General features: G+C 40.5%; 11 protein-coding genes across 21 annotated transcripts in view; 6 read left to right on the top strand and 5 right to left on the bottom strand.

Moving 5' to 3' along the window:
* Positions 1–3,066, bottom strand: part of cdkn1cb (cyclin dependent kinase inhibitor 1Cb) — a 3,258-nt gene extending 192 nt beyond the window's left edge. The window contains exons 1-3 of the mRNA XM_088339374.1: positions 2,505–3,066; positions 2,313–2,418; positions 1–484 (exon numbers count right to left, since the gene is read on the bottom strand). The exon at positions 1–484 is cut by the window's left edge and continues 192 nt beyond it. Coding sequence (XP_088195500.1) covers positions 2,315–2,418; positions 2,505–2,970 — 570 coding nt within the window. The 5' untranslated portion in view covers positions 2,971–3,066 and the 3' untranslated portion in view covers positions 1–484; positions 2,313–2,314. The remainder of the gene's footprint in view (positions 485–2,312; positions 2,419–2,504) is intronic.
* Positions 3,067–16,414: 13,348 nt separating this feature from the next.
* LOC148363064 (alanine and arginine rich domain containing protein) lies at positions 16,415–56,965 on the top strand. The gene is made up of 41 exons (XM_088340662.1): positions 16,415–16,851; positions 19,462–19,576; positions 19,642–19,815; positions 20,940–21,046; positions 21,125–21,262; positions 21,352–21,512; positions 22,615–22,651; positions 22,734–22,806; positions 22,899–22,950; positions 23,041–23,210; positions 24,749–24,932; positions 27,086–27,147; positions 27,214–27,295; positions 27,398–27,484; positions 28,055–28,140; positions 28,212–28,275; positions 28,354–28,398; positions 29,102–29,329; positions 29,403–29,489; positions 30,094–30,561; positions 30,631–30,722; positions 30,807–30,988; positions 31,080–31,113; positions 31,177–31,318; positions 32,951–33,164; positions 33,233–33,416; positions 33,490–33,636; positions 35,031–35,493; positions 37,161–37,666; positions 39,286–39,438; positions 39,498–39,673; positions 42,880–42,973; positions 43,058–43,084; positions 43,393–43,470; positions 46,219–46,353; positions 46,459–46,571; positions 49,772–50,177; positions 51,061–51,266; positions 51,336–51,534; positions 54,195–54,240; positions 54,319–56,965. Exons 1-41 carry the CDS (start codon positions 16,652–16,654, stop codon positions 54,447–54,449), a joined length of 6,348 nt encoding a protein of 2,115 aa, XP_088196788.1. The 5' UTR covers positions 16,415–16,651; the 3' UTR covers positions 54,450–56,965.
* Positions 56,966–70,714: 13,749 nt separating this feature from the next.
* LOC148363063 (forkhead box protein P2-like) lies at positions 70,715–93,104 on the bottom strand. Of its 2 annotated transcripts, none has more exons than XM_088339371.1 (13): positions 93,051–93,104; positions 89,590–89,727; positions 88,252–88,332; positions 85,843–85,926; positions 85,714–85,780; positions 84,421–84,538; positions 83,341–83,445; positions 81,375–81,462; positions 78,664–78,789; positions 76,352–76,454; positions 73,202–73,272; positions 73,011–73,112; positions 70,715–71,237 (listed from the first exon to the last, which is right to left on the bottom strand). In XM_088339371.1, the coding sequence occupies exons 1-13, from the start codon at positions 93,051–93,053 to the stop codon at positions 71,058–71,060; spliced, it is 1,266 nt and encodes a 421-aa protein (XP_088195497.1). In that variant the 5' UTR covers positions 93,054–93,104; the 3' UTR covers positions 70,715–71,057. The 2 variants fall into 2 exon arrangements, with proteins under 2 accessions (XP_088195497.1, XP_088195498.1); XM_088339372.1 differs by having other exon boundaries at positions 76,352–76,449.
* A 2,512-nt stretch (positions 93,105–95,616) lies between these two features.
* Positions 95,617–101,991, top strand: LOC148363062 (uncharacterized). Its single transcript, XM_088340575.1, has 4 exons — positions 95,617–96,380; positions 97,398–97,453; positions 97,846–97,928; positions 97,998–101,991. Exons 1-4 carry the CDS (start codon positions 95,617–95,619, stop codon positions 101,961–101,963), a joined length of 4,869 nt encoding a protein of 1,622 aa, XP_088196701.1. The 3' UTR covers positions 101,964–101,991.
* Positions 101,992–106,491: 4,500 nt separating this feature from the next.
* samtor (S-adenosylmethionine sensor upstream of mTORC1) lies at positions 106,492–120,918 on the top strand. 2 transcript variants are annotated; one of them, XR_015850958.1, is made up of 6 exons: positions 106,492–106,750; positions 111,503–111,644; positions 114,609–114,737; positions 114,962–115,076; positions 116,943–117,982; positions 118,562–120,918. XR_015850958.1 is itself a non-coding variant. In XM_088340661.1 (5 exons), the coding sequence occupies exons 1-5, from the start codon at positions 106,591–106,593 to the stop codon at positions 117,567–117,569; spliced, it is 1,173 nt and encodes a 390-aa protein (XP_088196787.1). In that variant the 5' UTR covers positions 106,492–106,590; the 3' UTR covers positions 117,570–120,918. The 2 variants fall into 2 exon arrangements, 1 of the variants encoding a protein (XP_088196787.1); XM_088340661.1 differs by having other exon boundaries at positions 116,943–120,918.
* Positions 120,919–123,967: 3,049 nt separating this feature from the next.
* On the top strand, positions 123,968–130,486 carry LOC148363060 (transmembrane protein 168-A-like). Its single transcript, XM_088340659.1, has 4 exons — positions 123,968–125,427; positions 125,566–125,708; positions 127,387–127,661; positions 128,772–130,486. The coding sequence occupies exons 1-4, from the start codon at positions 124,291–124,293 to the stop codon at positions 129,281–129,283; spliced, it is 2,067 nt and encodes a 688-aa protein (XP_088196785.1). The 5' UTR covers positions 123,968–124,290; the 3' UTR covers positions 129,284–130,486.
* A 1,579-nt stretch (positions 130,487–132,065) lies between these two features.
* On the bottom strand, positions 132,066–156,522 carry ptdss2 (phosphatidylserine synthase 2). Its single transcript, XM_088340660.1, has 13 exons — positions 156,356–156,522; positions 152,184–152,464; positions 149,984–150,085; positions 147,301–147,383; positions 145,003–145,070; positions 143,605–143,739; positions 142,287–142,337; positions 142,093–142,206; positions 141,897–142,015; positions 138,852–138,966; positions 137,306–137,451; positions 135,980–136,165; positions 132,066–134,220 (listed from the first exon to the last, which is right to left on the bottom strand). Exons 2-13 carry the CDS (start codon positions 152,375–152,377, stop codon positions 134,073–134,075), a joined length of 1,461 nt encoding a protein of 486 aa, XP_088196786.1. The 5' UTR covers positions 152,378–152,464; positions 156,356–156,522; the 3' UTR covers positions 132,066–134,072.
* Positions 156,523–158,274: 1,752 nt separating this feature from the next.
* Positions 158,275–194,306, bottom strand: LOC148363058 (uncharacterized). Of its 6 annotated transcripts, none has more exons than XM_088340655.1 (26): positions 194,231–194,306; positions 190,156–190,349; positions 188,824–188,933; positions 188,579–188,752; positions 184,347–184,453; positions 184,138–184,266; positions 183,964–184,055; positions 180,611–180,631; positions 180,285–180,371; positions 180,153–180,223; positions 178,052–178,251; positions 175,697–175,888; positions 173,871–173,904; positions 173,706–173,778; positions 171,490–171,703; positions 171,352–171,421; positions 169,467–169,607; positions 169,047–169,356; positions 167,718–168,202; positions 166,540–166,632; positions 165,375–165,484; positions 163,817–163,889; positions 160,416–160,634; positions 160,129–160,352; positions 158,559–158,744; positions 158,275–158,495 (listed from the first exon to the last, which is right to left on the bottom strand). In XM_088340655.1, exons 2-26 carry the CDS (start codon positions 190,307–190,309, stop codon positions 158,474–158,476), a joined length of 3,591 nt encoding a protein of 1,196 aa, XP_088196781.1. In that variant the 5' UTR covers positions 190,310–190,349; positions 194,231–194,306; the 3' UTR covers positions 158,275–158,473. The 6 variants fall into 6 exon arrangements, with proteins under 6 accessions (XP_088196781.1, XP_088196782.1, XP_088196777.1 ...); XM_088340656.1 differs by having other exon boundaries at positions 188,824–188,938; positions 194,231–194,305; XM_088340651.1 differs by lacking the exon at positions 194,231–194,306 and adding an exon at positions 193,729–193,858 and having other exon boundaries at positions 188,824–188,938.
* A 967-nt stretch (positions 194,307–195,273) lies between these two features.
* On the bottom strand, positions 195,274–240,573 carry LOC148363057 (uncharacterized). Of its 3 annotated transcripts, XM_088339368.1 has the most exons (6): positions 240,544–240,573; positions 219,182–219,292; positions 198,274–198,346; positions 198,118–198,189; positions 196,735–196,780; positions 195,274–195,467 (listed from the first exon to the last, which is right to left on the bottom strand). In XM_088339368.1, exons 1-6 carry the CDS (start codon positions 240,555–240,557, stop codon positions 195,373–195,375), a joined length of 411 nt encoding a protein of 136 aa, XP_088195494.1. In that variant the 5' UTR covers positions 240,558–240,573; the 3' UTR covers positions 195,274–195,372. The 3 variants fall into 3 exon arrangements, with proteins under 3 accessions (XP_088195494.1, XP_088195496.1, XP_088195495.1); XM_088339370.1 differs by lacking the exons at positions 219,182–219,292; positions 240,544–240,573 and adding an exon at positions 199,700–199,939; XM_088339369.1 differs by lacking the exons at positions 219,182–219,292; positions 240,544–240,573 and adding an exon at positions 199,182–199,298.
* A 27,658-nt stretch (positions 240,574–268,231) lies between these two features.
* LOC148363056 (uncharacterized) lies at positions 268,232–274,891 on the top strand. Of its 2 annotated transcripts, none has more exons than XM_088339367.1 (2): positions 268,232–268,292; positions 272,774–274,891. In XM_088339367.1, exon 2 carries the CDS (start codon positions 272,953–272,955, stop codon positions 273,955–273,957), a length of 1,005 nt encoding a protein of 334 aa, XP_088195493.1. In that variant the 5' UTR covers positions 268,232–268,292; positions 272,774–272,952; the 3' UTR covers positions 273,958–274,891. The 2 variants fall into 2 exon arrangements, with proteins under 2 accessions (XP_088195493.1, XP_088195492.1); XM_088339366.1 differs by having other exon boundaries at positions 268,243–268,292; positions 272,728–274,891.
* A 1,805-nt stretch (positions 274,892–276,696) lies between these two features.
* Positions 276,697–286,024, top strand: LOC148363055 (uncharacterized). The gene is made up of 2 exons (XM_088340649.1): positions 276,697–276,789; positions 280,810–286,024. Exon 2 carries the CDS (start codon positions 280,815–280,817, stop codon positions 282,054–282,056), a length of 1,242 nt encoding a protein of 413 aa, XP_088196775.1. The 5' UTR covers positions 276,697–276,789; positions 280,810–280,814; the 3' UTR covers positions 282,057–286,024.
* The last annotated feature ends 2,334 nt before the right edge of the window (positions 286,025–288,358 follow it).

The raw sequence follows: 288,358 nt of genomic DNA, 5'->3' as shown, positions 1-288,358 counted from the left end.
AAAATACAAAATACACCATATGGCTGAAATCAAGTCAATAAAATAACATACAAATCTGCCGTATATGGCTGAAATCAATTCCACTTATTACATTACGGAAAAACATAAATAAATTATAAATTAAAAAATAACATTAAACAAGAAAATGGGAACCCAAATGACACATTTATTTATCGTCTCTATAAAGCTGTACACTTTTGGCCAGTGTAGACAATTTCAACGTATTTTTCTTTTAAGAATTGCACAATTGTTAAAACACTGTTAACAAGTGGCAGCAACAATGAATGCTACATTTGTACTGGATAAAAAAAACATACAATTAAATTAAAATGACGCCGAACCCGGAGAGCCGAGACCGTTTCTGTCCTGAGAGGAGGGAAGTTCCAAGGCCCGGCCGGCTGCTCCACCTGGACCGGTCCCGAGTCCCGATTTCCTCTGTGCCGAAGCAAGCAGTAGTAGTGCAAAAGGAAGAAAGTAAATCCGCCTGAGGGGAAGAAAACGAGAGAATTTGAGATTTTCTTCGAAGGAAAAACAAAACAGCTTCTACTTCGTCGGGAGAGATCAGCACAGGAGGCGTGGTTTCAGATTTCCCGCCACTATGTTGTGACGTCATTCCCCTCCCCCATCGCGGCCCCGCCTTACTATCACTTCACCCTGCCCCCATCTACTCCCTTTCACGCTACCCCTCCCCCACCCACTTCTCTTTTTTTGACGTGTTAAATCCTTCCGTCAAAACAAGGAAGGGAAACAAAAACGACATCAAATATAGAATGAAACTTAAACAATTATTCGATGTAAAATTGTTCATTTAAAAAGCTTCGATAAAGAAACAAAAAATGAAAATAAAAAAGTAACGTTTGAAACGAAAAGCGTTGTAAAGATCGAAAGAAATCCGCACAACAGAGCTTGTCGTGAGATAAAGGATTTTCAAAACAAAACGACGATTCGTTCATCATATTTCAAAGAATTAAAATATACCGGTAACAGCAAATTAAATGAGATGAATTGTGAAGGGTTTCGTCCAATTCAACTGCGTTATAAAGAAATTGATAAAACAACTGAAGATTGAAACGCTATAATTTAATAGTTTTGGAAATGTAAGCGAACGAGTGTCATTGAAGTAAACACGTCGTTCCAATTTAATCGCTTATGGAAAGAAAAAGCTCGATTTCTGATCATAAGAGTCATTGAAGTACTCACAACCCTCTAATTTCATTGTTTGGGACTGAGCTCCATTGTCGATTGAACGAGTATCATTGAAGTACAACTAATGTTGTGATCTAAAACCTTTAAAAAGATAAATTTTCGATTGTCCATAAAGTGCTCAACACGACCATTAAATGACCTTCAAAAGAAATTTAGAACTTTCGATTGAATGAGCGTCATTGAAGGAAGGAGCTTGATTTTCTAATAAACCGGTGTCATTGAAGTTACCCATAAGGCTCCGATTTAATAGGTTTAGGAAGAAAAATTGTGTAATTTTCAATTTAACGAGCGTCAGTGAATTACTCATAAAACTCAACTTACTCAAAATACAAGCTTTAGAAAGAGTTACGGAAAATATATGTCTCGTATATTCAAAGTAATCATTTGAATACATTTAAAAAGAACACGCTCAATTTGTGATTGATCGAGCGTCATTGAAGGGCTCATAACACTCCAATTGATTAGCTTTAGAAAGAACAAAAGCTTAACTATTGATTGTACGAGCGTCAGTGAAGCACTCACAACGCTCCAAGCATTAGAAGTTCATATGAACGAGCACCTTGGAGTACTCATAACGCTTCATTTTAATACATTTAGAAAGAGAACGACTTTCAATAGAACGAGTGTTATTGAAATACTCATACTGCTTTAATTGAATAGTTTTATAAATAAATTGGGATGGTAATTTGAATTGAACGAATATCTTTGAAGTACTTTCAAGTCTTCACTGATCGGTGGGAAAGAGATCTCGATTTTCAATTGAATAATCGTCATTGAATGGCTTTAGAAATGTAATCAAAGACACCGAAAAGATACGTTTCAATTAAACGAGGTTCATTTAAGTACTCATAACGCTCCAATCGAATAGCTCCAGAAAGAAAAAAAAGGCTACATTTTTATTGTAAGTGTCATTGAAGTACTCACAATATAAATCGCTTTAGAAAGAAATATAGGCTTTTTTTTTAGTGTATGTGTGTCATTGAAGTTCTCCTAACAGCCAATTTATTTATTTTAGAAATAAGAGGCTTGATATTCATTTGAACGAGCGTCTTTGAAGTATTCCCATCCGTAAATCATAACGAAGTTCATATTTTCCTTGTTAATACCTTCAACGGATCCTTTTCCTGGGGGTTTGCTCCACGGGAATCGGGGAGTGATGGCTCTGTTCCGCACACTTTCTCTCCGCGGCTCTCTTTCGCTTGGCGAAGAAATCTAAACAAAATAAAAATCGAAGTTAATGGAGGTCAAAAGACAAAATGGAACTCCCCCGTCTTTTTCAAATTTCTGCCTCAACTGACCTGTAATGTGCATGTTGCTATCCGCGTCAGTCGTCCGTTTGCAAGCGGCCCTGCCGTGCACCGTCCTCCGGGTGGAGTTGATCTTATCCGCGCGGTTCTCCTGGTTGGGCGTCCCGGCGCTGCCTTCGGGCGCCGCCTGCAGACGCTCCAGCGCATCCGGGTGGACCTTAACGGGCCGGGTGGACCCCTCCTGGTAGAACGCAGGGGTACTTTCTGCTGAAACCTCCACCCATTGATAGTCTCCATCCATGGGTGTGTTGGTTTCGAAATTAAAGTTCCACCGCTGGCAATCACGCTCAGAAATTTCCCGCAGTTTGACGCTCATTTCCCGGCTCAGTTCGTCGTGATCCACCGGTCCGAAAAGGTTCCGACAGACACCGGTTCGTTTGTGGATGGGGAAGGTCCTCCGGGCCAGGAGTTTCTCCATGGCGATGCTCGATAACTGGGCGTGAGACATGTCCCCCATAGATGCTCAATTAAAAAAACAACTCGTAAATCGAATCCGATATAGCGAATCCTGGTCCCACGCTGATTTGTGTTTAAATGTACCGTGCGAGTAAAAGTCAGAGTATATATGGTCCGAGTCAAGGCACCTCGGACGAGGTTGTGATTGGCTGATGAAAGTCCCGCCTCCTTTGCCTCCAAAACGCGAGCGTGCACCAAACCCCCTACCCGGAGATCCTTGCGTCTTTACGCACGGTCTTCACTCCAGGGACGAAATTATGGAATGGGTTAAGGAATTAAAAAACGAACTTGAAACCTACTTGTCAACCTCAGCCAATTGCTCCCCTTATTAATGATTGCAATTCCCATATTAAGTGACAATTAACCTTACAAACACAACGCAGCGCCTATTTACTCACAGCAAGACAGACGATGTAGAAACAAAAAGAGTTTGTGTCAAGTCATGTTTATTTTTTTGTCCCTTAATCACAAGGAGTCTCAAAGGGATGCACAGAACACAGACTATTGTAAACAATAAAAATACTGTATTAACCATCCATTAGCTGCACCGCTTATCCTCAGTTGGGTCGCCGGGGTGCTGAAGCCCATCCCAGCTATCTCCGGGCAGTGGGCAGGGGACACCCTCCACTGGTTGCTAGCCAGACGCAGGGCACACAGGGACAATTTCCCTGCTCATTCACACCTAGGGACAATTTGGACCGGCAAATTAACCTGAAATGCATGTTTTTGAATGTGGGAGGAAACCGGAGTGCCCGGAGGAAACCCACACAAGGACGGGGAGAACATGCAAACTCCACACCGGAGGTTAGATCTCATGACCTGTATTAACCGAACAGACATTTTTAAAGGCCCAAGCATTCTTCTAAAAAATAAAAGTAAAATACACTATACCTTTACACACATGTATATGTTCAAAACACAACGCATGACGAAGCAGCAAGACAAAACTCTACGGTACTAAGCCATCAGTCGCAACACGAACGAATTTGAAGGCTTTTAAAAGGAAAGTAGCCAAAATTATAGGTATTTGTATATAAGATATACAATAAAATTATTTAATACGCTTGAAAAATAAATGCTTAATCGAGGATAACATTTGCTAGTGTTCACGGTTCCCTTAACGGCCAGGGTCGTCGGGGCACCACTTCCTGTGGTGTGTCTTGGGCAAGTACTGCCTGGCGGCGCCCATCACTCTCCGGGCGGGTTTTTGGGTAGCAGTTTGCTCCCCAAAATGAAACAGATACTACTGATTTCAATGGTAAACAGTAGCAGGAGCATCCTCCTGATCTGACTCAGATACAGCACCTCCATCATGTGGTCGCTGCTGATTTTTATTTTAAAGCGCGCAGTACACGGTTCCTTCACCGTGCCAATATGAGCAATCTACGATGTTGTCATCTGCTCCCAATCTGGATCAGAAGCGGGGCAAGGCAAGATAAAGACGAGTCCATCAAAAACCACAAGCTTTTTTTTTTCATTTTCATTTTCACGTGCAAAAACGGTTATACGACGTATACGATGTTAGAAGATTAAAAGGACAGTGTGTGTTATTTGAGCATTAGATGCCGCTGCATTGTGCCATGCAACCAAAAACAAGTGCCCAGAAGCAATGTAATACTATACTTTAAAGAAAAAAAATACTTAAAAAAAACATTTAACGAAAGAAATTTAATGAGATATTTTCCCCCAACAAACTTTCGTTTTCTGATTGAATGTAATTTTAATTGACTTCTGGAATTATTTGGATTATGTATTCATCACTTTTGTCATGAACCGGAACAGGATCACGACCCAAATGCGTAACGTTTCTCACACAAGCCTTTTATTTTACGGGAAATGGGGAGTCGTGCATGTTAGGCAGCAGTCTGGCGTGGAATGATAGGAAGCCAGAGGCCGACGAGATCGATACCAATCGCTGGAGCAGATATCGGACAGATGGGGTCAATACCGGACAGGACGGGACGGACAGGATTGATATCAAAACAAGATATCAAAATTAAACAGGAACGAAACTGGAAACCGATATTAAACAGGACAAAATAAATGGGAACAACACCGGACAGAAAATACCAACAGGAAACAGGACCGAGTCAAAACGCACGTCTTGCAGGGCAGAGGTTCGTTGACGGACTGACAAAGAAAGAGTGAGAGCACTGAGCTTAAATAGACAGGAAAGCCAATCTGTCAACGAGCAGCAGCTGCCGCCACACGGGCGGGGCCAATTGGCCGCCATGGCAACCGTGACAACTTCACACATTTTACAGTTCAAATATTGTTTTTATGATTTGAATTGGAATACCGAATTACTTTTTTTTTTCAATTGAAGATGAGTAAATTAATTTCAAATTGTATTTTTTTCAAGTGTAAAACCTTAACTATTAACTTATTAACTTGCGTAACTTTATTTCACTAATAGGGAGGGGTTCGAAAAATACATTTATTTATTCTTAGATAACTATTTGATCTTGTCATGATTACTGATGTGACTCAGCTGCGCCCGCTCATTTGGCGCCAACTGCCGCGGGTTCTGATTGGCTCACTGTCAGTATTTGAAACTTGTCCTGTCAGTCCCCTGTTGTCAGTCCGTCTGCGAACCTCAATGTATACTAGGCAAGCCTTTTTCGACCCTGACTCCCACCTGTTCCGTTTTTGCTGCCGTCTGTCTCCGGCTACAACCCGTTTTGATCCCGACCACATCTGCTCTCCCATCCCGACTTACAACCCGTTTTAGATCCCAACCGCGTCTGCTCTCCCGCCCCGGCTTATGACCCGTTTCTGACCCCAACCACGTTTCTGTGCTCTCCTTTCCCGGCTATCTACCTGTTTTTCCGCACTTGACACCGCTATCGCTCGGCACGAAAGATCCACTTCCGTGTTCTGATCACAATCTGAGTACGAGAGTGACTTGCTTCCAGCGCCTAGCGAACACCGGATCGTGGGCGCAGCCCTTCCTCTTTCCTTTAATAAAACTTGTGAGAAACGTAACGCAATTGGGTCCTGTTTCCGTTCTGGTCCTGACAGATCTGTTTATTAATCAAATGTATTTTCTCTATTGTTCAATTATATTTTTAATTTAATTTAAATCTGTTTTACAATTTACATTCTCCACACACGTTATTCGCTATCAATTATTCAAATGATTTTTTTATACAGTGAAATGAAAATATCAGTTTAAACTGTCAATAAACACAGTAAACCTTTCCAAAACAACGGTGCTTTTGAATTAAAACTCTAAAGTGTCGATCTAGAATACTATATCTCTTCTCAAGACTCGGTAGTCGGGTTCTACAGTTTCCGTGTTTACTGTTATATATTTTGTATTCAAGTCAAAAAATAAACGTAAACAACAATCTGATGGTGTTTTACTGTCCAAATTTGTTTTTCTTGCGGTGTCTCGTCTCGTAAAGTGATTTATTGCAGCAAGTTAGGCAACGCATCTAAGAAAAGGAAGGTACGTTCACGTGTCCCTTGTAAATCCAGACTCATAAATCTCTGCGTGATCCGAGCAGATTCTCTTTTCTGCTGATTTGGGCCAACGCCTTTATATTACAGTGTGGGTATCTAGCGCCTCTTAGAGGACAAAACCTTAATCCTTACGGGTTTGTTCAATCTGCTGCTTTTATTGTTTTGCTTTCGTTGTAGCAAGAATATATATCCTAATGTTCCTTAATATTATTGTTTTTCTTTTTCTTTTTTAATTTCAAGTCGTCTAACCTAGCTGTAAACCGTGTTCTATTTTATATATTGTTAATATTCAGGAAATAAACGTAAACTTGAGTTTGTTAAAAACATCCGAAAAGCGTCATTTATTTCATATTATATGGAAACCAATAAAAACTTCCCTCCAAATATTTACATTTAAGTTTTTGTAAATATATTAGATATCAAATCGAAGTATTTCTTATCGTTTCCGTTGCTCACGAGATTCCTGCGTGGTGAACAGTGACCTCGTGCGGTAGAATGCAATCATTAAAAAACAAATCAAAGGCGAAACCGTTGGAATCCCCAATCCTAATTATTCCGATTGACTCATAATAATTACTAAAAATTATGCATAACACTTTATTTCTGATTATTTTAAATATCTTGAAGTGGTTTTTGAGAAAGGTAAACGTTTGGAATAATACTATAATATTTACTGCGTGGATTTGTACAGGGATTTATTGTTACTTTTTAAACAAAAACAAAACAATAATAAGAATTACAATAATAATAAATACGATATGTGTTATGTTTCCAATGTACTCACAAATCGTTCTAAAAATCAAAAGCAGTGAAACATAAAATTTCGTTTCAATTCCATCTCTTTACTATACTTAATTATGATTCATCCGTTTTATATATTTATAATTTGTTCATTTTTTTCGTCTCTCTCTATTTTTTTAGTTGTTAAATTTGATTATAGACCTATTTAGTTTAATTTACAGATGTTAATTTCCTTATATATTGTTCTTTTTTGACTATATTGCTTGCTTTCTCGTTTGTTTTCTCCCGTTCAATTTCAGAAACTAGATCACAATAGATTTATATATATATATATATATATATATAATCTCATCTCATCTCATTAGCTGCACCGCTTATCCTCAGTAGGGTCGCGGGGGTGCTGGAGCCCATCCCAGCAATCATTGTGCAGTGGGCAGGGGACACCCTGAACTGGTTGCCAGCCAATCGCAGGGCACACAGGGACAGACAACTCGTTCGCTTATTCACACCTAAGGACAATTTGGACCGGCCAATCCACCTGAAATGCATGTCTTTGGAATGTGGGAGGAAACCGGAGTGCCCGGAGGAAACCCACGCAAGCACGGGGAGAACATACAAACTCCGCACAGTAAGTCCGGTAGGTGGATTTGAACCCACACAGGAGGTTCCCAAGACCTTAGAATTGTGCCTCACACGCGCTAACCACTGCCCATATATATATATATATATATATATATATATATATATATATATATATATATATATATATGGACGAGGTGGAGTGGAAGGCTGGGGTGACCGGACCAGAACGGAGGCAGGAGGCAGGAAGGGAGAACTCAATTGCGTGACGATCCAGAACTTTTATTTATCAAAATAAAAGTTGTCCATAACTCAGGGACAAGACAGAACAAAACAGGTTTTAACAAAACGTGCAAACACAGGCTTCTTCCAACTCAACAAGCAGGACAAGGCATAACAGAACGGACAGGGTATATATATAATGAGCCAGCACCCGCAAAGCCCACAATCCAGCCTTAAATAGCAGACACGCGATTAGTTGAACTGCTTCAGCTGGTGCCCATGGGGCGGGGCAGACCGGTCGGCAAGGCGACCATGACATATATATATATATATATATATATATATATATATATATATATATATAATTGAAACTTAAACAAAAAAAAAAAACTAGTGACAAGAGTAGAAACACTTTAGCGTTTTGAAATACTGTAGTTTGGAACAAATATATTTAAAATCTTATGTGTTAACTGTCACGGTTGCCATGGTGACCAATTGGCCCCGCCCGTATGGCGCCAGCTGCGGCTCGTTGACAGAGTGGCTTTCCTTCTATTTAAGCTCAGTGTTCTCACTCTCCGTTTGTCAGTCCGTCAACGAACCTCGTGGGATTTGACTCTGTCCAGTTTCCTGCCTGTGTTTCCTGTCCAGTATCGTTCCCCTCTCATTTTGTCCTGTTTATTATTGATCTCCAGTTTCGTTCCCATCTAGTTTGTCCTGTTTAATTTCGATATCCTTTTTTGATATCAATCCTGTCTGACCCGTCCTGTCCGGTGTGGACCCTATCTGTCCGATATCTGCTCGGGCAATTGGTGTCGATCTCGTCAGTCTCTGGCTTCCTGTCTTTCCACGCAAGACCGCGGCCTAACTTGTATGACTCCCAATTTCCCGTAAAAGCTTGTGTGAGAAACGTCACGCATTTGCGTCCTGATCCTGTTCCGGGTCATGACATTAACAATATTTTTTGCGAGTCATTTTGCTATTTTACTCTGATATTTCCATACACAATACTAGTATTTTAGTTAGCGATCCATTTTTAGTAATTCAGTGATACGTTTAAAGTTTACGAGACACTTAAAACAAGGAGAGACATCGATGGATTTTAAATGTGCAAGGAGAACAGGGGAGAAAGCACAAACCCGAGATAAGAAATTCCAACTTGTACTAAAAGCCCTCCCCTGAGGCTTTTCTTTTTATTAAATCCCCTAAGGTGACAAAAACAGATCCGCCCTAAAGGGTGTAGGTAACAAAGAACAGCAACATAATTGGCCGATAGTGACAATGACGAAAAAAGTTCATGAACAACAAGTGTGCAATAATAGTCCAAATAATGAACTTTGCAGGTGCCTTATATTAAAAACTGAATAAACTTATCATTCAGTCAAATATATTTTAAAATAAGGCACAAGTCCAAGAAACAATACAGTGGTACCTCTACTAAAGAATGTCTATACATACGAAAGTTTCTGGTTACAATGTGCCTTAACGGGAAAATATTGCCTCTAGTTGTGAGGTCAAAAATATAGTAGGCCTACAGTACGCGCCTCTATTTGTCGCTCCCAGATTTTCCCAAGCAATAAAGACATTTTAGTAAAATGCCATGAAGTTCCGAAATTTGTGGGAAGGAATCACCTGGAAAAAGGGTTGACAAGTCAGGCTATCTGCCTTTCGCATTTCCGACAAATTGTCAAAAGCTGGAAAAAGCAGACTTCATTGGATCAGTTTTCAAGAAACGCCAGACAAAAAAGTAAATGAATAGTCTTATTTTTACCTTTATTCTTCGTTTTTTTACATTACGTGCCTCCCGTTTATTGTTCGGTTGTCCAATTTTAACATGTATTTGTTTCATGTTCTGATGCTGTTTTATTATTTATTAAAGAAATACACTGTACCTTTGTGACGCTTGGAACAGATTAGTGGATTTACATACAAAACTAGTACTGATTTAACAATAATAATAATACTCCTGTACACCCGACTGCCTTGCCTCCTCCACAGCCAATCTCATCATCGAGTTCGCCGATGACACCACGGTGTTTGGGGCTAATCTCGAACGACGATGAGACAAACTACAGGAGAGAGGTGCAACATCTTGAGTCTTGGTGTCAAAAGACTGGCTCTGTACATCCAAAGACCAAGGAGATTGTGGTGGATTTTAGGAAGAAGCACATCAGATATCAGCCTCTCACTATCGGCAATAAGGGGGTGAGAAGTTTCAAATTCCTGGGTGTAAAAGTGACTGAAGACCTGTCCTGGGAGGACCATACTGTGGGAAAGGCACTATAGTGTCTTTACTACCTGATGAAGCTTCAGGAACAACTGACAGCAAACTTCTACCACTCTGCCATCCTTAGTGTGGTCCTCCAGCTGCACAAAGGCTGACAGGCGGCGCTCTAGCAGGCGGTGAAAGCTGCTGGGAAAATTTATGGGAACAACTTTTTTTGAGATCAGCACCACTTACACCACTCGCTGTCTGAGAGTCCACAACATCCTGCAGGACCAGTAACATCCTGCTCCCCGTCTCCTTCACCTGCTGCATCCAAAGAGAAGATGCCAGTCAATAGAGGCCAGAACATCTAGACTGGCCAACAGTCGATATATCCACAGGCTGTAAGACGATTAAACTCTGCCCCGCCTCTCTTCGCCCCCACTCACACACACACTTAGGACATCAATCACACCCACCAACTGACAATAGCAAGTTGAACTACTGCAGAACTTGATCATTACTTACCACTTCTTTCCATCCTAATTACCGAGTGAATGGTTACTGAATGATGACTGTCAGACACAATTGCACTCGATCATTGACTGATTTAATTATGCTTCTATTGAGTTTTTATGGTACCATGTCTGCAATTTTACTTTGTATGTGTACAGTATATTGGTTTTCTATGGGTATTGGGTTTTCATCTATATTTATTCTCAATATTTATGGACGTTTGTCTATCTATCTATCTATCTATCTATCTATCTATCTATCTATCTATCTATCTATCTATCTATCTATCTATCTATCTATCTATCTATCTATCTATCTATCTATCTATCTATCTATCTATCTATCTGTCTGTCTGTCTGTCTGTCTGTCTGTCTGTCTGTCTGTCTGTCTGTCTGTCTGTCGTCTATCTACCCTGGTCATATTCCTCGAGAGGGGTGACCGACAGCGAGACAAACACATACAAAAAACAAAGAATGTCCAAACACCCAAACAAGTTAGGCACCTCGGCACCCAAGTCGGTCATGCTTTGGTCCCTCCAGATGAAACAGGACACAAGAAAGCGACCATGTCACTTGGGTCAGGGTGACACAACACACTATTCTGTTCAACAGCAAGGCCCGACATTTTTCACTGATTTACCCCTGCCGCATCATACGGGTGCCCTGCCCATCCCTTAGAACGCGGTTAAACATCCCACTATCCTTTCACAACACTTCTCCACTTATTCCTATCACCAACAAGAGCTCTAGCTTCCATTATATTTAGACCTCTTTCCTGCAGAGCACTCATAACACTATCCATCCACGTCAATCGCGGCATTCCTCTTGTTCTCCTTCCATTGACTTCTGCTTTGTAGATCCTCTTCAGCATTTGCTCCTCATCCATCCTCTCCATGTGTCCAAACCAACCGAGTACTCTCGTATCCACACGCTTGGTCAGTTCCACTATTACTCCAGTTCTGTCTCTCACAATTTCATTTCTCAATCTATCCAATTTTGTCACTCCTAACATACTCCTCAAACACTTCATCTCAAAAACATTTAATTTCCTTCTCAAATCTGCGTTTAGGCTCCAAATCTCTGCATCATACAACACAGTCGGCACTATCAGACTCCGAAACTCCGAACTCCGAAAAAGCGCCTCTTGTCATGAACCAGAACAGGATCAGGACCCAAATGCATGACATTTCTCACACAAGACTTTTATTTTACGGGAAGGAGGGAGTCATGCACGTTAGGCAGCAGTCTGGCGTGGAATGATAGTAAGCCAGAGGCCAACGAGATCGATACCAATTGCCTGAGCAGATATTGGACAGATGGGGTCGATACCGGACAGGACGGGATGGGCAGGGTTGATAATGAAACAGGATATCAAAATTAAACAGGACAGACTAGACGGGAACAAAAACTGGAATCCCATATTAAACAACGGGACTGACAGGATTGTTATCAAAACAGCATATCGAAATTAAACAGGACAAACTAGACCGGAACAAAACTAGAAACCGATATTAAACAGGACAAAATAAACGGGAACAATACCGGACAGAAAATACCAACAGGAAACAAGACAGATTTAAAACACACGTCTTGCGGGGCAGAGGTTCGTTGACAGACTGACAAAGGGTCAGTGAGAGCACTGAGCTTAAATAGAAGGAGAGCCAATCTGTCAACGAGCTGCAGCTGGCGTCACACAGGCGGGGCCAATTGGGCGCCATGGCAACCGTGACACCTCTACCTCAAAGTTTTCAGGTTACGAAGCGACTCCCGGAAGGAAATCCGTGAGTAGAAATACCACTGTAATTTCTTTTAATGTCTATTCATTTAGTTACTGTAAAGAGACCCCCATGAATAAATGGCGAGAGGCTCCCTTTTGTCAAGCAAACAAACCCACCTGCGCCAGCCCAAATGTTGACAGTGACATGTTGGCCCCTACAAAGGTCCAACTGCTTGCTCTTTGTACTCACAACAGACGCTAAAGGTCAAAGCGCTAATTATAGACATTCGAAGGTTTTAAATAAACACGGAAAAAAGACCTTCTTTTCTCGTGCGGTTTTACGTTACGACCCCCCGCGACTCAAAGACACAAAAGGAACAACTGGACCGAGGAAGCAGATGTTTCTTTCCCGTCCCTGTTTGTTGCTTTGGCGACACTTTTTAGTTTTCGGAATTGTTGTTTTAGCGCTCACGTCTAAGAGCAATTGTTTGATGTGTCAAAGGCCTTTTGGCAACGGGACGGACGGTCATTCGATCCTGGTCAAAACGGACGCCGTCTTTGAGCACGTTCCTCAGCCATTCCGTTTCTGTTTCTTGGCTTAATGACCACTCGGCCCGATGAGCGGTTCAGCAAGTTTAGATCTAAATGGGTTCTGGGTCTGTGTGGCGTACAGCGATGAGCTACTCTTTGTTACTAATCAGCGCAAAGGGCGCCCACTTTGATAGACATTTCTGAAATAGCAATTAGCTAAACAGCTAAAAAGAAGCTTGATTGAGCTTGAGAAGTAAACCTGACTGCTAACTAAAAAAATTGAAAAGCCGAATTAATAGCTACATAGAAAGCTAAAAAAACAAAGCTAGATAGCTAGCTAGATCGAAATATGAGTTGAGATACAAGCTCAATTGTAGAATTTTCTTGTTTTGAATAGTGGTGTAAATGTACATGCGATTTGAGATACGAGCTCTGTTGCTGAAGTTTATAGAATAAAATAGAATAGAATATACCTTTATTGTCATTGTTACAAAATGGGTTAACATATTATTACAACGAAATTGGGCATGACACTCCAGTTTCACACATTCACAGTGAGGTAAAAAAACCCAAGAAGATAAAGGAACAGAGAAGATAATGTTATAAAACAAGGAGGATAAGGTTATAGTTATAATTTACACAAAATGTACCCAAAAAATGTCGGCATATAGGATGTTACATACAGTTTGGTATCGTAGGGTTTGGTATCGTATACTGTAGTTTTGAACAGTAGTGAAAATGGACGTCTGATATGAGATACGAGCTCAATTGAAAATGTTTCTGGTTCTAAATAATAGTGAAAATTGACATATGATTTGAGATACGAGTTCATTTGCAAAATTCCCGTGTTTTGAAAAATGGTGGAAATAGACATCTGATTTGAGGAACTAGCTCATTTGCAGAACTTTTTGGTTTTGAGTTAAAGTGAAAATGGAGACCTGATTTGAGATACGAGCTCATTTACAAACCTTTCTGGTTTTGAATAATAGTGAAATGGACGTTTCATACGAGAAATGAGCTCAATTGCAGAATATTCTGGTTTTGAATAATATTGAAAATTGACATGTTATTTGAGATATGAGCTCCTTTGCAGAAGTTTTTAGTTTTAAACAATAGTGAATTGAGAATAATTTACAACATTTCAGATTTTGATGTTTTACATAATGGTGAAAATGGAATAGCTAATGTTAGTGAAAATTTAACTATGATTTGAGATACGAGCTCATTTGCAGAATTTTCCTTGTTTTAAATAATCGTGAAATTTGAAATATGAGTTGAAATACGAGTTTTTTTTACAGAACTTTTAGTTTTAAACTTACTTATATCTTACCGAGGCGAGTCAGACTCCGTTTTAGATTGCAAGGGTGGAACAGGTGGCTCGCGGACTGTGTCAGGCCCGCTGGGGGGTTTAATCCGGCCCGCAAGACAACAAGAGAAAAATGAGCAGCACCAGGCACCACTCTCTCTCTCTCTCTCTCTCTCTCTTTCTCTCTCTCTCTCTCTTTCGCTCTCCCCTTCTCTCTTTTACTCTCTCCCTCTCTCTCTTCTTTGTCTCTCTTTCTTCCTCCAGCTCGTTCTCTAACTCCCTTTCGTTCTCACGTTTTCTGTTTCTCTTTTTTTCTTTAACACTTTCTCTCTCTTTCACTCTCCCCTTCTTTTTTCACAATTTCTCTCACTTTCACTTTCCCCCTCTAACTCGCTCTCTAATTCTCCTTCATTCTCACTTTTATTGTCTTTCTTTCTCACCCTCTCTTTCTCTTTTGCTCCCCTTTTCAGTTTCTCTCCCTTCTTCTCTTTCTTTCCCTTTCTCTCTTTTTCTGTCTCTCTTACCTTCTCTCTCTCTCTCTCTCTCTGTCTCACTCTCTTACTCTCTATACCTTGTTCTTTGTCTCTCTTTTTATCTTTTTAACTTCCCTTCTCTCACTTTCTTTCTCTCGTTTCTTTAATGTACTAGTTAGTTACCACATTAGATTTATTTTTCTGTCACATCCAGGCAAAAATGCTAAAATGCTAAATTGCTACGCATAATTGATGTTGAGGCCATCATTTCTGTACTCTCAGCAGAGATAATCATCATGTTGAGATGCCTCACTCTGTTGAAAAAAACGTGTCTGGTGATAATAGCCGACAATAGAATTCATCGTCCACTGTTTCTATTATCGTTTTTTGTCGACAACAAAAACTCATCGTTACAGCCTTATTTATTATTGTATTATGTCATTGTGATTTTCTATGAAATGTGAATTCTTACTTTAAGGCAGGAAGTCCGCTAACTTTTAAGCAAGGACTTTGAGGAGGTCCAAGAAATTTTAAGCAAAGACCTTCAGGGGTCTTGGAACTTTTAAATATTATTATATTTATAGCTTTAGTTCCTGCAACTTTATGACCTAAGTCAGGTATGTCCAAATGACAGCCCGGGGGTCAGTTACGGCCCGTGATCAATTTTTTTTACCAGTCCACAGCCTTTGTAATGATATTAATAATATGTGGGTAAGCAGTGTTGACCGCATTATAAAATAAATTCATACACCCCCAAAAAAATCACAGTTTCACCAGACAATGGCAGTAGCCCTTTGGCCACCTTTCCCTTGGCTTTCTGTGAGAACTTCAGCCCAGCCCATTTCTGACATGGTGACTGTAAGTAAAAAAGGAAAGTTGACTGTGTGGGCGAGACAAGTGAAAATTTGAGTATTTTTTCACCGAAATCTGAAACAATTGCGTCTGCCTAATTTGCCAAGAGACTTTGGCTGTTTTCAAGGAATAGAACATTAAGAGGCACTGCCAGACAAACCTGCTGACTACAAAAAGCTAACTGGAAATAAATGCTGTGAACGGATGAAACAACTAGAAGCTGTTTTACCGGCACAGCGGTGCTTTTTCACAAGATCCTGCGGGTCAAATGAAAATGCTACACAGGCGAGCTGCCAGGTCTTGACGCTGATCGCCAAGCACTGAAAACCTTTTAGCGAGGGTGAATTTATTGAAGAATGCCAGCCTGAATAGGCTGAATAGTTTGTGTCTCAAATCATATTTCAATTTTCAGAAAATTCTGCAAATGAGCTTGTATCTCAAATCATACGTCCACTTAACCATTATTCAAAACAAAAAAAATCTGTATATTTGCTTGTATTTTAATCGCACGTGTATTACCCTCATGATTTAAAACCAGAAACTTCTGCAAAGGAGCTTGTATCTCCACTCATATGTCAATTTTCACCTCGTTATAGAAGGCAGATGTTTTAATGATTAACGCAGCTTATTTTTATTCGACTGTTAACTCTGTTTCGAACAGTAACAAGTTCTAAAAACATAATGAGTTCTCTTGGAATGCATTTAAAACTGAAAGTCCTGTCCCGCTGGTGACGCTGTTATACCATCCAGCTAGATAATCGCCGTCATGATAGAAGAAGAACAACGTCAGCTGCGCATGCGCACAATTCGTATTTATCACTAAGACGCCGCTTGTGGCGGTTTCCATGGTTGGAGCGTTGCCTTCCATTCAAATAAAAACAATTTAAACCCTTCTTGGGCATAGAAATGGCTGAAAACGAATTGAAGTGATAACAACCGGAAATTATGCTCTTCTTTAGGAAGATAAATCCCGTTGTTAATCTATTTCAGACCTCTTTATCCGTCCGGCATGAGCGGCGGGCTTGATCCCACCTCCGACTGAAGTGTCAGACAAGAAGGTGACGTCTTCGGTTTCAAAATGAAGAAATTATTCAACTTCTCCAAGAAGAAACCGTCTCCGTCGCGGACGCCCGACCGAGGCAATGCCCCCTGCGCCGGCTACGAAGTTAAAGAGAAAGACCTGAGTAAGTTTCACAAGGCTGCCTGGCGAGGAGATGTGGTGAAACTGGAGCATCTCGTCAAGAGCAACGACGTCAATCAAGCTGACAAACACAACAGGTCAGTCAGGGGCGATTTGTAGGTTTAGAGTTTATGGGTAAACTACAGCTCTCGGGACACATGCAAGCCCATAAGGCCCACCAGACAATATATCCATCCATTATTTGCACCTCTTATCCTCAGTAGGTTCGCGGGGGTGCTGGAGCCCATCCCAGCTATCCTCGGGCAGTGGGCAGGAGACACCCTGAACTAGTTGCCGGAGACAGACAACTCACTCATCCACACCTAGGGGCAATTTGGAGTCACTAATTAACCTGACATGCATGTTTTTGGAATATGGGAGGAAACTGGAGTGCTCGGAGGAAACCCATGCAAGCACAGGGGGAACATGCAAACTCCACACTGATCACTGTGCCGCGGAAGTGCTAACCACTCAACTGCTGTGCCACCCGGAGACAATATATATCATAGTACACTCTGGTGGTGTCCATCCCTTTCCAGGCCAACAAATGATTCTACCCGATCTCAAACCGGGGACCTTTCGCGTGTTAGGCAAATGTGCTAACCCCTGCACTACGGAAACAAAGTAAATGTAGTACTATTAGTAAAAATTGATTTTAGCTCCAATTTTATACCCATTATTTTTTTTGTGTCTACAATAAAAATACCACTAAAGAGATACTACAATATAACTAAAACACTAAATATCAAATTTAGTGCTTAAAAACAGGGACCTGATGTATTATTTTGTCTTCATTTCTATTGAAATACTAAAAAAATACTACTGCAGTAATACTTTGATACAAAATAGTATTACAGGAATATTACAACAGAAATGCTACAAAATTTGACAAAAATAATGAAAGTAATAATGAAAAATACTACAACGATATGTAGTATGGAAAAAACTTCAAAAATACTTTTACAGAAATACTACAAAAATACCACTACAGTAATACTTTAATACAAAAATACATGTACATAAATATAATGACAGCAATAGTACAAAAAAACGTCCACAAAATTCTTACGAACTATGTAAATACTACAAAAAAAATACAACTAGAGTAATACTACAAAAATACTACAGCCATAATATGTAATGTATACTATGGAAATACTACTAAATTACGACTGTTATAAAACTAAAAAAAAAGGGGGGGGGGGGGGGAAGGAATTACAGTAATACTATAAAATGCTACAAAATACAACTAGAATAATACTACAAAAGAGTGGTGCTAAAAAAACAAATAGAGCAACAGAGTATTTCTGACGCTGTGTTGTTCATTTTTGTTTTGTTTTACTTGAAGTGTGTGTTTGTGTGTATATATAAAGTGAAGAAAATAAGTATTTGAACACCGTGCTATTTTGCTATTTCTCCCACTTACAAATCATGGAGGGGTCTACAATTTTCATCCTATCTGCATGTCCATTGTGAGAGGGATAAACTAAAAAGAAAAATCCAGAAATCACAATGCATGATTTTTTTAACGATTTATTTGTGTCATGTAGCTGCAAATAAGTATTTGAACACTTGAGAAAATGAAAGAGAGAAACACTGCACTGAGTAGTTAATTTTAATCAAAGACGATTATTTGTGTGCAATTTTTGTAAAATGCTGCATTTCGTTAAACATTAGATAGTCAAGTTGACTATTGTATTTTAACTGATTGTGATTTATTGCATCCATTTGTTATCAAGTAAATCAAAATAGAAATCAATGTAAAGGGGGTATACAGGAGATATCTTATATTCACAATGCCACATTTCTCTACAAAATAGATTAATTCATTGAAAAAAAACGTTTTAAAATTAAAACAAACACATTTACAGTACATCTCTCAGCATGTTTGAAGGCCAAGCGACTTTTTCTCTTTTGTTAGTTTTTCTTTACCAATGTGTTTTACTTAGTTACAGATATTTATTCAAGGAGACAATATTTCATCTTGTTTTTAACGTAAACTATCCCAACTCTTCAAATTCTTTTTAACTTCACATTTGCCTCGCTGTCTCTGAGCAAGCGTGTGGATAAGAGAGTACTCCGTTGGTTTGGACACATGTTGAGGATGGATGAGAAGCGAATGTTGAAGAGGATCTACAGAGCAGAAGTAAATGGAAGAAGACCAGGTGAAAGGCCGCGATTGACGTGGATGGATGGTGTTATGAGTACACTTCAGGAAAGAGGTCTAAATGTAGTGGAAGTTAGAGCCCTTGTTGGTGATAGGAATGAGTGAGGAGGTGTTGTAAAAGGATAGTGGGATGTTTAGACGCGTTCTAAGGGATGGGCAGGGCACCCGTATGATGCGGCAGGGGTAAACCAGTGAAAGCAGTCGGGCCCTGCTGTTGAACAGAAGAGTGTGTTGTGTCACCCTGACCCGAATGGCCGCTTTCTTGTGTCCCGTTTCATCTGGAGGGACGAAAGCATGACCGACTTGGGTGCCGAGGTGCCTAACTTGTTTGGGTGTTTGGGCATTTGGGTTGGCCATGGTCCAAAAAATTTTCTACTTTTTCCCTTTTTTTTCTTTGTTATTGTATGTGTATGTGTTTGTCTTGCTGTTGGTCATCCCTCTTGAGGAATATGACCAAGGTAGATAGATAGAACTTCACATTTAGATAATTCACATCATAAATAGTAAGTACTCTGAAAAGTGTTTTTCGTTTCTCTCACAGAACCGCCCTTCACCTCGCATGCGCCTGCGGAAACTTCGAGGTTGTCAGATTTCTCGTGGAGAAAAAAGCTAAGCTCAATTTATGTGACAATCAAAGTCGATCTGCCCTCATGAAGGTAAGCCCAGAAACACTACGTCTGTCAATAATTTTATTATATGATATTTTCTGTCATTTTCTCAGGCAGTACAGGGGCAGCATGAAACATGTGCTCATATTCTTTTGGAAAACAACGCTGACCCAAACTTAATGGACGCAGAGGGAAATACCGCACTACATTTAGCCTCAAGCATTCCTTCAATTGCTACTGTTGAGACTCTTCTGGAACATGACGCTGATATTAACGCTCAGAATAAGGTACAGTAGAACTCTGGGAGAAGACGGGGATCTATTCTGAGGTTGGGATCTAAGGTGAAATTGTCATATGCTGGGACATAGAGACCTATGGTAATTAGCTTAAGTCAAGTCATGTTTATTTGTATAGCCCTTTAATTACAAAGAGTCTTAAAGGGCTGCACAGACCGCAGATTATTGCAAACCACAGACTATTACTACACCATCCCCTGATCTAAAACCTACATGAGGGCAAGGAAAAACTCAAAAACCTCAAAATGAGGAAAATGAAGAAACCTTTAGAAGGGGACCGCACATGAGGTAATCCCCTTTCCAGGATGACCAGACTGCAATGGATGTTTCAATAACAAATAATACACAGATATTGTCAACATAAAATATAGGTCATTCATATGCTATAGAGTAGAAGTGTGTTTTAAGCTTACATATAAACATTTCCACTGAGGTTGCAGAGCCCGGTATCCCAGGTAAAAGACTTAAAATAGCTAAATATAGATAGTAAGTTCGACTGATATGTGATATTTGTGTGTATGATTAAATTACACTGAATATAAATATACATGTAAAGAAAACGGGATTTTTCTTACCTTCAGTGTGATGTACCTTTAGTGTGATGTTACTTGTGATTTTGGGAAAGTGGAGTTCGTGGGTAAATGCAGAGGAGGAGGAGGAGGACACAGCGCATTCAACTGGTTTTAAAACTTCCACTTGAGAGGCTCCTTAGAAGACATGGTAGAGCTAATCACATCCTTATTCTTGGTAATGGTCCCAATTTAATGCAGATATATTCCTTAGTTATGGTAGCACTTCTATTTCCTTCATATTTATTGATAACCGCAAGCTTCGTTTTCATGGTTATCATGTTTTTCCTTCTCCCTTTATCATCACCTATCGTTTTGGAACGCATACCGAATAAATATAGTACCAAAAATACAGTATTGTATCGCAGACTCCATTTTTTTGGGAAGCTCACAAGATTTGGAACTGAACTAAAAAAGAAAGACATTGTGGGAGGGAATTTCATTATAAAACATAGGTATGATTTATGCCATTAGGGAGTTATGACATATGATATCTTGGTTTTATTGAACATGTATTTTTATTTACAATGTTATCCAACTTTTTAGGAGGGTATTTCACCCCTGACTTTGGCTGTCCAAGCAGACCACATAGAAGTGGCAGAGATTCTTTTGAAGAAAGGCGCTGATGTAAATGTTTTGGACAGAGAACAAAGGTCGGTGGAAAACAATGCACACTCGGAGTTAACATTTGAAGGCATTTCCTCCATGGCTTTGTCTGTACAAAACTCCAGGTCGTCATTAATGATAGCTGCCGGAAATGGATACACTAGCATGGTCAGACTCCTCTTGCAATTTCATGCTGATATTACGCTTAAGGACAACAGAGGTCACTTGGCTGAGGATTATGCAGCAATAGAAGGCAATCATCCGTAAGTTTCTTTTTGGATCGGTTAAGAACTTAACTGAGCTGAGAGAACAAAAATGACTTGTGCTTGCCATTGCTTTGACTGTTTTACAGTTGTGCCATCCTCATCACTGACCACAGTGCCAAAAGGAACAAGGCTGCCTCTCTGTCTAAACCAGCTCCAAGTAAAAAGAAGTTAAAACTTGAATCTGGGAATGCTTCCCGAGATCTTGGAGCTGTCTTCACTGTTCGAGGACCAGCTTCTGATAAAGATGGTGAAAATTTTGTTCGAGATCAGAAACTAAGCCATCTAGTTAGTCAACAGTTAACAGTGGTACAGTAGATCCCCAGGATACGACATTGAGCCGTACTGTTGTGGGGATCGCAAGGTGAAGTCGTGGTATGGCAGGAAATGGAAACATATTATAAGTAGCGAATGCATTCCAATTGAATGGTTACGGCCATGTTACTTAGAGAGGGTAGCGATTCCCGTGCCTTCTTTGTATTTCTTGAGAATCACATGCTTTTGTTTCCATGGTTAACCTGTTTTTGCTTCTCCCTCATCACTGCAAGCCATGAGACATCTATCCATCCATTATCTGCACAGCTTATCCTCAGTAGGGTCGCGGGGGCGCTGGAACCCATCTCAGCTATCTTCAGGCAGTGGGCAGGGGACACCCTGAACTGGTTGCCAGCCGGTCGCAGGTTACACAGAGACAGACAACTCACCTGCTCATTCACACCCAGGGACAATTTGGATCGGCCAATTAACCTGACATGCGTGTTTTTGAAATGTGGGAGGAAATCTGGAGTGCTCTGAGGAAACCCACGCAAGCACGGGAAGAACATGCAAACTCCACACAGGAGGTTTGATCTCATGACCTCAGAACTGTGCCGCACATGCGCTAACCACTGCGCCGCCGTGCGGCCACCATGAGACGTATAGCTTATAAATACAGTTTTAAAAAAAATACAGTATTTTCACATGACTTTGCAAAATCTTTACAAAGCACTCACGATTTTTAACTGAATAAAGAGAGGCATTGTAGGAGGGAGCTCATCCAATAGCATATAAAAAGCAGACTACGATTTTATGACGTCAAACAGTAGCAGACGGGCATCTTAGAACTGTCACTCTACCTATGCACAAACACCGCAAGGTTCGAATATTATACATTTTTTGGCACACAAAATCATTTTGTTGTGGATACTGTTTAGTGGGGATAATGTCGTAAGGCGCGGATGCCGTATCCCAGGGGTTTACTGTATTTATTTTTTTACAGTTTAACTGACTAATGTAAGCTCCGCCTTTTTGTGACCTTTGTCTAAAACAAACTGCTTTCAAAAATATATATCCCTTTTCCGACAATATTTCAGATTTCGAGGATAATTCCCAAGTAGAGTCCCTTAGCAGGTGAGCATTTTTTTCCTTTTAAAATATGTGAAATCTACATACAAAAGTGACCATGCAGCTTGCAACTATTGTCTGAGATTAGGATCTCGAAAAAAGGTAACACTGATGAATGGGATTCTTCTGAGGACGACTGTGAGTCGCTTTCAGTTGAAAAGGTCTGTCAAGTCCACATAAATGATACTCTGGAATTTAGTATGTCTAGTTCTTAATCAGCGTTTGTTCAAATCCTCTATACTTTGCTTTTCAGACGCCTCCAAAAATGAATTTGAGAAAGATGCTTGAATCTAAAAGAGGAAAAGGTACTTGATAACCAAAGTGTAGTCAATCCAATTTTCAATCCTTCTGTAGTTTATTTTCTTTGCATTATAACAATATAAATAATTTTATAGCCTTTGCAGTTCTTGAAAAATCCATCAGTGCTTCAGAGTCTGACAGTGACAATAGTGCCCCGAGAGTGTCTGGTAATCCCTTGGAGCCCACAGTAGAACCCTCACCTTTTCCTTCCTTTCCCAACGCATCTCCCCAGATGACCTCTACCCCTCTCCTAATTTACTCAAAGGTAACATGTTTTTCCTTTATTCTTTTGTCTCTTTCCTTTCATGCTGTTCCTCTCCTCCTCTTCACACATTTAAACAAGCCGAACGTCTTTCTGAGGGTAAAGTCGGTACGACAGAGCAGCTCCCCGGAAGTCGGTCTAGTTCAGGATCTCCAGCCCAAAGCTCGGAAGGAGATAGCTCTGAACAGAAAGAAGAAGATAATGATGATGATGAGGAAGATGAGGAAGAAGAAGAGGAGGATGAAGAGAATGAGGAAAGTGAAGAAGAAGAAGAGGAGGAGGAGAGTGAGGGAGTTTCTTGTTCAGCTTCTGGTCAGTCTAATTCTTCATCAGAAGATGCTAAAAAGACCTCCCTTGTCGAAGTGGATGTTGAAAGTAGTATCACAAAAAACAAAAAAATTCCCAGTAGCGATGTTGCACCTCCTCGGGTGCTGCAGTCCTTGGACGGGCATCAGGACTTTGTCGTGTCAGCCATTAGAGTGGAAACTAAATATTCAGACGAAGATGATGAATCGATGTTGGCACCTGGTCAATTAATCATTCCAGAGCTTGGCTGTGAAACACCTAAAGGGGATGAGATTGAAAAGTTGGCAAAGACTTCCAATGATGACAAGGAGATTGATAACAAAGCATCAAGGCTTATAAGCAGTCCCCAATTAAGTCAAAGAATTATGCTGGCAGAATGCAAAAACAAAGAACGCAAAAGGGACCTTGCAGATGTTGTGTCCAAAAATGTAAAACATACATCTTCATGGGGCTCATCAACAAGTTCAGATGGTGACGGCTGTCCAAAATTCAATACTACTCCTCATTGCAAAAATGGACTTTCTGCAGAAGAATCTGATTGGGATTCTCCATCAGAGAAATGCGGGGAAGCAGTCACAAGAGAACATGCCACAGCAACAGTAGAGTTAGCTGAAGCCTGTCCGCCATCTAATGATAACGAGTGTGTACATAAAAATCCATGCAGATCTCCGGAGGACCACTCTGTTAATGTTGGTGAGCCGAAGCAGTCAGAAATGATGAAGGCTCTAAATATTCCTTCCTCTGCAGCTCTTTTGCTCCATTCTCAATCTCGACCCTTGTCAAACAAGGCGGCAAAACAAGAGGATGGTTCTAAACTTGCTGAGATGTCCATAAAGCTCAATGCTGATGCTTGTACATCTGAAACAACCTTGTCCTTTAACAAACCCTACAAAGAAAAGACGTCTGCTATCAAGTCTGACAAAGTAGAGTTTGTCACCCCTCACTCGGATGCAAGTGTGTTTTCTGAACCTCTGCCTCACACCGACATTGATGATGTTGATTTGGATTCACTGGATGAGGTAGGGAGTTTTCGGAGACAGATTAGATGTGCCACCGTACTGGCACGGTTAGTTTTTGGACTAGGTAGTGTGCAAGATAACCCTAATTATCAATAATGTAGCCCCTACCTTAGGTCTTTGAATCTCCAAGTGTTTGTGGGTGTCCCACTCCCCCCCACCCCCAACATTTTGTTTATGCAGAGATTAAGATATCTTATCAGATGTTTTTTTTAACAGGAGGGTGAAGAAAATGGTGCTAGTCATGAGGACCCAGGAAGTGATTATGATGAAGACCACGATGAGGAAGAAGAGGATGAGGATAAAAAAAGCATTTGTAGTTATCAGCTTGAAGAAAATGGAGGCCTACTGGATTGTGAAAAGGCTCCAGAAAAAATTGAATTTTCCAAAGACGTGAAAAGTGGTGAGGAAATGCGTTTGTATACTATATGATTATAGTCTATATTAGGGGTCAGAAACTGTTTTGAAGTTAAGAGCACTTTTTTGTTACTGATTAGCGCGAAGGGCTACCAGTTTTAAATGCTTTTTTTTTTTTTTTATAAAACATTATCATTATGTTGTTAGTATGTAATTATTATGCTATTACCAGGTTATCAACCATTAAAACATCAGCTTGAGTGATTTACATACAAAATAATTCTAAAAATGAATTAAAAAGGATTGATCATGCATATAAAGACAACGATCACTCAGTCCTATTAGAAAGTACATTTCTTAAAAAAAAAAAATCACAATGACCCATTATTGGTGAACCTTTACAGAACTGTTAGGTGGCCTACCCAGGTATTTTAGGGGGCTACCTGGTGTCTGCGGGCACCACATTTGTGACCCCTGATCAGTTCTTCAGTGATTCCACTGCACAATTTTAAATCATTATTCATTATTTTTCCAAGTAGTAGGATACAACGTTGGTTGTCTTAATGAAAGTAGCAAGGATTTTTTCAAAACTGGCAGTTTGAAATATTGTCAATTTATGACAATGATCGATATTATGTGATTTCTCTTTGGGACCAACATATAATTATCTCATCAAAGGAACAGCACCACTGGAAGGTTTGCGAGGAAAGCTAGAAAAGCCAGTTTGAGAGGACTAGAGTGGCAGTGGATATCGTGATAGAAGGATTCTGGAAAAAGGAAATACCAGGTAGGAGGCAAGGAGGGAAAGCAAAAATAAGATTTTTTTTTCTGCTGAGAGAGGACTTTCAGATTGCTGGAGAAAGAGCAGGAATGCAGAAGCCAGGGTATGTTAGGTTTAACATACATGCTTTTGGAATGTTGGGGACACCCCCTATACTGCCTATATTGTATACATAAACACAAGGCATGCACAATTATTATCGGGCCAGTGTTACGGAACCGGTAACGGCCAAACGTGACAATTATTGGCTCTGAAAAAAGACCTGATAATTAGTCACTATCCACCAAATGTTATGTTTGCTCAATATAGTTTCCCCTCTATTCATAACATTTGTATATCTACTATATTTTAACTTTTTAGAGATTCAGAAGTGATGTACTTCAACATAATAAACACACTGATTGTCTTATTTATCTACACTTTCTGCGATACGTCGGTATTATAAGGCTCAAAACCATAATGGTTATAATTGAAAAAACAAATAAGGTTTACTGAATTCGTATAAGGCTTTTGTAATTGTAAACAAAAATAAAGACACACATTAAAATAATTAGATTTTGCTTGTTTTCCAAGTTTATCATGCAGTTAAAATTATTAGTTATCTATTGATCCCCTAAGGCAGGATTTTATCTGTATTGGTATTAAAAAAACATTTATCCTGCATTTCCTTTGTTGGGATTTAACCATCAAAATGTACCGTTTACCTAATTGTTCAAATTAGTTATCTGACTCCATTAACCAAACACAATCTACATTCATACAACAATTATACACGCTCGTTTCTTGAGAGAAAATGACCAGGAGCTGACAATTGCTGGCTGATGTTTATTATTCCGAACAGCAGATCTAAGTGTAAACAGGAGACGGCCCCCCCATCCAAGTTCCCCGGGATCATTTATACATTTCAACAAACAAAGTTAAGACATTCTACTATTACCCTATTGGTTATGTGTCATCGGCGTCTAACTTTAGCTTTCTCTTATTGGCTATCTTCTCCCCACATGATGGCGTGTCGGCTCCTCCCTTGGGTGTGCCAAGGCAGTTGTTTTGTGCCCTCTCACACACACCGCACACCCAGGCGTCCTGTTATCAGAAGTGTCCTAGACAAAACATCATTTCACACAGCCTGCCCTGACCTTTTATTGTACATTGAATTAAAGCACAGTCAGAAAATATCTTTATTACATTAAACTGAATACATGTAACTTGTAGTCAATCGTATAAAATCCTTTATAGTCAAATGTATAAAATCCTTTACCATCAATACAGATGTTTGGGGGGATAATTCCACTAGACACACACGTTCACAAATGTATATTCTTGTTTTGATTTTCCTAATCTCCCTCAAAGGCCTAGAAAACTGTTGAGATATGGCATACTTTACTAGATAAGTTCTTTTCATTTATTTTTCAAATCAGGTTTATATTCAGAGATTGGTCAAGGGAATGAAAAGGAAGAGCAGGACTCTTGGGATTCTGAGGTAAATGTTACACATAACTTGTTTTCTTTGGAAATGTGTCTTTTTATATTGTTTGTGATTTGTCAGCATGAAGAAGACCGCAAGATAACACATATAGAGGAACAAGGCGCCCAAACATTGAATGCCGGTGGAAAATCAGTGAAAGATGGTAAGCTGGGTCATGTTGTTTCTTTTTTAATTTTCTGGTTCAGTAACAGGTTATCCAAACAAAGTTTAGTAGTTAAGGGAACCTGTTGCATTTTTCTTGTAGACTTGTTATATAGTCCCTCATTTTTAAGAGGGTCAGCAGGTGGGTGGATGCCCGAGCCTTGGTGGAGTAGAGGAAACCTGAGAGTGGGTAGGAATCACGAATGGTCACCGTGTTCATTTTGGGCAATAGCATGCTTTCTGTGCACGACATAACATTCAAGTTTAACATGATGCATGCTGCATACATCTATGGATATGATCTCTGCCATTTTAAGTCTTTTATTACTTTGCCAGTGCTTGAAAATAAATCATAAGGTGGATTGTATTTAAAAATGTCACTTATCATCATTCAAAGTGTCCAAAAACTGAGAAGTATCTGTGATGTCATGTAATCATTTTTCTGTTTGTTTTTCAACAAATTATTTCCTTGACTGTGAAAAAAATGTGTCTTTGAGGTCATCCACAATCCATTTGAGTACAGTCATTTTAATGTATGTTAAAATGTTTTTTTCTTTTTATGGTCAGCTCATGAATGCTTTTCTCATCTCAGGACAACATTTTCTGCTTCTGCCTGATTATAAAAAAATAGATTTTCCTTTTTAACCAAAACTATCAAAACAAACCCTGCTTCTTCCGACAGTTTGGCATGAGCTTACTTGTGCTAAGTGCAACATGTTCCAAATAATCTTGATCTAAAAACGATCCTCTTTCTTGCCAGGCCAGGGTGCTGTTCTTTCTGGTCCTGAAAACAAAGACAGTAAGGACGACAGAGATGGTCAGAAAGAAGAACCAGGTCCCGATGAGGTGATCTCAGCAACAAAATGCAACTTGAAAAAAAAAAAAATCTTAGTAATGTGTGGTTTCCCCACAACTAGATTGAGAAAAACAAATGGAGTCTACTTTTGAGTAAATGTGAAGGGAAAAGCAAGGAAAAAACAGGTCAGTAAATATAAAGCCCAAGCATTATTGGTGTACTGAGTTGTAAACAACCATTTCCTTGGTTTGCTTTATTGGCAGATTTAATGGAAGAACTTGGTTTGGGAGATTTCGACTATGCTGAAGGTCAGAATTAATTTCTATTAAAACTGTCCGAATGATTAAAAAAAACTTTTAAGTTGCAATCAAAATCATTTATTAAAGAAAAGCAAGCACATAGAAACAATTCAAAATTACGTTCTTGAATAAAAATGAAATACTTCCGCAGAATGAAGTGTGCCCCTCTTTTTTATACGGTCTTGTAGATTCTGATTGGAGGACACGATAATGTTTCTGATTGGTTCAGACAGGAATCACATATTTAAATATAATAGTACATAATGTTGGTCGCTAGATAGCGTGCGAGTATAATAAGTAAGCAATAGAAAATTGGAATTTGGGAGTCAAACTCTCCCAGAAACGGACATGCTCAGTGGCCTTCAAGTTGTAGTAGATGGTTAGCAACGGAGTTCCGTGCACCTGTTTGATGACGGATAGGAGTCTACCACTGAGCGTCTGAATTATAGCTTTTAATTAGAGACAAATTATTTTGGATTGGGAACCTTATTGTCCTGACCTTGTAAGTGTGTGCTCCCGAGAACACCTTAAAAACATAACTGGTTTTGAGTACAATACAGAATTATGTAAACGTATGATGTATATATTGAGTGTAAAATATATAATTTAGTATAAGGGGCACACTTAGACCATAATTTCCATTACAAAAACCTGGATTTATGGATTGCAGGCTTTTTTAGAGCTTTATTTAGCCTTGTTTTCTTTTTTAAAGATGGATCCGACTGGGACACATCTAGCAACGTCAGCAAGAATAGCCTGCCTGGTTGCACAGATGCTTCTCCAGCACTTGAGGAATTCCCAAAATCCACAAGTAAGGATCCTGAAGACTCACCAAACATTCCTGTTGCTCCACCAAGGGGAAATGGCGCGTACAAAAAACAGGTCAAAGCTCCACATCCTCAGCCTCGTTCCAAAAAGACAGCAATTATTGACAGTGACAGTAAGCACTTTAAAATGACCTTCCATTTAAAGAAACACTTTTAGATTATATCATTTTCTCTTTTCTCCTTTAGAATCCGATTGGGACAATGACAATTCAGCTTCATCACATACTGAGGCTAGGACTGACAATAAGCGGCTTCAGAAGGTGGTCAGTAAAGGTAAAATGCCCCACGTACAAATCGTACTACAATAGACCCCCGAGATACGGCGACCTCGCCTAAATACACTTTCTTGTTATGGTGTGGGGAAAAAATGTTTGTTTTGTAGAGTTACATCTCTAACATGCTTGTCTGTTCCACTTCATATAAATTGCTGGTCTGCCATTGGTTTGTGTTACGTCTTCATGAAAATGAACTAACTCTCACAATGCCATTTACTTTATTCATGCAGTTCAAAATCTCGTGTGCTTCATAGAGATTTTGAGATTCGGTGATACAAAATAGTATCGCTTGTACTGTAATTATTCACTATGGGTCCCAAGGCTTGTAGTGATGCCAAACAGAAAAGCAAAAACATGATAACATGGATAATAAAGCTTTTGATTATCAAGTAATACTAAGAAGGCGCACAAACCGTTACCTTTGGAAAATGACACTTACCAATCGACTATCAGGATAGTTAAAATAATAAATAAAATAAAATAGGTTTCTATCCCTAGCTATACAGAAATTTCAGTTTGCATTGCCCACCTCAGAATGGATTTTCGTATCCTGGGGGTCTACTGTACTTTTATGCTCAATTCAAACTAATGTCTATCTTTAGGCTACCCTGAAGTTTCACAAATGGGTGAACACAACCCAAAGCAAAAAGAGATGAGAAATGACAACCCAAAGCCATCCAACGAAACACATTCTTCTTGCCTTGTGAGTTTTGATAGAAGCGGCAATGATGTCATGAGAGATCAACAAATTCCTATAGAAAGACTTAATGTGGATAATTCACAACTCACTCAGCTGTGGGAAGAAGTGGAGAATAACGAAGCTAATTCCAATGTTGGATTTGAAAAGCATCTTAAAAAAGAAAGTTCCATGGATGAAAAACAATGTAACTTATCACCAAAGGAAGAAAAATCAAGTGATCCCGATAAAATAGAAGCTGTTGTCTGTCTCGCTGTTCACGCACAAAAGCTAGTTTTACCTTCTGTTCTGGAGCGGAAGGAAAAACCTTACCAACACTCCACATTAGAGTCACTGACCAAAGAGAAGAAACCAGACTGCAATTTTCCAGCAAGTGAGACTATCACATTTCAAGAAGCAGAAACAAACCTTTTTATCAATGTACAAAAATCCCATGCAACAGAAGACAAGAGTGGGGTAGATTCTGCTGAAAAGATCCAAAGCAACTCTGAGAAGACGCATGAAGAGAAATATACCCAGGAAGTCCAGAAAGAGGTAAAAGATAGATAGAATGCCTCACTCTATCAATAATTTCAAAGTTTGCTGTCCTCTTGAATCAATGCTTTATTTGCTCCATAGTTATCAACTCGATCCCAACTGTCACATCAGTGGACCGCTGGTGCCAATGAACCTGAAGAGAAGACCCCACGGCTGACAAGAGGCAACAATGGCCGACCTGTGCGGACCACTCAGACTGACAACAAGGAGCTGTCCTTGTTTGAGGACAGCACCTTGAGTGATTTGTCAGAGGAGGAAGGAAGGTATGGTATTATGCATAATGCCGCCCATTTCTTTTTCAAATCATCAACTAATTTCTACATCATTTGTTTGTATTATTTTTTTTGTTGGCAGGTGTAAAACCGGACAACAGAAGAAGAAAATACAGGTATTAGTGTTTTTTGATCAATACCCAAAATAGAGTTACAGATGGCATTTTTTTCCCATTCAGAAATCGGAAGAACTGGAGATGTCTGACGATCTTGATGAGCTCAATACCTCATCAGACGTGACCACAGACGATTCAGACTTTCACGCTTCAGGGCATCATTGTAGCTCCCTCTTTATTCAGAATCTGGATTCACTTGCAACAGGTAAATTGGTGTACTCAGGGTAAAAAAATACTGATTAAATGCTAGTACAGTAGACCCCGGGAATACGTCATTAATCCTTTCTGAAGTGGGGATTGCAAGGGGAAATTGCTATAGAGCAGGGGATATAAACCAGCTGCTTTTAGCACGCAAGATAAAAATATTTAAAATAACATATGTGTGCATATTATTAAATGGCATTATAAACAAATAAACATGTAAAGGAAAAATAGAATTGTATTTACCTGTGGTGTGACGTGACATGAAACTGTTACAGTGGAGTAGCTGGTGGGTGCAGAGTGAGAAAGAGGACGGCAGATTTCTATCTATCTATCTACCTACCTTGGTCATATCCCTCAAGAGGGGTGACCGACAGAAAGACAAACACAGACAATAACAAAGAAAATTAAAAAAAAGGGAAAAAAATAGCAAAAAAAAAACACACACAAACATTTTTGGACCATGGCCAACCCAAATGCCCAAACACCCAAACATGTTAGGGACCTTGACAGCTAAGTTGGTCATGCTTTCGTCCCTCCAGATGAAACGGAACACAAGAAAGCGGCCATGTCACCCGGGTCAAGGTGACTCAACACACTCTTTTGTTCAACAGCAAGGCCCGACAGCTTTCAATGGTTTACCCCTGCCGCATCATACAGGTGCCCTGCCCATCCCTTAGAACGCGTCCAAACAACCCACTATCCTTTAACAACACCTCTCCACTCATTCCTATCACCAACAAAAGCTCTAGCTTCCACTAGATTTATACCTATTTCCTGCATTGCCCTGTTTAGGCCCTGTGGTGAGGGGCCCTCCTCGTGAGCGGTCATACAATTCTTCCACCATGGTCCGCTGCGTGTCGTAAGAGGCGACTAAAGTGGAGGGAGTGTGGGGACTGGGGATCCTCTCCACTCTATCTCTACTCCCGTAGTGACGGCAAGGCAAAGAAAGGGGGGCGGGAGACCGAAAGGTCTCGCAAACCCTAGTCATAGGGTCACTAAATGTGGGTGGATGTGGAAATAAAGCGACTGAGTGGAAGAAAGAGGAGATCAGAAGGATGATGACTAAAAGGACAGCAGATTTTATATATATATTTATTTTTTTTAAACACTCCACTAATGAGTATTGTCTTGTTCTTGGAAGATTTTCTTACTTAAATTTCTTCTTTATCCTTATTAGTCCCTCTCGTAAATTGATTACAGCCGTGCTTTTTTTGCATTTGTATGTCTTCTTCATATTACTTGATACTCTCTTGTTTTTGTTTATTTTAGCATCACTGCAAGGCTTGGTCCTATAGCAAATATATACAGTTAAAAAACTACAATATTGTATCGCTGACTTTTCAGAGCAAATGAGTTCCTAAACTGAATGAAGAAAGATATAGACCAGCCAATACCATATTGTCAGTTTTTGGGCATACATAATAATCTTATGTTTATCAAATAGAGAGGAGAATACTATAAAAAGTAGCTCAAAACATCTTATACCACATTATAAAGTGAAAATCTTAAAAGGTGGGGACGTCGTATCTTGGGGAGGGTCTACAATAAGTCAAATGCTATTTATGGATTTGTGGACATGGACAACATCTTGTGACAAATGGTTTTATAAAATTGCTCGCTTTATATTCCTTAGACTCCAGAAGCATGGTCAAGCTGCAGAACATTTTCCACAAATATGAGCGTTCCATTCAGAAGGCCAAAAGCCGCCACAGCTTCTTCGCTGACAAAGTAAGTCTGCTGGAAGCAGAGAAGGTGCAGCTAAGAAACTCTTTGGAGGAGGTTAAAGATATGAAGTCAGCCTTGGAGCGAAAGCAGCTGGACTTGCAAACAGAAGTGAATAACCTCAAGTAAGAACTGTTTCATGCTCATCGTGTATTGTTTTTGATTTGTTATATGAGGTAGCTTGTTGTCACAGATTTCAGCTCAAACAAGAGCAAGAAAATGGACGTAACGCTACTATGATGTATGACACCACCGGAGATAAGCTGAAGAGGGCAGAGGAGCAGCGGCAGGTTGAGGTTCAGGAGAGGCAAAAAGCGGAGCTAGCTCTGAGAAACTTGGAGCTAGAGATGCGGATATTGCTAAACAACAAAAAGCAGGTGAGATCCGGTGAGTGCATCGCTTGTTTATTTATTTGATTACATTATCGATTTGTTTTTTTTATATCTGCAGCTAGAGGAGGACAACAATCAGACCCAAACGCTGTTGGCTCAGGAGCGCAGCGCACGTACGGTACTGGAAAATCTACTCAACAGTCATGTGCGCAAGCAGCAGGAAATAGAGGAAGAGAACAAGAGAAATATAAGCAAAAGTCATGAGGTATTTTTTTATTTTTTATTAAACAGACATGAAAATCTCATTCAATGGAGAAGGTTTTGAAGTCAAAGAGGGTGACTTACATGAATTGTGTAAATCCATGGAGACATTTTTTGAGGGAATGGGGCAGGGGGAGGGAGATTTCACAGAGAATGAACAGGGGGTATGAGGCGCCACCAGAGGAAGATACAGCAACAGATGAATCAAACCAAATTCCTGCGTTTTTAGCCGGTCAGGCTGTTGAAGGGTCAACTGCAGCCTGTATATCAAGTGGAATAAAGAAATCCAGGCTAAGTGATTAAGCTCAGCTTGAAAATGAGACTGCCCGGCGCATTTTGGCTTTCCACGTATGCCGATTCTAAGTTTTTTTTTCTTTGGGGTTTATTTTATCGATGCTTCATAAAGAACTAACTTCTCTCTCTTTGACGAGGAACAGGTAAATGCAGACTGAACCTATATATACTCCTGTATATTACCCTTGTCAAAAAAATTCTTTGATACCTTCTTTGCAAGTTTTTGCAATCTCTAAAACTGCTATGATATACTCATTTATCAAAGCTCTGATGGCCATTTGACATTAATTCTTAATTGGCTTAGCAATAAAACAAGGCTATAAAAAGAAATGTAATGCCAGATAGTTAAAATAGATAGATAGATTGATACTTTATTCATCCCCGTAGGGAAATTCACACTTGCAGCAGTATCCTTGTGTTAAAAAATAAAATAAAAGATGTATAATTTAAAAATACCCAATATAGCGTGTTAATAAAGAGCATTTAAATAGTGTTACAAAAAATACACACTGTAAAAAAATAGGGTAATATGCAAATGTGGGGTTGTGGTTTAATGTTGGCTTTTACTCCCCCGGGTTGAGTTACAGAGCCTCATGGCATGAGGTAGAAATGTTCCCTCAGTCTGTCCGTGGAACAAGACTGTGACAGCCGTCTGTCGCTAAAAGCAGCTCTTCTGTCTGGAGTTGATGCTGTGTAGTGGATGTGATAATTTGTCCACGATTGACCGAAGCTTTTTTAGTGCCCGTCTCTCAGCTACAGTTGTCAAATAATGCAACATATCAAGAAAGACCATGGAAATGCTATAAACCCCTTGCATTTTTCACACACGAGACCGTAATAATAGTGCCAGACATATCTCTGGTTATAATCTAAAGCTCAGTTTTAGCCTGGCAGTAGAGAATAAATCACCAAAGTAACTGAACTGAGCTAAATTTAACCTGCTTTCATGCAAACCACTTGAGGCTAAATTCAGTCAAGAAAGTAAATATTTTGCCGCACCCTTCTCACCTTTTAAACCACTGACCCGTTTCCATGCTTTTTAAAGCTTGCAAGTCTTCCACATATAAGACTGTGATTGTTGCACATGCATTTTCTTCTTCTTAGGCATGGTCCCAGCTTACGGAAGCTAGTGACAGGGAGCGGGAGCTGCTCCAGCAGATTTCAATATTTCAGGAGCAGCTTAGCACCCTCAGAACGGATCTGGAAAGTTCGCAGGCCAACAGCAGCATCAAGCAAAGAGACCTTCAGGAGGAAAACAAAGCCCTCAAAGAAAACCTGGAAGAATCTCGACGAGCTCTCAAAGCCAACAGTGACGCCATGAACCAAGCCGTCCTGGACTTCAACAATCAGACGGCCACAATGAAGTCAGAGTTGAGCGTCAACGCGAGCCGCCTGGAGAGCGAGCGGCAGAGCCGAGAGATGTCGGCTGCAGAGTTGGAATCGGTTCGAGCTCGTTTGAGCGTGGCCCTCCAAGAGGCCGAGCGCTGCATGGGGGCAAGGTCGGATGCGGAAAGGGCTCTGCTACAGGAAAAGGAGGAACATCGGCGTCTTAAAGACAGACTCTCAAGTTAGTATCATGATAATAGCGCTTAAGGATTTAGATTCGTGTTTCATTCAGTCTTGTGTTTGAATTTGTGTTTTGGTGGACTTAAATGTCTCATTTGGTTGAGTGTTTTCTTTAACATTCATAGTGTGTGCGCACAGTACAAATAGAAAAATAATTTTTTTAAGAAATGGTTGTCAAAGGATTTAAGATCAACAATCGTTACATGTTCAAGTGCAGTTAAAAGAATATTGATATGGTTCCGCACATTAAATTTATTCAGTGGACCCCGGGATACAACATAAATCCATTCTGTGGTTGGGAGCACAAACTGATATTGACGTTTAGCGGGAATGGAAATCTATTGTATTCAGCGTTCCAAATCCCTGCTACCCTAAATAAAAACATTAAAACAACGAAATAGTCTATTACTTATATGTCATATATGTGCATGTTTAAATAACACTTAATATACATGGTAAGGAAAAATTATATTTTCTAAACCTTTGGTGTGATATGACTTGATTTGGTTGAGTAGAGTAGTGGGTGGATGCAGATGGTGTAGTAGACAACGGATTACAATTAAAACTGTTAAGAAATTTCCACTTATGAGGATTGTCATGCCCATCGAATACTTGCTTTAATAGCATCCTTATGTTTAATAATCGGCCGTATCGTCGATTGGTTACAGCCATTCAATTTGGCGAGGATAGCGATTTGTATGCATTCTTCAGACATTTTGATCATTGCAAGCTTCACATCCATGGTTATCACAATTTTGTTTCCAAACCAAGCATCACTGCAAGCCTTGGACCCATAGCAGATAAATTCAGTACATAAAATACAATCTGGTATCACTATTTCGCACAATTTTTGCAAAGCACACAAGATTCTGAACGGGATAAAGAAAAAAGGCATTGTGGGAGATAGTTTAACCAATGGTATATCAGCATTTTACATGACGTAACTCATTATTAGCACGATCACCGGAAAGTTTGAATTTTACACGTTTTTGGCACGCAAAATAATTTGTTGTTGATGTCGTATTTGAGGGGAAATACCCTGACGAGGGTTGGAAAAAACATCTTATTCCACACTGAAAAGTGAAAAGGTCGAAGGTGCGAATGCCATATATTTTGATATGGTGATATTTTGTCCATTATCATTGTCGTAAAAAAATGGTTAGCGCGCGGCCCAACGGTGCAGAGCTTCAGGGTTCAAGTCCAGCTACTGCAACCTCCTAGTGTGGAGTTTGCATGTTCTCTGGGCACTCCGGTTTTCTCCCACATTCCCAAAAACATGCATGTCAGGTTAATTGGTCGAATCCAAAATGTCCCTGGGTGAGAATGAGCGAATAAGTTGTCCGTCTCTGTGTGCTCTTCGACTGGCTGGCAACTAGTTCAGGTTGTCCCCTGCCCACCGCCCGCAGATGACTGGGATGGGCTCCAGCACCCCCACGATCCTACTGAGGATAAGCGGTTCAGATAATGGATAGATGGAAGTTTTGAATATGTTTTGGATTACAGTCAATAATCTACTCTTATAAATTTATAGCCGTAAGTCTATCTTAGCATTAAAAATTTATGATATATAAAAATGTTTTTAAACCCATCTGTTGTCTCAAAATGTTGAATTTGTCTTAAATTCAAACCGCTAATTGTGAGAAAACACTAACCCACTTATCTGTTCAGGTGAAGCATCCAGTCAACACGACGCCGTCAGCAGCCTTTCCCAAAAGTTGTCCAAGGCAGAAGCGCATGCAAACACAATGGAAAACGAAGCTCATCGAGTCATGTTGCAGCTGACAGAGAAGAACCTCCTGCTGAACACCGTGCAGCGCGAGAGTGACCAGAACTCCACCCGTCTTAAAGAGCTCGAGTCTGCTCTGCAGGCTGAAAAAGAACTGGTCTCTAGGGCCGCAGCTCGCCAGGAGGCCACGCAGGAGCGTTTGGCCCAAGCTCAGAGCGAAGGCATGTTGCTACGACAACAACTGGAAGAGGCTCAAAACAAAGGTGTTGCAAAGGAGAACGCCGTGACGGACGCCCAAAAGTCTTTCAGTGACATTTTGTCCAAGCTTCGCTCTGACTGTGAGGATAAAGTGCAACTCGTGCAGGACCGGAATCAGGAACTGGCCACGAAAAACGCTGAACTCCGTGAACACATCCACCAATTACAGGAAGAGAAAAACGAGAGAGAGGTGCGAGCGCGTCTTTGTAGAGAAATGTGGCCTGAAGCAGTTAGAATTAGACTTAAGATTGTCTTTACTGTCTTTGATAACATTGGAGTAAACATTCCCTAAAACAAGATTCGACGTGGCACTCCAGGATAAACACATAATAAAAAAAAATCAAGAAAAAAAAAAAAAAGATATTAGAAGAAGTTTAAAAAAAGAGTACTACTATAGGCAATATTTACAAGATAGTGCTTGTCAGTGCATCAAAAAACAGTGCAATGGCATAACTGCCCCTGTGCTCCAGATTAGCTCAGCCCTCTGTAAAATGCGGTGTTTATGGCGTCATGCGTGGAGCGGTTTGATCAACAATTGTTTTCACGCAAGGTAACACTACACAAACCCTATCCAATAACACCAAAATCAAAGTGCACTTTAATGAAAATAATATTGATACCTTTACTTAAGCGTTCAACTGCTTTAAAAATGATCTACATTATGTAGTTTGGAAATACGTATTTTTTCACTTGCCCATGGCTATCAATAGGTACAGGAAAATCCAGGAGTCATATTATCACTCTCATGTGAAGAGACTTATCTCCCCATTTTTTTTTTTGTTTCAGGGTGAAAAAAAACGTATTACTGAAAAAAATACGGTTTGGAGATATGTTTGTTTACTTGAAAGCACCAATGAATTTAATATTATTTAATTAAGAAACAAGGTGAAATCAAATTAAGAGGTGACATATCCTTTTATATTTATTTATAAACAATAATGTATTTCTTTGTATATTTTATGTTTTATCCATCCATTATTTGCACCTCTTAGCCTCAGTAGGGTCGCGGGGGTGCTGGAGCCATCCCAGCTATCTTTGGGCAGTGGGTAGGGGACACCCTCAACTCGTTGCCAGCCAGTCGCAGGGCAAACAGACAGACAACTCACTCGCTCATTCACTCCTAGGGAAAATTTGGACCGGCCAATTAACCTGACATGCATGTTTTTGGAATGTGGGAGGAAACCGGAGTGCCCGGAGAAAACTCACGCAAGCACAGGGAGAACATGCAAACTCCGCACAGGAGGTTCGATCTCATGACCTCAGAACTGTGCCACACGCGCTAACCACTGTGTCGCCTTGCTGCCCGGAAAATACATTTATTTTTCCCAAAAATGGATTTTGAATATATTTTTCTTTGCCTGAAAGCAAGGGTACATTTAAGATTGACAGATTTAGAAAAGTATTACTCTTATAATAACTCCTTGATCAACCATTTGGATACAGATACTAGTCATGTTTATTTTAATGCCCCCCCTAATAACAAAAGAAGTCTCAAAGGGCTGTACAGACCACCGTTACAACATCCCCTGATCTGAAACCTACATGGCAAGGAAAACCTCAAAAACCACAGCATGAACGAAACTAAGAAACCTTATGAAGGGATCGCACATGAGGAAATCCCCCTCCCAGGATGACCAGCCTGCAATAGATGTTGCAAGGGATTCAACAGATGATACACAATCAACATTAATTATAATTATTTAAAAAAATAATCTGAGATCAGTTGTTTTCAAGTGATAGTGATGATTTATATGCCATAGTTGCATTATCTCAATTTCACCAGATATTTCTGTTTATATTCTGGAATAGGCAAGTGAAAGGCAGCTGCAGCAAGAGTTAGCAGACTCACTAAAGAAGCTTTCCATGTGTGAAGCTTCTCTGGAAATCAATACCCGCTATCGCAATGATTTGGAGGAGGAGAAGACTCGGTTCCTCAAAGATATGGACGGTCTTAAAGCAAAGGTAACGCCAAGGAACACGGCGAGAAATGTACGTTTTACTTATTTATCTTATTTTTGCAGATGGAGGAGAGAGAATCGCAACGCCTTCAGGTTGAGAAACATGCCAACGAGCTAAGATGCCGTCTGGATGAAAAAGAGAATGAACTCCGTAGCGCCGCTCAGAAACAGCAGGAGGCGCTGTCTGCTGCGTCTGCCTCCAACGCCGTTGTTAAACAACTTGAAGAGGCTGTGCAAAGGTAAACCGTAACATGTCATATCCCCCAAGATCAGATTTCGATTGTAATCAAATGTGATTATTCTCAATTTTGCACAGTTTAGCTGCTAATGTCATTGCACTATTTCCATTGCACTATTTTTGGATGCACATACTTTGAGCTGTCTACAGGGGCTACCTTGTAAATATTTCTTGTTGTATTTCATGTGTATCCAAGTGCGCCATATCTAATCTTGTTGTATACAATGTACACTACGTTGTAATCGATGGAAATAAAGACTTCTATTCTAAGTTTAAACGTCTTAAAATCAAAAGATATTTGTCCTTTAAAGTTGTAAAAATCCCAATATTCTTTTCCTATACATTTAATCAAACTAACGACATTTTACTATTCTTATTATTTCAAATTCCTAGTTATTAATTCTAGATTGGTCAAAAGAGGGTGCCAGTGTTAGACCAGTATATATAGGAATACCGATACTGCGTGTTGATACTCACTTATCCCTAGTTTGCCTGGTGCAAACTTTTCCTGAATTTGAGACAGGAAAAACACTAATACTAAATAAGAAACGTAATCACGCGGATGTGCTTCTGTTTCTGACAAGATGAGAAATAAAGATGAATATATTTACGCATATAGATTTATTTTTAGTGTTGAATATCATGAATTGAATTAAATTGTTTCTATAAAATTGTAATTTTCTAATGAATGGAAGCGAATCACAGTTGACCTTTAACATCGGGGGGTTATGTGAGGTAATTCATTATGAATAGTCAAGTCTGGAGAGGTGGGTATTGAGTCTGAATTTAAAGATGGACATGGTGGCGGAATTCCAGAGGTCTGGTGGTAACAAGTTCCAGAGCTGGGGGGCAGAGCGTCTGAAAACTCTGCTTCCCACGGAGCTGAGACTGCAGCGGGTACGCTGAGATGGAGGGAGAAGGGAGATCTGAGGGTGCAAGATGGCGTGATGTGCCCTTTCAAGTCATGATAATACCTCTATTACAGGGAGTGCAGAATTATTAGGCAAGTTGTATTTTTGAGGATTAATTTTATTATTGAACAACAACCATGTTCTTAATGAACCCAAAAGTCTCATTAATATCAAAGCTGAATATTTTGGAAGTTGGAGTGGGGCTTTTTTAGTTTTAGCTATTTTAGGAGGATATCTGTGTGCAGGTGACTATTACTGTGCATAATTATTAGGCAACTTAACAAAAAACAAATGTATACCCATTTCAATTATTTATTTTCATCAGGGAAACCAATATAACAGCTCAACATTCACAAATATACATTTCTGACATTCAAAAACAAAACAAAAACAAATCAGTGACCAATATAGCCACCTTTCTTTGCAAGGACACTCAAAAGCCTGCCATCCATGGATTCTGTCAGTGCTTTGATCTGTTCACGATCAACATTGCGTGCAGCAGCAACCACAGCCTCCCAGACACTGTTCAGAGAGGTGTACTGTTTTCCCTCCTTGTAAATCTCACATTTGATGAGGGACCACAGGTTCTCTATGGGGTTCAGATCAGGTGAACAAGGAGGCCCTGTCATTAGTTTTTCTTCTTTTAGACCCTTTCTTGCCAGCCACGCTGTGGAGTACTTGGATGCGTGTGATGGAGCGTTGTCCTGCATGAAAATCATGATTTTCTTGAAGGATGCGGACTTCTTCCTGTACCACTGCTTGAAGAAGGTGTCTTCCAGAAACTGGCAGTAGGACTGGGAGTTGAGCTTGAGTCCATCCTCAACCCGAAAAGGCCCCACAAGCTCATCTTTGATGATACCAGCCCATACCAGTACACCACCTCCACCTTGCTGGCGTCTGAGGCGGACTGGAGCTCTCTGCCCTTTACCGATCCAGCCACGGGCCCATCCATCTGGCCCATCAAGACTCACCCTCATTTCATCAGTCCATAAAACCTTAGAAAAATCCGTCTTGAGATTTTTCTTGGCCCAGTCTTGACGTTTCAGCTTGTGTGTCTTGTTCAGTGGTGGTCGTTTTTCAGCCTTTCTTACCTTGGCCATGTCTCTGAGTATTGCACACCTTGTGCTTTTGGGCACTCCAGTGATGTTCCAGCTCTGAAATATGGCAAAACTGGTGGCAAGTGGCATCTTGGCAGCTGTACGCTTGACTTTTCTCAGTTCACGGGCAGTTATTTTGCGCCTTGGTTTTTCTACACGCTTCTTGCGACCCTGTTGACTATTTTGAATGTAACGCTTGATTGTTCGATGATCACGCTTCAGAAGCTTGGCAATTTTAAGAGTGCTGCATCCCTCTGCAAGATATCTCACTATTTTTGACTTTTCAGAGCCTGTCAAGTCCCTCTTCTGACCCATTTTGCCAAAGGAAAGGAAGTTGCCTAATAATTATGCACACCTGATATAGGGTGTTGATCTCATTAGACCACACCCCTTCTCATTACAGAGATGCACATCACCTGATATGCTTAATTGGTAGTAGGCTTTCGAGCCTATACAGCTTGGAGTAAGACAACATGCATAAAGAGGATGATGTGGTCAAAATACTCATTTGCCTAATAATTCTGCACTCCCTGTATATTCCCACCCATTTAGATATCCTAATGTTGACTTTGTATTTATATCATTTGTAATTCCAAGTTCCTTAATATAAAGAGGCCACAAGAGGGGGTGTTAGATCAGTATAGGCCACAGTACCAATACCTAGTATCGATTTTCGCTCATCTTTGTTTGGATGGCACGAATTTGAGGCAAACAATAAAACACAAATGCTAAAAAAATCAATTATTCTGATGTTGATCTGTGACGAAACAAGCAGTAAAGATTTATATAATTAGTCAAGTCATGTTTATTTGTATAGGCCTTAATCGGAAGGAGTCTTAAAGGGCTGCACAGACCACAGATTATTGCAAACCACAATGTTACACCATCCCCTGATCTAAAGCCTACACGAGGGCAAGGAAAAAGTAAATATTTTACACTTATTTTAATTGAAAATCCATCCACCAATTAAACGTTTGCAAATAAATAGAAGAGAATTACTGAATGGTTTCCTCTAAAGTGTAATTTTTAGATGAAATAGCACTGTGTAATATTGAATATGATGTTATCTATCCTAATATTTTTTCTTTTATTACATGTTTAGCCCGGAGTGGCACGTTTAATGCCTTCGTAAACAATGTACACTACGTTGTAATCCATACCAATAAAGACAATTTTATTCTATTCTATTGCGGCTTTAGGCTGGAGATTGAGAACGTAAAGCTGGAAGCTGCAGCAAAGCAACAGTCGAACAAAGTTGAAGCTCTTCAGAAAGCTTCTCAAGAAGAAGCAAGGGTGAGTGTAACTTGATTGCATTTTCAATTTTATAAATTATGACTGCCTTCTTGACATCATTAAGGAAATCTATTTTCTTCACAGCCGTCTGACAGTACAAATGGAGAAGTGGTTGGTTTTGGGGGGCATTACGTTTGTTTGATTTAGTGTGCATCTTTGGCTTTTTCTAAATAAAGGTTGGGGTGTTTCTCTACTGTCTTTTAAGTCACTGCTCAATGATTGCTCACAATCATGACATGATTGATTCCTTTCCTTAATTTTGGGTGTCTAAGCGCTGCCTTTTCAAGGTGCATGTTGCAATCTATTCAAAGTCCTAAGTTGAAGCCAAATCAGCCATGTGGTTCTTAATTTTAAAAACACTACACACTTGAATAAATGTAAGTGGTCACTTTTGGGTTGTTCTCTTTTTGTCTTTGTAGGTCAGAGCTCGTTTGGAAGATATGGTGACTAACCTACAAAGTACTAAAATGACACTAGAGGATCAACTCAATAAGGAGGTAAGTGTTACTTTAGTAAATGTAAATGGTCAGCATTTATATAGCGTTTTTCAAGTCAATGAAGACCTCCCAAAGAGTTTTACAATGTGCTTTACACTTAACCATTCATACGCACTCACTACCTGCTCACTGGGGGCATTAGGGATTCCGTGTCTTGCCCAAGGACACTTCAACATTCAGACGCTCCCCTACTTGTGAACATTCAAGTTACGAAAATTAGATACCAAAACATTTTTCAGGATGTCGAAAATTATTCGGATATTGCTGTAAGTTAGATTTTGTGTTGTGTGCACCCTTTTCTGAGTACAGGACATTACTGTAGTGCTTCTTTCTGCCACTACCTGTGAGAGATCACCCAGCATCCACCCCGAAGAAGAAATCCGCTTCCCCTTCCTAGTTCATGTGTAAACATACTATATTGTATCTCCAATGCGTTAAGAACTTTGACATTTTTATTGTTTAATATCTCGTGTATCCATTCAATATTGTTGGTGAAAAGTGAATAGAAAAAGCGAGTCGTTTCATCTGAAATGAAAGTGGAATAAGTAAGCTTGATGTGGTTGAAAAAATGATTAGATCGCTTTTTTGCTGCCAGTTTTTACCACGGAGGAGGAAGTCGCCTAACTCTTGAAGCTCATCTTCCAAAAGTACTTTTGGAAGTTGTCTTTATAGAGCATATAATATACTTATACAAACCTAAAATATAGCACTGAAGCAACTTGCAAACGATCGTAAGTAGGGCAGCGTCTGTATAACACGGAGCAGCCGGGAATTGAACCTGCGACCTCTGATCCCAAGCGTTTTACCTAATAAGCTACTGCCACCCCAGTGGATATATTTGGATTAACATTAAACACAAGATGAGGCAAAAGTACTCACATTCTGTACTCTGAGTTATTTCTGTGTTCTGTGACCCCCCCAGGATATTTATCCGCTCTGAGGTGGGGTCATAAAGTGAAAAGGTTGTAGGGCAGGGGTATTGAAACCTATGGTACGTAATGTGTTCCCAGAACCCCAAGTGAAAATATATAAATATGTTTGTTTTAAACATGAGTAAAAATATCGTATAGTTAGTGCTGTGTACAGTATAGGCAACACATGTGTATTTGATTAAAAAACATAAATAAATAATTAGGAAAAAGGAAATGTATTTACCTTTGGTGGGACATGACTTGAGCAAGTACAGTGGAGTTTTTTGGGGATGCGGAGTGGAATTAGACTTAAAGGGACGGTGTGTTATGTTTAGTGCCTCCTAGTGGTTAAAAAAAAACTTAATTCAGTAAGAAATACAAACATTGATTTGAATAAAAGGCAAAAATGCATGAACTATCATACCAGTGTTAATTTTTATAAATATTTATGGGTCGAGAAATATGTATTTCCTTTTATTCGTAGCGTCCCTACCTAGAAGTTACGGCTATGTTTGTCTGGCATCTTGTTGCTGCTCTTGGCACTGATTTCCACTCGCATTAGACAATACAGTGCCATCTAGTGGTCATCTCTCACTCACTGGGGCTTAAAGATTAAAAGTGATTATAAAAATTTAGCTTTTTTGTATATATCCTTTTTTCTTTTTTGCTACTCATTAACACAAAGGGCACATACCGGGAATTTCATTTGCATTTCTATGATAACAACATACCTTGTACTACTTACTATGTTGTTATTATGTTATTACCAGGTTAGTTATTGGAAGGAGAGAATAAAAAAGAAGAGGAAAGGAAAGAGTGAAAGAAAGAGAGGAAAAGCAAGAAAGGAAAAAAGGGACAAAGAAAGAGAGGAAGAAAAGGGAGAACGAGAAAGAGAAAGAAAGGAAGAGAGAAGGAGAAACAGGGAGAGAGAAGAGGAAGACTGAGAAAAGCGAGAGAAATAAAGAAAGGGAGAAAGAAGGAAGAAAAAGAGTGAAATAAAATAAGAGAAAAGGAGAGCGAGAAAGTAAGAAGGAGAAAACAATAGAGACATAGGGTTAAAATGACCCAGTCGACAACTGAAAAAATAATTTCACTAGAAAATTACAATTACAATGACTGGTGAGCTATTTTCTGAACATGTCCACGGCCACCTCTGCTATCCTCGAGGCACCAAGTTGGAGACTCCTGCCTTAGAAGATTTTGTTGCTTTAACCGCCTCCTTGGTGAATTGAATGTTGCAATATTTCTTGGCAGAAGACACAAGGAGGGTGGTCTCTTTGTATTTCCTAATAATCGCATGCTTTGTTTCCATGGTCATCATTCTATATTTAGCACATTTTTTATTCTAAAGTCTAAACCTTTTTTAATTTTATATTTTATATGCATACTTTTTTAACCTCGTTGATATTTGTTATCTGCATATTTTGTTTTATTTCATGCATGTTTGCATGCAAAAAAAGTGGATGTAACTTCATCTGTGCTGTAGGTTGTGCATATAGCATTTTTGACAATAAAGTTGAAAGTTAAGTTGATATTCTTGCTTTTGCCTTTAGCATTGCTGTATGTCCTTGCATCTATAGTTGAGCAAATTCAAGTTTTTTTACACAGGATTCTGAACTGAACGAAGAGAGAAAGGAGTATTGTAGGAGAGAGTTCATCCAATAGTTTTAGTTTTTGGGGGAAATGCCGTAACGAGGGGCCCAAAAAAACTCCTTATTCCACATCGTAAGGCAGAGTGCCCTATTCCGGGGTCTACTTTACTTCATACTTTACAAGCCAAATTATGAAACAAATGACAAAAATACGTATTTGTTTTTTTTCTTTTACATATGTTCAGGTGCAAAAGCAAAGCTTGTTGTCCGACAACGCCCACGATTCGCAGGCCATGTGGGAGGAAGAGCTCAAGAGCCGCTCCAAGTTAGGACTTCGCCTGGCTGAGCTGGAAAGGGAAAAGGGGGAACTGAGTAGTCAGGTGAGCTTAATCACGACATGCGATTTTTTTCATTCAACACCGATGTCGTAGCAGACACCATCGTTTCTTTCGTGGATATTGACTGCTTTCATGTTGTGTGTTAAGCTGGAAATCGAGAAGAAGAAGGCCAAAAAAGTAGTGGAGCAGAGGAAGGCCGTCGATAGTCGTCTGGAACAGGAAATGGAGAGAAACAAAGAGCTGCAGAAGGAAATGTACAGGTGAATCTGAACCTGTGGATTTGTTTATGCCTGATGTCAAGTCATGTTTATTTGTATAGCCCTTAATCACAAAGAGTCTCAAATGGCTGCACAGATCAAAGACTATTGCAAACTACTCTTCTTGGCTCTTGGGATCACTAGTAGACCAGTGTTTTGAGAGCGAAGGCTCCTGACCGGAACAGAGGGGGAAATTAAATCTGAAAGATATGAGGGAGCAAGTCCTTGCATGATTTTGTATACTACTAACAGAACCTTAAAATCACATCTTAAGCTAACAGGGAGCCAATGCAGGTTAGCTAAAATTGGGGACAGCGAACTTTCTTGTCTCAGTTAAAAGCCTCGCTGCAGCATTTTGTACCGGCTGAAGGCTCTTGATTTTGGACTTGGGGAGACCGGAGAGTAGTGCGTTACACTAATGGAGACGGGAGGTAACAAATGCATGAATTATATTCTCTGCATCCAATTGAGATAGCATAGGGTGAATTTTAGCAATGTTGCAAAGATGGAAAAAAGCTGTTATTCTTAACGTGTGTTTAAAGGACAGATCGGGGACAATTATGACACCTATAATTTTGACTCAGTCACTCTGGGTGGTATTACATTTGTCAATGTTCAGAGCCGATTTGGAGAACAAGTCACGGCATTTAGATGGACCAATGACCAGCATTTAGGTATTTTCAGAGTTAAGGCGCATGAAGTTGAATGACATCCATTCTTTTATTTCAGTGAGGCAGGCCTTCAAATTTTTACAGCTTAGTGTGACACATTCCTCCATCAGAAAATATAGTTCAATGTCATCTACGTAACAATGGAAACTGATATTATACTTGCGAATAATATCACCTAATGGAAGCATGTAAATGCTGAAAAGAAGGGGGCCAAGCACTGAACCCTGCGGAACACCACAGGTGACACTAAAGGGTTCAGATGTCATTTCACCATATTTAACACAGTGCGTCCTATCTGAGAGGTAGGATCTGAACCATAAGAGGACTGTTCCTGAGAGACCAATCCATAAGTTTACCTAAGTGAGAAGACCATTTGAGCGGGAGCCGCGTTACTTTCAGTTTGAAATATGTCCACCGGACCACCAAAGCACCACTCCCAAAGCTGTATTTGCTAACATTCAAAGTTAGCGTTTTGGTTTGCTATGCGGTAGACCCGGGTTCGATCCCCGGCCAATGCAGACAAAGATGCCCTTTACCCAAACACTATTTTGTATTTTATTCATTTATTTTTAAGGATTTTATCACTTGTTTATCCTGGGGCGTTTTATCTCCTTTTTAAACAATGTTCACTACGTTGTTATCAATGACAATAAGGACACTTCTAATTCTTATCCATTCGATGTTTTTATTCTACTTTATTTCACTAATCTTTTTTGAATAAAGTTATTTTATTTCTTTTTAACCAGGGAATGGATGACTGGGAGTTGAACCTATGTATACCATATAGATAGATAGATAGATAGATAGATACTTTGTTCATCCCCGAAGGGAAATTCACATTTCCAGCAGCATCCCTGAGCTGAGAACAATCGAGAACAATCGAAAATAACACGGGAGCTGCTGGAGTGGCTGCCATTCGTGACGGCGCCGGAAGACAAGATTCAATTTGAATCATTTACAAACAAACAAACAATTGAATCATGTACAAACAAACAAAATATTCATGTTTCAATAAGTGGAGTGTTAATAAATTATGACCCTTGTCAAAGATTTCTTTCAATTTCTTTGGCCACTTTTTAGAATCTCAGAAACGGCAGTAAAAAACATATATCCATCCATTATCTGCACCGCTTATCCTCAGTAGGGTCGTGGAGGTGCTGGAGCCTATCCCAGTTGTCTTCGGGCAGTGGGCAGGGAACACCCCTGAACTGGTTGCCAGCCAGTCGCAGGACACACAGAGACATACAAATCACTTGTTCATACACATCCAGGGACAATTTGGACCGGCCAATTAACCTGACATGCATGTTTTTGGAATGTGGGAGGAAACCCAGGCAAGCATGGGGAGAACATGCAAACTCCACTGCGCCGCTGTGCTGCAGTAATAAACATATTCAACCAAATTAACAAGTATTCTTGATTGGCCCATAAATAAAACACATGACCTGACAGTAATACATTTACTATATGTATTGTTATAATATGACTCTTGCAATCGTACATTCAACAAAGGTTAATGAAATGACAATAAAGCCTACATGTAAAATTTTGAATCAAAAAAAATAAAATAATGCAACCTATGTTTATTTGGAAATAATCTAAGCCTGGTTGTTAGCCTGGTCAGTTGCAGGCTATCAATTGTCAGAACCAGAACGGAAACAGGACCCACTTGCGTAACGTTTTCCACAAGTTTTATTGAAGGAACGAGGAAGGGCTGCACCCACGATCCAGCGTTTGCTCTCATACTCGGCTTGTGATCCAAACACGGAAGTGGATCTTCCGTAGCAAGTGATGGCGGTGTCAGGGGCGGAAAACTGGTCGGTAGCCGGGACTGGGAGAGCAAGACTTGGTTGGGGTCGGAAACGAGTCGTAAGCCGGGACGGAAGAGCAGACGTGGTCGGGATCAAAAACGGGTCGTGAGTCGGGACGGGAGCAGACATGGTTGGGATCAAAACAGGTCATAGCGGGAGACAAACAGGAGCAAAAAACGGGACAGGCGTGAGTCAGGGTCGAAAGAAGCTTTCCTAGTATACACAGAGATTCACAGACGGGCTGACACCAGGGGATTGACAGGACTGAGTTCAAATAGTGACAGAGAGCCAATCAGAACCCGCGGCGGGTGGCGCCAAATGAGCAGGCGCAGCTGAGTCACATCAGTAATCATGACAGCAATAGAGAATAGACCATCACAGGAACCTGCTTTCATGCTACCGACTTGGGGCTAACTTTAACCAGAATAACAAACTATCCAGGCTTGATCTCTTATCTTGGTTTTGTGCAATACCCTGCTTGGGCGTATTTTTTTGTTGTGCCCTCCTGCAGATGGGTTGACAGAAGTTAATATTTTGTTGGCTTGTGCAGTGTATAGGAACATATTTGCTTCCCACCTGTCTCCCATTTTTAACTCCTGACCCATTGACATGCCGGATTTAGAGGAAATTACCAATACTTACACCGTCAATTACCAATGAGTCGGGTCTTTATCCGTATTGCTTTTTTTTTTTTTGCCATATTCCTTAAAATGGCTTCAAGGACACGGACATTACTTAAAACTGCAAAGAGGAAGCTGCGGGACCAAGACACGAGTGGTGGTGGCGGTGCACGTGACTTTTTCTCTCCACAAAGCAGCCTTAAGATGGGTTTGGGAAGACAACACCAATCGGATCGAACTTCTAATGGAAAAGAAAGGGTTGGTTCAATGTTTTCTGAACAATATGACAAATACAGTTTTCAAAATATTTTTTTTCATGCCTTCTGGTCCCAGCTCCTTGACCTCCCGGAAAAGAGTCAGTTAGAGGAGGAGGTGCGCAACCTCAAACGCAGATTGGAGACCTCCGATGTGGAGCAGAGGCAGATGGAGCAGTACCGGCGAGAGGTGGAGGAGAAGGTCCGACAGGAAATGCATCAGAAACTACAGGAAGTCAACATCTTCCTGCAGGTGCGGGATTGAAAAAATATTTTTAGATATACAAATCTCACTTAGATACAGCTACAATGTAGTGTACTTTGAAAGATCCCTATCACCTTAACACCCTTTAGCGTACAGTAGTTGCCCCTAGGTACAATATGAATCCGTACTGTGGTGCGGACTGCATGTTGAAACTGAAAAGGAACAGATTTGATTATATTCACCTCTGGTGTGAATTGACTTAAGCTAGTACATTGGAGTAATGGGTGGATGCAGAGGAAGTAGGAGACGGCAGATTAGAATTGAAACTGATTTAAAATCTTCCACTTGCGAGGCGTGTCATGTCCTTAGAAGACTTTGTTACTTTAATCGCCTCATTGTTCAGAATTACTGTCCCGGTCGTCGATTTGTTACAGTAATTTTATTTTGCGTGTGTAACAATGCGTGCGACTTCTTTATGTTTAATGACGGAAAGCTTTATTTCCATGGTTATCATGTTTTTGCTTTTCCCTTTAGCAACGCAGCAAGTTTTGGGACACATAGCTAATAAGGTACAAAAATTGTGTCACACTTACTGACATAGTCTAAACAAAGAACACCAGATTTTGAACTAAAGAGGGAGTTCAGCCAATAGCATATCAGCATCTTCATGAAGATTATTATATGACTTCATCTAATAACAGACTGGCATTAAAGTGATGTACAAAGCATGTAGTTCACACTAACACCACTAAAATTTGAATTGTGAACATTCTTGGCCGCACCATTGTTTTTATTTTTGACGATGTCGCATTTTGGGAAAAATACCGTATTAAGGGCCCGAAGAAATTATATTATCCCGCATCATAATGTGAAAATACTGTACAGTAGGGACGCCATCTACTGTATATTTAATTTTGGTTGTTCCTTCTAGTCCCAAGCAGCAGCTCAGGAGGCACAGGACCAGATAAAAGCAGCCAACGAGGCAACCCTCCACTTAAAAATCCAAGAACTGGAGAGCGAACTGAACCGGGCCCGAGCCTTTCAACACGATTCCACGCGCACCGAACTGGAGCGCTTCAGAGAACTCTACAAGGAGGAGCAGAAACTCCGCAAGTCTCTTTCTGCTGATTTGAAAAGGTCCGGATGACAATAATTTGATCCAAAGTGAACCATGTTAACAGATATTTTCCCTTTTTCTTTTTACAGGACTAACCATCAGCTCTCAGAAGCCAGTTCCAGATTGGTCAGTGAGCGGGGCGGACCTCTCATCACCTCACCTGGTCCAGGACCACCGATGTCCGGTGTTGTGGTCTCTCTCGGGGCTCCGTACTCTGGCCTTACTCCAAGGTCCCTCGGCCCTGTGATTGAAGGACAGAGCAGCAGCGTTGAGGACTACCTGACCATGGTACGTCACGAAAACTGTACAGTCGGCCCGCAGGACACGGTGTACCTTTCCGAGGTGGGCTCGTAAAACAATATTGTCATAAGGATGGGTTACTAACCTATAGTCATTCGCTAATGTATGTGAATTTCCCTAAAGGGATGAATAAAGTATCTATCCAGCTATCTATGTCTCTATCTAGCTACTGTATTTTTCTCTTTCCCTCCATATACTGTATTTCTCTCTCTCTCTCTCTTTCCATCTACTGTATTTTTCTATCTATCCCTATATCTCTATGGTATCTATCTATAAACTTCAATACTCCAGATAAAAATATCAAAATGACAAAATTGTATACAGTAAGTACTACTTAATGTGTAATAAACATATATATGATTAAATAACATTGTAAATAAATAGATATGACTGTCTGGTTTAATGCTCTGTACAGCCCTTTGAGACTATTTGTGATGAAGGACTAAACAAATAAACACAAGGTGGCATATTAAGGAAACATATCTTATTTTAATTTAGTGTGACATGGCTCGAGCTGGTAGTTGGAGTTAGTGGGCGGATGCAAAAGAGGGTCGATAAAAATTAAAACCGATTTTGAACTCCGTTTTGCGAGGATTATTGTATTGCTCGATCATCTCAAGCTTTGTTTCCATTGTTACCATCTTCTTGCTATTCCCTTTAGCATTACTGCAAGTGTTGGGACCCATAGTTAAAGCAAAGCATTTATCACAGGAGATTCTAAACTAAACAAAGAAAGGGTAAAAGTGCATTGTGGGTGGGAGTTCAGCCAATAGGATATCGGCATCTTTATGACTAAAACCCAATACTTCTGTTCTTTGTGATTTACGGATTGAGTGTCCAAGATTTTTTAAGTTACACATCCAAAATGATACTCGTGTTTATGTTTCCTAAAATGTTCTATTAAGAACCTAAGGGGCTGGTCACACAGCCGTTTGCGGCTGAATCACGGCTAAAATTTTGCGGGTTTTTTTTTGCCCGTGGTTGCCCGCAATGGAAAATGCGCAAAATTGGTCAACCCACTGTTCATCGGTGGTATGCCCGCAAAACAGACGCCGGCGACTGTTCCGCTTCCTCATCGCGTCATTTCCGCGTCATTTTCTCGTGTGGACCACGGGTATAAAAGCTCCCGAGCCGGTGTTGTGCCCAAAACCAACTCCTACGCAAAATCCACCCCCCCCCCCCCCTCGCGTGAACGCGCATTCTGCTGCGATCGCTTTTGTTGGAAGCGTGCATTGACGTTGGTGACTTTTTCATCCGCGTTAAGAAACGCATTTTGTAGAATACGATCGCACTTTATTGTTTAAATAAACGCGTTATATAGACTAGGATCTCACAATTGTTATAATTAGCTCGCTTTATTGTTTTAATAAGCGTTTTATATAGAATACAATCGCTTTTGTTGGAAGCGCAGCAGAATGCGCGTTCACGCGAGGGGGGGAGGATTTTATATACGGTGTGCATTACCGTTCGATTACGTTCACAACAAAAACAAAGACAGAATGGTTTAAGTTGTATTACATTCCCAACAAATACAAGACGAAGTGGTTCTGGTTATATGTTCGCCATTACATTCCCTAAAAATGATATAAAAGTGAGATAAAACGAGGTAAAAGTGGTTGTAGTAGCGAGGGGATGCAAATCTCGGCAGGGATGTATTTCTCGGCATAACACCGGGCTGTAGAAATCATAACCGCTCAAGACACAGTCCCGTGAAGATCAAGATTTCAAGCTATGGCACCGAAGAAGCCAATATGTTATAATTGTAATAGTTTTTCATTTTGATTTTATTATCTTGAAAAGAAATGTCAAGAAATAAAAATGGATTAAGACGAGGTCACTACGGTGACGGGGAACAATGTTCACCCCTTGACGTCTCGAGCACAACTGACGTGTGCTCGGCAAATCGCGCTGTATATACGCGGAGAAAGGCGTTTGACCGTCACACGCGTAACACGCTAATTTCACGTAATAACACCGCGATACAGGCGCAGAACATGCTATTACCATGCTCCACCCACGATTATCCGCTGAAATTTCCCGTCCTACCCATGTGTAACCACGCCCTGGCCGCGGCCAGAGCACGTCGTTCCGCGTCATTTCCGCGTCATTACCTCGTGTGCCGCCCGCGGTTAACACATGCTCAAAGTTTTGAGCAGCTCAAAACTTTTTCGCGCGGCCAACCGCATGTGAATTTCCGACCGCGAGTAAAGCACTGCTGTATCTCGTCTATATGGCGGTCTCAAAGCGTCCAACAGCGCCCAACAGCGTCTGCTTCACGGCCAGAAATTTCTGGCCGTGGTTCAGCCTCGATACGCCCGTGAAAGGCTGTGTACCCGCGCTCTAAAGAATTGAGCAGCGCAAAACTTTTTCGCGCTGCCACCCGCGCGCGAATTTCCGACCGCGTGTTAAGCACTGCTGTATCTCGTCTGTATGGCGATCTCAAAGCGTCCAATAGCGTCCGCCTCACAGGCAGAAATTTCTGGCCGTGATTCAGCCGCAAACGGCTGTGTGACCGGGCCCTTAGTTATGCTTGTTAGGCTTTTTAGAACTCTTTTACAGCAAGGCGCAATCACACGATTGATCACTCATCAAGTTGAAGCCGTTGCCTCGAATTGATGCATTATATTGCAAAATTGTTGTTTCTTCAGATGCAGCGTCAGTTGGACCGAAGCATATCCAGGGAACTGAACAAAGGTGTGAGAAGAAGCGCTCCAAACATCTGACGATGTCCTATATAGTCAGATCACAGCCGCATTTCTTTCTTCTTTACAGCTACAGCAGAACTTGACGCCTCTTTGGCCCGCATGTCTCCGGTGGGTTCGGCCTCCAGGGTGGACCTGGACCCCTTGAGCAGAGCAAAACATCAGTATTTGGAGGTCCTAAAGAAGAACCATGAGATCTAAGAAACGCCGAGAGGGACTTAGTTGAGGTAGAAATGGCCGAGAACATGTTTTTGAATGAAAGGGACAAGTTACACATCGTAACGTATATTTGTACAGAGCTGTTTGTAATACTGACGGTACATTCAATTAGGAACCAGCAAATCCAATGCACATTGCACTTAAGAACTCAGGAATGGGTAGAATGATTAGCCACAACAGTCAAAACTCGAGTTTACAAAATACTTTTTGTTGTTTCGTTTTGATGTTAAAAATGAAGGTAACGTGTTAAAAAGAGCTTTTTTATTTCGACTGCAACTGTCCAGGATGCTTTTCACTTTCGGTCCTTGTACAGTATAGCCTGCAAGCTTTCCTGTTAGTTGCCTTATAAATGGGAATTTGGTTCTGTAAGATCTAGTATTTTGTCGCTGTCATATGAAAAGAAAATATTTCTGAAATGTGTTGGTTTTTTCATTGTCTAAACCAGGGGTCTCCAACGTGGTGCCTGTGGGCACCAGAGTGCCCCCTACAGGCAGATGAGGTGACTGCAGACCTGTTCCAGTGCCAGGTCAATGATTATCCAGCAAAATGATTTTTTAAATAGATACTTTATTCATCCCCGTATGGAAATTCACACTTCCAGCAGTGTCCTTGTGTTGAAAAATAAAATAATAAAATAAAAGATATAGAATGCAAAAATACCCAATATAACGTGTTGATATAGAGTATTTAAATAGTGCTACGCAAAATACACACTGTAATAAAAATAGAGTAAGTGCAAATATGAGGGTGGAGTTTAATGTGGGCTTTTACTCCCCCGGGTGGAGTTAAAGAGCTTCATGACATGAGGAAGAAATGATCTCCTCAGTCTGTGACAGCAGTCTGTCGCTGAAGCTGCTCTTCTGTTTGGAGATGATGCTGTGTAGTGGATGTGATGAATTGTCCATGATTGACGGCAGCTTTTTCAGTGCCCGTCTCTCAGCTACAGTTGTCAGGCTGTCCAGCTCTGTGCCCACAGCAAAGCCCGCCTTCCTCACCAATTTATTAAGACGAGAGGCATCCTTCTTCTTAGCGCTGCTTCCCCAACACACTGCTGCATAGAAGAGGGCGCTTGCCACAACAGTCTCATAGAACATTTTAGCGGTTGACTAAGTCTATTTAACCCTACTTCCAATACTTAGCCTGGTAATAACAAAGTAACAGCATAGTAATAATATGATAAGTTCTTATTTTAGAAGTACATATAAACTGAGTGCCCTTTGTGCTAATTATCAACAAAAAGTTGCTCCCACTTGAAAAGGGTTGGATACCAATGGTCTAAACTAATGTTTCTTAACTGGTGGGTTAGGACCCAAAAGCGGGTCACGGGCCTTAGTAATAAAATTGCTAAGAAAATGAAAATAAGGGTCAATTAGACTCTTTATCAGGTGATTGCGACAATGCCCTGCAAATTTGAGTTGACTAGAAAAGTTTGTCTACTCAGATACTGTAATCTGTTTATCGCAGTTGATAATGGGACTAGAACCCCCTTGTGATGGGCTAAAATCCAGCAAGTCGCCCCCAAAAACACAGAATTTTCACATGCGCTCTGCCAGACCCCGTTCGTAGCAATAGTCGACAGGAAAACAAGGATTACAGCCACAGGAGCCGTTTATTTTAGACAGAAAGAACGAAAAAAAAGGGAGCTGCGACGCATGACAAAGAATTCGCTCTCTCAGCCCCCGGTCTCAGCAATAATCATTTGGGAATAATGGATTGTGCAGCACTGCTGCTGTTTGGTTTGATTGGAAAGAAGGCTGTCATGCATGACACAAATTTGCCAATTTGGTCCCTGCTTTCAGCAACAGTGGATTGGGGATAATGGATCGCGGCCACAACGGTGCATTTCATTTTTGGATGTCAAGAACGGTACGCCTTTTGACCAAAGATCCTTAAACTGGTCCCCGCTCGCAGTAATATGGGATTGGGGATGATGGGTTCTGGCCGAACAAGTGCAGTAGATTTTAGGTAGAATTTCAGTCATGGCAAAAAAAGAGCTGCCGGGCCAAACAAAAGTACACTCTGCCAGTCCTGCTCGCATTATCGGGGATAATGGATCGCAGCCGCACAGGTGTAGTTCACTTTTGGTGGACAGAACGGCAAAAAACACCACCAGACCAGACCAGACAAAAATGTGACACATTTTCATTTTATATTTGTGCATGTTGATTTGGTTAAAATGTTTGGTTAAGTGGATTTTGTTGCTTCACGGTCGCTATGTGACATTCAATTGTGGCGTTTAGGCTATTTTTGAATTGATTCATAAATATTTGGTCAAAATATTTTCAGAGGTACTCAACTTAAGACGTTATTCATATCAGTGATGTTGATTATTGTTTGTTTTTGCATACCACTAAGACATTTCTCTGTTGAATCCAGGACCTTTAATAATGGTGTTTAAGGTTTTTGGTATGAACTGATACATAATTTACTGTAAAACGATGACCTTTCTGTATTTCAGAGTTCATGTGAGAAAGGCAATAAAACCAATTGAAATGTCAGAGTTTGGGATATCATTTTTGTTGTCTAAGTGACAGTGTGTAATAAGTCGCATCTAGAGGTGGTTGAAGAAACAGCAAGAAGGATTCCACTTAATAAAATTGGTAAGCCTACTTTCATATTTTCTTGGTAAGCAAGTATGAATTTCATCTAGCAACTAGACATAAGAGCTGCTATTAAACCCCACTAGCGACAGCAAAAGACCAACTGAGCTGGATACACCCGGAGTGGCTGCAATCAGCTCATCGCTGGAGTTGGTAAGAGCTGGTGTAAGTGGCTAACTTGAGCTGTTGGCGGGGATAGCTACGAAAAAGGAGAGTAAAAGATTGAAATTTTTTAGAAGTCTGCACCCTGAATCACGGAAATCAGCTGTGAAACTAAGGACTATGGCCTGTTGACAATGGGCTAGAGAAGAAAACAGTGAAAAACAGTGTCAAAAGATGCCTGAACTCTAGGAGTTTGCAACCATCCCATGCAGGGTTGTGTGCAGTTTTCGCTGAAACAATTACTGGGACAAACTACCTTTGCAAAATGGTCATTCAGTCCACTCCTAGTAGCAAGATGGCAGCGAAACATGTCATCTTATTTAAAGTTGTGCCATTTAATTACATGTTTTATGTCTAAAATCATGTATTTGAGATAGTGAATGTGTTTTTTCCTTATAATTTTGATCAATAGTGTTTTTTTACACCACCAGGAATTCCTATAGTGTACGGGTGCTTGAAATTCTTAAAAAATGCTTGAACTGTAACAGTTTTTAGAGGTTGGAAAATTTCCCATTTTCGAGTGAAGTGCTTTTAAATGCTTGAAATTGTTGCCATGTTTCCTGCCAGTCCGACTCAATAGACCATGCATTATTTAAGAAAAACAAATCAGGTCTGTGCAGTGGTTAGCGCGTGTGCGGCACAATTCTGAGGTCATAAGATCGAACCTCCTGTGATGAGTTTGCTTGTTTTCCCCGTGCTTGCGTAGGTTTCCTCCGGGCACTCCAGTTTCCCTGCCACATTCCAAAAATATGCGTGTCAGGTTAATTTGCCGGTCCAAATTGTCCCTAGGTGTGAATGAGCGAGCGAGTTGTCTGTCCCTGTGTGCCCTGTGATTGGCTGGCAACTAGTTCAGGGTGTCCACTGCCCGAAAGATAGCTGGGAGGGGCTCCAGCACCCCCGGGCCCTACTGAGCATAAGCGGTGCAGATAATGGATGGATGGAAATCAAGTCATCTTAAATCGACTCCAACACTACTTCACTTTGACGGTGCATTTCTTCTTCCCTTGTGACTCACGGTAGCTGGCATTGGTTTGTATGAGCTGAGATTAAGACTTAAATAAAAGTGTGGTCTCTTCAAACCCACAGATTCGCCGAAACCCAGCATCATAATAAATCCCCATCTTTGAAAAATCATAAATATTTACAGCCTGAACCGGATCAATTCCGTATACATTAGTTTCCACTTTTGTTTTATAATAAACCGTAAATGCAGAGAGAAAGCATTCCATCAATATTCCATGCACACATCGACACCTTCTCTCCACCCCTCATTAGTTTTATTTTGAAATGTTTGTACAGACTCTCGACAGGCTTGAAAGCATCGGTTAAGCAACTATTCCCCTCACTTATTCCAATGACAGAATATAAGATTGCCCCCCCCACCACTCCTTCCCATTTCACAGTCACACATCTTCCCTCGCTTTGATCCGCTTCTCAAATATCAGACACTCGAACATGCTTGTATTTTTCCTAACAACATATGCGCGCATCTGACAGCCCGGCCATTAAATGATATTATTTCTTCTCCCCAATTGATGCCACTTCACACAAGACACATAAAGCCTGCTTTGATTGAGGAGGTTACAAGCTGCAGATTTACATGTGACCAAGAATACAAATAGACAATCCGTGAATAAAGAGAAGCCAGTTGAAAGGATTGTTTTTTTGTTAAAGTCGTGACGGTTAAAAACAAAAGCCGGCATTGTCAGGTCGTCTTTTTGTTATTGATGCTCGGTCCCCCCCGAAAAAAGGAAACAGAAGCAAAGTCTTGTCATGTGGAAATACATAAATGTATCAAAGTTTTTCCCGTTACTTTAATCTAGTGGTGGGGATTTTTTTTTTCTTCGGTATGCATCAAGGTATCAATTATAATGAAGGGTGGATGATTGGAAGAAATATTATAGTGCTTGTCCCCCCAAAGTCCAAATTTTTCAGTTGTAATTTTATATTTCTATCTATCTATCTATCTATCTACCCTGGTCATATCCCTCGAGAGGGGTGAACGACAGCAAGACAAACACATACAAGAAAAAAAAGTAGCAAAAAACACACAAAAACATTTAGAATCTTGGCCAACCCAAATGCCCAAACACCCAAACAAGTTAGGCACATCGGCACCTAAATTGGTCATGCTTTCGTCTCTCCGGATGAAACGGGACACAAGAAAGCGGCCATGTCACTCGGGTCAGGGTGACACAACACACACTTTTGTTCAACAGCAGGGCCCGACAGCTTTCACTGGTTTACCCCTACCGCATCATACAGGTGCCCTTCCCATCCCTTAGAACGCGTCCAAACAGTTCCACGACTACTCCAGTTCTGTCTCTCACAATTTCATTTCTTAATCCACCCAATCTTGTCGCTCCTAACACTTCAAACACTTCACCTCAAAAACATTTCAAATCCGCGCTCAGGCTCCAAGTCTCTGTACCATACAACACAGTCGGCACAAATACACTCTCATACAGTCCTCTCTTATCATCCATACTCATTCTCTTGTTGCTCATCACTCTCCTCAGAGCACCCAAAACCTCTCTTCCTTGATTCACTTAATTTTATATACAGTTTACAAATGATATAACGGATAGAGGTTGTGAATAAATAATTCTAACAAACAATTTTTTTGACCAATTGATCAAAAGAGCCGAGTTAATTTTTTTCAAAACTCCTCTTGCATTTTTGGAGCACCACATACATTTTGACATCATGTCAGGAAAACAGATGAAAAACCTTTTTGAGTTATTCTGAAGGGTGGCTACACACACCTTAGGTGAATTACCGTTTTTGGTAGGTCCATATACTTAAATCAAGACACACATACTCTCGGATTTATGGACTTTTACTAATCATCTACTAAAGAAGCTTGAATAGAACACAACATAATAATAATAATAAAAAACAGAGACAACCCGAAATTGAGAACTTAAACTGGCACCATGTGGATAGACAACATAATTGGATTGATTATTACGTTATTGTCTTTGATAGAGTTCCCCCTTTCACGTCACACCAATACCTAGCAACAACGAGATGGTCTGCGTAGTTCTGCTTCGATGAAGATTACGGCCCAGTCTTTATTTCCAGGGCTGTAGAGCAATGAGGAATCTTGGTAGGCTTGAGGACCACAGGATGCAGGGTTTTGAAGTAGAGGTTGTTTCCTGTTGGCTTGAGGCTTCTCTGAGGTTGCTGGCTTTGTCCCACCGGTTTGGCCGTTAGCTTGATTAAGCTTAGCGGCCAACCTGGTAAGGATCTCTGGCTAATTGTTTACCTGAGACTTAGTGTTGACCGGCTAGGGTTTCGGTCCAGTTGTTGTTAGGATATGCCTTATACTTGTGTTGAGTTGACCTTAAGGCCTTTGTTTTTCAAACACAAATTGGTTCAATTCAGGTCATTTTGTTGAGAAATAACCTAAATAAATGGGTCGTTTTGTCTAAAACAACCCAGAAAATTGGGTCAATTGGTCCTATGTACTGGGTTGGTCCAATTTCCAGGGTTCATACAGGTGCTTTGAAATCATTGAAAATGCTTGAGTTTGAAGTTGTGTTTTCAATGATTGAAAAAAGCTTGAATATTGGGAAAAGAGCTTGTAAATGCTTGACATTGTTGCGTTTTTTTCCTCAACAGTTCGGCTAAAAAATGACGTCAACACTGCTCTCTGATGGTTCCTCTTTTTCATTGGATTTCTTCTTACTTAATTAACTTGGGGCGGCTGTAGCTCAGGAGGTAGAGCGATCGTTTTAGGATTAAGGGATCCCAGTTCCAATCCCGGCTTGTACGTGTTACATGCCGAAGTGTCCTTGGGTAAGACACTGAACCTCCAATATACCCCCAATAAGCAGGTTAGAGCCTTACATGGCTGCACAGATCACGGCCGCTATTGGAAAATGTGAAGCACAATGTAAAGAGCTTTGGGAAGTCATTGACTTGAAAAGCGCTATAGAAATGCAGATCATTTCATTTAACTGCAGCTGGCATGAGTTTGCAAGGCACTGTACTTTGTTGCGTTGCCCTCTAGGGGTTGCAATTAATTGACCATGTGCATGCTACATCTAAACAGGGCACTATGAAATATGTATTGGGATTACGTATCAATTATGGTCATTATGGGCCATGCAAAAATTTAAGGTAGCATTTCCCAGTGGTAAATTCTAATTGGAACTGAAAATGTGAGCTACTTTTGATGAGAGATTTGTCTCAAAAACAAATATAATTTAGATTGACTAAAGATCTAAAAATCACTTCTTGAAAGATTAAAAATTGCAGGTAAATTTGTGGCTCTGCAAAATAGATGATTCACACCGGATATTTTTCTTACAATGGCAATGGAGAAATTGGACTTGAAAGTCTTCAAAAAGTCCTTGAATTTGGCTCTGAAAAAGTGGCTCCAATACTGAATGGCACACATGCCTTGGCTAACACAAATACATCACAAATTCTAATCAAGTGGCATTGGTGGTTGGTTGGATCCCATAACCACAAAGGGTGGTAGAGGCACCATTTCCTGAGGTGTGTCTTAGGCGCCCATCCCTCTCCAGACAAACATATGTTTCCACCCGCTCTAGAACCGGGGGGCTTTCGCACTATAGGTGAACGTGCTAACCACTTCATTACAAAAACATTGGTAGTGATAATAAATAAAATTATATATTTAATACTGGGAAATGTATATCGGGAAAATGTTAAATATTATTTTGTTCAAAAAAGGAACTGCAATTTCTCCTACATTGCCATGTCGTCTTTCCCGAAATGTTCTTGCTGTGTACACAAGTGCCAAAGGAATTGGAGGTAAGATCTTAAGCCCGAGTCTCGGGTCAGGTCGGGCCTAAAATGTCAATCATTACTTTCGGGTTTGCGCTGGTCTTCTCTCTTGCAGAATTTTTTTAATTTGTTTTGTTTTTAAACCCCTTAACAATCCTGTAAATTTCACCTCAAATCCCAATCCAAGATGTACGAAAATTGAATGCTGTGTTCGAACCGTTTGGCCAAAGTCACCCTGAAGTTTTGCAAATGCTACTAAACTTGAGTTATCGAATTTGAAACGCACAGAAATAGAAGGTTGTTTATCCCTCGCCTTATTTTTTGCAATCACATGCTTGCAGATGAGTGTAGCATGGGCATCTTAGCTTAAAATCAGCTGGGACAATAGCATGAATCTTTACCTGTTCCCAGGTTGATCACACATTCTTTTAGGGGATGTCTAGGCCAGGGGTATCCAAACTTTTCAGTGAGTGGGCTAGATTTGGTAAACTGAAATTGTGAGGGCTGATTATTTAGCCTGGCATTTTTGAACAGTCACGGGGTTCATGTAGCTCAGGAGGTAGAGCGCTCGTCTTGGGATCTAGAGATTAACAGGGGAGATCGCAGTTCGAATCCCGGCTCCTCTGTGTTACATGTCGAAGTGTCCTTGGGTAAGACACTGAACCCCTAATGCCCCCAATAAGCAGGTTAGCGCCTTACATGGCTGCAAGGCCGCTATTGGGAAATGTGAAGCACACTGTAAAGCGCTTTGGGAAGTCTTGACTTGAAAAGCGCTATATAAATGCAGATCATTTCATTTCATCCTTGAAAAGTCTTAAAAGGCATTGAATTCAGTATTCCCAAAATTTGGCCTTAATTGGCATTGAAACGTCTCAAATCCTAAAAGTCCTAAAAATGTGAACACATAAGATTTTTATTCGTTTAAACTAAAACAGATTAAGTAACAATATCACTTGTCCTTTTTAATAATTCACCGATTTACTTTTGTGGCACATCACTTGACCACAATATAGGTAATATCAAAATGGTGATGTGATTTCAGTCGGGCTTCTCAGAGATGTTTACTTTGGACTGGCTGTTTTCAAAAACGTTTTTTGCCTTGCCTAAAAGCTGTGCCAGGTAATGTGTGTGCAATAATTTTTTTTTGTTTGTTTTTAATTGTGGGTTTTTTTGTCGACTTGGTCTTAAATTTGATTTCAAATTATTAAAAATTTAAATTTAATGAATTTAATTTTCTTTAAGCTGTAGGAACGCTGTTAATAAATTTAAGCTCCGTGAAAGGTTTGCAGTGCTTGGCGATCAGCGTTGCAACCTTGTATCTCGCCTTTGTAGCATTTTTGTTTGACTGGCAGGATCTCGAGAAAAAGCGCTACTGTGCTGTTAGAAAAAGCTTCCAGTTGCTTCACATTTTCAACACGGTTCGAGTTAGCTTGTGTCGTCAGCATGTTTTGTCTGACAGTGCCTCTTGATATTATATTTGAAAACAGTGTCAGTCTCTTGCCAAATTAGCCTGATTTAGTTGTTTTGGATTTCCACTTGTCCTAGAAGCGGCAACCCTCACATCCTTTCTTATCCACCTGTCGTTGTTCTTTGTTTCATTTTCTTCGTGGAGTATCCGCGCTATGGATTCCGTCCCCTCCTCGTGCATGTCGGCACTGTCAGACCCAGGGAAGTGGATGCGCTTGGGGGGTGTCAACCAAAATCACCCATCCTACTCCTGAGTCCTCACAAATAAAATATGGGATTTTGGGTTCGGTTCCGCAAGTAAATTAGTCAGGCTCGGGCTGGGTCAGGCTTTAATACTCGCGGGGCCGGGTCAAGCTGGATTTTGTCAGGCGCGATCCTACCTCGAGAAGAAGAACTTGAGACGGACAAGCGTGACAAAGCAAGTGTTTATCCGTCCGCGGTCCAAATAAGACATCACCGCCGTCCCCGTCAGAATACCAAGTGTCTTAAACGCCATTTAAATGCACCTCTCGGCGAGCCCCCCCAGGCAGATTGACAATCTTGTCTTTTATTAGTCTGCCTCTGTATTATTTTTGGCTGTTTACTCCCTGCTGTCATCCTTTTAAGGAAGCTGCTTTCCATGGTGGAGATCTAGGCTGACTTAAAGCTTTCTTTTATGTTTGACGCAAATAAAGGAAGGGGGATGACAGACCCAGCATCGTCCCGTTTGTCGCCTCAGAGCGTAGAAGTCGACGCCGACGTATCATAACAAGACCCTTTGCTCTCGGATAAGAAACCAGGAAGACCCCTCCTCAATTGGGCCGGGGTCATTCAATGGCTCCTCATGTGCAGAAACGATGTTAGTAAATACGGTTAATGAGTCCCTTGCTGGCTGCCTGACGAGACTTGGCTGACAGTTCCATTTATTTTAATACTTCAAAAGCGACTCGGCGTTTTGTTTCCCGCCCCTCCCCAAAACATCAAATGAAATAATCAATCATCACCGCAAATGAGACGATAAAACGCCGGCTTTGCGTGACGACGGCACTCTTCTGTCAGGCGGGATTGAAATAAGTTTGATTATAAGCCAATTCTGAGAGTTTTTGACGTTTCTCCTAATATTTGTCATTTGAATCCCCCAAATGACGATATGTTGTTTTATGACTGTGTTATTATAGAATTATTCATCAATAAAAATGGCATATTTAGCACACATTCTACAAGCTTTTTACGATATATTCACATACGTATCGAGTTATGTTTATTTCATCTTTTATTTTATATAATGTATTAGGTTCATAGTTTAGTAGACGCTCTAAATAAAGAGTGAAGACATCAATGGACATCAATGGATTTCGAACTTGCAAGGAGAACGGGGAAGAGCTCGAACCTCAGATAAGAAATTCCAACCTGTTCTAAAAGCCCTCCCCTGAGGCTTTTCTTTTTATTTTTTTACAAAAACAGATCCGCCCTAAAGGGTGTGAACATCAAAGAACAGCAAAATGATTGGTGGTAAGGGACAAAAATGAAAACAGCTTATAATTATCGAAATACCAAACTAGCATCCTATGTGATATCTTTTGCAGGTGTCCAATATAAAAAAACTCATTTGAATTAGATGCACATTTAGTTATTTGGACTAAATAATGTGAAGCAATGTGTTTAAACTTTCTCTCTTTATATTTCTCTCTCTCTCTGTCTCTACCAGTGGTTCAAATCTCTATCCATCTTTCTCTCTCTCTTTACCAGCAGTTCTAATCCTTCTCTCTTTACCAGCAGTTCTTCTCTCTGTCTCTGTCTCTCTGTCTCTCTGTCTTTCTTTACTAGCAGTTCAAACCCTTCTCTCTCACTGTCTTTCTCTCACTCTTCACTAACAGTTACTATCCCTCTCTCTATCTCTCTCTCTTTACCAGCTGTTCTCATCTTTCTCTTTCTCTTTCAATCTTTACTAGCCGTTTTAAATCCTCTCTTGCTTTCCCTCACACTTTCTCTCTCTCTTTCTATCTCTCTTTTTCCAAGCAGTTCTAATCTCTCTCTCTCTCTCTCTCTCTCTCTCTCTCTCTCTATTTTTTCTCTATCTTTACCAGTAGTTCTTATCACCCTCTCTCTCTTTTTACTAACAGTTTAAACCCCCTCTCTCTCTCTCTCTCTCTCTCTCTCTCTCTCGCGCTCTCTTTAACAGCAGTTCTAATCTCTTTGTCTCCCTCTCTCTTGCTCTCTATCACTTTAACAGCAGTTCTAATCCTTCGCCTCTCTCTTTCTCTGTCTTTACCAGCTGTTCTCATCTCTCTATCTCTCTTTCTTTTTCTATCTTTACCAGCAGTTCTGATCTCTCTCTCGCTTTCCCTCTCACTTTCTCTCTCTTTCTATCCCTCTCTTTCCAAGCAGTTGTAATCTCTCTCTTTCTCTCTCTCTCTACCAGACATTCTCATCTCCCTTGAACCAGCAGTTTTAATCTCTTTCTTTTTCTATCTCTCTTTACCAATTGTTTTGATATCTCTTTCCCTTTCTCTCACTTGTTCTCTCTTTCTATCTCTGTCTTTACCAGCAGTTCAAATTTTGTTTTGGCCGCTAGCTTCCTTCTGTTTCTAGAGTCCTAGTAGTCCCCCTAGCTGCGGTGGCTCACCCGAAAAGTGAAAGAGGCCGCGTGGGCTGCCTGGCACAGCGTTGTGCATCGGTGGCCGCAGGTGGTGCCGAAGCAGTTGCGGTGTAGGGCAGGCCTGATATGTAGGCCTCTAGAGGGATAGCAGTAGTGCAGAGCATAGGAATGACAGTAGGCCGACAACCATCGAGCGCATAAATCTTGACAGACAAAACCTAGTTTTTCCTGGAAAACGTGATGAGAGATTCTTTTCCAGACTCAAATTTGGGAATGAAAAATAAAGGTGGGTTTTGTGATATAAAGAGGGAACATTTTGGCCTGCCAGGCTGATAAAGCACTCCAATTCGCCGATTAATGAGAGGTCATAGCGTATTATAAACCTTTGCCAGTCGGCATCAAAGCATCTGAGTAATTGTTTCATTAGCCCGACAACAAATCTCCCATGTTTGTTTGTGGTGCCAACGGCAACTTGAAAGCTGGACTGATCATTCTCCTCTTTTTTCTCTCTAATCACAGAAGTCTCGTTCAGCCCTCCAGGGAGAAGGAAAGTCCACAAAGTCGCGCCGCTGATGAGTTTGGAGCACAAAGAAGCTGTCGACGCATAATTGCCGCCCTACCCCAATCAGGTACGAGCGATATTGCCTACGTTAACCCCGTTGGTGCGTTGGAGAGACCTGAAAAGGGAGGTCATGCAAACTCGTTTTTATCTACTTTAAGGAAGAAATCAAAGGAAGATGTGGAAGTGTTGCTGTTATGCTAGAAATAAAACAAAAGGGTGTCAAGTCATGTTTATTTGTGACGCCCATAATCACAAGGAGTCTCGAAGGGCTGCACAGACCACAGATTATTGCAAACTACAGACTGTTATGACACCATCCCCTGATCTAAAACCTACATGCCGGCAAGGAAAAACTCAAAACCTTAGAATGAGGAAAATAAAAAACCTTCAGAAGGGGGCCTCACAAATGGTAATCCCCCTTTGCAGGATGACCAGGGTGCAAGAGAAGCTTCAGCGACAGATTTCTGTCACAGTCTTGTTCCACGAACAGACTGAGGAGATCATTTATTCCTCATGCCATGAGGCTCTTTAACTCCACCCGGGGAGTAAATGCCCTCATTAAACCCCACCCCCACATTTGCATATTACCCTATTTTTATTACAGTGTGTATTTTCCATAGCACTATTTAAATACTCTATAGCAAAACGTTATATTGGGTATTTCTGTATTCTATATCTTTGTTTTATTTTTATTTTTTTCAATGAAAAAAATATCTATCTATCTATCTATCTATCTATCTATCTATCTATCTATCTATCTATCTATCTATCTATCTATCTATCTATCTATCTATCTATCTATCTATCTATCTATCTATCTATCTATCTATCTATCTATCTATCTATCTAGCATTGGGTAACAGTACAAAAAACATATTTATTTTTATTTACAAATAACATATATAGTCAGGGTTTGTACGGGTGCTTGAAGTCCTTGAATTTGAATGTATTGTTTTCAAGGGCAGGGAATTACTTGAAAGTGTTGCCATTTCCATGTTTCTTGGCAATCTGACCTAACGATATCAAAATGGGTGTCCTTTGTAATAAAAAAGTAGCTTTTGGCTTGAAATAGGTTGGAGACTGCTGATATAGAACAATCATTATGCGTTACTCTTTTCTTCAAATGGAGTAAATGTCAGCAAGCGGTTTTATTTTCGATATATTATTTTGAATCACAAAAAAACTCTTAAACATCAAACATTGCTTAAGTGTTACGGACTACGCAATAGAAATGGAGACCTCTACAGTTGAATTTGGCCTGACGTTTTATTTTTCTTATATAATTTATGTGTTCTTTTTTCACCATGTCTATCTCCTTTTATTTATTCTTACCCTCAATGTTCCGGCCACAGAGCGCATTACGCTGGAGGGGAGGAGAGTGATTTCACGCGCATGCTCGCGGTTTTCTTTTACTCTTGGATGAAAATGGTGAAAGAAAGAAAAGGACAACGCAAAACCCAAAAGGAAGAGTTTATTCAAGCGCATCTAAGAATTTCACATACTTGCACGCGCGACAGAAGGAGTTTGATAGAGGCTGCAATGATGATTCCAGCCAGAAGATGGCGTCGACAAGTAGAATATTTCGAAGTAACGGACACCACCTTTAAATGTTCCAGTCGATGATGGAAAAGTTTCGATTAACGAACCTCAGCAGAAACAGAAATGTAAAAAAGAAAATGTTTACACGATGGTCGGACAAAATCCACTTACCTCCCCACAGATGAAATGCGAAAATCCGGGTTTGCTTCGGGCTCGGTCCTTCAAATCAAGATCGTCGGTCGGCCTTGGGCTGGATCGGGCTTTAATACCCGCAGACCTGGGTCTGGGGCTGGAATTTTTATGCCCTGATCTTACCTCTAATTGCAACAATGAACATGTTATGGCAAGAGTGTTTCTTTGAGACTGAAGTTTACTCAAAAATCAAAGCCATAAATATGAAACGTATACGTCTCATACTGAACATTCAAAGAAATGTATTGATCTTGTTGATGGGACACATTTACAGAAGCTTCATCGCCATCATCAGATTATTTCCACGAGAAGATGATGTCTTGAATGTCAAAAACACATCCACAACGCGTGTATTTTAGATCAAAGACACAAGTCGTTTTTCCGCAAACAGGCAAGCTGTTGGGGCGTGACAGCCAATCAAATCAAAGGCTTCCCAAGGAGGCGGGAGTTTTGCTAAAAGCTAACCGGTTATCAGATTAGACAATTACTGACATTAGTCACAACATGGCGCCTTTGTTCTCGCTCGGTTGGTGAAGGCTGCACTTTTCGCTCAAAGACGGCATGCCGACGCCTCAAGCGCCAAATTTGACGTTTTATTCATCTTTTTTTTCTATGTTTCAATTATTTTTATTGTTTTTTGTTTGTTCTTTTTTTCGTAGCAAGTCACGATGATGCGCTGGCTGGGGCACAAAAAACTTTTAAAGACGGCGTTCAAAAAATGTGATCATCAAAAGGGGTTGAAAAATACAAAAATTGGTTTACCTAAAAAGTATCGGTTGCCTTATTCAAATAGTTTCATCAACTACTTAAAATCACATCATAGGCTAGTTCTTATTATTTCTGTGGCATTAGAATATTTACAGTTTTGTCATATCAGTGAAAAAAATTAGATGCATTAGAACTGTCCTGTCGTAAACTGATAAAATCCTGCTTCTGAAGACCGATAGTGGCCATTTGAAGACAACCAGTTTACAGCCCTTAAACCTTTGCAAACGTGTATTTCACTTTGGGCCAATGTTACGACATTGCGAAAGAGTTGTAAATAGTTGACTCCTCTTTCCAGAAGTCAATCACCGATTGCGCACACTAGGGTTGCGTTTACGCGCGTTTATATTTGTCTCTGATTTAAATATTCCCTTAACATGCATACAATTATGTTGGGAATTTTATGAGGTAAGCAACCTCTCAATCAACGTTTGAATCAGTCACTACTGACTTAAGATGTTTAAAGCTGAAGTAGGTCATGTCAGTTTTTTTTCAATACAGGCCCTTATAGGTTAATGCATGGTAGGGACCGTGAAAAAAACTTGCAATTGGTCAGGAGTGGTGTCAATCAAAAGGTCGGAGGCGAACGGCCATATTAACTGCTCAGGAGCTAGAGCGCTCATCTTGGGATCAAGAGGTCGCAGGTCCGATTCCTGGCTCCTCCATGTTCTATGTCGAAGTGTCCTTGGGCAAGACACTGAATCCCTAATGCCCCCGGTAGCAGGTAGTCGCCCTGCATGGCTGACGCTGCTATCGGTTAGTTAGTTTGTAAAAGGGGAAAGTGTGAAGCACATTGTAAAGCGCTTTGGGAGGTCCTCATTGACTTGAAAAGCGCTATATAAATGCAGACCATTTACATATTGGAAATCATCTGACTAGTCTGTTTAGTTTCAAAGGGGAGTTGTGGAACAAAACTAACTGATTACCACAAAGATAATCAAACGATGCAAGCATGCTTTTAGGCGGATTTTTTTTTTCATTATCGTGTGTTTTGGAGTAAATAGTTTAAACGTTTGGATTCACTGGACCATCCTGGATTTAATAAATGTATATTTGCGGGGAATCCTATAATCAGCTGATTACGAGAGCACGTTATTGGTAAGCTGTGCCGGCTCTATAGTTTTCGGGTGCTTGTTTCAGATCGTGATCTTTCTGTGATTAGTATGTTTTGAAAACGTTTAAGATTTCCAGAAATATGGGGCATAACGTATTTCAGAGAATGGTGACATTGTAGAGACACGTATTTGTTTATCAACTGTCTGATGGCCCACCGGCTTAGGGTCATATTTAAAAATGTATGTACTGTAACTAGATATGAAAATACAAATGTGGAACTACTTGTAAAATGTGTGAATGTGGAAAAAATTGTAAGCAAAAATATATAAGAAAATATCAAAAAGACCATAAAAACATCTCATAAACATAATTACAAAATGTTATTATTATTCAAGTTTTCATATTTGGTTGTAATCAGTCCGATAACTATCGGCCTAATAATTTTCATTCACCCCGAAAAATATCAAGATCCACAGTCCAGAGTCATTTGTCAAAGGAGTTTATTAATAATACATAAATTATACACAAAGTACAACAATAGACAAAATACATTAAGTATTACCAATTATTAAAGGGGGGGCATTAGAGTGATCTTCTTGGGATCAAGAGGTCGCAGGTTCGATTACCGGCTCCTCCGTGTGCTATGTGAAAGTGTCTTTGGGCAAGACACTGAATCCCTAATGGCCCCAATAAGCAGGTAGGCACCTTGCATGGCTGACTCCCTATCGGTGTGTGAGAGTGTGTGTGAATGTGTAAGTGTGAAGCACATCGTAAAGCGCTTTGGGAGGTCTTCATTGACTTGAAGAGCGCTATATAAAGGCAGACGATTTACCATTCATTATCCAATGAGTTGATTTTGACCCAGCATTATTTTGACAAGGTCATTCAATTCAGTTCATTGACTATGTTTTTCATACATCCTCATATTGAAAATGCGGAAGTTTCCGAGTCACGATGGGCGCTAGCGAGCCGTTCATCCTCTGGGACCGTCGCTGCTTATATAGATCCTCGTCCACCGTCCACACGGCACCTTTAGGGTTCTCGACACGTACGAAGCATCGGTGCAGGCTCAGGTTGTGGCGCACTGCATTCTGACAACAACATGTGTAACAGTTAATCAGTCAGTATTTCCCATACCTAAGAAGATTTTGGGCAGGGGCCGGAAGGCCGCCAGAGTCTCATAAACATCTATTATTAATAAACATCCATATAGTTTTAAGTATTTATGTTGCAAATTTAATGAAAACATATTTTGGATTTCTCATTCTATAAATGATCGCAAACGCCGTGGCGTGTATTTGTGCCGCGTAACTCCATCAGTTAGCCCACCTGACATAAACACAAAATTACCAAAAACAAATCATTCGAAAAATTTTGCTGTGTTATTCCGCATGACCGTGCGAGTCACTTTTCTCATACGTCTTAAAAGATGCCAGTCCGCTATTGGCCGATGCCATTTAAAGTGCTGATCTGCTATTGGTTTGCGTCACGACATCAAGGAGATGTCTATATGCGATTGGCTTAACTTTCTCCCACAATGCTCCATTTCTCTCTATGTTCAGTTCAGAATCACTTTAATTGGTTCAGCTATGGGTTCCAAGACTCGCAGTGATGCTAAAGGGAGAAGTAGGAATATAATAACTATGGAAATAAGGCTTCAGGAAATGTGAAAAAGGGACACACATCATTACCCTCGCGACCTTATTATTAAGAATAAGGTGGCGACTAAAAAAAAACACGTATTCTAAGAGCATGACAATCATCGCAATCATCAGCATGAATTTATAACCAATATCCCACAAACTCCACTGCACAGTGTGAAATTACTAGTGTTGATTCAACACTCGTAGGCCATAAGACCATCATTAATATTTCCACTGAGGTAGTGTTAAAAGTTTACTCTGAGTGTTAATTTAACACAATTTATTTTAAGTTACTCCGTAATGGTGTTGATTTAACACTTACCATGTCAAACTTTAACACTACCTCAGTGAACATATGCCCCCTATTTTTCTGTGTACCACCTATGTCAAGGTTTGGTGCCTGCAGTCTTTATTTTCTCAAAAAGATGACAGATTTACCCCATTTTACGTTTCCTCTCCCCAGGTGTTTGCAATTTGACGATCAGCCACCTCGACTATAAATGCCCTGGGCTCCCACCTCACTTTGCTGAACTGTTTTGATTCCTGAAGACCTTCACTCACCAAAACGACAAGCTTCGCCTCCCATGACCTCCTCATTAAATTCTCCACGTTTCAGTTTCTCCACTCCAAGGCCTACCACTGCAACCTTCTTCTTCAAGCTATTCCCAAGTCTTATTTTCTAGATTATCACCACGCTAAGATCCCCTCTCAAATGTTTCCTCCTCTTCCCAAGACCTGCCACTTCAGTTGTCTTCTTAAAGGTATTCCCAAGTCTCCTTTTCTAGATTCTCACCATCCCAAGATCCCCTCTCAAGTTTTCCCTCCTCTTTTCATGACCTACCACTTCAGTTGCCTTCTTAAAAGTATTCCCAAGTCTCCTTTTCTAGATTCTCCCTCTGCTATGTTGCTCATATACCCCTTCTCACCGGTAAAGTCTTGTGTTGTTGCTGTTTAAATAAACGTCCCCACAGTGGCCTTAGACCACATCCCTTTTGTCCCGCGTTTGGGTCCATCTGACACCTCGTGACAATCTCAAATCACATCAAACCAAAAGAAAATGTATGTTTGTTTTTTTTCCTTTCCAATTCTTCACACTATTCTGTTATTTTCATGTTTTTATCTGGCGTACCGGGGCTAATTACATCCATTTCAACGATCCCTACGATACTGGGTGTGATTTTTCTTGTCACGGCAACGACACCCACCCTTGCCATGAGTTACCTTCCAGGTTGCAGCATTGCGCCGAAAAAACGCGAAGGTCCTCGTAAACCAAGTGTAGATCTCGTTGAGGGTGAGCTGCATGTCGGCTGATTCGATGATGGCCTGCAGATGAAAAAAGGAGATTTTTTTTTTAAAGTGTGATCTCTGAAAATGAAGGAACCCCGAAAAATGTCTTGATGGGTTGCGTGTACCTGTCTTATTAAAGTTGCATAGGTGTAAGGTGGTCGGACGTCTGCGTTCTTGTACAGCTCTTGCTCTTTCTCTGCCATCAGGAAGGAAAGTTTTCGTTTGATTATTTCAAATAAGAATGTACAGTTCTGGTCAACATTTTAGATACACTTGTGAAGAACATAATGTCACAGCTCTTTTGAGTCTCCAGTTATTTCTACAACTCTGTTTTTTCTCTAATAGAGTGATAGACCATAAACATTCATAAGGTTTGGCTCTTTTATGACTTAATAATGGGTTAACAGAAAAAGTGACAAATCTGCTGGGTCAAAAATATACATACAGCAACACAAATTAGCAATTTTGGTGACTTAGAAAATTGTGCCACTGAAATGAGCTTCATAGCATGGCCTCTTAACTTCTTGTGAGGGATTATGAGTGACCATAGCTGGTGACTTCTTTGAGGCCATTTAAATGGGGCTCATTGGATGCAAACGCCCACAAATGCTACAAAGTGCAAGGAGCTCAGCATGGATCTGAAAAAGCGAATCATTGACTTGAACAAGTCAGGAAAGTCATTTGGAGCCATTTCAAAGCGGCTGCAGGTCCCAAGAGCAACAGTGCTAACAATTGTTTGTCAGTATAAAGTGCATGGCACTGTTTAGTCACTGCTTCCATCAGGAAAAAAACGCAAGCTGTCACTTGTTGCTGAGAGAAATTGGTCAGGAGGGTGAAGATTCAACTGAGAATCACCAAAAAGCAGATCTGCCAAGAATTAGAAGCTGATGGGACACAGGTGTCAGTGTCTACATTCAAGCGTGTTTTGCATCTCCATGGACTGAGAGGCTGCCGTGCAAGCAGGAAGCCCTTGCTCCAAAAGCGCAAACTTAAGGCTCGACTGAAGTTTGCTGTTGATCATATGGAAAAAGATAATAAAATCTGGAGGAAAGTTCTGTGGTCAGACAGAACAAAAATCGAGCTATTTGGCCACAATGCCCAGTAATATGTTTGGAGGAGAAAAGTTGCGGCCCTTAACCCTAACCTCCCGTTAAGCACGGTGATGGTAGTATTATGCTGTGGGGCTGTTTTATCGACAATGGAACTGGTGCTTTACAGAGAGAAAATGGAAAAATGAAGACGGAGAATTATCTTCAAATTCTTCGAGATAACCTAAAATCATCAGCCCGAAGATTGGGTCTTGGGCGCAGTCGGGCGTTCCAACAGGACAATGACCCCAAACACACATCAAAAGTGTTAATGGAATGGCTAAATCAGGCTAGAATTAAGGTTTTAGAATGTCCTTCCCAAAGTCCTGACTTAAACCCTATTGAGAACTCGTGGACAATGCTGAAAAAACAAGTCCATGTCAGAAAACCATCAAATTTCACTGCACAAATTCTGTCAAGAGGAGTGGTCATAGATTCAACCAGAAGCTTGTGGATGGCTACCAAAAGCGCCAAATTGAAGTGAAAATGGATAAAGGACATGTTACCAAATATTAGCGCTGCTGAATTTATATTTTTGACCCAGCAGATTTGATCACTTTTTCTGTTAACCCATAATAATGTCATAAAAGAACCAAACCTCATGAATGTTTTTGGCGACAAAGGACTATCTGTTCCAATCACACTATCAGATAAAAATCAGAGTTGTAAATAACTGGAAACTCAAGAGAGCTGTGACATTATGTTCTTCACAAGTGTATGTAAACTATTGACCAAAACTGTATGTCCGCTTTTGGGGTAGGGCCAAGTTTTTGCAGAAATGCATTTTATAACATGATTTGTTTTGTGTTGTTTAAGTTGTGGGCAGCACGGTGGAGCAGTGGTTAGCGGGGTGTGGCACAGTTTTGAGGTCATGAGATCAAACCTTCCCGTGTGGAGTTTGCATGTTCTCCCCGTGCTTGCGTGGGTTTCCTCCGGGCACTCCGGTTTCCTCCCACATTCCAAGAACATGCATGTCAGGTTAATTGGCCGGTCCAAATTGTCCCTAGATGTGAATGAGCGAGTGAATTGTCTCGCAACCAGTTGAGGGTGTCCCCTGCCAACTGCCCGAAGATAGTTGGGATGGGCTCCAGCACCCCCACGACCCTACTGAGGATGACTGGTGCAGATAATGGATGGATGTTTAAGTTGTAATGCGGTCTTTATTTTATATGTTCTTTTTTGTGTGGTCCATTTTTGTTGCACATTTTTGTCTATTGACATGATGGATTCCTTTCTTTAACAATGGATTGTTTTCATTATTTGTAGTTTTGTCTTTATTCAATTGTTTTCCCATTGAACAATTTGTCTTAAACTATTTTTAATATATTTTTGATATGCAATGCTTTTACTTTAAGTGAACTGAAATGTGAGTAGGAGCATTGCAGGTTTTCATGTAGTCAGAAAGCAAAAGTTGAAAAAAAAACACCAAAGTATTTGAGGAAAGAGAAAATGAGGGGTGAGAAAAACAGGTAAAAAAATGAATGAGGGAGGGAAAGAGACAACGAGCGAGAATGACAAGGAGAAATAAAGTGAGTAAGACAGAGAAAGAAGAGGGAGTGAAGGTAAGAGAAAGACAGTTAAACAGAGAGAAAAGGGAAAAACAAAATAGAGGGATACAAAAAACAAGAAAAGGGAGATATAGAAAGGAAGAAAACAAGAGCAAGAAGAAGAAAGCCATTTAAAAAGAGAAAAAAGGGGAAAACCAGAAAAACAAAGTGAAAGGAAAAGAAGAAAAAACACAGAAAAGGAGAAACAAAAGAGAGAAGGTAACAGGAGAAAAAAGGAAAAAGAAAAAACAGAGAAAAAAAAAAGGGGAAAAGATAGGAAAAGAGAAAAATGAGAGAGAACGTAATAGAGAAAAAAACGAGAAATGAAATAGAAATAGAGAAAGGGAAAGAAATACACTGTAAGAAAAAAATAAATAGGAAGAGAGGGGGGAGAACGAAAGGGAGAGAGATAAAAGACGCCGATAAATTGTTTTGACTCAGTTTATCACTTGATTGACTTCAAAACGTCAAATGAACAAAATTTGGAACGAGCACGGTGACCACATCCAAACTCTTCTTTTTGCTGTGTAACATGTTGGCCTAGAGAGGGATGGGTGCTACCAGGCGGTGCGTGCCCATGACACACCACAGGAAATGGTGCCCCATTGACCCGTGTGCTTAAGGGATCTAACAAACCAACCTGTAGCGGAGGGCACCCGTAGATGGCAGCGACTCACAACCCTGCTGGCTCTCGCTATTGGGGGAGGACTCTGTGAAGTCAACTCGCCGACCTTCAAACTGGACTGCAAGCAAACAGAGAAAACGCTGAGGACAGAGACATTGAAATACCTATTTTTATGTACACGGTTCCCCCAAAGTCTTAACTTTAAAAAAGAAATCCTAAAATTAATAACTGCAAATAAGGGCATTGAAAAGGTCTCAACTTGAAAAAAGTCTCATATTGAGGAGATAATTTCCTCCTCATGCCATGAGGCTCTTTAACTCCGCCCAGGAGAGTAAAAGCCCACTACCACATTTGCATATTACCCTATTTTTATTACAGCGTGTATTTTCTGTAGCACTATTTAAATCCTCTATATCAACACGTTATATCGGGTATTTTTGTATTGTATTATTTGTTTTTTCAACACAAGGATACTGCTGGAAGTGTGAATTTCCCTACAGGGATGAATAAAGTATCTATCTATCTATCTATCTAGGCATCTATCTATCTATCTGTATCTGTATCTACCTATTTGATAACCCCAAATGAAGGCATAGAAAAGGTTTTCTGGTTGGTAAGATCCCTTAACCACGAGGGTTGTAGGGGCACCATTTTCTGTGGTGTGTCTTGGGCTAGTACAGCCTGGTGGCACCCATCCCTCTCCATGCCTATATGTATCCACCTGGGACTTTTCGCGTGTTAGTTAAATGTTATAACCACTGCAATACAGTCATAAATGTAACTCTTAAATATCATACTTTTTCCCTTCCTTATCTGCATGATTGAGTTAATAACTGTATAATAAGTAACCTAACAAAATCACGGATCGTTGTGTCGTAAACCGATTTTCCATGTTCTCCGATTTTATCGGTCTCAGACCGATAAATGCAAGCGAGTCTGAAAAATCCAGATTTCTGCGTTTTTAAAAATGCAGCCATATGATGCAGCTTTACATACAGTCAGTCTATGACTCGTATAACTGGGTTGAGGCTGTACCAGGGAATGAGTGGGAGGGGTCGCCAAGCTGACGCCCGAACTCTTTGCGGTTGGGGCATGGGGGATACCGGCGAAAGCCGTGTGCGGGCCTCGGTCACGGGGTCGCCCAGCTGAGGTCTGGAACTCGTCGCAGCAGTATGGTGCACCACGCCATATGGTTCCGGTTCAAACCTGTACAATCACCCGCCTACACGCCCGCCTGCCAGGAGCTTAAAAGGAATGGGAGCGCGGTCAGGGCTTGGTTCTGCCACATGGTCACAACATCCTGGCATGGCTGGATCCAAGGTCAGTCCCCCTTCAGTGCCAGTGCAGTCCACCCTTGCAGACCTAACCTCAGCTGCCAGGTACGCGATACCTCTCTGGCTACTTATTCCTTGCCGTCGCAGCCTGGTGACGTCGGGGACCGGGGTTTGTCATGGGGTCGCTCCGGTGTGGTCTGGAACTCGTCGCGGCGGCATGTCGCTCTGCCTCCTCGTACGATTACGGTTCACTCCCACGCAATCACCCGTCTCTACGCCCGCCTGCCAGGAGCCTAAGAGGACTGGGAGCCCGCACGGGGTTTAGGGGTCGGGGCGAGCAGTCGCGCAGTTGCGGCCGGGTTCGTCGGGTTTTGGTTCCCCCACATGGTCATTGTGTCCTGGCCTGGGTGAGTCTGGGGCCAGTCCCCCTACGGTGCTGGCGCGGTCCACCTTTGCAGACCTAACCTCAGCCACCAGGTACGCAATACCTTCCTTCTTACAGTCCCTGCTGTTGCAGCCGCGTGACCTGCGGGGCCGGGGTCTGGAACTCATCGCGGCGGCATACCGCTCCATCACCTTGTACGGTTCCAGTTAACTCCCAAGCAGTCACCTGCCTCCGCGCCCGCCTGACAGAAGCGTGCACGGGGGTTTAGGTGTCAGAGCAAACAGTCGTGCCGGTGCGGCCGGGTTCGTCACCGGAGGGGTTTGGTTCCCACACACGGTCACTGCGTCCTGGCATTGCTGGGTTCAGGGCCAATATCCCCTCAGTGCCAGCGCTGTCCTCCTGCAGGCCTCACCTCAGCTGCCGGGTACGCAATACCTTCCACCTTATAGACCCTGCTGTTACAGCCGGATGGCGTCGGGCGCCGGGGTCTGTCACATATCTGCGCCAGCCTTTCGCATCTGATTGCCAACATAAGTGCAAGATTGGTCTTAAATTCAATGGAATGTGGTCTTGAAAAAGTCTTAGAAAGTCCTAAATTTCAATAGAAAAATCCTTTGAGAGCCCTGTATGTATTTATTCATGTAGAGGCACAGATTCCAATTTGCCACCTGAAGACAAAGCGAGTCGGTCGAGGCAGCGCGTGATATCAAAGCCGGTCCCAAGTTGGATTCTACCGCGGGCGTCAGCTGCAGGTGAGCCAGCATCGCTCGCAGACGTTCTCCTTCTTTGCGTAACTGAAATCACAAAAAAGCTCACTGGCGCCACCAACCAAAACGACATCAAATACTCCAGTATATTATCCAGTATATCTATAATATATATACCCTATTGACAGAATATTTTGCTCATTTTATGGACAAATATTCTTGACTAACCAGGTTGGTGGCCTTGAGGGTAGGGTGCCCGCCCCGAGACTAGGAGGTTGCTGGTTCAAGCCTCGGCCGGGTCATACCTAAGACTTGCAACATTGGTACTAATTGCCTCCCTGCTTGGCGCTCGATTAGGGGTTAGAATTGGGGGATTTGGTCACCTAATGACTCCCAACACATCAGTTGGGTTGAGCGAGGGGGCTGGGATTCCCCTCCTATGTATTAATCTCATAGAAAGAGTCAGAAATGGTAATGTGTTCTCGACTCTAGCCACCTCCCACTAGGGGGACATGGCTCCGGTATATATTTTATTTTTATTCTTGAATTAAGATATTGTCTGTTTTTGGTGGAAAAACAATAAGTAAAAAGTTTTTGATCATTTTGTAAATTTTCGGAACTTATTTGCAGAAACATTTGAAATTGAAAAAGAGTCATTACGATGAGCAAAATCCACCATTTACTGGGTAAGTTCATTTCCTTATTTTAAGCAGGGATTCATGATAGCCGTTTGTTTCTACTGATACCAAGAACCGATGAAACCCTGCTCCTGGAGACCAATACCAATAACCCATCCATCCATTATCTACCCCGCTTATCCTCAGTAGGGTCACGGTTGTGTTGGAGCCCATTCTAGCTGGGGAGAAGGCAGAGGACACCCTGAACTGGTTGCCAGTCGCAGAGATGGACAACTCACTCTCTCATTGACACCCAGGGACAATTTGGACCGGCCGATTAACCTGACATGAATGTTTTTAAAATGTGGGAGGAAACCGGAGTGCCCGGAGGAAACCCACGCAAGCACAGTGAGAACATGCAAACTCCGCACTGGATGTTCGATCTCTTCCGACCTCAGAACTGTGCCGCGGACGGGCTAAAACAAAAACAAAAAACGAAATAAATAAAGGGATTCAATAAAAACAGGAAAAGAGAGATATAGGAAGGAAGAAAACAAGAGCAAGAGGAAAGCCATTTAAAAGGAGAGAAAACAGAAAACAAGAAATAACAAAGAGAAAGGAAAAGAAGAAAAACCCAGAAGGGAGAAATAAGAGAAAAGGTAACTGGAGAAAAAAGGAAAAGAAGAAAGACTAGAGAAAAAAGAAAGAGGAAACGATAGAAAAAGAGAAAAAATGAGAGAGAAAGTAATAGAGAGAAAAACTGAGAAATCAAATAGAGAAAGGGAAAGAAATACACAGAAAGAGAAAAATAAATAAATAGCAAAAAGGGAGAACAAAAAAGAGAGAGAAAGAAAAAGAGCAGAAAGACCTACGCAGTCCTTTGAGACGTTTTATGATTAAGGGATATACAAATAAATGACAGAACTGTGCCGCGGACGCGTTAACCACTACGCCACTGTGCTGCTCCAATACCAATTACCAATAAGTTGTTTTCTTTTAACTGCAAGCTTTATTTAAAAGACAACTAATGAAAACACACACATAATTTAATTCTTTTATTCCTGTCCTTTTTTCCGCATACAGAATTACAATAACCTTTTACAGCTTTACTCCCAAAAATGGTGTCAGAGACGAAAGCATGACCCAATCAGTCTCGACTCACTTTGTCAATAACGACGACTACACTAACAAAACATTGTTATGAGCAACATAGATATTCCAGAAAGTTCATATTATTAATGTGCACATGATGGGAACATTTGTAAATGTAATGTGAATTTGAAATGTTATACAATTGCTCCAACAATGTCTTAAACTAGGGCAGACGGCGGCGCAGTGGTTAGCGCGTGTGCGGCACAGTTCTGAGGTCATGAGATGGAACCTTCCTGGGTGGAGTTTACATGTTCTCCCCGTGCTTGCGTGGGTTTCCTCCGGGCACTCCGGTTTCCTCCCACATTCCAAAAACTTGCATGTCAGGTTAAGTGGACGGTCCAAATTGTCCCTGGGTGTGAATGAGCGGGTGAGTTGTCTGTCTCTGTGTGCCCTGCGACTGGCTGGCAACCAGTTCAGGGTGTCCCCTGCCCGAGGATGGCTGAGCTGGGCTGAGGATTAAGCGGTGCAGTTAATGGATGGATGGATGTCTTAAACTAAGATATATATATATCACTCATTGGAGCGGCAGTAGCTCAGGAGGTAAGGTGCTCGTCTTGGTCGAAAGTTGGATTCCTAGCTCCCCCGTGTTATATGTCGAAGTGTCATTGGGCAATACACTGAATCCCTAATGCCCCCAATAAGTAGGTCGGCGCCTTGCATAGTTGTATGGCCGGTATTGGTGTGTGAGTGTGTGTGTGAATGGGTAAGTGTGAAGCACATTGTAAAGCACTTTGGGAGGTGCAGACCGTTTACATTCCTTCATATCAAGTGGCCAGTGTAAGCAACAGTAGCTATAGAAAATGAAAATAAATATACAAATGATTTTGCATAAAGGGGAACCAACATCAAACCACCCAAAAAATACAAGCTTTGCAAATGGTAGGTTTACTTGAAGAGGCTGACCTGAATCTCCAGCTGATGGACCACTTGCATTTGGACCCGGCACTGGGCGGCGCTTTTGTCATCCAGGGTGTGCTCGCTGTGCAAGTGTCTGCAAAACCCCCAAATCGCCATCACATTCATACTCAAAAACGAAGGATTCATCGCTTGCAGCAGAATGTATCGATTTAACAGAAAGCCTTCACTGCAAAATATATACAAGTAAGGTATTTGTCATGGTCGCCGTGGCGACCGGTCTGCCCCGCCCCCTGAGCATCAGCTGAAGCAGATCATCTAATTGCGTGGCTGCTATTTAAGGTTGGGTTGTGGGTATTGCGGGTATTGCGGGTGTTGGCTCATTACACCTTTTCTGTTCTGTTATGCCTTGTCCTGTTTAGTTTAAGTCAGAGGAAACCTGTACCTGACCATTCTGAGTGTAAATATGTATTTGTTCTGTTTTGTCCCGGAGTTTTTGGACAACTTTTATTTTGTTAAATAAAAGCTTTGATCGTACGCAATTCAGTTCTCCCTTCCTGCCTCCTGCCTCCGTTCTGGTCCGGTCACCCCTTCCCCCTCGTGACAGTATTAGGTGAAATAAATAATAAAACAATCTTAAAATAAGCAACATTTTCTAATCTTGCAGGTGATCGATCAATCTGTTCATTTTAGGAAATATTTCCCAACAAAATTTGAGGAACATACTTCAGATATGCCAAATGTCCTCCAGGCTGCTCGAAAAATAAAACGGGGGGAAAAAAATGCAAAAAAGAAGGGAAAGAAGAATTAAAGGGTAAAAAAAAAATAGGGAGAGAAAGTAAAAAGAATGGGTAAAAAGATAAAACGAGAAAAGGAGAGAGAAAAGAAAGAGGGAGGATAAGAGAGCAAGAAAAGATTAAGAAATGAACAAAAAGAGAGAAATAAATGAGAAAAAGGAAGAAAAGGAAAGGCTAAAAAAGAGGGAAACAAAAGGGAAAGAAAAGAGAAAGAAAGTAAGAGGTAAAGAGAAAAATATAAGAAATAGAGACAAGAAGAGAGGGAGCATAGGGAGAGAAAAAATGAGAGAGAAAGGGAAAGGAAAAGAGAAAAAAGAAACAGAGAAAACGGAAAATTTAAAGTAAAAACGGGAAAGAAGAGGAAAAAGAGAAACATGAGAGAAAATGAAATAAAATACAGATTAAAAAAAAAGAAAAGAGAGAGAAAGGGAAGAAAGGGAAAGGCTAAAAAGAAAAGAGAGAAATACTAAGGAAAAAAAGAGGGAAAGAAAGTAAGAGGGGAAGAGAAAAATATGAAAGAATAGAGACAAAAAGAGAGTAAGAAGAGGGAGAGAAAAAATGAGAGAAATAGAAATAAAAAGAGAAAAAAGAAACAGAGCAAACATGGAAAATTGAAACTAAAAAAGGAAAAGCGAAAGAAAGGTTAAAAGTGAGAAAAATGAGAGAAAATGAAATAAAATAAAAGAGAAATAAAAAGGAAAGAAAAGAGAGAAAGAAAGTAAGAGGGAAAGAGAAAAATATAAAAGAATAGAGACAAGAAGAGAGGAAGAATAGGGAAAGAAAAATGAGAGAGAAAGGGAAGGAAAAAAAAGAAACAGAGAAAACATAGATAATTGAAAGTAAAAAAGGAAAGGGGAAAGAAAAGGGAAAAGAGAAAAATGAGAAAAAATAAAATTAAATACACAATAAAAAACAAGAATAAGAAAAGAGAGAAATAAATGAGGATAAGAGAGACAAAAGAAGGAAAATGACAGAGACAAAAAAGAAAGAAAAAGAAGAAAGACATGTAAAGATAAAGAATAAAAATAACCTTTGAATAAGCAAAATATCCTACTAGCTGTTAAAAAGGGTTACTATACTTAGTTGTAGTATACTGTACATCTCCTCATATTACTACAACAAAAACTAGAAAAACGGCACTTAAGATGAGTACATTTTCCAACCAATGTGCTAAAAATGTATTTCCTGCCGTTTATTTTGATTATTATTCCACGTACTTGATAAAGCAGCTGTAGTTCTGGCAGTCGGATTCGCACCCGGGCCAGTTGCACACACCGTGACCGTAGAGGACGTGAGGAACCGTAAAATCGTCTCGACTCGAGCTGGATGAAAAATCCGGCATTCACGTTAAAGTGACAGTGTGTATTGATTCACCACCAGAGGTCGCTGTAGCTCAAATGGAGCATGTACGTTCAAAGAAGACACACTTTGAAAGACTGAGATGATACTATTTCGCAAAACTATAAATCCCAAAATTTGAGTAAGGTATAAAGTTAAACCATAACACATGACATGAAAATCACTGGCAGAGACAATAAAATGCCGAGCCATCCAGATACCCCGGAGCGGCTGAAACGAGCAAATGGATGGAGTTGGTTTGATCTGTTGTAAGCGGCTAACTTTAGCAGCTAGTGAGAGAAGCTATTAAAAAGGATAGTAAAGTATTGCGAGAGCAAAGCAGAATTTGTCCGCTATTGGTACCCTAAATCACAGAACTCTGTGACGTGAGTGGCAAGAGAAGGAAACAGTGGGGGGGGGAGCAGAAGAGTCAGATGCATGAATCATGGAATTCAGCAATGTTCAGCTGTGGAAATGCGAATGACACCAAAGGGGAAGCACAAGAAGCGTACAATACAAAAGTGGCTATCGGTATGTTTTAGCCAGCAGCCAAGAGGCTAAAATGGCTAGAGAAGGAAACAGTGACATATGCCCAAATCCCGAAATTCAGCAATGTTCAGCTGTGGAAATGCGAATGACACCAAAGGGGAAGCACGTGCAGCTAACAATACAAAAGTGGCTAGCTGCGATAAATAGCCTGCTGCCAAGTGACTAAAATGGCTAGAGAAGAAAACAGTGGCATATGCTTGAATCCCAAAATCCAGCAACGATCCGCTGTGGAGAGGCAATTTAATTGCATATTTCTATGGTTAAAATCATGTTTGTGTGATAGTGCATGTGTTTTTGCTTAGTATTTAAATCAGTAATATTCTATTGAAATGAATGAACCACTAGGGGTTGCTATATCACACATTATGGGCTTTAGTGCATTAACGCAAGCATAATCATTGTTATCGTACCTTTTTTTGGGCGAGAGAAGCGGACCATTTTTTGGTTGGATGTTGTTGTCGCCGCCATCTTCGCTATCACTCTCGATAAATATTTCTTCTTCTTCTTCTTTTGTTTTCTCCTTCCAACCTGAAAGACAAATTTCATAGAGATACATTTATCTTTTGGTAAATGTTTTTGTTTAAAAATGAAGATATGATTTCCTGTAACTTTCATTTACATCCACATTCACGGGCATTATCTATTCTTTATTTTTTTACATTTTATATTTAACTTTAACTAAGCCATATATTTCCATCTTCTGCCAAAAAGATGGCTGGCCTATCGTCCCAGAGCTTTAACAGTAGCCCAACAATATATATACACCAAAAAATCTGGCCTGGTCATGCTAACGGTTAGATGCTAACGATTCGTGCTAACGGCTACATGCTAAAGAGTAATGCTAATGGTTACATGCTAACGGCTACATGCTTATGACTTATGCTAACAGCTACCTGCTACTAGCGAACGGCTACATGCTAACCGCTAATAGCTAAAAAATGAATTGCCCCATCCAAATTGAATGGACCATTCAATTAAATGGGCCCACTAAAAATGTCATAAAACAATGTAATAACAGTGTTATTACTATGTTATTACTAAAGGTTAGATGCTAACGAGTCGTGCTAACGGCTACATGCTAACGAGTTATGCTAACGGGAACTTCCTAACGAGTCATGCTAACATTGACATGCTAACAAGTTATGCTAAAGGTTGCATGCTAACGACTACTTGCTAAAAAATGAATTGCCCCATTCAAATCTAATGGGCCATTCAATTAAATGGGCCCACTCAAAATGGTAATACACAACGTAATAACAGTGTTATTACTATGTAATTACTGTACTATAGTCGTTTTTTTTTTTAACTGTCCCTAAAGGCATTTCCTTATTACTAACGGTTACATGCTAACTGCCAGTTCCAACCCCAACTCTCACGATTGCCGAGGGAATTATATAGTATTTATATTAACACAAAACAATATCACAACATATCTTCTCTTTCTGCTATTATTAATGGTACACATATATCTTTTTAAAATCAGTGCTGCCCCACATATTGTGGTTGATTTGGGTACTACAATGAAACCACACAACTTTAAATTCACTAGCTCTTAAACTGCATCTTGTTTTGTATAGTTAAGACAATAATAATTAGTGTTTTATGATAACAATAATGATAATAATAGTAATAATAACAATAATAAACATCACATAACATCCAATCGAAAACTGCCATATAAAAGAGGTAGATTTCCAGTTTACCTGCTGACTGCTGAAGATGCTGCTGGATTTGCAACAGCTGCTGTAGCGCCATCTGCTGTCCAAGGAGCTGCCGAACATAGGAAATATGATTGAAACAAAACCAAAAAGCGCACTCTTAATCTTCTTTACCTGTTTGCTCTTCTTCAGCGGATCCCGCTGAAGCAATTGCAGATTCATTTGCTGACGTTTCCTGTAAAACTCTTTGATATAATGCTGGAACAGCAAGGAAAAAAAATAAAATTATATATATATATATATATATATATATATATATATATATATATATATATATATATATATATATATATATATATATATATATATATATATATATATATATAGAGAGAGAGAGAGAGAGAGAGAGAGAGAGAGAGAGAGAGAGAGAGAGAGAGAGAGAGAGAGAGAGAGAGGGGGGCTTCGATTGGGCCTAAAATGTCAATCATTACTTCACGGTTCGGGCCAGGCTGGGATTTTCTCTCACTTATCTGAAGTTCTTGTAAATGCTTGAAATTGTTTCCATGCTTTGTGGCAGTCTGACACAATTCACTGCGCATCAAATATAGAAAAATAAATCAAATCTGCTTGAAAACGACGCCAACACGCCTTCTTTGGTAGCTTTATTTTGGTATTGGATTTTGCTCGTGATTAACGGTAGCTGGCATTAGTTTGTATGGTGTTGTCCTATGAAGCATCATTTCCCCTTACCCGTAGCGTCCAAGATGACCGGTGAAGAGACCAAGACGCTGCGTGCCGAGAAATGGAAAAATTGGATTTGAACATGCTTAGTGCAGTGCTTAAATTTGGCCACAAACGCTGTTTTTTCTTTGGTCATTTCTGGTGCATGAGTGCCATCTGCTGGACCTTTGCCGTAACAACAGGTTCGATGAGCATTACCCGACCACTTTTGACTTAAAAACGGCACTCTTAAATGCTACAACAAAAACGTTTTCACATTTCGGAAAATCCTCTATCCATTCTGAAACCATTCAAACCGATATTAACCTTAGCTTCACCTTTCCTAACAATTATGAGTGCTGGGTCTGTAAGAGAGAAGAACAGGAAACCAATCAGCCGAATCAACCGAGATTTCATTCCTAACAGCAAAAAACTAGTACAGTATCGGGGGCTCGGGTCACTCTCAATACAATCTGTGCTGCCCTGTGGCCATCAGGGAGAGACACTTATCCCGAGGAGCCTCGAAGAGTTATCCATGCAATATTCAAATCAAGCCAGCAAAACACTACCCACTCCCATTTTATTGGTTACATGACATCTGCAATCGGTTTCTTAAAATGCTTAACAGCCTCAAAAACAACATTAAAACAGCACTATTCTACTGATTTGCAATACAGCCTTTAATTATCAAAAAACAGTTAGCATAGCACTTCATGTGTGCACAATCCTTCAGTTTTTTAATTAATATAAATATTTTTATATTTTTCGTGTTTCAAAAGCAATTGTGTGCCATCCCCTCTCCCTCTACTGTCAATGTGCATACAAAAAAAATAAACAGATTAATCAACTACTTTTTTTCCAGCCAGGCCCTGTGCAAATGTTTTAAAACGCGCATAACGCGCACTGCGTGGGGCATCAAGTGCTCGGGAGGGCACCAAAAGAAATCAGGGTCGAAGTGTTAAATGTGTCAATACGCGCTATTATGGTTAAACAATACAAAAGCTGCATAAACCAAATTTCCAGAGAAAAGAGGTGAATTTGCTTTGTGCGCCGGCGGCCGAGTCTCATGGTGCCCCCCTCTCTTTCCAGTGGTATGTTCAATTATGCCTCATTCGCAATTTGGTGAACACCTGAGCGAACATGGCCTCGAAATGGCAACAAGAGTCAAGAAGAAAGGAGATGAAGCTCATGCCTCACTTGCCGGTAGTCAATGTTAGAATAAAAAAAGCTCATTATTGTACCGTATTTCCACACCCATTTGGCGCACTGTTTTAAAGGGCGCACTCTCCTTGGTTCGAATTATTTTTTTCTCGGCTCGTATGGCGGACTGGCCTATTGGATGCGACCACTCCGACGCACTGGCCTATTAGACACCTTTAATACCAAATCAAGTATTAAAAAACCTGGAGCAAAACTGAATTTGATTGTGGTTTAATCAAGTGTTTATCACAAAGTAAAACACCAGAATACCACAAAATTGTAAGAAAAATAAAAATAAAACAGATTGGTAATCATATTTTCTTAAACAAAGCCCTCAAACTCAGAAAGTGGATGATAGTGTTGGGCAACTAGTTACAGTGTCACTAGGAGGCGTGCTTTCACTGTCAGTGTCAGACTGTCAGTGAAAGTTTTGGATTAATAGGGTGAGTACGAATTAATCTGTTGACATTGTAAAATATTATTTTAACAGCACTAAATTATGAACACAAATCTCTGTAGTTTGCAATAATCTGTGGTCTGTGCAGCCACTTGTGACTTCTTGTAATTAAGGGCGTCACAAATAAACATGACTTGACTTGACATTACTCTGTGCCTACTTTTCAGAACAATCAAGAGTTTTGTTCATGTTTTAGAAAACAATACCTGATGGAGGATGAGAGCATTGAGCTGGCTACTGGACAGAGGACAAGTCACCTGATGAGGAGTCATCTTGGTTAGCAAGACCTGTGTGAGAAAGACCGCCGGTAAAACCATTTAATTCTACTTGATTTGAGTAATACGTGTTCTTTTTGGCCAAGGCATGTCTGACATCCTGTATTAGAGCACTTGTATAATATGTAGGCCTATTTGTCAACGCTATGGTATTAATAACAATATCTTATATCATACAGTGCCTAGCATAACAGTTTTTTGGCATATTGACACATTTGAGGCTTCAAACCTGAAGTTAAAAATCTCAAAATACTCTCTAAGAATCAACAACATGTGAGAACGGAACTATACAACATTTTATATTATATTGACAAAGGAAAAACTGAGAAGTAGGTGTTGCAAAAACATTGGCCCCCAGTTCTCACAACTCAGACAACTGACTCCAGTTCCCTGATGACTTCTGAATGATCCAATGTCTAACAATGGCAGAATCTAAGTTTAAGTGCACATCTTCCGTGATGGGCTTGGGGATCAGCAAAGGAGACAATCGAGAACAGACAGCATTATGAAGACCAAAGAATACACCAGGCATGTCCGGGATAAAGTTCAAAGCAGGAATGGGAAACAAGTAGATATTGCAAAATGTACACATCTCCCAGAGCACGGTGTGAGCAATAATTTCAAAATGGAAAGAGCATAAACATAGAACCACTGCAAACCTACCAAGACTTGGCTGTCCCCCTAAACTTTCAGCCCAAACAAGGAGAAAACTAACCAGTAAAGCTAACAAGAGGCCCATGATCACATTGGATGACCTGCATACACTGCTGAAGTGGGACAATCTGTGCATAAGACAACTATTAGTCTTACTTTGCATACACCTGCCTTTTCTGAAAGAATACCATCAAACGGCTTGTTTGCAAAGGGGTCACATGGTAAACACAAATACATAAGAAACAAGGTGCTTTGGTCAGATGACACCAAAAACTTTTTGCTCTGAATGCAAAGTGTTATGTTTGGCGTAAGAGTAACACAGCACATCACCATGAAAACACCATCCCTACTGTCAAACATGGTGGTGGCAGCCTCATGCCCTGTGGTTTGCCAATATTAAATATATGAATATGAGTACCAATACTTTTGCAAGGCCCTGTATTTTTCAATGCTCTGGTTGTCATCACAATATTTTGTGATTATAGTTTTTACCGACAAAGAGATTTGGTCGATCCATTGATAAAGTCAAGCTCTAATTTCTCCAACACTTTTTGGAGGCATGGTTACTAAAGCTTTAAGATTTCATTGTAAATACGTTTTTTTTGTGTGTGTTACCTGCTTAGTATTGAGAATATTCATAGGTCCCACTTCCTCTCTCAATGCTTCTGCCGTATGCCGCCCGGGACAAAGGTGACCGATTTCTCCATTTTGGCGGGCGACACAAGAGTTTTCGGGCATCCTCTTGCTGGTCAGCTACCCCAAAATACATTTATAAATGAAGGAATTGATTTAAAACATAAAACAGGATACTAAATGAACTTATTCAAATGAGAAAAATAACAAAAGCATTTAAAATACGATACCAAAAATTGAAATAAAACACAAACAAAAAATGTTTTGAAGCGATTGAGAAAAAAACAAACAATTTTCAAATAATATACAAAACAATAAAACAAAAAATGTACAAATGTGTTTAAACAATCAAAATTAACACATTTAAAACACCAATCAAAATAAAAAATGAAAACAAAATCAAACAAAAAATAAGTACAAACAAAAAAAACTAAACAAAAATGGAAAACGAACAATAAAATGTTAAAAAGTTATACAAAAAAGAAACTAGACACTAAAAATGACAAGAAAATATACACAACAATAAGAAAATTAAACATTTTCAAATATCACACAAAAACTAAAAATAATACTGTACAACAAAAATGAAAGGTTTTAAACAAAGTTTTTTTTTTTCTTGAAACATTATACCAGGGCAGCACGCGCAGTGGTTAGCGCGTGTGCAGCACAGTTCTAAGGTCCTGGAAACCTCCTTTGTGGGTTCAAATCCAGCTACCGGACTTCCTGTGCGGAGTTTGTATGTTCTCCCCGTTTCCTCCCACATTCCAAAGACATGCATTTCAGGTGGATTGGCCGGTCCAAATTGTCCCTAGGTGTGACTGAGCGAGTGAGTTGTCTGTCCCCGTGTGCCCTGCGATTGGCTGGCAACCAGTTCAGGGTGTCCCCTGCCCACTGCCCGATGATTGCTGGGATGGGCTCCAGCACCCCCGAGACCCTACTGAGGATAAGCGGTGCAGCTAATGAGATAATGAGGCATTATACCGGGAAAAAATAAATAAATAAATAAATAAATATGTTACACCATAAAAAAGAATAAACGTAAAACATTCAAGATTGACTCGCTTTGACAGATAAATAAAAATAATAAAACAAAAATATAAGGTTTTTAAACAGATTAAAAATTCAAATGTTACAAAAAAAGTAGAAAAAAAATATTAAAGGTAAAAAACGTTTGTTGACACTAAAAATAAATCTATCAAAAATTACAAACTTGTAAACAATTAAAAAAATAAAAATAAAACTTTGTCAATGTTTAACCTAATATATACATTTTCATGCTTTATGACTGCAGGCTTATACATTGTTTCCTTTCTTCTTTATTTTGAAATTTATTATAAAGCTGCCACTGCAAAAAAAATGATGGCAACATATAAATTGCGCTCCTGGTTTGATTAAGAGTTACTGCACTTTGTTATTTTTTCAGGTTTTATTTTAATTTTTCAACAAGCAGATCCTTATTGCTACGAAGTTCTTCTCTTTATGAAGCCATACTGATATTTTTCTAACGAAACATAGAAGAAAAGTAAAAAAAAAGATTTGAAAAAGGAAAATATTTTGTTTACTCGCTCAAAGGGTGTACAAAATGATCAAGTCCTACTCTTAATCTTTATATAATTACACGCCAACAATAATTTGTATTTAACATCATAAATACAAAAAACAAAGGAAAGAAAACCATGTCAATTCGCCTTTAAGCTTAACTAATATATGTGATATATCATTTTCAGAACTGATATTTTACCGTATTGTTTGTGTAGCCTACACAAGAAACAACTTCTGGCAAATAATTTTGTTTATTATACGTAATATTTTTCTATTTTTACTAACATGTAAAGAAATATTACAAATGTAAAAAATGATCTGACAGGGGAAAAAGTATATTTTAATTGGAAATATTCTCATTTTACGATATTTTTTGAAACTGGACTGTATACAATGCACACACTACTTTTAAGTTATCATAATTTTTTTGTCAAATCTCTTAATAAATCTGCTCAAATACATTTTCTTTATGTAAAATTTATTTTTTTAGTGGTGGTAGGTGGACTGCATTTATATAGCACTTTTCAAGTCACTAAAGACCTCCCACAGCGCTTTACAATGTGTTTCATACTTACCCATTCATACACACACGCACCCACACACACGCCGATAGCGGCATTAGAGCTTAGTGTCTTGCCCAAGGACACTTTGACGATTATCTCGGAGGCGATAATTAACTATGTGTCTAAGACATGGCTAAAATATAGTGTTAGTTTTTGGGAACATCAATATAAGTTGCTTTTTTTATACATCCCGACAAAATAAATGGCTAGTTGCCCTTTAAGTGCGAAATTTCTCATGGCTCAAGAATTTGCTTTGGAAGCAAATTGTAGATTGTCTTGTATCAGTCTTAGTTTTATTATTGTCTTATACAAATATGAATATTTGTTTTAAAGAATCAGCATATTTTGCAGCGCTGGACTTTCTCTACATCCATTGGCTTGAATTTTTTTTTAAACAGACATCACAAATTTATTTTTCAAAATTGTAATTAATATAAAACTAAGACGTTTTGGATCAAACAGAACAATGCGTGGTATTTCATAGAAATGTGTTACTTTGAATCGTCATTAATACAGTAATACATGATGATTTAGATTCACGTTTAGGATTTAAAAGATTGCACTCAGTACCACTAAAGACTAAAAACGTCCATGAATGTCACTTTTTGGAGAAATTAGAGATTTTTCAGGACTGTAGCACTAATTTTTTAGTCATTCTGAGACTAAGGCTTCAATGTAACATTTGGAAAAGTGAACAAATAAGTATCTTCTAAATGCACGTGCACATACACAGAAAACATCCCCTGTCATTAAAATCTTTGTTGTGATGGCAAAGCCACCGATATTTCATTTATTTAGTATTTTGTATTTATGTTGTATTTTCATTTATTCATTTTATTTATATTTTATTTACATTTTCTGTATTTTTCAAGTAATATTTGTTGTTAAATATCTCCAAAATAAAAGAGTAATAAAAATAGAACTCTGGCACAGATGATGCACGGTACATGTTTAAATATTCCGATATAAAAAAAAAATCACAAAAAGGTTAAATAACTAAATATCATTATCCATCATTTTTCCCTTTGTGATCTTTTTTCCCCAGAAGGACATTTTGATACTTTTTGCAACAGTATGTCTTTAGTTTAAGTTTGCAGTCAAATATTTGTGCATGCCATACAATTCTGACTCTATGCTTGGACTTAATAACAATATAATATGAAAATAATCGAAAATAATAACAATATGTAATATTTATAACATCTTAAATGAATGACTTAAAAGAAAGATGAGTTGTATTCATTTATATGAGTTACTTTTATTTATATACATCCGGCACATGTACATAATATTCAGCATAAAACATTTATTTTTTCAAGAATTCATAAAAATACTCACCATTTGTGATATGCAAAGACGCGAAAATCGTTGCGTGCGTCTCCTCGGAGTGAGGACAAAAAAGCGTTACCTGAGTGGGAGGCGCTGCAAATTAGACGGCGCCTCAGATCTATTTCTGACTGCTACGTTTCTCATAAATAAATAAATAGAAATAAATATGCCGGAGAGTCACATGAGACGCATTTGTGTATAAATACACAAGAAACAAACAAGCCAGCGCCGTTTATATTTGTCTCGGGGACGAGTCAATTCTGAACTTCTGTCGCACTCTTTATCAAAGGTTCGTTTCGTTGTTTGAAAGGTAAACAGGACGGAAATTGGAGGTTAATAGAAATGCCATTTATTATTTGTGTTTATTTTCTTGGATTGCTCACATTTTGACTGCTTAAAGAGGTTGGCTTGTGCATCCATGCTACAGTGTCTTGCAAATGTAAGGGCTTCCCAGGCACTTTTTGACATATTGCCATATTTCAGGCTCAAATGTATCGACAAAATACTCAAAGTATAACCCTGAATCTAAAACAACATGTGAGTCAAGTCAAGTCATGTTTATTTGTACAGCTCTTGGAATCACTAGTAGACCAGCGTTTTCAGAACGAAGGCTCCGGACCGGAACATAGGGGGAAATTAAATCTGAAAGATATGAGGGAGCAAGTCCATGCATGATTTTGTATACTACCATCAGAACCTTAAAATAACATCAGGGAGCCAATGCGGGTTAGCTTAAATCGGGGTAATGTGATCAAAATTTCTTGTCTTACTTAAAAGCCTCGCTGCAGCATTTTGTACCAGTTGAAGGCTCTTGATTTTGGACTTCGGGAGACCGGAGAGTAGTGCATTACAGTCATCGAGACGGGACGTAACAATGGTAACATTGTTTTTTGAGAAGTAGGTGTTGAAAACGTATTTGCCCCTTTGAAGTTAATACTTTGAGGAACGTCCTATTGCTGCAAACACAGCCACAAGTCTTTTTGGGTATGACCCTATAAGTTTTGCATCTTGAAACAGCAATATTTGCCTATTCTTCCTTACAAAACCGCTCAAGTTCTCTACGGTTTGATGGAGAACATTTGTGCACAGCATTTATCAGATCTTTCCACAAATATTCAATAGGATTTAGGTCTGGACTTTGGCCTGCCCGTTGTTATTTTGAACCATTCCTTGTTGTTTTTGCCTAATGTTTAGGGTTGTTGTCCTGTTGGAAGATGAACCTGCACCCCATTCTCAGGGCTCTTGCAGACCCTGACAAATGTTATGCCAGAATCGTCTTGCATTTGGCTACATCCATCTTTCCATCAACTCTGACGATGTTCCCGGAGCATGAAGCTGCCACCACCATGTTTGACAGTAGGGTCGTGTTTCCAGGGCAATGTGCAGTGTTACTCTTACGTCAAACATAACCCTTTGCCTTCAGCCCCAAAATTTTAAATTTGGCCTCATCTGACTAGAGTACCTTGTTCCATATGTTATTTTTGTCTGCTATGTGGCTTCTTGCAAACACCAAACTGATGCTTGACTTGGACCAGACTGAGCCTGATGAGATGAGAGAACAAAGGGGCCAGTATTTTTGCAACACCAACTTTTCATATTCACTATTATTCTCTAGTAAATATAATGAAGAGTGATGAAATCATTTGGTTCCACTTCACGATTGTGGCTGTCATGTTGTTGATTTTGAGAAAACGTTTCCAGTTTTTTAGCTTCAAGATTGAAATTCGAAATGTGGCAAAAATACAAAAGCTTTACTATACATGTTAGCTACACTCTTTAGCAAGTATCATAGTTTGAAAAATTGTTGTTTTAAGGCGTATTTCAGAAAAAAAATCATGACTAATAGTAAAACCCTTAAAGGCCCATTTTCTTGTACTCCTACCAGTGTAAAATGTGCTTTATTCGTTTCAATAAGACACTATTAATTCAAACAGGAAGCAAAAACATCGTAGCCTTCCTTGAACCCAAGTTTATGTTTGGAAATATGTAATTATAATACACAACCTGAAGAAACTCAAATGTTTGACCTCCATCTTACTTTTACAGGAATCCAAAATTTACGATAATTGGTAATGAGTTTTTCACAACGCTGTGGAGGAATTTTGGCCCACCCTTCTTTGCCCAAATCAGTCGTATCGGAGGCTTTTCTAGCAGACCTTGATTTCTGTTTTTTCTCCCAGAAGTGGCCCAACTCCCTGTTAGGGCCAGATTGTTTTTTTTTTTTTTTGTGCCTATACAAATGGAATGAACACTGTGTCTTTCTTTAGCCACTCATGTGCTTACAATATGATAATCAACCTGATAATTATCCTGTATCCCTAATATTTGAGGCGTAATGTTCACGAGCCCGTGAGAGCCCCGACGGAAAGCTCTGACTCACAGAGGGGGACGGGCCCCCAGTTTTAACTACAGTACATACTTCAACTCCCCCCCTGCCCTATTTTTAGCGCGGACCCTGGCCACAATGTCACGCGTAACTCGACGCGGTGTGTTAACTGCGAGCTTGTTGAATGTCACTTGACGGCAGAGGCCGAGGCGTCGCATTCACCTTCGTCTCCGCTCTCCGGGCCCCACCATGGAGTTGGAGCCCCAAGTCCAAGGATCTCTGACCGGATGCCGGCTCCTGGTCCCGGACCCGGCCGAGGAGGATGACGGCGAAGTGGTGATCAGCATCCGGCCCAAATCCTCGCCGTTACCGAGAAGGAGGAGCTCGCTCTCGGACGAGGACTCGGAACCCGAGCTGTCGCTCTGCGCCTCCAGGAGGGTGTCCTTCGCCGACGCCAAGGGGCTCAGTCTGGTCCAGGTCAAGCAGTTCGATTTATGGGACGTGCCAAACCCGCCCGGAATGGACTTCGAGGGGATGAGTGCGGAAGAGTACTGCCTGTCCCCTGTGACGTTCCCCACCCAGCTGTCCTCGGAGGAACTCCTCCTACGAGTCCAGGAGCAGAAAATCGAGCTGGAGTCGCTGGAGTTGATCCCGGGGACCACCACCCTGAGAGGGCTGGTGCGGGTCCTCAACATGTCTTTCCACAAAGCAGTCTACGTGCGTACCACTTTGGACCGCTGGGCCAGCCATTTCGATCTCCTTACGGAATACGTGCCGGGCACCTCGGACCTCATCACGGACCAGTTTTCCTTCAAGCTCACCTTGGTGCCCCCCTTTCAGGATCAAGGGGCCCGGGTAGACTTTTGCCTGCGTTACGAAACGCAGATGGGGACGTTCTGGGCCAATAACAACAACAGCAACTACGTGCTGCTATGCCAACAGAGAAGCAAAGAGACTCACGAGAGCCATCGGAATCAAAACGGGACGAAGAAAAGCTGTTTAAAACCTGCCAGGTACGACGAGGCACTCTTTTTAAAGAGGAAAGATTTTCATTGTGCGAAAAGGTCCTTATTGTAAAGGTTGAGAGGTATTTTTTGTTACTGATAAGCGTAAATGGCTTTTATTTTGATGCCCTTTCCTAAATTAGTAACATTTTATGCTTTTAATATGTTGTTACTAAGTCACTACAATAGACCCTGGATATGACATTAATCAATATTAGGGCTCGCAAAGTGAAATTACCGTATAGCGAGGGATAGAAACCTATGGTCATTGGCTCTGAGCCGCCGGTACCCAAGATAAAAACATTAAAATAATCTAATACTGAATGATAAGCACTACTTACAGGTAATATACACGTACAGTGTATGATTAAGTTACATTATAAACAAAGGAAAAATTACATTTTCTATGCTTTGGTGTGACTCAAACTGGTCCAGTGTATTAGCAGGTGGATGCACGGGGGGAGGGAAGGCTTTATTGTATCATCGACCTGCAAAGTATTTACCAAGCACGCAAGATACTGAATTGAATGAAGAAAAAAGCATTGTGGGAGTCAATAGCATCTTGGCATTTTCATGATTCTGTGACGCAAACGAAAAGCAGACCAGCATTTTATATGATGTCAACCAATAGCAGACCGGCATCTGACAATGCAATTGTTTATAATACAGTTCATTCATTACTAGTGCTACTGGTGACTTATTTTCAAAATTTTGTTGCTGCTAAATGTCACCGCACTTCCTTTTATTGCACTATTACAACGCTCTATTATTTATTTACAAACATGGCACTATTATTATAATTTAGGCCGGTCTTTAAGCACTACCTTGTAAATATTTGTGTTCCTGCTTTTTATCCTTACAGTCTTTTATAACTACTACTAGTTTACCCTGGAGCGCCATGTCTAATCTCGTTGCATACAATATTTTACTACATCATTATCAAGGCCAATAAAGGCAATTCAATTCATTCTAACAGTTCCATAATTGATAGCCGAACTTTTTATAATATGTGTGTTTCAATTACAGGTTTGACAGTGAAAACTTTGTGGTAGAAAAAACAACCCAAGAAACCCAATCAGCAGGTACGGCATGAATTTTCTCTATCAATGCATTTTAGGTAGAGATGCACCATATTTTGTTCACTGAAAGATTTCCCGCTGAAAGTGGCCACAAGTGCATTTTCGTTTTTTTCTGAGAGAAAAAATAAATAAAACTAAAACAAGGCTTCCAAAAGAAAAATGTTTTTTTATGTTATGTGTAATGTGAGGCGAGCCGTGTGAAGCCGTCCTTTCACATGGGTGCAGGTTTGTGCACAACATGGCCAGTAATATACCAGTCAGTTATTTCTCAATTTTGAGCAAGTCGGTGTAAAATAAATGGCCATGGGTACCGCCATTTTTGTTTCGGCCACAATTTTTCATTTCCTTGCTTCCCTCATGCAAACAACAAAAAAAAACTTATCTCTTTTGTACAGATGAGTTAACAAATGGATACAAAGTCTACAGCGAACAAGTCAGCCAACTTCCCGTTCACACAAAAGAGGAAAAACAGTCACAGGTACACAAAACTGCCTCTTAATGTTTTTACGAGAATAAATTAGCTGTTCACCCTATTTCTGTCAAACAGGCAGAGATCTACCGGAACTTCAGCCGGAGAAAACGGCGAAAGACAGCCCGGATGGCTCGCTTGAGGGACTATTTCCAAACGGGTGTCCCTCTCGACCCCTCGACCGGAGCAGCACGTCCAGAAGAGAAAGAAGATATCCCAGTGGATGGTCAAGCAGATTTGCAATTTCAATCTAAAAAGAAAACAAAACCCAAAAGCGATGCCAGCGGTGAAGGTTTCAACGAAACAGTTACCCAACAAGATGAGACATTTGAGGTCAGGACTTTGCCTTTCTTAAAAAGCAACAAGGATTCTTTGATCACCAAGGGTGTTGAGACAACCGAGAGCGGACGAAATTTGAGCAACGGATTCACTGTGGTGTCTCCTGGGTATCTTTCAACTCTTAGCAGGAACGGACATGATCAAATGTTTCCAGAGGATGATGGAGAAACAACTCATAGAAATCTGGAGGACACTTCTTGCCTTGGCGAAGACATAAGGTGGAGATCCCAAGAGAAAAATGAAGAATTAATGAGAGATAATAACTTTCAAAGTGTCTCATCTATGGAAGTCGAAAAAAACACATCACTAATACCTAAAAACTGGGAAGCAACCGTGGAAAAAAAGCAAGTAGGAATTTTCCAGGAGGAGACAGAGAAGATCCAGGAATGTCGAGGTGATGAAACGCCTTCAAATATACGTGGAGTCCTTGAGGACAAGTCTCGCTTTTGTGAAGACCTCAGGTGCAGTTTCCAAGAGAAAGAGGAAGAATTGATGGCTCAAAACTGGGACGCAAACATTAAAGAAAAGCAAGTCAGCATTTTCCAGGAGGAGACAGAGAAGATCCAGGAACATCAAGGTGATGATGACGAAGAAACGCCTTCGAATATACATGGAAGCCTGGAGGACATGTCTCGCTTTGGTGAAGACCAGAGATGGAGTTTCCAAGAGGAAGAGGAAGAATTGATGGCTCAAAACGGGGACGCAAATGTGGAAATAAAGCAAGTCGGCATTTTCCAGGATGATATGGAAAAGATCAAGGAACGTCCAGTTGATGACAAAGGAGCAACATCGCTGAATTTTCAAGGAGCACTGGAGGACACGTCTCACTTTGGAAAAGACCTGAGGAGGAATTTCCATGAAGAAGAGGAGGAATTAATGAATAATAATCACTTTCAAGGTGTCTCGTTTTTAGAAGATGAAGAAAGGACCTCACTAAGACCCCAAAACTGGGAAGTTGACACTTTTCAGGAAGAAACGGAGAAGATCCAGAAACTGAAAAAAACAGAAGATGAAACTGAGATTACATCACAAGTGGAAGAACCAGGAGCCAATAAAAAAGAACATGTGAAGATAATTTTTGTAGGAGAAATGCCTCAGATTTTTCATGGAACTCGGGAGGACACATCTCACTTTGGAAAAGACCTGAGGTGGAGTATCGAAGAAGAAGATGACAAATTGAAGAGTAGAAATCCCTTTAAAGATGTGTCATTCTTAGAAGTTGCAGAAAATACATCACCAAGACCTCAAAACTTAAACACAAACGTGGAAAAAGTCCACATTTTCCAGGACGAGACTGAGAACATCCAGGAACGTCCAGTCATGGGGATTCAAGAAGACGAAACTGGGATGACATCCCAGGCAGAAGCCTGTAAAGAAAAACACATGGAGATCATTTTTGAAGGAAAAACGCCTCAGATTTTTCACGGAACTTTTGAGGACTCGTCTCACTTTGGAGAAGATCTGCGGTGGAGTGTCCAAGTCGAAGATAAAGAACTGATGAATAACAATCAAGTTCGAGGTGTCTTGTTTTTCAATGGTGAAGAAAACCTGTCACAAAGGTCTCTAAACTGGGAAGCAAACATGAACAAAAAGCAAGATGACATTTTCCAGGACGCGGCAGAGAAGATCCATGAACTGGAGAAACTGGAAGATAAAGCTGAGGTGACAATGCAGGGAGATGAGCCCATAACTGGTAAAAAAGAGGCCATGAAAAGGATTATCGAAGGTCATGATGTGGGCGAAACGCCTCCCAATTTTCATGAAACTTTGGAGGACATGTCTCACTTTGGAGAAGAGCTGAGGTGCAGTTTTGAAGAGGAAGATGAAGAACTGAATAATGATAATGATGTTCAAGGTGTTTTGTTTTTAGAAAACACATCCAAACTAGCCCAAAATGTGGAAATTGAGCAACTTGATATTTCCAATGACGAGAAGGAGAAGATCCAGGAACGTTCAGGTGATGATAAGGAAAATATGTATTCCAAATGTCATGGACCTATAGCGGACACGTCTCGCTTTGGAGAAGGCCAAAAGTGGAGTTTACAAGAGGAAGGTGACAAATTAATGATTTATAATCAGTTTCAAGGTGTCCCGATTTTAGGTGAAGTAAACATGGAAAAAAAACAAGTCACTATTTCCAAAAATGAGACAGAGAAGATCCAGGAACTCGAGAAACCAGAACTCCAATCTGAGATTACATCAAAGGCAGAGGAGCCTAAAATAAATAGAAATGAAGATTTAAAAATGATACTTGAAAATCATGATGAAGGAGAAACACCACCCAATGTTTCTGGAACTCTGGAGGACACGTTTCGTTTTAGAGAAGACCTTAGATGCAGTTTCCACGACAAAGAACTGATGAATGATAATTTCTTTCAAGGTGTGTTGTTTTTAGAAGATGAAAGAAATACGTCACAGGGACCTCAAAACTGGGATAAGACCCAGAAAAGTCCAGGTGATGATGAGGAAGAAACTCCTTTGAATTTTCATGGAACTCTGGAGGACACGTCTCACTTTGGACAGAGTTTCCAAGTGGAAGATGACAAATTAATGAATCATGATCACTTTCAAAGTGGTTCATATTTAGAAGGTGAAAAAAACATGACAGAAATAGTCCTAAATCAAGAAAAAAAGCAAGTCAACATTTTCCAGTCTGAGATGGAGAAGATCCAGGAACTGGAGAAACCAAAAGACAAAACTATGATGACATCACACTCAGAAGAGCCCGATACAGGCAAAAAGGAGGCTGTAAAGATGATTTTCAAAGGTGATGATACAGTAAAAACACCTCCGAACTTCCACAGAACTCTGGAGGACACATCTTGGTTAGGAGAAGACCTGAGGTTTAATTTTCAAAATCAAAATACCACAATAATTAATGATAATCACTTTCACAGTGTCTCGTTTTTAGAAGCAGAAGAAGATAACTCACTAAAACTTCAAAACTGGGGCGCAGACTTGGATAAAAGGCAGGTCGACATATTCCAGGGCAAGATGGAGAAGATCGTCAAACTGGAGAAACCAGAAGACGAATCTGAGATGACACCACAAAAAGAAGAGCCCAAAGTGGGTAAAAAGGAACCTGGGGTGATTATTTTTGAAGGTCATAGTGCGAGACAAACAGGGAAAAAATTGACAGGGACGCAAGAATGTCATCTCAAATGCAGTGAGTGGGAGGAAGTTGACAAAAATGAATGTCATGCAAACGAGAAAGAGATCGACGATCCAGATCCAGCCGACGTCCATCAAGTAGTAGATGAGAAGCACAAGGAAGTGGACGAAGACGTCTCCACCGAATCCGACTCGGATGACGACGAGGTGGCGCTCTACATGCACTGCCTCCGAGCCGTCCACACCAAAAACACCGAAACCGCGTTCGGGCCGAAGAAAAGACCCTCGCTCAGCAAAACCAAACCTCTGTCCTCGCCCATGCCGGCCATCAGCGAATCGGCGGACGAGGAGAACCCGAAAGAGGACGTAGACCGAGACACCCCGAGTCCCGAAAACCAAATGGGGGCCGGGCAGGAGATCTGGTCCTGCGACTGCTTCTTCAAAACCTTGTTGTGTGTCACTCTGCTTTTACTTTTCGTAGCCACGGCTTATTTTTACGACTTTCTGGCTTGTTTCAGCCTTTACCTGATTTCCGTTTTGTGGCTGCTGTGTCAAAAAGATAAGCAGCCCATGAAAAATGACTCTGTGGGCTAAACTCCACACAGTTTGGGGGTTTTTTACTTTCCCGTCTTTTTTGATTTAGCTTGTTTGTAAGCTAGGCGTCGGCTAACTACTGCGCGGAAGCCACTTAAGCGTTTTAATCCGAAACAGTAAAAATATAATGTTAAAAAGTAGTGCAGTAGGAACCCAGGTTATGGCGACCCCACCTTATGATGTGGATCAAGATGTTTATCGGCCCCTCATAATGGCATTTTACCTACTATACAACAACAACAACAAAATATTATGTGTTGGGTGTGTGGACTTGCAGAAGCCCAAGTCAAAATGCAAAAAAAAAATAAGCATTTTGCTAAGCAACAGTCAATTGTGTGATACAGCAAACCCCGAGATGCAGCGACCCTGTCTTACTAAGAAGTTTTTTCCCCCTTTTTACGACATTTTTTCCACTATACAACACCTTATTGTACATCCGGTCTGTAGACTTACGAAAGCCTGAATTTGCCAAAGTGCAATAACTAAACAAATTTCTTAGAAACAGAAAATCTTTTAAACCAGTTGACCTTCGGGATACAGTAACCCCACCTTATGATATTGTCGCTTTACAGTAAGGTATTTTCCCCACTATACAACAACACCAAGTTTTGCATTGGCTCTATGGACTTACTGAAGCCTTAGCGTTCCAAAATGCAATAAATGAATATTTTGCTAAGAAACAGGCAACCTTTTTGATGCAGATCAGGGTAAGGCAACCCCACCTTATGACGTTTTCACGTGACAGTGTGGAATAATGTGTTTTTCGGCCCCTCATAACATAATTTTCACCACTATTCAACATCAACAAATGATCTGGTGTGGTGTCTGTGGGTCTACGGAAGCCTGAGAGTGCCAAAATGCAATAAATAGACATTTTAGATCCCGGGATAAGGCAACCCGCATTATGGTAATTTCACTTTACAGTGTGGAATAATGTGTTTTTTTCGTCCCCCGGTTTCAGCATTTACTCCAGTATACAACAAAAAGGATTTTGCGTCGGATCTGTGGACTTGCTGAAGCCTTGGCGTTCCAAAATGCAATAGATAAACATTTTGTGAAGAAACTGGCATTTTTTTAATACAGTAGACCCCCGGCAGACAACGACCCCATCTTAAAATGTTTTCAGATCAAGAAGTTTTATACGCCCCTAGTTACGGCATTTTCCCCACTTTACAACAATTATTTTTGCGCCGGGTCAATTGACTTACGGAAGCCGGAGAGTGCCAAAATGCAAAAAAATAAACATTTTGTAAAGAAAAAAGACAACTTTTAAAATCAGTTGACCCCCTCGTTACAGCATTTTTCCCCACTACACGACATAGACAACAAATTATTTGGCGTGCCCAAAAACCTATAAAATACATACTTTGAAGCGTTCATGCTAGTTACGTCTCTAAGATGCCTGTCTGCTCCTGGTCGACATCATATAAGATATGCTATTCGTTGAACTACCATAGTGCTATACAATACTGTATATTTTTCGTACTGTACAATTAGCTCGGGGTCTCAAGACATGCAGTGATTCTAAAAGGAGAAGCGAAAACGTGATAACCAAAGAAACGAAGCCTGCGATTTTCAAGAAATTCGAAGGAGGCGCACGATTCCCAAGCATCCACCTGCTACTCTACTCAACCAGTTCAAGTCATGTTGTGAGCAAAAAATTGGCTTTTGGTGTAATATACAACAACTTTAATGGTAGAACATTTTCAAGGAGCGTTATTTGCAAAGTTGTTTTTGAGGCAAATGTTTTATTCAAATAATAAAATAAAATAAAAAGTAATATATCATGTACATTTTGTCAGGTGTTTATGTACATTCCTCTTCTATCCTCGTTCATTTGTGTCCAGGTACAGTACACCATTTTTTGCCCCCCCCCCTTCTGTTTTTACGACACAAAATAAATTAAAAGAATGAATCACAGAGTAAATATAAAAATGTAAAATGGGAACCATAATAATTCAAATTTGGGGCTACAAAAATCTGTAGTTATAAAAAAATCAAAGTTTGATGATTCAATATTCATAAGTTGTCCAATAAAAAGGCTTTCAGAAAAGATAAATTACCAACATTTGCGAGCTGTCTTGAACTAAACAGTTTTAATAGTACCCGAGCTTTTAATTAGACACCAGTCAGTTCGGCTTGTAAAATAGGGGATTGTATTATTTGAAATGAGATCTACAAAAATCTGACTGTAAAGTAAAAAAAATAACTTTGCTGAACCAGGAATTGGTAAGTTTTCAACCAAAATAGTATGCATAAATGTGCAATGAAATTTACGAGGTGTCTTGAAGGAGACAGTCGCGTCTTCATATACATGTGAAATTTACCGGTTGAAAATGAGAAAAACACGAGAAATTAGAACACTAAACCCCTGTAATTATTAAATAAAAAATAAAAGTTTGATGAACAAGATTTTTCAAAAAGGTTTTTGGCTAAAACGTTAGCAAAATGTACGAGGGCTTTGGAACGCAGCAGTCGCGTCTTCATAGTGTCCCATCTTGTTATTGGACACCACACTGTCAGTGCAGATCATAATTAAGAAGTAAAATGAGAAAAATAAGAACTATAAATTTATGTAATTACATAGTTAAGATTTGATGGATTAGATTCAACCAAAAATATTTTCACAGAAATAAATTGTAAAAATAAAGGTGTTTTGAAGGCGTCAGCTGCGTCTCCTCAGTATCCCAGCTTGTAATTGGACAACACGCTATTAGTTCAGTTCAAAATTAAGTTGTAAAATATGAAGAATAATTCTTAAAATTATCCATCCATCCATTGTCTTCCGCTTATCCGAGGTCGGGTGGCGGGGGCAGCGGCCTTAAAAGGGAAGCCCAGACGTCCCTATCCCCAGCCACTTCCTCCAGCTCATCCGACGGGACCACGAGGCGTTCCCAAGCCAGTCGAGAAACATAGTCTCTCCAACGTGTCCTGGGTAGCCCCCGGGGCCTCCTGCCGGTGGGACATGCCCGGAACACCTCCCGAGGGAGGCGTCCAGGAGGCATCCTTATCAGATGCCCGAGCCACCTCAACTGGCTCCTCTCAACGCGGAGGAGCAGTGGCTCTACACAGAGTCCCTCCCGGATTACTGAGCTTCTCACCTTATCTCTAAGGGAGAACCCAGCCACCCTGCGGAGGAAACTCATTTCGGCCACTTGTATCCGGGATCGTGTTCTTTCGGTCATGACCCAAAGTTCATGACCATAGGTGAGGGTAGGAACGTAGATCGACCGGTAGATCGAGAGCTTTGCCTTTCGGCTCAGCTCCCTCTTCACCACGACGGACCGGTATAGGGTCCGAATGACGGCAGACGCTGCACCGACCCGTCTGTCGATCTCCTGTTCCATCCTACCCTCACTCGTGAACAAGACCCCAAGATACTTGAACTCCTCCACTTGGGGCAAAACCACCTCCCTGACCCGGAGGGAACATACCACCCTTTTCCGACTGAGTACCATGGCCTCGGACTTGGAGGTGCTGATCCTCATCCCGGCCGCTTCACACTCGGCTGCGAATCGCTCCAGCGAGAGCTGAAGATCACGGCCTAAGGAAGCCAACAGCTCCCTGTCATCTGCAAAAAGCAGTGACGCAATGCTGAGGCCCCCAAACCGGACTTCATCCCCACCAAGGCTGCGCCTAGAAATTCTGTCCATAAAAGTTATGAACAGAATCGGTGACAAAGGGCAGCCCTGGCGGAGCCCAACCCTCACCGGGAACGAATCCGACTTACTGCCGGCAATGCGGACCAGACTCTGGAACCGGGCATACAGGGAATGCACAGCCCGGATAAGACTGTGCGGCACCCCATACTCCCGAAGCACCCCCCACAGGGCCTCCCGAGGAACACGGTCGAATGCCTTCTCCAAGTCCACAAAACACATGTAGACCGGACAGGCAAACTCCCATGCACCCTAAAAGACCCATGCACCCTCTTAAAATTAGAACTATGAAATATTGTAATCATGTTGTAAAAATTCAATGTTTGATATATCAAATTCAACCAAAAATAGATTGACATAATTTACGAGGTGTTAAACTTGTGACAGCACGCTATCACTTCAACTGACCATTAATTTAAAAACACAGGAACAATAATGCAAACAAATTAAACCATAAAAACTTTAGTTATGCCTAGAAGAAAGTCAAAGTTTGAAAAATAGATTAAACACTCAACATTTTCACAAGCAGAATTAACGAGGGGACTTGAATGCGACAGCCATGTCTCAAAAGTATCTCAGTTTGTCATTAGTCACTACGCAGTCAGTTCCAGTCTCCATGTGAGCCGACACCAGAAAATTTGCGTTAATTATATTATAAAAACTTTTGATGAGTTGGATATTTATACATTTTCAACCCCAAAATGCTTTTACTACTGCACAAAAGAGAATAATTGAATTAGATTGATAAAATGTACGAGGTATTGTGAACGCAACAACTGTGTATCCTTAGTATTCTAGCTCGTCATTGGACACCAGGCTGTCAGTTCATGTCGCCATGTGAGCGCAAGACCCAATCAAAGTTCTCCTTTTTGGTCAGTGCGCCGCCGGTTCGCCGGTGGTTAAGCAGCTGTGCGTCAGGGAACGAAGTGGGAGACCAAGCCAGCAGCCGATCGCACCGGACCGGTGCCATGGAACCCAGCGACGAAGTCCTCACGGAGGATACGGAGAGACGCCCTCCTCTCATTTACCTTCCCATTCCAGACGCGTCCCCGGCCACGAAGGAGCAAGAAAAGCTGTCGGGGGTGGTGAAAAACGTCCACCGAAAGCTCCGTCGGAAATACAGGGAAGGTGAGGAGAGGCCCTACCGGACGGATGTTTTATGCTAACTGTTGCTAGCTTCGCCAAAATGTCTTTTTTTCTTCTTTTGTATTCGAAATAAAATGTCATTTTACAGTCAACGAGTCCTAAGTCGACTGCTTTTCATCTGAAGTAGGCCATCGAAAAGTGACATGACACACGAATCAAGCTAGCAATTCATTTGATACTGAAACCGGAACCAGAACCTAGATTATAACGGTTCACTTTTCATAGGCCTCGATTAAATCTGATCACCCGGTGCGAGGTTATGCATACACAACTTTAATGATAACGTTCCTATCTATATTTTTTATGTCATTGTCAAGTCACATTTATTTCTATAGCCCTTAATCACAAAAAGTCTCAAAGGACTGCACAGTAGATTGTGAACTAGAACTTGGTTAAAAATAGCCCAAAGGAAGCTTAGGTATGTTTAAAAACGTATAATAAAAATTGGCCACCTGCCTAATATACAAGGCGGTGATATACTGAAATACAGTAGATCCCCGGGATACGTTATGGGTTTATTTAGAGGTGTGGATCACAAAGTAAAATTGCATCTAGTGTTGTGTTACTGCCATGTTACACAATTTTGAAAGAAGTGTTAAAGTATGTTGTTAAAACGTGAAAACTCCTATTGTGTGTCTCTTCTCTTGGTAAATATAGTAGACCCACGAGATGAAACATGTATCCCTTCTGAGGTGGTGATGGCGCAGTGATATTGCCGTGTAGTGAGGGATAGAAATCTACGGTAAATTCTGAACCTGTAGTACCCCAGATAAAAAAAATTAAAACAACCAAACAGCATTTAAGTACTGCGTGTGTTTAAATCTCCTCATAAATATGCATGTGACGAAAAAAAAATCAAATTTGATTTACCTTTGGTGTGATGTGACCCCAGCTGGTAGTGTGGAGTAGCAGGTGGATGCAGAAGGGGGTGGGGGGTTGGGGAGAAGGCAAAGTTGGCTTGACAATTAAACTCATCTTTAAACTTCTAATTGTGACGATCGTCATGCCCTCAGAGGATGTTCTCAATGCAATAGCTTCCCTACTTTTATTAATAGTCTCGATCATTGATTGGTTACGGCTGTACGACTTCGCAAAGGTAACCATTTGTGTGGCTTCTTAGTAATTTTCTATGATTGGAAGCTTAGTTTTCATAGTTATCATGTTTTAGTTTCTCCCTTTAGCATGATTGTGAATAAAGCCCCAAAAATATAGTATCATCGCCAACTCAATATTCTTAACTGAATGAATATAGAAAAAAATAATTGTGGGAGGTAGTTCAGTAAAACAAATGGGATTCTTCATGTAAGTACGCAAACCAATGGTTCAGTAGCATTTAATCTGACCTACTAATAGCAGGCACGCATCTTAGAGGTGTAACCCGGTACACGCACAAACACCCCAAAGTTTGAATTTTGTACGTTTTTCTGCACGGAACAAAATATTGTTGATGTTATATAGCGGGGAAAATATTGTAAAGTAGGGCAGAAATGACATCGTACTGTGGAGATATCCGCCGGGGGTCTAATTTATTGTAAAGGGAAGGCTTGGCTCGGCACAGATCAACCATGTCAGGAAAGAAGTGGAATAAAGTACAATAGACTGTAATGAAATGAAATGATCTGCATTTATATAGCGCTTTTCAAGTCAATTAAGACTTCCCAAAGCGCTTTACAATGTGCTTCACATTTACCCATTCACCCACACTCACACACCAATAGGGGCCGTGCAGCCATGCAAGGCGCCAACCTGCTTATTGGGGGCATTAGGGGTTCAGTGTCTTACCCAAGGACACTTTGACATGTAACACGGACTGCTATCTCTTGATCCCAAGACGAGTGCTCTACCTCCTGTGCTACTGCCCCCTGTAGTATTTTTTTTTTATAGACATGACCGAGATAATGTAACCCACTATTTAGATAAGAGTGGCTAAAAAAAGTAGACAAGGACATTATACGGTTTAAGTTTTCGATTAAGTTGCTGCCGTGCGAAGTTGAATCTTATTCACAGTCTTAGCGCTCTTCTGCTCTTCTTTCTTTCCACCATTTTCTTTTCCATCTTGATTCGTTCCTTTTTCACGGATGTTTAGCAGAATACTCCGTTTTTTATTCTTCATTTTGTGCCTTAATTCCCTCCCATTCTTCCTTCTGATTTCATCAACCGTATCACCCTTTTTTTTTTTAATTTTATTTTTTTTATTCATAGCCGTGAACGCATTACTAACATTATGTTGAATATGACTTCATTGTGGACTATTAAGTAAGCATCAAAATCCCCCTTTTTTAAGGGGTGGGTGTTTTTCCATGTGCTGTCCACTGAATTTGACTCACATAACCAGACATTGTTTTCCCTTCTTGCTTCATTACTATAACTATTTCTAAATCAGTTAGTTGTTTGTGCCGCATCATGCTGAGAGAAATTGGCATCCACAGAACTAGGAAGTATTCGCTAATAGTGGAACAAAGATTAATACCACACATCAGCTGTTTCTGGCACAAGGTGGACTTTGTCTTTAAGCAGGCCCTGGCAACATTTATTGGAGCTTGCGTAGCTAGCATTACCCTATTGGGGAAAAAAAATCATGTGTTTACATTATGTAATTTCTTGTCAGTACTGTGATAAGCAAATTCCACAACAAATGCATAAAGAAACTGTGTTATATAAATAAAGAGGACTTCACAAAGCTAGGAAACTTAATGGGAAGCCATCTGTGCACAGATTTGCCTCAGTATACTGCAATATAGCGCCCGATGTTTTTGAGGCGTCAATGCGTGCGAGCTACCCAACCACATGACCAGCGAACTAGCAAAGTGTGATCTTCCGGAATCGCGTTTCGTCATGACCTCCGGCTGCTGCTGAAACGGCCTCGTTTTATTGCTTGTGCGCCTTAGAGAGAAATGGGGAGAATGTATCTGTGGGGGAACAATTTCGAAATGGAGTTGAGCTGTCCTTGAAAGGATGAAGTAAGGAGAACATTTGTTTTTCTTTCTAGATAACCGATAAAATACTGAATTTATCCGCATACTATATTTAGAAATATTTACTGTAAAATTAAACCATTGGTTCTCAACTGGTCTGATTTGAGGACCCACCATACCAACTTAATAATAATTTCCTTTGTATTGTCATTCTTTGTAACAATGTACACAGAACGAAATGTCGATACACCTGACCCGTTGTAGCGAGCCGATGCAGCCGCAGCCAACAGAGGGCACCACCATTTTACCAATGTTATAAGTCTTAGGTATGACTCGGCCGAGGCGCGAACCAGCGACCTCCCAGTCTCAAAGCGGGCGCCTTACCATCTAGGCTACTGAGCTGGTAAAGGTGGGGTGCGTTGTTTAAGGTGTCTTTAACATGTTGAAAGTGTCATTTTTTTATTTGTTTAAACAGCCTTTATCATTTTTTTTTCTACTGCGCCCATCTGCTTTCATCTTACTTTTGGCACAGATGTTCCAGAACTTTCAACACACTGGCATAGCCAGGAAAGAGAGATTGGTTATGTGGGGGGGTTGCTTTTGGTTGATTCCATAATCATTCTCGGGTTTTTTGTTAGTGTAGCCTGAAAATGGTAAATGTCTCTTTCAAATACAGTACAAATGCCAACCCAAACCCCCAAAAAGTTAAAAAAGAAGAGTTTATTAGTACTTGAGGAATGAGCTGACTGAGGCTGCGATCATGACTTTGACCCAGGAGATGGCAGCAGAGAGTAGCAAAATTTCCTGTTCCAGAGACCACCTTTAATTACAAGCTGCGACTCAAATCATAGAAAAAAATCCTTCCTCTTCTCAAATGTATTGAATGAAAGAATTGTGCAGTTTAAACCAGAAATGCTACAATATTCTGTTGAATGCTAAATTGTTTGCATTTTCAAATGAATCCGAAATGCAGTAGCATTGTCTTCAAGATAATAAAATCCATATTTCATTTATTGTTCGCCCTATCTGTGTTTGGCCATGCTCAACATGTGTAAACAGACTTTACCGGTCTTCTTCTGTGCTTTCAAATAATGTATGTTAATTAACATTTGCAAGGCATTATTGCCATCTGCTGTTGAGAAGTGTAATTGACCCAAGATCCACTTAAAATTGGTCTGTGGCCCACATTTGAGAAACACTACACCCAACAGCTTCAATGAATATGTCTCCAAAAAGTAGTGTCATAGAGACTGGAGCTTGACTTTATCTATGAATCTAAAAAAATGATGGATAATGACAAGATCGCCATACTACTACTTACATATGTAAAAATATGTCACCTCAAATTATTATACAAGTGCTCCAATGCACATACTTTCCTAGCACACACCTCGGCTAAGAAATACATATCGCTCATTCTTATCAGGTGGCATTATCTTAGCTGTAAACTTTAGTGACTGATCTAGACCGAGCTTTCCAGCGCCTTGCGCTCATTATGAAGAGGTATAGAGGGGACACTACCAAGTTTTGAGATTACTTCCATAGAAAATTGAACTATATCCTATTAAGGAACATAAATGCTTAGTCTTTTTAACAAGTAGTGTAGGCTGTTTGAATATCATAGTGTCGCGTCAAGTGACTTATCATGAGGTTCTATTTTTTTCAATTGGGACTGATAACTGTGACGTAAGATTTAGCGTTTATCAGTTCGATAACTATTGACCTGATAATTATGGTGACAGAGTTCTTTTTATCGTTCATTTTCAAGTCTCCTTTGAATTGAGCCTCTGTGTTTGAAATGACTGCTTTTTTTGACCAGTGGGCGACTTTGACAAGATCTGGCGCGAGCACTGCGAGGACGAGCAAACGCTGAGCGAATATGCCGTGGCCATGAAGAACCTCGCCGATAATCACTGGGCTGTCAATTGCGAAAAGGAAGGCCGCATAGATTGGTGTCACAGGTAAGAAAAAGAAAAGGTCCTCTCCACAGGCATAAAAATTGCTCTGGTTTCTGAGAAATCCTCTGTTTGAAAGTAAAAGAGGTGATCTATGTGAATTGTGTAGATCCAAGGAGAAAATGTATAGGGGGGTTCATGAGATTTTATAGAGAATAAACTTGGGCGTTAGAGTAGTAGTGGGAGTAGTTGCCTGCTAGGCCATGTAACTGTTACGTCAAAAGCAAATATGACTCTCCATAGGATATACAGAAAAGCTCCTGCTAATGCTTTACGAGACTGTTGTGTCAAGCGCCCTCTTCTACGCGGCAGTGTGTTGGGGAGGCAGTGCTAAGAAGAAGGATACCTCTCGTCCTAATAAACTGGTGAGAAAGGTGGGCTTTGTTGTGGGCACAGAGCTGGACAGCCTGACAACTGTAGCTGAGAGACGGGCACTAATAAAGCTGCGGTCAATCGTGGACAATTCATCACATCCACTACACAGCATCATCTCCAAACGGAAGAGCAGCTTCAGCGACAGACTGCTGTCACAGTCTTGTTCCACAGACAGACTGAGGAGCTCATTTCTTCCCCATGCCATGAGGCTCTTTAACTTCACCCGGGGGATTAAAAGCCCATATTAAACCCCACCCCCACATTTGCATATTACCCCTGTTTTTATTATAGTGTGTATTTTATGTAGCACTATTTAAATACTCTATATCAACACGTTATGTTGGGTATTTCTGTATTCTATTTCTTTTATTTTATTATTATTTTATTTTCAACACAAGGATACTGCTGGAAGTGTGAATTTCCCTATGGGGATGGATAAAGTAAGGGAAAACGATGTCTGATGATGTCACTGTCGAATTCATTGGACAGCATGAGGCAAAATGGCCACCCCTTGAGTAAGGGGATTTTGATGCTTCCTCAATATAGCCCACAATGAAGTCATATTAAACATATTGTCAGTAATGGGTTCACAGCGGCATGGCAGCGCAGTGGTTAGCGTGTGCGTAGCACAGTTCTGAGGTCATGGGTTCAAATCCAGCCCCCCTGTGAGGAGTTCATGTTCTCCCCGTGCTTGCGTGGGTTTCCTCCGGGCACTCCACATTCCAAAAACATGCACGTCAGCTTAATTGGCCGGTCCAAATTGTCCCTAGGTGTGACTCAGCGAGTGAGTTGTCTGTCTCTGTGTGCCCTGCGACCGGCTGGCAACCAGTTCAGGGTGTCCCCTGCCCACTGCCCGGAGATAGCTGGGATGGGCTCCAGCACCCCCACGACCTTACTGAGGATAAGAGGTGCAGATAATGGATGGGTTCACAGCTCTATAAAAGCAAGAAAAAGGGGAAAAGGTTGATGTAATCTGAAGGAAGAGTGAAAGACACAAAATGAAGAATAATAAAAACTGATTATTCTGTGAAAGGTGAAGCATGCACTAAAAGGGAATGAATCAAGATAAATGAAATGCTGAAAAGAAAGAAGAAAGAGCAGAAGAGGGTGAAGACAGTGAATAAGATTCAGCTTCGAATGACAGGAACCTAATCGAAAATGAAATCCTTCTGACGTGATTATCTACTTTTTGCCACTCTTATCTAAATTGTGGGTGACATCATTACTACACACTATTGTATTTTATTCCATTTTCTCAGGTGGGGGACCTCAAAACTGGGTGGCCCCCATTAAGTTCCTGTTTCCTGACATGGTTGAGCTTGCCATGTCTTCCCATTACAGTACAGTAGACTCCAGGGAATTGTGGAATATGATGTTTTTGTTGTTGTTTTTTGGGCCCCTTGTTACAGTATTGTCACCATTACACATCATCAACAATTACTTTGCATGCTCAAAGATGTAAAAAATTCATTATCATTCAAATGCTACGGTGCTATTGCCTTATCTTCCTCCCATGATGTTTTTCTTCTAATTCACAACAGTACCTTGTGTACTTTATAAAGACTTTGCCAGTTCTGCATTTTTTGTGCTGTGTTTATTCACTATAGGTCCAGAGACTTGCAGGCGAGCTAAAGTGAGAAAAAAACATAACAATGGAATTTAAGCTTTAAATTATAGTGGAATACAATGATGGCACACAAACCTTTGCCAAGTTGCATGGCCATAACCGATGATAGGGACTATAATTAAAAAATAAGGAAGCAGTTGCATTGAAAACATTCTCGAAGGACATGACCATCCTTACAAGTGGTAGTTTTGACATCAGTTTTATTTTTAATCCAACTTTGCCATCTTCCCCCTTCTGCATCTACCCGCTACCCCACACTACCAGCTCAGATAACATCACATGAAGGGTGAATCACATGCATATTTAGAATGTCATTTAAACATATGCATGTATATTACACGTATGTAGTACATATTATAGGTTATTTTAATGTTTTTATTTGGGGTTGCCAAGGTTCAGAATGCAATATATAGTTACCATAGATTTCTATCCCTCACTACTTTGCAAGCCACACCTCAGAAGGGATTGATGTTGTATCTCGGGGTTCTACTGTCTTTACTTAGAGAGGTCGCACACAGAATTTTTCATGTTTTTTATAGCAATCTTAATGATGTCTTTCAAAACTGTGTAACGTGGCAGTAACACTGCACAATAGGCAATTTTGTTTTGTGATCCACACAACAAAAATAAAGTTTTAAAGGGAAATCTGCAAAAATGTCACATCTGCTTTGATTTCATTTTCCATTTGTTTAAGTCACAATATTGTATTTTGTTTTGTTTTGTGGATAAACGTGGTTAAATGTTGCAAACCATATTTTCACTGATTGTGGTAATCATTCACTGCCACTAGATGATGTCATCGTCCTCTTAGATGCTCCACGGCTATGCTGATTTATAATACTGTTGTAGTATTTAAAGCAAATTAAGAAAAATGTACTTTATATCCAGGACTTGTGCATTTCGGGTAATCCCCACACCGAAAAAAGTATTCACATTTGACAGCGTTGGCGTCTTTCGTGTTTCTGCAGTGTGTGCCAGGAGTATTTCCGTGACGGCGGCATGAAAAGAATGTTTGAGAAAGACGCAAAAAGCGCTTCTTTCTCTACCAGTCCCACCGAAGCGTCTGCCAGTGGACGGCTCTCCAGTTCCAGCACACGGTATGATTTGTTACTCAATGTATAAAACTGTTAAATGAAGCTGTGTAAATTATTTTCTGAAAAATTAACTATTTGTGTATTTCATTTTAATTTTTTTAAATGTTCCTCAAGTGTTCTTAACAAAGTGTTTGCCATGTCGGTTCATGTTGACAAGAGAGATTTTGAAGTTTGTCAATGACCGGACGACAGAATTGTTTGATGCAAAATAATGTCCTGTGTTGCAGTCCAGGTCATCCCACGGGTAAAATTCGCCTCCTGGATGTAGGAAGCTGCTTTAACCCTTTCAAGAAATTCAACGAGTTCCTCACCGTCGGAATTGACATTGTGCCTGCAGTAGAGGTGAGAACAACAATTTAAAGAAGACATTTTGAATTTAGAGAAAAACTTCCACTTGTGTTTATTGTCACACCTTTAAAATTGTTTTTGTCTTTATTCATCTCCTTATTCTTGATAGTTGTCCTAATCGTCTTACTTATTCGCATTTCTTGATAATCGCAAGCTTCCCTTCTATGGTTATCATGTTTTACTGTTTTTTTAGCATCACTGCAAGCTCTGTTCTCATAGACAATGAATACCGTATTGAATTTGCTGACTACAAAGTCTTCACGAAGCTTATGATATTCTAAACTGAATCAAGAGACGGAAAGGCATTGTGTGAGGCAATTCAGCCAATTACCTTATCAGTGTGATGAGGTGTGTGGGGTCTAAAAAGTAGACCACTGACGGGTGGGAGCGCTATAAATTGGCTAACGGTAGAAAATGCATCAGGCAAAAGACTTGTTATGTTTTTTAGCCAGCTGCAGCAAGGAGAGAAGCAGAGGGGACAACCAACTCACTCGTCCGCACTTACTTACTCACTCACTCTCGCTCACCCCGTCTGCCTCTGTGTTTTAGTGAAATCACAAGACATTGAAAAGTACTGGTATGTTGAGACAAAAGACAACCCCCTTGGAAAAGTACCAACACTTTTAAACAAAGCTAGGAAGACTGAGACGGCCAAAAGAAACATCAAACTGATTAGAAATACACACCTTGAGCAAATACGTTTAAGCCTACTTTACAGGTGACGTCAACCAATAGCAGACCAGCTCATTACCTGACATCAACCAATAGGAAACAGGAATCTCTGAAACATAATTTGCGCAGTAATACACCTTTTTCACATTTTTGGGCAAGCAAAATAATTTGTTGTTGATGTTGTAAAAAATGTTGGGAAAATGCCACAATGAGAGACTAAAAAAAACTATTTGCAAATATATTTAATCAATACTGTACACAAAATACAGTATTGTAGAGCCAAGCACACGAGATTCTGTAAAAAGAGAGGTATTGTGGGATTTAGTTCAGCCAATAGCATACCGACATTTCTTTGATGCTGGTACGCAAACCAATAGTAGACCAGCATTTTTTAATTACATTGACCAATAACGGACATGTACTTTGTCGACTGAACTCATTATACGCAAGAACATTGCAAAGTTAGAATTCTATACATTTTTTAGATTTTATACAGGTGCTTGAAATCCTTGAACATGCTTAGACTTTAAAATTGTGTTGTCCAAGGTTGAAAAGTGCTTGATTTTTGGGTGAAGTGCTTGTAAATGCTTGAAATTGTTGCAGTGTTTTTCAACAACTCAGCTTAAAAATAACGTGCAAGAAAAAGTTTGTGCAATTAGGAAAATGTCCTAAAGAAGGGACAAAGAAACATGTGGGACTACACTTTAAAGTGAAAAACGTTGTATGGTGGGGTCGCTTTATCCTAGGGGTCTACTTTATTACAAATGGACCCACCTGTGACACCAATAGCACTGCACACAAAAGCAATGCATGGGGAAAATTGGGCGGCAGTAGCTCAGGAGGTAGAGCGCTCGTCTTGGGATCAAGTTCGAATACCGGCTCGTCCGTGTTACATGTCGAAGTGTCCTTAAGTAAGACACTGAACCCCTAATACCCCCAATAAGCAGGTTAGCGCCTTACATGGCTGCAAGGCAGCTATTGGGAAATGTGGAGCACATTGTAAAGCGTTTTGGGAAGTCATTGACTTGAAAAGCGCTATATAAATGCAGATCATTTCATTTCATTTACCTGTACCAAATTACCTTATGAAAGTTTTTTTTTTTTATCCATTGCCTTTTGGCACTCTCGGCCATCGGAAAGTCGACAGACCCGCACTTGATATTTTGTGCCCTTTCCTGCCCCCTCCAGAGTGTGTACAAATGCGACTTCCTGAACCTCCAGCTCCAGCGGCCCCTGCAGCTGACGGGGGAGGCGATAGAGGCCTTCCTGCGGCACCTGCACAACCCCATCGACGCCCTGCCGGGGCAGCTCTTCCACGTGGTGGTCTTCTCGCTGCTGCTCTCCTACTTCCCCTCGCCCTACCAGCGCTGGATCTGCTGCAAGAAAGCGCACGAGCTGCTGGAGCTGCACGGCCTGCTGCTCATCATCACGCCCGACTCTTCTCACCAGAGCCGCCGAGCCCTCATGATGCGAAGTTGGCGCGTGGCGGTGGAGTCGCTGGGATTCAAGCGCTACAAATACGCCAAGTACTCCCACATGCACCTCATCGCCTTCCGCAAGGTGTCGCTGGCCACCAGCAGCGACCTGGTGTCGCAAAACTACCCCGAGATGCTCTACATCCCTCAGGACTTCCACGCCAACGAGGAGGAGGACGGCATGGGTGAAGTTCAGGCTCGCTCCGACATGGAGGACGAGCAACTGGCGTGGGTCTTCTCAGAGCTGCCCGACGCCTGCGACTCGGATTCCGGGGAGAGCCAGAACGGATCGGTGCCCGGTTTCCAGGAGATGGAGGACCCCATCCTGCTCCAGACCTAGACCCTGAAGGCACCACCCTCACCCCTTACTGCTGAGCTGCCAAACGTATATCTGCTGCAAATCCTCCCACCTCTCCCGCAAAAAACTTGCACAATATTTTCTGGGAACACTCCAGCTCTATGGAGGGCCGATCCTGACATAAGTAGAAGTAAATGTAGAAATGAATACCTAAAAATTAGATGTAAGATGTTACATTCGGGTCTGGAACAGTCTTCTCCCCCAGATTTTTTTTTTAATTAACCACTCGTCTGGGCACGCAGTAGCGGGTTACACTTAGCGAGACTTAGCGAGATTGACGGAATCTATTGCGCGGTTCCTCCAGAAGGAAAAAGATTCAAAGAACAATGACTAGTTGATAATTTTTTAAAAAGTCAGCTTGCTTCAGGCTCAGTCCCTCAAATCAATTTTTTCTGGCTTGGGCAGGGTCAGGCTTCCATACCCATGAGCTTGGGTTGCGTCGGGCTAGAGTTTTTTTAGGCCCAATCTTGTATGTATATATATTTGAAATTATATTTTCGAGCTCATAAGGTGCACCTTCAAAATTGGTATTTTGTGAAATGCTTTCTAGACTTTAAAATCAAAATAAATTAAAACTACTGTCCAGAACTAGGCTTGCAAAGTAAAGTATCAGGGAAAAAAAGATAAAATGTAAACTAACATTCCAAAATGTGGTTTCACTGAATTATTTTTGGAAGAAAATATATCCTGTAACAATGAAATTAATTGATTTATTCATAAATGGTAAGCGCATCCCAGCCATCTACGGCCAGTGGGCAGGAGACACCCTGAGCTGGTTGCCAGCCAATCGCAGGGCACACGGGGACAGACAACTCACTTGCTCAGTCACACCTAGGGACAATTTGGACCGGCCAATTCACCTGAAATGCATGTCTTTGGAATGTGGGAGGAAACCGGAGTGCCCCCACGCAAGCACGGGGAGAACATACAGACTCCGCACAGTAAGGCCGGTAGCTGGATTTGAACCCACGCAGGAGGTTCCCACGACCTCAGAACTGTGCCGCACGCGCGCTTACCACTGCGTCGCCATGCCGCCCATATATATATATATATATATATATATATATATATATATATATATATATATATATTTTATAAATATTATAAATGGCATATAGGTTTATATTGATACATTGATTTCAACACATGACAGTATTGGTCCTTCATCGAGCTTACCTATATTTTGATAAACAGAACGACTTTTCCACAGAACTTAAAGGCACCGTAACGTTGACTCTTGAAGCTTTTGGCCGGCGGCGAAATCTGCATGCTGACCGAGACCCAACCAGAAAAGTCCTCGCAATCTTTTCATAGACTTCCGTGTTTTATTGTGCTCGTGCATGTTTTATTTGATTTTTTTCTTTCAAATGTGCTACTTAGAGCATTTTAGGATCATCTAACTGAAGTATTCTACTAACTGGACTTTAGCGCAGGGGTGTCAAACAATCGCCGTGCGAGTCGGATCGGGCCCGTGAGGCAACAGTGAGAGAAGTGTAAAAGAAAAACGAGCTGTAGTTTGAAATATGTCCACTGGATGTCACCACAGCACGGTATTACTCGGAAAACTGGAGATGGATTTACTGTATTTCTCTCTTTTTATTCCTCTTGCTTATTCTCTAAATCTCTCCTCTCTTTTATTTATTTTATTTCTTCCTTCCCTCTTATTCTCTTTTCTGTATGTATTTTTGTCTTTTGCTGTCTTTTTGTATTTTTTTTCTTTTTATCTTGTATTTTTTTCTTTTTTCTCGTTCTTTTTTCTTCATCACTGTTCTCTCTGTCTTTTTCTCTCATTCTCCATCTTTTTTTCCCTCTGTCTTTCTTACTCTTTGTCACGTCTTTTCTCTTATTCTCCCTCTTTTCTCTTTTTGTCTCTCTCTGTCCCCCCTAAATATGTCTTTATTTTCTCTCCTCTCTTTCTATCTCTCTCTCATTGTCTCCTCTGAAGGAACAAGACCCTGCATACAGGCGACTAAAATGAGTTTCCACTGTGGGTACCTGGGCTCTCCCTTAAGAGATAGGGTAGGAAGTGCGGTCTTCCCCACTGGGCCTCAGTTTAGAGTAGCTTCTCCTCCGCGTTGAGAGGAATCAGTTGAGGTGGCTCAGGCATTTGATGAAGATTCCTCTTTCAGGGGCTTCTCCGGGCATGTCTAACCGACTGGAGGCCCAGGGGAAGAACCAGGACACGCTGGAGAGACTGTCTCTAGGCTGGCCTGGGACCACCTCAGGGTCCAGCCAGACAGGCTGAACAAAGTGGCTGGGAGTAAGGAGGTCTGGGCTTCCCTGTTGAGGCTGCCTCTCCCATGAGGCTACACAAATCAACAGGACTTAACTCGCTTTCCCTCTTTCTTTTTCTTTATCTCTGTCTATTTCACTATTCCTCCAATTTCCCTTTTCTCTCTCTTTTTTTCTGTCTCTTTCTATCTCCATCTCTCTTGCTTTTTATCTTGCTCTGTATCTATTTCCCCCCGTGACTTTTTTTTCCCCTCCCAATGTTGTCAAAATGAGTTTGACACCCCTGCTTTAGCGTGTTACTCATCCTTCACAAGGTACTAATCTGTCCCAAGTGGGATTTTATAACCCCCATAACGGTTCTCTGTATTATCCAGTTGTTTTCAGGCAGAGAAACGATACAAATCGCCAGACAGATGCGATGCAGGTCCGCAATCGTCGGCCCCCGGGCCACACCGTGACTAACCGAAAAGCAAGGCACAAACGCTCGCAACGGAACAAAAAATATCGGATGTATCCCGCTCCTTCAGACTGAAAATTCACCCGAAACTGTTTGCACTAGTTGAACCTCTGAAACAAGTGTTTTTTTTTTAATTTTAATTTTTTTGTAGGTCCTACTTAAAGCAATAGATGCTGCTGAGGTTTTTTAAGCTAATACAAAGCGTTTGTTGGGGTCCGTGCGTGTGAATGACGGCGTACTGGCACTTTATCTCACCGACCCCAAATCGATTCTATTTTCTTACGACGACCAGCAAAAGACGAGAAAGCGGCACGTCCGGTTGGTGCCTTTGCAGCGACCATTTAAAAAAAAAAAGGATGTTGCATTTTAACTGCACACAACAGCTCATATGGCTTCCTCTTTCAATAGAGCATCACTTTTTACAGTCGGTGGTTGTGTTTTGGAGTGAACGTAGTCTTCCAGCGCCTCTCTCCGAAGTTTATTGGCATGATTTCATCGTCATCAAACCTTCTCAACAGTTCCGAACAAGGTGTGCTCCGTGTATGCTTGTGTCTTTTATAAATGAATGTAAGCGGAAGGTGTCTGTGTTTTACTCGTGTGCATAAGCGAAGAAATGAATAAATTTACACGTTGATGTCTTTACGTCGCCGTTTGAAACACAGCAGTGATTTTGTTACGTTTTAAATGTTATTTTGACCCCACAAAAAACACATGTACAGTAAGACCTCTGTTATCACGGTTAATGAGGACCAAAACCACCCGCGATAAGTGAAAATCCGCAAAGTAGCGGAATTTTTTTTTTAATTATTATTTTTTAGACCCGGTTAATGGGGAACAAAACCACCCGCAAAAAGTGAAAATCTGCGAAGTAGCGACGACCCTTCAAAAAGAAAAAAATTAACCATTACAGACCGCGAAGCTCTGAAGCCGCGTACGTCGAACCGCGAAGTAGTGAGGTCCCGCTGTACTGTAAACGGGTTGTTTAAGAACAGAATAATTTGGAGTTATTGAAGCCTTCTAATTTATTGCTGTTTTTATTGTCCTTAATTTTTAATCACCAGTCAAGCTTTTCCATTTTATGAAAGTGAACGGCAAAAAGAGTCCAGATAGCCGATAAGTTTACTCATTATTTTCTTAATTTCCTTTTTGTCTAACTCTTATAGTATTCTACTTATTTTGTAAATAATTTCTAGGAAACAAGACTCTTTAGGTATTAGTCAGGGTTCTTGCCGGGGCTTTAAATCCTTAAAAATGCTTGACTTTTAAAGTGTTTTCAAGGGTTGAAAAGTGCTTGAATTTTGAGTGAGGTGCTTGTAAATGCTTGAAATTATTGTTTCTCAAGTCTGCTTAAGAAATGATGCCGACACTGCTCTTTAGTGGCTTCGCCTTGCAATTGCATCTCTTCTTCCCTCGCAAATAGCAGCAGTTAGTATTAGTTTGTATGGCATTAGCCTATAAAGTGGTGTTTTTCAACCCTTTTTGAAGCAAGGTACACTTTTATTTATAAAAACGTTCCGAGGTACACCGTCCGTCAAAAATGTTTGAAAATGAAGTTATGTCAAATATTTCACTCATAAGCAGATAATTAGTAGATAGATACTTTATTCATCCCCGTAGGGAAATTCACACTTCCAGCAGTCTACCCCGTTGTTTATTAACCGATGAACATGATGCCCTAGGGGTGCTTGTAGCGGAGTGGATGACGTCTCGCCAGTCCAAAAGTTCGACATCCCTGCGGCAGATGGAAAACTTTTCTTTGTGAAAATCCAGGGATACACCACCTCGTGTTAGCAAGTCCGCCTCCTCTCTGATTCCCCCCGGCTTTCGTGTCTCTGTTAAGCGGCGTATATAAAAAGGAAAAAAATAATACTTAAAGCACATCATTCTTTGTTATTTTATTAATGTTTTTATTTTTTCATAGAGCAACCTTAAACCGCTTTGTTAAACAAATTAAGTTGTTAAATGTACTGTGCTACATCATAAGCAGATAACTAGTATATAAACATCTACTGCCACCTACTGATATGGATGACTCTTACAGTTCCTCGTCTGAAGATGGCAAAAATACTGAATAATGGCCTGATTTTTTTGAAAAGATAAGATTGGGCAAATTCTAGGGCAGACTAGACAAGGTCTCACACTGCTAGAAAGCATCATCGCCCCCTACTGGTCGCGACTGAAGCGTGCTACACTTAAACAGGGCACTATGTAATGTGCATTTGTGCAAGTGTAACGTATCAATTATGTACCTTTACGATAGGCCATACAAAAAAATAAGGTCGCGTTTCCCAGCGGTAAATGCAAGCTACGTAGCCACATATTACCATCATTTTACCCAACACCTATATGAGGACATATGTCTCAAAAATATTTAACAACGTATTGTTCGGATCCTCAAACATATTTGCGAGATCAAGATCTAAAAATCATAGGTCTTAATGAATGCAGACGCAGGTATAAAAATCACAAATGTAAATTGCGAATGTATTGGTGTAACTTCAAAATACACGAGTCACACAGTATTTTTTTTTTTTTAAATTGCAATGAAAAAATTGGTTTTGAAAGTTTTTCAAAAGTCCTAGAGTTCGGCCATGAAAAAGGTGTTGAATCTTGCTTCTAGTATTTCAGCTATTTTGTAAATACCTGAAAAATGAAATGCTCTTTTGGTATTAATTTATAAACGATTCGTTTTGCTGGAATGATATGAAAACATCGTTGGATAAGGAGAGCATTATATTATATTTGTCACTTAATGCTATTACTAGTGTTTAACTTAAAAGATTAAATACAGCAATATATTTTTTATTGTGTTTCTGAAATATATATTTGAAATTTTAAGACGAAAACGATGGTTTAAAATCCATTTTAAAATGACCTCCAAAAATCTCCATATGAGCAAACTTATCTAATAAATAGATAAGTTTAAAAATGTTTTATTATAATATATATGAAAAAAGATTTGAATTATTTGCCACTTGTTTTCGCTGCAAAATAAAACGCTTATTTCAAGTCTTTTACTCGTGTTCTACTAGAAACATAAAATGTAGCAGTATGTTTTTTTAAATGGGTTTATAAGCTTTTAGTTTTATTTTTGAGAAAAAATACACGAAAATGACTTAAATGTAAATAACATTAAAAATGACCTGATTTATTTTTAAACATTCGTTTTCTTATTGGTCTATTAAAACAAATTTGCAACACAAGATTACATTTTAAAGAAAAAAAAGCTATCCGCACCTTATTTTTCTTGTCGAGTAATTTTGTTTTATCAGAAAAGTAAAAAAGCAGCAATATAGTTTAAAAGAAAAAAAATTAAACGTTTGTGTTCGTTAAAAAAGAACGTTGAAATATAGTTAAAATCCCCAAATTAGTTTAATGAATTGTAGACGTTATTTCGAATAATTGTTTGATATTTACAATTTACTTATTGTAATAGATACAGTTCAGAAAGCAAGATTGTAAAACAAGAACATTATTTTTAGATGGGAATAAAATAGCTTCATTATTTGCTAATACTTACAGAAAGAAAAAGTCCCGTGATTTTGCGTCAATGCTGTATTTGAAATTAATTTCAAAAACTCAATCCCTCTTAAACCGTCTTATATAGTTTTAATCCAGTTAAAAAGTGTATCTTTATTCCAATAAATACATTTTTTTATTGAATTATGAGTTTCGCCCTTCTCAGCTTCCGTATTCGCTGCTCGCCCACTCGTCAATCATGGCGTTTTGAAAACTTTCGACGCGTCAAAAGTTTCTGAACCGGAATATACTTCACGAACTAACCTCAGAGACACTTCTGAATACACCAACTCGGTTTTTGGGACCAAAAATGTCGGTTTGTAAACCAAACGTCAGCGAGTGTCGTGTCACCCGGTGAAAGATGCTAACATGACAGGCTAGCCGTTAGCCACTTTTCCCAAGTTAGCAAAGTAGCTAACTTTTCTGAATCGGCTGCGTCAATGTCGTCATAAGGCGTCTTTTTTATTCTTGTAAATAGTCTGTTATATATTCACAATGCTGCATTTTCTGCGCTACTGCGTCAGCCACTTCCTCCAAGGCGTCATGAACCGACTAGAAACTGACAACGGGCAGGGCACATTGTGGTCGTCGGTTCGCTGCCTGGGCGTCATGTCCGGCCTCAACCTGCTGGTGGCGCTGTGCTTGGGCCTCTTCGTCCGCTGGGAAGCCACCTCCGAGACCACGCTGCTTCTCATCTTCATCCTAGCTCTTCTCGTCCTTCTGCTGGCCGCTGGATTGTACTGCTACCTGGGCACAGAACGTCTGAGCCTGAGCCTCCTTCATCTGTGGTTTGGCTTCCTTTTGGGTCTTCTATGCTTCATCGACAGCCCAGATCTGGACCGGAACATCAAGGAACAAGTGGCCAACGGTTTGCTGCTTTCCAGTGCTGCTATGAGAAGTCTGTGGGCGCTGCTGGAAAGGATGCTGGGTTACGCCCGGCACAGACCTGCTTTCCTCACCTCAGCCGACCGGCTCCAGCTTTTGGGTTTCGCCGCGGCCAGCACGGTTTTGCTTCTTCGCAAAGCCGCAAGCGTGGCAGTGCTAGCTGGCGCCCTGTGTGCCGTGGTGGCAACGCTCCGAATGAAAGCCGTGCTGGCGCTCACCAACCTGGTTTGTTTTGTCGCCATTGGCGCAGAAGCTTTCCTCCAGAGCCTCCGGATAAGAACCAATCCATTCGCCCTGGGCTGCCTATTGACCCTGCTGTTGTGCGACCCGGTTCTGGACATCTACTTCAGCGGGTTGTCTGCCACTGAGCGCTGGCAACCCTTCCTGGTCCGGAGCGGTTTGTGGCGCCGGCTTTCCCTGCTCCCCCTCTTACTGCTGGAGGTGGCCTTCCTGGTTCTATCAGGACAGGTTCTGGGTCAACTGGAACGCTGGTACCTGACAGTGCCGGTGTTGACAGCAGGCTCCCTATTTTGGGCTGTGTGCCACTTGGTGTTCTTGGTCAGCCTGTGGGGTTTTCACAGCAAGTTGAGCGACTGCCAAAGGATTTGCTTGCGGCAGGGCTGCGGCGCCACCCGGTTGGACAAGATCATGGCGTCAAAGGGAATGAGGCACTTTTGTTTGGTGTCTGAGCGACTGATGCGTTTTACGCTGGTGTCCACTGTCGTCATGGGGGCCCTGTCCTGGCAGGTGAGTGACGATGGTTACGTTTACATAAAAGCAATGAGCCTGCCGGAAACAAAATATTGCATTGCAGGATGTAAACGTAATCCCTAATAACTGTGTTCAAGGGTTAGTCCGACTAAACAGTCTTTGTGGTTTTCCAAGGCGTCCAGCAGCATGTTTTTGAGCACCTTTCTAGTGGTTCTTCCCCTGGAGTCGCTTTTCCACGGCCTTTTCCACGAGTTGGGCAACAGTTTGGGAGGAACGTGCGTGGGCTACGCCCTGGTTGTCCCCACAAACTACTGCAGGTATGCTACACACGAGAATGAAAATATCTTGTTCCCCTACAACAAGGGAGGAGTACCCCAGAGTCTAGTGAAGTTGCTCGAAATTGAGAAAACGAACACTTAAAATGTGCTGTTCAACAACTGTATAATGAAGTTTTAAAGCTAAACTAGAACAGTAAAAACAATTGAAAAAGTGAGATTGTTAAAGAATGTGTAGGCTAAGCTGGGATTGAACCATGGACCCTGCACTTGCAGGTGAGATACTGAGAATGGAAAGATTTTTTTAATCATCGCATTTTCATGACGATAAGGCTCACCGGGTTATAAGGCGCACCGCCAAACCCCCCCCCCCCCCCCACTTTTTTTTGGGCCATATATTACCCATACATAAGGCGCACCGGACTATAAGGCGCTACAGTGGGAACGTCAACAAAAGTCAGATAGTTCAGTCAAATTTATTAACCCCTTAACATTCCGACAGAATGAAGCAAATACGTGTCTTAGACACGTATGGACATTTGTCTGTACGATGTCACTAATCATTCAAATGCGTCATTCTACATATCATTAGGAAGTTTAAACTCTTGGGATTCAAGAAATTAGTTTCAATTTTCTTTTTTGCTGCCAACTCTGTGGACAGCAAAGTAGAATTTAATTGTGCAGGAAAACAAGGTTCTTTACTGTGCATATGACAATAAACCCTTTGAATTGAATTGAATTTAAAATCAGACTTATCACAGAAACATCAAGATCAGTCTGAAACAAGATAAGGGGAAAATATAAAGCCGGGGCAGCTCACCAAAGTCGTCTTGCAGCCATCACATTCAATAATAATACGCAACCATGCTAAAAATGACCTGCCTCCTTTACCTCCAAATAATTTTAGCCAATAGTGACAGCTTCAAATGATGATTGACACATTGGTTAGGAAATGAAACACCAGTATATATATATATATATATCCCAGCATACACCGCGTACCACTTCTTCTACGGGGGAAATCCAGTCTTAGTTGCGAGACCTTGGACTCAATATAAATCCATATATAAGCTGCTTTGTATTGTAAGGCGCATGGTCAGCTTTTGAAAAAAAATAAAGGCTTTAAGGTGCGCCTTATAGTCGTGAAAATACGGTATATATTATAATGTGATGCTGAAAACCCATGTACTACATGCAGTTTCCCTAAATCTATGAATAGAAGGCCACGGACAAATAATGCATGAGTTCAATTTTGTCTCTAAGTCAGATGTACTCATAGGTTCCAGACCCCTGGTTTAGGGGTTTAAGGGGTTATGGTAGGAGGGTTAGGGGGTTTAGTCTTTGAGTTAAATAAATGTAGTTCTCTTGGCTGACGGTGAAGCCTGCACCTAACCAGATGAGCCACTGTGGAGCTTAATACTGCCAAGCTGATGCATGCCTGTTCCACACATTGGAGAATTATGTTAAAGAAAATCGTAAAATGTAGCTTGGAATTTGGCACATTTCCGGTTCAGTTTTACCCAATTTGATGCCCACGGACAGGTGAGATGTAAACTGGGGACCATTGAATTTCCGGTCAATGTGTTTACTCCAATTTGTCAATGGCAGTACTAACCACTAGTGAACAAGGATGTTGTACAAGAACAGTCAATTCTAATCTCCGAAGAGGTGGATTTTTGCAAGAGTTTGACATAAGGATCTTTGTTCCCGGCGGGGTTAGCGCGGGCGGGCAGCCGATCCTGCTCCCCCCCGAGCAGGTGCAGCATCTGAACCTGCGTTCGACGGCCATGCTGAGCGACATTCAGCGCTTCCTGTCGCATCACCTGGTGGAAACCTTCGGCTGCGACTACTCTACCGGCGGCGTCACGCTGGAGGCCTTGCGGTCCAAGATCAAGGCCTTCATGGAGCTCCGCACCCCCGACGGACCTCGTCACGACACTTACCTGCTCTTCTACAGCGGGCACACGCATCGCAACGGAGACTGGGCGCTCGCAGGTTGGTCCTTTTGAGGTCAGACTTATCCCCCCTAAAATGAACTTCAGAGGTTTTAGGGTTCGACAGTTAGGGGTTGGACTAGAGCAGGGGTCTCCAACTAATTTTAAGTTCAGAGCTACTTTTTGTGACAAGTTAGCTCAGAGCGCACCCAGTTTGATGTGAAATTATGATATTTTTGAGACGTTGTTACTATATTATTGTCAGGTTAATATTTGGAAGTCGAGTTAAATAGACTCAGTCACCCACAAATTAAAAAAAAAATCTAGAAAATCACAATGACACAGCACTGGTGGACCGTTATCAGAACAGGTCTGCAGGCACCTCAGTTGTCCTTAGGGGGGGGACCATGTTGGAGACAACCTAGACTAGGGGCTTAGGAGTTAGGGGGTTTAGGTTGAAAAGTTAAGAGGTTTAGGGGGTTAGAAGTTAGAAAAGTTAGTGTTGGGGTAAGGGTTAAAAGTTAGAGAGTTGGGGAACATAAATTTAGGGTTGGTGTTGGGGTTGGAAGTTGGGCTTAGGGTTAAAGAGAGTCATTAGTAGTTAGGAGGTTAGGCTTAAGGTAAGGAGGTTGGGGTTAGGGTCAGAAGTTAAGCTTGTGGTTAGTTGTTGGGAAATAAGAGTCAGAAGGTTAGGGTTGTGTATAAGGTTAGAGGTTAGTGTTTGGGTGACAGGCTTAGTTGTTATGGGGTTAGGAATTAGAAGGTGGGGGTTAAGGGTTTGGCTCAATCTTGGGGGGAGGTTAGGGTTCGTCATTAAAGGGTTTAGGGGTTTGGTGTAATTGTGATTGGAGTTAAAGGGTTGGGGAACAAAAATTCACCCTGAATTTGGGATTCCTAGCTTCAAGTTGAATCTGTCAAATTATTACTATTTTATACTGAAATGTCAAAAAACAGATCTAATGGATTGACAAAAAAAAATAGATTTTAACACAAAATTCCCCCTAATATTCAAAAATAGTATAAAAAGGGGCGTAAATGATTATTTCCTAACTTTTATATTGAAATTGGAATGAAAAGGCATGACCGACATGCAGTAAGTAACACAAGCTTTTATCGTAAGCGCGTGCAAGAAAACTAAAACGGCTTGTATGTGGCCGTGCGTTTTTGTCAGGGGGTGACACGCTGGGCCTGGAGCACCTGCTGGACTGGTGGCGGCAGAAAAACGGCGCTTTCAGTTCTCGCCTGGTTTTGGTTCTGGACTGCGAACATTCGCTCGCCACGGCGAAAGCGGCGCGAAACGTGGACGGGCTCCACTTGGCCGTGCAGGGGGCGGCTTCGGCCCGGGGAGACTTCATCTCGCATTGGGTGGCGTACAATTGCGACGGGGACGGCGGCGCCCCCTGGTCGCGTCGGGGAGGCGCGCCGCCCGCCGTGTACGGCGTTTCCCGTTGCTGGGGCGATTACGCGCCGCACTTGCCGTCTGGCAACGACCTGAGCCACCACTGGAGGGCGTACTTTCCGCGAGTAGCGTACCCGCTGGTGCGACTGGCGCTGTGGTGCGGCAGCCTCAGTCTGCTGTGGCCGTGCGCCGCCTGCCTACGATGCCTCAAGAGGGTCAAACTCAACTGGTTTCCTCCTGCCGTGCTGGACACGGGACAAGGATTCAAACTGGTGCGCTCTTAGACGAAAAGAGAGACTGTAACAGGTAAGCCTAAAGCAAAGAAAAGAACTCCAGCACTACCTAATCCAGGTCAACGGGTATTGAAGCCCGACTCAGGCCAACCCGAACGTAATGAATGACGTTTGTGTCGGGCTTAGAATGTTTTATGTTTTGTTACAGAGACTTTAGCCTTACTGGTTATTTTTTGCTTTAAGTATCCGCAGCCGGTATCCGCAGCTTACACGAGTACTGATTTAAGTGATTGCACAAGTTTATTGGCAAGTGTCTTTTTTTATACATTAGTCGACAACACGTTTTTTTCTTAGCATACAGTAGACCCCTGGGATACAGCATAAATGAGAAAGTGAAATTACCATATGATCGGGGATAGAAGCCTGAGGCAGTTAGCTCCAAACCCCCTGTACTCCAGACAAAGGCATAAAAATAACAGTCGTATGATGTGACTTGAGCTGGTCGAGTGGAGTTGCGGGCGGATGCAGAGGGGGAAGACATCAACCAATAGAAGACAAGCATTTTAGAGTTGTACCTCAGCATAAGCGTGAACTTCAAAGTTTTGAGTTTTTTTGTAGGCTTTGGGCGCACAAAATAATTTGTTGTTGATGTTGTATGGTGAGGAAAATGCCATAAGGAGGGGCCAAAAAAATGAAGTGAAAACTACAGAAGGACCAATAGGAGACCGGCGCCTTAGAGATGTACCTCGTCATATGCACAAACATCGCATACAGTAAATAATTTGTGGTCTGTGTAGTAAGGAGAATGCTGTAAAAGAATGCTTAAAAAACACTGAAAGGCAAAGAGATCTTAAAGCGGGGTCAGTGTATCCCAGCGTCTACTGTAACGCAAAAGTTTATTAGGTTTTTGACACTTTTTCGACGCAGTTCAAGCGAAACAACTCCAGAAACGAGAATTGCATCCTGGGTTGCCATGAATTGCAGATCAGATGAGTTCCAAAAAACAAAAAAACTTGACATTAGGTTGCTCGATATGTAACGCTCGCCTTTTTTCAGATCGGTATCGTAAAATGCAAAAAAAGTGCCTTCGAGTCGCCAAAGACTTCAACCTAAGTGCTTTAATGAAATATTTTTGTTCCTTGATTGATTTTCAGTCAAGTTTTTTTTTTTTAATGAAATAGACGTTTCAAGCTATGCACAGTTTTCTCTTTGATGATTTTATTTTATAAGTTCGTTAATAAAACGTTGAAACCAGCCTCTTATGTGTCATGTGACTTTTGAACACAAAACTGGAATTTCACAATAAAACAAGTGACGTGAACAAAAGCACGTAAAACAGAAGAGCCTTGACCACGCCCACCTCATTTGTATGCTGAAGCGAGAGTCAGGTGAGTAAGCCACACGCTACTTATATGCAGTTCTTACTTTATACCACTTTGTTACTAATGTCCCCTTCCCCCCTCTGCATCCACCTGCTACCCCGCTTACCAGCTGGAGTCCCCGCACCAAAGGTAAGTACAATTTCATTTTTCTTTACATGCATGTTTTTTTTAATCATACACATGTTTACTACTTTGTTGCCAATATCCACAATCCCCGTCTGCTTCCACCTGCTACTCCACTCGGCTAGCTTGAATCAAAACACACGAAAAGTATATTTTTCCCTGACATGTTTTTTTCAATTGGATACACATATGTAGTTTTTACTCTATACTACTTTGTTGCCAATATCCGCAATTCCCCCTCTGCATCCACCTCCTACTCCACTTAAGCAGCTTGTCGCGATACTCGAAAGGTAAATAGCATTTTTCCTTTGCATGTACATTTGTTTTTCAACTATAAATGTTTCATATAGAACTAATAGCAGTTTTTACTCTTAACCACTTTGTTACTTATATCTGCCATCTCCTAGCCCCTCTGCATTTACCTGCTACCCCACTCGACCAGCTCAAGCTACTCTCATGCTACTCCAAAGGTAGATCAAATCTCCTTTTACAAGTTTTTTTTTCTTAATTATATACACAAATGTTATGTGTATTACATTTAAGCAGTACTCACTACATACTATCCTGTTGATATTTATTGTGACCCCCTCTGCATCAACCTGTGACTCCACTCAACCAGCTCAAGCCATGTTACACCAAAGATAGATAAAATTTCCTTTTACAAAGTTTTTTTAAATCATATAAAAAAATGTAATGATTATTACATTCAAGCAGTTCTCACTACATACTGCCTAGATGGTAAGGCGCCCGCTTTGAGACTGGGAGGTTCGGGTTTGCGCCCCGGCCGAGTCATTCCTAAGACTTAAAAAGTGGTCGGCGGCGCCCTCTCTTGGCTGCGGCTGCATCGGGTCAGATGCAATCGACATTTCGTTCTGTGTACATTGTTACACAGAATGACAATACAAGGAAATTATTATTATTATTATTATTTATTGTGCCCCCCCCCTCCAACCCCCTCTGCCTCAATCTGTGACTCCACTCAACCAGCTGAAGACGTTACACCAAAGATGAATTCCTTTCATTTTCCTTTGTTTGTTTATATATATATATATATATATATATATATATATATATAAATGAAATCATACACACACTCCATATATTAGTAATAAGCAGTTCCTACTCATATCCACAGTCTCCTCCCAACTGCATTCATCTGCTACTCCACTCGACCTGCTCAAGCTGCGTGACACCATACCATACTGTTATTTAATCATATACAATGTATATTACACAAAAGTAGTACATGGGACCTACTGTAAAGTATTACATTTTCCTTTAGAACAAATGTGACTGTATACCTGCAGATAAAGAGGCAAACAATGAGGCATTTTCGTGTATTTTTATTGAAAACGTTACAGCAGCATCTCTCAGGTTTAGGTCAGTTACCATGGAGACAAAAGACTAACCCTAAAAATGTTCCACTTGACTATTTTATGGCTTAACTTAAATCCATCGTGAGAACTGTAAACAAAATGAAATCAAAAAGCGGAGGTATTATATTGAAAGTTCTATGCCGAGGGTGTCGAACTCATTTTAGCTCGGGGTCCACACACTAAAAAAACCATCCCAGGGGCCGGACGAGTAGATTAGAGAGAGGGAAATAGAAAAGAACACAGTTGCTTTGTGAGTGGCCCCTGGCGGCAACAATTGGATATATTTCAAATCGCAGTTTGTTTTTCTCTTGCGGGCCTCCATGGTTAACCCCCATCCTATGCCGACTGATTCCTTTTTTTCATACAAATATATAAGACTCAGAACTGGAATGCAGATAACAAAAAAAAAATACTTGAAAGAAGGTGCAAAATGTTTTTTATGGCTTAAGCAAAGAAAACTTTTGGTCATTTTAAGAGAGCGGACATGAGTGGTGGATTCAAGTAACAGGAGACCTTTAGTTTGCGGTGGCATTCCTTAGTTGGAGAAGGAAAACGCAACTTTTAAAGCAAGATATCAGGACTGCAAAGCAGAGCGATTGTCACACCAGAGTTTTGACCCCCTCGTCTAATATTTAAGACTCTAAAATATTCAATACAAGCTAGCTACGCACATTTTAACCGATATGTCCAGCCGGACAGGAAAACCTTGATTTTTCCTTTACCTTCAGTGTAAATATACCCCATTGGCAAGAGGTCATGCTTATTTTAGGTATAACAGTTCTCCTTTATATTTATACCTAAAATTAACCATAAGCTTACTATTGGTTTTCCTAATTTGGGGGATTTTTTTAATGTGTGTGGAAAAATTGTTCTAAAAATGATTATTTTAGATAGATAGATACTTTATTCAACCCATAGGGAAATTCACACTTCCAGCAGTATCCTTGTGTTGAAAAATCAAATAATAAAAGATATAGAATACAAAAATACCCAATAACGTTTTGCTATAGCGTATTTAAATAGTGCTACGGAAAATACACACTAATAACAAAAGGTAATATGCAAATGGGTGGGTGGGGTTTATTGTGGGCTTATACTCCCCCGGGTGGAGTTAAAGAGCCTCATGGCATGAGGAAGGAATGATCTCAGTCTGTCCGTGGAACAAGATGAAATTACAAATTAGTTTTATTTTCATGGTATGTAGCCACTATATTAAACTTTTTTTGTATTTAATATATTAAATAAACTAGTTTGTTTATTTAATGTATTTGATTAAAAAAAAAAAATATGCATTTTATTATTTTTTTTAGTTTTTTTTATGTTGTATGTTTTTATTTTATTTAAGAAATAAAGTCTTGAATTTTTTTATTTCTAGTTTTTCTAATTTCTCAAACAAAAATAATAATCATACATACATAAAATACAAATAATAAACCATGGTCAATAAGGTTTTTTTTTTTAAAATTCTCTTGTCTTTTAATAAAAATCTTTAAAATATGCAAAATTATTTTACAAAGCGGTGGATACGTCCCCCCACCCCCTAAATGTTGGTGGATAACCTTTCTTAAAATAATTCTGAGGATGTTTAATGAGATAATTGATACTTTCTACAATGAAGATCTTTGCCAATGGGGAAGATTTTATTTTGAAAAACCATTAAATACATTTGCGTGAACTGCCGTTGACCCCAAAATTGTTCATGCCAACTATCGGGCTGAATGGAGAACTGTGACCTCGAAGTGAACTTGAAAACATATTGATGTCCAGTGTTCGACTACCTTTTTGCCCTCCAAGCAGGAGTTGAAGGTCAAAACGCGACACGATGAACGATTGGTAACATTCATCGCTGTGGAGTGATGCATCGTGGGAACCGCAGTCCGCCCCCCTTTCGCTCTCTGTCCCGAAACGGTAAATGGGCAAAAGTTTGGCGCTTGGCCCTCGGCGTCCTTCGGGGGGCGCTCAAGGCTTCCTGTGACGCAGGACGTCGGAACTTCCGTTGAGTTTGCTTCGGCCGGAGGGGGCGCCGTTGCCTAGGGGGCGCTCACGCTCACCTCCGGGCTCTTCCTGTTTGCGCCGTCGAGTCTCTTTGTAGCGGAGGGTGATGTCGCTACAAGTTCACAAAAATACTTTCAAAATAAAGAGAAATATACATAATGGCAGATATATTTAGAATTGTTTTTTTCTTATTTTACCCTAATGTCAACTTATTTTTTAGTGGAAATGTTTTTTGATGTGTTTTATTTGTGGGATTAAAAAATAAAATTTCATTTGAAATAATCATTCAAATTGAAACAAGGAAACTGAAATGAACAATTGTTTACTTGATTTAAAAAAGAAAATATAATGCAGTGTTCTCGTTTGCCCGCATCATTTTTGCTCAAATCAACGTGCGTCCCCGGGACGCAACTTTTTTTACACAAAATTGTCATTGTTACCCGATTACATTTTTTTTTTTAAACAAAGATTTACGGCACTCCAATCTTTTCGTCAGGCAGATCCAGCAGATGTTGTTTTGGTCTCGCGGTTCGAGTTTTCGTCTGAGCGCCGATCTCGAGTTGTGTAGTGAAAAGTCCGTCTCTTTTTAAAGAACCGGCTCTTTCGGTTCAACTCATTAAAGAGAGCCGGCTCTCAAACGGCTCACTTGCTTCGATGCATTATATTACGAATTATGATGTTGTATAAAGAAGTTAAGAAAAAAAGGAAGTATAAAAAGAGAAAATGAAAAAAAGGCAGGTTTGTGGTTATCCCTTTAATCGGTATATTACTATAGAAAATGTATTAATAATTTGATTAAAACTGAATGAATGTATAGATTTTTATTATATATTAGTCACTGATTTACAATTTCAACCTCGATAACACTAAATTTTGGGGACCCATAGATCTCTGTTGGGACCCATTGATTTTTGAGCATGCGAGTCCCCCGGACCCATCACTTTTCACAGGTAAAATGAACACTGATAATAACAATATTTTTGCCACCCTCCATGAATCAAAATGTTTAAATAATTATTTACGTTTGTTTCATAAGAGTAGGGAATAATGAAGCAATAAAAAGACTTAATAATCGGCTGATGAATGAGAAAAAAAAATGCTGATATATATATATATATATATATATATATATATATATATATATATATATATATATTTTGGGAAGGGGCGTCGCTACTTTGCAGATTTTCACTTTTTGCGTAATTGGCCGACGACCCTAGCACGGCGCGCCGTTCTCGTTTCCCGGCGCGCGGTTTCGGTGCGGCTAACGCTTCACCGTCCCCCCAGCTACCCCTTTCCCCCGCGGCCGCCCGTCTGTCGGACGTAAAATCTCCCAGCTGTACGACTCTTAGCGGCGGATCACTCGGCTCGTGAGTCGATGAAGAATTTGATTTGCTGGCAACCAGTTCAGGGTATCTCCTGCCCACTGCCCAGAGATGGGCTCTAAAATAATAATAATATATATATATATATATTTATTTTCAATTTTTTTTAAAACCCTTTTTTGAAGGGGCGTCGCTACTTTGCGAATTTTCACTTTCCGCGGGTGGTTTTGGTCCCCATTAACTGCGATAACCGAGGGATTACTGTAGTTGAAGGGACAGTGTGTAATATTTAGTGCCTCCTTGTGGTACAAAAAAATTGTTCATTTATGTTTGCCTGGAATTCAAGTAATATCATAAATAATGATTTTTTTAACATGGTGGAATCTATACCCTAGTAGTCACCGCCCTGTGCTCGTTTGGCACTTTTTTTGTTTGTTTTAGACAATAGAGTGCCATCTAGTGGTGAAATATTACACACTGGGGCTTGAATAAAACATTCCTCCCTGTTTTTGTGGTTGAATAACAGTTGGGGTTTTTTGTTGTTACCGTAAGAAGAATCGCCAGACGGTCCAGATGAGGATGAGGAGTATTCCCAGCAACCAGCACTGCGTGACGAAGAATGGAATGGGCAACATGATCGTGTTGGGGTCGTACTTGAGCACGATGAGGAACTCGGTGACGGTGATGGCCGCCACCAGCCACGCCTGCTGGCCCAGCTTCTTGTGGAACTTCCTGCAGAGAAAAACAAATGCTCAGGGTGCAGCCAACATTGCACAAGAACTTTGACGTAGTGCCACATTTCAGCCTTCAAACTTGGAGATCAAAAAAACTAAGAATCAACATGTGAAACAAATCATGTGCTAACAAATGAAAACATTGAAAAGTAGGCCACCTGCACCCCATTCTCAGGTCTCTTGCAGACTAATAGATTTTTGCCACCATCGCCCTAGCGTTTGCTCCATTCATCTGTCTATCAATTTGAATGATTTAGAAAAGCGACACCAGAGCATGATTCTGCCAGCACCATGTTTGACAGTGGGGACAGTGTTTTCAGGGTGACGTGCAGTAAGCCAAACAGAACACAACTTTTAGCCAATCGGACCAAAGCACCTTGTACCAAATCTTATTTGTGGCTCCCAATTGGTTTCTTACAAATGCCAAAGGGGCCTTTTTACGGTATTCTTGCAGAAAGGGATTTTGTTCTTGCCTCTTTTCCATAAAGGGCAGATTTATGCAGAGTATGATTAATAATTATTTAATGCACAGATTGTTCCACCTCAGCTGTGTATGCCTGCAGTTGGATCCAATGGCTTCTTGGATCATTTTTTTTCCTGTTTTTTGCCGAAGGTTTAGAGGGATGGCCAGGTTTCATTAGGTTTCAGTGGTTTAATCAGCTTTCCATTTTGATATAATTGCTCGCATAGCGCTCCAAGAGATGTGTAAATGTTGTGAAATCTTGCTTCCCATTACTGCTTTGAACTTTTCCAAAACTTTTTCCCAGACCTGCCTGGTGTGTTCTTTGGTCTTCATAGTTATGTGTGATCCCCAGTGTCTCCTTTCACAGACCTGAGCCCATCACAGAGCAGGTGCATTTAAACTGAGACTTAATGACACACTGGTCCACTCTGTCAATGTCATTTAGCTCTACATTGGATCATTCAGAAGTCATCGGGGGCCTTCTGGAGTCAGTTGGTTGAGATGAGGGAACACCTACTTTTCAGTTTTTTCGTTGTAAATATGATATGAAATGTTGGAATAATTTGGTTCCACTTTACGATCCTGTCTCACGTAGCGTTTTTGTTTTTTCAGTTTTAAGCCCGAGATGCGGCAAGACGTCAAAAAGTTTCGAAAAGCACGGAGGCCGACACTCACGGGTCGTCCATGAAATCGTAGATCTCCCTCATGGCCACTCCCCCCACGTTGACGAAAAAGACCAGCCGAAGGAGCACCAGGTAATGTTCCGGAGGCATCCACAAAACAAACTTCAGGTAGAAGGTGTTCATCTCCGCCAGGAGGAACTTCACAACAATTGGAGGACAATCAGAGCAGGAGTTATTATGAGGGGGAAGGGGCGTGGTCACACACTTGGTACCCTTACTTCGAAAAAGAAAATCTGATTAAATCTGCTTGACAGATTTTTGTTGTATATTAAATAGGAACAAAGGCAATTGTAAAATTAATTCTGCACGATGTGAAAATATGAACAAAAACATCTTGTCCCACACAGAAAATTGTAATTGTTTTTGGGATTTTTCTCATTTTATTTTAGTTCTAACTTATTAACCTCTTAAAATTAAAACATGTATAGCTATAAAAAAAAAAAGAATTCCATCCACCATCATGTATATTACATGTATATTACAGTTTTTAGCCTTATAAAAAGGTCAATAAAAATTAATGAAAATAAAAGTAAAAATAATTCCTTAGAATTGGCAAGTCATTAAAAATGTAGCATAACATTTTAAAAAATTAATGAGAAATGATGAAATCCTCAAATGCTCAAAAATGAACTCTTAATTTCCTCCCCGAAAAAAAATCAAGGAATTAAATATTTTAAAATAATTTGATTTAAAAAATGACTTAAAGCAATGCTTAAAATAAGCAAAAAATGTCATTCGAGTTAAATCCCCTTTGAAAAAAATAAATCTAAAATCATGAATTGAAATTAATTGTAAAAATCTCAAACAAGCAAAAAAAAAAATTCACGATAGTTCCCTCCAAAAATCAGGGATCAGAATGGAGATTTTCATTTTCAGCTGAAATAGCCAGGGTCCAGGAATAAAGCAGGGCGGAGCCCCCCCAAGCTCCTGGGTTTTAGGCAATTTACTTGTCCAAAACCATGCTTATATTTATCATTTAAGTAACATTTTTAGAAGATTAAAATAATTTGCCCACATAACTGATTTTTTTGTAAATACTGCAAGATAAGTTCAAATGCAGTTCAGTCCCTGCAGCTTGAGCAACAATGCGGCCAATTTTTCTAACGGCCGCCAGGGTGCGCCAGAGCAATAAAGGAAAGAGTGAGACAGTCGGATTTTGAATTTGTTTGCTACGCAAGAGAAAAAGTGAAAAAGTCGGAATGCCTTTGGGGTTCAAAAACAGCGGAAATCCGCGGATCCGCGGAAAATTCTGATCCCTGAAAAATAAATGTAATTCAATAAATATCATTTTGTAATTTTGAAATGATCAAAAGTCACAAAACAATTCCCTAACCAAATTGGTTTAAAATAACATGTAAAAACCATTTAAACTATCCTATTCATTTCATCCTTCAAACGATAAAACATTTAATAATTGAACCAAAAAGTTGTAGTTGGGGAATGATGAAAACAGACAAGCCCGTCCACAAAAATATGCGAGCTTTTACATAACGAGAGAATAAATACAATTATGTAAAGAAAGGGATTTGGACCGCTACCATGAATATGATGCCCAACACGGCCAACCATCGTCGAAGATTGGAAGCGGGCTTCCACTCGAACTTGACCCAACTGTAAGGTGTGAACTGGAAGGCGATGCGCTTGATCTTGCCCCTTGAAAACACAGGCAGGAACTTTGTTAACCCTCGTGCTACATCTTCTACAATTTTTCTCATTTTCGAATCTGCAAAAATGAAGACCAGAAAGCTGACATTTCCATGGGTTGTCTAAAAGTCATACATTTCAAAATGCCACTTGCTTTGATACTGAAATGTAAATCATCTACAATTGTCATAGCATAAACAGCAGATTTTGGAATGCTTTGAAAGCCCAATGTGCAAAAATGCATTTCCTGCAATCCCCACATCAATCACTTTACAGACGCTCCCATACTTACGAAAAAGGGTCGAGGCAAACATTTTTCCAGGGATGTCAAAAAATATCCGGTGATTGCAAAGTTAGATTTTGTATCGTGTCCACCTTTTTCCAGGTGCAGGACATTACTGTAATACTTCTTCCCGCCACTACCAGCATGTGGTGCTGTGAGAGGTCACCCAGCATTCACCCAAAAGAAGATATCCGCTTCCTCTTCCTAGTTCGTGTGGAAACATACTATACTGTGTGTTGTGTTCGGCCCATTCCAATTGGGGAGACTCGAACGAGTCCCGCATTGTTATTTTTCGTCACTACCTCCCCATGTCGGGAGTGGGTAATTTGCGCGCCTGCTGCCTTCCTTGGATGTGGTAGCCGTTTCTCATGCTCCCTCTCCGGAATCGAACCCTGATTCCCCGTTACCCGTGGTCACCACGGTAGGCGCAGAGTCTACCATCGAAAGTTGATAGGGCAGACATTTGAATGAGTCGTCGCCGCCTCGGGTGGGCGAGCGGTCGGCACAAGGTTATCCACAGTCAACACAAAGGGGGGGCCGGGCCGGCGGAACGGCGCACGCGGAGCAACCCGCGCCGCTTACGCCCCCGCCCGGAGGCGGAGGCCGGACGCGGGGGACGCGCGCGACGTCTAAGTTCCCGCCCGCCGGACACCGCGTGGGTTTTTGTGTGTCTGATAAATGCACGCGTCCCCGGGGCGAGACCGGAGCCCCGCCCGCGAGTCGGCGCTCGTTTGCATGTATTAGCTCTGGATTTGCCACAGTTATCCAAGTAACGGTGGAGCGATCAAAGGAACCATAACTGATTTAATGAGCCGTTCGCAGTTTCACTGTACTGGCCATTCGTACTTAGACATGCATGGCTTAATCTTGAAAACAAGCATATGATACTGGCAGGATCAACCAGAGTGCGTCTGCCGCCAGTGGGCTGCTTAGGGCGGTGCGGCCCTGGTCCGGGACGAGGTTGTGGCTACAACTGGGCTCGGGGGGCCGCGCGACACTCGTAGGGCAGCACGGCGGCGCAGTGGTTAGCGCTTGTGCGGCACAGTTCATGTCATGGGAACCTCCTGCGTGGGTTCAAATCCAGCTCCAGACTTCCTGTGCGGAGTTTGTATGTTCTCCCCTTGCTCGCGTGGGTTTCCTCCGGGCACTCTGGTTTCCTCCCACATTCCAAAAACATGCATTTTCAGGTGAATTGGCCGGTCCAAATTGTCCCTAGGTGTGGATGAGCGAATTAGTTGTCCGTCCCTGTGTGCCCTGCGATTGGCTGGCAACCAGTTGAGGGTGTCCCCTGCCCACTGCCCGGAGATGGCTGGGATGGGCTCCAGCCCCCCCGCGACCCTAATGAGGATAAGCGGTACGGCTAATGAGATGGGAGATGAGATCTCGTGCATCCATTCAATATGGTTGGTGTAAAGTATAAAGGAGAGGAGAGCCGTTCCTTTTGAAATGAAAGTGAAAAAGGAAAGCTTGATGTGGTTGAGAAAATGGTTAGATTGCTTTTTTTTCATTCACTCTCTACCACGAGGGAGGATCTCTTGAAGCTCATCTTCCAAAAGTAAGTTAAACTCAACTTTATAGAGCATATTATTTTATGAAATGTTTATTTTTTAATACAATACAGGTTACTTATATAAATATATAAACCTTAAACATACAAAATATAGCACTGAAGCAACCTGCGAACAAATTCAACTTACAAACGATCGTCCGGAATCTCGTTCGCAAGTCGGGCGGCGTCTGTATTCACGCTTTTACGAACATATGCATGCCACATTTTGGGGTTGAGGGCATTTACACCCTTTCGCCATTAGGTAGAGCCAGAGGCTCGCAAATAATTGTGCCTTTTTGCAGTAGGCACCAAAACAATGCCTACCACAATTTCTGGTCTGGATGTTAGTAGGGCTCGATAAGGACCTCCAGACGTAAGTTAAGTGCCATCTTTTGAATTGTGTATTTCGTTTTTTGAAACATAATCGAGTTACGTTTTTTTGAATCCAAACTATGATAGGGCCGCCTCATGTTTGTATTTGAATTTACCAGCTCGCGAGTAGGGTGGTAGTACTTGAGCAGCCACCAAAGGTTGGACGTTGGAGAGGGCAGAAATGTTTTTTTTTTTTTTTTTTACCAAAGAAGTACTCCAGTTCAGAAATGTCAGAACAGGAGTTTTTTTTTTTTTTTTTTTTTAACCCGATTAGCCGCCTGATGCTAAAAACTATACGTTTTAAGAAAGCTTTAATGCCTCTGAACATTTAGAGTTAGGGCTACAATTAACCATTTAATTCATCATTGACGGATCAGTCGATTTGTTCGATGAATGTGATTTCTCAGACATTTTTGATATCCTACTCTTGTCTTTTTAGGACAGATCGAAAAATAGTGCACAAAACAATGTCCTGTTATATATATTGATTGAACGTACTTGGTGGCTCATAAATCAAGTGATACAACAAATCGATGATATAATTAGTTGTCAGCACTTTTAAACATCGACTTAAATCAATTTAGTGGTTTACAGTAAAAAATATATTTTTGAAATTAAATAAATTAGTTATCACAATTAAAAGAATATTTGTGCTGTGCGATGCGTTATATCTATTTTTTTGCTACCAGAAGGGTTGAAGTCATTGTCACATTAACACCTAAAAAGCGCTCTTACTTGTAAGTGGGAATGTTCCACAAGCCCTGCCACTGGTAGGGCTTCATGGACAACCAGGCCAGCGCCTTCATGCCGCAGTAGATACCCAACCCGTTGCACAGCAACACGTCCATGATCCACTAACAGAAAAAAAACAACAGTTTCACGAAAGATTCCGAGGTTTTCCTCAAAACAACGACGACTCTCTCAGACGTACGTGATCCCACCAACATTCCGAGAAGTTGGGCAGCTGGTGCTCCAAGCTGTACTCTAGGAACTCGAACATCACGCTGATGATCATGCACATCCACCAGTCCCGGATCATCAGGGTCTGAAAAGACCGCAGGCTGAGGGTTGCCGGGTAACCGCCTCCACCCGACGGGAGTCGGATGAGGACTTGCGCTTTCTTACCTTAATGTACCACCCCAAGAAGTGAGCTGGGACGAAGCCGTCCATCTTGTCCTGCCAGTAGAAAGGAAAATATTTTTAGAGGCGCTTGTGCAAAAAGTGTACAGTAAATCTTCAGGGTTATAGAGTCTCTTGCTAACAATGGACGACCTTCACGATATGCAAAAATCTTTGCACTAAATGCTCTCATTTAACACGCACTCTATCTCCGCTGGCAGCGATAGTTGACCGGAGATAACGGATCGCAGCTGCAATCAAGAGACGGTAGGGGAAAAAAAGCACATTTGCAATCATTTATAACAGCTATTGGCGAGCTATCGTCTGCAACCAAGTGGCTAACATGAATGGCCCCTGCTGGCAGCAATAGTTGAACAGGGATAGTGGATCACGGCTAAATGGTGCTGTTCTATGGGTCGCCGCACATGACGATTTGGCTTTGTTGGCCAACGCTCTCAGCAAGAGTTGATTGGCAATAATAGATCGTGCCCCAAAGAGTGCAGTTCAAGATAGGTGGGTCACAAGGGCATGCTTCAGCAGGCCAAACCGAAAAAAAAAGCTGCTCTGCTGGCTCCGGCGCTCAGCAATTGTCAACCGGGCATGATAGATTGCAGCCAAAACAGTAAAGTTCATTTTTAAGACAGACCACAATGGCATGCCTTCCAACAAAACTGCCATTGACTTGAAAAACGCGATATAAATGCAGACTATTTACCATTTGCAGGTCCCTACTTGAAATAATAAGGTATTGGAGATAATGGATGGCAGCTGCACAAGTGCAATTCATTTGAGGCAGAAATACAGCCAAAAAAAAAAAAAATACAATATGCGGTTTGGGAAAATGGATCGCGGCCACACGATTGAGGTTCATTTCAGACGGAACTACAATAACTGCAAAAGTAAAGAGCTGCTATGTCGTTCCCCGGTTGCTGTATGATAACGGGACTAATGGATCGCAGCCGCAAGAGTGCAGTTCACTTTTGGGTGGACAGAGAGGCAAAAAAAAGTGCGGGCAGGCCTGACAAAAATTCGCTTTTCTGGCCCCAGCTTAGAGCAATATGCCATCGGGGATAACGGATTGCGCAATCTTTTTTAAACCCGCGATGCATTGAGTACGCAAGGTACAAAGCGAGAAGTAGCGAAGGATTACAGTCGTACTTCGTACATACTCTGTATCGAGTTTACTGTGACGAATTCAGTAGCCGATTACCATCGGTTTCTATCCCCCGCCATACGGCAATTTCCCCGACTCATGTCTTATCCCGGGGGTTTTATCGTGTACAGCACAATTACGACAGCGGTATAAGGAAAAGAAGAGCGTTACCCAAATGTTGTGAAACGGGTCGGTGGTGTTTCCGGGATCGTAGAGGAGGCAGTTTCCTCCGTAGTCCCGTTCAGGGAGGGGCACGCCCAGTTTGGGGTCGATGTACTTCATGAACTGTCGGCCGTCGTGCACGGTCTGGACGGAAAGGTGATTGAGAAGGTGCAACGAGCGGACGACTCGTCTGAATGACATTTCTTCAAATCGTCCGTTTCCATTTGGTGCAGGAAACGAATATTTTGAACAATGAGATTTCATTCGATTGATATCATTGTTTTGTATTTATTTCCACATTTGTTTTTATATTCATCTTTTTGGGGGGAGGGAGCTATCATTTTTACATTCATTCATATATTACTACATTTATATATATTATTGTTTGTTTCCATTCGTGTGTTATTTGTTTTAATTTCTAAATTGTATTTCTTAACAATTTAATACTTTTTACCATTTTTTTAAATTCTCATTTATGTTTTTCATTTTTTTATTTAAAGTTTGGATTTCCATTTGTGTCATTTTTTAAACATTTCTGAATTGCATTTTTATATTCATTTTAAGTTCTATGTATTTATTGCATTCCATTTTTGTATGAATTGATTTTCATTTTTCTAAAATTTTAGTATTATTTTTTTTTTTTACATTTATTTATTGATCATTTAGTACATTTATGTGAGTTTTTCCATTCAGATTATTTGACTTTTATTGTTGTATTCATTTTAAATTCTTTCAATTTTTGGCCATTTATTTTTATATTTTAATGTATTATTTTTGGGATTCATGAATTTTTACATATATTTATTCATTATTTATTACTTTTATCTATTCGTGTTTATTCCCATTTGTATTATTCTTTATAATTAATTTCTAAATTGTGTATTCTATCTTGTGTTAAACTATGCTTTTTAATTTTAATTATTATTATTGTATTTTTATTTTTAATGCATCTTTTCTGTCTTATTTTCTACATACATTTATTTATTTATAGTTTGTATTTCCATTTGTGTTATTTGATTTATAAATTGTATTTTTGTATTATTTTTTTAATTCTATTTTTCAATTATTTCAGTTCTTTATTATTTTCATTTATTAATTTCTACATTTATTTATCAGGATTTATTGCTTTAAATATATTGGTGTTTATTAAATGTAATTACATTTGTAAATTAGATATCTTTTAAATGTATTCTATTTATTTATCCGTTTTATTTTTTATTTCGTATGCACTTATGCATGGATGTATTCATCAAAGTACACATCGCATAAAAGAAAAAACAAGGAAGAGCACACGCGCATGAATTGCATTGGATTGCATGACCTTACATGAATGAGCAGAAAATAGATGGTAACCTCCGTTTTATTGGAGTCAGGCCCAAAAAGCAAATGAAGGTTCAATTAACTAACCTGAAAGAGGATGAAGATGAGAAAGAGCTCGTAGACGACAGTCACGCACAGCCAGAAGCGCCAATAAGCTGTAAAACATTTTCAGATCTATTGACCGACCCACTTCAAAAAGAGAATCATTCATCAAGGCAAATGTTTCTCCAGAAACTCGAGGAAACTAATGCGTTCGCAACACCGATATAGCAGGTTCTTGCTCCCGAAACCCCTCCGGGTATTGTCGCCACGGCAACCCAAACCACATCTTTTAATCGGCGGCGGGAGACTTCCAAACAGAGAATAAAATGGGAGGCTCGAGCGCGACTTCCGCTTCTTTTCTCATTTTCTCCCTTCCTGCTTTTATTTCCCGCAGGACTTCCAAATATCTCCGTTAGAAAGGAAACGGGTTAGACCGCATTCAAAGTTTCGTGTGCGTGCGTGCCGAAACGCGTCGCTTGCTCGTCGAGAGAGGCGCGTGAACCCACGATCTCAAAAGCTTTTGCCAAAAGGAGGGAATACGATTCAACAAGTCCGAGAGGATTAACTCATTGAATGCCAGGCATTTTGCTCAAATGTGAAGTGCAGAGAATTTTTTACTATTTGGACTCATTTTTAAAGGCCTGCAGAAAATAGAGTCCTGTAGCTAAGTTGGCATAGAGAACATAAAAAAGCTTGAATCCTTATCTTTCTACCTTTTATCATTGTTTAGTAAACTACAGTTGAACATTGCCAGGTTTCTTGAAAATACGGCTTTTTGAAAAGGATGCATTTCGAGCAAAACTTTCATCGCATTTGCGATACCTTCAATAGCCAAGCAATGCTCAACCTAAACCCAAGGGCAGTTTTCTTGCAAAATCAAGAACACTAGACCTATGGATGAACTTTGCAGGAACTTTTAGCGCCCGATGTTTCCGGTGAAGTGATCGCATGATTTTGGTCACCATGGCGATCACAGACGTGCACAAAACGTCATCCCTCTTTGCCATATTTAGTCATCTTTTAGAAAGAATGAAGTTTGGAAACGTAAAGCATCGGTGCTTGTATCTTTGCTTCTCTCACCAATATACATTTCACTGTACGTATTCGCCATAAGGGCCGCCTACACACAGTCATAAACTCGATACAGAGAACAAAGATCTGATCACAATCACTCCTGCCTTATCATACTGATACAATTCCCAGAGGCTTGATACTTAATGATTCGCAGCGCCAAAGCATTCATCATCGTTTTTTCTAAATAAAACACATATTTTTTGGGCACTCAGGGACAATGCTTCTTAAAACGTATTTATACATTACAGGATTGAATGAGTTAAAATGAAATCTGAGCCAGGTCAACTATGAGTCCAATTGTGCCCATAACTGCTATTGAGGGACAAGAATGTAAAAAAAATTGCTTACAGTGATTTAAAAACATTGTAAAGAATTCTAAGCACATTTTTCATTATTCTCTGTTCTCAAATTTAGCCCTGTCCTTTCTTAAAAGGGACACTGTGTAATATTTGACCACTAGATATAGCTGCATTGTCCAAACTACGGAGACCCAAGGTGGCTGTTTTCTAATCTTTTTATTTTCAACCCACAAGTATTTAAGATAAAATATTGCACGTTTAAATGGTGGTTCGTGTATTTTTGCTTATTAATCAAGTCAATATTGTTTTTTTTTTAATTGTTATTTTTTACAAAGGTTTATTCCCACTAGGAGGCCCAATATAATAGAAAATTTCCTTTTAAAAGGTACATTGTGTGATCATTCACCACTAGAGGTTGATGTAGCTTAGAATGGAGCTGAGGCGTGTGCATTCAAGGACAATTGGTGGATACCACTCCACAAAATTCTGAAAATGGCAATCTCCAGATGCTTAGATCATCAAATAAAGCGACATTCACTGTGGATGACGCGTGACACCGAAGCACAAAGCAGCTAACTATAACAATAGCCTGCAACCAAGTGGCTTGAGTAAGAAACAATGGAAAAAAGTCAAAGATTATTTATCACGGAATTCGATGACGTTAGCTTGCATAGCCAAAGGTGGACGCCGAGTAACACTGAAGGACGAAGCAGCAGTGCTAACAATTACAATTGTTGCTCGCAGCGAGCCATAGCCTGCAGCTAATTCGCTAGTATCGTAAAACACTTGATTTATTAGCAAGCAACAAGAATGGCAGTCATCTGATTTGCTTTTTTTCTGAGTGCAAAATAAAAATCTCCAAGAACATCTTGTCTTGGCATGAATTTCCAGCAGAATTGGACTTCAAAAATCTGCCTTTCCAGGTCCAAGTTCTTGTATAATTAACAGAGACTGAAGTGGCCCCTCCTACCTGGATGTGGTCGGGTGAAGGGTCCGTCTTTGGCTTGTGTGACCCCGAAACAGAGAAAAACCAGGATGCTGGCCACAATCCCTCTGCAGAGAACAGGAGAGCAGGATTTGAACCATAAAGAACGCAAATCCATAACAGACGTCCATTACAATTTCTACTGAGATATATCCAACGCCAAAGTTCCGTTAACTGGTCAGAAAAAAACGAGACCACAGTGGTTGATTTTACAAAGTAAGTCAGTCCAATCATTTTCTCAAATCAAGTTTAAAATTAACCTCAGGGATGGTATGAGGAAATGTTCTGAACAACACAAAACAGGGCTTCCAGAAGAGTGATGAAATGAGGCAACCCATGCCAAGCTGGCTTTCACTTGGGGGCGAGTCAGCGCAAGGCGTTGCTGCTTATTTTTGATTTTGCACACAAGAAGAAGGTGGCGATTCTAAGGGGAGTTTTTAGCAACAAGCCGTTTTCTATCAAGTTTGTGCGTCCTTCTACTTCCAAGTTTTTGTTAGCCACTAGCGAAACTTTGGCTAATGTTTACATGATGTCACTAGAGAACGGTTTTACTACAGTTGAGCCGTTTTAAATCATAAACACGTATTTTGTGTGACATTTGGTCCATTTGTTACCAAACTCTTTTCTTGCATTAGATTGCACCGACTACGGTCACTATTCACTCATCCGTCCATTAAAAGCTATAATGCCACAAAAGTATGTAGTTTAAAAAGTATAACTTTGCTGTCTGTCTGTATTATTTTAAGCACTTGAATGACTTTTGGTGTTTTTAAAAGAATTTACAAAGCTTTTAAATCTTTTTCCATGGCCAAATTCAAGCAATTTTCCAACTTCTCCATTACCGTTTAAAGGAAGAAATCCGGTGTTCATCATTTATTTTGCAGAAACACTAATATATCTTCAATTTATATGTGCAAATTTTAATATTGCATGTGCATACATCAGGACATATGCTTTTTAGATCTTGAGTAAATTGCAAATATATATGTATTTTAGATAATGTTAGCTCATAAATAAGTTAATAATGAAGAAAAGCTACCTTCATTTGTTGCATGGCCCATAATCGATACGCACTAATACTCATTTCATAGTGCCCTTAGTATTAGGTGTAGCAGGCACCTGTCCTTTTGGACAATGACGCTTCATAGGACAATTTCATATAAATTAATGCCGGCTTCAGTTAACAAGGGGAGATGAGAAGCGATGGCAAAGCGAGGCCACTAGAGAGCAGTGTCAGTGTCATCTTTAAGCAGACTTGTTGAGAAACATGGCCACAAATCCAAGCATTTACAAGCACTTTACCCCAATTTCAATTACTTTCCAATTCTTGAAAATTAAAGGATTAAAATTTAAGGATATAAAGCGCCTGTAAAAACGCAGAATTAGATACACGGAACACATAGAATTAGCACTTAGTAATATGTGTGTCTGTTATTTCATTTATTTCTTTTTGTAATGGACCTTTTTAGCAAGACAATGCAAAATGACTATTTAAATGATTTATGGGAATTTCATTTTTAATTTGAGCTAAAATTTTAATTTATGTCTTTGTGAAGCTTAAAGGGAGTATCAAAGACCTTTTTTTTCTCAATTGGACACAGACGGTGTAGTGTTCTTCCCCACAATCATGCAGATATGTTCCAAAATTAAAATAATTTCAAAGTAGACAGTTTAACCTCATATTCTCTAGAGCTGTGACATTTCCTCTTGGAGTAATTGGAACTTTTCTGACCGTTTCGCGGTTTTGTCCGGGTTGGTCATCAAAGGGTAAATTTACCTGCCGTCGTGTACATGATGTGTTCCTTTTTTTACTTTGCCACATTTTAGGTATGTGATTGTGACTTTTCCTATAGTTTTTTTCACCATTTGTCTTGCAAATAGTATAATATTGTCCAGATAGCTGCCTGTGAGGTGCAGATTACCAAAGGCTTCCACTTCCGTTTGGTCTAGGTTAGCCCCGTTCGCAGTCGGCTAGCGTTGCCGTGGCCGTTTTTTTTTCGCCCAGCAGGGTTCGTGCTTGTAGCCGTGGTAGTGTTATGTTGTGGCTCGGGGTTATTCAGGCTGCTTACTGCATGTTTTCAGTCAGCCAGCCTCCCTTTTTTTCTGCCGATCGGTCCCTGTTCGTTATTTAAGGCAGCCAACTCGCTTGCTTTACCAGTTTGCCCCATTTTGGCTGCTCGCCATGCTCAAAAATCGCTGTAACATCGCGGCACCCATCTGCGACACAATGACTAGCTATTCTCCACAAAACTACCAAAACTTGGCTTTAAACACTTAAAACGTTTTCTACTATTCAACATGTAAACAGATAGGGTGACTGGCTTGCTCGGATGCTTCACATGATGTCACCGCTCAGACGGTCAAAAACGAGACAGACGCATCATCTTGGAAAATAATTGAAATATACCAATGACATATATATATATATATATATATATGAGAGCTATTATGGAAATAAATTGTACTGTTTTTTCACATTTTGTATGTTTTAGAATTTGGGAATCTTTTTAAGGCGTAAACAACACACAGCTAAGACCTTCCAAGTTGAGGCTTGAGACATCAGACATGATCCTTGAGATTAGCAACCATGGTGACGGAAAAGCAATGGATGGACCAATGTTATCAGAATTTGACAGTTAAAAAAAAGAAAAAAACAGAAGTCACTGACCTCTTTGTATTATAAGCCGTGTCTTGCGGCGTTTCCTCGAGGAGCGTGATGTAGACCAGAGCGCACGTCAGGATGAACAAAACTGTGACGGTGTGGGCTCGCCTGTTTAAAAAAAAAAAGATATGTACATTTATGTTTCCCGTAGAATTTTGCGAGACCCTAGTCTCTGGCCTTTATTTTTTTCACTCTACAGTGAATTTTTAACTTATCATCATCTCATTAGCTGCACCGCTTATCCTCAGTAGGGTCGCGGGGTGCTGGAGCCCATCCCAGCAATCATCGGGCAGTGGGCAGGGGACACCCTGAACTGGTTGCCAGCCAATCGCAGGGCACACGGGGGCAGACAACTCACTCGCTCAGTCACACCTAGGGACAATTTGGACCGGCCAATTCACCTGAAATGCATGTCTTTGGAATGTGGGAGGAAACCGGAGTGCCCGGAGGAAACCCACGCAAGCACAGGGAGAACATACAAACTCCGCACAGTAAGGCCGGGAGCTGGATTTGAACCCACGCAGGAGGTTCCCACAACTTCAGAACTGTGCCACACACGCTAACCACTGCGCCGCCGTGCTGCCCATTTTTAACATATTTAAATGTTAAAAACTACGCAACTTAAAATGATAAAAATTAAAAATATTAATAAGTTTATGAGACTCTGGCGTGACCGATTAAACCCCGGTGGCCCGCCAGAAATGCCCCTAGACCCCCCTAAATGGTAAATGGTCTGCATTTATATAGCGCTTTTAGTCAATGAAGACCTCCCAAAGCGCTTTACAATGTGCTTCACACTTACCCATTCACTCACACACTCACACACCAATAACGGCCATGCAAGGCGCCGCCCTAGACTGTCCACCCACCATGGTCTAACCAAATTCTGAGGAAAACACTGTAATTTTGAGATAGTGTTTTGGCTTATTATTAAAACCAATGGTGCTTTATTCAGATGAAGTATTTTTGCACCACTAGTGGTTGCCATACATTACACACTGGGGCATAAAAGGGACAGTGTGTATTTTTTACTGCCTTTTGGTGGTAAAAAGTTTTTGATTTTTTTATTTGAATCATAAGCAAAAATTATCATATAAAGGTGGATGGATTTTTTAAAATATTCATAAGTGAAGGGGGATTAACTCATGTGCGGTCCCTTCATTTTACTCATGTTGAGGTTTTTGAGTTTTTCCTTGCCCTCATGTAAGTTTTAGATCAGGGGATGGTGTCATAATAGTTTGCATTCATGTGTGGTCTGAGCAGCACTTTGAGACTCCTTGTGATTAAGGGCGTCACAAATAAACATGACTTGACTTGTATTATTTTGACACAAGTTGGGGATCACTTATAGGGAGCTGGCATCTTGCTGCAAAGGGTTGGTTGGTTTATTGGTTGGATGAATGGATCCCTTGACCACTAGGGTCCTAAGGGAACCATTTCCTGTGATGTGTCTTGGGCAAGTACAGCCTGGTGGTGTCCATCCATCTCTAGGCTAACCCTCAAATAACAATTCTTTTTTTCTTTTTTGTTGCATTTTTTGTTATTATGTTTCTTTTTTCTACTTTTCTGTTCATTTGTCATATTTATTTTAATTGTTGCCATCACTTTCTTTAGTATTCTCATTAAATTGGTTTTCCTTTCTTTTTTTTCCATTTTTCATCTAATTTTCTATTTTGTTCTTTTTATTTGTTTGTCCTTCTTTCCTCCTTTTTCTCTTCCGTTATTTTCCTCTTTCTCTTTTTTGGTTGTTTTTGTTATTTCCTTTTATAATATTTTGGTTTTGTTCTTTTACAATAATTCCTTTGTTTCTCTTTCATTCAAGAAAGGCTGGACAAAAAAACAAGGACAACTGCATTTTGGTCATTTGAGTCTCTGCAGTCTGTACTTGTACACATGCTTTTTAGCACTCCTTTTCGTTTTCACGAAACAATACAGCGACATATAGTGATTAAATATTACATACTGTCCCTTGAATGACAAAAAAAAACACACAACTATGCGGTCTAGCTTGTATGCCACGAGGCTGTAATTTACGTTAAGTTGAGATAAAGCAGTGAGCCTTGAGCAAGTTTACTTTCCCTCCCTGACAAAAGCAACGCCGTTGCTACCGTATAACACCAAGCGGACAGAATGTCAATTTTCCGGACTAGCAACCTTCTGCGTAAACGTTGGGAAAGCGTCGTGACTTTTTGCACGGCGCACTCACCAGAAAAACGTGTTGGTCCCGTCGTCATACACTTCGCACTCCGTATTCTTCCTCTGCAAGGTCTCCCGGGAACTCTGCTTGGTGAATTTGGCTTTTGGCATTTGATCGGGTACGCCGGTATCCCCCGTGCAGTCGCCGAGCATCTCGGGGGCGCCCCGGGCGGCCTGCGCCGGGGGTGCGCAACTCCGCTTCATGGTTTCTTCAGCGCTTTTTTCCCTGAATGTTTGAATTCTCCGGTTCAGGCGTGGCTCATGTCCACCGCGCCCGAGCGACGTTGCGTCCTGGTTGAGGAGAAACAAGTGTCACTCGCTTGAGAGAAAAGGGAGGAGAGAAGGAGCCTCCTCCTACTATTGCCAGGGACGGCAATAGGGTGGTTTCCATTGGCACCCTCACAAAATAATGGCATTTTATGTTAAGAAATACACGTATAAATACATAAAGCCTAATACACAAACAATGATACTTAAATATATGACATCAATGCACTTTATACATATATTTCTGCATTTTGTCATTTATTTATTTCAGAATGTTTCTTTGTCGTGCAAAATGTTATCACTTTTCACTCATCGGTTGTTCGATACATATTGTGCAGAAGTCTGGGGCAATAATTACAAAAGTTCACTACAGCCCCTTTTTATACTCCAAAAACGTGAAATTAGAACCATACACAGGGTAGGATATCGAGATCATACTAATATTTTATTCCTGCAGTCCAAATTATTAAAATTGGATGATTTAGTAAAATCTTTCACTGCACAACTGCTATTTAAGGTCAACAAAAACATAGTGCCAGAAAACATCCATGAATTATTCATTCGGAAAGAGGGAAATTATAACTTAAAGGGCTGTAGTAAATTCATAATCCCAAAGGTGAGAACCACCAGGAAAAGTATGTGTGTGTGGAGTCAAACTTTGGAACAATTTACAAGACGAGATCAAACAATGTCCAAGTATTCACTTGTTCAAATTTAAATACAAAAAACATTACTGGCGGAATAAAGAGACGAAGAAAATGGGGTATGAGTGATACGAGAGATCGGGAATAGTGCGTCTAGAACTATGGTTAACTTTGTTATTGTTGGTATTGTTATATCACAAGTGTTATTATTAATATTATTACTATTGTTGATATTCTCATTGGTGTATTTAATAGGGAAGATGAAGGGGTAGGGAATATAAGCATCTGCTTCTTAATACCCCTCTTTGAACATATTATGTACAGTGAGACCTCGCTACTTCGCGGTTCGACGTCCGTGGATTCAGAGCTTCGCGGTCTGTAATGGTAAAAAAAAAAAAAGGGGGGGGGGCTGTTGGGGGTTAGGGTGAAGCGGAAGCCGCGTGGACCCAGCAGCGGCAACCGTGGGTTACCAGTACACTCAGTATGGCCAGAGTAAGTCGAGAGCCTTCCCGGCTTATTAAGGTGCTCGTGGCGCACGTTAAAGCTCGTGTTTGCTGACGGGATCTCAAAGACTATTATGCATTACGGCAGTGAAGTGGAAGCCGCACCAAAACCGCGCGCCGGTGTTGTGCCCAAATCCGACTCCCGTACAAAATCCCCCCCCCCCCTCGCGTGAACGCGCATTCTGCTGCGCTTCAGACAGGCCGTCGCGGTGTCGTGCGTATCGCGCCCGAAAGGGTTAGGGGCTCGCTCGCGAATAATAAGGATAAGCGGTGAGATGAGATTGTTTTTTTTTTAAAGGTGCGCCGCTACTTCGCGGCTACTCACTTATCGCGGGTGGTTTTGGTCCCCATTAACTGCGATAACCGAGGTCTTACTGTAACATTATTTTGTTGTTGAGTTATTGTTTTTGTTCTGTTTTATTTTAATGTTCTAATAAAGTTTTCATTCATTAATCCGATTGAACCAATTAAATGCCTTTCTTCATCACTGATCAAACACAAGGTAAAAACGTCATGAAGATATGCACAACAAAATACACTACACAAGACACGAGAAAATACACAACAGAATAAACGACCAAGAAACACAAGGGAGTCAACAACGGCCAAATATCTCCAGACAGTAAGGAAAGTCCTGAAAAGTCAGCTGAATTGTAGAAACAAGCTCCGAGCCATCAACTCTGCCAGTCATCAGATACCCTGCTGGTATCATAAGCTGGTCAAAAGAGAAAATAGAAGCCGCTGACATCAAGCCAAGAAAGCACCTCAAAGTCCTTACCATGCATGGAGGGTACCACCACAAGTTTAGCACCCAGAGGCTATGTGCTAAACGGAACGACGGAGAAGCAGAGAGCTTCAATGCAAGGGTCCAGGAAGAAACATTCAACATTCAAGATAACATCGAATGAATGGCCTCAAAAGTGAATGTCTCAGACAGCAATACCCCGATGAGAGTGTAGAAGAGAAGCAGACATCTTAAAAGGACAAGCCACTATATAAAATGTACCAACATCAAAGGAGGTGACTGACACCAAGAAATCATGGCAGCACAAGAAAAGGCCATAGGCACAGGCGCATTAGAGGCCAGGATCTACAAGAGTAGATCAGACCCAAAGTGCAGACTGTGCAAAAACGCTCCTGAAACCATCCATCACATTGAGGCAGAGTGTAAGATGCTAGCCTGGAACAGCAAACATCAAGAGGCACAACCAAGTCATGGGGATAGTATACAGGTAGATCTGCAACCAGTATGGCACAGAAGTTCCCAAATCTCGGTGGGCCATACACCAGAAGAAGAAGAACAGGGCTAAGGTCCTGGGGGACTTTAGCTTCCAGACTGACAAGCAGTTCCTGGCTAACCGACCAGACATAATGGTGGTGGACAAAGAACTAAAGAGGATTGGGATAAGATATGTGGCAATCCTAGCTGACGCTAACAACAGAAAGAAGGAACACGAAAAACTGAAGAAGTACCAAGGGTTGAAAGAGCAGCTGAAACACATTTGGAAGGTCAAGGTCAGCATAGTACCCGAGGTAGTGGGGGCACTCGGGGCAGTAACCCCCAAACAGGAAGAGTGGCTCTAGGAACAACATCTGAAACCTCAGTGCAGAAGATCACAGTCTAGGAACAGCTAAGGTAATGCACAGAACTCTCAAACTCCCAGGTTTCTGGTAGAGGACCCGAGTCTGAAGATGATATAGACAACACCTAACTAGGGGTGAGGAGATGTCATACGAGTCGTACTTTGTAGAAATTTCACTGATATGGGTGATTATGGAACTCAACCACTAAAATCGAGGGGACTACGCTTATAAAACGACTGCACATTATTGTGAATAGACTTGCCAAGAGCAAAGAAGAGATCCGCAGGTTTGAGAGCGTTCTCCAGTCGGGCCCCTGTGTTTTGGAATGCTCTTCCCCCTGGGATTCGATCTGCAACCTCAGTGGAAATGTTGAAATCTAAGCTTAAAACACACTTCTGTTCTATAGCATATGAATGACCTATATTTCACCTTGAAATATCTGTGTATTGTTTGTCATTGCGATATCCATTGCAGCCTGGTCATCCTTGAAGAAAGCTTACCTCATGTGCAGCCCTTACTCAAGGTTTTTTTCATTTTCCTCGTGTTGAAGTTTTTGAGTTTTTACTTGTCCTCATGTAGGCTTTAGATCAGGGGATGGTATCATAATAGTCTGCGGTTTGCAATCATCTGTGCAGCCCTTTGATCAAGGGCTATACAAATATCATGACTTCAATAGTCCGAATGCGTTTCCTTTTTTTGTGCAAAATGACAAATACGCTTTCTTGTGGAGCTTTACACCGGAAGTGAAAGCAACCATGTATTTTGATTGCTTAAAATAAAAAAGGTTGCGCTTACATTTACGTCACTATGACGATTTCCTTGTGGGCAAGATGGGTAATTATAAGGGCGGGGAGACAAAAACAAGTATCTCATTCACGACATTTTACCTAATTATATTAAAAATATACAAAAAATACGAATGTGAATCTTCGGCTCCTGTTTAGCTAACCAGACCGGCTAATGTTAGCATCCCGTGTTTGACCTTGTCTGCAGGGATTGTAAACTTATTGTGCGTCGTTTTAATTTGCTGGTATAATTTTATCCCTCAATGTCTATATACAGCTAGATAGATATATTGAGGTACTATTATATTATTAAATAGACACATTTGAATATTTTTTTCAAGCTGCTTACGACACAAGACTCACGTTTGTTAGCGTACAGGGGAGCCATAAGTAACTTACCGCTTAAATGTGCAGGCTCGGGGGTTCCAGGCGGGAAGCGAGCCACTCGAACCCCACAATGACAAACATTTCATGCGCAGACGAGTCCAAATGTCGAACCGAACCCACTTGGAGAACAAATCCGGACGCTCTCAATAAAGCCAGTCCAGACGTCACATGGCCCACAGGGAGTCATCCAGAGAGGTAACCGCCCCGGGTTTTGAATTTCAAAATAAATTTTAACCTTCTTTGAAATTGAACGGTTGTTTTATTTTGAAATCCACACACAACAGACTACATCATTTTGTAATCTTCACCCACTTTACATATAGTTAACCGTCCCGGTTATATCTCTCAAAATAAATGCCTTACCATGGTTCTCGCAGGAGTTGGGAAAATAAGATAAGAGAGACTAAGTGAGAGAAAGAGTAAAAAGTGAGAGCAAGAGAAAGACAAATAAAGAGAAAGACAGAGATAAAACGAGAGAAAGAGGGGGAAAGAAGAAAGACAGAGACAGAAATAAAACAAGACAACAGGAGTAAGACAGAAAAATAGATGAAGAGAAAGAAAGAGAAAAATTTACCGCACCGATTATTTCAAATAAATCATTTCTGCTGTCTTGAACTGTGAATTGATTGACTTTGAAATCCGCATAGACTCCAGAGAGCCGTAAACCTTATGTTTGTTCCATTAGGCCCTAATGATTAGGGTGATATCCACGGAATGGTAACCAGCATGGGTCATTTACTGGTTTAACATTTGAGTTGCTTTTAATTTTGAAATCTGCATTGACCAACATTAGTCAATAACCATAGTCATTCAAAGAAAGTTTACCTCCCCCGTTATTTATTTCCAAATAAATGCTTTTGCTGGCTTAAACTATGAGGTTTTTTACTTTGAAATCTGCGTTAACCAACACCGGCAGAATGTTGTCACCAACATTGCGTCATTGCAGTGTTTCCTATAAAATATAAAGTCAGAATGATGGTGTGTCATGAATTCACCAATTCATGGAAGATTAACACTTATTTTTGAACTGATTAAACAACACAAATGTAATCGCATATAAGTGGATTTCAAATGTTGCAAAACGTCGTTGGAACTGCCGTTAAATAATCAGTGGCGCTCATTCTTACAGCAGTGGTTACATCGAGTGGTAGTTAACAATGCTTACATTTGATCGGCCACAGAGTGGATAATATATAAAAAAAGTCAGCCAATTATGAAGCCGGGCCCAACCCGAACGTGATGATTGACACAGACCACCGGGCTCGAGCCAAAGATCTTACCTTTACCTACAGGTCGCCCAATGTGAGCATGGATGTCTTGGTTGCTTCTGTGATTAGTTTTCTCCTTGTTTGAGGCGAAAGAGGGACGGTCAGGTGTTGGTAGGTTTGCAGGGATTTCATGGACTCTCTATTTTGATATTACTGCTCACACAATGGTCCGGGAGTGTTGAATGTTGCGAAATCTTATTGTATCCCATTCTTGCTTTGGACTTTTCCACAACAATCTTGAACCTGTCTGGTTTGTTCTTTGGTCTTCATGATGCTTCATAATGCTGTCTGTTCAGGTGTATTTAAACAGACTTAATGACACAATGCTGCATTCTGTCATCGTTAGTCATTTAGGTCAACATTGGACCTTTCAAAAATCATCAGGGAACTTCTCGAGTCAGTTGGCTGAGCTGAGAGAACGGTGGGCCAATATTTTGGCGACGCATTTCAGTTTTTTCGATTTGATTGGAAACTGTTGAAATAACAAGTTCCACTTCAAAATTGTGTATCACATATTGTTGATTCTTAGAAAATAATTTCCGTTTTTTAGCTTGAAGTGTGAAGCCTGAAATGTGTAAATAGGACAAAAAGTCATTGGGTGGTGGGGGCAATACTTTCGCTAGACACTGTATGGAACACAGAATATATGTACAGTCTTTTCCTTTTTCTGTATACAAATTTGATTTAATTTTATTGCATATTCTATTAAACTTCTTTTATCAACACTGTACATCGGGGTTGCACAGAAAACGTCATTTTATGTGAATGACAATAAAGAAAATCTTGAATCTTGACCGTAACTCCGTCATGGAGTCAGATTGCCAAGTCCTCACCCCTGATCCTCTTCTTCTTTTCCGATCTTTTAAAGTTTGTTACTTGCGGCGCTGAAAGGCAAACAAATGACTCAATTTCCCATTTTGTGTTTCCCCAAAAAGATAAAGACAAACCTTGGACAGGTGTTCCTCCATGTTGGCGGGCTGAGGATTGTGGAGTTGCGCATCCCTTGAGGTGCATTGGAGGTGCCGGAAGTAGAAGCGGCGTTGGCTGAGGTCCCCGGAGTTCCTGAGCCGATGAGAGATTTGCAACGCTCGCTCAGCCATTTGCAATTGGCTTCCGAGAGTCGTCTGTTACTCCTGCACACCAAAGACAATCCATAGATAAACTAGGGCTGCAACAACAAATGGATACTATCCATTATTAACTCAAAAACATAAAATTACATTTTTATGATTACAAATTATCACAAATGGTTTGGCGCAGCTGACCAGCAAGTATCTAGCCTCTGGATCTGATCAAATCCACCCCTGCCATCGAATGGTGACTTTTATCACACTAAAGGGAAAAAACTCTTTCACATGGTGCAGATGAAGCAAGGATCCACAGATGAATGATGGGAAGTTTGTAAAGAATTGGAAGTGCATATTGCTGTGATTCCGATAGCGAAAGTGGTCCAACCTATTCGCGTGTCACGGTTGCCATGGCGCCCAGTTGGCCCTGCTCGTGTGGTGCCAGCTGCGGCTCATTAACAGATTGGCTTTCCGTCTTTTTAAGCTCAGTGCGCTCTTTCTTACTTTGTCAGTCCGTCAACCAACTTCTGCCCCGCAAGATGTGGGTTTTGACTCGGTCCCGTCCCTGTTGGTATTTCCTGCAAAGTATTGTTCCCGTTTATTTTGTCTTGTTCAATATCAGCTTTCAGTTTAGTGTCTGTCTATTTTTGTCCGGTTCATTATTTTCTCCAGTTTTCGTTCCCGTCTAGTTTGTCCTGTTTATTTTCGATATCCTCATTCATTATCTATCCTGTCTGTCCCGTCCTGTACGGTATCGACCCCATCTGTCCGATATTAACTCGGGCAATTGGTATTGATCTCGTCGGTCGCTTGCTTCCTGTCTTTCCACGCCAGATCACTGCCTAACGTGCATAACTCCCCATTTCCCTTAAAATAAAAATCTTGTGTGAGAACCTCACGCGTTTGGATTCTGATCCTGTTCTGGTTCATGACATCGCGGGCTTTTAAACATCACCGCTTAGGTCATCCACACACACCTCAACTCGTGATTTGTGCACCACTTATCTAAGGCTTCAGAGATTCGAGCCGGGGAGCACATCACTACCTTGCACTAGTATACAGTTTATGGTGCCATGTTTAGGTGTAGCATGAACCTGTCCTCCTGGGCAATGACACTTAAAAGGACAATGATATACAAACTAAAACCAGCTGCCGTTAATCACGAGGGAAGGACAAGTGCAATGGCAAGCGAAGCCCCCCGAGAGGAGTGTATGCGTCATTTTTAAGCAGACTTTTGAGAACTTCAGCATTTACAAGGACTTCACCCAAAATTCAATCCTTGAAAACGGCGCGTCAAAATTCAAGCAGTTTCAAGAATTTCGAGCACTTTCACACAACTTGGAGAGAGCGAAAGAGAGTGTTTCGAAAGGAGACGGCTCCTTATTGGTGGGGAACCGGCAACGTTCTGCTTGTAAGAAACTGAATGCAATGCAATGCAATGCAAGTAAACCTTTTGAGGTCGTTGGTGAGAGACTTTCGCAGCCACTGTTCTTCTCGGTGCATCTGCCGGTAGCGCTTCAATTCTTTGTGCAAGGCGTCCCGTTCGACGTTGGTGTCGTGCTGAATACTCCGAGCTCGTTTCAGTTCGCCCTCCAGTTCTTGGACCTTGGCACGCAGGCTGACTTCGGCGGTGGCCTTGATCTGGTCCTGGGCCTCCAGCGCTGCCGCTTGGGACTAAGACAGGGAAGAGAAAATTCTCACTGGGCCGACTCGTCACTACCTCAAATGTCCTCTTACCTGCAAAAACAGGTTGACCTCGTGGATTTTTTTCTGAATTTCCAGCCTGGCTTTCTCCTCGAATTCACGGCGGTACTGCTCGACGTGCTTTTGCTCGGCGGTGGTGATCTCCGCTCGGCGTTTGAGGGCCTGTACCTCGTCCTCCAATTGTTGCTTGTTCTTCTCTAGAAGACTGCGGAAGGACATTTGCCGCCTCAGCTCGGCCTGCAGCTCATTTACCTGCTCAGATTCAATTTGAAATAGGCAGCAAATATAACGCACAAATACAAGCTCACTGGAATGATAACCCTCGTGGCAAGCATGTACATATTATATATATTTTCACGTTTCTTTTTAATTTTCAATCAGATAAGATTCAATTTAAGGAAATTCACTCCAACCGACTGTACTGGAGAATACCACAAACATTACACAAAAACCTAGGCCTAGACAGGTACTTATTTGATGGATGACTGGGGCCTGTTGTTTAGAAAGGTAATGGCAAAGGGAATCAGGCTTTTCCCAATACAAGCCCTCCTTAATCTTATTTTTCTGTATCTGTGCCTTGACAGTAGCGGGATGAAGTATTGGTGTAGTGGGGAGTGATATCCTGTACAAATGTGTTTGCTAGCCGCATAATGGACCTGTTATCTAAGTCTTAGAGGTGAGGTATGGGTAGGCCGATTGTTTTAGCTGCTGTGTGAGTTTGGTCTGTTTGGTAACAGAGAGCATAGTGAAAAAAGGTGAAGCAGTACAGGAGGATGGGTTAAGAAATGCTTTGTTACAGTAGTAACAGGAGGTGAGATGCAACATATAATTCCGAGCTTACAAAAGACTGAGTCTGTTTCGACTCTTTTTTTGAATAGTGAGTTTGTCGCTCAGTGATACTTCCAAGTATTTGAGAGTGTCCACTGTTTTAACTGAGCATTTAAAGCTGAGCTTATTCAAATACAGCATTGAAAAGTATTTGGGAGCTCAAATTTCCCCTGTCCTTGTTCAATGTGGCATTGTGCTGAGATTTGTTAGTGCATTTGGGAGCCAACCTTATACTACACACAAAACATTATGTACATCATTTGGACTAATAGACATCTATTATAATTCATCATCTTTGATAAACCATAAACCTGGTGTATTTCAATGCACTTCCCGGGATTTTGGTATTTTTCTATTCAGTGTCATGGAGTCAATTGAATGCTAAGTAAACATTTTCACACCACTACACTAGTTGGTGGTGCCAAAGCCCAAATAATATTTTCGCCTGCAAACCACTGACTGCAGGATTGCAGTGTTACTGCTTCAGTTATCGCTGGTTCAGTGCTTCACTGATTTCCATTGTGCATTCTGTTCTGCATTTTGATTGGCTAAACAGAGGGAGGTGCTTTCTACTGTCAATAAGGTTGGACCTCTCCACCCGATAAACCTGCTCAGGAGCCACATGTGGGTCTTTTGTGCTCCCTAGTGGCTCTCTGGCGCTTTTTCAAAAATATTTGGTTTCTGTAGGACAGAACCGGGAGGTAAATGCAGTTTTCAATAACGGCCACATGAGAGCAACAAAGTATAATATAAAGTGAAACAGATCAAGTCCTTTATTCATGAAGTTGTCTAATATAACAGCAAAGTTATTTTTAAAATGTAATTTGACAGTACAGAAGTTTTTTTTTTGGGTCAAAAACAAAACCTTTATTAAGTATTGTACTTGTATTTTAAATACTTGGGTTTTTCTTGAGTAATAAATGAATAAATAAATAAATAAATACATGAATAAATGGGGGTTTCTGCTTTGTGGATGTTCAAGTTTCATGAAAGGGGATAACTATATTACACACACACACACACACACACACACACACACACACACACACACACACACACACACACACACACACACACACACACACACGCATTATAAATGAATAGGCCTGTTGCCACTGAACATTTTGAGTGGTCTTGATAAATGGCTGAGTAATGAAACTAAATTCACGTCCAAATAATGTACACTGACATGCATTGTGTCACAAAAAAACAAAACAGAATGCCACGAAGGTTTAAAGTGCAGTGTCAAAGATTTAGTGCCATCCAGTGGTGAGATAGTGGAATAAAACAAATTTCACATGCACCAGACTACACTTCCAAATCTTAATAATTGAAAACAATTATTTAGAGCAAAATTTTTTTTTTTTTTCGTAATACAGGAGACACCTGGGTTATGGCATCTCCAGTTTAGCATATTTACATGTTACAATGTGGAATACTATTTTTTGTTCCCCCTCTTGTTACGGGATTTGCCCCACAACACGACATCAATAACTAGATAGATAGATAGATAGATACTTTGTTCATCCCCGAAGGGAAATTCACATTTCCAGCAGCATCCCTGAGCTGAGAACAATCGAGAACAATCGAAAATAACACGGGAGCTGCTGGAGTGGCTGCCATTCGTGACGGCGCCGGAAGAAAAGATTCAATTTGAATCATGTACAAACAAACAAACAATTGAACTACTTTTTTGAGTGCCCAAAAACACAAAATCTTAACTTTGCGGTGTTTGTACGTATGAAAAGTTACATCTCTATGATGCCTGTCATCTATTGGTCAACGTCATGGAAGAAGCTGGTATGCTATTGTTTTGCGTCACAGCATGATGAAGATGCCGATTTGCTATCGGCTGAACTTCCTCCCCCAATGCGCCCTTTATATCTTCGTTCAGTTCAGACTCTGGTGTAGTAAAATGTAATTTGTGTAGCTGTGCGTCCCAAGACTTACTGGAATGTAAAAGGGAAAAGCAAAAACATGATAACCATGGAAACAAAGAATGCTACTGTAATATGAAGAAAAACTAAGAAGGCCCACGCATCGTTAACATCGCTAAGGAATATGGTCTGGCCCAAACGATAATTGAAACAATTACTAGGAATACGATGGTGATTAAAGCATTAAGGTTTTCCAAGGACATAACGATCCTCGCAAGTGGAAGTTTAAGATCGGTTTGAATTGAAATTCACCATCTCTCCCGCCCTTTGCATCCACCCGCTACTTCACTCAACCGGCTGAAGTCACGTCCCACCAAAAGTAAATAAAATTTCACTACTTCCTTACATGTATGGTATATTTATGTTATTTCATTCCTATGCAAGCATATTATGAATATTACATAAAAGTAGAGCTTACTCTATACGACATAGTTAGTAAAATTTAATATGTATGAAAAGATTAAACGTTTTACTGGCATACCTGGGGTTTGGACCTCATTAGCTAATTAACATAAGTTTTTTATCCCCAGCTATATGATAGTTTTAGCTTGCGATCGCTAACTCGTAATGGATTAGTCTTCTATCCCGGGGGTTTTACTGTAATTAACTAATTCACCACTAGATGGCGCTAAAATTCTACAAAGGAGTAGCATCACTCGGAAGGCAAACCTTTTCCTTCTCCACTTCACTTGCTTGCTGCTCTTTCAGCCTTTTTTTAGCATTCTTAAGTAGAGCTTGCTGCCTGAAGTTTTGAAAGAAATGACAACATTTGCTTGTTTGGGTTTTGAAGTTTAGAGAGGATTCGATTTATGTATGATAAAGAGAAACAATTATTCCAAGGATGAATAAAATACAGTGCCTAGAGAAAGTATTGGGCCCCTAAGAACTTTTCGTCATATAACACATGTCAGGCTTCAAACCTAAAGCTAAAAAAAAAAATAACAACATGTAAGACAAAATCATGAAGGGGAACACATTAATTTCAACTTTTTATGATGATTTCAGAGGAAAAAAACAAAGTGTTGGAACAATTATTTTCCCCCTGTTCTCTCAGCTTAGCCAACTGACTCTTGAGGTTCCCCGATGGCTTCTGAATGATCCAAAGTTGACCTAAATGACAAACGTTTACAGAGTGCACCTGTGTGTCATTGAGACTCAGTTTAAATGTACCTTTACTGGGGATGGGCTGAGAGGTCTGTGAAAAGAGACACTGGCGAACAGACAGAATTATGAGGACCAAAGAACAAACCAGGCAGGTCCGGAATAAAATTGTGGAGAAAGATCCAAGCAAGAATGTAATGAGAGATTTTGCAACATTTACACTGAAATGTGCAATGTGCGTGAAATAATATCAAAACCTGGCTATCCACCTAAACGGAGAAGTAACTAAGAGGCGCATGGGATTAAATTGGATAAAGTGCAGTCAAGCAAAACTGAGGTGGGACAATAAGTGCATAAGATAATTATTAATCTGCCCTAATGGAAAAGAGCAGGAAAAAAAGCCTTTTTCAAGAAGCCAAAAGGTGGTAGAGTCAGATGAGACCAATTCTGAACTTTTGGCATCAAAGTAACACCGCCCTAACTCTAACCCTGAAAACACCATCCCTAATGTCAAACATGGTGGTGGCAGCATCATGCTCTGGGGTTGCTTTTCTCCAACAGAGACTGATAAGATCGTGAAAGTTAATGGGAAGACAGATAGAGCCAAATCCAGGGCGATTTTGGTAGAAACTCTGTTGGAGTCTGCAAGAGACCTGAGAATGGGGCGCATGTTCACCTTCCAACAGGATGACCCAAAACCTTAAGCCAAATCTACAATAGAATGATTTCAAACTAACAATATAAAAGGTGTTAGAATGACCAAACCAAATTCCACACCTACAACCTATATAGCATGTGTAAAAATCTGAAAAAATAGTTACTACAAACGAGCTCCAACAAACCTTAAGGAACTTCAAGTTGTCTTGTAAGGAAGAATGGGCAAATATTTCTATTTCGAGATGTGCAAATCTTCTACAGACATACCCAAAACGACTTGTGGCTGTGATTTGTTAGCATGATATACAATGTGAAATAATTTTGGTTTCCTAAATATTGATTCTTACAAAATATGTTGAGGTCTTTAGAAGTTTGAAGCCTGAGATCTGACAATAGGGGCATTGTATTACTATATTAAAACTTTGGTGTTGGATGTTTGGACACCTGGTTTCAAGGTCAGAACAGTTACCTGTGCACGACTTCTTCCAGCTGCTTAAAGGCGAGTTTGGCGGTGGCCGCCTCAGCCTCGGCTTCCTTTTGTTTCTCCACAGCAGCTTGATGGTTCTGCCATTCCTTTTCCTCCAAATAGAAAAGATCATCAATGGCAAAAGGAAAAGTATATATTTTGTCACTGTCATGTGAAAAAATGTATGTCATTTCTTTTTCTTTTTTTAACATACACCTGGTTGCCTTTATTGTTTTAGTGAATGCAAATATATGCATTTGCTTTTACACCCTTTAATTTTTGTTTTCCACACACACACACACACACACACACACACACACACACACACACACACACACACGTATATATCGTAAAAAAAGCGTTGATTTTTCAATTTCTTTTGGCATATTTTTCATATTTTTTGCAAGTCATTTTTCCATATTTCTAGAATTTACTTTTCAATCTTTTTACACATATTTTCCCTTTATTTTCAAGTCTTTTTTTCTTATATTTTTTCCATATTATCCATGCATCCACCCATTATCTGCACCGCTTATCTTCAGTAGGGTTGCAAGGGTGCTGGAGCCCATCCCAGCCATCTTCGGGCAGTGGGCAGGGGACACCCTGAACTGGTCGCCAGCCAGTCGCAGGGCACACAGGGACAGACAATTCGCTCGCTCAATCACACCTAGGGACAATTTGGACCGGCCAATTAACCTGACATGCATGATTTTGGGATGTGGGAGGAAACCGGAGTGCCCGGAGGAAACCCACGCAAGCACGGGGAGAACATGCAACCTCCGCATAGGAAGGTTGGTAGCTGGATTTGAACCCATGACCCCAGAATTGTGCCGCACACGCGCTAACCACCGTACCACCGTGCTGCCTTTTCCATATTATTTTACATTTAATTTCAATGAATCAATTTTACACAAAGCGTTTATTTATCCACATGACCTAAATGTTTTTGCAATTATCCTTCTATGTTTAGCAATTACTTTTCCGTATTATTTTCTTGCATTCATTTTTCTTTTCTGCATGATTTCCACAAATACAGGAAAAAAATCAAACGTTTTACATTTGCATTCATTTTCCATGAATGCAAAAGCAAAACAAAAAGGGTTATGTTTTCATGAATATTTTCAGTAACAAAACCAGTGCCACAGAAAAAGAAGAATGATTTGAATACCTTATTTTTTAACTTGTCAATTAAAGAGGCTTCACACTTGGACAACTGTTTCAACGTGTCGGTTAACTCGGCCTGCAACTGCTTCTGATTAGCCTGGATCAGCAAAAAGAAAAAAAAAGGACTTTTATTCAAACCGTCTTTGAAACATAAAAAATGACTAGCTGTGCAAGAATGCGTACACTCCAAGACAGGGGTGTCAAACTTATTGGAGATTGAGGGCCACAGGATAGAAAAAAAGATCTCAAGGAGGGCGGGCTTGAAGATTAGAGCGAGGGAAAGTGAATGAGAGCGGGAAAGGGAAAGAATGAGAGAAAGAGAGTGGGAAAAAAGGAAGACAACAAGAAAGATGGAGAGAGAGAGAGATAGAGAAAAAAAACAAACTAGAAGAGCAAAGGAAAGACAAAAAAAACAAAACAAAAATGTAGAAATATAAAGTCAGAGAAAAAGGGAAAGAAAAAAAAGGGGAAGAGAGACAATAAAAAGGCTAAGAGAGGGGAAAAGAGAACAAAGAAAGAAGAGGAAGAGAAAAAGAGCGAAAGAGAGAGACAAAAAGAGAAAGGTAGGAGAGGAAAAACTGAGAAAGAAAAATAAGTGAGGGAAAGAAAGAGGAAGAAAGACAGAGAAAGACAAAAGAGAAAGAAACAAAGAGAAAAACAGAGTTAGGGTAAAGAGAGGTCAAAAGGGAGAAAGAAAGACAAAGAGGAAGAAAGAGAAAATAGAGAGAGAAAATGAGGGGGAAAGGAAGAGAAAAAAATGAGAAGGAAAACAGAGAGTGAAAAAGTGAGACAAAGAGAAAGAGAAATAGAGGATAAAAAAGGAGGGAAGAAAGATGAAGAGAGAGAGAGAGAAAGGTGTAAGAAAAAAAAGAAAGCAAGGGTTAAAGAAAAAAAGAGAGACAGAAGGGAAGGAAGATGAAAAGACAAAGAAAACTAAGAGAAAAGGCAAGCAAGAGAAAGACAGGGAAAGAAGAGAAAAAGAAAGATACAAAGAGAGAGGAGAGAGAAAGAAGTGAGAGAGAAAAAGAATAGAAAGAGAATGAGAGAAAGGAAGAAAGGATAATAGAGAAGCAAAGACCAAAATGAGATCGAATAAAAGAAAGAAAGTATTCCAGAATACACTTGAAGTTACGTAGCATGTTTTTCCGTCAGATTTTATTTGCAGTTAGTATTGTTTGTCACCTCTTTTTCATTTTTCTCCTCCTGCAGTTGTTGAATGTGTTCTCGCAGCTCTGCGGCCTGAGCGGCCAGATCCTGGTTCCTGTCCTGCACAAGTTGGACTCTCTCCTCAAAGTCCGAACGGAGGTTGGCCAACATTTCCGTGAAACACTTTTGAGCGTCGGCCACCGCCACCTCCTTTGCGGCGCACTGTTTTTGGCTCTCCTCCAGGTTTCTCCTCAGGGTCAGGCCTTCGCTCTGAGCTTGGTTGAGGAGATCTTGCGTGGCTTCTTGTCGCGCGCTGGCCCAGCTCACCATGTCCTTCTCGTTTTGCAGAAGGGCCGCTAACTCTCGAAGGCGAGCGTTTATTTGCTCCATGTCTCGCTGCATGTTGGCGACCTGCGCGTTCTTCTCGGTTAGCTGCTCCTCCGCTCTCTGTACTTCGCTCTCCAGCGAACTGCTATATGCCTTGGCCTTTGACAGCTTCTTGGAGAGTTTGGCCATCTCACCTAGTGAAGGTAATTCAGTTAAACAGGGTTTGTGTACCTTTATCATGTGCGATTCAAGCACTTTTTAACTCTTTCAATGCCATAAGGTATGCATGTGTTTTCAGAAGCATTGTTCCTGAGTGCCAAAATATACGTGTGCTTTTTATTCATTTTTTTAATTTAAGAAACTATTATAAACCGTTTGGCTCATCAGTCTGTATCAAACTTCTGGGAATGATTTCAGTACGAAAGATCACCAGTCGCTTTGACTACACATCCAGAAAGCCCCTACTTCCTGGTGTTGCTCCCTTTATCCAGCAATTGAGAGTGTATAGGCGGCCCATATGGAAAGTAGGCGTAATTAAGCAGTGTGGTGAGAAAGGTGTAAACACACCTTCAAAGCTTTTTTCTTTCTTGAAAAGATCAGATCACAAAGTCCCTTTCAAGTTTTCATTTTTCTGCATTTATCTTTCCTTTTCTTGCATTTATATGACCATATTGTTTATCTTATTAATTAATTTTTCCTTTTTTGCATTTACTTTTCCATATTTTTTTTCTTTTCATTCGATTTACTTTCTACATTTTTCCTTACATTTTCGGGGGCAGTTATTTTTCCTTTTATGGGATTTACTTTTCCTTTTCTATTTTTTTTTCTTTTTAAATTGCATTTATTTTGCCCAAAAGCTGCATTTATATTTCCACATTTATTTTTTTTATTTTTTTTTTTTTTTATTTTCGAATTTTGCAATTGTAAATACAATAAAAACGCAGTTGTTTGAGACATTTTGTAACTAAGGGCTATCTATACAAATAAATGTGTCACGATATATAATAAAAAAAAAAATCCAAGCGCAGTAGCACTAACTTGAGAATTTGTCTCGCAGTTGCTCGGCCTCGACCAGGCGGGAACGGACGACCTGAATTTCGGCTTCTAAGACACTTTGGGCTTTATTCTGAGCTTCCAGACGGGTGTTGGCGAGCACCACTTCGCACTTCAATTCGGTAAAGGTATTGTTCCATTCCAAAGCGCTTTGTGCCTGGTTATCACTGGTAAGTCTGAGATCTTGGCGAAGGTCTTCGATCTGCTCCTTAAGTACTTCGTTTTCTTCTAGAAGGTCTCTTTGTTTGGTGCTGCTGTTTGCCTGGGTGGCCTCCAGCTCTGTTCGTAGATGTTCCTGAAATCAATAGGAAGCGGGATAACTCGTTTTCCTACCGATAATTCAGAAAATCCTGCTTTTGGAGACCAATTGTTTTTTTTTATTCGAAGAATTGAATCGATAAGTACCGCATTGTGTTTGGTTCTTTTGTAGTCCTCTTCCATGGTCTGTTGCTTGCAGTCTTGACTCTTGAGCTTTTGCTGCAGTTGTGCATTCGTGCAGCGTTCCTGAGACAACTGCACATGGATCTGTTGGAGTTCCTCTTCAAGCTGGGGTGAATGAAACGTTTCATCGTTGAGAAACCGCAAGCAGCAATCAAACGACTTCAGGTAACAACTCTTTCATTGTTCCCAGTATAACGATACAGTAGACACTCAGAAGATAAGGCTTAACGATGTTTTCGCTTTACAGTGTGGAATAAGATGATTTGTGTTAAGCCCTTTATGGCATTTTCCCCACCATACTACATCAACAACAAATTATTTAGGAGATATTTTGGTGAAAGTCTCTCTTTTGAGTTGTCATTTCACCTGGGGAAGATAATTAAATTAAGGTTGATCCAAACTGCCAATAGAGTAGACCCCCAAAATAGGGCATACCCAGCCTATTATGTTTTCACTCTACGATGCAGAATAAGATCATTTTTTCAGAAATTTTCTCTCCGCTTGACAACATCAACAACCACAGCGGCGATCGAACAAATTCTCCTCCATTCCTATGCTACATCAACAACAAATTATGTTTCATGCCAAAAAACATACAAAATAAAAGAATTTGTGTGTATTATTGTGTGAATTATATTCCTCATACGTCTCCAAGATGCCTGTCAACATAATTTCAAGATTGTTTCCCTACAATAAATAATCCCTACAAGATGGCGGCGCCCCTGTTCGGCTGCGGCTACATCGGCTCGCTACAGTTTTTTACACTTCATTCATAAAACCCAGTCATCGACTCAGTTTTGACGGCGCACAAAGTAAACTCAAACTGCAGATTAATATATGATCGCAGTTCTTTTGCTGGATATGCGATCGTCCAGAAATCAAGCGCTCGGTGCTACGACCACTCGGGAGTGTTTATTTAGCCACGGACTGCTACGTCAACAAGGCCCAGCTGCCTACAAAGCAGCGAAGCAGAGTGGCAAGAGAGCGGTGTGACCGGAGGAGGAAGGGAGGTTGTCGGGCCGGGCTAACCGCTAGGCTAAAGGCTAAACCCTTCAAAACGCCTCTCCCATCCATTTTCCTCTCCAACGTTTGCTCTCTGGACAATAAACTGGACCATTTACAACTGGAACTAACATCGAACCGCGAGATGACGAACTGCTGCGCTAAAATTCTGACGAAGACATGGTTAAACTTATCTATCCCGGCTGACGCTCAAGGAAACTGCGCTGGTCAGATGTATCGACATTTCATTCTGTATACACGTGTACACGAATGACAATAAAGTATATCTGAATCTGAATCTATTGGTTGTCGATGTGCTATTGGCTGAAGTCCCTTTCTTTCTCTTTCATTTAGTAAAAAGCTTGAATTTAAGCTATGGTTCCTGTACTATGCTATATGGAAAAGAAAAAAAAACATGATAACCATGGAAACAAATCTTATAAAAGAGGGAACACGCATTGTTACCGTCGCTAAGGACCATGGCCGTATCCAATCGACGATTGGGACAAGTATACAAAATAAAGAGGATTAATTTAGGGACTTGACAGTCCTCGTGGATAGAAATTTTAGAAAACAGTTTCATTTTTTAATCTGCAGTTGCCGTCTCCTCCTCCCTTTGCATCCACCTGTTACCCCACTTAAACAGCTCAAGTCACACCAAAAGGAAATACAATTTCAGTTTTACATTTAAGTAGTATTTTGTTATTTCAATACTTTTATCTCAGGTACCAAGGATTCGAGGCTTGTAACCACAGGTTTTTATCCGAATGCCATAAAGCAGTTTCACTCTGCAATCTCCTCCTCACAATGTAATGTACAGGGGTCTACTGTCCCCTTTTGTCCTCACCTTGCTACTATTGAGTTGGGCCATCCTGATGGTATTAAGGCTATGTTCCTGATGCTGTTTGGAAGACGACCTGTCATTGACGCAAATGAAATCGAGCTCAGTCAGCCGTACCAGAAGACGCCCGTGAGAGAAACGTACCTGAGGTTGGAGAGTTCACTTTCCATTTGCATGCGTTTGTGCTCCATGACACACTGGTCGTCTTTGGCTTCCTCCATTTTGTTCTTCAACTGTGCCCTTTCCTCTCTAAGTTTGGTCACTTTTTCAGCGCAGGTGTGGTGATCTTTTGGCTTCAAGATGGAGTGCTTGGTTTGTGGGTTCACAATGTCATCCAGCTTCATCTTAAACAGGTTATCTGGTGGGAGAAAAGACCACAGTAGCTTATGGAGAAGTGCACGGACCTGGGGAGTAACAGAATACAGAGACACCCGCTACGTCGCACTCGTCAATATGTCGAAAACAAACTGTCAGGCACGGCTACAGTAAGCATTTCAGTAGCTCGTTACAATGAAAAGAAATTCATCCTTGAAAATGGAAAGTCAGAAGAGCGGATTCTAATCTTGTCATTCGCGTGTTCGTTGGATATTGGGTGAGGAGAATGTTAGTAAATTAAGATGCTGGAGATGAACTGCTTCTCCAGAAGTTTTTATTGGCAGAATATATTCTGGAGACCACCGCAATACAAGTCTTTGATCTTAGCAATAGTCTTTCCATGACATTTTGAAGCAAGATTTTTATGACTTTTTTGAGGTGTTGTATAGGTCAACAGGAAACAGCAACTTCAGTTTTCTGCTTACCACCTTTCGCACATTGTAGTGTTATCAGCCAATTCTCAAATTCTCAATTCTCGAATTGTGTCATAATTTCAATCACTGACACTTGAAAGACAATAGAAGTTTGAGGCGCGCGTGGTATTACCGTAAATTCCGGACTATAAGCCGCTACTTTTTTCCCAAATGTTCAGCCCTGCGGCTTATTTAGTGAAGCGGCCAATTTATGTAATTTTTCTAACGGCCACCAGCGGCACTCGAGTACAATAGGTAAAATTTAGACCGGTGGAATTGTGCGCCGAGGTAGACTGCATCCTCTTAGTTTATGTTCGAATTGTCCGTATGACAGAGGACAGAGGTTCGTTAAGATTATGAGGAAGACGCCCTTGATGGCGACAGTTACGAGGAGAAAGACGAGGACGGTTTACCACGAATCTCGCAATTGCGGTACGGCTTTTTTTAACAGCTACACTTTGTGGGTTGCGAGCGTGTTAGGAGTAGCATGGTGGTACCTTTCACAGGCACGGTTTGGGATGAAAGTTATATTATTATTATTAAAGCTTTGAAAACTCTCTCGGTGTACCGTCTTTCTTTGTAAATAAGTGTAACCATGTATAATATATATTTGCAACTGTATATTTTTGTAATGTATTTATTTTAGAGACTTATTGTGACATGTTTTCTACGAACAAATCAAAAAGAATGGGAGGAGCAAACGCGGGCTGACGGGAAGTGGGGTAAAGCTGAGTTTAATCCCTTTGTTGTTGCTGTGGACAATAGTGGATATATATTTTTCCCACCCTTAACTTTGGAAATATACATTTTTTTCGTTGGATTACTTTCAACGGGACCTGGACTTTAAAGGGTTGCATTAAATTCTAATTACCGGTATCATTTTCCGTTCATGTTACCGATTGTGGTGGATGGATTGTATAATAAATTTGCAGTTACAATGGCGGCACCTAAAGTCAGGTTTGGGATAAATTTGTGACTATGTTACATTTTTAAATGTTGGGACATGCGGCTTAACCAGCTCAGTAGCCTAGATGGTAGGGCGCCCGCTTTGAGACTGGGAGGTAGCTGGTTCGCGCCTTGGCCGAGTCATTCCTAAGACTTATAACATTGGTAAAATGGCGGCGCCCTCTGTTGGCTGCGGCTGCATCGGCTCGCTACAACGGGTCAGGTGTGTCGACATTTCGTTCTGTGTACATTGTTACAAGAATGACAATACAAAGGAAATTATTATTATTATTATTATTATATACAGGTGCGGATTGTGTAAGGACAAAACCAATAATGTCCGCAAAATGTGGTGCGTGCAGCTTATAATCAGGTGGGCTCTATAGTCCGGATTTTAAGGTAGTCTGTTGGACATGTTTTGCGGATGGCTCACTCATACTCTGTATTTGCAGGTAAAATTACTTCTCTTTGTTTTTATGTTATTCCTCTTTTAATTTAGCAATCCTTTTGTAGAATTGGTCGGGCTGCTCTGATAGAGTTTTTTTTAACTCAAAAAAGCCATGACTGAAAAATGTTACCCACCCTGGTCAAAATAAAGGCTATAAATATCTATTTTATATTGCTCACCTTCTTCCAGCACCCCATCAGATGACGACGTGATCTCATCAAGCTCCTCAGAGAGCTCAATGTCGTCAAGGCGCTGAAACAAGTGAAAACAGAACATGTGACCTGAATTCAGATTGAAGAATACATTCAAAACATAACAAGAACCAGTAAGAAGGTGTTGGTTACCTGCTTTGGAAGCTTTTGTTTTGACTGTGACCTGCTGCCACAAAAAAGAACGTTACATTTGGATTTATTCTTCATGCTATTAAGTTTGCATGGATCAGCAAGTCAATAATTTGTTACTTTAACTAAAAAACACAAAATGTATTATAAGAATCAACAGCCACAAGTCTTTTTGGGCATGTCTCTAAGTTTTGCACATCTCTCAGGGTGATGTGCAGCTTTACTCTCACACCAAATGTAACACTTTGAATTCAGAGCAACCTGTAGCACATATAATCATAGGTGCCGCCGCAAGCGGCAGCCTTTCCAGCAGCTCCGTGTGTTTTTGCTCTTTTTGTGATTTATTGTTTTAATTGTCTGCTTCCATCTTCTGTGTTTTTCGTCCCATTTAACAACTACACTTCGGATTACTTTCTATCCTATCGTTATGGGTTTTAACGCACGAAAATGCGTTTATTCGAGGAATCAACTCCTTACCCTGAAGAATTCTCGTGCCAGCATGATGACGAGGCTGCAGAGCCAAGGTGAAGGCTAAGCGGCTAGCTGCGTTATAAGCCTTCGGTACTGTCCGTAATCATGATAAATGTGAACTCTACTAAATAAGACCGTCGAACTGGCTGTGCTGGTGAAAAACATCAAAGCATACAGGGAGTGCAGTTTGCTGTGTTTTACGGAAACGTGGCTCACATCTAGCATCCCTGACGCTAACGTGGAGTTACCCGGCTTTAGAGCTGTTAGGGCAGACAGACACAAAAGCCTGCGGGAAGCGGAGAGGAGGCGGACTCGCTATCTACGGGAACACGAGGTGGTGTAACCCTGGGCGCAAAGATTTCCATCTGCTGCAGTGACGTCGAACTTTTGACCTAGCGTGCGTCATCCACTCCGTTGTTGATAAACTACAACACAGCACCCCGAGGCCATCCTGTTAATCTGTTAACAATCGACACAAAGATACTGCTGGAAGTGTGGATTTCCCTACAGGGATGAATAAAGTATCTATGTATCCATCTATGTTATTTGTGTCTCCTATGTGGCTTCTTGCAAACACCAATTGGGGCCTTTTATGGTATTCTTTCAGAAAGGGCTTTTTTTCTTTTATGCAGGGTATGAAAACTATCCTCAGCTGTGTATGCCTGCAGATCATCCAATGTGATCGTGGACCTCTTTGATTTTATTGCCGGAAGATGTGTAAATGTTGAGAAAACTTTGTATCTCATTCCTGCTTTGAACTTTCCAATAACTTGAATCAGGAAATGCCAGGTGTGTTCTTTGGTTTTCTGTTTGTTCTCCAGCGTCTCCTTTCACAAACCTTTGAGCCCATCACAGAGCATGTGCATTTAAACAGAGACTTGTTGACAAACAGGTGCACTCTTTTTTTTCCTTCTTATTCATTTCTGTCGACATTGGATCGTTCAGAAGTGGGCAGGGAACTTCTGGAGTCAGTTGGCTGAGATGAGAACAGTGGGCCAGAATTTTTCTAACACTTACTTTTCAGTTATTTTCATTTTAAATATAAAGTAGATGTTAAAATAATTTGGTTCCACTTAACGACTGTGTCACATGTTGTTGATTCTTAGACAATATTTTCAGTTTTTTTTGCTCTAAGTTAAAAGCCTGAAATGTGACCGTATGTCAAAAAGTTCTTAGGGAGGCAATACTTGCACTAGCCACTAAGTTTGCATGAATTAGCAAGTCACTTATTCGCAACTTTAACAAACTACCTCAAAATAAAAAATAATTCAATTTCAAAAAGTTGAAACATCTCTAAAATGGGCCCAAAAAGTGCAAAGACAGAAACAAACAAACAAGATACCTCATATCATAAATACCTGGCATCATCTTCAGACATGTCACTCGTTGTGTCGTCATTGCCAGGGAGATCCCGGGGGCTGGAAACGCCTCTCGAATGGTAAATCTTGCTTACTATTTCGAGCTGTGAGATCTTTTCCCCAGCCTGCTCTTCGTGTTTTTCTGCAACAGACAACCGCTGTGACACTGGCGATACCCCCAGTGATCTGCAACTGAAACACAAGGCAAAGCTTATGACAAGGGTGAACCCAGGCTCGGGAGATGAAACTAAAACAATAATTATCATAATTTTTGCTAACATAGATAATAAAAAGTTTGGTAAAAGTCCATCATTTGAGTTGTAGATACATTACCCGAACATCAGAGAAAATATGGGCGCAAATGTAATGAAAACGCGAGTTCCAGACAAACATTCAGGAGGCGAAAAAGGTGACAAAGACCGGCAAACCATTTCGCAGGAATAGCAGTAGAGCGGCTCACGGAGTGAAAGGGAAAGGACAAAATGAGAGATAAAGAGACAATGGATAACACCAAGCATACCCACTCCAAGCAAGCAGGAAAAGCTTCAGTTCTTGGAGGTATGTTGACTTCTAAAGAGTCTAAAAAACAAACAATGTCTATGTGCACTGCAAACTTTGCAGACATCATCTGCCAAATATGACAGGAAACAGGACAACTTGGGAAAAGAAAAACAGTTCTGTCCCAAAGGAGCGCTAGCGGATGTTCAACAGGCACTGGTGAGTGTTGAGCCCAAGCAGCAACGAACAGCTAGCTAGCAAGGCACTACCTGTGTATTCCTGCAACTAGCTTCTCCTATGAAAGGGTATTTAGTACAGGTGGGAACATCGTGACCTGTCACAAAGCGGCATTACAGCCCCACACTGTGAACAGATTGATTTACCTGGCCAGTAATATTTAAAGCAATGGCTGTTTTTTAAACTGACTATTTTGTCAATTTATTTTGTCAACATTGTGTTGGAATTTATTTATCAAAATGTACAGTTTACCAAATTGTTCGAATTAGTTATCTGACTCCATTAACCAAACACGACCCACATTCATCCAACAATTATGCGCGCTTGTTTTATGAAAGAGAAATGACCAGAAGGATCACACGGGGGTGGATGTTTATTGTTCCTAACAGAAGACCTAAATGTATCAACACGAGACCGCGTCCCCCTCCCAGTTGCCCCGGATCATTTATATATTTCACAAACAAAGAAAAGACATCCCATTGGCTATGTTCTATGTGTCATCAGTAGTTAACGTTAGCTTTCTCTTATTGGTCTTTGCCTCGCATGAGGGCGTGTCGCAGGGCTCCGCAATTTTCGCATACCAGCGGCGCCCAACGTCTGTCCTTCTACGTCCGGCCTTCTCCGTCAGCACTTACACGAATTCTGTTATCAGAAATACGTCTGATGCATTCCACACAGCCTAAACTTCTAATGTACGTTGAAAAAAACAGTCAGTGAATATCTCTACTGCATCAAACTGAATACATGAACTTTGTAGTCAATCATATAAAATCCTTTATAGTCAAATGTATCAAATCCTTTAATTGTCAGACACCTTTAAATGTCAAGTCATGTTTATTTCTATAGCCCTTAATCACAAAGCGTCTCAAAGGGCTGCACAGACCACAGATTATTGCAAACCACAGATTATAATAACACCATCCCCTGATGTAAAACTTACATAAGGGCAAGAAAAAACTCAAAAACCTCGACATGAGGAAGATGAAGAAACCTTGAGAAGGGACTGCACATGAAGTCATTCTCCTTCCAGGAAAACAAGTTTAAATATTTAAGAATTACACTTACTTCTGTTGGCCACTCCATAAGATAAGGATGTTTTATATTTAATATATAGAAGATGTAATGCTTCGTTTTATGCATTTCGTTTTACAGTTTCTTTTAACTGCACTAAAGGATTTAACAAGTTTCCGAAGGTTAGATTACTTTGTGTATTTCTTGTTATTTATTTTTTTTGAATCGCAGGGATACTTCAGATAATGTGCAATGTTCTGCATGACCTCATTTAGTTAACTTTTAATTTTGCTGAATGTTCCTCAAATCTGTTTCTAGTAGTTTGTCACCATGCGATCTTTATTCTGACCTCAAAGATTGGTTAAAGCTACATTTTTTTTTAACTTTCACTCAGGGGTAAAAAATAAACTTAGAATTTTTGAGAGAAAAAATATGTGATAATTATCGGTATCACCTGAAAATAAATGATTTACAATTTTTGTCATATCGCCCAGGCCTATGCGTGGACAGAGAATGCACACCTGATGTTTATATCAACGGTTCTCAGCACGCTCAAGAAGCGCATGTGTTTGCTGGGACACATGCAAAATTAAAGGGAACATTGCTTACCTTGCAGCCAGCTTCTTGCAAGAGGAGTCATCTTGGCTTATCGTTGCTCTGCCATGCAATAACCTGCATCTGTGGCCCGGCGAGCTGTCGTTTTTTTCACTGGCGTGTTTCTCTGATCCTTTTCCGCCAGGATCGCTGGCGGTCCAAAGACTTCTCATTGAAACGGTCTGAACAGGCTCTTTGTCAAACTGAAAAGACCACTGCCCCCAAAAATGGGTCACAGTGAGTGGGTTTAGTCTTTTTCAATGCATGTCTCCTTAATCTTAATAAAAAGGCATTGTTGCATCACAATATGGTGTTTCCCTAAAAATTTTAAACTTAAAGTTTCCCATTACCAGAAAAAGAACATGATTTTTGAGGTTGTCCTTCAAAATATAATACTAAATAATTATCTTAAATTACTTGCTTGATTGATTGAACAAGCACTTTCTAGTGCTGTACTATACACATTCATTTCCATTTGTATGATTTATGACATTTTTGTTATTTTCCTGATTGGATTGCCATTACATTTCCCACTTCTACTTAGATGACCTGGCTGGCTTTGAGTGATAGACAGTAAAAGATCTGAAATAAAGCAGTGACATCATCCTAATGATGTCATGGACTCTGGCAGTCACATTATTTTTTAACTCGTTCACTGCCAGCCTCGCTAAAACAGGGTTTGCACACATTTTTTTTCAAGGGCAAATTCAAGCACTTTTTAAGGACTTTCAATGCAAATGTTTTAAATGTTTCCAATACCATTAAAAGAAGAAATCCGGTGTGAATAAGGGAATTTTGCAGATCCAGACATACCTTAAATATCAACAATTTACGTATGTGATTTCTAATCTTGCGTGTGCATTTAAAAATAGATAATTTTAGATCTTGAGTAAATTGTGAATATTTTTGTGGATCTGAACAATACGTGTGTAGATATTCTTGAGAGTTATCTCTCCCCACATAAGTTCTGGGAAAAATGGGGGAACATGTAGCTTCCATTTTCAATTGCAGGTAGTTCTTTCCCTAAGAATATACCACTGGGATACGCCATCTTTATTTTTTGCAAGGCCCATAGAAAATGTTCATAATTGATACATAATCCTTGCACTTAGACATTTCATAGTGCCGTGTTTAGGTGTAACATGCATCTGACCACTTGGGCGCGATCCATGGGAGGCCATGATGCTTCATAGGACAATGCCTTACAAACTAATACCAGCTGCTGTTAATCACGAGGAAAGAAAAATGCAATGGCAAAGCGAAGCCACCAGAGCAGGCGTGTTGGTGTCATTTTCAAGCAGACTTGATTTATTATTTCTTTATTTAATGTGAGGGCTATCGAGTTCGACTGCTGAAAAACAGGGAAACAATTTCAAGCATTTAACAAGCACATCACCCAAAATTCAGGCCCTTTTAAACCTTGAAAACACAAAATTTAAATGCAAGCATTTTCAAAGATTTCACGCACTCGTATAAACCCTGAAAAAAATAATGTTTTTAGGCATCCATGGCAGCTTAGCAAAATTGGATCATTAGTGTCTGTAGCCGTTATTGGCAACTTAGCATACCTAACTTAATAAAAGAAAAGGGAAAAAATACTAATTTCATGCTCATCATCTCATCAGCCGTACCGCTTATCCTCATTAGGGTCGCGGGGGGGCTGGAGCCCATCCCAGCCATCTCCGGGCAGTGGGCAGGGGACACCCTGAACTGGTTGCCAGCCAATCGCAGGGCACACGGGGACAGACAACTCACTCGCTCATTCACACCTAGGGACAATTTGGACTGGCCAATTCACCTGAAATGCATGTTTTTGGTAATTTCATGCTAAAATAATAAAATACAAAATGTATCAATACAAATGAAAATATTTAATTAAAAAAATGATTTAGTTCTTTAAAAATAACTTAAATTCAAAAATAAAAACAAAAAACAATTATAATCAAATAAAAACTAGAAAAAAACTGCAAAAAGTATTTAAAAAATGAAAATGAAAATGAAAATAAAAATAAATAAAAACATAAAAAATGTATAAAACCTTGAAATGAGTTAACGAGTTCATTATACAGTATTGGCTGTTAGTGATAAAAATTACCAACATATTTCTGTCACTTACTTTTCTGTTTCCTGGATTGTCAGAGTGCAGACTATTTCTGAAGTCTCTTTCCATTGATGTGCAAGGAGGCCCTGAGAATAAAAAGTTTGTTAATTGAGTCAACCCGTTTGAACATTTTCAGGGTATTTTTACCTGCACCAAGAGGTCCTTTACGCTGCTGCACTTCCGTTTTGACCTCAAAGCACGACGAAAATATTATATCGGGATCATAATCTGATTCTGAAAAGTAGCAATAGCAAAAAATGAATACCGGTAAATACAATTGTAAAAACCCAGTGATGAGATATCAGTTCAATTAATTTTTTGTTTTAAACCTTATTCTCGCTAACGTCCGTTCATACTCATATAAAAAAATACTTTATCTATTCATTCATATATATATATATATATATATATATATATATATATATATATATTAGTTTTAGTCACAAACATTTTTAGGTTGTGGAGAAACTCACCTGAACCGGTTTCCTCATTGCCTGAAAGAAACAAAGATATGTTAAAACACTCATGCATTTGAAAGTACGATAGCATAAGAAACTACAATAGAATAGCAAATTAAAGATTGTTTTTATTGTTTTTAAAACGACAAATATATTAATTTGACAAAATGCCCAGTCGTAGTTTAAGCGTCATGTAGGCCCAAAATACAATTTTAAACAGTGTGAAAAAAAATCACTACTAGAGGTCGGTGTACCTTAGAATGAGTCTATAGAGCAGGGGTCTCCATCCTCTTTCAAGCTGAGAGCTAATTTTTGTAACTGATCATCGCAAAGGGCACTCACTTTGCTATGCATTTCTAAAATAACAACTTATCATGTTATGACTATGTTGTTACTATGTTCCTACCAGGTTAATTATAGGAAGTAACTTTAAATTGACCCATTTAACCACTACAATAATCATTTTACTAAAAAATCACTACGATTAAGCACTGTTGAAGTATTTTCAGAACAGGTCTGCGGGCACCACAGCTGTCCTTAGTAGGCACCACGTTGGAGACCCCTGCATTCGAAGGCACCATGATCCAGCTTAGAAAATTCAGAAGCATATAACATTTCTTTGCATGATCAAAACATTTATTTCAGTTGTGACAGGACACGAAAACTGCTGTCAACCTGGGCAGCGACACAAAAAGACTGATGCAGCTTGAAAAAAGCCAATAGCTGGAGTTGGTCGGAGTTAGTGTATGTGGCTAGGTTAAGTGCCTAGGGGGAGAAGCTACAAAAAAATGCCTGTATAAGATGGCAAGAGCAAAGCAGAATTTGTCAAAGACGGAGTCCTGAATCACGGAGCTCAACTCTAGAATTCGAGTGACACTGAAGGACGAATTGAGCTTTATTGACACTGAGCAGCTAACAAAAACCATAGCGGAAAGTCAATAACATGAGTCAACCGCCAACTTTTGAAAGTGAAAAAGCCTAGTCACTAGGGTCTAGGTTCGGTCAGGTCCAGAACGACCCAGGGGGTGGGGTGTGTGTGCGGGGGGTGGGTATTTGCTGTTCATCTTAGAAATTCCCCATTTCACTTAACTGACTTCAGCACATATTTAAGCAATAAACAAACTAAAAGCTAAATCTCAATATATCATGTAAACAATTTCACTGGCACATTTCTAAGTGTTACTGCTACATTGAATCAGTCACTTCTCAAAGTGAAGCAAGGCACACCAGTGTCAATTGAACATGCAAGGCCAAAAGATCTTTATTCGCTGAAAAGCAGATAATAATGGACTAAAAAGCCATAAAGATGCGTGAGTTGATTCACTTTAGCAAAATTAATGATATCCAAATGACCTCTATTCCCGCTGCCAATTACGGTGCTCCAATTGAGCTAAAAATAAACCTCGCACAGTGATATATCAGCACTGCCAGACGACTTGCAGTGCTGATATAGCCGTTGTTTGAAATGGTACTTTGTCTCTATCTTGCGGTGGAATGTTTTTACGATTTTATTTTTTTTAAAGGGAAAACCGTAATTCATGTGACCCAACCGTAACACCGTAGTGGGTTAAAGAAAACCGTACTCATTACGGCAAAACCGGAGTACTTGGCAGGTGTGTGAGTGGCTAGAGAAGGAAAGATCAAGAAAAAAATTGGAGGATGCCTGAATGACGGGACTCCGCGACTGCCACATGCAGGGCTCTGCTGTGGGAGGTAAGTGTTGAAAACGCTTCCAGGACAAGCTGGCTTTGAAAATTGGTCATTCGGGCTTCCGTTATAGTAAGATGGGGGCCAACACGTCAGCTTCTTCAAACTGTGTAATTAAGTTACAAATTTCAAACCTTTGTTCGTTATTTTTTTAAATTAGGTGAATCAATCATTTTAGTCTGGAGCTTTAAAAGCAGTGAGGATTTTTGGAACATATTACACTACGTAGAATTCTAATCCTTACTTCATATGCAGTGCCTTGCGAAAGTATTCCCCCCTTCCACACAGATTTTTTTGACATATTGCCATATTTCAGGCTTCAAATTTATAGATAAACATCTTAAAATATTTTCTGAGAATCAACAACATGTAGAACACAATCATGAAAATAAATTACATTTATACATTTTATATTGTGCTAACAAAAAATCCTCCTTATAAAACTGCTCACGTTCCTTAAGATTTGATGGTGATTGTTTATGCACAGCAATTCTCAGATCATACAGCTTAAGACAAGTTAAATTCAAGACTTTTTATAAATGTCTTTTGAACTCAAACTTAAGACCAGGTCAACAAAAAAAAACACAATTCACACAAACAAAAATCACAAATTTGTTTTGCACACACTAGAACGTGCCTTGTACACATTACCCACAACAACCTATTACCTGTGGCTGCTCTAAAAGGCCCAACTGAAACTACATCACCGTTTTGATATTTCTGTTGTCGTGGTCAAGCCATGTTGCCAACAGTAAATTGGTGAATTATAAAAAAAAAGAGACTATTCATTATTGTTACTAACCATTTTAGTTCGAACAAATACAAATCTTATTAATGGGTTCACATTTTTAAGGCTTTACAAAATTGGATTAAAGGCATTTTAATGCAGATTAATGCCTTATTTTTAATGCATTTTAAGACTTTTCAAAGATCCGCAGGAACCCTGTCTATAGGATTGATGTCTGAACTTCAGTTTGGCCATTCTAACAAATTTAAATTGTTACAGTTTTAAACTATTTGATTGTAAATTTCACTTTATATTTAGGGTCCTTGTCCTTTTGGAAGGTCAACCTGCACATAATTCTCAGGTCTCTAGCCGATTCCAACCGATTTTCTGCAAGAATGGCTCCGACCATCTTCCCATTAACGCAAACGATTTTCTCAGTCCCTACTGAAAAAAAGCAACTCCAGAGCCTGACGCTGCCACCACCATGTTTCACAGTGAGATGTTGTTTTAAGGGTCATGTGCAGTGTTACTCATAGACCAAACATAACGCTTTGCATTCAGCCCAAAAAGTTCAATTTTGTTCTCTTCTGACCAGACCACCTTGTTCCACATGTTGTTTGTGTCTCCCATTAGGCTTCTTGGAAACGGGCCTTTTTATGGTATTCTTACAGAAAGGGCTTTCTTTTAGTCACTCATCCATAAATGGCAGATGAATGCAGAGTACCACTAATAGTTGTCTTATGCACAGATTGTCCCACCTCAGCTGTGTATGCCCGCAAATTACCTAACGTGATCATGGTTCTCTTGGTTGCATCTTAGTTCTTAGTCTTCTAGTTTTCTCCTTGTTAGGGCCACTCCAGGTTTTTAATTTTTAGCAAATATTTTAAATTTTTCAGCTCGGCACTGTTCAATATTTCTAGATGATAAGGTTTACCGTATTTTCTTGGGACCAGTTCGAGAGATTTGGACCTCTTTCTACACAGCTGGTCCTGGTTGCAGGCGTCATGTTTCCGTATGTGCTCACAGCTAGCGAAAAATTATGAAACATCAACAACGACTCTGTGACGGGCTAAGATTATACCGGAGAAAAGAAAAAATGTCAACCTACGAATCATGATAATCCATTTCCTCCATGAATCGTTGTCTGCTGTCTTTCAATTCAGTGTTGGTGTTACATTTTAGTAGTAGTTGCATCATGTCTTTGTTTTTGTTGGCTTTCGCTATCATCAGTGGTGACCTGTTTGGCGCACAAACAAAATCACTTGCGTGAAATGTTATTTGGAATTAGGAAGTACCATAGTGCTCTTTGTTTCCGACCTTTGATGTTTATCCAAAATATTTGGATCAGCACCTTTCTTTAACAGTAACTTTGCCACTTCTATGTTGTCCTCATGGGCTGCAACAGCCAAGGGTGAAACTCCATCCTGGAAAACGGCATTAAGATTAAAAAGTGACATTTGAAAACTAAGCCGTTGATATTCTTGCTCTTTTTAAGATTTTGATTTGTTTAATCTTTGCCATATTTCAGGCTTATCGATAAAAATCCCAAAATATTTTCTAAGAATCAACAACATTTGGGACACAATCAGAGAACGCCCAAGAGAGCGAGAAAGGGCGAAAAGGGCAAGAGAGAGCGAGAGGGAAAGATCGAGAGAGATCGAGAGAAAAAAAAACCAAAAACGTTTTAGAAAACTTTGGAACAATTTACAAGACGAGATCAAACAATGTCCAACTATTCACTTGTTCAAATTTAAATACAAAAAAACATAACTGGCGGAATACAGAGATGAAGAAAATGGGGTCTGAGTGATACGAGAGATTGGGAATAGTGCGTCTACAACTATGGTTAACTTTGTTGTTATTGTTGCTATTGTTATATTATACAGTGGAACCTCGGTTTTCGAACGCCTCTCAGTTCGAACAAATCGGAGTCCGACCAAAAATTTCAAGAAATTCTTGCTTCGCTGTTTGGTCAAAAAATCGGAGTTCGAATGCCGGTAATGCGTGAGTGCGTACGCTAGGGTGCGATGCTGAGCGGCGTACGGGTGTTTTAGACCCTTATTATGCCTCCGAAGAAAGTCAGTGCAGGCAGCAAAGTTGCTACAGGTGAAAAAAGAAAAGTAGTGCGTACAACTATTGCATTTAAGAAAGAAATAATAGCAAAATATGAAGGTGTGCGAGTGTCTGATCTTGCTAGGGAATATACCCCACTGTCCACCTGCGCCTTCTGCTGACCACCACAAAGGTAAGAAATTCTATTCATAATTCTTTTCTTTATTCTTTTTTCTTATTTTTACACGTTGATGTTCGCGTAATCTTTCGTACGGAAGATTACGATAACGCTAACGTACGATTAGCCTGGGTTAGCTTTATGTTTAAGTTGAACATTCAAGGTAAACAATTCAGGGTGTTGGAACGGAGCCCAACATTCAGGGTGTTGGAACGGAGCCCCCTTTCCTATGAACCGCTCACCACTTGTTGTGGAGACCCGGGTGCTAAATGACTTGTAAACAGGGTTGGGTAGGGTTACTTTAACTTGATTACTTTCAATTACTTTTGGATTACTCCAATACCAAATATGCTAATAAAAGACAAAAGAAACCAAATATGAATAAAATGACTAAATTTTGTGCAGGCTTCTGGAGTAACGGAACACATGGAACGGCAAAAATGATGTTGGCAAGCTGTTTGGATTTATTTTCATTTTGTTTCTGTCACATTTTATGTTAGTTTTGCAGGAGATCAAAGAGATCAGAGCCAGGAGAGAAAGCTTACCACGTGTTGTGACACATACTTTTATTCATATTTAGTTTCTTTTGTCTTTTATTAGCATATTTGGTATTGGAGTAATCCAAAAGTAATTGAAAGTAATCCAGTTAAAGTAACCCTACCCAACCCTGCTTGTAAACGACCTGATTTTTTTATTTTTACACGTTCATGTTAGCGTAAATCTTTCGTACGGAAGATTACGATAACGCGGACATACGATTAGCCTGGGTTAGCTTTATGTTTACGTTAAACATTCAAGGTAAACATTCAGGGTGTTGGAACGGATTACGGATTTACATTATTTTTAATGGGAAAAATGATTTTGGTGAGTGAACAAATCGGTTTTCGAACAGGGTTCTGGAACGGATTATGGTCGAGAACAGAGGTTCCACTGGAACTGTTATTATTAATATTATTATTGTTGTTATTATCACTAGTGTATTTAATAGGGAAGATGAAGGGGTATGGAAAAGAAGCATCTGCTTCTTACTACCCCTTTTCGAACATGTTACGTAACATTATTTTGTTGTTGAGTTATTGTTTTTATTTTATTGTTCAAAATGTTCGAAATAAAGTTTTCTTTCATTCATTCATTCATTCAAAAAGGAACAGAAAATGAGAGAAAAAATATATTGCTAATGAAACAAGAATTCATTTTTTGCTGGGTTTTGGATTCTGAAAATGTCCCAAATGTGTAAAAAGCAAAAAATTACCGGTCATTTTAAGCATTTTTTATCCAATTATATAAAATTTATTTTATATTTTAATATAACAAGTTGTTTTTTTCCTTTTTCCAATTAAACCCGACAGGATTTGTAGCCAACGGGATCCAAAATGTATGCCTTTCGCAGGTGTGGATCGCCAAGTGAAATCGTCTTATGGTGGGGATAGAAAACGTTGGCAATTTCTTAATGCATTCCAGACCTCCGTTAACCAAGGTACAAAAATGAAGAATCATTCAGACATATTAAGAAATGAATAACAATAAATTACATAACAGGGGTCTCCAACCACTTTTAACCAGAAAGCTGCTTATTGTTACTAATTAGAACTGAACAAAAACAAAGCCAGCATCGTGTACGGAAATTTAGCCAATACCATATCGGCCTCTTCATGACCCAAACCAATAGCGGATCAGCCTTCTATTGTGACGTTGCCCAATAGCAGTCAGGCATCTTAGAGACAAACACTGCAAAGTTTGTAAATTTTTGGTCACGCGAAATTGTCCATACTTGATTTCAATTGGTGGGGCAAATGCCAAAAGGAAGGGGAGAAAACTTTCTTAGTCAACATTGTAACGTGACGATACTGTAACCCAAAGGGTCTCCTGTATACTTGGTGATGTTTAAAAGATGTACTATTCAAAAAGTACTACAAAAGGTAGACATGTTCCATTAAATTATAGAAACCTAATAACGAAATAGACTTTTCACAAAAGGTAATTAGGCAGGTCCTAGGCCAGGGATGAGAGAGAGGGAGAGGGAGAGGCAGAGAGTTTGGGAGAAAGAGAGAAAAAAGAAAGACAGAGAAATAGATAGAGACTAAATGAGAGAAAAAAATAACGAAAGAAAAAGAGAAAGAGGGAAGAAAAGAAGAGTGAGAAAGAGCGAGAGAGCTACATAATATAAAGGTAATAATTGAATAGACTTTTCACAAAGGTTATTAGAAAGGTCTTAGACAAGTGATGAGAGAGACAGAAAATTTGGACGAGAGAAATAGAATGAAAGAGAAAGAAGAGGAAGACAAAAAGAAACAAAGAAAATTAAAAGAGAGAAAAAAAAATTGAAAATAGAAAGACAGAAAAAGAGAGACAAATTAAGAAATAACAAGAGAAAGAGTAAAGACAAAAGGAGGATAAAAAAGAGCAAGAGATAGAGCTACAGAAGGTAAAATTGTTCCATTATCGTATATAAACGTAATTAAGACTTTTTACTAAAGGTTTAATTAGACAGGTCCTAGACCAGGGATGAGTGTGAGGAGAGATAAGAAAGGGAGCGAAAGAGAAAAAGAGTGAAGGAAATAAACACACAGAGACTAAGAGAGCGAGAAAGAGCGAGAGGAAAAGATTCTGAGAAAAAAAAGAAAGAAAGAGGAACGGAAAAAGAAGGGAAGAGAAAAAAATATTGAGAGTGAGACAGAGGGAAAGAATAAGGTAAGAAAGAGGGAGAAAGAAAAAGTTGAAGAAAAAGACAAAGATAAAAGAAAGATTCAGAAAAAGAGAGACCGGACTCTGATTGGCTCCCTGTCCCTATTTAAATCCACTCCTATCTGTCCCCGTTTGTCAGTCCGTCTGCAAACCTCAGTTAACACTAGGCAAGCCTTATTCGACCCTGACTCCCACCTGTTTTTTGCTCCCGTCTGTCCCCCGGCTACGACCCGTTTTGATTCTGACCACGTCTGCTCTCCTGTCCCCGCTTACAACCCGTTTCTGACCCCGACCACGTTTTTGCACTGCTGTTCCAGCTATCGACTTGTTTTTTTGTCCTTTACAACGTCATCACTAGCTACGGTAGATCCACTTCCGTGTTCGGATCACAAACTGAATACGAGAGCGCCTTTTTCTCGCGCCTCGCGAAGGCTGGATCGTGGGCGCAGCCCTTCCTCTTTCCTTTGATAAAACTTGTGAGAAACGTTACGCAATTGGGTCCTGTTTCCATTCTGGTCCTGACATTGGGTCTCTCTTTCTCCTGTGCTTCTTGCGGCGTTGTCTCACAGGCTGGATTCAAACCCTTGATGGGCCTAATCCGGCCTGTTTGAAACCTACTGTCCGAGACAATTACCAGATTCTGAGCATCGACGTCAGCGCCATGTTTGAGGAGCGAGATAACGGAAGAAGTTGATGGGATGCTGGTGGCCAAATGTAAAGCTGTGTTCCCGTTTGTGTCTATCAGGTTGGGGTCGGCTCCGTTTTCCAGCAGAAGGTCAGCGCAGTGCTCTTGTTGTCCTTGCACTGCCTGAGAAGAACAACAAAACATTCATTCATCGCCGTCTAATGTCTCCCGAGTCTCTTCTTGTGCGTGCTTACCCAAATTAAAGCTGTCCTATTTTGACTGTCAGATAAATTGACGTTTGCTTTTTTACCGATGAGAAATTTCACCGCCTGCGAATTTCCACGAGCACAAGCAAGGTGCAGTGCTGTTCTAAAACAAATAGAAATAAATGGACAATTACAAACGGATGATAAGATGATTAGAACTCTTTTACAGTGCCTAGTTAAAGTATTGGCCTGCAAAAAATTGTTGGTCATATTGTCACATTACAGGATTCAAACTTGAGAACTGAACCAACACGTGAGACACAATCCTGAAGTGCCTCCAAGTGGAATTATTTCAACATTTCATATCATATTTCCAATGGAAAAAGAAAACAAAATGTAGGCGTTTTAAAGATAATGGCCCTCTGTTCTTTCAGCTCAGCCAACTGACTCCAGAAGTTCCCTGGTGACTTCTGATGGATACAATGTCCACCTAAATGAATAACAATGATAAATAAAGTGGACTAGCGTGTCATTACATTTCAGTTTCAATACACCTGAACAGACAGCATTTAGAAGTGTTACAGTATCATTATGAATACCAAAGAATACACCAGGCAGGTCCAGAATAAAGTTGTAGAAAGTTTAAAGAGGGAATAGGATACAAGATTTAGCAGCATTGACACATCTCCCGGACTACTTTAGGCAATGATATCAAAATGGTGAGCGTAAAAAACCAAGTCAAGTCATGTTTATTAGTATGGCCTATCACAAAGAGTCTTAAAGGGCTGTACAGACTATTGCTACACAATTCCCTGATCTAAAACAAAGACGGCAAGGAAAAGCTCAAAAACTTCAACATGAGGAAAATAAGAGAACTCTGAGCAGGGACAGCACATGAGGTAATCCCCCTTTCAGGATGACCAGACCAAAATGGATGTTGCGTTAACAAACAGGAAAATAAAAATAAATGTTAAAATAATTCAGGTATAATATAAAAAAACACAAAAAAAACCCCAACTGCAAACCTACTAAGAGCTGGCCGCCCCGTAAACTTTCGTGCCAAACACGGAGAAAACTAATCAGAGAAGCGACCAAAAGACCTTTGATCATATCGCATGACCTGCATTGGGACAATCTGTGCATAAAATGACTTAGTCATGCTCTGCATAAATCTGCCCTTTATGGAAGAGTGGAAAGAAGAAAGCCCTTTCTCTAAGAATACCATAAAAGGCCCAATTGGTGTATAATAACGTGAACTGTATGGGCTAAATACAAAGGGAACACATCATCCTGGAGACATCCCCAGTGTCTAACATGATGGGCAGGTGGATGGAGGCAAATACTTTTGCAAGGCACTGTATATCTTGCAGCCAGACTGACCTGTTCTGTTTGTCAACCTGATTGACGTCGGTGTTCTTGAGCAGCTGCTCCAGTTTGGCCACGTCGCCCTGCCAGGCAGCCTTGTGAAACTTGCCCATCTCATTTTCTCGGATATCGCTTGCAGTCGTGACGATGGAAGCGCTGTCGGATGCATCTACGGATGATGCTTTCCTCCTCTGGATCTTGAATAATCTCTTTGTCATTTAAAATGAATTAATAATAAGAATTAAAGGAGGCATATGTTGCAGGTTGGATTGAACCATTATGCAATGTGGGGACTGAGTCTATTTTATTTTTTTCAAGAGAAAAAAAACGCAGTTATGGTTTTATGACAAAATGAAGGGATTTCATTTCATTTGAATGTCATTTTCAATAAAGTTATGATTTTAAATTGGCATATCCAAGAGATTGGATTGAACCATCATGCAATGCGTCTTGAAATAATTAAAAGTCGGCATATACCACAGGTTGGTTTGAATTAGTGCTGCACGATTAACCAAAATCTAATCGACAGGTGTTGTAAAAGGATAGTGGGATGTTTGGACGTGTTCTAAGGGATGGGCAGGGAACATGTATGATGCGGCAGGGGTAAATCAGTGAAATCTGTCGGGCCCTGCTGCTGTTGAACAGAAGAGTGTGTTGTGTCACCATGACATGGCCGCTTTCTCGTGTCCCGTTTCATCTGGAGGGACGAAAGCATGACCGACTTGTGTGTGTGTGTGTGTGTGTGTGTGTGTGTGTGTGTGTGTGTGTGTGTGTGTGTGTGTGTGTGTGTGTGTGTGTGTGTGTGTGTGTGTGTGTGAGTGTTTTTTTGCTATTTTCTTTGTTATTGTAAGTTTTTATCTTGCTGTCGGTCACCCCTCTTGAGAGATATCACCAAGGTAGATAGTAGATAGATAATCGACATTGCGGTGTGACGTAGTGCGATTGTGTTATCGCATATCACTGCATTTTTTTTCCAAGGATTTATAGACCGCAAACCCTGACAAAGCTCCCCAGAAAAGGGCGTTGTTTACTTGAATTTCACCTCTAAATAATCCTGTAAAATTCATTTTTTTGCATATGAGTGTAGCATCGGCATCTTAGCTGGAAAACAGCTGAGACCAATGCACGAAGCCTTTCCTGGTCCCAGGTCAAATTTGATCACAATAAGAAAAAGTAAACATTAGTATTTTGCACATATTTTAAAGGGTATGTCTAGGCCAGGGGTCGGGAACCTATGGCTCGCGAGCCATATATGGCTCTTTCTATGAGTATCTGTGGCTCAGAGACCAATTTGATTGCATGCAAAATTTCTCCATCTTGTTCAAAACCGGAATTATCTATCCTATTCAGGTACACATAAAGCCAAACCGAAGCTAATTTTAAAGTATCACTTGCCAGTATATATAGGGCACGTTTTCACTACAATTTACAGTCAAGGTGTCACACAAAAAAAAGGGGGAAAAAAAAACTCGTTTTGGCTGTACAACGCTAAAGAATCCTTTATTTAAAAGTTCACTATATAATCTGTGTTCAGTGTTCAGATACTTTATGATGAATCCACAGAACTGTAAATACGCCAAAACACCGGAAGAGAACTTAGTCATTTGATTGGGTGAGTGGGAGGGATGGGTGGAGCTATGCAAAAAGTACAAGCATTCCCTCCCATCTCTCGCCAAAGGTAAGCACATAAGGCTCCCTATTCTCAGAATGTTGTGACGTTTTTACAAAATAACTGCTTGCATCTGGTTTTGAAACCAATATGTATGAAAAAAAGGGTCAAAAGGAGTTTATCCGATCTTGAGTAATTGCAAGAAAGAGACAAGTTTAAAGTGGTCTGTTTGTTGAATTTGGGACAGGGGCTCTGGCACTATTCTCTTTTCATAATTTTTATCAAATCATCAAAAATAAATGTGCTGAAGACTAAGCTTTTGTCTGGGGCGCCGGTTTAGCAATTTAGTAAATTTGTCTCATAATATATGGTGTGGCTCTTTCCCAAAATAAAATTAATATTTTTTGCTTTTATGGCTCTTTGAGTCAAAAAGGTTCCCGACCCCTGGTCTAGGCGTTTCCAAAAGTGGCCATTTGGAGGCTCCTAAAGGACCAGTGACTACAGGTCTTTGCTTCAACAGTTTGACAGCTCGTAGGAGGGTTAAAGCCCGTCACTAGTATTAACTCTTGAATGCAGTAGGGGGATCAAAAATGACCCCATGAGTTATTCTTCAAAATCTTATCGACCCCACTAATGGAAGAACAGGTAGGTCATGCATCCGAAGGGTTAAGTACTCATGAAAAATAAAAATAAAAAAATACCACAGAAAATACACCCTCCTTTCAAAATCCAAAATCGCATTGAAATTGCAATACTGGTCTGAAAAATCGCAGTTAGTTTTGTTCCCAAAATTGCGCAGCCCTAGTTTGAACCGTTATACAATGTGGGGACTGAGTTCATTTTATTTTTTAGGGAATTTGTTTAAAATTATAATTTAATGACATAATGAATAAACCGGCTTCATATTATTTGAGTGTCATTTTAAATATAGTTATAATCGGAACGTGGCGGATACCAAACATTGGATTAAAATCATTCAAGAGTTAAATGTTGAAGCGTCCTTGGGCAAGACACTTGGGCAAGCCTTGCATGGCTTACTTTGCTATCGGTGTGCCATTGGGTAAAGTGTAAAGTGTATTGTAAAGCACTTTAAAGGATCCTTAGTGACTGGTAAAGCACGATATAAATGCGGCTCATTTATCAGTTACCATTTAATACAAAAATAAGATTTGAATACTACAAAAATGTTACTGGAGAAATACTACAAAAGTATTACAAACATACAACTACACTAATACTACAAAAATACTATAAAAGTGCTACGATGAAAATACTACAAATATGGGACTGAAGAAATACTACAAAAGTATTACAAACATACAACTACACTAATACTACAAAAATACTATAAAAGTGCTACTATGAAAATACTACAAATATGGGACTGAAGAAATACTACAAAAGTACTAGAAACATAAAACTAACTAATCCTACAAAAATACTACAGAAATACTACATACAGCTAGTTATACGACAAAACTATATATATCAAATTGAGTAAAAACAGGGCCATAATTATTATTTAATATTATACTATAACTGAGAACGTTTCAAACCCCATTTGATGAAACTAATCTATTTAAAAACAAATATAAATAAATATACCACGTGGATGTCTGCACGTATATCTATTCATAAATGAAAACATTGGACAGGTGTCCCAGATCAGCCCTGTGGCCACATTTTTTAACTCATTGCGAGCCCTTCACTCCAAATAGTGGCCAACCCCTGGACCTAGTCAAACATATTACAGTGCTAAATAAGCACAGCAAAGCAGCAAGACAAACAAGGTGTGGATGAATATTTATAAAAAATAACATTGGCATGATAGTTCATGAATTTTTGCATGTTCTTCAAATTAAAGTTTTTAGTTTAAACGGAATCAACGTTTTGCACCATTAGGAGGCACTAAATATTACACACTGTCCCTGTAAGGTATAATTTTTTTAAAAAAATGGGGGAAAATATGAAATACATACCCACACTTTCTTAAAGGGAGACGGATCTTGAACATAACGTAACTCTAAACTCGAGCTACAGGCAGAGACCATTTTTTCGATAAGCCACAAAACACTTTGTTACCTTTTGTGTAGAGGGGGAGGGGGGAGGGATACGTTTCTCAAAATGGAAACAAATGATTTCAAATGTTAACAATCAACGAAAATCTTATACACATCATGACATCATCGCTTTAGATAAGCTTTATTGTCGTAAGCGTCCGTGAATATTAATTATTAGTCGTCTTTACTTTTTGACGTCATTTATATACGTCATTTTCTTTCAAGAGGGGAGGGGAGATTCAATGAGCTCAAACCTCACATTGTTTATTTGCTGTTAAAATTGTTTAAACTCACTGTTCTCTTTTTAGTCACTCACTCAAGCTTCGTTTATGTGATAGAGAACAAAATCATGTTTTTAAAGTTTGTTAGAACCCCACATGTTTTTAAAAACGTACTCAGACATGGAAGGACTTTTGCTCACCTGCTATTTGAAACGGAAAGAAAGACGAAGAAGCAACGTAAGAGCGAGTTGCCTCCATGATGGCTCAATGCGTTATTTGCGCCCAATTTCTGGCGCCATTTGCGGCCCTTCCGTTTACGATGATTTTATTTTATTTTTGCAAAAAAAAAAAAAAAAAAAAGAGTTTCTAAAAATAAAATAAAAAATGATTGCGTTTTAAAATAAATAACAAATGTTGAATATAGTAAGACGAACTAGTAAGAAATTTTAATAAAATGTATCTGACAAATTCCCCCGCGATGTGTCATAGCGTAATTTGTGCCCATATAACAGTGTTTTTTGGTTTGAACAAATTTATCGACACTAATAACAGCAAACAAACAATGTGAGGTTTGAACAACCCTTCTGGACAATCTTAACAGCAATCAAACACAACAACAACGTCAAAATGCTAGAAGTCTGATTCTTATTTCAAGTGTTAGATTATTAAAATGTGTCACTTAATATGTAGTCATCACGCAATTACTTTGATAATGTCATTATTTATTTAGTTGTTATAAACGCACTTTATGCGCACACACATTTTAGTATAAGGTATTTAATTGCTGTTTCCATTTGATGTTTTGATGTGTCAATTCATTCAGTGCTTTCCCAGCAATATTTCTAAGTGGTGTTCTGATCATTCTGGCATCACTTTATCACAAAATACATATGTGTTCAGTCTTAGCAAAGGTCACTTGTACTCCCTTAGACTGGAAGCTAAGTTTGATTTTTGTTAATCGATGCCCCTTTCCCATAACAAAAGAAAAAGAAGAAAAAGTAAGAAACAGCCCATTTCAAATACGGTCCAAAACGTCAATCCAAAACTCTAAAAAGATATGTTTATTCGAACGTGTCTAGAACATGCACTTATGCACGTATTGGGGACTGAAGTAACTTAGGCTAGGATCATGACTTTAAGCCAGAAGATGGCACCAGAGACCAACACATTTTCAAATTCTGGAAAGAATCTTTAATATTTTTTAATGAAAAACACAAAATTGCTTACAAAATGACTGGAGTAGACTTTGCATTTGAATACAAGTAATCTGTTGACATTCACCAGCAGTCACAGCTTGCCATTTTAACCAAACCAGCAACTTCGGCATCCTGTGGCATCCCGCTTATATCTCACGGCTTTTCTTCAATGCATCTGCATACTGCTGCCTTGCTCTGCTCACAGGGGGCACACGTGCTAAAGTGTCCAGTTTTACAGAGGCTGAGGGAGGAGAATCCAGGAGTTACCCACCATTGCATTGCAGATCATTTTAAAACCATCTTTGAAGTGTCATTGTGTAATAATTGACCACTAGAGGTCAATGTAGCATAGAACGGAGCTGAAGTGTGTGCATTTGAAGAAGAAACACTACGGAAGCCCAAAGTTGTTGATCCCTGCCAACAACTAAAGACTAAGCAAGATGGATATACCCAAAGCTCCAGAAAAGAGTCGACAGCTGGAGTTGGTCACAGCTTGTGTAAGTGGCTAACTTTAGAAGCTAGCAGGAGATGCTACTAGAAAAGGCCAGTAAAAGATTGAATTCACCGCTTTTCAGGAGCCTGAATCATAGAACTCAGTGCCGTTCACTTTCATGACCAGCTGTGGAAGGACGAAGCAAACTTTATTAACAAGAAGAAGCTAACTATAACAATAGCAAGCCACGTTGCGGCTAACACGAGTGGCTAGAGAAGGAAATAGTGCAAAAAATCCACCATTTGCCTTTATCACATAACTTAGCAACGTTTGCTCGCATGATCACCAGCGAAAGGTGAATAACACACAAGGATGAAGCAGGAGCAGCTAACAATGAAAATAGCGGCTAGTGGCGAGCCATAGCCTGCAGGTGAGTAGCTAACATGAGTGGCTAGAGAAGGAAACAGTGGAAATAGAACCAGGTGCCTGAATCACAAAAGTCGGTGTCATGACCAGCTGTGAAAAGCGAGTGACCCTAAAAGACAAAGCAAGCTTTATTTAAACGCAGCAGCCATAGTCTGCATGAGTGGCTTGAGAAGGAAGAAATGAAAAAAAAAAAGTCAAAGATGACAAACGTCAGATGCCGGAATCACTGGACGCTGTGACCATCACATCCAGTGTAAGATAAGTGACCATTAAAGCATGAACAGGGAAGTGAGCTTCTCAAAATGGTGATTTGAGCTTCCGAGGCAGTGAGATGGTGGCAAAACATTTCAGCTTTTCTAAACCAAGGAGTCTTTACAAAAATCATGTTTATGAATTATGACACTTGTTTTTGATTATTATTTAAATCGATAGTGTTTTAACTAAATAAATGAAGTATTTTTACGACACTAGAGGTCGCTTTATAACACACACTTGGGGTCTTTAAGAGTAGTGGCAATGCATAGAACATAGAGGTGCAACTAACGATTATTTATATTTATATCAATTATATTTTTGATTAAAGCCATTGAAAATATTGAAGATGAAGCAAATAATAAATTACGGTTCTGTGTTTTTTTGGAGTACTCACGATTGCCTAATTCTCTTAACATGGATTTGTCCGGGACTTGCCGCATCTGAAATAATACAAAATAAACTGAAATAAAAAAAATCACAATAATAATTAGGGGTGATAACTGCTTTTCTTTACCAATTTCAACAAACGATACCATGCATTGTTGTATTTGAAAATATTTCAACAATGGCATAGAAATACAGTGCCTAGAAAAAGTATTGGGCCAACAATAACTTTTCATTTTGCCCCTTTTCAGACTTAAAGCTAAAAACTAAAACGATTTTCCAGGAATCACCATGTGAGACACGATTGTGAAGTGCAACCAAATTATTTCAACACCTTATATTATATTTACAATTAAAAAACTGATAATAGAAGTTGCAAAAATATTGCCCCTGAGTTTTCCCATCTCAGAAAACTGCAGATTTTCCATGAATATTTATGAATGATCCAATGTCAACCTAAATGAATAACAATGACAAACAGAGTGACCCTGCGTGTCATTAAGTCTTAGTTTAAATGCACATGGCTCAGAGGTCTGTGAAAGGACAACAGACTGCATTATGAAGACCAAAGAACACTAATAAATCTGCCCCTTATGGAAGTGTGGCAAGAAGAAAGCCTTTTCTGAAATAATACCATAAAAGGCCTGTTTGGTGTTTGCAAGAAACCACGTGCAAGACACAAATAACGTGGAAATAATGTGGAACAACGTGCTCTGGTCAGATGAGACCAAAATTGAACTTTGCAAAGCATTTGGCATAAGTAACACTGCACATCACCCTGAAAATACTATCCTCACTGTCAAACATGGTGGTGGCATCATCATACTCTGGAGATGTTTTTTTTTTCAGAAGGGATTGGGAAGATCATTAGAGTTGATGGAAAGATGGATGGACCCAAATACAGGGTAATTCTGGCAGAAAATCTGTTGGAGTCTGTAAAAGACCTGAGAATTTGGCCACATTTTACCTTCCCACAGGAAAACCATTCTAAACATAAAGCAAAATCTACATAGAATGGTTTAAAACCAACAATATAAAGGTGGTAGAATGGCTAAGCCAAAGTCTAGACCCTTTATCCTATAGAGCATTTGTGGAAAGATCTGATAAATGCTATGCACAAATGATCCCCATCAAACCTTAAGGAACTTGAGCTGTTTTGTAAGAAAGAATGGGCAAATATTGATGTTTCAAGATGTGCAAAACTTATAGAAGCCTAAAATACGGTAATATGTCAAAAAGGCCAACACTTTTGCCTGGCACTGTACAATCCCAGTCAAAAAGTCCTCCACACTGGTTCTCGGTCCTTCGCAAAGAGGGCTATGGAGCAGGGGCATTTGCATTGGACCCCCATCGTATCCGAAAGGGGAACTTGAGTTCGTCTCAAAGTCAAAACCTCCTCCTCCAGTTGCCTCCTGGCGATCTCCAACTCCAGCTCCGCCTGGAGTCGGTTGACCTGATGACTTAGCTGATTGAATGAAAAAAGAATGTAGAAAATCAAACCAAACCAAGCACCACTCAAACGACGTTTATAGTTTTTTAATGAACACACCTTTTCTCTGTCTGCTCTACATGTTTGTTGCTCTTGAATCTTCCTCTTAGCAAGTTTGAGCAGAAATTGGGGCCTGGAAAAGCATAAATTAAATATGCATGTATCGAGAATAGAGGGTTTGCCTCCTGTCACACTATCGTACAACTCATGTCTGAAATAACGTCTGCCCGAAAGCCCGGGGCGTGCCTCTTTTACGTTGGGCGTACAACTTACACAACGTCTCTGCCCGGGTGGCCGACAACTTTTTCAAGAAAAAAAAATCTTTCGTTTTTATTTTTAATTTTTTCATTTTTTTTCCCAATCAAAAGTTTACTTTTTTCCGATTTCGAAATCTTTGTTCGGTTTGGAAATTTCGGAATTTCGGTTCGTCAGGCAATCCGCATACTCGGCAGCCAATCAGAAGCCCGCATCGAATAACTTGGTGCTTCCGGACTTTCCCGAGCGTTATAAGGTCGTGCATTTGCATATCATTTTCTAAAGTAGACAGAGAACACAAGAAAAATGAAGAAGTGGTTAGGAATCAAGCCAAAACCTGAGCCCCAGAAGAAAGATTCAAAAGAAACTAGTAAAATTGATGACGCTACAAAAAGTAAATGTACATTAAATGCATCGTGGAAAGAGGAGGTCACGTGGCTTGTAGAAGACAACGCAACGCAAACATTGCATGAATTAAGAAAAATAAACAGGTACATAATGATGGCAGATGGAAAACATCAATGCCATATACATGCAATGAATGTTATAAGTAAATTTATAATAAACTTAATTTGAAAGTGTTGTTCTGTTATATATTCTGATTAACTCTGAAAAGACTGAAATGTTAGTTATTGGTCCATCTAAGTCCCGTGACTTTTTCTCTAAAACCGCTGTGAACATAGACAATTGCCACATCACACAGAGCGACTCACTTAAAAATGTAGGTGTCATTTTCAACCCCGATCTGTCCTTTCAAACACATGTGAAGAAAACTACTAGAACCGCTTTCTTCCATCTCCGTAACATTGCTAAAATTCGTCTCAGTCGGATGCGGAAATCATAATTCACGCGTTTGTTACCTCCCGTCTCGACTACTGTAATGCACTACTTTCCGGTCTTCCGATGACCAGACTCAACAGCAGACATGGGACCAAGTCACACATGTGCAAGTCTCAAGTAAGTCTCAAGTCTTCACCTTCAAGTCCCAAGTAAGTCCCAAGTATTTTTTTCTTGGGCAAGTCAAGTCACAAGTCAAGTCCCGAGTCTTAGATTGCCAAGTCCAAGTCAAGTCACAAGTCATAAAAACAGCGACTCGAGTCGACTCGAGTCCAAGTCACTAAGTCTCAAGTCCCCATGTCTGCTCAACAGTCTCCAGCTGGTACAAAATGCTGCAGCGAGGCTTTTAACAAGGACAAAAAAGTACGATCACATCACTCCAATTTTGGCTAACCTGCATTGGCTCCCTGTTAGCCTAAGATGCGATTTTAAGGTTCTCCTATTACTATACAAAATCATACATGGACTTTCCCCCTCATATCTTTCAGATCTGATCTCCCCCTATGTCCCGGCCCGAAGCCTTCGTTCCGAGAGCGCCGGTCTCCTGGTGATCCCAAGAGCCAAGAAGTGTTCCGCTGGTTCGAGAGCGTTCTCCATCCGGGCACCGGTGTTGTGGAATGCTCTTCCCCCTGAGATCCGATCTGCAACCTCAGTGGAAAGGTTTAAATCTAAGCTTAAAACTCACTTCTACTCTATAGCATAACAGCTAAACTTCTTATATGTAATAACTTGTGAAGCCCTTAGAGACTAATTGTGATTAAGGGCTATACAAATAAAAATGACTTGACTTGACTTGACTTAACAATCCTTAATACTTTGCAACAATGTTTTTCTTTTTTGCGACGAGTCTTGTTGTGTTTCAAGTTGTGAAAAATGGGGTGGGCAACTTTATGGCTGGGCAGGCAACTTTTCAGAGTTGTCTGCCCAGGTGTTTCAGACACTGGTACAACGAATGAATAAATAACTCAATATTTTCACAAAAGCATCCTGCGCTGGCCAGACTAAATCATAAGAAATACACACATAAATTAAGATTTAAAAAACAATTCTTCAGAGAAAAAAAACAAAACTCAGCACCTCAGTCAGTCAATAAATGTATATACAGGGTTCATACAACCTTTTCATTGCCAAAAATTGGGAACTTTTTAAGGACTTTCAAAGCAATTTTTCAATATCCCCAGTATCATTAAAAGAAGATGTCGGGTGTGAATTACGTGTATTGCAGATCTACAAATACAGTATAGCTGCAATTTACATATGCGATTTTTAAAATCTCTCCCTATATACAGTTGTGGTCAAAAGTTTTAAAAACTTTTAAAGAACATAATGTCATGACTCTCTTGGTTTTCCAGTTATTTCTTCAACTGGGATTTTTCTCTAAACAGAACGTTCTTTGTCACGAAAACATTCATGAGGTTTGGTCCATTTATGACTTTATTATGGGTTAACAGAAAAGTGATCAAATATGCTGGGACAAAAAACGTACATACAGCAATTTTGGTGACTTAGAAAGTTGTGTCAGTGAAATGAGCTTCATCGCATGGCCTCTTAACTCCTTGTAAGTGATTATGAGTGACTATGGCTGGTGACTTCTCTGAGGCCTTGATTCTGTGGCCCCCCTAAGGCATAAATTCCGACCTAAGAAGAATACACCTTGGTTTACTGAAGAAACTAGGTTACTCAAACAAAGTTGCAGAAAACTTGAACGAAAATGGCGCACTACTAAGCTGGAGGTCTTCCGACTGGCCTGGTGTGACAGTTTGCTGAAATATAAAGTAGCTTTTGCCTCAGCTAAAGCTTTGTTTTTCTCTAAAATTATTGTTAAACATAAGAATAATCCGAAATTTTTGTTTGACACAGTGGCAAAACTTACTTACCAGACAACAACTTAACCCAAATGGTTGCACTTATTCTGCTAACGACATTATGGAATTTTTAAATAAAAAGATTCAACCAATCAGGAATTAAATTTTAGAAGAACGCTCTGTATCCTCCTCCTACATCAAAGATGTGGAGGTGTTAGGTAAGGACTGTGTCGGCGGTTGTTCAGAAACATTCTCCAGTTTCAATGATTTGTCCCTTGATAATCTAACACAGATGGTCAGTAGGGCCAAACAAACTACGTGCCTGCTCGATCCGTTTCCAGCTTCACTGGTGAAGTATCTGTTTGGGATCTTAGGACCATCAGTTTTAAATATTATTAATATATCGCTATCCTCGGGTATTGTTCCTGTAGCCTTCAAGTCTGCCATCATTAAACCCACGCTTAAGCGACCTAACCCTTACCCAGAAAGCCTAGGTAATTATAGGCCAGTGTCAAATCTGCCATTTTTTTGCAAAATTACTTGAAAAGGTCGTTGCACAGCAGCTAAATGACTTCATGTCAGAAAATAACCTCTTTGAAACTGTCCAGTCAGCATTTAGGGCAAATCACTCTACCGAGACAGCCCTGGCTAAAGTAACCAATGATCTCCTTTTAGCAATAGATTCCGTTGCCTCATCAATGTTACTGCTGCTGGATCTCAGCGCTGCTTTTGATACTGTCGACCACAACATATTATTGGTTCGTCTAGAACGCGTTGGTATCTCAGGAACTGCACTCTCGTGGTTTAGGTCCTACCTGTCAGACAGAATGCAATGTGTTAACTATGGCAATCTGACCTCTAAACAATCTAATGTCCCCTGTGGTGTTCCTCAAGGCTCTGTACTCAAAATGCCCCCTTCTTTTTAGTATTTATATGATCCCGCTTGGTGACATTATCCGCAAGTATAATATTAGTTTCCATTGCTATGCAGATGACACTCAACTGTATGTGCCACTGGAAAAAACTGGACATTTAAGTTGTAGAAATCTGGAGGCTTGCCTTACTGAGATTCAAAGATGGATGTCACTTAATTTTTTACACCTTAACCCAGAAAAAACTGAAATGTTGATTATTGGTCCAGCTCACTGTCGTCAGTTGTTTTCAAACACTACCCTGAACCTAGACAAATGTAATATCACCCATAATGACTCGGTCAAAAATCTAGGTGTTATATTTGATCCTAATCTGTCGTTTCAGTTACACGTGAAAAATATTACTAGAATAGCTTTCTACAATCTCGTTCGATGCTGTCCCAATCAGATGCAGAGGTTTTAATTCATGCGTTTATTACTTCTCGGCTTGATTACTGTAATGTATCGCTTTCTGGTCTCCCGATGTCTAGCATTAAAAGTTTTCAGCTGGTTCAGAATGTGGCAGCTAGACTTTTGACTAAGACCAAAAAGTTTGAGCATATTACTCCTGTATTGGCCAACTTGCACTGGCTCCCAGTCTACTTAAGATGTGACTTTAAGGTTCTCTTATTAACACATAAATATTTGCATGGGCTTGCACCCTCTTATCTCTCTGATTTGATTTCCCCCTATGTTCCTGCACGGAGTCTGCGCTCGGAAAATGCCGGTCTACTTGTGACTCCGAGAGCCAAGAAGTCTGCAGGCTCGAGAGCGTTCTCCATCCGGGCCCCGGTGTTATGGAATGCCCTGCCTCCGGAGATAAGATCTGGAACCTCAACGGAAGTTTTTAAATCAAGGCTTAAGACACACTTCTATTCCAAAGCGTATGATTGATGCCCACCTCATATTCTGTTTTGTCCTGTCTTTTTCAGACGCCTGTCTGGCTGATATGAAGGAGAAGGATGATTTGTCAACCCCTGCATTTACCAGCTGGCAGAGATGGGAAGCAGCGTCGTGGCCGTCATAGACTTTCTGGACTAGTTTACAGGCTGGGGGCGTCGTTGGTGTCATGCTCTTTCCGGACACCTTCAACATCTTACTTAGTGTTTACTATTCTGTGTACAGTAATGCTAATGGTAATTCACCCTGGTCAATCCTGGAAGGGGGATTATCACGTGTGAGGTCCTTTCTCAAGGTTTCTCTTTTTTCCTCACACTGAGGTTTTTGAGTTGTTCCTTACCCGCATGCTGGTTTAAGATCAGGTAATTGTGTAATTTTGTAATTGTAATCCTGTGCAGTCCTTTGAGACATTTTTGTGATTAAGGGCTATATAAATAAATGTGACTTGACTATGTGTGACTTGAAATAACCGCCTCTAAATGCTTCCTATAGCTTCCAATGAGGGTCTGGATTCTGATTGAAGGTATTTTTGACCATTCTTCTTTACAAAACATCTCTATAGTCAGGTTTGATGGTTTCCGAGCATGGACAGCCCGCTTTACATGAATATTCAAGTCTGGGGACTGAGATGGCCATTCCAGAATATTGTACTTGTTCCTCTGCATGAATACCTTAGTATAATTTGAGCAGTGTTTGGGGTTGTTGTCTTGTTGAAGTATCCTGGACCGGCGCAACCTCAGCTTTGTCACTGATTCAAGTAAACTGTTGGCAAGAATCTGCTGATACTGACTGGGATCCATGCGACCTTCAACTTTAACAAGATTTCCAGGACCTGCACTGGCTACACAGGCCCATAGCATGATGTAACCACCACCAAATCTTACTGTGGGTAGCAAGTGTTTGTCTTGTAATGCTGTGTTCTTCTTACGCCATGCATACCGCCCCTTTTTATGTCCAAATAACTCCATTTTAGTTTCATCAGTTCACAGCACCTTGTTTCAAAATGAAGCTGGCTTGTCCAAATGTGCTTTAGCATACCTCAAGTGACTAGGTTTGTGGCATGTGTGCAGAAAAGGCTTCTGCTGCATTACTTTCCCATACAGCATCTCCTTGTGCAAAGTGCGCTGAATAATTGAACAATGCGCAGTGACACCATCTGCAGCAATATCATGTTGTAGGTCTTTGGAGCTGGTCTGTGAATTTGACTGTTCTCACCATCCTTCGCTTCTGCTTGTCTGAGATCTGTCTTGGCCTGCCAATCCAGGCCTCAACTAGAACTGTGCTTGTGGGCTTCCATTTCCTCACTATTACCTCACAGTGGAAACTCATCTCATTAGCTGCACCGCTTATCTTCAGTAGGGTCGCGGGGGTGCTGGAGCCCATCCCGGCAATCATCAGGCAGTGGGCAGGGGACACCCTGAACTGGTTGCCAGCCAATCGCAGGGCACACAGGGACAGACAACTCGCTCGCTCATTCACACCTAGGGACAATTTGGACCGGCCAATCCACCTGAAATGCATGTCTTTGGAATGCGGGAGGAAACCGGAGTGCCCGGAGGAAACCCACGCAAACACGGGGAGAACATACAAACTCCGCACAGTAAGTCCAGTAGTTGGATTTGAACCCACGCAGGAGGTTCCCAAGACCTTAGAACTGTACCGCACACGCGCTAACCACTGCGCCGCTGTGCAGCCCACAGTGGAAACTGACAGCTGAAATCTCTGAGCCAGCTTTTTGAAGCCTTCCACTAAAACAGGATATTGAACAATCTTTGTTTTCAGATCAGTTGACAGTTGTTCTAAGGCTCCCATGTTGCTACTCTTCAGAGAAGATTCAAAAAGGAGAACAACTTGCAAATGGCCGCCTTAAATACACTTTCTTGTGATTGGCTTCACCCGTGTATGTATATTAAGGGTCAATGAGCTTACTTAACAAATTTTGTGTTCCAATAATTAGTGGTTAAGGTATTCAAATCAATAAAACAACAAGGGTGCCCAAATGTATGCACTTGCCCTCTTTTGCTTAGGTAATTATTGCACACTTTCTGTGTATCCTATAAACTTAATTTCACTTCTCAGATATCACTGTGTTTGTCTGCTATATGATTTAACTGAAATTGCTGATCCAAACAACCAATGATTTATAAAGGAAAATCTTGAAAATGATCAGGGGTGCCCAAACTTTTGCATATGACAGTATATATATATATATATATATATATATATATATATATATATATATATATATATATATATATATCCATCCATCCATCCGTCCGTCCATCCACTCTCTACTACTACCAGGGTTGGCAACGGTTACTTTAACTGGATTACTTTCAATTTCTTTTGGATTACTCCAATACCAAATATGCTGATAAAAGACAAAAGAAACTAAATATGAATAAAATTACTAAATTTTGTGCAGGCTTGGGGAGTAACGGAATACATGGAACGGCAAAAATGATGTTGGCAAGCTGTTTGGATTTATTTTCATTTTGTTTCTGTCACATTTTATGTTAGTTTTGCCGGAGATCAAACAGATGAAAGCCAGGAGAGAAAGCTTACCACGTGTTGTGAGTCATAATTTTATTCATATTTAGTTTATTTTGTCTTTTATTAGCATATTTGGTATTGGAGCAATCCAAAAGTAATTGAAAGTAATCCAGTTAAAGTAACCCTACCCAACCCTGACGACTACTCTGGCCCCAGAAAGAATGTTGTTTCTACCCTGTGGCCCACAGCCTAAAATGACCTGGACACTCATTAACTCCTCACTCCTGACAGCTTCATTGGGCTGCTTGCTTTTTATTACTTTACCACTAGGTGTCACTAGTTACAGACTTTTAGGATGTACCAGACAAGTGTTTCTCAACCAATCGTCTATCTTTTTCTTGTTTGCGTTCTAAAAATTAGAATAAATAATATTTTATTTGAGCAAATTTAGCAATATTAGGGGGTTATCAAACAGTGAGAGCAACTATTCACCAGTTTGCATTAAAAAAAAAAGATTATGATGTTATTACTATTTCATTATTATATGACGATTATGATTTTACAAGATTGTAATTATCAAAAGTAGGATTAAAATAGGCTCAGTCGACCACTAAAAAGTGTGTTGAATAAGGGTACCGAGAGATTTAAATATATATCCAGTTAGAAATCAGGTTTTCTTGGGAAATCACAATGAAACATCACTGGTGAGCTATTTCTAGAATCAATCCGCACGCTACTCAGGTGTTCTGGACCACTTCAAGTTATATGGTTAAAAGATATAAGACCTATTGGAGGTTACCTCTAAGGGTCTTGCTTAAAAGTTCCCTGACCTCCCGAATGTCCTTGTCTATAGGTAACTGGACCCTCTGAAGGCCCTTCCTTAAACATTCTTGGACCTCATGAACGTCCTTACCTAAACGTTCCTGGTCTTCCTGAGTGTCCTTGTTTATAGGTTCCCTGGACTCCCTAAAGATTTTTGCTTGAAAGTTCATGGACCTCATGAAGGTACTAGCCGAAATGTTTGGCCCTCCTGAAAGTCCTTGTTTATAGGTTCCTGGACCCTGAAAATCTGTGCTTGAAGGTTTTTAGACCTCATGAAGGTCCTTGCTTAAAAGTTCCAGGATCTCCGGAAAATCCTTGTTTATAGGTTCCTGGACTACCTTAAGGTTCTCGCCTCAACGTTATTGGACTCCCTGAAAGTCCTTGTTTAACGAATCCTGGAGTCCCAGTAAGTACTTACCAAAAGTTCCTGGACCTTCGGAATGTCCTTGATCAAAGGTTCCAGGACCATCTGAAAGTCATAGCTTAAAGGTTCCCGGGCCTTCTAAATGTCCTTACTTATAGCTTCCAGGACCCCCAGAAGGTATTTACTTAAAGGTTCTTGGACCTCCTGAATGCTCGGTATTATATGTTCCTGGACCACCTGAAGGTGGTAATAAAATGTGGACCACCTGGGATTCCTTGGATCGCCAAATATTAGAGCGTGGCGTCGAGTGACTAATTGTCAGATCTAGTTTTTTTCTATCTGGCTGATAACTCTAACATCCTATTTGTCCATTATGGGTTTAATAACTCAAATAAAAATTATGCATCCTTTGTATTCAGCTTCACATTCAGAATCGTAAGTGAAGCACATAACTACATTTCATACTTCAAGTCGTTTTGAGGCACCCACCATATTATTACACCTTGCTCTTTATGCGTTTGCATCAGACGGTGATAAAACCAAAGCCACTGAAGGCTCAACGGCTTGTCAAATATCCAAGGAATATCCCCAATGTTCCACTCGCTCAATCGATGCACATCGCAAAGCACCTGAGAGTAACATCTCTGAAGAGAGTTCATGACCAAAACTTCGTTCAAAGAAACTAGTTCCAGAAAGGAGCAGTGAGTTGAAAGCGTATGGTTGAATGCAGTGCCTAGTGAAAGTACTGCACCCCCTACGACTCTTTGTCATTTTGCCACATTTCAGGTTTCAAACTTAATGTCACGATGCGATTCACCTGTGCCCGCTCCTTTGGCACCAACTGCCTCGGACTCTGATTGGCTCCCTGTCCCTATTTGAACCCACGTCTATCTGTCACCTGTTGTCAGTCTGTCTGCGAACCTCAGTGTACTCTAGGCAAGCTTTTTTGACCCTGACTCCCACCTGTTTTTGCTCCCGTCTGTTTTCCGGCTTCGACCCGTTTTTTGATCCTGACCACGTCTACTCTCTCTCCTGGCTTTCGACTTGTTTCCGATCCCGACCACGTTTTTTGCTCTCCTGTCCCGGCTACTGAGACGTTTTTTCCGTTCCTGACACCGCCATCGCTCGCCACCGAAGTCCCACTTCCGAATTCAGAGCGACCTGCTTCCCACATCCAGCAAACCCCGGATCGTGGGTGCAACCCTTTCCTTTCTTCCAATAAAACTGAGAGAAATGTAACGCGAGTGGGTCCTGTCTCCGTTCTGGTCCTGACACTTAAAGCTAAAAAATTTAAAGTACTTTCTAAGAATCAACAACACGTGAGACACGATCATGAAGTGGAACCAAATTATTTCAACGTTTAAATTATATTTGCAAAAGAAAACTGATATTGGCCTCTTGTTCTCTCAGCTCAACCAACTGACTTGAGAAGTTCCCTGATGACTTCTTAGCGATCCAATGTCGACTTCAATGACTAACAATGGCAAAGTACACATAAGTGTCAATAAATATCAATTCATATCAAATTGGAGAGAGCATAAGGCCACTGCAAACCTACAAAGACCTGACCGTCCCTCTTAACTTTTGGCCCAAACAAGAAGCAAACTAATCAGATAAGCAACCAGGAGGCCATTGATCACATTAGGATGATCTTCAGGCATACACAACTATTAGTCATATGCTACATGAATCTACCATTTATAGAAGAGTGGCAAGAAGAAAGCCTTTTCTGAAAGAAGACAATGAAAAGGCCTGTTTGGCATTAAGGAGAAGCCACATGTGAGACACAAATAACATGTGGAACAAGGTGCTCATGTAAAATGAGACCAAATTGAACAGAAGAATTAAGTTTGGTGGAAGATTAACACTACATCACCCAGAATACGCCACTGCTACTGTCAAACATGGTGATGGCAGCATCCTGTTCTGGGATTGCTTTTCTTTAACAAGTATTGGCAAGTCTGTTAGAGTTCATGGGGAGATGGATAATGCCAAATATAAATACATTTGGTTTATTTTTAGGATTTTGTCACACATGTTATTGATTCTTATAAAATACTTGAGTTTTATTATCTATAAGTTGGAGGCCTAAAATATGGAATGGCGTAAAACAATCATTGGGGGGCAATACTTTTGCAAGGCACGTATTTTAAATGTGTAATAATTAACCCATCCTGCTTTGAATGCAAAACAGATGATCTGCTTGATGCAGGAGTTGTTGGGAATGGTAAAAGTGTTTTTCAGGACAGGTGGACTCGCATGGTCCAGTCCGCTTCTGATTGCAAGCATGTTGTATTCTCAGGTTACTCATCTGCCTCAATCACAGAAAATTAAATTTTCAGTCTGACAAGCCGGCGAGAAGATATCAAAACCGGACCAACTGCAAGGTAAATTTATACGTACTTTTCAAACTATGGAATATACCAGGGGCGTCAAATTCACTTTAATTCAGGGGCCACATGTTAGAAAAACAACTCACACGGGGCAGAACTAGTAGATTAATGAGAAAGAAATAGAGGAAGCGAGAAAAAGAGAGAGAAGAAAAGAGAGAACAAGAGAAACACAGAGTAAAAGAGAGACAAAGAGAAAGAATGAGAGAGACTCACAGTTGCCATGGCGCCCAACTGGCATTGCCCGTGTGGCATCAGCTGCGGCTCGTTGACAGATTGGCTTTCCGTCTATTTGAGCTCAGTGCTCTCATTCTTCCTTTGTCAGTCCGTCAACGAACCTCTGCCCCGCAAGACGTGGGTCCTGTTTCCTGTCCTGTCCTGTTTTTGTATTTCCTGTCCGGTATTGTTCCTGTTGAGATTGTCCTGTTTAATATCAGTTTCCAGTTTCGTTCCCATCTAGTTTGTCCTGTTTGATTTCGATATCCGTCCAGTATCGACCCCATCCGTCCGATATCTGCTCGGGCAATTGGTATCGATCTCGTCGGCCTATGGCTTCCTATCATTCCACGCCAGACTGCTGCCTAACGTGCATGACTCCCCATTTCCCGTAAGATAAAAGGCTTGTGTGAGAAACATCACGCATTTTGGTCCTGATCCTGTTCCGGTTCATGACAGAAACGAAGAGAGAAAGGGAGCAAGAAAACGGGAGAATGTGAGTAAGAGAAAAGGAGAAAGGAAGAAAGGAAGAGAAATAGAGAAAGAGTTGAGGAAAAATAGAGAATGAGGAAAAAGGAGAAAGAGAGGGAAAAATAAATAGAAACGATGAGAGATAAAAAGAAAGAGAGAAAACATTTCTACTAAACCAGCTGATCCAGTTATACCATCAAAAGAATCATAACAAGGATTGATTGGTCACAACAATGATGGTAAGGATCTTGAAAAGGTCCCTAGAATATCTAAAATACAAGTACACACACACACACACACACACACACACACACACACACACACACACACACACACACACACACACACACACACACACACACACACACACACACACACACACACACACACACAACACACAGAGACGCAGCGTTGTTTTTCAGTCCTAATGGAGACATTCCGTTGACATAATACACTTTCTAGCTCCTTACCCTAACATTAACAATCGATTGCCTAAACCAGGGGTGTCAAACTCATTTTAACTCGGGGGCCACACGATAGAACAAACATTCTGTCGGGGGCCGGACTAGTAGATTAAAGAGAATGAAAAAGAGATACAGAAATAAGAGAAAGAGGGAGGGAAAAGGAGGGAGGGTGGGACAAAGTGAGACAAAAGAGATAAAAAAGAGAAGTCATGAGAGAGGGGGAAAGAAAGAGAGCGGAAGAAAGAAATCCAAACAGAAATAGAAAGACAGAAGAAGCGAAAAGAAAGCGCGAAGGGTAGGAAGAGAGAAAGATAAAAGAGAGAAAAGGAAAAAAGGAAGTTAGAGCAAAAGAAGTTAAAAGGATACAGAGAGAGAAAGAGACAGAGCAGCAAAGGAAGAGAAAAAGAGAGACACAGAAAGTTAAAGAGACAGAGAGTGGGAGAAAAGAGGTGGGAGAGAGAGAGAGAGAGAGAGAGAAAAGAAATAAAAGTACACTGTCTCTGTTCGAGGCACCTGGCTTTGGCAACATGTAGTTTACATATTTCAACCTGCAACTCATTTTTCTCTTGTGCTTCTTTGAGTGCTGTTTCGCGGGCCGGATTCAAGCCCTTAGCGGGCCTGATCTGGCCCGCGGGCCGCCTGTTTGACGCCTGTGGCCTAAACCAAAGGTCATTTCAAATACAAACCCTGTGTCTTAACCCTTAGTCCATGTCATAACCCCCAAAATGGGTTCGAGACACACTTCTAGCCCCAAAAAATCCTAATAACATCAAAATGTCCCAAAAAGGACTTCTAGGCTTTACAAATACATATTTCAAGCCACTGCCGGTCCCAGACCTGAGTAAACAAGATCAAATTGCATCAGGAGGGCAATCCCTTGTAAGCAATACACTTGAATGACTCACTGAGGAGATCCAATTTTTACTTTTTACATCCCATTGGTAGAGGCCGAGCTAAGTGTCAGAAAAGTCGAAAGAGGTGAAAATATGAAGGAATAATGTTTCTGTTTGTTGGTAACAGGTCGCAGCCCAAACAGAAGTCTCAAAAACAGGTAAGCAAATGTACCAAACGGACTTGGATTCAGTTATCTCTTTTTTTTTCAATTAAAAGCATTTGCGATTTGTGAAGATTGAATTGATAAAATGCTGTGATGTATCAACACATTAAGAACACACAAGCTATCTCTGAAAAACAGTATGAGATCACGTCCTCGTCCAATCGGGCTCCAGATGAACGTGAGCTCAGATGTCCTGCACATCAAATGATGTCTTTTTATCCCTCTGAAACTGAATTAATCACCTTCAGACAATGGGTGTGCTTACATATCGGCAATAAACTGGTTAGAAACTGAATAGCGCCACTGTTCTAAACATATAAAGGTATGCAAACAGGCACAATAATTGCATCAAAATCTGCGAGTATTCTGATTGCAGTGGCGTCAGTCCTTTTATTTTCCTATTACTTCTACATAAATACGCATTCGAGTAATCGTATCGCTCGCGCTGTTTCCCACTACCCAGATATTTGTATCCCGCAAAGCACTGTGGGACTTGTAGTACGCGCAAACTGCGGCTCACTCGTCAAAAACAAGCCTTGTATCTTGGTTGATTTCTTCGATACATTTCCATTTTAATTTCTGCCCCCTTGGTGAAAATACCATCTCTATATAGCGGATGCCACAGTTGTACCCATCCATAAATAGTGTTAGTCTATTTTTCTAGCCAGCCACAGTATCAACACAGTAATTTATAAGGACTTTTCCTAATGTTGATTGGAAATTTGACAATTCATTGTCAAGAACATGAACAGGATCAGGATCCAAATGTGGGACGTTTCTCACACAAGCCTTTTATTTTACGAGAAATGGGGAGTCCTGCACGTTAGGCAGCAGTCTGGCGTGGAATGATAGGAAGCCAGAGACTGTCGAGATCGATACCAATTGCCCGAGCAGGTATCGGACAGATGGGGTCGATATCGGACAGGACGCGAGAGACGGGATTGATATCAAAACAGGATATCGAAATTAGACAGGATAAACCAGACGGGAACGAAACTGGAAACTAATATTAAACAATGGGACAGACAGGATTGATATCAAAACAGGGTATTAAAATTAAACAGGACAAACCAGACGAGAACAAAACTGGAAACCGATATTAAACAACGGGACAGACAGGATTGATATCAAAACAGGTTATTGAAATTAAACAGGACAAATTAGATAGGAACGAAACAGGAAACCGATATTAAACAACGGAACAGACAGGAATGATAACAAAACAGGATATCGAAATTAAACAGGACAAACTAGACGGAAACAAAACTGGAAACCAATATCAAACAACGGGACAGACAGGACTAATATCAAAACAGGGTATCAAAATTAAACAGGACAAACTAGAAGGGAACAAAACTGGCAACCGATATTAAACACGACAAAATAAACGGGAACGATACCGCACCGGAAATACCAACAGGAAACAGGACCGAGTCAAAACACATGTCTTGCGGGGCAGAGGTTCGTTGTCAGACTGACAAAGGAAGAGTGAGAGCAGTGAGGTTTAATAGACGGAGAGCCAATTGGGCGCCATGGCAACTGTGACAGTGTGTCTATGCATCAGCTTTTGTATGTTATTTATTATAGCTACTAATGAGTACAGCTAAGATAATGCCACTAGAATTAAAAATACCGGTAATAGAATTGTGGTTCAGGTTTGATCAATACCATTTTTGTATATCTCTCTCTAATAAGGGCCCCTTTTATAACGCTATTAAAACAGTGCACAATGTCAGCACAATAGACTTTTCTTTTCAGTCAACAAGAGCATGCTGTGTGTTCTGTGTTGAAAAACACAAAGAGGAACTCATGGCGGGAGAATAACTGAGAAGCTGTCTATAATGGCCTACATAAAACAAACTCTGCAGAAAGAAAAACAGCAACACCTAAACATTAATTTCAGGTTTCTGTTTTTCAAACTATTGTAAATGTGTTAGTTACAGATAACAATGCGGTAAACCTCTACCCTTTCGTTTTTGCTCAGTGTAAAATGAAACATATAATTAAAACAGAAGTGCGATTAATTCAGCATTTTTCAGTAATTAATGATATGAATTAGATTTGTGCAGTCAGAAATTAATGCTTTAATGCTTTAACCTTGTTGTTGGATATAAGGATGCACAATAATTATCGGGCCAAGGGGAGTACATTGAGTTTTGTTTTGATTCTACAAAGTATTTTCGCCACCATGTCCACAAACGAGTGTCTTACTCGTAACCAAATGCTTTACTTTTCCGCAACAGACACAAAGTGTACATATTTACATATTTTGTCCTACTTTGGTGAGACTTCTACAGCTGTAATTAGCCAAACGTTACTTTAGCCCAGTGTAGCATTTGTATACAGAAGCTGCCTTACTTACGAAGATATACGTTCCGGACGATTGCTTGTAAGTTGATTTTGTTCGTAAGTTGCTTCAAGTGCTATATTTTGTATGTTTATGGTTTGTATAAGTATATGTAACCTGTATTCTTGTGTACTAAAAATAAACATTTAATAAAATAATATGCTCTATACAGATAAATAAAGTTGAGTTTAACTTACTTTTGGAAGATGTGCTTTAAAATGTCCTCTTGGCAAAAAAAAAGCAAATTGACCATTTTCTCAACCACATCAAGCTTTTTTATTACACTTTCATTTCAAAAGAAAAGACTCGTCTCTTCTTTACTATTTACACCAATCATATTCAATGGATGCACAGGATATTAAACAATAAAAATGTCAAAGTTCTAAGCACTGGAGATACAGTATGCAGATGCTGCCCTACTTACGAACGAGGTTCCAGACAATGGGCTTTAAGAGTTAGCCGACTTCCTCCTCTGTGGTAGAAAGTGGCCGAAAAAAAGGCGTCCCAACCATTTTCTCAACCGCATCACGCTTTCTTATTCCACTTTCATTTCAAAAGAAATGGCTCGCCTCCTCTTCACAATTTACACCAACCATATCGAATGGATGCACGAGATGTTAAACAATAAAAATGTCAAAGTTCTTAGCACGCTGGAGATTCAGGATAGTATGTTTACACACAAACTAGGAAGAGGAAGCGGATTTTTCTTCTTCGGGGTGGATGCTAGGTACGCTCTTACAGCGCCACACACCGGTAGTGGCAGAAAGAAGCACTACAGTAATGTCCTGTCCTCGGAAAAAGGTTCACACAATACAAAATCTAACTTACAGCAATGTCCGGATATTTTTCAACAGCCCGAAAAATGTTTTCGATATCTACCGTTTTTCGTAACTGGAATGTTCGTAAGTAGGGGAGCGTCTGTATCATTTTTCATTTATCAAAGCTACTAATGTGCACACTTGAGATAACTCAACTTGATAAGAATGTTTTTTTTAGCCAAGGCATGTGTGCCGTTATGTCACGAGACGTGGTGGCGTGGAAGGTGACCGGACCAGAACGGAGGCAGGAGGCATGAAGGGAGAACTCAAATGCGTTGACGATCCATAGGTTTTATTTAATAAAATAAAAGTCGCCCAATACTCCGAGGCAAAACAGAACAATACAGAGTTCCTCCGGCACGAACTCAACAGGACAAGGCATAACAGACTAAAACAGGACAAGGCATAACAGACCGGGATTGTGAATAATGAGTAATGAACCAGCAACCGCAGAACCCACAATGCAGCCTTAAGTAGCAGATCCACAATTAGTGGAACTGCTTTCAGCTGTTGCCCAGAGGGCGGGGCAGACTGGTCACCAAGGCGACCGTGACAGAGCCCCCCTCTTAAGGGACAGCTCCCGAGGTCCCAAAAAGAAAAAATTACAACCTCACGCCCCGGAATGTTGACGCTCGCGATTGGGGCAACCCCGCTCCCTCCTCCGAACACGCAGGAACGGGGAGAGGCAGGCGCCATCTGCGTCGGGCGGATCGGAATCGGCGCTCGGCAGGAAGGGGTTCTGGTGGGCAACTGGACAGGGGATAACAGACAGGCAGAACCGACGAGAACAGGACAGGCAAAATCAGAACAGGTAAACAGGACAGGCCTCTACAGAAGAGTCGCACTCAGGACAGGCCTCTACAGAAGAGTCGCACTCAGGACAGGCCTCTACAGAAGAGTCGCACTCAGGACAGGCCTCTACAGAAGAGTCGCACTCAGGACAGGCCTCTACAGAAGAGTCGCACCCAGGTCAGGCCGATGCAGAAGAGTCGCACCCAGGTCAGGCCGATGCAGAAGAGTCGTACTCAGGTCAGGCCGATGCAGAAGAGTCGTACTCAGGTCAGGCCGATGCAGAAGAGTCGCACTCAGGTCAGGCCGATGCAGAAGAGTCGCACTCAGGTCAGGCCGATGCAGAAGAGTCGCACTCAGGGGGTTCAGGTTCAGAAGAGTCAGACTCTGGGGGTTCAGGTTCAGAAGAGTCAGACTCTGGGGGTTCAGGTTCAGAAGAGTCAGACTCAGGGGGTTCGGGTTCAGAGTGGCAATTCAGACAGGACAGGCGGAATCAGAACAGGCAAGACATGAGAGAGTCAAAATCAGAACAGACAAGACATGAGAGAGTCAAAATCAGAACCGGCAAAACAGGAGGAGCGGAGTCGGACTGGCAGGCAGCGGAGTTGGAGTCGGCCCGACGGGCAGCGGAGTCGGCCCGACGGGCAGCGGAGTCGGAGTCGGGCTGGCACGCAGGGGAGACGGAATAGCAGGCAATCGGCACGGGAGTCGGGCAGGCAGGCATGAGAGTCGAACAGGCAGGCGTCAATTCTTCCCGGGACCCCATTCGAGGCACAGCAAGGGCCACGACGGGCGGGGCCGTGGTTCGAACGGGCAGGGAAGGCCAACTCAGTAGGCGCCTGCCGAACTGCGCTCTCCAGCTCTCCCAAAGTCGCGCTGGGATCGTTCGCTGAGTTCTATTTGTTGGCTGGTTCATTCTGTCACGAGACGTGGTGGTGTGGAAGGTGACCGGACCAGAACGGAGGCAGGAGGCATGAAGGGAGAACTCAAATGCGTTGACGATCCATAGGTTTTATTTAATAAAATAAAAGTCGCCCAATACTCCGAGGCAAAACAGAACAATACAGAGTTCCTCCGGCACGAACTCAACAGGACAAGGCATAACAGACTAAAACAGGACAAGGCATAACAGACCGGGATTGTGAATAATGAGTAATGAACCAGCAACCGCAGAACCCACAATGCAGCCTTAAGTAGCAGATCCACAATTAGTGGAACTGCTTTCAGCTGTTGCCCAGAGGGCGGGGCAGACTGGTCACCAAGGCGACCGTGACACGTTAAATAACATAGAGTTACATTTCTCTACTGGATATCTGTATAAAGTGCAGTGCACATATTTTATTATTTTGAATTCCGTTTGCAAATCTTCGCTATCATACATTTGCGTCACGTAAACCGCTAGCTATGAGAGACCCCTACATCCATAAACAACCAAATGTTACGTTTACTCAATGTAGTTTTCCTTCTGTATTAGCAACTCTATATATATTCTAATTTATAATGATGCAAATGTGGACAGCTAAGATAATGCCTGACAATGGGGCGCGGGTTTACCTTAAAACTTACAACTAAAACTTAAAACTAACAATATACCGTTTTTAGAATGGCGAAACCAAAATCTAGACCTTAATCTTATTGAGCAATACTTTTACAAGGCACGGTATATTTTAGCAAAACTCACACACACAAATATATATATATATATATATATATATATATATATATATATATATATATATATATATATATATATATATATATATATATATATATATATATATATATACTGGTATACATATATATATTTTTGCTGACTCTCTCATGTTTTATAAGTGAAATGTAATACTGCACATATCCACATGAAATTTCCTGTTTCCGCATTTAGGAGATATCAGGTCAAGACATCCCCCACTCTACACATTGGGGCGCCTACTCCAACACGTCTGTCCTGAACTCACCACTCCGTGGTAATATTTCTTGTCTGTTTCATTGAGTATGTTTACATGTCGACAATAATCTGATTTGAGTCAAGATATTATCTGTGTATCCATTATGTAAAACCACGTAAACACGCACTATGAATCGATTCAGATCTTGGTCCGACTTGGGGTATTCCGATTGCAATAGTTGGGTTAGTCAGTTCATTTTCCGATTGCTCATGCATGTATACGCATTCCAGTAATCCGATTGCTTGTGCAGTATATTTGATGCCAAAGAGCATGGTGGGACTTGAAGTACTGAGGCAAATGAAATATGGAAACTTAAGTTAACTCACTAAAAAACTCATGTGTATTGGTTAATTCCTACAGGACATTTCCAATTTTTTTTTGCCCCCACAGCAAAAACGCCACAGGTGTATCAAATCCCTATTGTATGCATCCACATATAGTGGTACAGTACCTCGGTAGTCAAACTACTATACATTCAAACAAATCGGTGTTTGACTAAAATCTGAACTCGAACTCCCAAACACGTGACCGAGTGAGATTAGCGGCTTTCTTGGCTACTTTAGCCCGATTGGGTAGCATCATTTCAAGAGAGTGTCAATTCGGCAATACATGTTGAGAATTGATTGTGATACTGCACTTTTTATACCCTATTTTTGCCGATAATAATAAGTCCCAAAATTAAGTAATAACAGGAAGGAATAGAAGAAAAGAGAAACGATCATGTTGAAGAATGAAATTATTTGACAATGTGTACAAGTGTCTCCCAAAGAACCACAGCACAAAGGGAAAGTAAATGCTTTAAAATGGTTTTATATGTTTATCGTTAAGATGTTTGGTCATTATTATCTATACTTTTAAATAATTATCGTTGTTTTCATTAAAATCATGAGTATTTATAGTTTAGGTACACATTTTATCAATATATTTGGTATTTTGGAAAGCGTAGGAACGTATAAAAATAAATACCATTATTTCTTATTGGAATGAATAATTCAGTATTCGGACAGATCTGTGGTTGAAAACGTATCCAGAATGGATTATGGCTGAGTACTGGGTATCACTGTGCACTGGATATTACAATTGCATCCATCCATATATAGTGTAAAGTATTGGGTGCCAGGGCAACTGTGACACAACTGCAATATATAACAAGAACGCTAAAGAAACACTTCAAAAATACTGCTACGGAAATACTTATTACAGAATATTATTACAAAAATATTACAGAAACAGAAATATTAATATGAAAACACTTCAAAAATCTTTTGACAAAAAGACTACAAAAATACCACAACAGTACAATCCTATAATACAAAAATATTACAAAATAAATAATGCATTAATACACCTACAGTAATACTACAAACAAACTAGAGATACCATGTTCCTTAGCAAGGTATTTTGATGAATTTCAGATTCAGATTCAGATTCAGATTCAGATATACTTTATTGTCATTCGTGTACACGTGTATACAGAACGAAATGTCGATACATCTGACCCGCACAGTTTCCTTGAGCTTCAGCCGGGATAGATAAGTTAACCCTGTCTCCGTCAGAATTATAGCGCAGCAGTTCGTCATCTTGCGGTTCGATGTTAGTTCCTAGTTGTAAATGGTCCAGTTTATTGTCCAGAGAGCGAACGTTGGAGAGGAAAATGGATGGGAGAGGCGTTTTGAAGGGTTTAGCCTTTAGCCTAGCGGTTAGCTCGGCCAGCTTCCTCCTCCGGTCACACCGCTCTCTTGCCACACTGCTTCGCTGCTTTGTAGGCCGCTGGGTCTTGTTGATGTAGCACTCCGAGGCTAAGTAACCACTCCCGAGTGGTCGTAGCACCGAGCGCTTGATTTCTGGATTATCGCCTATATTCATTGTTTCCAATACCTGTGACTTTATCCTCCCACGGTAGCAGAAGAAGTAGACCAATGACAACAATGGACGCAGTGAGGTGAAGGTAAACCGTGGGTTCCCCGACCAGCAGCCGAGCGCTAAAGAACCCGCCCGAAATCGAGACACTCAGTTCCTGGATCTCCAGAGGAGCGAGTTCCATATGTTGGAGCGGGAGCTTACCACAATCAATAAGCACCTTAACAACCTCCAAAGCGGCGTTTTCCAGCTTTTTGTTCCCATAGACGGCCACCTCCAGCGCTTCACCGACAACGCCGACTCGCCCACCCTCGGCCGCTCCAAGTGGTCTCTGCGAAAAAAAAATAAAAAATTCTTGAATGTCTCGAAAATACTCACTGGAACACGGAGGAGGGAGCGTAAATAGCTCTACTGGTTGACAACCTCTCACAGTGCCTTGAAAGAGAATCGGGCCAGCAGGTCATCAAATGTGATAATAAACCTCTTGGTTGCTTCTCCGATTAGTTGTTTTCTTGTTTGGGCCAAAAGTCTAAAGGGACGGCCAGGTCTTGGTAGGTTTGCAGTGGTTTCTTGCTCTCTCCATACTTTTGCAAAACCTACATGTCTGTTTTTAATATATAATATAATGTTGAATTAATTTGGTTCCACCTCACGACTGTCACGCATATTGTCGATTCTTCATAGATATTTTCCTTTTTTTTGGCTAGAAGTTTGCAGATTAAAATGTGGCAATATGAAAGTTCTTGAAGGGCCACTACTTTTGCTCGGCACAGTTTTGTAAAATTCCTCTTCCTCTTTTACTAAGAAAATAATTGTGTTTTGTATTTAGTAAATAAACTTGTTTACGCAAATCTGTAAGGGGAGCAATTGGATGCTATGTAGCTTTCCTTAACTTTCTATTTAGTTGGCTTTTGACTCTTTTAGCTAGTTATCTGGCTATCTTTTTACCTTTGTAGCTAGCTATGCTCCCACCTTTTAAGCAATTTGGCAAGCTATCTAGCTAGCTTTTTGCAATTTTTGCATGCTATCTAGGTATCATTTGACCTTTTTTGGTAGTTATTCAAATTGATTTCACCCTCCTTTCTGGCTAGCTCGCTAGCTTTCTTTAACTTTCTATCCGGCTTTTTAGTAAGCTTTTTAGTTAGCTTTTTACTCTTTTAGCTAGCTACCTTTTTAGCTTTGTAGTTAGCTATGTTCCCACCTTTTAAGCTATTTAGCAACTTATCTAGCTAGCTTTTTACATGTTTTGCATGCTATCTAGCTGTCATTTGCGCTTTTTTTGGTAATTATCAAAATTGATTTCGCCCTACTTTCTGGCTTGCTCTCTAGCTTTCTTTAACTTTCTATTTAGTTGGCTTTTTACTCCTTTAGCTAGCTCTCTGGCTACCTTTTTAGTTTTGTAGCTAGCTATATTCCCACCTTTTAAGCCTTTTAGCAAGCTATCTAGCTAGCTTTTTACACTTTTGCATGCAATTTCGCTGTCATTTGCGCTTTTTTTGGTAATTATCAAAATTGATTTCGCCCTACTTTCTGGCTTGCTCTCTAGCTTTCTTTAACTTTCTATTTAGTTGGCTTTTTACTCCTTTAGCTAGCTCTCTGGCTACCTTTTTAGTTTTGTAGGTAGCTATGTTCCCACCGTTTAAGTCTTTTGGCAAGCTATCAAGCTAGCTTTTTTTGCATACTATCTAGCTGTCATTAGACCTTTTTTGGTAGTTATCAAAATTGATTTTGCCCTCCTTTCTAGCTAGCTAGCTTTCTTTAACTTTCTATCTGGGTATTTAGTTGTTTTTTTTACTCTTTTAGCTAGCTATCGCTATCAAGCTACCTTTTGAGCTATTTAGCACACCATCTACTATAAGCTAAGTTGCTATTTCAAAAAATGTATATCAAACTGAGTGCCCATCGCGCAAACGACTAACAAAAAATAGCTATATGCTCAAAAAAGGCTGGAGACCCCTGCCGTAAAGTATAAACTTAAGGCGGGAACGCTGTATCCCGGGGGTCTACTGTGTATTCCTCCAGGCTTAGTGATAAAAACAAGATTGTATTTCTATTGGCCATCCGGCCCAGACCTGAAAGTATTTTTGGGCTTCCTACCAGGGAACAGATCTTCATTTACATCGTCTGGCTTGTATGTATAGGTGGTTTTCATCACCTCGTGAAAAAAAAAATCACGTTCGCCGTCCTTCCCATTGGACGTTAAGGGACCGTTTGTTTGCTGTCAATCATTTTTAACGAGGTGCCGATTAGCATCTCTCGAGAGGTCGTGCCTTGGCTTTTGAGGCGGCCCGCATGCTCATGAGCGTACTTCTCCGTTGACAGGAAAACCCGAGTCGGCGATTGCGGTGCTCGAGGATGTGAGCGTACTCAATCAAATAAGAGAGTCTGTTTCCGGGAAAACATACTAGCTCAAGAACTCACGTGGCGTTAATACCAGCCAGTAGCATATTACGCAGCTTTTATTTTATAGTGCATGTGTTTTGTGTATGATGTGTATGTTTTCTAGTTGACATCTTAGGATTGCTATTGATTTTGGTAGATGTTTGTAAAGTATGACCATCACTTCAGGGAAAAAACAGGAAGTAGGCTGGAAAAAAAAACAAGCGTTTTGGGTGTAGTTACACTTCTGACCATAGGTGGCAGTCATGAGTGAAAAAAAACGCTTTAAAGCCCCTATGTCAGGGGTGTCAAACTCATCTTAGCTGAGGGGCCACACCATAGAAAAAGCACACTCGCTGGGGCCAGACTACTGAAAGACAAAGAAAGGAAGGAAGGAAAGAAGGAACGAAGGAAAGAAGAAAAGAAAGAAAGAAAGAAAGAAAGAGGAAGAAAGAAAGAAAGATAAAGAAGGAAAAGAGCAAGAGGGATAAAGGGGAGAAAGAGAGATAGACAGAAGGGGGAGAACAAAAGTAAGAAAGAGAGAAAGAAACAGAGAAATAAAAAGAGAAGGAGAGAGATGAACAGAATAGAAAGTGAGAAATAATGAAAGAGAGACAGGAAGCAAGAAAGGAAGGGCCATGGAGAATAAAGATATTGAGAGAGAAAAAGAGAGAAAATGAGAGAGAAAAAGGGTAGAAAAAAAGATAAGAGGGTGGAAAAATAAGAGAGAGATAAAAAGAGACAGAAGACAGAGAGAGAAAATGAGAAAAGAGAGAGAGAACGGAGAGGGATAATAAATGGAGACACAGGGAAAGAGACGGAGAAAGAGAGAGCCGAAAAGAGTGAAAAGTAGAGAAAGAGAGAAAAATAAAAGGTAGAAAGAGATAGAGAAAACAAATAGAGCGAATGAGAGAGAAAAAGAGATGGAAAGAGAAAGAAAAGAAAAATAGAAATGAAGAGACCTGATAGAAAGAAAGATGAAGAAAGAAGTGAGTGAGAGAAGAGAAAAGAGAAAGAGGAGGAAAAAGGAGATATAGAAAAGTAGATGGGAGAGAGTAAAATTAATAAAAAGAGCAAAGCGAAAGAAAGACAGAGTGAAAAAGAGAAAAATAGAGATAAACACATCTAGGGTTGCTTTGGGAATGGTGCTTGTTTCTGGTGATATCTGGTGGACGTATTTAAAACTGCAGCTCATTTTTCTCTTGCACTTCTCTAGGCGTTGTCTCGTTGTCTTGCGTTCACTTCGAATGCAAAGCTACAACTCCATCCTAAGGTACAATTTTAGCGGTGAATTATTACACATTGTCACTTAAAAATAGCTGGGTATTGTTTGGCCTGAACCAGAAAAAAACAAGGCTGTTCGCACCCAAGTCAAGGAATTAGATAAATAAACAAAATGGTACCTTCCTGTTGACACTTGGATGAACTTAGCAAATGTATCAGTCAATCCATCCTTTTATTTTAGCATTATATTGTAAACAAAAGCATTCATAGTATATCCTTTTCTCTCTAGGTCAGGGTCAGGGAAAGCAGAGACAATTTGAGGAAGGGGATATTTCTACTAGCACTTCCATACTCACTTCATCTGAAGCTAAAAATGGAGGCCAGGACCAATTAGATTCGAATCAAAGTGGACACAAACACAAATGCTAACAGCCAGCTGCAGATGCTCCGGATAAGGGACATCGTAAACTTCCTGTGTGGAAGCGTTTCTCTTAATGCGCGCTACCCTTCATGGGAATGTTTTGCTGCCCCCCGTTGATTTCCCATCATACTGTTTAATGCGTTTCCTTTGGACTGGTGTACATGTTTATGATAGTAAACGTACACACATTGAAAAGCATTCCAACAATGTCACACGGGTACTAAAATTGAGGACAGTTGGATGATAATGAGCGCTTTGTTTCTCGGGTATTAAAATCTGGAATTTGTCCGTCACTTGCGAGACCTACACAAAGAAAGTTCTTCATTCTTAAAGGAGCCTCCTCAGGAGAGTGTGGGAAACCAACTCGTGCATTCGGTCCCATGTGAACACATTAATCCTTGTCATGAGCTAGGCACAGAGCCTTGCGAAGACTTCAAGGGTAAGTCAGCTCGATAAATGGTAAATGGTGAATGGTCTGCATTTATATAGCGCTTATCAGGCCAATGAAGATTTCTCAAAGCGCTTTACAATGTGCTTCACACTTACCCATTCACACACACACTCACACACCAATAGCGGCCAGGCAGCCATGCAAGGCGCCGACCTGCTTTATTGGGGGCATTAGGGATTCATCTGACGTTTATTCATCAAGATCAGGAACAGACGGGTGGACAAACGGGTGCAAAAAAGGAGACAGGAGGGAGTCAGGGTCAAAATGCTTGCCTTGTCACAACAGAGGTTCGCTGACGGACTGACAACCGGAGAGTGAGAGGACTGGGCTTAAAAAGGGGCAGGGAACCAATCAGGTAGCCAGCTGCGGCTGGCGCCAAATGAGCGGGCACAGGTGATCCGAATCAGTGATCATGACATATCCTATATTGAAAAATGACATTGTGTAAATATTCTCTTAAATATATGATCTGTGACTGAATCAAGGATAGTTTTGCTTTAAACTAATGATTCAATGACATTTATATTTTCTTATTTTTCTAATACTACCACTATTATTATCATTTAGTTTGTCTTAATAGACTTCCATAGTGGGACAAACCCAATCCCTGCGTCGATTTGAATACTTCTTTCTGGGTCGTTTTACATCAAATTGACCCAATTCTTTAGATTGTTCTAAACATAATAACCAAGACCGTTTATTTTGAAATGAACACATTTTGGGGGATGTTGGTCACGGTTGCCATGGCGCCCAATTGGCCCCGCCCCTGTGGCGCCAGCTGCAGCTTGTTGACAGATTGGCACCCTGTCAGTATTAAACTCTGTCCTGTAAGTCCCCTTTTGTCGGTCCGTCTGCGAATCTCCGTTTTTACACGGCAAGCCCTTTTTCGCCCGTCTTGTGTTCTTCCTCCTGTTTTTCTCCCGCTACGATCTGTTTGATCTCGACCACGTCTGCTCTCCCGTCCCGAATTACGACCTGTTTTGATCTCGACCACGTCTGTTCTCCCGCCCCGAATAACGATCCGTTTTTGATCTCGACCACGTCTACTCTCCTCTCCTGGTTTTTGTCTTTTTTCCATTCCCCGCACTGTTACACTTCCTCGTCTGAGCAACCTACTCCCCGCGAACAGCGATCTCCGGATCGTGTGTGCACTCCTTTCCCTTCTTCCCAATAAAACTGTGAGAAACGTTACGCAAGTGGGTCCTATCTCCGTTCTGGTCTTGACAATGTTAGTAAAAACAATCATTTTCTGCAGAATTCTCTCGCACAAAAAAACATTACACAATTTGTTGCGGGTTGGTTTTGCAAAACAACACAGGACGTTCAATTAAATCGATTGAAGTATTGGGCTGGTCATGACCAACATTTTAGTTATTTTAACCCAAAAGCGAACTGTTAAAACATTTGGGTAAAAAATTGATTAATTTTACCAATTTATCAGGGTGATTTTACACAAACTGACCAAAATTGTCAGGAGCGGAATGGAAACAGGACCCAATTGTGTAACGTTTACCACAAGTTTTATTGAAGGCAAGAGGAAGGGTTGCTGGATGCGGGAAGCAAGTCGCTCTCGAACTCGGATTGTGATCCGAACACGGAAGTGGATCTTCCGTAGAGAGCAATGGCGGTGCCAGGGTGGGAAATACGGGTCGGTAGCCGGGACTGGGAGAGCAAGGCATGGTCAGGATCCAAACAGGTCGTAGCCGGAGACAGACGGGAGCAAAAACGTGACAGGTGGGATTCAGGGTCATAAAAGGCTTGCTTAGTATACACTGAGGTTCTCAGACGGACTGACAACAGGGGATTGACAGGACTGAGTTTAACTAGGGACAGGGAGCCAATAAGAGCCCACAGCGGTCGGGCACAGGTGAGTCACATCGGTAATTATGACAGAAATATTTTGGTTGTTCTAAACAAAATGACCCAGACTGTTTAGAATTAACCTGGGTCTCTGCAAAATAACAGGATGTCGGACCTAATCAACTTAAATATTGGGTTGGTGGTATTTGCCCCCCCCCCCTAGCCCTTTCTTTTTTATTAGACATTTCTTAGGTTACATAAAGTATTCCAACCTTAAGAGGGTGTGAAAATCAAGGACCAGCAACATGTTTGCTCAATGCAATCCTAGGTGGAGACTAACTGCAATGATGCAAACAGTGACATTATATACATTTTACTTTGGACCCGAATATTTTTCCCTCTGGATTCCTTTCAATTACTTTGCCATCTCTTTCATCTTGGATTTATTGTTTGTAAAATGAAGAGAGGGCTAGAAAAACGTCAACATATTTGAAGGTCAGCGTGCACAAAACAGAAGGACATTAATATTGGAACCAGCGGTGCTGAGTTTTAATGTCTTGGTCTCCGAGTTTTACGAGGGAGCGAAAGTTCAGCGATCATTCTGCGAGACCCCGTCTGCAACATTTCCACCTGCAGTCTCATTTCTCCCCACCGCAAGCCAGACGATTTCTTGCACAATCCATCATTTTAGGACTTGAAAACATGGACACACACACAAACACAGGTGGAGTTTCCAGCCGAGGGTTGCCAGGTTATTTCGAAATGTAAAGGGTTGCCAGCTAATTTACCAGCAGTTGGAGGCGGTTTGTGGACATTGGTAGTTTCCCCAAAACAACGCTGCAAACAAAAATAATTGACTCCTTTTACATTTTCCTTCATCTGTCAAGAGCAGAACAGAAGGAGGACCCAGATGCGTAACGTTACTCACAAGTTTATTGAAATAAAGATGAAAGTCAGTGCCCGCGATCCGGTGCTCGCTGGACGCGGAAGCAAGCCGCTCACGGGATCGGAGCGTGTTCTGAATGCGGAAGTGGATCTTCCGGAGCGGGAGCTCGTAGCGTAGCCAGACGGAAGAACAGGTCTTTAGCCGGGAACGGAGATCAAACATGGTCAGGGCCAAAAAACAGGTCGTAACAGGAGACAAATGGGGAAATCAGGAACAGACAAGTGGAAAACGGGTGACAAAAACGGAACCGAGTCCCGTGTGAAAACAGAGGTTTGCTGACGGACTGACAACAGGCGAGTGAAAGGACTGAGATTAAATAGGACGGGGAACCAATCAGGTAACCAGCAGGAGCTGACACCAAGCGAGCGGGCACAGGTGAGTGTCATGAGTAATTATGACACCATCTTAATTTCAAGTCAAAAAAAATAATGTGCACAATATTCTGAAATAATTTTATTTATTTCAATTTTAATTATTTTTATTTGAAATTTCAGAAAAACAAAAGTAATCCTTAAAAGTCCTAAATGATTTCCAAAAAGTGGAGTCAATAAAATCATTTTTATAAAAAAAGGGTGAATTTATCTTTTAAAATATTTAATCATTAATCATTTTTGTTTATATATAATTAAAAAACAAATAGTCAAATTAGACAAAGAGTGAAAAGATAGCGTCATTGTATTTTTGTTCTGCACATAGAAACGACCATACTCACTTTTAAACATATGGCCATGTTTATATTCCTTATTTTTCAAATGTTATGATGCAAAACAGTACCTGTCATTTAATAGGGTCATTCATTACGCACTTCCATTAATATGTGAGGAATTTCAAAGGACATGCCCAACAACATGAAAGAAACACATCATCTCAACACAGGAAATGAAACCAAGATTTCAAACCCGAACCACATGACCGTGAGGCAGACGCGCTAATCGTTTCTGCACCAGACTTTGAAGCGTACCTTTAAAAAAGGTCGGCTTCAAGTAAGATGGAGCTTCAGGTATGAGATGGCTGCTTACACTTAAATTGTTTGGAAGCCACGAAAAAATGTTTAAATATGTCAGGACCAGAACGGAGACAGGACCCACTTGCATTGGAAGAAAGGGAAAGGGTTGCGCCCACGAACCGGTAATTGCTGGACGCGGGAAGCAGGTCGCTCTGAACGTGGAAGAGGATCTCCTGTGGTGAGTGATGGCGGTGTCTGGAATGTAAAAACGGGTTAGTAGCCGGAACAGGAGAGCAAAAAAGTGGTCGGCGTCGTAAGCGAGTCGTAAGCCAGGAAAGGAGAGTAGACGAGGTCGGGGACAAAAAGAGGTGGAAAGCCGGGACGGGAGAGTAGACGTGGTCAGGATCCAAAATGGGTCGAAGCCGGGGGACAGACGGCAGCAAATAACCGGGACAGGTGGGAGTCATGGTCGAAAAAGGCTTGCCTAGTGTTAACTGAGGTTCGCAGACAGACTGACAAAAGGGGACAGACAGGAGTGGGTACAAGTACTGATCGGGAGCCAATCAGAGTCCGAGGCAGTTGGCGCCAAAGGAGCGGGCACAGATGATTCACATTGGTGAACATGACAATATATATATATATATATATATATATATATATATATATATATATATATATATATGGAGCTATATATATATATATATATATATATATATATATATATATGGGCAGCACGGCGGCGCAGTGGTTAGCGCTTGTGCGGCACAGTTCATGTCATGGGAACCTGTCGTGGGTTCAAATCCAGCTCCAGACTACCTGTGCGGAGTTTGTATGTTCTCCCCGTGCTTGCGTGGGTTTCCTCCGGGCACCCCGGTTCCTAGGTGTGAATGAGCGAATGAGTTGTCTGTCCCTGTGTGCCCTGCGATTGGCTGGCAACCAGTTCAGGGTGTCCCCTGCCCACTGCCTGGAGATGGCTGGGATGGGCTCCAGCCCCCCCGCGACCCTAATGAGGATAAGCGGTACTGCTAATGAGATGAGAGATGAGATGATATATATATATATATATATATATATATATATATATATATATATATATATATATACGCTTGCTTGGTGTTACTGGCTTCTCGCCAGAGGTCAGAAATTGGACAAAATTGAATTGTGAGCTCCTTTGGTAAAAAAGCTCTATGTGTATTGGTTGTGAAGGGTTATCAACTTTGGGACAGCATCCAGCTCCCCTTTTTTCCTTTCTTCCTTTCCTCCAGCTGGACGCCACAGGAATCAACTTAACTGTATTTGTTCACATGAACAACGTATCATTGAAATTTCCATTGTTTAAAATGTCAAAAAATGATGTCAAAAGGGGCATTGAAGCCTACAATGGCCCTAATTAAATCATTTGAAGTGATCAAATTGTATTGTTCGCAACTGGGCCTTTTATCTCTTATTCATGAAACAAAGGACATTCAGGGGTCACCTTGGCAACCCCCCTCAGGAGGCCGGCAAGAGCGGTGTGAGAGCGACTGCTCCTTACCCCGCAATTTAGCTCTGATCCAGCCAGCGGCCAAGGCTGTCCTGTGAGCAAGGAGCGAAAAAGTTTTGCTAAGAAAGAAGCCGAGAGCTTGAGATTGCTAAGCATGAAGAAAAGAACACACTCTTGAGTCGGAGATTTAGGTTTTCTAGAGCCCTTCCATCGGAGGTGTGTGCTTCCAGGATCGGCTCAGGAAGGAATCACGCTCCCCCGATGGCTCGAGACTCATTTATTTGGGAACACAGACATAAAACAACATCTGATTGTTTTAAGTGAGATCACGTCAATACATGAAACAAATCTGGTTGGTTTAGACAGAAAACACATGTTTAAATAAATTGAATAATGCTGAATGCTAGATGGCGTTCAAACATAATAACTCAATAAGAAAAGTGAAACTTTGTAACACAAAAGGTACAATGCGTCGCTGAGAAATCAAAGCAATGGCAAAGGGAGGCAAACTCTTTCCCGCACTTCCCAGCACCAAAGAAAAGGCCATCTTGATTAATAGTTAGCGAGCCCTAAGAGGATACAGTTGTAAGCTCTTCCCCGGACTTCCCAGCACCAAAGCTAAGGCCATCTTGATTAATAATTAGTGGACCCCAAGAGGATACAATTAATTGTTGCAAGAATACAAACAGCACCCGGATATAATGTTTAGGCTTGTTGTAATTGCCCTTACATTTTGTACCAGTAAGGTACCCAAGAGTTCTGAAATAGCCAGCAGCCAGGTAACGCCTGATCCAGCAAGCGGCCAGCCAAGTTCTGAGTGAACAAGCAGGAAGAAAGTCTTTCTTAGCAAGAGCCCAACCGTTTGGATTTGGCCAGCGACCTCATTGGTCTGACCTGCACACTTTTTCACTTTTGGGCCAATGGTTAGCGTAAGGACGCTAATCTATGCTTGCTAATCCGCTCTTCAAGACATAGAACTAACCCGCGAGCTTCCAGCAGCCAACCGCGACTTCAAGGCACTGCATTCAGTGATTCCGGTCCCGACTGGGCCTCCACACTTAGGGACTGCAGATTGTGCTGGACCCTCTGAACCGGCTTCGACCATCACCGCATCAACGCACTGAAAGCAAAGTTCATCTATTGATAGGATAAATGGACAATCCGATCAAATTACAATAACGCACAGTGCCTAAGGTTCCATTCGACGTAAACAGTAAGCCAAGGAGTGTTTGTGATTTTCTATCCTAATGGTGCCAGCCAAAACTTCAATCCATCTTTATTTCTGCCTTTTGTTATTCTTACTTTGTGTATTTTGTCAAGCTTCTCCTTTAGATGATTAGTAAAGAAAGGTCCTTAAATCTAAGAGTGTGTGTCTTGATTAAAGTATGTTGAACTTTTAAAAAACAGTGAAAAGAATTCGCTTTAAATTGTTGTGTAGCCAATCCTTCAGATAAGCTAGATGGAGATAGATAGATAGATAGATAGATAGATAGATAGATAGATAGATAGATAGATAGATAGATAGATAGATAGATAGATAGATAGATAGATAGATAGATAGATAGATAGATAGATAGATAGATAGATAGATAGATAGATAGATAGATAGATAGATAGATAGATAGATAGATAGATAGATAGATAGATAGATAGATAGATAGATAGATAGATAGATAGATAGATAGATAGATAGATAGATAGATAGATGGATATAGATACTTTATTCATCCCGTAGGGAAATTCTCACTTCCAGCAGTATCCTTGTGTTGAAAAATAAAATAATAAAATAAAGATATAGAATAGAAAAATACCCAATATAACGTTTTGCTATAGAGTATTTAAATAGTGCTACGGAAAATACACGCTGTAATAAAAATAGGGTCATATGCAAATGTAGGGGTGAGGTTTAATGTGGTCTTTTACTCCCCCGGGTGGAGTTAAAGAGCCTCATGGCATGAGGAAGAAATTATCTCCTCAGTCTGTCTTTGGAACAAGACTGTGACAGCAGTCTGTCGCTGAAGCTGCTCTTCTGTTTGGAGATGATGCTGTGTAGTGGATGTACTGAATTGCTCATGATTGACCGCAGCTGAAAGGTTTCCATGCCGTTTCCTAATAAGATTATCCCAAAAAAAAAAACGGGAAGACAAGTTTAAAAGGATAAAACTCGCCTCTTCAATTCAATTGTTCAAATAATGTATCGATCAATTCATTGAAATTTGCTGCAGTTGATTTCTGCGGGACATTTCCGAATTATTTTTTACCCTATAACAATAATGTATCAATGTACAGTGGATGACAAAGTTGTATCCATCCATATACAGTAAGACATTGTTACTCAAATGACTGCATTTGAACAGTTCGGTATTTAACCAAAACGGTGTGAATTTTGCTTCATTATTCAGACAAAATATCGTAAATTGAACAAATCCGAACACAGCCAAACGTATAACCTATCGAGATAAGCGGTCATCTTGGCTTTTTTAAGCCTAGATGGTAAGCATCGTTTCCAAAGAGTCTGAAAACATGTGTTGAGAATTGATTGTCGAAACCAATGGGTCCCAAGAAGGTTAGTGATAAGGGGAAGGAAAAGAGGAGAACCATGAGAACAAAGATTGAGTTGAAGAAGGAAATGATTGCGAAAAATGAAAATGGTGTACGATTGTCTACCTTCAAACTGCTGCCTAAAGGTACATCCATCCATCCATTATCTGCACCGCTTATCCTCAGTAGGGTCGCGGGTGTTCTGGAGCCCATCCCAGCTATCTTCGGGCAGTGGGCAGGGGACACCCTGAACTGGTTACCAGCCAGTCGCAGGGCACACAGAGACAGACAATTCACTCGCTCACTTGCGCTTAGAGAGAAATTGGCCAATTAACCTGACATGCATGATTTTGGAATGTGGGAGGAAACCGGAGTGCCAGGAGGAAACCCACACAGGCACGGGAAGAACATGCAAATTCCAAACAGGAAGGTTTAAACCCATGATCTCAGAACTGTGAGGCAGATGCGCTACCTAAAGGTACAAGTAATGGTTCAAAATGGTATTATATATGTATATTCATTAGGTTAAATCTTTGTTATCTACATTTTTACATAAAAATCTATGTTAGTGGTCATGATTTGCCAATTTCCCTCGCCTGCGCTCAATCGTTCAGGCCCAGCTGCCACTCGTTCCCTAATTAGTCCTCCTCCTATTCAAACACGTCATTCTCGTTCACTCCTTGTCAGTCCGTCAGTGAACCTCCGCACATGCAAGGCAAGCATTTTTGACTCTGGCTTCCGTTCTGTTCCCGACCTGCTCCTGTTTCCTGCTCGTCTGTGCCTGGCTTCACAATCTTCTCCGGTTACCTGACTTGTCCCTATATCCGACCACCTCCGTTCTCCCGTCCCGGCTGCCCGACTTGCTTCCGATCTCTGACCACGCCTCGTTGCGAGGGCTTCCTGCTCCTCCTGCCCAGCGAGCACCGGATCGCTGTTGTTTTCTTTTTTCCCCAGCCTGACTTCCTTGATTCCCCAATGAAGCATTGTGTGAAACGTTACGCATTTGGGTCCACTGCCTGTTACGGTCGTGACAGTTAGTCGTGCGTTCATGGCTGTTAAGGTACATCTATTATTCATAATTCAGTTATTTAGGAAATGCATAGTAACATATAAAAATAAACACTTTGACTCCGTATGGGAAAAATGTTTCAGTATTGATTAATTTGCAGGTTAAAAACAGATCCAGAACAAATTCTGGTCAAATACTTCGGTTATCCTGGTCAATGGAGGAAGGCAGAACCCACTATGTGAAAATACGCAAAATAGCAACACCCCAGACAGAAAGTGCATTTTTACAAGCAGGTTTACAGATGTTAGTCTCTTCCTTCTTGATATAGCAAATGGTTAATTCATTCAGTCTATATTTTTGGAACTATGGTTGCAAATCTATTTTTGTCTTTCAACATGTCCAATAGAGTCACTTTTTCCTTAATTGTTAGAATTTTTGCTTTTTCTTTGCTTCGGTAGATGCACCAAGGGATAAAAAGCGTTTAGGCGGCATGATGAAGGGTTTCGCAAACTTTTGAACTTGAAAACCACCATAAGACACAAACTCTTCTCACACAATCTATAGAACAAACTGCAGAGATGCAGAAAGGATTGCAGAGCGGGGGTACAAGAGATGCTTGGGGAATGTTAATTAGCCAATAGGCATCCGAGATCTCAATGGGCGCTGGCCAATCGGCTTGAATCTGTCATGAACCAGAACAGGATCAGGACCCAAACGCGTGACGTTAATCACACAAGCCTTTTATCTTACGGGAAATGGGGAGTCATGCACGTTAGGCAGCAGTCTGGCGTGGAATGATAGGAAACCAGAGGCCGACGAGATCGATACAAATTACCCGAGTAGATATCGGACAGATGGGGTCGATGACGGACAGGACGGGGCAGACAAGATTGATATCAAAACAGGATATTGAAATAAACAGGACAAACTAGACGGGATCAAAAACTGGAGGGAATAATAAACAGGACAAAAATAGACGGGAACGAAACTGGAAACCGATATAAAACAGGACAAAAATAAACGGGAACAATACCGGACAGGGAATAACAACACAAAACAGGACCAAGTCAAAACCCACTGCTTGTGGGGCAGAGGTTCGTTGACAGACTGACGAAAGAAGACTGAGCTTAAACAGACGGAAAGCCAATCTGTCAATGAGCCGCGCCATGGCAACCCACACAGAATCTTGGCTGTCTGAAACTTTCCTCCATGGTGCAATAAACACCAGTTGGATGGTTTTAATAAATATTTTCAACACAGTTTTGATTTTAATTGAATATTTTTTGACAGCGAACCATCGAAAACCGAAGCGAGAAGTCACGGTGTCTTCCGCTTGCGTGTAAACATAGTCAATGTGATTGTTTTTACTTTCCCTACTCAAAGACAAAAAAATGTCTGTCTGCCGTTAGCATAAATTCCAAAAGTTCGTTGACGGTGTCTCGTTCCAAAAGTGTGTTGACGGTGTCTCTTTTTTTTTTTCATCGTGAGGACACAAAACACGGCCACAAATGCAGGAGGCGAGGGGAGCATTGAATGAGAACATCTGGAAAAAATTAGCTTGTTTTCTCATGGAACTTTGCAGCCAGGAACGGATGGGCAGACTCCAAGTCACACCAGCTCAAAATCAAAAGAAGTTGGGAGGTGGCGTGAGGACAGCCGCACATTGGTTCGATGGTGGAAATGTTCAGGAGAGCGCCAAGCATGGGAAAAAGCATCGATCAGATGTTACGATCCATCGACTGATGATTTTCATTTGTGGCGAGGAATTTCTAAAGTCACGGGGGCAGTAGCTCAGAGAGGCAAGTCTAGACTTTCTTGTCCCTGCACTAAAGTGTTCTCAGGTCAAGAAAAGGTTTTATAGTAACGAAAAGCAGGCCCTGATTGTGGCTGTTCCTTAGCGAGGGTAGCATTTCACATGCCTTTTTTTCCAATTCTGATACGGCAAGATATTTTTGCGTCACTGCAAGCCCAGGGAGCCTTAGCGAATAAATATTGGACAAAAATACATGAAAGATTCCCCTCGCTAGTTCGTGTTTTGGTTATCCCTGTTTCATTGCTTTGTGGATTTTGACAGCTGACAGAAAATGCCATCACTTGGGAAGGTTAGGAAGGGCTTTGTGTGTTTGTCGGGCGTGACTGTCAGTGTTTGCGGTTTTGAGAGGCAGATGTAATACACAGAGGGGTGGGCGCTCAAGTCAATGTGTCTACCCCCCACCCACTCCCCAAAAACAAACGGCTACAGCTGAGCTACTAGCTGTGCCTCTTTACTTAGAAAAAAAGGAATCTAATTAAATCACCAGCATATGCTCCATGGATTTTTATCCAGTCCAGCAAATGAATGCGGCGGTGTCAGGAGAAAAGGCAATAGCAAGGCTGCTACGGCTAGGCTATAAGTGCTTTTAAGCCATCCCTGCCGATACTGTATCTCAGTAACGCCAGAACCATTACCCATGAAACGGGTGACCTGGAGCTACAACTCATGAAAAACTGGCTACATTCAGGATGGTTGTATTTGAATTATCACGGAGACCTCAACCTGCAAACCCAGTGCAGCCAGCTGGCAGACTGTATCCCACCAACGCCAGAGCCATTACCCATGAAACGGGTGACCTGGAGCCACAACTCACGGGCAGCCGGCTACATTCAGGATGGTCCTGAATATCACTTCCTTACACTGAGAAGCCCTCCAATTTAGTCGTATCCTTGTATAATGACAATACAGAGCGTTCATTCAACTGTGTTTTTATTTGTGGCGTTTGGGGTTTTTAAGTGTTATTGTTCTATCTTCGTTATTCATTATCCATTATCCGTTATCGGTCAGTTCATAATACGCTACAAAGCCTAGGAGCCGGGACACTTACTCTCAGCCAAAAGGCCAAGCTAAGGTCCTAGCCCTGAAGCCTGCTGCGATCATTGCGAATGCACCGTTCCCGGAGGTACTGCAATACCGGGCCGATGCGTGGAGTGGACAGAGCAAGCTCATTTGTAGATCAATAGGTTTAAATTGTATTACAGTCATATACTTTTCTCTCTGTATGGACATCATCTCAAAATAAGTTTGGCCATCAGGGGCTTAAATGAAGGTGCGGCACTGCTTCGCGGATTTTCATTATTTGCAGCGGGTTCCTGTCCGCATTAACCGAGGGATTGCTGTTATTGTCACTGACTCCCAAAGTATTTACGATGCTCACAAGATTCTTAACAAAATCAAGAGAAAGAGATGCATTGTGGGAGTTAGTTCAGCCAATAGTATATAGGCATTTTCATGATGCCATGACGCACACCAATAGCAGACAAGCATTTTATATGACGATGACCAATAAAAGACATGCATTTTAAGAGACATAACTGTCATCCGCACAAACAATGCAAAATAATGTGTTGTTAATGTGGTACTGTGGGTAAAATGCTGTAGCAAGCTTATTTCACCCTGTAAAGTCGTAAGGCGGGGATGCCGTATCCCGGAGATCAACTATATCTAAAAATGGAGTATTTCTTGCAGTTTTCTTTGCTGTAAATAAATTTGGCAAATCCAAAATGGGGACAGTGCACTTCTCCCTGCTGGTTTTGAAATAGATGAGGGGAGCTGCTTCAGTGAGTCTGGAGTCGGCTGCATTCCAAAAGCCCTAAAATGTGTAATGAGCAGGGGGTACGAAAAATGCTTTGCACAAAATGCCTGGTCCATCTCTTTTTGATCCAAGATGACACTTTCACACACATGAGCTTTAATAAATTTGAAGTAAGACTACAGACCTGTAAAAAGCGATTCCTTCCAAAATGATAAATATGTAAACTGTTGTTGCCAGTTCATAACTCAGATCTGTGGCTGTACTGGCAGAGGGTTGATGTTTCGTAACTTGTACGCAGATGTGGATTATGAGACAGGAGAGGGCTGATACTTTGTGTCATTAATCAATATCGTTATTACATTTTTCAACCTCAAGAAAGCACTTGCTGCAAGAGTATTTCGAGATGCTGCTTTTGCCAGAATTTGGTAAGACCTACAGAGAAGTTGTTTTTTATTATTGTAACACTTACTTAATTAAAAAACAGATAAATATCAATACTACGATACAGTAGACCCCAGGGATACGTTGACCCTCCTGACTTATGACGTACTTACTTCACGTTATGGAATAAGAGGTTTTTCTGACCCTCTAGTTATTTTCCCCACTGTATGACATCAACAAATATTTTGCATGGCCAAAAATGTAAAAAATTCAAACTTTGCAGTGTACAGTATTTATTTGCTAGGGATCCCAAGAAAGTGATGCTAAAGGGTGGGGTAAAAAAGTGCTAACCATGGAAACAAAGCTTGTAAATATCACAAAATATGAAGAAGGCAAAGCATTGTTACGTTCGCTAAGGTTTATGGCCGTAATCGATGACTGGGACTGTTATTGAAAATAAGGTGATTAAAGCAAAGAAATCTTTTTAGCATATGACATTACTTGAAAGTTATAAAAAGTATAAAAATAAATTTCCTTTGTTATGCGCTGTCTTCTTCTTCTGCATCTACTCGCTACTCCACTGTACCAGCTAAAGTCAAGTCACACCAATGTCATGATTACTGATGTGACTCAGCTGAGCCTGCTCATTTGGCGCCAATTGCCAAGGGTTCTGATTGGCTCCCTGTCACTATTTGAACCCAGTCCTGTCTGTCCCTTGTTGTCAGTCTGTCTGCGAACCTCAGTGTATACTAGGCAAGCCTTTTTCGACCCTGACTCCCACCTGTCCCGTTTTTGCTCCCGTCTGTTTCCGGCTAAGACCTGTTTGGATCCTGACCACCTCTGGTCTTCCGTCCCGGCTTTTGACCTCTTTTTGTCCCCGACTACGTCTACTCTCCCGTTCTGGCTTACAACTCTTTTCGACCCAGACCACACTTTGCTCTCCCAGTCCCGGCTACCGACCAGTTTTTCCGTGGCTGACACCCCCATCGCTCGCTACGGAAGATCAACTTCCGTGTTTGGATCACAGTCCGAATTTGAGAGGGACTTTCTTCCCGCGTCCAGCGAACACCGGATCGTGGGCACACCCGCTCTTTCTTTCAATAAAACTTGTGGTCAACGTTACGCAATTGGGTCCTGTCTCCGTTCTGGTCCTGACAACCAAAGGTAAATAGCATTTCATTTTTTTTCTGTACATGAATATTTATAATGTTGTTTGATCAGATGCAGATATATTACACATAAGTAGTACAGTGCTTACTATTTACAGTTTTGTTATTCAAATAATTTTATCCCGGGTACTGGCATTACCCAAGGTTCCTATTCCTCGCTAAATTCTTTCAAACACGTAAAAAATCATCGCCAAAATAATTAAGTCTCAACTAACCAGTGAAGGAAGCTGTCATCGATTGGAAAGAGTGAAGTTTGCCCGCTAATTCATTTCTATTTGTTTTTTCTTTCCAGTCATGACCCGTAAAATTACGTTTTTCAACCGACTGTATTCTCACTCAGGTTTGTGTCAGTCAAGTTCATCAAATGTCAGCACCCGATGGAAAAGTCATTAAAAGTGACCACATATATAAAACATCCTCCCAGAGTTGAAGTTTGATCCTTTTGTATGTACCGGTAAGTGCCGTTGTGCTAATGGAGACGACAGCCTTTGTTATGCTAGCAGCACAGTCAAATATGCGCCGGTTATCAAACCGAATCTATGCTGACCGTATACTTTCGTGCAGCTCTGTTTACCTTTTGGCAGCAATGTGGAGGGTTTGTGTATTTCTTCATATTATAAAACCCCGGGTTACAGCGTCCCAAACTTTTCATGTTATAATGTGGAATAGCATGCTCTTTGGCCGGTCGTTACAATATTATCCCCGCCATACATAGACAACAAATTCTTTCGCGTGGCTAAATATGAATAAAATTAAAATTTTGTGGCGTTTGGTTCAAGTGATTTATACAGCTCTAAGATGTCTACCTTTTGGTCAAAGTTACGGCATCATAAAGATACCGATATGCTATTGGCTGAATTCCCTCCCACCATGTCTTCCTCCAATTTTACTTTGGTCAGAATCTCAAGTAATAAACTGGAATTTGTTTAGACTTACCTTGATACTAAATGGAGGAGCAAAAACGTGCTAACCATTAAAATAAAGCTAGAGATAATGAAGAAATATGAAGAAGGCACATGTATCATTACCCTTGTGGACCAATCAACAATCAGGACAATTATTAAGGGTAGATTGCCAATTAAAGCATAACGTCTTTTGAGTGCATGAGAGTCATATGGGTCCTAAGAAGGTGATGCTAACGGGAGAAACAAAAACATGATAATTATGGAGATGAAGCTTGCAATTATCAAGAAATACAAAAAAGGCAAACATAGTGTCATATCAATCGACTACTAGGAAAAGCGAGGAGACGATAAAAGTGAGGAAATCTTCTGAAAGCACGACAATCCTTGCAAGTGGAAGTTTGAAACTAGTTTTCGTTTTAATCTGCCATCCTGTCTCCCTTCTGAATCTACCTGCTACTCTAATGTACCAGCTCAAATCAAGGTATAGGTATATAAAATGGAAATAATATCTTTACGTGGGCAGCACGGCGGCGCAGTGGTTAGCGCATGTGCGGCACAGTTCATGTCATGGGAACCTCCTGTGAGGGTTCAAATCCGGCTTCAGACTTCCTGTGTGGAGTTTGTATGTTCTCCCTGTGCTTGCGTGGGTTTCCTCCGGGCACTCCGGTTTCCTCCCACATTCCAAAAACATGCATTTCAGGTGAATTGGCCGGTCCAAATTGTCCCTAGGTGTGACTAAGCGAGTGAGTTGTCTGTCCCCGTGTGCCCTGCGATTGGCTGGCAACCAGTTCAGGGTGTCCCCTGCCCACTGCCCAATGATTGCTGGGATGGGCTCCAGCACCCCCGCGACCCTACTGAGGATAAGCGGTGCAGCTAATGAGATGAGATCTTTACGTGCATTTTTATTGATAAATGTAGTTCAATATTTACACGGGAGACGGAGCGTGGTCGGAGATCGGAACAAGTCGGGTAGCCGGGTCGAGCGGGAAACAGAATCGGGCAGAATACGGGTAGCCGGGACAGGAGAACGAAGCTTGGATCGACGATCGATACAGGAAACAGGTCGGGATCAAAACGGGATCCAGAGTCAAAAGTGTTTGCCTTGCATGCTCTGACCAGGAGTGAACGAGAATGACGTGTTTAGGAGAGGACTAATTAGGGAACGAGTGGCAGCTGGGGCTGAACGAGTAAGCGCGGGGGAGGGCAATTGGCAAATCGTGACAAGATATGTGTAGATAAAGCCAATACTCCTAAAACATTTTCTTATTTTTTTTTTCAAACAAGACCTTTTACTAAATCAAAAAAACATTAAAAAACATAATAAATTAGAATAAAAAATATATGTATAAATATATTACCTATTTATTTAACGACCCATATATGCCTTAAAAACTTCATATTTTTTCAGGGCGTGTTCATTTAAATAAACTTTTTTTATGTTATTTTCTTTTATCTTTTAATTTCCTTTCTGAATAAACCAAGTACATCCTTTTATTTTGTCCAAAATTGCACTTGGAATAAGATTTAATGTTATGGCTTCTTTTAGAGAATAAAGAATAGATTTGTTAGCAATTATTTTTTATTGAATGCCCCATTTTTCTTCTTTAAACAAATTTGTTTTTTAAACTTCAAAAATAAATAAATAAACTTCTTTTTTAGGTTTTTCAGTACAAAATGACCCAACTTTTTGGGGCTATCAAAAAGAATGATGTTGTGTTTTAATGTTTTTGATAGTAGTACTAATGGTCTATTGCTTACGGCATTATTGAGGATAATGATTCGTGTGCCTTTTCATATTTCTTTATCATCGCAAGATTTGTTTCCATGGTTATCATGTTTTTGCTTCCTCTTTTAGTATCACTGCAAGTCTTGAGCAAAGACAATACAAAAATACAGTGTTGTATCACGGTAATGCATTTAGTCAGGGAGTTCAGCCAATATCAGCTTTTTCACAGTGCCGTGACACAAACCAATAAGCGGATCAGCTTTTTTTGTGATGTCGCACAATAGCAAACAGACATCTTCCAGGTGTAACTCTACAAACGCACAAGCACTGCAAAGTTTTTAAATTCCATGTTTTTAGGTCTTTTAATAAGTTGCTGTAGGAAAAATGCCGTAAAGAGGGGCTAAACAATCACCTTATTCCACACTATAAATCGAAAACGTTGTAAGGCTGGGTCGCCGTATCCCCGGGGTCTACTGTACAAATACATTTTGATTTATCTATGAATTGCATGAATATAACCGTATGTATTATATCATGCAGGGTTAACAGCAGCAAACCATATCTTTGAGTCTATATTTTTGTTGAATTGCAATACCACTCTGCCTCGAAATATGTCAGGAGCCGCCACTTACATGCGAAGGATCATGTGTCTGCGTATTCCGTTTTGCAAGAAGGCAACCGAGCGAATGCGTGCTTCTGTAACATCCCGAGAGTAATCATCGGACAGACCGCAGAGTGAAAGGTCTTGGCCCACCTTCAGCTTCGCGGTTCATCCAGAATGTCTTGGAGAAGATCACGATGCGCGTGCTGCAGGCTCAACGCCATCTTCTCCCCTGTAAAACAGCAAATATTTTCTTAATGGGTCGCAATGTCCACCGGGAGTGTGAGATTTTTGCGCGGAAGTTGTCGGTACATTCTGAGCCAGCGGTGACACAAGGGCTTTCTGGTTTCAAGGAGACCTGTAAGAAACACTTGAGGCCTTTCTAAAACAGGGGAGAATTGTGCTAGCACTGTTAACAACTACTCGACATTGCAAAGATCTCAAAGACTTCGAACGCTGGCTTTGCAATGAGGCAGGTGAGGTCTGTGTTGCTCTTCAGCACTGACAGCCGAGAGCCCAGCAAGACAACGAGAATTGGTACACAAGAAGCCTTTTTCATTTAAGAACAGAATATAATTGCCATCGGACAACATAGTGAACATTGTTTACAATAAGATTTGATATGACACTTCAGGATAAACATGTAATAAAAGACTTAAAGGTAGGGTACTGTGATAGATGCGTCCTTAAAAAATTAACAGATATATTCTCTAATAACTCCCGTAGTGCCATAATGCAAAATATGTTTTCTTAGACGGCAGGAGTGGTTTTAATCAGATCTTTGTCAACACATTGGGGAAGCCCAAATTCCTAATGTTGCTTCCTGTATCCGGCAAATGAGTGTGTGCAGGCTGTACTACAAGGCGAGCAGGCGTAGTGAAGCAGTGTGAGGAGAGTTGAAAGATATGGACCAATAGTAATAGGCAGGGAAGTCTTCAACAGAGCTTATTCCTTTCAAAAAAAGATGACCAAGTCCCATCGTCATCATCTGGTCGGAGAGGGATGACGTTTTCGTGCACGTCCAACTATCCAAAATATAAATAAACAACCATAAATACCCTAAATATGAATAAAATGCATTCCTAAATAACAACAATCATCTAACTGTGTCCATAATAAAGTTCAGATGTAATAGAGATAAAAACTACAATTTTAATTAATTTATTGTACCTTTGAGAAGTGTTTTGATGGCAAACCATCGTAAACCCATATTTTGCAATCATTTCCTTCTTCAACTATATTGTTTTTCTCGTCGTTTTTCTCTATTCCTTCCCCTTATCACTATGTTTCTTGGGTCTGATTATTATTGGCGGATAAAAGGAAAATAAAACACATTAAATAACAAAAAATTCTCAACTGCCGATCTCCTTTATTATTAGGTCTCAGACTCAAATTACTTGGGGAGCCTCCAGAGCTATGATCTGGGTGATATTGGGCCAAATCGTGTTTTCCACGAGAAACGCTCATACAAAAACATTCAATTTTATACTTTTCATTGTCTACACAAAGTAAGATTGAAAAAAAAAAAGAATTAATGTGAAAATCAATGCATCAGTCAATCATATATTGAATCCATAATTTGTGTGAGCTGTACTTACATTAAACTTTAACATTAAGATGGGGGTCTCAAACTATCATCTGCAATTGGCCCCTGGGCTACTCGTTTGAGACCTCTAAATAATGCCAGCCGACGGGGCGAAAGAAACCAAGATGGCCGCTCATCTATTTCGGCCACTCATTCGGCTGTGTTCAGGTATGTTAGAGCCCTGATTTTTTGTTTAAATACCGAACAAAAACACAGTCGTTTGAGTGCCGAAGCGTCCCCAATGAGAAGTCGTATGTAACCTCTCAGGTTACTTAAATCTTTGTTTTGCATGTTTGTTTTGACTGCAGACTAAGCTGTAGGATAAGGCCTGTGACACATCATAGGGGAATTAAAACACTGCAGAGAGAACAGATCTGCAAGTGGTTTCTAAGCAAAATTTCATTTTCTTTGATTATTTTTTTGTAAGAGGACTCCCAACTGTGAGCTTCTAGGAACAGACGCTCTCGTGTTTTTTGGGGGAGGGAAACGTTTTCTTGGCTGACTTGTGGAATAAAAAACAAGCCGTGACGCCAAGGCTGAAAGTAATGCGGGGAAAAGCACTCCTTGGTGCAATCCCCCATGCAAATATATCTCATCAGTGAGTTACCTTTAGTCCTCTCCTTTCAATTTTGGGCTTTTGCACTCATGAATAACTGGAAATGATGAAATGGGTGAACTGTGTAATTATGGCTAAATTTGTTTACATGCAGTTAATCAACCGATTGGAAAAAGAATGTTTCTGGTGCAATCAGAATGATGGGTTTACGTGCCTGGATATAAACGGATATTTCTTTCAGGCCTGGGGGCTCATTATTGCCTTTCTGTCCACTAAATAGTAAAATGCACACATGCAGCTGCGAACCGTTATTCCCAATCCATGTTGCTGTGAGCGATGAATGGGAAAAGGCACTTTTGTTGGGACACGTGCCATTCTGGCCAGCTTCAAATGGAATTCACCGTTGTGCCCGGGATCCATTATCTTCGGCTGACTATTGCTGAGCGCGGGGCCAGCAGTGTTTTTGTTTCATTCGGTTCAGGCCGCTGAAGATTGCCACTGTTGCCCACCTTAAACAGACTACATTGTTTTGGCCACAATTCATTATCGCCATTCGACTATTTCTCAGAGTGAGGCCCGGAATGCATGTTTTGTTTGGCGGCTACTTTTCCCCCCGTTATTTCAACTTAAAACAAACAGCACCCATGCGGCCACGATCTAATTTCCCTGGCTGACTAAGAACTTTTTTTTTTCAGGCCGCTAAAGTGTGCCATTGTGATCCGCATAAAATAAACTGCGTTATTTTGGCTGTCATTCATAATCCCTAGTAGACTACTGTTGAGAGCAGGGGCAAAAGAGCAAATATGTGTCATGCTTGACGGCTCTTTTATACCTGTTCTTTCTGCAAAAAATGAACAGCACTTGTGTGGCAGATTCTTAGAACACGCAACAGGCAGCACTGCAATCCAATATCTCTAGTTGACTCTTAATAAGTTCAGGGGCCGGTAGAGCCCTTTTTTTGGTATAGGATGCAGAAGCATCCCATTGAGGCCAGCCTAAAATAAACTGCACTGTTTTGACCGCAATGCATTATCCCCATTTGTCTATTGCTGAGAACTAGGCTGGGGAAAGTCCACTTGAATTGTGCGTGACTGTGAATTAGGCTCTTTTTTTGTACTTTCCACCTAAAATGAACAGCGACCGTGCGGCTGAGATCAATTATCCCCTGTCGATTATTGCTGTGAGCGTGGACCGGCAGAGTGGGTATTAAAAATGAGGGTGAAACTTCGCAAATTTTTTCATATGACAAACGAGGTATCACAGTGTTCTGTTTCCAATTGGAATACTGCCTGCATGTAAAATTACCTTTTGTTTGCTCCAGCATATTTTGTCCAGCAATTTGCTCAAATACTTACAAAATAAGCATATTTGAGCTTCTTTTTTTTACCAAAGTATTTTTTGTAAACAGAAACTACAGTGGCCACTCTCACATCAAGAACATTGTGTGGCAGATTCTTGCCCTTGGCAAACGCATAGAACATGCAGCACGCGTGTCCCATCTTAAAAGTGTTTACCACAATGTGAATAAGGAGTTTTAGCTGCGTGATGATGTAACAATGTTTCACAAATGCCTTCCCCTCTCTTGTTGACAACCAAGCTGACACACCAGATGGTTCACACCACAAATCCTCTATTGCAGTGTAGCAAAACGTGGCCTCTTTTTAGAGTTTTTGGTGACAGCGTTCTGCTGTACATTTCACTTCCCCTTTAACATAAACATGCCTATGTCCAGCTGCTGTCGTTTAACTTGTGATGGTCCAGAGATGATGGCGAATGGAAAGACATCATTTACACATTCCGATTTTAGACCCACAGGGGTTGGACAGCCAAATTAAAATTAACACAGCTTGAAGTGGTATGGATAATGAATACATTTTGTTTAGATAAAACAGTCTGAAAGACACGCAAAAATGCGTGTATTATTGTGAATGCCAAGCATTATCTGAATCTCGAGGCACACTGGCCTTAGAAAATGTAAAAAGGACTTATCGTGTTTGTTCATAATCAACCCCAAATGATTTATTATTACAGTTAGTTTCAAAACGGTCAATATTAGATTTTTGCTTTCATGTGTAAATAAAACGTAAATAAATAAATAATAGTTATAAAGAAATGTTTTTTTCTACCTCTTGAAAAAAGGGATGGCCTGTTTCTTCACACAACAGTGACACTATTTTAAATTCAAATTGATTAAACCATTTTGTATGAATTCATTACATTTTTTAACATTAGGCTAGACACTGTTGCCTTGGTTGTAAATATATGTCATGAAGACTGATTTCACCTGTGCCTGCTTATTTTGCGCCAGCCACTGCTGGCCTCCTGATTAGTTCCCCGTCCTACTTGAGCTCCGTCCCGTCACTCGCCTGTTGTCAGTCCATCAGCGAATCTCTGTTTCTACAAGGCAAGCATTTTGACTCTGACTCCTGTCGTTCCTGCTTTTTCACCTGTTTTCCACCGGTTCGTTCCCGATTTCCCCGTTTCTCCCCTGTTGTTTGACCCAGACCACGTTTTGATCTCCCTTCCCAGCTAACGACTCGTTTTTTGATCCCGACCACGTTCTGCTCTCCTGTCCCGGCTATCGACCTGTTTTTTCCGTCTACTACCCTACGATCTCCCGCTCCAGAAGATCCACTTCCGCATTTGGAACACGTTCTGGTTCTGTGAGCAGCTTGCTTCCCGCGCCCAGCGAGCACCGGATCCCGGGCGCTGCCTTTCCTCTATATCTCAATAAACTTGTGGTTAACGTTACGCATCTGGGTCCTAATTCCGTTCTGGTCGTGACATATAAAATAAAGAAGTAGCATATCTTAACTTTATTTTATCATTAGAATAACAAAAAAAAATAGAATAAACAAAATAATAAGATGTTTTTTGGTCCCTTGTTACGGCTTCCCAACCATACGACATCAACAACAATTTGCTAAAATACTCATAAAATTAAACTTTAGGTTGCTTCTATTGGTTGACGTAATATAAGATAATGGTGTGCGTGATGGCGTCATGAAAAGATGCCGACATGCTATTGGCGTAACTCCCCACACAATGCTCCCTTTATTGCTTTTTGTTCAGGTCAGAATATTGTAGAACTAACTTTAATTTATTTAATTATAGGCCAGATGACTTGCACTGATGCTAAAGCCATAAGCAACAATGAAATTGAAGCTTGATATAATAATAAAATACGAGGGAAGGCGCACAGATCGTTCCCATCGCTAAGTTATATGACCAAACCCAATCGACGATCGGGACAATTATCTAAAATAAGGATTAAATCAATCCTCTAAGGGCCTGACAATTCTTACTAATGTAAGTTTCAAAATCAGTTTTGATTTGGATCTGCTGCTCTCTCCCCATTTTGCATCCGCCCACTTACTCCCCTGTACCAGCTCAATTCACATCACACCAATGGTGAATACAATTTAATTTCCCATTTTGCATGTACAGTATACTTATTTAAAATGTTTTTAACCGTATACACGAATATTGGATATAGGTAGGACATATTGTACACTGTACATACTACTTTAACTCTTTTACCTGTCAAGACCAGAGCGGAGACAGGACCCACTTGCGTTGCGTTTCGCACAAGTTTTATTGCAAAAAAGAGAAATCGTTGCGCCAACGATCCGGTGGTTGCTGGACGCGGGAAGCGCGTCTCTCTGACCGCGGAAGTGGATTTTCAGTGGCGAGCAATGGCGGTGTCGGGAACAGAAAAACGGGTCAGTAGCAACAACGTGGTCGGGGTCGTAAGCGAGGGTAAACGTTGTCGGGGACAAAAAAAGGTCGAAAGCCAGGACGGGAGAGTAGACGTGGTCAGGATCAAAAACAGGTTGAAGCCGGGGGACATACAGGTGCAAAAAACAGGTGGGAGTTTGGGTCAAAAAAAGGCTTGCCTAGTGTTAACTGTGGTTCGCAGACGGACTGACAAAAGGGGACGGATAGGAGTGGGTTTGAATAAGGACAGGGAGCCAATCAGTCAGTTGGCGCCAAAGGAGCGGGCACAGGTGAAGCATATCGGTAATCATGACATTACCTGGTGTACGGAAGAGATTAGCCAATTTCCATTGGTTTCTATCCTCTGCAGTATAATTTTACCTTGTGATCTCCACCTCAGAAAAGATGAACGTCATTTCCTGAGGGTCTACTGTATTGTTAGGCAGCATCCTCGAAAGCTTATGAGACGGTTGTTGCTGTAAGTAGTGAAAGTTAGCGATGGGAGGTTATACAAAAGGCTATCTCATATCTTGACGGGTGAGAGGAGGAGTTCTTGCAAAACTTTGCTTATCGCTCAAAAGTATTGCGCCACTCTGGCACGCATGTTGTTTACAACGTGCCTCCCCCCTACTGGTATCGCTAACATCTGTTCATAAAATATTGTGCTTTTGATCAAAGGGGTCTCGGATTCATGATGGCCGTTTCCTGTCTTACAAAGAGGCTGTCAGGTAACACATCAACCTGCAATTGAGGTAACCCGTGATGAGAAGCAAACGCCTTTGTCGGCTCGCTTTCTTTCTCGATCGTTTCTTATTTATCACCCCAGATGATTCCAGCGTGCGCTCATCGAAAGAAAAAAACAGGGGATCGATCATTTGCATTTGCCTGCGAGGCAAAAGGAGTTCAAAACGCAAAATATTGAAACCATATTGAATGTTTAATTCAGCATTTAAAAAGTTGACACTGCATCTACAGAGAGAAATATGTTTTGACAGCTCGAAAGGGCCCGACTAGATTTTGAGCTCACTTGGAACTGATTAGGACGATCGCGACACCAGCAGCGAAATCAACACATGCTAACCATGTGACTGGAGAAAAAAAGCATTGTCTGAACTGGGGCTGTTTAAACTTTTTCTGACAGAAACATCAAAGGTAGGTCTCCAAAGATATCATTTACATTTTTAAATCTAAGTGAGCCACTTATTTAGATAAATAGATAGATAGATAGATAGATAGATAGATAGAGAGAGAGAGAGAGAGAGAGAGAGAGAGAGAGAGAGAGAGAGAGGCGTGCTACCTACAGCTCCAAGAGAAATGATTGCATCCCTGAGAGCTTTTTGTCATATTGCCATATTTCAGGCTTGAAACTTAAAGCTAAACAACTGCAAACATTTCGACAAATCAAAAACATGTGAGACACAAATAAGGGGGAACCAAATTATTTCAACATTTTATGTTATATTCACAACGAAAAATCTGAAAAGTAGGGGTTGCAAAAATATTGCCCCCCTCTCAGCTCAGCTAACTGACTCCAGAAGTTTCCTTTTGAATGATCCAATGTTGACCTAAATGACTATCAATGAGAAAAAGAGAGTGTCATTAAGTCATACTTGGAATGCACCCAGATAGTGAGCATCATGAAGCATTATGACAGCATTATGAAGACCAAAAAAACACACTAGGCAGGTACAAGATAAAATTGTGGAAAAGTTCAAAGCAGGAATGGGATATAAAAAGATTTCGCTATATTAACACATAACATCAAAATGGAGAGAGCATAAAACCACTGCAAACCTATCAAGATCTGGCCCTCTTTCTAAACATTTGGCCCAAACAAGAAAAAAAAAACTAATCATAGAAACAACACTGAGGGCCCATGAGATCACATTGGACTACCAGCAGGCATACACTGCTGAGTTGAGACAATCAGTGCATAAGGCGATTATTAGTTGTACTCCGTATAAGTCTGCCCTTTATGGAATAGTGGCAAGAAGAAAGCCTTTTATAAACGACTACCATAAAAAGGCCCGTTAGGTGTTGGCAAGAAGCCTCACGGGAGACACAAATAACAAGTGGAACAAGGTGCTCTGGTCGAATGAGACCAAATTTGAACCTTTTGGACTGAATGCAAAGTGTTATGTTTGACGTAAGAGTGACACTGCACATAACCCTGAAATCAAGATCCCCACCGTGAAACATGGTGGTTGCAGCATCATAATCTGATGTTTCTTTACTTTAACAGGGACTGGAAAGTCAGTTCGAGTTGATATGAATATGGATGGAGCCAAATACAAAAAAAATCTGTTGGCATCTGCAAGAGACCTGAGAATAGGGCACAGGTTCACCTTCCAGCAGGACAACATAAACCAAAATATACACTGAAATAGTTTAAAACTAACAATATGTACGTGTTAGAAGGCCAAACCAAAGTCCAGACCTCAATCCTTTAGAGCATTTGTGGAAAGATCTGAAAAATGCTGTACTCACACGGTTACCATCAAACCTTAAGGAACTTGATCTGTTTTGTTAGTAAGAAGGGGCAGTATTTCTGTTTCAAGATATGCAAAACTTATAGAGACATACCCAAAAATACTTGAGGCGTGCGAAAGTAAGTTGTTACTAGTGTTAACTATAAAGGGCCTACTTTTCATGCTTTTTATCTGTTAGCAAAATATAAAATGTCGGTTTTCTTTTCATTATTGTGTCTCACATGTTGTTTATTGTTGAATTTTTTTTCATTTTATTTATAATTTTGAAGCCTGAAATATGGCAAAATGTCAAAAGCCTTTTGAGAAAGGTTAGTGGGGGGCAATGCTCTAGCAAGGCACTGTAAGTGCTGCTATAGCAACATATGGATTTAGAACAACGCTTCTCTTTCTATCTTCCTCGACTGCCTCACACTTGTAGTTGTGCATAGCATGACAATTAAAAAATAAGAAGAATATTTTTCCTCAAATTCCAAAATGATCCGTCTATGCTCAACTTTATTTCTTTGGACTTGGTTCAAGCACATTTTCACAATAAAGTCCTTTGTTATGATGACATAGCAACCCCCCAATAAAATGAGCAGCTGAGCTATGCCACATGTTGAGCTAATATTAGAGTACAGTTACAATTGACATTTATCCGTTCTGAGGTGGGGATCACTATTTGAAATTGCCGTATAATGGGGGGATAGAAACGTATGGTAATTAACTCCAAACCTGGATAAACCATTAAAACGACGGTATAGTATGTAATAAGTACTAATAATGTGTAATATATGTGTACATACTTTAATAACAATACAAATAAATAAACATGGAAAGAAACAATAAAATCTCATTTGGTTCTGACGTGATTTGAGCTGGTCGAGTGGAGTAGCAGGTGGATGCACAGGGGAGGGAACAGCAACACTGTTAAAAATGAAACTGATTTTAAAACTTCCAAATGTGAGGATTTTTCTGCCCTTACAAGATATCCTTGCCTTTATCACTACTCTATTTTTAATAATGGTCGAAATTGTTGATTGGCTACTGACGTGCAATTAAGTGAGGGTAGCAATTTGTGTGCCTTCTTTGTATTTTTTTTATAAGGGCAAGCTTGGTTTCCATTCATTGCTTGTTTTTGCTGCTCCCTTTACCATTGCTGACCGACCTACACTCTAAAACCAACAAAAAAAATTTGACACTGCCATTACATGGCTTTAGTCAATACTTCTGGGATATTTTGTTCTGTATCTAGTTTTCCTCGATAAAACAAAGTTTTCTGTGTATTTTTTACACTGCAGCCCGCTTTTTTGCATGTTGACGTAATTTGGGGAGGAACTATATTTATGCTTGTTTTTTTATCTTTATTTTTTGTAGGTGTTGATAGTTTTGTTTCCAGGGTTATCATCCTTTTGCTTCCGCTTTAGCTTCACTGCAAGCCTCGAGGCCCATAGGGAATGAATGCAGCACCAAAAATACGGTATTGTAAAGTCCATTCTGAAATGAATGAAGGGAAAGGCATTGTGGGAAATAATTCAGAGTATGGATTATTGGCATTTTTATTAAAAACCAATAGCAGACCAGCATTTTATATGCCGTCAACCAATAGCAAGCAGGAATTTTAGAGATGCAACTACATTTGCAGGAACAGAATATGAAAAGATAGCTGTTTGGACACTTGTTGATACTTTACAATTGGAAAAATGCTGTATAGAGGGGTTAAAAAAATGATTCCACATTGTAAAGTGAAGACTTCTTAAGGTGGGGGTCTACTGTATTAGTGTATTGTCAGGGAACAAAATACTGACATTGCCCTGCACCATCTGATGAATTTCTCAAGGTTCTTGGGGGGTCCTTGAAATCGTTAAAAATGCTTGTATTTTAATGTTGTGTTTTCAAGAACTGCAAAGTACTTACATTTTTTGTAAAGTGCTTGTAAATGCTAGAAATTGTTGCAATGTTTCTCAACAGGTCTGCTTAAATATAACACGGACACTGCTCTCTGGTGGCTTCGCTTTGCCATGGCATTTCTTCAACCCCTGTGATTAACGGCAGCTGGCCTTAGTTTGCATGGCATTGCCTGATGAAGTGCAGCTGCCCCTTATGGGTCGCGTCCAAGAGGACAGGTGCATGCCACGCCTAAAGAGGGTACTATAAACTGATGAAATGCATATTATAGCAATGATTACTTATAAATCATGAACATCTATTATAGGCCATGCAAAACATGAAGGTAGCGTTTCCTAGTGGTAAATTGTCATGGAAATGTAAGCTACATACCATGGGCATTATTACCAAACACTTATACGGAGAGAAACTTGTCTCAAAAACAAATATATTTGCATTTAACTCAAGATCTAAAAATCACAAAAATCTTGATTAATGCACATGCAAAATCGCATATGCTGTCATGAACCAGAACAGGATCAGGACCCAAACGCGTGACGTTAATCACACAAGCCTTTTATTTTACGGGAAATGGGGAATCATGCATGTTAGGCAGCAGTCTGGCGTGAAATGATAGGAAGCCAGAGGCCGACGAGGGCAGAGTGTTATCACGAGAACTGTCGTGATTTACTTTGATTGTAGGATGAAAATGGTGGAAGTAAGAAAAGGACTGTTTCAAATCGAGTCCAAATGCCAACCCAAACCCCCCAAAATATGAATATGAAAATTATTCAAGCGCATATAAAAATTTCACATACCGGCACAGGCAACAAACAGATCTGTCTTCAATCTATCATCAATGATGATTTCAGCCAGAAGATGGCGTCAGCAAGTAGAATTTTTGGGAAATTACATACACTACCTTTAAAAAAGCGCTTGAATTTATCAATGAAAAAGGTGTAGGAACCCTGATTTCTGTCTAAATTTTCGTAAGCAATGTGGGAGGTTTGCTCTCACGCTAAAAACAAATGTCAGCTTAGCGTGCTGCTATATTGCATTCAACTTCTTTGGCATTGCGCAATCAACTACAATGCAGTCCTCTGAGCTATTGCACTCCAGGCCTAATGAAAAGTCATCAGATGTGCAATGGGGAGACGGGCAATCGTCCACATCTCATATCTCGGCTTTGACGACCCTCGCTAGATTTTTTTAATAAAGGGGGGCGGGCAAGTAATGCCGCTTTATTTTACCTAAATGAGATGTGGGGACACTTCATCGAGGGTACCGAAGAGAGCTGTGCTTCAAGGTCGAAGTTGTTCCATTGTGATGATTGTTACTATGGTTGATGCTTTTTGCTTGAAGGTGCAGATGGATGCAATAAAAAAAATATTATGCGTCCTCATCTTGAAATGAATAAATAGGAGCTGAGATGGAACTCAGGAGATTTTTGATTGAAAAAAGGGATTTCTCATCTTAGTTGTTGTTATTGTATTATCTTACATAATGATATAAAGCTGGGGTCCTAAATGCACCTGAGTAGTCTGTGGACCAGTTCTAAAATTAGCTCACTAGCGATGGGTCATTATGATTTTTCTGGGAAATGTTATTTCTACCTAGTATCATTGACATGATCAGTGTCCTCAAATACAAGGTAAAAATTTAACTTTTTGAAAAATAGATAATCCATCCATCCATCTTTCATCTTCACCGCTTATCCTCAAAAGGGTCGCGGGGGTGCTGGAGCCAATCTCAGCTATCTCCGGGCAGTGGGCAGGGGACCCCCTCAACTGGTTCCCAGCCAGTCGCAGGGCACACAGGGACAGACAATTCACTCGCTCGTTCACACCTAGGAACAATTTGGACCGGCCAACTAACCTGACATGCATGTTTTTTGAATGTGGGAGGAAACCGGAGTGCCCGGAGGAAACCCACGCAAGCACCGGGAGAACATGCAAACTCCACACAGGAGGTTCGTTCTCATGACCTAAGAACTGTGCTGCACACGCACTAACCACTGCGCTGCCGTGCTGCCTACGACGAATTTTGAAATGTAAAATTTGCTAACTAAAAAATATATTTTTTTGTCTTATCTCATCTTGTTCAGCTCTAACAGAGGAAAATACCAAAAATAGCTTATTCAAATTATGACAGGTATATTTTCTTATTTTTTTAATCATTTTCTTTGGATCGTAAAATATACATTTTTTTATATATAATACAGTATATAATCATTGTAGCAGCTGACTTACTTGCAAAACTAGATATGAATAATTACTAGACAAAGTAAGTAAACTATTATAAATTCCTGCCTGGAAATAACACAATAATAGCATAATAACATAAGCTACTTTTAGTTACTTTTAAAAATGCATATCGAACTTGTAGCCGTTTGTGCTCATCACTAACAAAAAAGTAGCTCTCAGCTTCAAAAATGTTGGTGAGACCTGATTTAGGGATTTTCTTTTCTTTCTTTTTCCTTACAGTAGTTTTCCATATATGGTCAGTCTGTTTATATAACTGTTGTAATCAGCATTATTATCCCATTTTGATGTTGAAAAAAAGCTAAAAATCCCTAATTGGATATTCGATCTGCCTGAGAAATGTTAAAGAATTCGTGCAACATTTTGTCATCCCTTAAATGAATATTTGGCTACTTTTGAGACTATTGCGAGTGAAATGTCTTTGGACGTATTTGATTAAGTCTGTGATGTTCAGAATAAAAGTTGTATTGTGTCGGTGTAGAGAGAATTGGCCTGTTGTACGCAGGCTTATTTTGATGCTGGTTTAATCAGTTAAAAAAATTCATGTCTGGAATGATGTTGGCTATTAACAACTTTTGGGACAATGAAGTAACCGTGTATTATGAGAAGAATTTTTGTGGTTATCTTGTTCAGACTTTTCCCCATTTGAACTGTTAAAATGTACGTTGTTTTCTTTGAGTCGAGAATGTGTGATTAGTGTTAACTTGGTTTTATGTAAATGCCACTGCTTAATAGTACTGTCAATTGAAATTTGCCTTTTTTGGTTTGGTTTGTTCCTCGAAGGTTTATGAAAGAGCTATATAGAATTATCCAGTTGAACTGCATTGTTGCTTTCTTGTAAAAAGAATACAGTAAGACCTCGGTTATCGCGGTTAATGGGGACCAAAACCACCCGCGATAAGTGAAAATCCGCGAAGTAGCGGCGCACCTTAAAAAAATAAATAAAAAAATTGTGTTTATTTTTTATTTTTTTTATTATTATTTTTTTTTAGACCCGGTTAATAGGGGAGCAAAACCACCTGCAAAAAGTGAAAATCTGCGAAGTAGCAACGCCCCTTCAAAAAGAAAAAGAAAAAAAAAAATCTCATCTCATCTCATTATCTGCACCGCTTATCCTTATTTGGGTCGCGGGGGGGCTGGAGCCCATCCCAGCCATCTCCGGGCAGTGGGCACCCTGAACTGGTTGCCGGCGAATCGTAGCGACGGCCCTTAAAAAAAAAAAAAAAAAAAAATTGCTCAATTTTTTTTTAATTTTTATTTTTTTTTACCATTACAGACCGCGAAGCTCTGAAGCCGCGAACGTCGAACCGCGAAGTAGCGAAGTCCCACTGTATATCTTATGTTCATTTTTTGGGTAATATAGTATTCCTTTTGGTTTTCGCTGTTGATTTGTTCAATCACCACCCGTATAAAGTGAATTTCTGCAAAGTAGGGTTCATATGTATCATTATTTTACACAATTATTCTGTTTACTTGTGGAAATTACTGCACGCACACGGTAATTTCTGGATTTTTTTTTTTTATGACAATTTGGATCACCTGTGCCCGCTCATTTGGCGCCAGCCGCTGGGGGCTACCTGATTGGTTCCCTGAGCCTTTTTAAACCCAGTCCTGTTACTCTCCGTTTGTCAGTCCGTCTGCGAACCTCTGTTGTTACAAGGCAGGCCTTTTTGACCCTGACTCCCGCCTGTCCCGTTTTTGCAGCCGTTTTTCCACCTGCCCGTTCCTGATTTCCCCGACTGTCTCCGGCTACGACCTGTTTTCTGATCCCGACCACGTCTTCTGTATTCAGATCACAATCCGATTGCGAGAGCGACTTGCTTCCCACATCCAGCAAGCACCGCATCATGGGCGCAGCACTTCCTCTTTCTTTCAATAATACTTGTGGTAAACATTACGCAATTGGGTCCTGATTCCGTTCTGGTCGTGACATATTTTGATGCTGCAAAACACTGTGGGACTTGTAGTAAAGAGACAAATAATACGCGCAAATTCCGGATTACTCGCTAAGAAAAGGGACATTTCCTTTTTAAGATATTTCTTTTCTATAATGCAATTAAATAAACCGAAATTACTCTGGTTTCATTACAAATAAACTGAACAAGTGGATGCCTTCTTTTTTAATTTTCTAATTAGGGCTTACAACCTACTAATAAACCTTTACAAGATAATCAAACATTTTGAGATGGCAAATTTGAGTTCTTCCCATAATCAGCAATAGTGAAGATATAAAAAAGACTTGCTGTCAAGCACCAGGAACGGAGACAGAACCCAATTGCGTTGGTTTCTTAGTTTTATTTGAGAAGGAGACGAAGGTTGGGACCCACGATCCAGTGATCGTTAGTTCTGGGGAGCAGGTCGCTCGGGACGCGGAAGTGGCACTTCTCTGGCGAGCGATAGCGGTGTCGAAGACGGGAAAACAGGTCGGGTTGTCGGGGCGCAGGAGCAGAGACGTGATCAAACGGAAACAGGTCGAAGCCGGGAAACGTACGAGAGCCAAAAAACAGGGAGTCAGGGTCAGAAGGCTTGCCTTAGCGAGAGCTGAAGGTTCGCAAAGATTGGAACCGGTAACAAGGAGCCGGGTGGTTTAAAAAGTGGCAAGGAGCCAATTAGCGACCAGGGCTGTTGGCGCTACCAGGGCAGCCGCAGGTGCCCCGAATCAGTAATCATGACACCTGCAATATTGTATTGATTTGCAATGAATCCAGAACATGTGCCATTTTTTTTCTTCATTAGAAAAAAACAAATAACTTTATCACAATATTCTAATTTTCCGAGACAGTCATGTATACATATAATGGAGGCGTACATATAATGGAGGTAAAGGTTGTAGCCATACATATGTAGTGTAAGTCCAGCATTTTGGAGGAATTATTCCGGCCCGCCAAAAATCATTTCGAGTGTCTAGGTTATTTCTATCAAAAGTTATGATTTTTTTTCAAACAAATGTAAACCAAATGGTCTTTCAAGTCGCAAGAAGGCAGTGTTGAGTTTGTATAGCTTGGTTCAGGTGTAAAACAGCATTCACTCAGGCAAACAAATGTCAGAGCCATTATCAACAATAAGGAAAACAGGGAACAGTGGCACACTGTCCCAGTAGCGGTCGACCAACGGGATTACTCCAAGCGTGCAACCAAAGCTCATCCAGGACTTCAAAAAAGAACCTTTCGAAAAACATAACTGCATCAGAAAAGGTCAGTGTTTTTGACTCCAGAAAGACACTGGCCAAAGATGGCATCCATGGGAGGGTTCTCAGGACAAGAACCATTGCTGTCACAAAGAACACAAAGAATCATCTCACATTTGCCAAAATATTTTGATTATCCTCAAGACTTTTGAAGAAACATCCTGTGGACTGATGAGTCAAAAATTGAACTTTTAGGAAGGAGTGCAGCCTGTTACCTTTGACATAAAAATGGCACAGCATTTGACAAAAAGAACATGATATTATCAGTAAAGGATGGTGGCTGTGTGAGGGTCTGGGGCTGCTTTGCCGCCTCAGAGAAACTTGTGGTTGTGGTTGACAGAATAATAATATATGATAATAATAGTAATAGGCATCACGGCGAGGCAGTGGTTTACGCGTGTGCGTCACAGTTCTGAGGTCGTGAGATCAAACCTTCCAGTGTGGAGTTTGCATGTTCTGCGTCGGTTTCCTCCGGGCACTCGAGTTTCCTCCCACATTCCATAAACATGCATGTCAGGTTAATTGGCCGGTTCAAATTGTCCCTAGGTGTGAATGAGCGAGTGAGTTGTCTGTGTCTGTGTGTCCTGTGACTGGCTGGCAACCAGTTGAGGGTGTCCCCTGCCCACTGCCCGAAGATAGCTAGGATGGGCTCCAGCACCCCCGCGACCCTACTGAGGATAAGCGGTGCAGAGAAGGGTGTCATGATTACTGATGCGAGATACCTGTGCCCGCTCCTTTGGCAGCAACAGCCCCGGATGCTGATTGGCTCCCCGCCACTTTTTAAACCCCCGGCTTTCTGTTACAGGTTGTCAGACCGTCTGCAAACCTCAGCTCACGCTAGGCAAGCCCTCTGACTCTGACTTCCTCTTGTCTTTTGGCTGCCGTCTGTTTCCCAGCTTCGACCCACTTCTGTTTTTGACCACGTTCTGCTCTTTCCTCCCGGCTACCGACATGTTTTTCCGCTCTTGACACCACCATCGCTCGCTACGGAAGTGCCGCTTCCGCGTTCCGAGCGATCTGCTCCCCGTGACTAGCGATCACCGGATGGTGGGTGCAAGCCTTTTTCTCCTTCTCAAAAAATTGAGAGAAACTAACGCAAGTGGGTCCTTTCTCCATTTCTGGTCTCTGACAAATGGATGTATAATAATAATAAAGCAGTTAACACAATCTATGCAAAACATGAAAATCTATTTCCATATTGATTGTGAATAAATGTGTTGTGTTTTGAAAAGATCCCTTGTCATCTGTGATTATAACATGTAAGGTATGTTTATCGCGTAGTCTAACTCATAACGCATAATACCGAAAAACAAAGCAAAACATTTGGAGTTGACATTCTTTTACTGATCCGGCCCTCTTCAGAAGAGAAAGTCTAAAATACAGTTTGACCTCTCCCGGTTAGAGTGTATGCACTTGCAAAGTGGCACCTTAATTCTGAGAAATACAAATTTATATGAATAATATATGATTAGAAAATACACGAAGACATAGAATACCCTCAATGTATTTTCAGTCTCCTGAAAAAAAAGAATTTTGGAAACAAGTTTCTTTTTCACATGACAACGAGGATATAAAACAATAACACAGATCATAGGATGCCTATTCATCACGTTTGTAAGTATGAAATCATCTCTGGAAGGAAGCTCTTCAAAGTGCCGCTTTCCTACATTTTATTTCAAACAAATCATTCTGCATATTTTCTTCAAGCTGTTATTCTAAAAGTGTCATATTTCTCCCCCCCCTGTTGCTTCAAGTGGTTTGAGTCTGTGCAGAAACAATGGAAGCTGGATTCCAAAGTATAAATGTCTTTAAAGAACATGTCGAAGTGGGGGAGTTTCTGTCGGGTGGACTGGCTGCATGTTGTGTGCATTTTAATCAAGCGTGAGATTCCTTTTTTGGCGCGGCATCAGTAGAAAATGCAAGTGGAAAGGTCAGGTGTTCCTGGGATGAAAAACAGCCGAGGCGCTCACGCAATGACGTTGTAAATAACAGCAGCAGTTGTATATGTTCATTCACATATTTTTGCCATGATGCCGTAAATATATAATACAAATAAATAAAGGCGGCAAAGTCGTGACTCAACCTACAGCGCCATGCAATGGTATTTGCCCCCTTCCTGACTTTTGGGTTTTTGGCATAGTTATCTCTCACAAACGTTTCTGTCAGGACCAGAACAGAGACAGGACCCACTTGCATAACATTTCTCACAGTTTTTTTGGGAAGTAGGGAAAGTAGTGCAGACACGATCCAGAGATCGCTGGTCCTGTGAGTAGGTTGCTCAGACGTGGAAGTGGGACTACTGTGGCGAGCGATGGCGGAACGGAAAAAACGAGTCAGTAGCCGGGGTGGAAGAGCAAAAACGTGGTCGATATCAGAAAATGGGTCGTTATTCGGGGCGGGAGAACAGACGTGGTCGAAATCAAACAGATTGTAGCGGGAGAAAAATGGGAGCAAAAACACAGAACTGGCGAAAAAAAGGCTTGCTGTGTAAAAACAAAGATTGGTAGACGGACCTACAAAAGGGGAGTTTAGATACTGACACAGAGCCAATCTGTCAACAAGCTCCAGCTGGCACCACCGGGCGGGGCCAATTGGGCGCCATGGCAACAGTTTTCAGATCATCGAACCAATTTTAATATCACACATAAACAACCCAAGGAAATACAAAATGCAGGTTGAAATGTTGATTCCATTTATCAAGGTACAAAAAAAATCCAGGCATTTTGGCCTTGTGTGAAGAATTAAATGCCCCACCTTGTTAACTCACAAACTATCATGGGCGGCAGTAGCTCAGGAGGTAGAGCGATCGTTTTAGGATTAAGGGATCCCAGTTCGAACCCCGGCTTGTCCGTGTTACATGCCGAAGTGTCCTTGGGTAAGACACTGAACCCCCAATACCCCCAATAAGCAGGTTAGCGCCTTACATGGCTGCACAGATCACGGCCGCTATTGGGAAGTCATTGACTTGAAAAGAGCTGTATAAATGCAGATCATTTCATTTCATTTCATTTCACTAACTGCGACTAACCACTGATTTGGGAAATACGACAGGCCACACCCAAAATGGATGGCTATCACTTGTGTTAAATTAAAAAATCACCTAAATTGATTCCGGTAGAGTAAAGTAGGCTACACATTCTCCCGAATACGGTTGACATGCCAGTATTTAGAGAAATGCCAGATAAAATTTGAAAAAAGGTGATTGAAATCTCAGTCCATGAAAGGTCACAAGGCCATTTCCAAGGCTATGGGGCCCCCAGCAAACCACTGTCAGAGCCATTACCTACAAATGGAGAGAACTGGGAATAGTGGCACACCTTCCCAAGAGTGGTCAACCAAGAGTTTGACGACGACTCATTAAGAACTTTACAAAAGCACCTCGAAAAACTTCCAAGAAACTGCAGGCATCGCTGCCTCGCTTAAGGTCAATGTTAGGGACTCCACTATAAGAAAAACACTGGCCAAAAATGCCATCCATGGGAGAGTTCCCAGGAGAAAACTATTGCTGTCACAAAGAACACCAAGAGTCGTCTCACATTTACCAAAAAGCATCTTGATTATCCTCAAGACTTTTAAATCAACATTCTGTGGACTCATGAGTCAAAAATTGAACTTTTTGAAATCAGTGATGTAACAATGGCACAACAATTTAACAAAAATAACATGAGGCTAACAGTAAAGCATGGTTGGTGGCAGTTGGATTGTCTGGGGCTGCCTTGCTGCCTCAGGACAACTTGCTGTGGTCAACGGCGTAATGAATTCTGATGTTTCCCAGAAGATCCTTAAGGGGAATGTCCGGCCATCAGTCCGTGCCCTCAAACTCCAGCGCTCTTGGATCATGCAGCTGGACAAAAAATTTGAAACACACCAGCAAGTCCACCTCTGAATGGCTATAAACAAAAACAAATTAAGGTAATGGAGTGTCCAAGTCAAAGTTCGGATTTAAATCCATTTGTCGCGGTGTGACCTTAAACGGGCAGTTCATGCAAGAAAAAACCCCCAATATGGCAGATTTACAACAATTTTGCAAAGAAGAGTGGGCCAGAATTCCTCCACAGCGTTGTGAAAGTCTCATGACCAATTAACGTAAGCGTGGGATTTCTGTTATCGCAACTAAAGGTGGACCAACTCGCTAGTAGGTTCATGGGGCTATTACCTTTTCACATAGGACCAGATAAGATTCCATTTTTTTGTGACTTAATAAATGGAATCTGTCATGATTACTGATGCAAGGCACCTGAGCCTGCTCCTTTGGCGCCAACTGCCTCGGACGCTGATTGGCTCCCTGTCACTTTTTGTACCCTCGTCTTCCTGTCACTTTTTGTACCCTCGTCTTCCTGTCACCGGTTGTCAGTCTGTCTGCGAACCTCAGCTCACGCTAGGCAAGCTTTTCGACCCTGACTCTCTCCTGTTCTGATTCCCGTCTGTTTCCCGGCTCCGACCCTTGTTCTGATCTCAACCACGACTTTTGCTCCCCCGTCCCGGCTACTGACCTGTTTTTCCTGCTCTCGACACTGCCATCGCTCGCCACGGAAATACCACTTCCGCGTCTGAGCAACCTGCTCCCAGCGACAGGCGATCTACGGATCGTGTGTACTATCCTTTCCCTTTTTCCCAATAAAACTAAGAGAAACGCACACAAGTGGGTCCTGTCTCAGTTCTGGTCTTGACAGAATCGAGATTTCAAAGGTGCATTTTGTATTTTCTTGGGTTGTCTGTGTGTGATATTAAAATCGTTTTGATGGTATGAAACTTGTGAGTGATGAATATGCAAATCAAAACACAGAATTCAGGCAAATACTCACTGCACTGTACCTGCTGTTATCTAACCCCAAGTCATTCTTTTACACAATGTGAACAAATGGAGAGTAAAACGGGATGGAGCGTTACGTATGATGTTTTATGAAGAACGGCAGTGCAGGCAGTGGACATACTGTCCCTTTATAATCTCCTTACGAGCTCTGATTCAATTTGAATAAGGAAGATGTGAGCGACTAATGATGATGTATTCGATGAGTCTCTTGGAGGACGGGCAAGCAAGACGAGACATTTGTTATGTCTACTTATTATTTATTACATCTAATCTCATTGTAAACAATGTACACTATGTTGTAATCACTGGCAATAAAGACAATTATAATCCATTCCATTATGGACTGTGATGTGACAGGAAGGGGAATTATATGATCTATCAATAGGAGGGAGGAGGTATTAAAAACAACAAAAATACTACGAATACAATATTTTGTATTTTTTACCCGAAATAAGAAGGGCAGCACGGCGGCACAGTGGTTAGCGTGTGTGCGGCACAGTTCTAAGGTCTTGGGAACCTCCTGTGTGTGTTCAAATCCAGCTACCGGACTTACTGTGTGGAGTTTGGATGTTCTCCCCGTGCTTGCGTGGGTTTCCTCCGGGCACTCCGGTTTCCTCCCACATTCCAAAGACATGCATTTCAGGTGGATTGGCCGGTCCAAATTGTCCCTAGGTGTGAATGATCGAGCGAGTTGTTTGTCCCTGTGTGCCTAGCGATTGGCTGGCAACCAGTTGAGGGTGTCCCCTGCCCACTGCCCGATGATTGCTGGGATGGGCTTCAGCACCCCCGCGACCCTACTGAGGATAAGCGGTGCAGCTAATGAGATGAGATGAGAACTCAAAAGAATGTCATGTGATAAACACATGCGGTAGATCCACAGGATACAACATTAATCTGTTTTAAGGTGGGTATCGAAAAGTATAATTACCATATAGCGAGGGATGGGAACCTATGGTAATATGTCGCTAATAACCAAACCCTTGGCACACCAGATAAAAATTAAAACAGTGTCTGAAATAATGTCTGCCCGGACGCCCGGGGGTGCATCTTTTACGTCGGGCCTACAATTTACAACACGTCTCCGCCCGGGTGGCTGACAAATTTTTCAAGAAAAAAAACTTGCGTTTTTATTTTTTATTTTTTTTCCCAATCAAACCCAATTTCGAAATCTCCGTTGGGTTTGGAAATTTCTGAATTCCGGTTCGTTAGGCAATTTGCATTTTCGGCACCCATTTAGAAGCCTGCATCAAATACCTTAGTGCTTCCAGACTTTCCCGAGCGTTATAAGGTCGCGCATTTGCATATCCTTTTCCAAAGTAGACGCACAGAGAAAACAAGAAAAATGGATAAGTGGTTAGGAATCAAGCGAAAACCTCAGCCCCAGAAGAAAGATTCAAAAGAAGCTAACTAAATTGATGACGCTACAAAACGTAAACGTACATTAAAAGCATCGTGAAAAGAGGAGTTCACGTGGCTTGTAGCAGACAACGCAACGCAAACATTGCATGAATGAAGATGAGTCAATAGAGGTACATAAAGATGGCAGATGGAAAACAGCGATGTCACATACATGCAATTAATGTTATAAGTAGATTTATAATAAACTTAATCTTAAAGTGTTGTTCTGTTATATATTCTGATTAACAATCCTTAATACTTTGCAACAATGTTTTTTTTTTGCGATTAGTCATCTTATTGAATTTCAAGTTTTGAATAATGGGGCAAGCAACTTTATAGCCGGGCAGGCAACTTTTCAGAGTTGTCTGCCCTGGTGTCCGGTAACTTTTTGTCATGAGTTTCAGACACTGATTAAAAGAAGTAATACTTATGTGTAATATACACATGTATTATTAGACAGATTTATAAAGAAATATACTAAAAAAATTGTATTTATCAGTCCATTTTGTGTAACATGTATTGAGCTGGTACAGAAGAGTAAATGGTTGGATGAGGGAGGGAGAAAGTGGATTCAAATGAAGACAGATTTATTTTTTTTCCTATATTTTTGCAGACTATTATATCATGAATATTACAAAAATGAAAAGAAAATGTGTGTTTTTTAAATAACAGGGATGATGAGCACAATAATCTCCTGAAATAGAAATATTCCGTAACTTTTTTGTATTGTCATATTACAATTTAAGAATTAATTTTAATAATGATGAAATAATTCATAAAACAAGAAACACGATCGGCTACCTGCCAAATTAGGAAATGTTGCTCATTTTAAGCGTTATTTTGCTATTTTTAGGGAAAAATAAGGGACAAAAAAATAGTAAAATAACAAAAAACATAACCTAAAATTAGGATTCCTATTTAATTTTTATTCATTTTTTTAAATTATTAAAAACAATCAATTTTGTTTTTAAATGATTTAGTTAATATTTCGAATATAGTGACAAAGAAAATCAATAGATAAAATAAGAAAGATGACCTTTTTTATTTCTTTTTTTTCTATTTTTATTTATGAGACAAGTTATAATTAGTTAAACAATTGTAAGGTTAATATTTGATCCTGTTTTACCAAAAAAGAAGCTTTAAATAACTACAGCAACAAAGATAAATAACACTTCCAGTAGGCAACATTTTCTGACAGGTGAACAAAGTTTTTAAGAAATATTTCTATTACCGCCTTACAGGAAATGGGTATATAGGAAAGTTTTAAAACATATTGAAATAAGAAGGTTCTATCATTTCTTCTCTGACTGTATTTTAACGAATATTAAGTCAAACTATTTCATGTGTCCTCACAGAAATGAACATTTTTTGTACACTCAAACTGAGCAAATACACGCATGAGTGTTTGTGACATTAAAGATTTTAAACGGAAACGCCAAAAATGTCCTGGCTGTGGGACAAAATGCGCTCTTATACACTTGTACACTAATCACATACTGTTTAAATATAAACAGGCTTTCAAACAAATACAATTGATTACATTTGATATTTTTGACCACAAGTTACAAGAAACTAGTGTCCTGCTTGCCTCTATGGCATTATTCCCACTGTGGGAGAAAATTGGAACCGGCAAGATAAAGAGGGTCGCGTTTCCCACGACACTGATTTCAAATAAGGAATAAAGTTGGTTTTTTTCCCCATCAGACTTTCTTGGGAAAGCGTCAAGGGAAAAATGGGAATAAAAAAGAATGCACTTGGTCTCTCAGGAACCATCCTTTTATGTGTTAACTATCGTGAAATGACATCTGAGCCTTTTAGTGTCACCTGTGGTGTTCCGCAGGGTTCAGTACTTGGCCCCCTTCTTTTCAGCCTTTACAATGTAATTATTCGCAAGTACCGTATTTTCCGCACTATAAGGCGCACCTAAAAGCCTTTATTTTTTTCAAAAAGCTGACCATGCGCCTTATAATACAGTGCGCCTTATTTATGGATCAATTTTAAAGTTGCAAAGTTTTCCAACTAACTTGCAGCCGCCGACTAGATTTTCCCTCGAACGCCAAGTAGTACGCGGTGTATGCTGGGATTTATTTACCGGCGTTTCATTGGCTAACCAATGTGTCAATCATCATTTGAATCGATCACTATTGGCTAAAGTTGTTCGGAGGTCAAGGGGCGGATCCTTTTTATCATTTACAGGCTGCCATTGGCTTAAACGGCAAACAAAGCCTGCAATTGGCCGAAAAAGATGTGTCAATCATCAGTTGAATCGATCACTATTGGCTAAAGTTATTCGGAGGTCAAGGGGCGGACCCTTTTTATTATTTACAGGCTGCCATTGGCTTAAACGGCAAAACAAAGCCTGCAATTGGCCGAAAAAGATGACTGCATATAGCACGTGGCTGACGGCATAGAGAAAGCATTTTTTTCTATTCTGTATTTGTAAATATTGTATTCTCCTGGATTTACTACCCTCACGGATATATGAGGACATTGCCTGCACATTATTATGAACACAACGACTTCGGTGAGCTATTCCGGGTTTTATATTGTCCCTGTATCTTGTTTCAGACTGAACTCGATGTTTCTGTGATAAGCGGTGCAGATAATGGATGGAATGGAGTGTCTATTTTTAAATTAAACTCAATTCCAAGTGTTTATTGTCATATGCACAGTAAAGTTGCGAGCGAAAAAGAAAATAGAAACTAAGGAATGGTTGGAATTTCTTGAATCACAAGACTTTAACCTTCCGAATGATGGAACGATGCATTTGAGTGACATCTTACGGACACCGCATCCGCACGTGTTCTCGACACGTATTTGCGTCTTTGCAAGCTTTCGGAATGTTAAGGGGGTAATAAGTTGGACTGAACTATCTGACTGTTATGTCCAAGTTCCCATTGTAGCGCCTTATCATCCGGTGCGTCTTATGTATGTCAAAAATAGGACCAAAAACTATTTTTTCGGGGTGCGCCCTATAACCCGGTGCGCCTTATAGTGCGGAAAATACGGTATAATATCAGTTTTCATTTCTACGCAGATGACACACAATTATATCTTCCGATGGAGGAATCTGCCACATTAAAATGAGGAAATTTGGAGGCCTGCCTCACTGAGATAAAAGAATGGATGTCACTCAACTTCTTGCACCTTGTTAGTTATTGGTCCATCTAAATGACGTGACTTGTTCTCAAAAACTGCTGAATATTGACAAATGTAAAATCATCCGGGTGACTAGGTCAAAAATGAAGTTGTCATATTTGACCCCAATCTGTCCTTTCAAACACACGTGAAGAATATTACTAGAACAGCTTTCTTCCATCTTTGCAACATTGCTAAAATTCGCCCCATGCTGTCTCAGTCAGATGCAGAGATCATAATTCACGCGTTTGTTACCTCCCATCTCGATGACTGTAATGCACTACTCTCCTGTCTCCCGAAGTCCAAATTCACGAGCCTTCAGCTGGTACAAAATGCTGCAGCAAGGCTTTTACCTAAAACAAGAAAATTTGATCACATGACCCCGATTTTAGCTGACCTGCATTGGCTCCCTGTTAGCTTAAGATGTGATTTCAAGGTTCTGTTGGTAGTATACAAAATCATGCATGGACTCCTGATATCTTTCAGATTTCATTTCCCCCTATGTTCCGGTCTGGAGCCTTCGCTCTGAAAATGCTGGTCTAGTAGTCATCTCAAGAGGCAAGAAAAGATCCGCAGGTTCGAGAGCATTCTCCATTCGGGCCCCTGTGCTGTGGAATGCTCTTCCCCCGCAGATTTGATCTGCAACCCCAGTGGAAATGTTTCAATCTAAGCTTAAAACACTTCTATTCTATAACATATGAATAACCTATATTTTATGTTGACAATATCTGTGTATTATTTGCCCTCATGTAGGTTTTGGATGAGGGGATGGTGTCACAATAGTCTGTAGTTTGCAATAGTCTTTGATCTGTGCAGCCCTTTGAGACTCTTTGTGATTAAGGGGGTCACAAGTAAACATGACTTGACTTGACACTTTGATTTTGAAATTGTTAGCATCAGCGTACACGAAATGAAGGTCCAACCCACCCGTTTCTTTCAATGTCTTTGACACACTTGTTATTTTCTTCTATCAAGACTCCCGACACAGCCAAAGCACTTAAGTGTTAAATAAATAAATATACTTACAAAGTGATAAGTGTGATTTATTCACGGTAAACACTGTATGGCAATCCGGGAGGAGCATGGAGTTCGCCTACTGAAAATCTGTGAAGAAGAGAGGCCAAGTCAAGTCAAGTCATTTTTATTTGTATAGCCCTAACCGACACTATAAAAGACAAATCGCAGCACAAAGGAATCTTTAGCTGGATCATTTTGCTTACTATCTTTCTAATTTCATTATATTTCGTGCTGATTTTTCAATATTTATCTAGACCTTTTAACTGATTTATTGGTTTCAGAAGGTGGCAGTGAAATTAAACTCATGGTCCAAAAAATAGTATAAGCCAGAAGGTTATTTTTCATCTGTAGTTCCCTGAAAATGATGTAAAAAGAGAATAAATAAAACCAAACAAAACAATGCAAAAAAATATGTATTTATATTATAATATATGTTAAAATAATTATTCAAATTTGAAAATGAATACTGTATATCCCCCGTGATACAACACATTATTTTGCATGCCTAAAACTTTACAAAATTTGATTTTGCAGTAGTAGCATGTATATAGTTATGTCTCTAAGATTGGTCGACGTCATATAAAAATCCGGTCTGCTAATGGTTTGTGTGATGGCATCATGAAATTACGGATATGCTACAGGCTGAATTACCTCCCACAATGCCTGTCTCTTCATTTCGTGCTTTAAAAAGACTGCATGTTGGTGATATAACCCTGTATTTTTTGTACTGTATTTATTCACAATGGGTCCCAATGCGGTAGCACGACGGCACAGTGGTTAGTGCATGTGCGGCACAGTTCTGAGTTTGCATGTTCTCCCCGTGCTTGCATGGGTTTCCTCCGGGTACTCTGGTTTCCTCCCACATCCCAAAAACATGCATATCAGGTTAATTGGCCAGTTCAAATTGTCCCTAGGTGTAAATGAGCGAGTGAATTGTCTGTCTCTGTGTGCCCTGCGACTGGCTGGCAACCAGTTCAGGGTGTCCCCTGCCCACTGCCTGAAGATAGCTGGGATAGGCTCCAGCACCCCCGCAACCCTACTGAGGATAAACGGTGCTGATAATGGATGGATGGATGGGTCCCAATGCTTGCAGGGATGATAAAGGGAGAGGCATAATCATGAGAACTAAGGCAACTAAGCTTACTATTAACAAGAAATATAAAAGAGGCACACGAATGGCTACCCCCGCTAAATTGAGAGGGCATAACGCATTGATAACCGGGACTATTGCTAAATATAAAGAGGCGATTAAAGCAAGTGAAGGCATAACAATCCTTGCAAGTTTTAAAATCAATTTGATTTTTGATCAGCGGTCGCTGTCTTTTCATCCCTCTGCATCCACCCGCAAATCTACTCGACCAGTCACATCACATCAAAGGTTTTCCTTTGCTCGTATATGTATTCATGTTATTTTCATACATTTTACACATAAACAGTACCAACTATAATTTATTTTGTTTAGAGCGCATTTGTTAATTACCATAGGTTTTTATTCCCTGCTCTATGGCAATTTCACTTTGGAATCTCCACCCCGAAAAGTACATATTAATGTCATATCCGTGAGTCTACTGTACCATACTTGAAATTAGTCAAATTGCCAGCCAACAGAACGTGGGTTTTTAAATGCTGTTTTCTCGCTATTGGTCAAAGTCCACTCATAGTACACGCCTCAAAATGACACTCTTAAACTATGTCAGGTTTCATTTTCCTTTTGTACGTCCCTCTTCTGTATGCCTCTTCAAGTAGAAATCATGTAAGTAAATCCAACCTAACCCGTTTTAATGATAAAGAACAACAGAGACATTTGGGGCAAGGCTGCATGACTGTGAATGAAATGTGTGCGTTCTAAACCACAGGGTAGCAAAAAAATGACTTCCTTGATATACACAGGAAGCATTCATTACACGGGTATGTTTGTCCGAGCTTGTAACTAGGTGGTAAGTGGGTCTGGCACGGTGGACAAAAATCCTTTTTTTACACATTATGCAAAAAACAAATGAAAAATAGGAGTTGATGTTAATCGGTGTGAATAATAAGTGCTGATAATGTTTCGTAATAGCAGCATTTTCTCCTGGCTTTTTTCCCCCTCAACATTTTACTTCATCTCTTTTTCTCTTATCATTTAAAATAAGCAAATGCACCCGTTTCTTTTTCTTTTTTTAAAACATTCGGTCTCTATAATCAAGCACGAAATGTCACATCTGCAGGTGCAGATTTAGAGTGAGCAGGAGTAAAACAGAAGCTTCTGGGTGTTCTAAATTTGACTCTAGTTGCCTGACTGTCTCAATAAAAGTGGATTAGCGAACGTAATAGGCAAGGCAAAAGCTAAATTCACCTGGGGCGATGTACAAGAAACTGACGGGTATATCTGGAAGCCTTGTATCTCTTAGCCATATAGCATAAACAAGAAAAGATAAGTACATTTAAAAAAATAATAATTTACAATAGCTAGTAACATAAACTCAATTAAAGGGATATTTGACAGTAGAAACCCACTATCAATTTATTTTAAATCACAAACAATTATATTTCTAAACCACCGTCTCCTACCCCCGCTGCATCCACCTATGACTCCACCGAACCAGCGCAGATCATACCAAAAGTAAATCAATTTCATGTTTTCTTTACATGCAATGTATATTCATTTATTATGTTATTTTAATCATATGCAATCAGGGATGAATAAAAAAATATATCTATCTATCTATCTATCTATCTATCTATCTATCTATCTATCTATCTACACACAAACGGTGCTTACTATTTATTATTTCATTATTTTGTACCAGAAAGGCATTAGCTAATTACCATAGGTTTCTGGCCGGTGTTTTTTTAACCTTAAATATAAAGGAGGGAGCACAGAGGAGGGCTTTAGAAAGGGAGGGAATTTTCTAATCTGAGAGCCCTTTTCCCTCTCCTCCTTGCAATTCAAAATCCATTGATTGTCAGAGACCAAAAACAGAGACAGGACCCACTTGCGTTCGTTTCTCTCAGTTTTATTGAGAAGGAGGAAAAGGCTTGCACCCACGATCCGGTGATCGTCGGTCACCGGGAGCAGGTTGCTCGGAACGCGGAAGTGGCACTTCCGTGGCGAGCGATGGCGGTGTCGAGAGCGGACGGGACGGGAGAGCAGAAACTTGGTCAAAAACAGAAACGGGTCAAAACCGGGAAACAGACGTGAGGCAAACAACAGGAGGAAGTCAGAGTCAGAGGGCTTGCCTAGCGTGAGCTGAGGTTCGCAGACGGTAATAGATCCCCACCTCAGAACAAATTTGGTCATATACTGGGGTCTGTTTTAAATGGGAGCTGGTCACCCAAAAGCATTTTTGTTCCCTCCATGTTCCATCAAGAGTATGTCCGTGATATTTGAGCAAGAGCTGGCTGAATTCAAACTCGATTACAGTCTATAAACCTGTCACATTAAAACCTTGTAAGACCCAGATACAGAAAAACATAACATATATGTTTTAACCACTCAGATGGTGTGACAGGAGGCTTTTGAAGATTAAAATGAACAAAATCGAAGAAAAAAGAAATTGTGTTTTATTTTAAATAAAAAATTGACAACCCTAGGTCATTGGGATAGAAGAATTTCCTGTCGGATAGTTGTTTTCATCGTCAGAATGGAAATGGGCAAATTTTTATACTTCAGTTAAAAAAAATCTTATATGACAGACCTTTATGTTTTGTTCTGCAGTTTTTTTTTATTTTTAATTTCTATTTTTATATCTCAGTCTTTCCTCATTAAGGGGTACCACACCGGTAAGGTGTGGTTCAATGGCTTTGGCTGCCATCCCTATCAGTGTGGATAAGCCTTCCTCAGGTCCCTTTCCTTACATGGCTAGTCTGTGCCTTGCCGTAATCGTATTTGATCTCTATCAGTACTTATCTTGTTTTTATTGTATTTTTACCGTTGCATGTGTTTGTGTATACAGATGCTCCCCTACTTACAACCATTCTACTTATGAAAAAAGGTAGATACGAACATTTTTTTTCGAGATGACGAAAAATATCCGGACATTGTTGTAAGTTAGATTTTGTATCGTGTGCACCTTTTTCCGCGTACAGGACATTACTGTAGTGCTTTTTTCCACCGCTACTGGCGTGTGGTGCCGCTGTGAGAGGTCACCCAGCATCCACCCTGAGGAAGAAATCTGCTTCCTCTTTCTAGTTTGTGTGTAAACATACTGTATCTGCAGCGCACTAAGAACTTTGCCATTTTTATTGTTTAATATCATGTGCATCCATTCATTTTGGTTGGCGTAAAGTGTTAAGAAGAGGTGAGCCGTTTCTTTTGAAATTAAAGTGGAATAAGAAAGCTTGATGCGGTTGAGAAAATGGTTGGATCGCTTTTATTCGGCCACTTTCTACCACGGAGGAGGAACTCTGTTGAAGCTCATCTTCCAAAAGTAAGTTAAACTTAACTTTATTTATCTTTATAGAGCATATTATTTTTTGAAATGTTTATTTCTTAGTACAAAACAAAACAGGTAACATATACAAACCTTAAACATACACATATAAACCTTAAACATACAAAATATAGCACTGAAGCAACTTACGAACGATCGATGTATATGTTTTGGGTTGTCGGGTGTGAAGGGGAGAGGGGATTTTACTGTCTTGTTGTATGCTTAATGTTTTTATACAGCACTTTAAGTGGTAATTTTCTGCCTGAAAAGTGCTTTATAAATAAAATGTTTTGATTTTATTTGAATGCTTGTTACAGTAAATTACACATAAAAGAATGTAAAAGGTGTTGTTGCTTAGCCAACATTTTGCAGATTGTGAAAGTTCTAAACCTGTGAGCTGGGCTTGTACTGTATACAAATAACCCACCCAGAACCATTGTGAGTCCAACCACTTTACATGTTTGACTACATTTTTTTTAAATTAGAAAAAACAAAAAAGACATCATGACTTAAGACTAGTATTTTAGTATACGGCTGCTTTATTTTGACTTTGTGAGTCTTTGTGTGTGAACATAGTGCTCCAACAATCACAGTAGATTTCCGTTTTGGCAAAAGTTTGCCAGTTCCCTGTCTAAACAAGCACATGTTGTCGTTTTTTTAGTATTTTGGAGACAAATTGTGTTTCTCATGTAAAAAAGAGGAAAAAAATCTATCTATCTAAAATAAAAAAGGGAAAAAAATAGCAAAAAACACACACAAACATTTTTGTGCCATGGCCAACCCAAATGCCCAAACACCAAAACAAGTTAGGCACCTCGACACCTAAGTAGGTCATGCTTTCGTCCCTCCAGATGAAACGGGACACAAGAAAGCGGCCATGTCACTCGGTTCAGGGTGACACAACACACTCTTTAGTTCAACAGCAGGGCCCGACAGCTTTCCCTGGTTTACCGCTGCCGCATCATACAGATGCCCTGCCCATCCCATCAACATCCCACTATCCTTTTACAACACCTCTCCACTCATTATTATCACCAACGAGAGCTCTAGCTTCCACTACATTTAGACCTCTTTCCTGCAGAGCACTCATAACACTATCCATTCACGTCAATCGCGGCCTTCCTCTTGGTCTCTTTCTATTTACTTCTGCTTTGTAGATCCTCTTCAACATTCGCTCCTCATCCATCCTCTGCATGTGTCAAAACCAACCGAGCACTCTCTTATCCACACACTTGCTCAGTTCCACTATTACTCCAGTTCTGTCTCTCACAATTTCATTTCTAAATCTATCCAATCTTGTCACTCCTAACATACTCCTCAAACACTTCATCTCAAAAACATTGAATTTCCTTATCAAATCTGCGTTCAGGCTCCAAGTCTGCACCATACAACATCGTCGGCACAATCACACTCTCATACAGTTCCCTCTTAACATCCACACTCATACTTTTGTTGCCCATCACTCTCCTCAGAGCACCCAAAAAAATCTACTGCTTTTTAATGTCAAATGGTTTGCATCTATGCGATACCACCCAAAGACTATGTGTATATGAAGAAAATAAACATTAAAAAAAAGACTTTTGTTTTTCGGGGGGAAAAAAATGCTGTTTTTTACATTGCTGGGTCTTACAGGATACAGATGGTTATGGAACACAATAACTGCAAACAAGGGGGGAATACTGTACAATAGGGCTGCAAATAATTAAGCTTATTAGTCGACTGGTTACCGTCTATTGGGTCTGACATGGTTTAAGTTAATTCTGTGACCTTCCCCAGAATATGGACGAGATGATCTTTGATGCAGGCTGCGCTTCTGCTTCAGGTCCTTCCACTGATGTTCCTCCACTTTTGAAGGCTGGCGAGACTTTCCACGTCTTCATCAGTTACAGCAGCACTGATTATCAGTGGACACACTCCCTCATCGAGCATCTGGAAGCTTGCCACTTGCTCGTCTGCTACCACGAGCGCGATTTCACTCCAGGTCGCACCGTTCTGGAGAACATGTCTGAGTGCATCCAGGAGAGCCAGAAAGTCCTGTTGGTCCTCAGCTCAGAGTTTGTGAGGAGCCGCTGGTGTCTCCTGGAGGCCAACATGTCTCTGTTCAGAGACTGCCTAGAGAGGAAGCCCCTTGTCCCTGTGCTTCTGGAGCCCTCGGTCTTCATCCCGTTGCACCTCTGCCACCTCACCTACCTGGAGGCCGGTGACCCGGAGTTTATGGGCAAGCTCCTGAAGGTGCTCTTCACCCCAAACTGGAAGCTACAAGGCTCCACGGTGGTTCCCTACCAGCCGCCTTCCATTTACAACGGAAAGGCCCTGCAGCCATTAACTGCTGTCAACGCGGAAAGTATTTACAAATGGGACGCGGGCCGGTTCAGTGACATGGATGTACCGGACCAATTGCGCCTGGTTATTCAGGATCCAAAAAAGTACAGGGAGGCCATTGCCATCATCAATAATGTGTCTCGGCAGAAAGTGTATCCAAAATGGCTACAAGGTCTATTAATTGTTGTCGGTTTCGCATTTGAATTAATTCTAACAGCCTTAATGTGCTACAGCAGCATTTTAATTATTCTAAACAATTATTTTTGGGGATTAATACTTGCTTGTCAATGTTGCATTTTAATTGGCACACTAGTTCAAGCGGGACTTATCAAGAGGGATTGCGTGGCTCACACAGTAAAAGAGTTGCAGAAGGCGGCAGGTCAGGCAAACATTATCCTCAGTGAGGAAAAGGTCTTGCTGGGCTTTCAGGCCACGACAACAATCCACATGGTATACGTTTCTCTGAACGGATGTCGGCAGGAGTTTGCAGAGATGTTTCGCGAGCAGACCACCGCAGAGAATTTGTTTGAAAGGGCCATGCTGTATTTTTCATCGGGTTACGCCTGCTGCCTGGCTAAAAGAAGCTTCCCCTTCCCTACGCCAATATCCGCCGGTCACCTGGAAGGAGGCGTGTGCTTCTGTCAGTACGTTTCCATGCAACTAAGCCGAGGGGAATGGATCTGAAAATTTCAAATTACAATTGTTTTCATAGTCATTGATAACATTGTAGTGAACATTTTTCACAACAAGATTAGATGTGACACTCCAGGAACCATCACATGATTAACAGTAAGCTCACAATTTTATTCATGCTATGCTACTACAAATGTCATCAAATGTAAAAAAAATTGTTGATAGAAACATTTTTTTACCCAAGTTATGTAATCGTTTTTCCCATAACTACGATTACATGCAGATGATAATGTGATTGTAAAGTAAGTATTCAATATTTGGAGCAATCCAAATGCATTATTCACATTCCTAGAGACAAACGAATAACCCCTCGCGAAAATACTGAAATAAAATGTTTGCACTAGTTCATCCATCCATCCATCCATTATCTGCACCGCTTATCATCAGTAGGGTCGCGAGGGTGCTGTAGCCTATCCCAGCTATCTCTGGGCAGTGGGCAGGTGACACCCTCAACTGGTTGCCAACCAGTCGCAGGGCACACAGAGATACAATTCACTCGCTCATTCACACCTAGGGACAATTTGGACTGGCCAATTAACCTAACATGCATGTTTTTTTTGGAATGTGGGAGGAAACCGGAGTGCCCAAAAGAAACCCACGCAAGCACGGGGAAAACATGCAAACTCCACACAGTAGGTTCGATCTCATGACCTCAGAACTGTGCCGCAGACGCGCTATCCACTGCGCCACCGTGCTGTGCACTAGTTCAGTTGATTGTTAATGATGTATGGTACTTTTTTTTAGTTGTATGACAGAAAAAAAGAGCTTCACCACAGGCTTCAAAAATTTTAAGACGGTCCGATATTTGTATGATCCTGCAATGTCAAATTATAATATTTTAGTCATATTTTGGTGTATATGAAGGTGGTGTGTGTAGTTTAAGGGTGTCCTTAAAACGTTTAATATTAAATATCTTCCTTATTAAGTATGTCTTAACAATAAACAACTGAGTTCAAAGAGCCTTATATATATATATATATATATATATATATATATATATTTATATATATATATATATATATATATATATATTGCGTTAGTTAGTTATATTCACTCAGATAAACTCTCACCTTTTCATCTTTTTGGGGAGATTGGGTTAGTATTTGGAGTGTATTTGAAACCATGTTTATCCTAGATTAAATAAAACGACAAGCATGCGCTTAAAATCACCACTCCCGCCCCCTCTTTTTTTCACACAACAAAGTGTAAAACGTTGCAGTGGTGGTGGATATCAACCATGAAAGTAAGTTTAGTTGCAATAGTCTCACTAGGATGAAAAAAATAAAAATAAAAAAGCGTTTTTAGCGCTCTAAAAGGCACATACATACCTGTCAACCTGTACGTTTTTGCCATACAAAGTACGTTTATTATGCATTTTAGGACGTGTAAGACGTACAAGAAAATCTGTAAGGAAAAACGCAAATTTGTCAATTATGGGTACCATCCGGTATACACCGACTATCACGAAACGGCAAATCAATCAAGTCAAACGAGTTCGCCGCGGTAGCCTCTATCTCGGTATCGTTTTTTTCCGTTGCAAACGAAGCCAGCGGTTTGATGCTACTATGAGCATGCGTCTGCCGCTGTAGTGCCTAATATCAACTCCCCTGCCAAATCCTCCCCCCCTCGCGTGAACGCACATTCTGCTGCGCTTCCGACAATAGCGATTGTATTCTGTATAATAAGGTTATTAACAGGGTTGGGTAGGGTTACTTTAACTTGATTACTTTCAATTACTTTTGGATCACTCCAATACCAAATATGCTAATAAAAGACAAAAGAAACTAAATATGAATAAAATTATGACACACAACACGTGGTAAGCTTTCTCTCCTGGCTTTGATCTCTTTGATCTCCGGCAAAACTAACATAAAATGCGACAGAAACAAAATGAAAATAAATCCAAACAGTTTGCCAACATCATTTTTGCCGTTTCATGTACATGACATGTATTCCGTTACTCCTCAAGCCTGCACAAAATTTAGTAATTTTATTCATATTTAGTTTCTTTTGTCTTTTATTAGCATATTTGGTATTGGAGTAATCCAAAAGAAATTGAAAGTAATCAAGTTAAAGTAACCCTACCCAACCCTGGTTATTAAAACAATATAGCTACTCCTCAACAGCCACAGAAGTCATGTTTTGCCATTTCATCGCAGAGCACAACATACCTCCAACAGTTGCCAATCACTTCTCAAGGCTTATGAAAAACATGTTTCGCAGTCACAAGAATGCAAAGGTTTGTATTTTCTGTCTCTGTTAAATAGTCTGTTTGAAATTTAAAATACAAGCATAAATGGTTGATATTGTGGTTTGGTTTACAAAATAGAAATGCCAACTAATATTTTCCTCCAAAAATATCTTTATCTAGAAATTTAAAGTGTTATTGATGGATATTTTAGTTACACTGATAACAATTGTTCCTGATTTTTTATTTTATTTTACTTTTTATTTTATTATTAAGAATATGTACGGAATGATATAACAAAACACATGTACAACAGAACATGTAAAACTACATTAAAAAACACGATTGAAAAAAAAATGGCGTAAGATTATTTTGTATTTTGTAAAGGAAAACAGGACAGTTTGTAAGGGCATGCAGCCGTGGAGGTTGACAGGTATGCACATACATGCCAAAAATAAACAATCCCTGAAAATTGTATTTGCCTCTGCAAGCAAAAATCCGCACTGTGTCTTTAACACACGAAAAAGTAAAACAAAGGAGAAGCGACGCAGATCCGTTTTCTGCTTCCCGTGTTTACTTTCACTTCTCGCAATGCGAAGTTTGTGCATTTGTGTGGCTCCGTCGATCATTAGCAGGTAGGAATGCATGCCGTTGTGCTGTGCGTTGCTTTCTTTTTATGGTTTGTTTTTATACCGCGGAAAAGTGCAAACCGATCGGATGTTTTAATCAGAAGCTTTCAAATGCAACAGTCACCTTTCCTGAACTGCGCACTTTTGTATATTTCGTGTTTTTGCAGTTATAATCTATATCAAACACCAATGATACCTACCTTATCTAATCACATGGTTTACCCGAAAACAAACATATATTTCCCATCTTTGAGCACTAATTGGAGCTCACTTTGCATTAAGCTGCAATTCAGAAAGAAACTGATGAATTCTATCAACTTAAAAAGGAAAGGCTTAATGCCACTTTTAGTAAAAGTTTAGTGTCAAATAAAACAAAGATGAATGTAAACTTTTTTTAATAAACAAAACATTGATACGACTCAGCCTTTAGCATCAACAAAATGACGATGCTAGCAACCCTAGCTAGCTAGAATTTAAAAAAAAGCTAACTTTCATATTTTAATGTTCTTAATTAACATTTTGGTTGTGAAATAATAAAAAAAAAATCTGAAGTAGCATTGAGCATACCAATAGACCTGAAACTATAACTATTTGCACTTGGCTTCAGAATCCATTCAACTTCCAGATCCTTTTGCTTGGTTTTCTCAGGCATGAGCAAACGATTGACAAATAATTGATTATATTTTCTAGAGCAGTGTTTTCCAACCTGTTTGCCGGGGCACACGAGTGTGCTGTGAGACCTTGTCAAGTGTGCAGCTGAAATTTGCCCAATTTTATCTTTCTAAAAAACCAAGCCATTATTCAGTATTTTTGCTATCTACAGATGAGGAAGTGTAATAGTCATCCATACCATTAGGTGGCAGTAGATTTTTATATACTTTTTATATACTAATTACCTGCTTATGAGGTAGCACAGTACATTTAATAACTTAATTTGTTCAACAATATCTTGAGGGATATGACCAAGGTAGATAGATATAGATAGATAGTTTAACAAAGCGGTTTAAGATTGCACTGTAAAAAATAAAAACATAAATAAAGCACATCATTCTTTTTATTTTAAGTATTATTTTCTTCTTTTTGTATACTAATTATCTGCTTATGAAGTAGTACAGTGAAATATTTGACATAACTTCATTTACAAGCATTTTCGACGGACGGTGTGCCTCGGAACCTTTTTATAAATAAAAGTGTACCTTGGTTCGAAAAGGGTTGGAAAACACTTCTAAAATACGATACTCTAAAATACTGAGCTCCAGAATCTGGAAGCGAACATGTTAGAACTAAAGTTTGTCTTATATCTACCACATTTTAGAGGTTTTGCGTTTAAATCTGAGCCTGTAGCATTAACAATACTAAACTAGCATTGGTACAGTCGCTATAATCAGTAGCATGGTTTGATTAAAAAGTGCTGTTTTAACACGAAATGTCAAGCTTTTGCTCATGTAATCTGTAATACAATTTAAGATTCAAAAATTGTCGTACGACAATTTTTAGATTAGAGATCTCCTTTTGCTAGTTCTAGCTCATGCATGAGCAAACGATTGTTTATATTTTCTAAAATAGGATACCCCAAAATCATCAGTGCCAGAATGTTAAAGCTAACTTGTAAGAACTAATGCTTGGCCTATATTTTTCCTATTTAAGGGATTCGAGTTCAAATATGTGCAAGTACTAAGCTAGCGTAGCTACCTTTGCTTCCATTGTTTGGATGACTTGAGCTAATTTATTGTGTGTTAAATAAATCACAAATTTAAACTATATTTGACATACCTGGAAATTATAAATGTTAAAAGCTATTTCCACCAGACTTCTGAATCCACTTAATATAATAACGTCCTGTTGGTTCTTGTTCTGTTTACTAATTTGGTTCATTTATTAGCAAACATGTGATCAGTAACCATAAATTCTATTTTCTAGAACTCAAAATACCAGCAAAGCTTCCAAAATATGAAAAAGATCTGTATCAAAATTTTGGGTAGCAGCGATAATAATAATACTAAACTATCCCATCATGGCCAAAGTTGCTTAGACGAGTATGACATCATCATCATAGATTGTTGCTATTGGTCAAAAATATAAAAGTTTTATACACTAATCCTTCACTGTTCCGCGGTTTATTTTTTTCGCGGTTTCATAACTTTGCGAAATTTTAGCATGCATTCTGAGCGGCTAAACAGTCGCCCCACCCCTTCTCTGACTGCGTCTGCCAGTGCATCAATAACGTTGCGGTCTTGAGTGTACTCATACGTAAAACAGCTTAATGAACCAACATTACGTACGGGCAAATCTTTTTCAAATTTAAATTTCTCTAAAAGCCATCATGTCAACAGAACTCTCTGGACCCATAAAAGCACTATAAGACAGAGGAAAAGGCTTTCTATCGCCAACAAACTTGGACTTCTCGATATGCTAAAGACAGGTAAAATCATTTTCCCATCACTTCCTTGTGATGTGAGAAAGTATCATCTGGAGTAAAGTGGATAGTGTCACGACCGGAACAAAGGGTAGACCCAATCGCGTAACGTTTCCCACAAGTTCATTGAGATGAAGATTAAAGGCAGCGCCGCGATCCGGTGCTCGCTGGACACGGGAAGCAAGCCGCTCACAGAATCGGGTCGTGATCTTAATGCAGAAGTGGATCTTCCGGGGTGGGAGAAGAAGGAAGACGGAAAAAACAGGTCGATAGCCAGGACAGGAGAGCAAAACGTGGTCGGGATCAAACACGGGTCGTAAGCCGGGACGAGAGAGCAAAACGTGGTCGCGGTCAAAAAACAGGGCGTAGCCGGAGACAAACGGGGAAATCAGGAACGGACGGGGGGAAAACGGGTGCAAAAAGCGGGACCGATGGGAATCAGAGTCAAAAGGCTGGCTTTGTAGAAACAGCGGCTCGCTGACGGACTAACAACCGGTGAGTGAAAGGACGGAGTTTAAGTAGGACGGGGAACCAATCAGGGAGCCAGTAGCGGCTGGCGCCAAACGAGCGGGCACAGCTGAAATTAATCAGTCATCATGACAGATGGTTTCGAAACATTCAGAAATAATGCTTGCTTACTTTTTCAAACAAAACTGTCAAAAATATAATGATAATATATCATTACACTCATAACACGAGTGCATAATTCAGGCTTCCTTAGAAAGCTGCTTTATTTGCACAATGACCCAACATATCATATTTGATACAACCAATCAATCTTGCCATATTGTTGCAAGACTATTTTTAAAGTTAATTGTAAAAACGTTTATGAAGTGCAGTATTTTCATCTGTTTTGTGAATGTGCTTTTCACGCCACATTTTTATTGTCCACATGATGGTGACAAAAAAAAACCATCTGAAGTAAAGTGATTCATCCTTAATCCATACAGTAGTTCGTTAAAGCATAAATATTTTTAAAAATTATAGTTTACAGTACTTGACAGTATTTGTAAAATACACTCTTAGTACATTACTTGTATTTGATTAAATGAATGTTTGAGCCTATAAATTGGGTTTTGTGATGTTTGGACTGGGCACCCGTATGATGCGGCAGGGGTAAACCAGTAAAAGCTCTCGGGCCCTGCTGCTGTTGAACAGAAGAGTGTGTTTTGTCACCCTGACCCGAATGACATGGCCGCTTCCTTGTGTCCCGTTTCATCTGGAGGGACAAAAGCATGACCAACTTAGCTGCCGAGGTGCATAACTTGTTTGGTTGTTTGGGCATTTGGGTTGGCCATGGTCCAAACATTTTTGGCTGTGTTTTTTGCTATTTCTTTCCCTTTCTTACTTTCTTTGTTATTGTCACCTCTTTTCAGGGATATGACCAAGATAGATAGATAGATAAATTGTGTTTGTTCTTTGGCTTAATGTATATTAGAGTACTTAATAGATAAACAAATAAAAGGTTCTATTACGCGGGTTTTAACTATTGCTGGTCCTTTTTGGAACGAAACCCCTGCAATAAACGAGGGATTACCGTTATTTTCCCATTTGGATTGTTGCCTGCATGTAAACATTCAGATGAGTGTATCTTCTTTTGATCTATCTAGAGAAGATGAATGAGAAGATTCTGGTTCTTTCCACTGATGTTCCTCCACCTTTGAAGGCGGGCGAGACTTTCCACGTCTTCATCAGTTACAGCAGCACTGATTACCTGTGGACACACTCCCTCATCGAGCATCTGGAAGCATGTCGCTTGCTCGTCTGCTACCACGAGCGCGATTTCACTCCAGGTCGCACCGTTCTGGAAAACATGTCGGAGTGCATCCAGGAGAGCCAGAAAGTCCTGTTGGTCCTCAGCTCTGAGTTTGTGAGGAGCCGCTGGTGTCTCCTGGAGGCCAACATGTCTCTGTTCAGAGACTGCCTAGAGAGGAAGCCCCTCGTCCCTGTGCTTCTGGAGCCCTCGGTCTTCGTCCCGTTGCACCTCTGCCACCTCACCTACCTGGAGGCCGGTGACCCGGAGTTTATGGGCAAGCTCCTGAAGGTGCTCTTCACCCCAAACTGGAAGCTCCAAGGCTCCACGGTGGTTCCCTACCAGCCGCCTTCCATTTACAACGGAAAGGCCCTGCTGCCTTTAACTGCTGTGAACGTAGAAAGTCTTTACAACTGGGACGCAGGGCTGTTCAGTCAAATGGAAGTACCGGACCAACTGCGCCTTATTATTGAGGACCCGGAAAAATATAGAGCGGCTATTTCCATTATCAATAATGTGTCTGTTGAAAAAGTGTGGCTAAAACCAGTCTGGGTTAGGATTGTGCTCTACGTTACTGGTGTATTAATCTTTTTAGGATTCCTTGTTTTATTTATCTATTTAACAGCGGTCATTATGGGCAATCTTATACCTGACACCCCCTTCTACAATCCAGTTGGGGAGTGGGTCACCACCATCACATGTTTCTTTTCAGTTCCAATAGGGTTCCTCGTTCATCTTTCTCTTTGGAAGAACGACGATGAAAAACAAATTGTGAGGGAGATGCAAAAAGCAGCAGGTCACGCTAACGCCATCCTCACCCAGGAGAAGCTTCTAATGGGCTTCCAGTCCAATTCCAAATTATATTTGGTGTACGTTACACTCAAGGCTTGCAGGGGTGAGTTTTCGGCAACTTTCAAGGATCCGGCCAGGGCCGAAGAGCTCTTTAAAGTAGCTCTCATCTGGTTCTCATCAGGGTACGCCTGCTGCCTTGCCAAAAGGCACTTCCCCTTTCCGCAGCCGTGCGCCCCCCCGGGTCACTTGGAGGGAGGGGTGTGCTTTTGCCAGTACGTTTCCCAGCAACTGAGCAGAGGGGAGTGGAAGTGAGTCAGCTTTTTGCTTAAAATAGTGTTTTTCAACCAATGCACCGTGAGACCTAGTCTAGTGTTCCACAGGGAATTGCCCAATTTTATCGTTGCAAAAAAACGGTCCATTAAGCCCTTCCTTTTCTTTCTTCCAGTAATCAGTCGAATAACTGTTACACTTCTCGAGTCGGAAAAAATTGTCAATCAATTGGTTCAGGTTCAGGCCTGTCTTCTCTATCGCTGACTTTTTTTTTTTTTTTTTTTTTTCAAATTAGCTGACCGTCATTGCTGAACACACAAGAAGGGGACTGATTCGAGAGAAAGGCCCGACCTGAATTCGAACATAAGGATTCACACTTTAGGTCTGCTCGACTTTGCACTTGGCCTCATGCGAAAGGGGCACTAAATCAATCACGTGCAACCTCCACGCCAAGACAGAAAGAATAAGAAACAAAGAACAATGACGGGTTGAAAAATAAAAAATCTGAATGAAATACGAGAATTCGGGTTCTCTTTGGGCTCGTTCCCTCAAACGAAGTTAATTTGCCGGGCTCAAGCTGGGTCGGTTTTAAGACCCATGGGCCTGGATCAGGTTGGGCTGGATTTTGTAGGTCCGATTTGACTTCTAATGTCATTGTTATTCATTATTATTTCCCAACAGTTTATATTATAAAATATGATAACTTGATACAGCTCAGTTCATTGATGTTCTTCATGAGCCTGTCCGTTTGGTTCATTCGATAAAAACCATTAAATAAGCGCTTCTATGGACATGACCGCACAATGATGTAAGCATCGGGCAAGATAACAATGAATGTTCTCATTAACAGTGCCACCATTTACTTCTTCTGTTATATTCCGCAGCCTTAATTCGATTTTAATTGAGATTTTTTTTTTATTGCTCATCTAACACTGTGACCGCTGATCTGTCGGATAAACTGGAGTGCTAACCCATGATTGAATGTTCTGGTCGGTTTCTTGCACTTTTTGATAAGATGGGTCCTCATTTCCGGACTCTCTTATTGAAATGTCGTAAAGGACGACAAATATTGATACAGTGAAGACCAGAATGGCATTGAAGTGAAGTTTTGATGAGATAATCACATTACTGCTCGGCTTCAACCCTGATGTCTTGCTTAAATATTGCGTAAGCAGTTTGCAGTATATATATTGGTTGAGTACAAGGAAAGCAAACAACGACTGTGTGCTTAGCGTTATATTCAGGGTTCGTACGCGTGCTTGAAATCCTTGAAAATGCCTACGTTTCAATTTTGTGTATTCAAGGATTAAAACGTGCTGGAATGCCTGAAATTTTTGCCATGTTTCTCAACAAGTCTCCTTAAAAATGACGCTGACTTTGGTGTCCGGTGGCTTCACTTGGCCATTGCATTACTTCTTTCCTCATGATTAACGGAAGCCCGCATTACTTTGGACGGCATTGTACTATAAAGCGTCATCACCCCTATGGATTGCGCCTAAGAGGAAAGGTGCATGCTACACCTAAACAGGGCACTATAAAATGTGTCTAATGCCCCTTTTCTACGACACGTTTCTCTCCTGCCCTTTTTAAGTTTTCTATTATAAAAAAGTAACCGTTTTTTGGTCCCTGGGACCCTAGCCTTACAGTGGCTTGAGAAACTATTTGGCCCCCTTGAACTTTTTGACCTTTTGCCACATTTCAGACTTCAAACATCAAGATATACAACTGTAATTTCTTCTGAAGCATCAACAATAAGTGGGACACAATCATGAAGTGGAACACACTTTATTGGATATTTTAAACTTTTTTTAACAAAAAAAAAAACCAAAAAGTGGGTGTGCAAAATTATTCAGCCCATTCATATTCAGTGCAGCAAACTGTCCAGAAGTTCACTGAGGATCTCTGAATGATTCAATGTTGATCTAAATGACCAACGATGATAAATGGAATCCACCTGTGTGTAATCAAGTCTCTGTATAAATGCACCTGCACTGTGATAGTCTGAGAGGTCTGTTTAAAGCGCAGAGAGCATCACGAAGAACGAGGAACACACCAGGCAGGTCCGAGATACTGTTGTGGAGAAGTTTAAAGCTAGATTTGGATACAAAAAGATTTCCCAAGCTTTAAACATCCCAAGGAGCACTCTGAAAGCAATAATATTGAAATGGAAGGAGTACCAGACCACTGCAAATCTACCAAGATCAGGCCGTACCCCTAAACTTTCAGTTCGTAGAAGGAGAAAACTGATCAGAGATGCAGCCAAATGGCCCATGATCAGCGTGGATGAACTGCAGAGGGCTACAGCAGAGGTGGGAAAATCTGTCCTATTTTAACCTTACTCTTAATAGTTTCAACCTTTTAATAACCTAATTAGTTAGTATTAACATGTCACGTCTTTATTTTGAAAGCGCACATGAAACTGGCTCTTTTTTGCTAACCTGTGACAAAAAAGCTTGAAAAAGGAAAAAGAGACCAGGTAAAAAAAACACATCTGAATTTATATTTAAAAATGTTGTACACGTTGTATTTTATTATAATTAAATAACTGTGTTTTTTAAAATGTTCCAGCAAATCTATCTTGTGTTTCAAGCTTCATTGTCAAAGTTAAAAAGATGTAGCTTCATACGATTGTGGCCTGACTGAAAATAACTCGCATTGAGGTGAGCGATACCTCAACGTTGGTCTGCAAGACTGTTGCAGATATTTGTCAAAATAGTTTGGGGTTTAAAACTCAACATTTTGTGAATCCATCTCGTTAATTCATCACAACGAAAAAAAAAATCATAAGTAAAACAAATTGTGTAAAGATGAATTACATATTCACACTTTTGGCTATCGTATCTCATCTACTTTAAAGTCACCATGAAGTAAAAGAAAAAAAATTCAAAAATACTTTCCTCATGGCGAAACTATTTTGTAGAATCTGTTGTAAATGTACAAAGAAAAGCAATAAGGAAACAGGTTTACTTAAACCAGAGTTGAATTGCTTGTTTTATTGTGACACTTTGTTAAGGCACAACTATTTTTGTACAATCTTGCGTATATGTACTAAGAAAACAAATAAGGTGTTGGATTTGTCTAAAGCTAGTTTTCCAATAATGCATAGGTTTACTTAAACCAGAGTTGAATTGCCTGTTTTATTGATACTCTTTAATATGGTCCTACTTCTTTTAATACAATCTGGTGTTTATGTACTAAGAAAACAAATAGGGCGATTTTCAGGGTTTTTTTCCCCAATAAAGCATCGGTTTGCTTAAGTCAGAGCGAAATTACTTGTTTAATTGTGACACTTAACTGTTTTGTAGAATCTGGAGTTTATGTACTAAGACAATCAATGAGGTATTGGACTTTTTAAAAAAACAATTCCCAATAAAACATAGGTTTACTTAAACCCGTGTTGAATTACCTGTTCATTAATACTCTGATGAGGCCCAACTACTTTTAGTACAATCTGGTGTATTTGTACTCTAAAAAGCACTGTTAGATCTTTGAAAGCCCCAGTGTGTAATATTTGACCACTAGATGGCAATGTTGTTCGACACAAATTAAAACCAGTGCCATTTCAAGCAACCAAACGGCAGACAAACATGGCGGTGATCTAAGTAGGGATACCACTATGTAAAAGAAATACACATTTTTTGACCCATGATTTTTTAATAAAAGTTAACATTGGTATGATACTTCATGTACTTTAGCCTAGTATTCAAAACAATGTTTTACTGAATTATGTTTACTAAATATTACACACTGACCTTTCAGGGTGTTTTGTTTCCAATGAAGCATTTTTATTGTGACTCTTTGTTGAGGCACAATTTCTGTGGTATAATCTGGCGTATATGTAATAAGAAGTTTTTTTTTTTCCAATGAAACATATTTAAAGAAACCAGAGTTGAACAACCGTTTCGTCATGATTACTCATTACACTCACCTGTGCCCGCTTGTTTGGCGCCAGCTGCTGGTTACCTGATTGGTTCCCTGTCCTATTTAAGCTCAGTCCTTTCACTCGCATGTTGTCAGTCCATCAGCAAACCTCTGTTTTCACAAAGCAAGCATTTTAGACTCTGACTCCCGTCGGCCCCGGTTTGTCACCCAGTTTCCACTCGTCTGTTCCTGATTTCTCTGTTTGTCTTCTGCTACGACCCATGTTTCGACCCCGACCACATTTTGATCTCACGTCCCGGCTAACGAACCGTTTTTTGACTCTGAACACGTTCTGATCTCCCGTCCCGGCTAACGACCTGTTTTTCGTCTACGCCACGATGTTCTGCTCCGGAAGATCTTCCGCATTCAGAGCACGCTCCGATCCCGTGAGCGGCTTGCTTCCCCCGTCCAGCATGCACCGGATAGCTGCTGCTGGCTTTCCTCTATATTAACTTGTGAGTAACGTTACGCATCTGGGTCCTTCTGTTCTGGTCCTGACACGTTTACAACACTTATTGTCTTTATGTTTTTTTCTTTTCTCACTGCCTACGAATCAAAACCAATCAAATGCCTACTGCCCACTAGTATACTTTTTATGATATATTGGAACATATTTTGAGATGGTACATTTGAGTTTTCAGCCACAATCAAAAATATGAAAACAAAAAACAATATTTCAGTTGATTTGTATTGAATCCAGAATGTGACATTTTTGTATTGTAATTGCATGTATATATATATATATATATATATATATATACAGTGCATCCGGAAAGTATTCACAGCGCTTCACTTTTTCCACATTTTGTTATGTTACAGCCTCATTCCAAATTGTATTAATTTAATCTCTTATCTCAAAATTCTACACAAAATACTCCATTATGACAATGTGAAAACGTTTTTTTTTTTTAACTTTTTTTTTAATTTATTAAAAATAGAAAAGTAAGAAATCACATTTACATAAGTATTCACAGCCTTTGCTATGAAGCTCAAAATTGAGCTCAGGTGCATCTTTTTTTCCACTGATCATCCTTGAGATCTTTCTACAGCTTAATTGGAGTCCACCTGCAGTAAATTCAGTTGATTGGACATGATTTGGAAAGGCACACACCTGTCTATATAAGGTCCCACAGTTGAGTGTGCATGTCAGAGCACAAACACAAAGCATGAAGTCAAAAGAACTGTCTGTAGACCTGCGAGACAGGATGGTCTTGAGGCACAAATCTGGGGAAGGATACAGAAAAATTTCTGCTGCTTTGAAGGTCCCAATGAGCACAGTGGCCTCCATTATTCGTAAATGGAAGACATTTGGAACCACCAGGACTCTTCCTAGAGCTGGCCGGCCTTCTAAACTGAGCGATCGGGAAAGAAGGGCCTTAGTCAGGGAGGTGACCAAGAACCCGATGGTCACTCTGTCAGAGCTCCAGCGTTCCTCTGTGGAGAGAGCAGAGCCTTCCAGAAGGACAACCATCTCTGCAGCAATCCACCAATCAGGCCTGTATGGTAGAGTGGTCAGACGAAAGCCACTCCTTAGTAAAAGGAACATGGAAGCCCGTCTGGAATTTGCCAAAAAGCACCTGAATGACTCTCAGACCATGAGAAACAAAATTCTCTGGTCTGATGAGACAAAGATTGAACTCTTTGGTGTGAATGTCAGGCGTCATGTTTGGAGGAAACCAGGCACCGCTCATCACCAGGCCAATACCATCCCTACAGTGGAGCATGGTGGTGGCGACATCATGCTGTGGGGATGTTTTTCAGCAGCAGGAACTGGCAGACTAGTCAGGATAGAAGGAAAAATGAATGCAGCAATATATAGAGATATCCTGGATGAAAACCTGCTCCAGAGCGCTCTTGACCTCAGGCTGGGGCGTAGGTTCATTTTTCAGCAGGACAACGACCCAAAGCACACAGCCAAGATCTCAAAAGATTGGCTTCAGGACCACTCCGTGAATGTCCTGGAGTGGCCCAGCCAGAGTCCAGACTTGAATCCGATCGAACATCTCTGGAGAGATCTGAAAATGGCTGTGCACAAACGTCTCCCATCAGACCTGATTGAGCTTGAGACTAATTGAATGAAGAATGGGCAGGTGTGCTAAACTTGTGGGATCATATTCAAAAAGACTTGAGGCTGTATTTGCTGCCAAAGGTGGATCAACAAAGTATTAAGCGAGGGCTGTGAAAATGTATGTAAATGTGATTTCTTAGTTTTTTTAATAAATAAAAAAAAAGTAAAAAAAAAAACTTTTTCACATTGTCATAATGGAGTATTTTGTACAGAATGTTGAGATAAAAAATTAAATTAATACAATTTGGAATGAGGCTGTAACATAACAAAATGTGGAAAAAGTGAAGCGCTGTGAATACTTTCCGGATGCACTGTATATATATATATATATATATATATATATATATATATATAT

Source organism: Urocampus carinirostris, chromosome 7 (assembly GCF_059441175.1).
Source record: "Urocampus carinirostris isolate Australia breed hairy pipefish chromosome 7, RoL_Ucar_1.0, whole genome shotgun sequence".
Taxonomy (NCBI): domain Eukaryota; kingdom Metazoa; phylum Chordata; class Actinopteri; order Syngnathiformes; family Syngnathidae; genus Urocampus; species Urocampus carinirostris.
The sequence above is the reverse complement of the archived record's forward strand: the minus strand, read 5'-3'. Positions and strand labels throughout refer to the sequence as shown.

Coding starts and splice junctions, on each gene's coding strand:
- samtor (XM_088340661.1), top strand. CDS start 106,591: ATGGAACCCAGCGACGAAGTCCTCACGGAGGATACGGAGAGACGCCCT. Junction 106,751..111,502: donor CCGTCGGAAATACAGGGAAG/GTGAGGAGAGGC, acceptor TTTTTTGACCAG/TGGGCGACTTTGACAAGATC. Junction 115,077..116,942: donor ACATTGTGCCTGCAGTAGAG/GTGAGAACAACA, acceptor TGCCCCCTCCAG/AGTGTGTACAAATGCGACTT.
- LOC148363056 (XM_088339366.1), top strand. CDS start 272,731: ATGGACGAGATGATCTTTGATGCAGGCTGCGCTTCTGCTTCAGGTCCT.
- LOC148363064 (XM_088340662.1), top strand. CDS start 16,652: ATGAAGAAATTATTCAACTTCTCCAAGAAGAAACCGTCTCCGTCGCGG. Junction 31,114..31,176: donor AACAGAAGAAGAAAATACAG/GTATTAGTGTTT, acceptor TTTCCCATTCAG/AAATCGGAAGAACTGGAGAT. Junction 50,178..51,060: donor AAGTCAACATCTTCCTGCAG/GTGCGGGATTGA, acceptor TGTTCCTTCTAG/TCCCAAGCAGCAGCTCAGGA.
- LOC148363062 (XM_088340575.1), top strand. CDS start 95,617: ATGGAGTTGGAGCCCCAAGTCCAAGGATCTCTGACCGGATGCCGGCTC. Junction 96,381..97,397: donor AGCTGTTTAAAACCTGCCAG/GTACGACGAGGC, acceptor TTTCAATTACAG/GTTTGACAGTGAAAACTTTG. Junction 97,454..97,845: donor CCAAGAAACCCAATCAGCAG/GTACGGCATGAA, acceptor TCTTTTGTACAG/ATGAGTTAACAAATGGATAC.
- LOC148363057 (XM_088339368.1), bottom strand. Junction 198,190..198,273: donor GTAGAGCAGACAGAGAAAAG/GTGTGTTCATTA, acceptor TCATTCAATCAG/CTAAGTCATCAGGTCAACCG. Junction 196,781..198,117: donor GGAGGCAACTGGAGGAGGAG/GTTTTGACTTTG, acceptor GTATTATTTCAG/ATGCGGCAAGTCCCGGACAA.
- LOC148363055 (XM_088340649.1), top strand. CDS start 280,815: ATGAATGAGAAGATTCTGGTTCTTTCCACTGATGTTCCTCCACCTTTG.
- LOC148363060 (XM_088340659.1), top strand. CDS start 124,291: ATGCTGCATTTTCTGCGCTACTGCGTCAGCCACTTCCTCCAAGGCGTC. Junction 125,428..125,565: donor TGGGGGCCCTGTCCTGGCAG/GTGAGTGACGAT, acceptor TGGTTTTCCAAG/GCGTCCAGCAGCATGTTTTT. Junction 127,662..128,771: donor CGGAGACTGGGCGCTCGCAG/GTTGGTCCTTTT, acceptor CGTTTTTGTCAG/GGGGTGACACGCTGGGCCTG.
- ptdss2 (XM_088340660.1), bottom strand. CDS start 152,377: ATGAAGCGGAGTTGCGCACCCCCGGCGCAGGCCGCCCGGGGCGCCCCC. Junction 147,384..149,983: donor ACGGCTTATAATACAAAGAG/GTCAGTGACTTC, acceptor TGTTCTCTGCAG/AGGGATTGTGGCCAGCATCC. Junction 142,016..142,092: donor CGGAATGTTGGTGGGATCAC/GTACGTCTGAGA, acceptor TTTTTCTGTTAG/TGGATCATGGACGTGTTGCT.
- LOC148363058 (XM_088340651.1), bottom strand. CDS start 193,800: ATGGTCTCTGCCTGTAGCTCGAGTTTAGAGTTACGTTATGTTCAAGAT. Junction 188,939..190,155: donor CAGGTTGACAAACAGAACAG/GTCAGTCTGGCT, acceptor TATTTGTTTTAG/AACAGCACTGCACCTTGCTT. Junction 166,633..167,717: donor AGGAGAAAAATGAAAAAGAG/GTGACAAACAAT, acceptor TTGCTGATCCAG/GCTAATCAGAAGCAGTTGCA.
- LOC148363063 (XM_088339371.1), bottom strand. Junction 81,463..83,340: donor AACTACAGCTGCTTTATCAA/GTACGTGGAATA, acceptor GGGGTTTTGCAG/ACACTTGCACAGCGAGCACA. Junction 78,790..81,374: donor TCCATCAGCTGGAGATTCAG/GTCAGCCTCTTC, acceptor TTGTGATTTCAG/TTACGCAAAGAAGGAGAACG.